The 280759-nt window shown below is 50.4% G+C and overlaps 4 protein-coding genes and 2 long non-coding RNA genes across 20 annotated transcripts; 3 read left to right on the top strand and 3 right to left on the bottom strand.

Annotated features, from left to right (window-relative positions):
- Positions 1 to 18188: 18188 nt before the first annotated feature.
- On the bottom strand, positions 18189 to 22609 carry LOC134523534 (urotensin-2 receptor-like). 3 transcript variants are annotated; one of them, XM_063352522.1, is made up of 2 exons: positions 22402 to 22609; positions 18189 to 19899 (listed from the first exon to the last, which is right to left on the bottom strand). In XM_063352522.1, exon 2 carries the CDS (start codon positions 19753 to 19755, stop codon positions 18607 to 18609), a length of 1149 nt encoding a protein of 382 aa, XP_063208592.1. In that variant the 5' UTR covers positions 19756 to 19899; positions 22402 to 22609; the 3' UTR covers positions 18189 to 18606. The 3 variants fall into 3 exon arrangements, with proteins under 3 accessions (XP_063208592.1, XP_063208594.1, XP_063208593.1); XM_063352524.1 differs by having other exon boundaries at positions 22505 to 22595; XM_063352523.1 differs by lacking the exon at positions 22402 to 22609 and adding an exon at positions 20802 to 22375.
- Positions 22610 to 71599: 48990 nt separating this feature from the next.
- LOC134523449 (uncharacterized) lies at positions 71600 to 82899 on the bottom strand. The gene is made up of 3 exons (XR_010073333.1): positions 82339 to 82899; positions 81226 to 81375; positions 71600 to 74000 (listed from the first exon to the last, which is right to left on the bottom strand). It is a non-coding gene; the product is annotated as an uncharacterized LOC134523449 (long non-coding RNA).
- Positions 81782 to 96016, top strand: LOC134523448 (uncharacterized). 4 transcript variants are annotated; one of them, XM_063352384.1, is made up of 7 exons: positions 81782 to 81964; positions 82238 to 82330; positions 86728 to 86891; positions 87714 to 88025; positions 89967 to 90113; positions 91145 to 91267; positions 93267 to 96016. In XM_063352384.1, exons 3-7 carry the CDS (start codon positions 86828 to 86830, stop codon positions 93374 to 93376), a joined length of 756 nt encoding a protein of 251 aa, XP_063208454.1. In that variant the 5' UTR covers positions 81782 to 81964; positions 82238 to 82330; positions 86728 to 86827; the 3' UTR covers positions 93377 to 96016. The 4 variants fall into 4 exon arrangements, with proteins under 4 accessions (XP_063208454.1, XP_063208453.1, XP_063208455.1 ...); XM_063352383.1 differs by having other exon boundaries at positions 82050 to 82330; XM_063352385.1 differs by lacking the exons at positions 81782 to 81964; positions 82238 to 82330 and adding an exon at positions 84829 to 85039.
- A 954-nt stretch (positions 96017 to 96970) lies between these two features.
- On the top strand, positions 96971 to 105689 carry CD7 (CD7 molecule). The gene is made up of 5 exons (XM_063351880.1): positions 96971 to 97213; positions 99105 to 99437; positions 101005 to 101346; positions 102704 to 102819; positions 103725 to 105689. The coding sequence occupies exons 1-5, from the start codon at positions 97141 to 97143 to the stop codon at positions 103833 to 103835; spliced, it is 975 nt and encodes a 324-aa protein (XP_063207950.1). The 5' UTR covers positions 96971 to 97140; the 3' UTR covers positions 103836 to 105689.
- A 17506-nt stretch (positions 105690 to 123195) lies between these two features.
- On the bottom strand, positions 123196 to 136326 carry LOC134523215 (uncharacterized). The gene is made up of 5 exons (XR_010073260.1): positions 135869 to 136326; positions 135207 to 135281; positions 131510 to 131591; positions 125109 to 125183; positions 123196 to 123429 (listed from the first exon to the last, which is right to left on the bottom strand). It is a non-coding gene; the product is annotated as an uncharacterized LOC134523215 (long non-coding RNA).
- A 382-nt stretch (positions 136327 to 136708) lies between these two features.
- SEPTIN9 (septin 9) lies at positions 136709 to 280240 on the top strand. 10 transcript variants are annotated; one of them, XM_063351870.1, is made up of 12 exons: positions 136709 to 136884; positions 162680 to 162736; positions 219437 to 220096; positions 259329 to 259520; positions 263534 to 263662; positions 264074 to 264155; positions 264773 to 264910; positions 271793 to 271910; positions 274525 to 274620; positions 275526 to 275622; positions 277072 to 277123; positions 277957 to 280240. In XM_063351870.1, the coding sequence occupies exons 1-12, from the start codon at positions 136863 to 136865 to the stop codon at positions 278090 to 278092; spliced, it is 1779 nt and encodes a 592-aa protein (XP_063207940.1). In that variant the 5' UTR covers positions 136709 to 136862; the 3' UTR covers positions 278093 to 280240. The 10 variants fall into 10 exon arrangements, with proteins under 10 accessions (XP_063207940.1, XP_063207944.1, XP_063207939.1 ...); XM_063351874.1 differs by lacking the exon at positions 162680 to 162736 and having other exon boundaries at positions 277957 to 280239; XM_063351869.1 differs by lacking the exons at positions 136709 to 136884; positions 162680 to 162736 and adding an exon at positions 137702 to 137805.
- Positions 280241 to 280759: the final 519 nt, after the last annotated feature.

Here is a 280759-nt window from a genome sequence, read left to right as displayed (position 1 = left end):
GTTGTTAATGCTGAGCAGTGTTTGCTTTCCAAGCCCTTCGCACACATGAAGCAAGGCAGAAGGAATTACTTTAGGATGACCAGATGTCTGGGTTTGGCTGGGGTAGTCACAGAATATGGGTCCCTGTTTTCCTGCCAAAGATTTCTCCAGGATACACTCATTCATGATTCTGGTCTTGGCCACGGGTTTTTCCGCATTCCCTTTTCAGATTAGGGCTTTATCAATTTACCTATTCCCCACCTGTGGCACTAGACTGGGAAACCAGTGACACGTGCTGTTAGAAAACCTGGTACGAGGGGTGTGCTTGTTGAATATCCCGTGCCAGGTTGCACACTCGGTACAGAGCCCTTTGTTCCAGGTTTAATTTGCTACATCATCTTAATGATGGGGAAGCTGAGCTGGCCAGGCTTAGGATGGGATTTACTGCTGCACCTAGATCCACTTTAATGCCTCTGCGCTGCCTCAATGCTTGAGCCTAAACCAGTGGTCAGAACATTGGTTTGCACCTCGTGACGTTTTAAGGCTGTTGGGATGCCGGAGCTCTTTGCTGGGTGGTGGCATTGCATCCTGCACTGGCTGCTGGGGGGGCCAGAGACGAGAGCGCGTGCTGGAGTGGGAGAAGTGGAGGTGGAGGAAAGGCAGGGAAAGGAAATGCAGGCAGCAAAGCCTCCCTTTTCTTCTGTTCGTGTTGGACAGGCAGGGGTTGGTTGGCCTCAGCGGCGTGTTCAGCCCCTCGAACCTCTTGGCCAGCTGAGGGATTTTGCTTAGGTTCCCTCAGGGCTTTCAGGCTGCAGCAAAAAAAGACCTGCGTGAGCAGCAGGAGCACTGCAGCTTTCGTTTGCTCGTGGTGCAGCTTTAATTACTTTTCCAGAGTGTCCCCCAGCAGTGCATGCAGGCAAGCAGTGCTGGGCTCTGGAGAAGACCCATCCCACCACTTGCTGGGTGGATAAAAGACAGTTGTGCTTGCTGGTTGGGTAGGAGGGATGGGGGGAATCGCCTCTCCCCAGCCTGGAGGCAGAAGGCTTCTTTCTGATCTTGAATGATTGCCTTCAAACTTATTTGTATATTCTTGAATTTGGGTCAGGCTCTGGTTTTCATTTTTCAAACACAAAGACACTGTATTTCTTAGAAATGCACCCAAGTAGTCTGGACTGTGCTGCTTTTTCTGTTCTAGAGTTTGAATTTTTCTTAAATGAATATGAAATGACAACATGTATTATGCACCAAAATAATAATTTAAAAAAAAAAAAAAAGATATTGCATCAGGGAGCAGTGAGTGAGCAAACAAAGGTGCAGGTACATAGAGAGACCTCCCAGACCAACAGAGGAGACAGTACTGAGAGGAAAGCTGAAGCAACTGGGAGCTCGTTCCTCTGAACAGCTCTGCTTTGTCACTCAGAACCAAGCATTCCTCTGTAAATTTGCCAAATCACCTAGGACTTGATTCAAAGAGTCCCTCTGGCTTCAAAATGGGCTTAGGATCACACCAGAAACCTGGTGATTCTCAGTCTACCATGCGAGTAGACTGTGCTTTTTGACTACTACTGTGACAATTTCTAGAAAGCTGCCTGTACAGAAAACAATGATGCCCAAGTAAGAAGCCTTATTAGACAACTGATGGTAGTAAAAATGATGTTTTTTTATTTATTTCTTTTTTATTAATGTTTATCTTAGCATCTGGAAAGAGAGAATTTCTGAATGCGAAGTCTGTCAAGTAAATAATTAGCTGTAAGTTTTTTGAGCCTCTTTTACTGGATGGTGCAGAAGCAGGAGATGATTCAGATGTCTTTTGCCTGCTGTCAGCACAGGTTGTGTTTTACCTGCTGAGAATAACGTGGATGATACACCAGTAAAGCTGTGGAATAACAGGAGTAGAAGTGCTCTTACTTATCCTGTAGGATATTTTCTCCCAGCATCCCCAGCCCTGTCAGTGGTCCCACTTCATCCAGAAAGTATGTGTGTTCTCTTTGAGGTGAAGGAGCTAATTAAAACCAGCTCTGGCGGTGGAGAAAAGCGATGCCAGCCCCTGCAGCACGCCATCCTGCTGGCATCTGAAGTGCTGGCAGTGGTTTGTGCGAGTGCAGCGTGGTGCCTCTGCGCCTACCCAGGGCGAGCAGCTCTCCCCACCACTGCTCCCCACTGCGTTGAGGGTCCTCCTGCTGGAAACCAGCCCTTCCCGCGGCCGGAGCACGGGGGTTCTCTCTGCTGAGACAGCTCTTGCCCAGCTGCACTGGTCATTGCTCAGGCTGGGGTTGGGGCACGTTGCTGGAGGAGGGTGCAGGACAGATCATAGAATGGTTCAGGTTGGAAGGCACCTTAAAGATCATCTAGTTCCAACCCCCTGCCCTGGGCAGGGACACCTCCCACCAGACCAGGCTGCTCAGATGCAATCAGGTCCCTGCTGCCCAAGGGGAGCCTGGCTGCATCCCCAATCTCTGCAGCATATCCCTAATTCTGCTGGGGTGAGGTTTGACATATAGAAGATAAGAAGGGGACAGCATCTCCTAGTGTCACTTGCGTGTGCCTTTGTCCTTCCTGCTAAGCCTGTAGCATATCCCTGCCCTTTACTTGTGAAATCAGACTTGCTCAACACCTCGCTGCCAGTGGACCATGTCCCTGCAGAAGGAGTAAGAACGGAGTCTGGGTGAGCCCAACTCTCTGCAGAGACACAAGGGGGTCCTGCTCAGTGTTATGCCATAAAGTCCTGCCCCTTGATTCAGGTCATGTCCTCGGGAGGGGGGATTTTCACATTTGAGCCAGTAAAGACGATCTTTAAATTTCCATAAAGTGATTGAACACCAAAAGTCCAGGATGCTTCAACCCATCCTGTCCCTGCAGTGTGAGATACAAACCAGAGTTTGTTCCACTTGTCGAGCACGTAGAGACCAGAATTCCTGAGTGCGAATTGTGATGGAGTGCTTTGGATACACGATGCTTCTGGGAGTAAATGATACCAAGCCACTAAATTCTTTCAAATATCTGTTCAGTGTGACATCAGTGCTGGCATTAGGATGTCTGTGTGCTGTTTCTCTGACTGCTGTCTGCTTTTTCACTCTGCTTTTTGCAGTCCAAAAGCCACTAGTGTTGTTGCTGATTGGAATAAAACAAAATGCGGAGTCCCATCGGAGACTTAAGATCATTTAAGGGGGAAAAAAAATAGAAAGAAAACAAAACCCTGGAATAAATTTCACTGCTTGTGGGAGGTGAGACCAAGAGCCCTCTCCAGGGTGGGAGCTGTGTGAGTATGGGTTTCTCCCAGTCTTTGCTGCTGGGCCAAGCCCTCCTCCTCCTCACACTCTGCAGGGATTTCAGTCCATGCTCTGTCTTGGATGGAGAGAGAAATTAAAAAGGCTGGTGACTTCATAAGGTGGAAAAGTGTCCATTAGTGAGAAAGTGAAAACCACCAAACCCTTCTGAAGAAGCCCACAGTGAATGTCAAGGTAACGTTTCCATAAAACGTGACATTCCAGGATGACTCCTAGCTAAAAAATCAGTGATAATCCCATTTCTCTAGGGAAGGATTCAGATTCCTTTCTCGCCTAATGTATACAGTTTTGGTTTTTAGACATCTGTCTACTTAATCTGTTCTCATTGCTGTAGTAGCACCAACAGCCAAAGCGTTTGATATCTGTCTCTTGACACTGTGCCTTGAAATGGTAATTTGTTCCTCAGGCCTCAAAAAAGGCGGGACCTGGCTGCTTTCCTCATCCCAATGTCCTGGGGCCAGCCTGTCCTGCTGGCAGGAGAAAGGACTTTGTCCCCCGTGGTTCTAGCCCGGTGCTGCTGGTGGATATCTGAGCCCGATGCAACAGCCCAGCTCCGTGGGAAGGTTGTTCTCAAATTGCTTACAGGGATTTGACTGATTGGTGGCAGTTTTGAAGGTTACTCTTCATGTAAATGCATCTGCCCAAGGAAACAGAAAACAACCCCCTTCCTTTTGCTAGGGGCCACGCTGAAAAAACCTGGAGTTATTTTATAGATTGTAAAATTAGGCGTTGATTTACAGCAGTTCTTGAACGGCTACAGTTTGCTCCTCTCATTCTGGATGAGCTTCCACATCTTAAGCATGTGGTGAATCTTGTGCAGTTAAATACTTTGGTCTGATGAGGAGAGGGCTGGGAATTAGGGAGACAAGTGAACGTGTGTGAGACTGCAAAAAAAGGAGCACGCTTTTGAGGATGGACCCAGCATTTTTGCTCAAACTGCAGCGCTGAGGAAGAGGGAGGGCAAGGGAGGAGCTGGGTGTATAATTGGATAAATGGCTCTCCGTGTTTTCAAAGTGCTTTGAGGGTGAATGAAAATCTTCAGAGATGTGTTTTGCACCCAGCATGGCTGTGAGATAAAGCACGTATTTCTGTTGTGCCTGTGTGAGCAGAATAGGCACCACCAGTCCTGCCAGCTGTTAATGTGCTATTATCCAAGTAGCTTCAGATACAACATCGTTATCTAAGAATTAATTTTAAAGAGCTTATTTTAAAGCTTTCCCACCCGTGCACACCTGCTGTTTCTTTATAGTAGCTTCTTTAATTTCTGATGTATTGAATGCCATGGGGATTGTCACAGAAAACACTAGTAGTCAAGAGGGGGAGGAAGAAAAAATATTGCTCCCTTTGTATGCTGTCTCCTGCTTTCCCTGTCTATATCTCTGCCAAAATGGGCAGCATTCATTTCACACCCAAGCGAGCCGGGGCTCTGTGAGATGTAACTGTGCGCTGCAAAACGTGGGCAAGAACTTGAGACAGCAGGAATGCATGATCCAACGGGGCTGATCCAAAGCCTGCTAAGGTCAGCGGGATGCTCTTCCCTGTTTGCAGTGGTTTTTGAACTGGTCCCATATTTGTTGTGCTTCAAATAATAGTGATTTGCTGTAGGGCCCCGGTGCATTGAGCCGCAGAGTTATATCAAGCCCTTTTATGGTGGCGTGGTCCAGCAAGGTACAATTTCCTGTAGGATAACCACATACTGTACAATGCCAATTATACTGATTTTCTGTTGCTGTCAGGTACTGACTAATAGTATTCAGGCTCTGCTAGTTAGAAAGGGTGCACGCTGTTCCTGCAATATTTGACTTCAGAACCAGCCAAATTTTCTGTAACTCCTATATACAAAATTATGAATCAAATTGAAGGGTCAAACGTGTTGATGTTGTGACTCCTGAGTGATGCAGATCTATCCCAGAGCTGTGTGTGGAGAGTCCCCATTAGGTCTAGCCCCTACTGAGAGGCAAGTCCTTCCCAGGATGGAGAAGAGGCATGCGGTGCACTTACAACATGGGCTGTAGCATGGACATTGAGGTCACCTGCTCGAGGCTGGGATGGGGTCTCACCCTGTACCTCTGGCTGTTAATAGACTGAGCTTCTGGGCCACGTTGGTTCTGGGCAGCCTTCACATCCATTTGTACGATCTTGTAAGTATAAGTGTAGCAAAGTGCTTGTGAATGATGCTTTTCTCACCCTATCCATGCAGAGACAGGCCTTTGTTCCTTGCTTGCTCTGTACCCAGCATCAAACTGTGTTTGCCTGTTGTAACAATTCTTCTGACATATCGCTGCGGTTGAGGTTTTTCCAATGTAATGGATGCAGAGAACATAGAAATTCACTGTAGCCCAATATAGCTTTCTGTTACAGGAATGATGAGGGACAAATTGTTCCTTCCTGTGGGGGTTTTAGGTGCTGTTATTACAAGGCTTTTTTATTCCCCTGGCTTTGCTAAGCTGGTTTGGCACTTTGCAGCAGGAGATGCTTAGAGGCTGTGGGGTGATGCTAAGCAGATGTGATGTAGATCTCTGGGAAAGTCTGGGAAAATTGCTTGGATGAAAATCAGTGCAAGTGGCTCTTGATTGTCTCACTGTGACCCTTTACCCAAAGCGTATGCTTGCTTTTTCCAGGACTGAAAGACAGCTCTGTTATCTTTGCTGCTGATCCACCAGGAATGTTCACAAAGCTGCCTCAGAGCGGGTTGGGAGGAATGTGATGCTTTTGCTCATGTGCACAGCCATATGCCTGCACTGAACACTGCGCTCCTCTGCCTCTGCTGTGCACAAAAGGACTACACAGGTCACTCTACTACCACTACAAGGTCACTCTTCCAAATGCTTTCATGCTGACATGACCATGTGCATGTGCCCACTGATATGCATCCTCTCTCCTACCAGGTTATTTTGCTGTCCATAGGCAATTTTTGGTTCCCCCATCAGTGGGCATCGGCAAGCCCCTTCCACCCTCTGCCATGCAGGCTCTGCACAGCCCTGAGAGAGAACTACAAATTCAGTACATAAAAAAATAAAATGGAGACAGGGAAATCTCCACAAGAGTGCCACCTTGGATGGTGCCAGAGCAATCCTGTTGTGCATCCCCCGCCAAACTTCAGTCTAAGGAAACATCTGCCATTTAACTCAGCTTGGGTATATTTTTCTTTCATTTAAAAGAGCACCCTTATAAACATCACTTCAGCTCGGGGGAGACATGCCAAGGATAACTCGGCGTTGTCCTGCCTCTGTGTGAGCGGCAGGCAGCATGCAGAGTGGTGTTCGTGTTTCAGCTTGCCTCCCAGGAGGACAGGCTTTTCCTTAACCTCACCCAGGTCCTGCAGCAAGGAGATGCTAAATCTCCTGGGGCTGAAGCTTTCTTACTCCGTGCCAGGTAGATGGCTTTGGCTCAGGGTGGCCCTGGGCAGAGCTCTTGGGTCCCCCTGCTCATACCCCAACGTGACTTACTCCCTTCCCCAACCAACCTGGCAGATCCTCCCTCTCCTTGAAAATTATTTAGCTCAGAAATAAAGAAAACGTAGAACTATGTCTTAGGTTATGCTAAAGCGAAGGTCCAAGTATACAGTGTACTGTTGTTTCATGCATTGATCTCAAAGGACTTCAGTGAGGAAAGTGAATATTGTGAGCTTTTCTTTATCGACAGGGCCGTGGTGGTACTTGTTCAAGGTCCAGACCTAGGACAGGAGCTCATCTTCCTGCAGGAGAGGCAGACAGGACACCCTGGCGCACTGTTCCTCCTGTTTGGAGCTGAGCAGTTTGAGACCTGTGGTATTCTGGAGGAGTTTGCTAACCCCCAGGAGGCAGGTATCCACAGCCCTTCTCCATCCCTTCCTGGCAGACTGTTACCCAAAGCTGCAAAAGCACTTTCCTCCACGCACACCGTCTCCTCTCGCTGTCTCGCATCTCTGCCGGGAGGTTTGCTCTGGTCTGGTGTTCCCAGCTCCTCCCCACAGCCCCGCTTCTGCGGTTTGCTGAGCTACGACGGGGAGTAACACGTACAGGCACTCGGAGGCTTGTGTGAGAAGCCCCGTGAAAGGCAGTTTCTACAGTTTCTAAACCCTTCAAAGCTAATTTTCAGGTGTAGTTGGTAGGCTCGGAGTGGCTATGGGCAGCTGCGGTGGGTGTTAGTGCAGCGCTGGGTAGTGCCGCGGATACTTCATTCTCTCAAAGCTGCAAATTCAGCTTGCCTCTCTTAAGGAGAAAGAACGGCGTTTAACTAATACCAGGGTCATCTGACGTTAGGCTGCTTTCCTTAGCCAAGATATGCAAAGTGATAGCTGATCCGTTTGGGCAGCATTTTTCTGTGTCAGTGATGGATTTACCTGACCACTCAGAGAAGCTCCAAATATGCCAGTGCAGCTTTTCCATAAGCGTATATCCAGAGATGTCCGTTCTTTTTGCAGTGGGGCAGAAAGGCTGCTTTATTATTCATTGGGGGAAAAGAAAGGATATTTATCACAATGACTCTGGAGGCAGCTGTATAACCTGGCTTGGGCAGGGCAGAGCTGTCCCCTGGAGCTGCTAGCGAGCAGCATCAGGTCTTCTCCAGCTGCAGAGACATCTCCTGCCGCTTCCTGGCTCCGGAGCACAAATGATCTGTGCTCTCTGTGTATGGACATCTGACACCATGGCATCAGCTTTGTACAGGATTAAAACCTCCTCTGTAGTAAATACCTTTGCTTTTAAAGTTAGCAGCTGAAATTTGTTGTTTGTGTCAGAGCTGCTTTTGAAGTCATCGGTCACCTCTGTGGCCCTACTGTATTGAACATCCACTCAGGCTTTGCAAGAGGTACTCAGTGTCCTGGGGAATTTATATCCTAAATAGGCAAGAGGGACAAAGGTTGGGGGAAAGAAAAGGCAAGTTAGCGATGAGAATCTTAAACACAGAATAATTAATTGGCTGGCCTAAGTTCACATGAAAGTCTGCGTTGGAGCCAGTTTAACTGAAATTTCTTCAATTTCGGCCAAGTGTCTTCAGCATGTCCCCGTTGCTCTCCTCTGTTCTGTGGGGACATGTTGGTTTTCCTGGTGTGGGGAGGGTACAGAAACCACCTCCTGTCCCTGGGAAGGGTATTTTGTTGCTCAGGGGTGAGGATATAGGCTGGGCTTCTGCTTTTCACCACCAAAGCTTTGAGGAGGTTTTTTTTACCTCCAAGGAAAAAGTCTAAAGCAGGTATCTGTGATTCTTAAAACATCCAAGATAATCCTCAAGCACTCCAAACCCAGGTATCAAAGCTTCTCTTTTCAGTCAAGGTTATTAATAGTCTAGTGTTCCTGTAGAACGGGAGAAAGATAACTTTTAGGTCTCTGGTGGCTGAGTACAGCTACTCCATGCATTACAGTCAAACTTTAACCTGGACAGGGAGTCTCAGGGTGTGTGGTGGTGCAGTCCCCCCACCCCTTTTTAGGCTTCTTGGTACTTGGCATGCTTTCCTCCCCGCCTGGGCCACAGAATAACACAGTGGACCAGAACGATACGTAATGGTCTAACATGAAAGAAAGGAAAATTGGAGAGCAATGGACTAGAACACTATGGCAACCCCTTAGTGTACCTGGCCCCCACGGCTCCTACCGTTTGAAAATAATAACTATAATCGATCACTCCTGACAATATATGGATCGTGGCCACAGAGTGGGGGGTGTACCAGGGCCTCAAGACCTAACAAGTTCTGGGCTTGTGTAAGCAATGGAAAGTACCAGAATATTCAATTGTCTGAGCTGGGACAGAGTAGAAAAGTACCTGATGAAAGTCAATTATCTTGGATCCTATAAGTAGTGATTCTTTTAAAGACCCTTTGGGCTCTTCTGGATCACAGTGGGCTGTGGCCAGTATCTCCTCTGTGCTGGGATGCCGCTCCGAGTGACACCTCAAGGATTAGAAGGCCAGGGTGAGTCAACCCCTCTTGAGTCTCCATTATTGCCCATTGAGGAATGCTGATGCATTGTGAGCATTTACTCTAAACTTGGGAAAAGGGAAATTTTAACTATAGGCTAGTCTGTCTTTCATCCACCTCTCTGCTTATATGTTTATGATATACACATTAGCTTTATGGATGTGGATGTTCTTCCATTTGTCCGTGCACACGTAGGAGTTAAAAGGGGTACCCGCCGACTTGTTAAGAGTCATGCGATACTAACGGATCTCTGATCTCAGTGGTTATACGCTGCAGGGTGTGTGTGTATGTGTGTGTGCTTATATGCTTTGCTTGTAGGTATGTGCATTAGTTTGAGATCTGTGCTTTTGTTCATATGTATACGTATTGATTTGGGGTACCTTATAGTAAGTTACTGGGAATCTTGTCATCTTCAAATCTGTAATTAAGTCGCCGTTCAATTATTTTGTTAAATCACCTTGTAAATCTTTAAACCGGTTAATGATTGAGTGCTGCTAAAGTTCGACCTCTTGATCTACCTCAAATCATTAATAAATTTTGAATCACTGCTAAATCATAACCATGTCAAGTATTTCCACCCAGAACAGGGTGGCAGCTTGCGTGGATGGGATGGAGCCCTCCCAGCTGGGCACGGGCATACCCTTTACCTCCCAGCCCAACCTCCCTGGGGCAAGGGCAACCATAAAGAGCAACTACAGCAGGGTCGTCATGAACACGGGGTGTCCAGAATCCCATGGCTGATCCTGCTGCACGGTGCTTTGGTGCTGGTTGTTTTCTCTTAGAGATTATTTAGGTTTTAGCTCTGTCTATTGATCAGGGGTAGCATAAATGAAAGCTCCTCTCTTGCAGTGGTGCAGAAGTGTGGTAGCATTAAGTGTTTGCTTCAGGGTATGTTAAGTCACAGGTTGGCCCAAAGACAGATCTTTTCAGACATAAGTTTCAAATCAAGGAAGAATTTTTAGACAGCAGAAAACAAATCAAGCCCCAGCAGCTTACAAAGATGTTGTCTTCTTTAATTAGCTAAACTTAATTGTAATTAACTCACCAGCTAGTGCTGCTTAATGAGGGATTGCTAAAAGGGAAACTGCTCTTGCTATTTTTGGTCCATCAAGAAAAGCTGGGGACACGATGATGTTTTAATGAAGCCAGATGGCCAAAGCTGCTGTACTGAAATCCAGCCATGAAGGAAAAGGCTGGAACAGCACAGGAAGGTTCAGCACAGGCTGCCCTTAAAGAGAGGAAACGTATCATTTTCTGATGCTCCAAGGAATGGAAAGCTTTGGAAATTCCACCTTATGTAATATTGTTTTGTACTCTTTCTAGCGTGACTTGTGGTAGACCTTGCATTTGAATACTGCAAGTCCTAGTAAGTGGATTACCTTATTGTTCACAAGATCATTTGCTATCTTGACTGTTATTAATGTGGACAGCTGAAATTCACCTTTAGTGGAGTCAAAGGGTAAAAAATGTTTTGAGTGGTTTTTTTGGTTTTTTGGTTTGGTTTTTTTTTTTTATGGTAAATTGGTACTGCATTGACTCAAGTGGAAGTCAGCCTATTTTAGATTTAGAGACTTGGGCCTGTAGTTTTTCCTTGGTAAGTTCAGTTTGCATGAAATTAGAGATTCATAACCTCAGTTGAAAACACAGGATAGGCAGACTTTGTGCAAACTTAAACACGTATTTCTTCCAGAGATCTCAGCCTGAACCGCAATATATCTTGTGTCAGTCCTGGGCTCCCTGTGTGGTTTGGCCCATAACCTTGATAGTCAGACCTTCTTTTCCATGGGCTACTTGCACGTTTCAGCCAACACCAGATGGGACCCACCTGCTGCTCCACTCCTGCACGACCCCTCTCCAGGTTTTCCTAACTGTTGCCAAACTATCTGACTACTTTGGCGATACACAAGACAAGGATGAAATCCACAAAATTCTTTTCCTCCCTTGACTTCAGTGGAGCCACTTCTCTCATTTGAAGGCAGGTCCAGCACCTCCAAAGTAGCCTGGCTGGACTGCTCTCCTGGGACACCTCTGGTCCCCAGAGCGGTTGTCCTGCGAGGGTGGCTGTGTCTGCAGCTATGGGAGCTGCTGGGGCTGGTGGCACACTGTGTCCTGCTGCCATAGCCTGGTTGTCCTTGTCACTGAGCTTTCTCCAGTCCCTGTTCCTGGATGCAGAACAGAAATTTGCCTCTGAGGATAACAGAGAATATTAGTGACTCACCAACTCACATGGACATTTTGTATGCAGCAATTCTGTTTGTAAAGTGCTTGCAGTTAATGAATTAATTATGTTACACTCTCCATTGAGCAGTAAACCATAAACTAAACAAGTAATCAGCAGGAGGCTGGTGAGGTGCGCTTCCGTTAGTGTTTCGAATAAACACAAACACAGGAAAAGCCAGAGGGCACCATTGCTGCCCACGTGTGCTCAGATGTGTGCACCAGATTCAGTGGCTGGAAGCAGCCAAGATTTTTTAGAAAAGAAAACTTTGGAAAGGGTAGTTGATACATTGGATCCCGAAGTCTGTGGGTAGCTGCTACTGCTGTGCTATGGAAGAAATCGCCCCCTTTTTAAAAATTTTATTTTATTTTTGAGTCATAGCAATTAAGAGTTAGTAATCTTTGTCATAATATTCGATCCTCATGTCCATAGGGCTCAAAGAACTACCTTACTGATGCTCATGCTTCATTACTGGCATTTGCTTGCCTTTCCCACAAGGAGTAATTTATATTGAGGATCTGTCCGTCGGTGGGCGTCCCACTTGGGCTGCCTTTGGCATATCTGAAAAGGCAGGTCTTGGATGTTTTGTGGCTGGAACTGCAGTTGGTGCCAATGAATTAACTCTGTTGAGGGAGTTGCAGGACGTCTGCGTAAAACGGGTGATGCCTGAATCAGCCAGGACAGTAGTTACAGTCAGAGCTGCTGTGACAAATCCTGCCTGGTCCTGTGTCAGTGGACAAGTGAAAGAACCGCCCTATCGTTGAGGCAGGTTCTTTCACTGATTTTTTTATATATTTACTCTTACTATGTTGTTTTATCCTCTTCCTGGACAGCTTTAAACTAGAACAGCATCTGCTTGACATGTAATTAAATCTAATGACAGTTAAAATTATGCATGCTTGAGTGTTTTGGTCTTTGAAACTAAATTTGTGATATTTGTGCTTTCGCTTGTGGCAAAAACATGAGCTTTCCTCGCAGACAGATGGCTTTCCAGGTGATAAACATTTGGGAGGACTGGATTTAGCAGCAAGCTGTCAGTGTGCATATAAAACTCTGACTTTTTTGACTGGGGGACTCCTTGATCTCAAACTGTGTTGATGGGATGTTTTTTCCTGGGAAAGCAGAATAAAACCGAGCTAAACTTTCTCTTAAAATGCTTACGGCACCGATGGCATTTGACCAACTGCTGCAGATTGGCCTCAAAGCTGCCTGGGGAGACTTGCACCCACATGTTGGATTTGTGTCCTTTTTCCTGTAGCATTTGGACCTGCAGCATTTTTGGTTGAGAGCTGCTGGAAGTGTGCACTAAGTGAAGTGAAGTAGCTTTCGTCAGAGCGTGTCTGATGTTATACCTAAGTAACAAGGGAGGTGATAAACTGAGGAAAATATCTCAATTTTAAACCAGAAATGGCTGGATGGGGTTGAACCAGTTTTGCTCTTGGTGCCTTTCTACACAACTGGCATGTTTGCTTCTTGCATTGCAGCTGAGCATGAAGCCGGTGACTTATTATAGCTCCGAGGTCTCTTTCCCGAGTAATAAAAGTTAGTGAAGGGTCCATCACTGTAAAATGAATATTATTTTTCCTCGTATGCATTTCTTTGTTGATATCCACAATGGATTTATCTGCTGCTTGACACTCCCTCAACAATGTGAGATATTTTTTCTGCAATGTTTGCAGTTAGCTTTCAGTTTTACTACACTGAAAAAATGGGAATCAGCAACAAATTGCCTGCTTTTGCTCTGCCTCTCCTTTTCCAGCCCACTTTCAAATATGCCTCTCTATTCCTGCAGCAGAATTTGTTCTCTGCTGTTACACTCCCTCCTTGACTCTCTTGATTCCGCCACATTTCTGATGTGCCTAAATCAGTACCCTTAATTGCAAATCAGGTGTAGCAGGGTGTAAGCAGGACTTACAGTAGAGATATTGAATTTAGAGATGCAAAAGTGACAAGAATCGTTTAGAACTGACACGTTTTTTCCCAGGATATGATAGCTCATGCAGTAAATAGATGTCATGGATCCCCATGCAGAGATGGCCTGGGTCCAGCTGTGCATAAGGCGATATTCAGTGTGCCAGGGTGCCAATTTAAAGCAAAGCTGGCCCAATACGTGAGAGGGTCTGATGCTTTTCTTCCAAAGGATTCTCCAGTCTTGCACTGGAGACAGCTGGAGTTTGATCTGGGAAAGCAGTAAAAGCTGAGTGAGGGTCTCAGGATTTGATCATGCATTTTGAGAAGAAAAAGAAGAAGAAAAAAAGGCCAGTCTGAGTGTGTGCTGCTGTAGCAGCTCCTCTGGGTGCTGGGGGGAGCACGGGGGAGGCTCAGGTACAGCCGTTTCAGTGGTGACAGCCCAGTGTGGCAGTGACAGCAGATGCAAGTGGGACAGCACTGGCAAGAGGAATGTTTTTTTCTAGGCAGCTCTGCCAAGGTGCAGATTTGCTCTCCGAGATCTGTTCAACCTTTGGCCTCTCCCTTTAATACCCTCAAAAAACCACTGAAATTAGAAATTTCCTAGCAAGCAGCCCAGGGAAGTGAAAGGAGATCACCTGCCGATCTGGAAATCCAACCTTTCCCAACCTGGCCATGTCCTGAGATAGTGACCAAGAGCTAAAGAGCTCTTTATATCCCTGCTAATCACCCAGCTGGTCCTTGCCCATCTTGCAGGCGTAAGTGAAACAAAACAGGAAAGCTGGGAAGGGACTCTGGATTAGGGAGGGGAGCCATAGGATGAGAGGAAATGGTTTTAAACTAAAAGAGAGTAAATTTAGATTAGATATTAGGAAGAAATTCTTTGCTGTGAGGGTGGTGAGCCCCTGGCCCAGGTTGCCCAGAGAAGCTGTGGCTGCCCCATCCCTGGAGGGGTTCAAGGCCAGGCTGGACGGGGCTTGGAGCAACCTGGGCTGGTGGGAGGTGTCCCTGCCCAGGGCAGGGGGTGGCACTGGGTGATCTTTAAGGTCCCTTTTAACCTGAACCATTCTACAATTCTATGATTCTATGTTGATTTATCGCCCAGACTCCCTCCTGGGAGCGTGTGCCAAGGGTTTTCTGTCTGGTTAGAGGTAGGCTGAAGAATTGCTGGCCTTGTTATCTCCCAGGGATCAAAATGGGACACCCACACAGGTTAAAAGGGTGGCCCAAAGCAGCCTTGTCTTGTGCCCTTGCAGTTACCAGGCGGACACGGATGGTCGATCAGCTTAAATCAGGCTCCACCAGCGGGCGAGAAGGAAGGTTTGTGCCTATGATTGCTGTGACTCTGTGAGTGGGAACTGGGCAGAGGGTGGGTGCTGGACCGCTCCCCATCGCAGGTGCCCACCCCCTCCAGGCAGGTTTTGGCTGGAGGGATGCACAGCGCGGTGAGCAGCTGCTCTCTGCTTTCCTGCTTGAACTGCAGGGACTTTTTGTAAGAGTCCTGTGGTTTCGACAAAATGCAAAGAGGATTTTTAAAATGATGCGTAAGCAAACTTATGAATTAAACTTCACCTTCAAGTGAGAAATTGTGTTGTCTTGCCTCCTAAAGGCTGAAATGAGACAATTCAGTGTTTGGAAAAAGGAAAGGGGAAAAAAAAAAAAAGGAATTTCCAGAAGGATTCTTAAATTTCTGGGTGGTTTTGCAGATAGTTTGGGTAAACACAAACGTCATCCTTTTCTGGCAAAGTCACTATCCAACTGAAAACATTGCCTGGCCCCAGCTGTAGTTTGCTGCCTGTTTCAGCCACCAGAGTGGGTACCCGGCCTTTCCTAGCTGGTAGGAGCACCACAGGGCCCGGCGTCTCTGTCCTGGCCCTTTTTGGACACCCTGCCGTGGTGTATTTACTACTATGCTTTCTTTGAGTCTTGAGGCATTGCCAAATGCTCCCTGGCTTAAATTAGCAAAAAATTGGGGTTTTGACTTCTGCTACCTGGAGTTCAGCTGGTGAAATGCGCTCTGTGGGGCACTGAATGCGCTGGAGATGGGGGATTTAACACTTCAGGATGATGAGAGCGCTCCTGGTTTCACCCCGCAGAGGAGAAAGAGCTAGCAAGTAGGGTGCAGGTGTAGGGGCATGGTTTGGGGTATGCAAGCACATGGCCACATGTACACACACATCCCTTTCACATTAATTTTCAATTTTGTTTATGCAAAGATCAGCTCTTGGATCTTTGTCTGCTGATAGGTTTCCACGAGGAGGAACAAATAGGGTGCAATAATTATAACTATCGTTGACCAAGCAATTAATCTATGTCTTGGAGGCAGTTCCTTCTTCGGACCTCACGGGCTGCTCTGGCTCCCCCATTTATATTCAGCAGGCTCTTGTGGTTGAGTTGCTGTTTGGTTTGAGGAAGACGACAACTGTCTAATGTTTGGGATCCGAGTGTGGCTGACGCCCCGTGAATTTAGTTGGGGATGCAGAGCTGGGACACGCGTGGCTTGTGAACTGCTCAGAGTCCTGCTTTTACCTATAGACTTGGAATAATATTTCCTTATTGTGGCCTGTGCTGAGTGGTGATGGATACAAGCGTTTGAAGGAGCAAAAAAACCCCCAGCCTGGGGTGGAAATCAAAATGCTTCAACGAAACATCTCATCATTCAAAGATCACCCAGTATTGACAGAAACGTCACCTGCAATCCTTCCCTGACTTTTGAGTGTCTTCTTTTCTCTTGGCTTTGTTGTGCTGATTTGACAAACACGTTTGCAAGCCCCTGCTGAGAGCACAGCACAAGCTTCAAAGGAGAAATGAGACTGCTGCAGCCCGGGCTGAGGCTGTGTGTCCTCCCAAGGAGGCAGGAACCCCCGTGCTGAGCCCAGCTCAGCTCCCGGCGCACGGCAGGACCTCTGGCATGGCCTCACTGCTCATGCTGCTGTCAGGGTGCTTGTTGCACCTACAGAGCCAGGCAGGCTTCTCGGAAATCTTTTCTGTGAGGTGTGTTGGTGGTGATGGGCTTGGAGGAGTTAATCAGAGCAGTCCTGCTGGGGACAAAGGGGTTCAGCTGAGTAACTCTGGGGACAGATATGCTCCTGAGTTTGGTAACTCTTCTGTACTGTCCTCATTGGTGTGTAAAGCCTGGATGAGTTGAGATTTGCAAACCGTCCTCTCATTTTGACTGTCTGATTTTAGAAAAGATGGACTGTGCTTTCTAAAGGCTCAACCTACAGTAGCTTTCCTTCACAATGGTGGGGACTGCTCATGCTGAGCTTGTCTGGCTGTTTCTGAGCAAGGAGAAGTTAAAATCGCAATTTCCAAAAGAAGGAGGCCAAAGTTTACATTCTGACATTCAGAATGTAATGTCTTAAAATTCATGCGTTTACATAAACGCCTGACTATACAAGTGGAAAATGGGTTCATGAATATAGCAAGCCTTTTCACCTCCCATCCATGGGCTCCCTCTTCCTTACGGTGGGGAGAAGGATGCTTTGCTCTCTCTAATGGGCTTTGACTAGCGTGTCTCCAGCCTGAGGAAGATCTGAAAACTAACATGTAGTGTCAATGTAGGGAATAGCCAAATATAATGGTATTTCTGCCCATCTGAAATCAGGAAGGGGCTAATCCTGAAGTGGGACATGCTGGTCAGGGTACTGCACTGCGAGGAGGGTGCAGGGAATGCTCCTCAACCCGCAGTACCACTGCGGATGGTGTGAGCGGGGGGCGGCTGGGGACACAGAGTGAGAGTCTTCCAGTTTCTGCAGCAGTTCAACGTTCAAACTCTGTGCAGGAGAGTCGTCTTGCATGATACGTGCAATCTTCCCCATACATAACAAACTTTAAGCCCATGCATGAAAAAGGTAATTTCTTTTCCAAGCGTATCACCCAGGGAGGCTGGAAGCAGAGCTTTCACTGTCCCCGTGAGCAATGACCATTTAAATGCCTTGAAGGGCAATAGGTGGTTAAAAACCTAAATTCAGGTCCTGGATAAGCAAAGGGACTTCACTGCTAAATGATGTAACACACTGCAGTTCTGAATTTACTTCTAAGGATTAATTTGTTTCTAATTCTGTAACTTGGTTAGAGTTGTGTTGGCATTGCATCGTTGTATCCTTGCTAATGAGGTAACGGGGCTAATGCAAGCAGAGGACTCCTGTGCGGATGTTGGCAGCGTCCCAGAGAAGGTACTTTCAGAGTCATTGGAGAAGCGCCAGACATCATAGAGGATATATTTATACTAATGATGCTTTATCATCAGTGAAAGCCAGGACAGGCAAAGTGTTCTTGGTGTAGGCGGGACTATATTCACTTTTTGTCGCAGTAAAGCAAAATCATCTCCTGTGAACAGGACAAGTGATCTCACTAATGAGGAACTTTTGCTTTTGTAATTGAGACTATTAAGGACTTCAGATAGCACAGCTTTGCCCATCGGAGATCGCATCTCCCCGCCCCCTCCTCTCCCTCTGTCCTTTCCTCTTAGACTTGTCAGCGCAGGTCTGGTCCCTCAGGCTGGCTGTTGCAGTTTGTTGATAGATGCCCTGAGAATAACAACATCAGAGTTCCTGATTCCTCCTTGGAGGAGGGCAGAAACACTTCTCCAGGGCAGATGATGCTCCCCCACGTGGGTGCTCATGTGTTTGGGGTCAGCACATTAGGGGATGCTGAGTGTTCCCTGGCTGTGGCACTGTCACGGGAAGCCCATCTCGTTAACGTGAACTGTGGTGTAACTCTGCTACAGACACCTGTGTGAATGGAGAATCAAGCCCAGTGCACGCATGCGAGTAAAGAATAGACATGAATACAACCAAAACCAGGACAAACACCCCTGGATATGCCTCATCCAAGTTGTCCAGTCCTACCCCAAATTCAAACTGGATTGCAAGTCACAAACATCAGCTGCTTTGTCTTTATTTCACTGTTTTCAGTCCTTATACAACTACAATTTTAGCATTACTGCTAAAGAAAAGAAAGAGCAAACTACAGCCATTCACGGGATAACATAATTTTAAACTCTGTGAGACAGCTGATAAGATTAAAAACCATGGCCCTATTTATAGGCTGTCGTTATTGATGGCTACTTGAGGAGACATACACTATAAAATAGAAAGATAAAAAGCAAAAGGCTATTTAGGTAGATGTGCAGCCGAATGTTGCTAGCATCAAATCAGTGGCACATAAGAAAATAAGAACGGACATATGGCACAGCCTCTGGACTAAATGTGTGCACGTTATGGATCTGCTAAGGCTTTGCCTTTACAAGGTACACTTTAAATCAAAGCAACATTGAAGTCAATATTGATTGCTCTCGGAGATGTATTTTACCTTCAGGCACTGCTGTTTCCCAAAGGAGCGTGAGCAAGAACGTATGTCTCTGTGCAGTGCTGACTGCTCGTGGACAGGGATCGCCCTGAAATCCTCTGAAACCGATTCCTCCTTTGGAAGTACCCACTGCTGCTGCTAAGGGACCGCTGTCTGTTCTTCAGGTACTCCCGGTAGTTTTTGGTGAGCAGGGTGTAGAGGAAAGGGTTGATACAGCTGTTGCTATAGGTCAGACAGGTTGTCAGATAATTAATGTTCTTCATCACCTTGGGAGATAAAGGGAAGGATTCATAATACTGGAAGAGGAGCTGCCATATCCAGAAAGGCAAGAAGCAAGCCCAGAACACCAGCACTATTGTGAAGATTAAATAGAGCACCTTTTGATTCGGCAGCCGCTTGGTCTGCTTGAAGGATGCTGTTTGCGACACCCAGTAAATCTTAGCTAATCGGATGTAAAGGTAGCCAATGATTACCCCCGGGCCCACAATGCTGGTACCGAAGAGGATGGTGAGATAGACTTTGTAGGACAGCTTGCTCCAAGTGGGCAGGCAGATGCTTTTGTTGTCCCTTTGCACCAGCTGGATCATGATGAGCATGGGAAGAGTGAGCAGCAGCGATACCAGCCAGATGACAACAGCAATGGCCTTTCGGTAACTCTTGGACCTCTTCACTGTGTCCAGGGGCTTCAGCACAGCAAAGTAGCGCTCCGTGCTCATGACTGTGAGGGTGAAGATGCTGGCGTGCATGGTGAGGAAGTCCAGACTGAACAGGATGCGGCAGCCAATGTCCCCAAAGTACCATTTCTGAATGAAGTAGGTCCCAACAATGAAGGGGATGGTTAGAAGGTAGAGCAGGTCTGCCAGGGCAAGGTTGATGATGTAAATATACATGGAGGCAGATGACCGCAAATAATGGCACATCACCAGCAAGGTGTAGACGTTGCCTGTCACCCCGATCACGCACATGAGGGAGAGGATCGTCCCGATGGTGCAGATGGCGATCATGTCCTCCATGGAACTGGAGGCTGGCATGCCGTCTCCGGTGGCATTGATGGAGGCGTTGGGTCTGATTCTGAACAGGCTGCCCTCACTTGTGTCTGTCACCATGTAGGGGGTTGCAGAAAAATGGCTCTCCAGTTCGTCGGTTAGGGACATCCTCCTGGCCTTTTAACGCCAGAGGCTTTGTTCATGCCACAGGGGTCTGAAGATCTGTTCTTTCTGCTCTGAGAAATGCCTCTGCTGGGAGATGGTGAACCATTTCTTAGCGGGGTCTCATCCAAGGAAGATCTGCATTCTCCACTAGAGGAAAGACATCAGAAACCAACATATTAGAAATCTGACAGAGCAACACAAATTATTATTGAGAAGTTACCTGTCCCTGAGTATGTATCTGCACTGTCTGCATGTACCAAAGTTCTTCTGCACAGAGGCCACTCGTGTAGGATTCATGCTATCATTACAAGAGCACAGCTTTGAGGAATGACATGTTTTAGTGCGTCCGTGGAAGAAACAAAAGAGTTTGTGTGGATTACTGGAACCACTTGCTGCAAATCCTTGTAGTTAGTTTGGGGTTAGGGAAAAAAGCGTCCTTCCTAAATTCATAACCACAGCTTGCAGACCTGTCAGCACGATTGCTTAAACCTCTTTGCTAAGCTCTTAACTCTGAAGGAGTAAAAGACCCCAAAAAAGTGAAAACAAACTTTGTATTTACCACTTGCAGACCAATTGTCATCTATTTTGTGTACGTGATACACTCAAAGTCCTGTCCAAGCATTTCTGCGTTTTTTTTCACGGAGCAACTTTCCTTGAATGAGAAGCTCCGGCTATGTCCTAACTGCAGTTTCAAATTGTAGTTGAGTGAAGGAGAAAAAAGGCATTTTCTATCTATAGAGCAAGTTGTAGGTTGCACTGCGGGTTTTATATGTCTGTAAAATCAGGTTTTTTCGTGCTGTCTGTCAAGAGCAATCCCACAGATTTTCACCTGTCCGTGGATAGATACATTTCAGACAGACCTGTCTGTGAACCTGTCCAGGCAGCCTCATGCAGCGAGGTGTGAGATTGCTCTGCGGCGTGTTAGGCAGGTAGTCACTCTTTGTACGTGGGAGCTTTCGGTGAGCTCAAGCTCAATGCTGTACAAATCATGACCCTGTTGCTTTGAATTATACCAGCTCTGGGTGTCGGCAAAGGGAGATCAAACCTACCTGAGAGAAACACTGAAGAGGCAGATAAAATTTCCAAATGTTAAGGCATACCAAAAGCCTGTGCCAACTGAAAGGTCAGTGCACACAGAAGTGCGTTCACGCTGTGTATTTTGTGGAGCTCAAACTGTCTCTTTGTTTGGAAAACGTTGTGAGAGGGGGTGCTGGGCTCAGCAGGCAGAGACTTCCCTCTGCCTCGTTCCACTGGGCAGGTTGTTTTATCCTGGGAATTTGCTAAGTTTTGCAGGTTTTCCCAGTGAGTTCGGCGTCCCTTTACCTCCACACCAGCTGTGACTCCTTTGCCCTTTTCCTCCCACTTACTCCTTGGCATCAGGATTACAGCCCCAGGCCCTCCTCCCACTGCCCTTGTGTCAAAGACCCTGGCAGCGACCTCTATAGCACTAGAGGGTGGACAGTGTTCATCCTCTTCGTGACTTGCCCTCATCTTCTCTTCCTCCCATTACCACCTGCTGTGGGTGATCGGTGCTATGGAGATGTCATGCAAAAAATCCGCATAAAAGAACGCAGTCCAGTGCAGAGGGAGACTTCTCCTCGCCTAACAACTGGGATAGGAGTGCAAAAAAAGAAGAGAAAATACACAGAGCCCATCTGCCATCCAAGCCCCTTAGGTACAGGCATCCGAGGGGGAGAGATGAAGCGTGGTCCTGCAGTGGTCAGTGCTCCTTTGGGATGTCATTCCTTCGGGCTGGTCTGCAGCAGCTTCACCAGCATCCTCGACCATTTCTAGGACCTTGCAAACCCAAATCCCAAATCTGCCTCCTCCCTCCCCTGCTGTGCTGTGCGGTCCTGTCCAGGCACCAGCTTGCTCCCTCATCTTCTGCTTTATCGATGTTCACATACGAGCTGTGCTGGCAGCAAAAGTGTCACACATGAAGGAGATGCGGGTGCTCGGGGAGCTCTGCCTGCTCCTCTGCCGCACGAGTGCTGGCACGTTGGTTGGAAATGAATGGCTCTGCATGGGATGCTCCAGCTAAGCCCAGAGATGGTCACACACGCAGCTAGCAAGCTCAGTTGGATTTGCGATAGCTCATTTTCAGGAGCATGTTTCCATGGCCCAGGTGCTGTTTTCTTGCAGCTGCCTCACTTTGTGTTCCGGGCACTTGTAGCAGGTCTGTGCCTCTGCGCGTCCGTGCGGTTCCCTGGCGTGACAGCTCCTGCTGGGGACTGCTCAGCACACCGTGACTGCCTGCTCTGCTCCTCTGCCACCCAACCTGCCTTTGGCTTCATTCATAAAATTGCTACAGCACTAATTCAATTCGGACGCTTCACCTGTCTCCAGACAGAGCCCACAGCTAGGCAAGTCCTCACTCCTAGAGGAGGAAAATTATGCAAACTGGGGAAACCTTGCATAATTTTAAAGTGACTGTCATTGCTGCACTCGTACAGAAATGCACACACTCACACATATGCACAGACACACATACAATAGAGAGCTTGTTATTCCAAGCAGCTGTTCAAGCATCTTACGGTCTAAGCAATTTTCTCAGCCAATCCTGCCTTTCCCTCTGCATTATCATCACACAGGAGTACCATGCACATTCATCAGTAGCTACAGACATAAATGAATTCCTCCTGCTCAAACCTTGCTTTTAAATCCAGTAGATGACGTTTCCTACAAGAAATAAAATAAAAAGGAATCTGGTAGTATTAAAGCTGAAACTTAAAAAAGGAGAAAAAAAGAAAACCAGAGAATCCTCCTTCCTGGGCAGACAGCGAGAGATCCCTGTGCTCCGTCGCATCTGGAAAGGCAGCGGCAGGAAGGGAGCGTGCTACCTAGCCAAGTATGTTTGAAATCTGTGCGCTCTTAATACTCTCATTCTCCTCCCTTCACTCACGCCTGCTATTTCTGTTACTCAGTGACGTTAGGCATAGCGTGGTTTTGACTGCAGCCAGCAAAGAGCCTTTTTAAAGCAGCAGCATTTTGATAGCCATGGCTTGTTTAGCTGGCTCCCCCCGCCTGGCCGTGAGCCACTGGGGATGGGAGATGTCATGGCTGTTTTCATCCCAGGACCAGTGATAGGAAAAGCCATCCCAGCCCTCTTTACATCGCACTGGAGAGCTCAAATGCCTAACGTCGCCTGAGCAAAAGCATTGTGTCAGGGGAGAGTGGTCGGGCCAGGGAGGGTTAAATTCCTGCGGGAGGGTCGGCTGCCCAGGGAAACGGCAGAGCTCCTCGATTCTGAGATCAATTCCAAAGTGAAGCCAAAGTTTATTTGGGTTGGAGGGCGTATTAACAGACGAATCTGTGTGGTGGTATCACGCACCACGGCATCTGAGATATTTCAGGCTGGCGGTAACAAAATGTTATCCAGGTTGTTTGGGGTTCGGCTGGTTGCCTTTCCCCAGCCATACTCAAGGAGGGTAAAGAAGGAGTGAGAGCAACCAGGCACCTAGAAAAAAAGCGTGTGAGGAAAGGGCTGGCGCTGGGAAATGCCGAAGCTAAATTCAGGATTATTTTGTTAGCAGTTGAATACTGTGCTGGTTGCTTGCACACGATGGGATTGCTCTTCCTCCCGTTCCCCTGCTTTAGCTATGTGGACTGCAGGGAATTGCTCCTGATTTATGCCAGTGGGAAGTGAGGAGCACCCACCTCTCCCGGGGTGTCTCCTGCTGGACATGGGTGTGTGGGAGGTGCCTGTCTGGCCCGTTGCTTGCTTCACTGGTTTGCATCTGGGCAGCCATAGCAATTAGGTGATGCTTCCCAGCATGGAGCTTCTGGGAGGTGGCAGTACCTGGCACTTCCCGGCTCATCCCTCCTGCATCACTGTTACTAACTGAGAGCCGTTTCCTCCTCTAACTCGTTCCATGGTTACTTATATCATTTCTCCTTTGTTCTCATCTGTGCTTTCAGATGCATCTTGTGTCTAAGGTTTTGCCTTCCTGCAGTGTGAGCCCAGTTTCCCTCGAGCTGCACAGTGTGACTGCGGTGGCACCTGCAAGACTTGGTGGGCACCAGCTGTGTCTGTCCCTGCAACGGGGCAGCTGATGTGCAAAGCAGGGTCCCTCTTATGTATGAGCTTTTGAGTGTGGTGAGGACTTGGGCAAATCCTCATGTGGAGGCTTAATTTTTGCAATGAAAATAGATTTTTACGTTAGCAGCTCTAACCAGGGCTGGTTGAGCTCTAAAACCTCAGCCCAAACACCCTCAAATGTATGAGGTGTTTTGCTCTAAAGGTGTTTTTTTTTTTCTAAATCTGTATTTTGTGGCTGGCCCCTAGAAATCTTTGGAAAGGTGTGGGCTGGAAGCTGCTTCTCACGCTCCAGCGAGTGGCGGTGGTCCCTTGGTGAATACTGAAGGTGAAGCCCTTGGCAAAATGCTTTGTTTGCGGGTGATCCACTGGGTCACTTGTGTGACAGTCTCCTCTTCCCATACAGAGCATGGACAACCTGCTGCTGTCCTTGAATCCCCTGCTGCTGTCTGCGTGCAGCTCAAAGGGCACATTGGCAGAAGCCCAGTGCGGATGCAGTGATGCTGACTGGGGAGGTGGGTGCCTCTGCTGGGCATGGCTCGTCCATGCTGCTTCAGTCTCCAGCGCTTGGTAGGCGTGTGCAGGTCTCTCTCCAGGTGCCTACACTGGAACTGTCGCGGTCTGTCACTCCTCTGTCACTGAGGTGGCAGTTGGGTTGGTATCGGCCCATGCCAGGGAAAGGAAGGAGGAATGGGATGGGGGAAGGTTTCTAGGCAACCCATCACTTTTCCTGGAGCTCTTGATCCCAACCTGGTACTGCCTTTTTTGGTGCTTAAGCCTTTTGAAAAACGTTATACCAGTGTGTTTGTTTATCAGGAAATCTCAGTGCCCACAGGGCTGCCATGGGGGGAAGTTGGACAGGTCTGTGTCCTGCTGGAGTCGTTAGAGGAGCTGTTTGGAGAGGCGTTCAAGAGCAGCATGGACAGTGTCAGATTCACGGCCCTGGCTCAGAGGGTTGATTGTGGCTATAGTTTTGCTCCTTCTGTTCCCCTGATTTTCCCCATCAGTAAAACAGAGATCATTGAGCTCACTTGTCTCCCGGTGCCGAGTTTCAGGGTTTTTCACATTTGTCAGATGCTATTAGAGCTATAGACAGGAGTTCCAGCCCACACGATTTGCAACAGGACTAGGAACTGCACAGTCAATATCGGCTGAAGGTAGGAGCCCTCTGAGATATGAAGCAGGTCTGTTTAATCATTCAAACAACATCCACTGCTACAAGGCGTGGGTTCTGCATAGGAGCCTTCTAAAGTTACTGCAAAGGTAATAACCACTGTTACTCTGTGAAATGCAGGGCAAAAAAGACTCCTTCTCCCCTTTGGTATCAGGATTTATGACAGTGCTAAGTGAATTTGAGTGTGTTTGGCTACCGATTACAACGTCAACTGAACCAGTCAAATCTTTTGTGTCTCTTGAGCTGGGCTGTGTGCCCCATTGACGGTCTGCTGTCTCCCCCGGTCTGTGCAGGGCCTCTTCAGCACGTTCCACTTTTCCTGGGGCAGTTTTGAGACCAGGTTTGCCAGCAGCCATGGGCTTCTTTCTGCTCCGAGCTGGAAGTGTAAGTTTGTCTATGTATCGTATTTTAAAAATGTAATAAAGTGCTGCTCCCTCTGTGTAGGGAAGAGCGTGCACAATTATAGCCAAAACTGATAAAAGAATCTCATGAATGTGTCTGCATTCTTTGTCTGGGTCAGGTCTAGAAACACGTGCAAGCTCAGGGTAAGATGTGATTCCCATTTGCCTGACTTGGTTTACTCGGTATTAATAAAGGTATTACCCCTTTAATACCCACGATGGAGCGTACATGTCTCCACTGCAACTGTTATCATGGTCCCACAGAAATTCAAATTAGTTTATGTGAAGCTGGCCTGATTTTGGGATCAGCCCAAAGGAGACGAAGAATTTGCAGCATCGTGCTGAACCCGGGTCCTCCAGGCAGCCGGGAGCACAGGCAAATGGCAGCATCTCCTGAGAAGGAGCATTGGTGAGGTGGTGGTGACTTGCTGTGCAGGGCATGGCAGTCCCCCGGTCACCTCTTGTTCCTAGGAAACTCGCATTTAAATCCTTCCGTTCCAGCACTCATGGTCTGGGACACATGCAAATGCGATATCCAAATTCCCAGTTGGTCCCCAACTACTGTTTTCACTCTTCCTGCTATCTGTCCCCGCCAGTGAAAGAGCCACCCAAACTCGGCCAACGCATTTGGAGACATCACAGAGCTTTTTTGGCATTTTTGTCTCCTTTCTTCCTGTTTTTTTGCAATATGAAACTTCAGTTGTCCTTTCTGAGTCGGTATGGCTTTGCTCTTGGCTGCTTTGTGTGAAAGTGAGACTCCGGGGGCTGAAATCACCAGCTTATTTTCCCTCATCCAGGATCGCTCACACAGATACCGGGTTTATAGCTGCTCTGTTCGCGGAGAGTGTTCATCCCTCCCTGAGCTCTCTACTAGCCCAGGAGGATTTATGTGTAGCTATCAGCTTTTCCCCTGCACAGGGGTAAATTGCATGGACAGTTTGAGGAGTGGTGTTGAGAGGGGACTGAGATGCTGTCCCGGGTTCTTAGCTACCACGTCTGGTGTTTCTGGCCCAAATAGTGTCACTGTCCGAGGCAGGGGAAGCAACCCAGATGTTCTCTATGGGTGCTCTGGAGTTTGGGTGAGAAAGGGCAGAGGGCTCAAGTTATGACTCCCTGGGATTTGCAGGTAACACCTGCACTATCTCCAGCCCTGGAGCATGGTTATGGCTGGTCCTGAAGAGGTGGAAGGAGCAGAAGAGACCAGAGCTTCTCCCAGCTTTCCTCTTGGGATTGCTCTTATGTCTCTAATGAACTCGGTTGCTCCGCTCGCTCCCGAATTCCTCCTTGCTGTTATAGGGGTCCCTTCAAGATCACACAGATCACCTCTGTTCTTACACAAGCAAGTGGTGGGGCATAATGGGCTAAACTTCTCTCCCAGGCTGCTGTGGTCAGGGGCTGGTCTCCACAACGCGAGTTTTCCCTTTGAGGCTCAGGCCCCTGCGTTCCCAATAAGGTGTGTGTGATGGGGACTCATATCATGCCCATCAGGGCTGAGGTGAATTGGAACAAGTGAGGTCCCTTTGTGTGGTGGCTGGGGGGCAGGAGTGCAGAGGGCAGCAAGGCTGAGCTGCCTCAATGTTCCCCAAAGTGCTGCACAGCTGGGAGGATGGGGGTCTGTGGTCTGCTGCCCTCGTGCAGGGTACACAGTCAGCTCAGGGGGCTTTTTCCCCAGTTACTATCTTCTGCCCTGATTGTCCTGTCCCACTAGGTCACATATACTTTACAGACAAACCATATTAGGAGGAGATGTTATTCCATCTCTGCGGCTGATCTGACTCCAGCCCCGAGCTCTGGACAGCAGACAGGATGGCATTCGTTTTCCTGCGTGACATGCATGAGGGAGATCACTTGGCCTCTGTTTTGGCAGCCCTCGACATTTGCAGACCGGTCCGAGTCTCTGCGAGGCATCCCGGCACCTGCCTTGGGGCCGGGAGTGTTCCCACGGCTGCGCCAGGGACCCAAGGTAGCGGACATTCAGATTTAACATCCGGTGTTTGACATGTGAATGGGGGCGATTTCTCCATGCTGAAGGATTCATCTGTTTGAGGCTAGCACCAAGCTCGGACAGGCACTGCTGGTCTCTCTTGGGGAATGGAGCTGGGGCTCCTTCATGGCTGCTCAGGATCGGGGGTGCTCCCGAAGGAGGGACCATCACTGCCTCCTGCGTGGATCCTCCTGCTCAGTCCCTGGGGTGCAGGCTGATCTCCAGGAGGAGGTCTGATGCCTACACAGCCTGCAGAGCATCCAAACCCTGCCTCCTGTCCCAGTCCCCTGGTAGGGTGGCAGCATTCTGGTGGCTGAACATCCCATGCACTCACCAGGCAGGCAGAATTTGTCCCTTGTCCAATCTGCAAGGCACGTTGTGGGGCTGTTAAATAGAGATGACAGTGATTCTGCGTCACAGCTAGATCCCACTGTGCTCTGCAAAGGTGGGAGGGGAGCCTCAGCTGCCAGGTGTGGCCCAGATCACCTTGATGGTGGGTGACAAGGGGGAGTTACAGCCTTCTTAATTCTTTCTCTTCCTGCCCTCCAGAAAATCTACGTTTGCATCCTAAATAACTTTGCAATTAAAAAAATGGTCACTATGTCTGTGTCTTCATTCATCCATCCGTCCGTCCTGTTATGTGATTGTCCTTGGGGGATGCGATGAGTTGGCCATCTCATGTAGATTCATCCCCTCTCCTCCTCCAGGGTTGCTGGTGTTAAGTGACCAAGTACTTCGCTAAACTTTCTTGAGCGTTTGCGATGGGTTAGGCGGAGGCTGGATTTGTCTCAGACTGTCAGTGCTCATTCCGGATTTGTATTTCTTTGCAAACAGCTTAAATCACCCTCAGGTTACGGTCAGGCTCTGGTGGGGTGAGTTTGTTACTGGAGCTGTGTTTGTACAGCAGCTATCACTGTGCAGCTCCTGCTGCTGGTGATCTTTCTATACCTGGAACCAGGTGGCCGTGTGTGTCCATCAGACTAAATGAAGTGGTTCGGTTTAGCTGTTGTTTCCCATATGCAGGGACTGGGTATTCATTGGAAAATGAGTGTGCCAGTGTATCCCTGCTGGTGTGTGTGCGTTTCATTGCTGTCTGTTGTACCAACACGCTCACCTTGTACGTGGACTGGTTACTCTGGTTGGAGGCTGGACTGAACCCTGTTTAGTCCCTGATTTTGATAAATTAAAGGAGATCCTTACTGCACAGCAGCTGGGTGCCTGTTTGAGGCTGGGAGACAGGACTGCAGCGCACTGCAGCCCGTACAGATGACTTGTGCTCAGGTGGACTCGGGAAGGGCTCCCTCAGGCACAGCCCTCTGCGTGGTTTCCGTCTGAAATAAAATGCAGAGAGCAACATTAACACACTAATATGGGCCCTTTTTACTAATGTAGAAGTCAAGGTGCTCAGTGTTACCACATCAAACTGGGGCTCAGCCAAACAGCACATCTGTGCGTAAAAGTTTCTGCCAAGAGGGAGGCAGAGCAGCGGCTACGCTTCTTGGTGCTTTGCGTGCAAAAAAAAAGGTTCTAATGTGCTCATTTTTGAGCTGTATCTAATGTGCTCATTTTTGAGCTGTATCTAATGCCAAAGGGCCTGCGTACAAACGCAAACAAGAACTTAAATACGTTGATTTACAATGTATTTCGGCTTTGCAAGTCAGTTTTGCCAAATGCATTTACCCCTCAGCGTCTGGAAAAGCCAAAGCATCCAGGCCCTGCCGAGGAGAAGTTTTCCTCTCCTCTTTTCTGCTGCTGCATCAGGAGTTGTTCTTTGGGGTACAGAGAACTGCGGAGGACAGAGATAAGGATGCTGGAAACCGCTGCTAATGAGCATGTGTTTTATACAAGTACAGCAAATCTTGATTAGCGATGAGTGCGTTTATATCTGACATCAGTGATTAATACAGATGCTCATGGATTTGTCCCAGTCGAACATGTCCCTGGCCAGGCCCCGTTGTGTGCAGCGGGAGAGGTGGGTCCTGCCCGTGGTGGCCTGTGTTAGCCCTGAGCTTGTCCTAGCCTCGGTTGGGTTTTAGCAGTGCTAAAGCTATTTCGGCAGTGCTTAAAGCTGGGTGCTGCTAATTTAAATAAGCTGGTGACTTTGCTGGCAGTCTTTTGTGCTACATAGTGCAGCCAACGTGTCATTTGCACAGCTGCCTTGTTAAAACTAAATCAGGCCATCCTGCAGGATCCTCCGTGACTTTGTGAAGACGGTTGTCGTCTCCTCCTCCAGCCCCTCCAGTCTGCACAGCCCCATTTACCTTTTTGTTAGCAAGGTCTGAGATGTGCTATTTGAGCTTCTTTATCCTTTGACCTCCCCACCTCCCTTTCAATTCCTGGAAGAGCTGCAGGGGGTTTGATTACTCGGGGGAAGGCAGACTGGGGTAGGCAGAAGAGGTCATCGCTTCCCTCCAAATGCTGAGAAGAGCTTCCCTCTTACAAATGCCTTTTGGGAGAACCTCTTCAGCACAGCAGAGGATTTGGCCTGGGTAATATCTCATATTTTCCTTCATGCCAATTATAATCTGATTTTGACAATCTTTTTGACAATCTTTTGAGAGTGACTGGGGCAGGGGAACACAGAAAAATGCTCCTGAGTTCTCTTTATTGCAAAGCACTCAAGATTAACAAACAAAAAAATCGCAGCAGAGTTCTCCTGGAAATCCTCCAAATGATCATCAGAAAAACCATGGGGAGTACAGCCAAACTGAGAGAAACACCTTCCACGGGCCAAAACCTGATCTAGACTAGAGACAAAAGTTTCCTTGCTGTTATTTGCTAGTACATATATCCTGTGCAGCACCTCCATGCTCTGGTGTGCCTGGCTGTGCTGACCACACCGCTGCTTTGCAGTTTTGCTCAATGTCCTCAGTCATCTTCTCTTCTCCAGCTGCCCTGTTCTCTGCTGGGAGGCTGTTCTCTATTTCTCAGCCTGGTTCCTCATAGCTGGGAATGAGAGGATTTAGGGAAGTGGTTTTGGGGTCAGAAGACTTGTAGGGAAAAAAACAGGCTCCCGCCATTTCCAGCTAAAGCTCCTGTTGCTGATCCCAGGTGTTTTCCCAGCATGGAGAGCAGCACACGTCCTTGGTTCTCGCTGCCTCTGCCTGGCAGCAAAGATTTCTGCTGGAGCTTTCAAAACCCTCTTGTAAGATACACAAGATGAAGCGTGAAAGGTTGTCTGGCAGCATGTAAAGAGCAGCAAATGTTATTGCACAGAGCTTATACCAGTGTGGACTCTGTGGTGGCATTTGCGATCCTGCACACATGGGGGTAGAGCTGGAAGGACGTGGGGATGGTGGCAGTCCCTGACAGCCGGTGCTGCGAAGGGTTACCTCTCTGAAGCTGCAGATGCTAATTCAGATTCCCCTTAAAAAACGTGCTTTTCTGTAATAAATTATACTCCTACATAATGCATTTTCTTGCTTACTCTGACGAGCAACTTCTGTTCTCACTGGTGATAGCTCAGTGCTGAGTTCTAGTGCCTGTCTTCACATTGCTGTGAAGACAGTAAAGGAGACAGTAAAATCCCTTTTTTTTTCCCTTGTGTCAGTGTCACCAAACTCTGAGCCAGAGTCCTTGCGATGCTGGTTCAGCCCCACTGGGGCTGCTGCCCTCCTTCTACTATGCACCCTGTGTGTTTTCAGGGCTTCTCTTGACCAGAAGCATCCAGTCCCTCACAGCAGCGTGCTGGCAGAGCAGAAGGTTGGAGGCCACCAAGCAGGGGCAGAGGCTTTGCTCCCCTCCGTAAGCCATCTCTGGTTATGGCATGGGCTGTACAGCTCAGACGCTCCAGGGTACGGGCAGCCTCAGCCGAAACAGCAGCCTGGCACAAGGGTTTTTGACCCTGTGGTTCAGTCTGTGGCGTGTGGGGCCATCACAGTGGATGGAGATGTGCCCTGCCATCCAGTGATGGTGGCAGTGGTGGCACTGGGTACCACTCTGCGGTTAGAGGGGTGATTAGAGTGAGGTAAGCTCTTACTTCTTCTCAAAATCCATCAGTGGAGCATCTGTCCTCAGGTATGTTGAGTTTTGTGCATTTACCTCCCATGCCCCGTGCGCTGCTGTGAGTCCCTGCCGAGGCAGGTGGGAACAACTGCGTGCAGGGTACTTGAGAGAGAAAGACTTTGAGCTAATAGCACTGCCAGAAATGACAGGTGTTACTTGAAAGACTCTAAAGCGTGTGCCAGTTTTTAAATAAAGCGTTTTGCCCTCCACGGGTTGCTTCCTGTGATGAGGAGAAGGTAGCAGATGCGTCACCTGTGCCGGTGAGACCTCTCTGCAGGGAACTCTGCGTCACCGGGAGAAGGTCTGAGCGGCAGCGATGGATGCTGCAGAGCACAGGGGTGATGGCTGAGTGCTGTTCCTTCCTCTGTTGGCTTTTTGATATAGGAACTGGCTGGAGGATGTTGGGTCAAGCAGGCAGTGGACATGATGCTTCATGCTGAGCAGGGGCCTGTTCCCCGTGGGGAGCGGTTGCTTCCCTTCTTTCATTTCATTTCTCGGAGGATGCAGTGGTCCCCTGCTGCTGTCCCCACCATTGCTTGCTCCTGCGTTTTATAAACCCTACCTGAGAAGGATGCAGCATCGGCATTTTATGTCAGAAGGAAATTCTCCTAGAAAAAACTTTAATATAGAAAAAGGGTCTTATTTCCCTGGTTGAAAGCAGTAGGAAGGCTGAGCAGGCGCCTGGTTTCACAGTTGGAGAGCATGTTTTATTGTTTCAGAATACTTTTCTCTGGCTTGACTTGGTCCAAAGTAACACTTTGCTTAATGGAGGCTTTCTAGTAGCCGAGTGCGGCACCGCTCAACAAGAAGGGGCTGCACGCAGCAAACAGTGGGGACTGAGGATGGGGTTGGGATTGCTCGGAGCTGCTCCCCAGCACTGATCCTGAGAGGGGATGGTCTGCGACAGGGTGTGGAGGGAATCATAGAATTGTTAGAATTGGAAGGGACCTTAAAGAACATCTAGTTCCAACCCCCTGCCCTGGGCAGGGACACCTCCCACCAGCCCAGGTTGCTCAAAGCCCCGTCCAGCCTGGCCTTGAACCCCTCCAGGGATGGGGCAGCCACGGCTTCTCTGGGCAACCTGGGCCAGAGGCTCACCACCCTCAGAGTAAAGAATTTCTTCCTAATATCTAATCTAAATTTACCCTCTTTCAGTTTTAAACTGTTCCCCCTTGTCTTACCGCTCCCCTCCCTGGTCCAGAGTCCCTCCCCCTCTCTCCTGGAGCCTCTTTAGGGACTGGAAGGGGCTCTGAGGTCTCCCCGGAGCCTTCTCTTCTCCAGGCTGAACCCCCCCAGCTCTCTCAGCCTGTCCTCACAGCAGAGGGGCTCCAGCCCTTGCAGCACCTCCGTGGCCTCCTCTGGCCCCGCTCCAACAGGTCTATGTCCTTCTTGTGCCGCGGACTCCAGAGCTGGACACAGTACTCCAGGTGGGAAGCCCACAGTGGGAAGGTAAACTGCCCATTTGCAGCCTGAGCAATGCCTTTCTGCCCCTGTCAGACTGACCAGGCCGATGTAACTCAATTTATTGTGTGTTTGCATCATTTTGGTGGCAGAGGCTGCGTGCGTGCAGGCTCGCCCTGCCCCAGCTCTGCTGCTCCCCCCCCGCCTCCCCGCCTGCGCTGGACCGCGCTGAGCCACTCTGACAGCGCCCGCCGGCACCATTAGATCATTTTCCTTTTATTCCTGGAGTACTTGGTACTCTTCAAAACTACTCTCACCTCGCCTAAACTCTGCATGTAGACGCAGCATCTTTCCCGGATCGGCCTCACCGCAAAATATTTTATTTCATCTCTGCAGCTTGCCCAGCAGTCGCTGAGCCCAGCCGCGCCGTATCACAGCAAAGCTGATAGCAGCCAATGCAAAAAAAACCCACCATGAAGCTGCACCATGAAATGCCCTGGTGGCTTCAGAACATTTTTGTTGTACCATTGCTGCACATTTGGAGGTCTTGTAAAATCTTTATGTTTGAAAGAGACTGTTCCCAGCGGGCTGGGGAGCTGCCTTTGAAGTGTGTCATGGCCTTTAGATGCTGCGTGCGGCTGGAGAGTGGGGTTTTTTTTCAGGTTTTGGAAGTGGTGTCAAAGCCACAGCTGTTTTCATGGAGAGTTAAAGAGAGCAGCATCCCTTGCGCATCCCTTGCGCATCCCTTGCGCATCCCTTGCTTTCCACACTGTAAATGCCAAAATGTACAAACACCTGCATCAGTGAAAAAAACCACCAAATTATAAGAAAACTCACTCAATGCAGAAATCAGTAGTCTGTTGAAGCAGCTTTTCTTCTGTGTCTCCAGCACATCACCTCTCGATTCCCATCAGGGTGATGTGGGATGTGGTTTTTGGCTTCACGACTGAGCTGTCGTTGCTGGGGGTGGCTGTTACAGCTGCACCTGCGCTGCCTCCTGTTTCATCCTCCTGTTTGGGATTTTGCCTCTGTCTGTAGCATCCTGGGGTGGTACAAATGCAGAGATTAGCAGGGAAACGAAGGGCTTCACTTCACATGCTTATGTATCCTAGCTGTGCTTGAAACCGTTTGTATTTCACTGTGAAGGCTGCTCCATGTGTGAAGGGGGAGAGAAGATTGCCTCCAACGTGGATGCTCGGAGCTGCAGACGGGTTTCCCACGCACCTTCTGGGCTCTGTGCACCGCAGGCTGGTCCACGGTGCCTGCCTGGGGACCAGATCAGCGCTTTGCCCATCCCCGCTAGCCAAACCCCACAATTTCTTGTTAACCCACAACCTGGTTGCCAGCACAGTTTGCATGTCCTTAGCAGACTATTTTGAATAAAATGGTTCTCTAGGCTAGAACATTGAAGGTCAGGAATACAGAGAGGCTCGTGGGGCCAGGGATGGCAGGATGCTTTTAAGCAGTTACCGCTTTGCAAGTTATCTGTGTCCAACACAAATGAGATATTGGGCAGCTGCTGCACAGGATGAGTGGTTGTTGCCCATCGTCGTTGTGAGCCTTTAAACACCTTGAGTGTTAACTGCAAGCAAAACAGTCAAGGATCTTAGTAACTTTAAGCTACTTTTGCCAGCCTGCGTTAGTCCCGCATGACTCACTGCAATTAGGCAGCCCACAACTTCTTGTGAAGAGGCTCTTGCTGACCTGTGCTTGACCCTGTCTGAGTCCCAGTCCCCTTGGGACACTACCCAAGGACTCTGTGCCACTGCAGCATCAGGCCTCACAGCATAGCAAGAGCTCCTTATTTCTCGGATGCGCGCAGAAAGCAATGGGAGCTGACGGCACTTCACTTGATCAAAAGGCAGGGACATCTTCTTACCTTTGCCACCTGTGCCAGGTGGCAGCTCTTGGCAGCACCATCAAGCCTTTTCCTTTCAAACTCATTCACCTTTCACTCCCTTTTCACATTTACCTTTTACTCCCTTCTCAGGAGCAGCTCCTTGCAGCTGCCTCAGGCATGCCTCTGCAGTGTCACAGCCGTGCCCGGGGCACGCAGTGCGGGGACCCACTCGACTGCTTTGATTGCCTGAAATTAATTACATTGCAAAGGGCCGTCATGATCTTTGTAAAAGTAGAGGAACATTTGCTGCCAGAGCCCCGTCACGCAAGCAGACCTAGCTGTGAGTCTAAGGTATTCTTGGGATCAAGGAGCAAACAACTTTAATTTTTCAGTCAGACTTCATCTTTATTCTCCAGAATCACTTTGCAACAGCAGCAAACTCTGTCATTTTCCTCTTCACTCCTTTTTTCCAGCTCACTTACGATGGCACTGGAAGGTGCCCCAGGGTGGGCAGAGTCACCAGGTGACACTGCCCACTCTGAAAATTGACTATTTACTCCCACACTTTGTTTCTTATCTTTTAACCAATTATTTATTTGTATGCTGACCTTTGCTCTCGTCTCATGGAAGATTAGTTGTTGAAGGACCTTGCTGAATGCTTTCTGATAATCCAAGCAAACCGCAGTAATTATATTTCCCTTTCTTGTGCCCTCATGGGCTCCTTCAGAGAGGTAGTCTGCTCCCAAGGCAGAACTTCTCTTTTGAAAACCTGTGCCGCCTCTTCCCCAATATGCTTATGCATGTGCCTGTTCACTCTTTTCTTTATTCCAGTTTCTCCTAATTCGGCGTGTTTACTCCTCTGTAATCCCCCAGCTCATCACTGAAACCTTTTTGGAAGACTGGCATAGAATCACAGAATGTGTTGGGTTGGAAGGGACCTCTCAAGGCCATCTAGTCCAACCCCCTGCAGTCAGCAGGGACATCTTCAACTGGATCAGGTTGCTCAGAGCCTCATCCAGCCTGGCCTTGAATGTCTCCAGGGATGGGGCCTCCACCCCCTCTCTGGGCAACCTGGGCCAGTGTCTCACCACCCTCAGTGGAAAGAACTTCTCCCTAATGTCTGATCTAAACCTGCCCTGCTCTAGTTTAAAACCATTGCCCCTCGTCCTATCGCATCACATTAACCACTTTCTAGTTATCCGCTACAAAGAGAGCTTTAAGCAAGAAGCAATGTGTCACAATTAATGCTGAAGCTGTTTCATCCCTGGGCTTTTTTATAGCTTTTGGGTGAAAACAGTTCTAAATCCAGCATCCTTGAAATAAGTTCATACAGGAGGGGAGATCATAGTCTGGTGTATTTATTTTACTTAATTGATAGCCTGGCCTTTAACTCGCTGCATAAAATGAAATCCGTGTTTTAAGACATGCAGTGTGTTACACTGATTTAAGAATACTTGCGCTGGGAATGTTGCTTTTAAAAATTCATTTGAAAATATCAAGTCTGGACTGCTGACCAGGTCCTTTCAGAAGGGATAAAGGAGCTGTTAGACGTACCAGCAAGCATTCTTCGACATCTGCAGCTGTTAATACATAACCCCTAGTGTTACCTGGGGGGCTTTAGAAAGAAAAGGAACAATGAACAGGAAGAAAAATAATAATAATCTTTCTACTGTATTCTTTCCTTCCAGGACTGGTTGTGCCCAGGTTGCTGTTCCAGGCTGCTGGTTTGCAGCTCTTTGTTTGCTTTATGTGATCATAAATATTGTCAGGAATCTGAGTGTTTCTTTTACACATTCTTCTTAAAAGCATTTTCTGTAAATTTTGCACACACAAATCTGGAAAATAAATCGCCGCGGTGGCTGTTAATGCACATTGGCTGTGTTTAAGCACCATGAGTGGCTAACGCCTGTCAGCTGTAGGGAGAGGTGGGTTGCAGATATCTGTTTCAGCTGTGTTTAGGGGGTTGAACCATTGAGGAATGGGTAAGTCCAGGTTTGGGGGTGGCTGTGGCTTGAGGAGCTGCTGCAGCCTTGTAGGTCCAGGAGGGCTGAGAGGCAGCAGGAGCTGTAAAAAGAGGAGCATAAACACACAAAAGCTGGAAGTTTTGTTATTCCTAATGAAAGGTCTTGCTGTGTTTTGTGTTTGTGCCCAGTCGCAGTTGGGCAAGGGGGTAGCAGAAGTGACCGAAGAGCCTTATCCTTGTAACAAATTAAAATTGGGATCGATGCTTGAACTACTTGTGGGGTACGGGCAGTAATGTTGTAAAATCTGTTCTCCTACTTCATCTCTGCTGCCGCAGAGATGGAGGTGTGGAAGTAGGAGCTGCAACGTAAGGAATGCATGGATGTTCCTCTCCAGCCTTCCTCGTGTTCCAGAGAGGGTTAAGTCCCAAATCTGTTTGCACTGTTATTCTACTGCTACCCATCTTGCGCTTTGCTTAAATTTGAAACTGTAATGGCTAAAACCTTTGGATTTTATCAGCTGTCTTAAGCCTTCCTGTAAGAGAAATTGCTTTCCTTTCCTTCCCCACCCCCCTTGTGATTGCCAGTCTCTCACACACGTCTATTCTGACTGAGTGGTTGTCCTTTCTGGGATGACTGGTGGATGGGAAACCACGGGCTGGAAAGAAAACCATTGCATTGCTTTCTCCCCATGTGAAAGTGAGGGAGAGGGCCCTGCCATACCTACCTGGCAGCTGCTTTCCCACGAGACGGGATGTCCTCAAAGAAACCGGTTTGCTGCGTCCCCATTGTGTGTATGCACTCCTGGGCTGTTTGGTGATGAAGGGGCAGGCAGCTCTAGGGTGTAAGCCGGGAAGGTAGGGCAACTGGAGTGGAGAGGAATGAAGTGAAATGTCCTTGACTCCTTCTGAACCCTCAGAAACGGAGTCTGAGCTGTGGCAAAGGGGAAGGGTCTTCACGTTTGCTCAGACCTAAGAGCAATCAGTGCCCCCCCAGGGTGGCAGACCTGACCCTGCTCTCTTGTTTAGCAGCACCCAGCTAGTAGGATACTGCTGGCATCTGGAGGCAGGTGTCTGCTGCCAGGTCCAATCTGGTCCTTCAGCGTGTCCCTATGCTGGGAAATCCTTTCTTCTTTGCCTGTCTGCAGGTCAGCCCTCTGTTTCCTCTCAGGGCCCCAGTTGTGCACAAAGAAGCAATCTTTGGTTTTTTGTTTGTTTTTTTTTTTTTTCCTTCTTCCTTGTGCAATCCCTACCTGTTTTCAAGTGATTACACAGTGGCACGTACAGTCTTCTGAATGCTTAAGCGCTTCAGCTCTTTCGCTCTTGGGTCATCCTTCTGCCTTGGATTTTCTGCATTTGTAACTTCTGCTCATTGCTATTTTCTCATTTTTTTTTCTTCCCGGGGTAAATTAGAGTTGACCCCATAGCTTGTGTCTTTATACATCTCGTGTGAAAATGCAACCCTCCATCTCCTGCTGCCATGGCTCAGGCTCTGATAAAGCAGATCAAAATGCAGGTCACTGTGGTTTTGTCAGGGGTGCCCGAGTACTGAGATTTGAAGCTGGCACGCTGTTCATGCACTCAGTCTGACAGCAAACCTGCTGAGATGCTGTGCCTCTGCTGACTCAGCTTCCTCCACGTCCGGGAGATGCCAAGTTGGGGAAGACTCCTGTTACTTTTGCTGCGGGTGGCTGTATCGTTTTCATCTTTATAACAATCTCTAAGTGGACAGTGTTTAAGTTAGTGGTGCTCCCTCTTCTTGGCTGCAGGTCCATGATACCAAACAGTGGAGCCCACTCAGCTGCAGTTCGTTACTAAGCAGAGTGGGTGAAAGAGCTTGGTGAAAAACCATGCCCTCCTAAACTAGAGCTAATACTCTACCCTCCTTCCCAGCCAGAGGAGGCTGGAACAAGAGACGTGCGCAGACTTGTGTCTCCTTCCCGCAAGAGTATCCGATGTGAATAGTTTTGCCAAAGCCAAAGGAACAAGTAAACTTGCAGAAACCCTGTTGTTGGAGCGTTTCCCGAGAGCTGCACTAGCTGTTCCCTGGAGCTGTAACTCACAGCTAAACAACACAGAGCTTTGACATCAGGATAATTTTTCAAGAGTATATAAGGCGGGAGGGGGAAAAAGGAAAGGGGGCTTCTCCCATTCTAACCGGAGCTCTCTCAAAATTGGTAGTATGTTGTCCAAAAACATCCCAGTTCTCACTGGTCAGCATTTCACGACAAAACTTCTTGTCAGGACATCTGACAAGCTTTGCTGTGATTTCTGCTGGCGTGTGCCGGCACCTGGGAGACAGCATTTCTCAAACACTTCCATCTGCATCGCTCATTCCTCTCATGTGCCAGATCCCACCTCCCCTGTTTATCTCTTGTCTTGCACAACCCTTGCATTGTGCCAGACTCCTTCATCTCTCTCTGTCACTGCTCCGTTCTTCTCTGGCTGCATCCACGCTCCCTTTGCTCCAGGTGGGCAAACCCCAAATGTGCTGGTGTGGGTGGGAGTCCAGTAACTGGGCAGCACAGATGGCTTCTGGTCCTCGGTGGCCTCTCCTGTGTGTGCATCTTTGGTGAGCTTGCTTTACTTTTTATGGGCTGTTTTGAGACTTGACCTTGCTAAGGACTGCTGTTCCCAACTCTGTGCCGATCTAATGGTCCTTGTGTCTGTGACAACTTCAGTAGCAACAAAAATCTGGTGACTTGGTAGGTGTCAAGAAGGACCCAGTGGCTTGTAGGAGAGTGTGGTAAAAGCTGAGAGTGCAGAGGAATGGTGAAGTTATAGAGTGAGGAACAAGAGGGGAAGGAGAAAATATGGGAAGTTCTTCTTTGGACTGCTGCAGTTCAGAGAGTTGCTCAAATGTCTGCTGGCTTCTCTAAAGGTTACTAAAAGTCCACCCAGACCTTGGTGAAACCTTGAAACGGTACTGCTCATGCTGAGTGTAATATACTGGGTAGACGTAGGCTTAGTCTGTGGCAACCTTGGAGCCTGGCGTTAGGGTTATGTGCATGCCTAGACCCACCTTGTGCTTCTAGCTTGAGGGTCAACGGGAGGAGAAAAGATGCTTATCTGAACCAGTTAGACCAGATAGTGTGTCTGTCCTGGGCTGTTCCTGGTGGCGGATGGAAGGGAAACTTCATGTTGTTTCTCACGGAAGTGTCTGTCGGCTGTGCCCTGCCTGTTGGTGTGGCACCGTTTCACGGTGAGCAGCAAGAGAAAGCTCTGAGCAAATTGATGTGTCTGGCTCTGTGCTGAGCTCCAGTCCCCAAAGCAGGACAAGCGCACCAGTGCTGTGTGGTGCCAATGCTAATTAGCCCTATGGCTCATTACAACTAGTTAATTTGGGTGCAGGTCTGCACTGATGTGATTAAGCTGCTTCGGGCCTCCAAGCAGGCTCGTGTGCTCTGCGTGGCATCGCAGTGATTTTTGTGGGGCTACAGAGCATCGATCAGGGAGAGGTTTTTGGGCTTTATGTAAAGAAATGAGAAGGAAACCACAGGAGGGAGGAGATTGAAAGGAAAGGAGCCCCTGGGAGCAATCACCCAGGGCGAGGAGCTGTTGGATTTGATGTTACGTGTGCGATTTGTGTGGGGTGATGAGATGGCATTGAAGCAGAAGGGAGCAGGGTGAACCTCTCCCTGCACTGCCCTGGGGCTGCTCGGCAGCCTGCGCTGTGCTGCTGCAATGGGCGGGCTTCCCGCAGGGGAAAAAATAGACAAACTGAACAATGCGATACTTTAGCGATAACAGCTTGTGAACCATAAATTAGGAGATGGCCTGCCCCTTTGACCCACGGTTCAGTCTCGCTCGACTCCGATGCTCGCCCAGCTGTGGGAAGCATGATCTGCCCAGATCCTCCAGCCACCTCTCCTTTGGCCATGTCGTGGCAGTGGCTGGGCTGTGCCGGCATCTCGCGTAACCTTCTCATGTTGCTCAGGTTAATGAGCCCAGGTCTCAGCTGTGTGTGCATGGAATAACAGGACAACCACGGGCTAATTCTTTGCAGACAGCTCTGTTGCATTATTTATAGGTATGAAGTAATATACTGTCCACGAGGGGAACATATGGGCGCTTGGCTGTCAGCATGTGGTGCAACTTTTCTGTTTGTCTTGCAGCAGCCTGTACGCAGGTATCTCTTTTTTTTTCCTCCTCCTTTTTCCAGTAAAGTTGGCTAAAAGATGCCAAAAGATAATGAGCGAAAACCGTAGCTAGTAAAGCTTTGACTTCGGAAAGACAAGCATCTGTCCCACTGGCACTGACTTACCAACTCACAGCTATCAACCCTGCTATCGATTTTACCTCTTAGTCTGAAATCCTTCGTGTAGTTACACTTAAATCCCTTAAGCAGAGCAGTCCCCACGTCTCACACATGTCCTCTTGCCATACTCCCTTCCTACAGATGATGTAAAGATGAGACAATTGCCCTGGTCAAATGCTGCGTTCCAGCTCCGAGATTCACAGCTTGCAGCCCTCCTGCCAAGTTAATCATCAATCTATATACCTCCTCCAAAATCTCAACCTTTTCTAAAGCCCCTTAATAAAACAGATGAGAAATGTCAGAGTAAAGAGGCTTTTTTAATTGAAAAATGTGGTTCCACTGATATTTTTCCATGGCAAAGATTCACTGAGACAAGAATTTCTTAAAGCTTTTCTTCCTATTGCTTCATCTGAAGCAAAAGGGTATTTGGATTCAGCAAAATACTGTGTTTCTATTGAAAAGAAACGTTCAATTTCAACCTTTCTCATCCAGGACTCTTTAATTCCATTTTCCAGTTCATGAGAGATCTCAGCAGTCCAGCTTTCCATTCTAGTTTGGGGTAGAAGTTAATTTCAAATGTCTTAACTTTTATGAGGAAAGTCATCACTTAGCCCCAGTTAAAACCAGGAACAAAATATCTTAGTTATCTGCTTTCTCTTCTCATCAGTTAAAACTGAGGAGTGTGTGTAAGAATTTCCCCAATCTTTAGGGCCAGGGAAAAGAGCCTGGCCCTAAAGAAAATCAGCGTCTACAAGAAAATTCGTGTTCTTCCTTCTGACCTGTGCAGTGTAGCGATGCTTTAATTTCACTCAGCACCAGCTTCTGCCTCGCGCTTCCCAGCGTGAATTGTATTGGTGAGTCTGGTGGTTTTCTCAGCATTAGCTCTAACCAGGAGAACGCTCCTATAAAGATAAATTCGTTTATTTAATAGCTTTAATTGTATTTTTATGTGTGTAGAGTCAAGTACAAATGCTATCAAATATTGCTTTCCTCTTCCCCCTGTGCCTGGAGCCTGACTGATTGATTGTACTTGAAATGCTGGAGTCCCGAGCTGCGCCTTTGGATGCGGGAGATGTCTGGGCTGGCACAAGTTTGGGAGTAAATCAATGTACGGGCAGCCTTTCTGTCCAGAACGCGGTCAGGCAGTGCTGTGGAGACCCCGCTGCTCAGTAACCTCTGGTAGTGTCTGTGGTGGGCTTCACGGAAACTGTTTTAATGGATATGGAGGTTGTGGCTGCAGATTACAGGATCACAAACTGGCAGGAGTTGGAAGGGACCTCTGGAGATCATCTCCTCCAACCCCCTGCCAGAGCAGGGTCACCCAGAGCAGGTGGCACAGGAATGTGTCCAGGTGGGTTTGGAATGTCTCCAGAGACGGAGACTCCACCACCTCTCGGGGCAGCCTGTGCCAGGGCTTTGCCACCCTCACAGCAAAGAAGTTCCTCCTCATGTTGACATGGAACTTCCTATGGTCAAGTTTGTGCCCGTTACCCCTTGTCCTGTCCCCAGGCACCACTGAAAAGATCCTGGCCCCATCCTCCTGACACCCCCCCTTTCAGTATTGGTAAGCGTTGATAAGATCCCCCCTCATACGAGAGGTGTTCCAGTCCCCTCACCATCTTGGTAGCCCTTTGCTGTACCCTCTCCAGCAGGGTACAGGTATCGTCTGTTGATGGAGTGAGGGAACGGAGCAGTGAACTCTGGAACTGGAGGGATGCGGGTGGGATGCCCTTCCCATGGCTCCCCCCATGCTCATACCTGGCAGCACTGGGGGCAGCAGGACTGCCGTCAGATCCCTGGTCAGACCTGAGGAGGAGGAAATCATCGTCCAGGACTGCTCCTGACCAAATGGAGACACCTCTGTGGAAGGAGCACGGATTTTTTTTTTGCACCTCCTTGTATTTTGAGGACTGTGTCGTGTATCTCAGTCCTGCTGGACAAAGCCCCCAGATGCCTGGCAGGGTGGGATGGGAGGGAAGCAGCTAATACGTCTGAGGCTGTTCCCCCTGGCTTTACCGGAGGGCAGTGTGATGGGATTAAAATAGCTGTAGCCTGCGGTCAGAGCCTTTCTATGGCACCAGCGACAGCAATCCAGTCCCCAGTCTCAAATTCAGATCTGCAGGCATGCTCCCTTTTCCCGTAAGGAATTCGCTCTCTCCCAATTTCCACAGCCAATTTCCAGTGTGTAGGGCACTCAGTCCCCTGAGGCATCGTGTGTCCCAGTAAAGCAGAAAGCTGTGAGGGCCTCACTTGTGGGAACAGCTCCCCAAATCCAGCTGCTCCTGCCCACATCCGAGTCCCTGTGTTCCGTGTAGCTGTTGGGCTGGCGTGTGATGGCGATGGAGCAGGTGCTCTGCCCTCTCCTCTGCCCTGGGATGTGCCCCGTCCACCTGCTTTTCTCTTTGGAGTACGGATGAGACTGTGATTGAGCAAGGTTTTGGCTGGGTCCCATAGGGAATGTGTCTCGGCATTGACCGCCATCCAAGGGAATGCAGACAGATCACACAAGTTTGTGTCCTGCAGGCTCCTCCCGGCAGAGAAAGAAGGAAGAAAATAGGATTAAAAAGAAATTTCCCTCCTATATTTCTAGTTTCAGCTAATCAACGTTTGTTGGAACCTGCTGGAGCTCAGAGCAGCAATTTATGAAGAATTGTTGTCTCAACAAAAGTTTTAAGCTCTCTGGGTTGCTCAGCTCGCCCAAGTGTACCTCCCCTCTCTCCTTTGTGTTAATGTCTTGAAAACTGCAGCTGTGCGAGGCAGCAAAGACTTTTCTGTCCTTCTGGTAGCCAGCTCCGAGCCCGCACTCGTGCTCTGAGGGTGAATCCGTTCGTGTTTCCCATGTGAAGGTGTTGGCAGTGCGTGGCTGGGGGCTGGGGAAGGTGGGAGAGCTGAGGGGCCGCGGTCGTGCAGGCCAGCTGCCGGCAGCTCCCTCCATAGCAGCCCTGGGATCTGCTTGAAGGCTGTTCTTGGGTGTCAGCGGGGATGGCAATATCAGAGGACGGTCCGTTATATGCCACTAAGTGATGTGCATCGTCTTTGCCTCGTAGCAAGCAGTTCAGAACTCAGATTCCATGATTTCTCTTAATAGTCTTTCAAAATGGGAGTCAACACTTGTTTCATCAGTCCTGACAGCAGCACCTCATGGTGTTTCTCATGTGGTACCTCTTCGTCTTCCAGTCTCTCCTGGCATGTTCCTTACAGATATATCAGCTTTGGTACCAGCTGCTGGGATTTGATTTAGTTGCTGTAATGGGGATGGCTGGGGAAGGGGAAGAGGAGGATGGGGTTTGCCTTAATGTAGGTTTCGGTTGTCTTTTTTTTTTTTTTTTTTTAAATTTTTTTTCTCCTGATGCTGGGGCTGGCAGAGTGAGCAGTAGCTGGGGAGAGGTTCAGCATCATGCAGGGCAGCCGTTCCTGCCGCAGGGTACCGGGCTGGCTCAGGAGCCAGGCACAGGTGAGGATGCTCGGACTCTCTGCTTTCCAACCTCACGGTTTGTCCAGATGCACAGCGAGGAGAGGAGGATTACTGCAAAGCCAGCCCTCATCCCTCCTGACTGCAGAATCGGGATGGGAAATGGCAATCTCTGAAGCCTGAACTGTCTCTGACTGAAACCTTCTTGGGTGAAGGACCTGGCGGTGTTCCCTGTTCTGCCTCTTCTGGGGCGAGCCCTTGAAGATGGGATGCCTCTCTTATTTTGAGAAGATAAAGATTTTGAATATTATGCTGGGGATTTAGCTGCAGGCTGCAGCTGGGTCTTAAATGTTTTGGGGAATAAGAGCTGACTTTATTTCAAGCGAGAATCAGAATCTGGGATTTGAGCAGGTGCAGGACGGGTGAAGTGTGGCCATCTCCCCAGAGGGGATTAGGGAAGCTTTGGGCTTATTCCGCCTAGCAGAGCAGAGACTGGGAGGAGGGCTGGGAGCTGCCTGTGTGTGTTGCAGGGAGGTGTAGGGGAGGTAAATTAAAAGGTGCTTAAATTGAAAGGCTGTGTTAGTTCATAAATGGGTGAGCAGGTGACAGTTTGGGGGTGGTGGGGGCATTCCCACCTGCCCAAGCAGCTGCTCAGGGGAGGTTGTAGGGATGCAGCCTGAGCCGCTCTCAGCACTGAGGTTGGTGTGTGGCGTGATGTTTGCACTGTGGCAGTCCCCCTACACTCCTGCTCGGTGGGGGATGGCCTTGATCTCCCCTGAGTGTGTGGGCTTTATCTTGGTCAGCAGCTGTGCAGCATCCTCTGACCTCTGGCAGGTCCCTAGAGGTGAGTGCGAAGTGCAGCATCCCGGCTCGCAGGCAGCCTCCACGGGTCAGCGCCGGGCTTAACCCCAGCAAGAGTTTGCTCAGGGGCTGTGAAATCCTTATCTCCGCAGGCAGGAGCTGTGCTGTAGTGCTTCAGTCCATGAGTAACTCTCGGAGAAAATACCGTCTTTTCCTATCGCAGATCACACACATGTTTTAGGCCAGTGACTAATTCTTGCTCTGAAGAACCGTATGGCTGCACACCATGTGGGTGCTGTGTGGTTTGTAGCCTCCGTCCTGTATCACGTCGTGCATCGCTCCCCAGCCCTGTACTGGCATCCCAAGTCGGCGGTAGCAGACCCAGAGGTCTCCCTGCACTGGGTGTGACTTCCATGGAGAACGGAGCATCGCAGCCATTCTCATATCTCCAAAACACAGAGTTTGGAAAGCTCTCCCCGTCTGGAGCTCATTTCTGGCTGTGTGAATCTTGGCATGTTTAACCGAGTAATTCCCTTCATAGGCTGGGAAACCTTAATCCAAGGGGGCAGAGGAGTGTAGTAAGGGGTGGAGTGTGGGTTTTTTGTGTGATGATTTTTTTTGTGTGTGTGTGTGTTTTTTTTCTCTTTTTTTAAGGCTTTTCTGTGTTATCAGCACATGCCCAGCAGTGGTACTTGCTGGGGCAGCTATAATTTTCTCGCTGCTTCCAGTGTAAACCTGCCTGGCATCTCAATGCTTCCATTGACTGCTGCCTCTGAAGCATGCGAGGCAGCAGCTGTGAGGCATCCCATGGCTTTCGGGGAAGATGGGGAGCTGTGAGATGTCTCACCTCCCGGTTTTCCAGGATGGTTTTTGATTTCCACCCTGCCTGGTGGATAAAGCAAGATGAGGGAGCAGCTTCTTGCTGGCATGAGATGCACAAATTAATGCTGCTCCTTGTTCAGCATCCAAGGGCTGGAAGGTGGGTGTCCCTTTTGGCTTGCTACCCCAGATAACTGATCTTCCCAGTCTCTTTTCTGACCATTTGGGGTCAAAGCAGGTCTCATCCCATGGGTCCCACGTGATTGCAGCTCAGGCACAGGGCAGAAGCTGATGAGGATGGTGTTTGTGAACAGTCACCTCGCTGCCACCACTGGCACGGAGCTGATGGGGGCAAGAACCAGTGGCCTCATCCAGCCCCGCTCACACAGAGCTGGAAGTGAGGGGAAACTTCAGAGCAAGCAAGGAAAGGGGAGACAAAGCTTTTGGCAGGAGGAAGAGGTTTTCGGGGAGTGTTTAAACAAATATCCATATTGATATTTAGACGCAGCTTGTTCAACCCTTGTTCTTGTCTAGCTTGTGTCTCCTTGCATCTCTTGTATTAAGCTGTGCTAATTTCCTAAACTGGTCCTGTATGTAAAAAGAAGAAAAGAGGGTGGAAAGAAAAAGGAAAATCACAACCCCAAAACCCACAAAAAACCCAATCAAACAAAAAATGCTGCCCCCCCCAGCCCTACAGCCACACTGTTTTTCCTATTCTGTTATTAAACAAAGTCTTAAGATTTTACTTAAAAGGGCAGAAGGTGGCAGAACAGGCAGGAAGGCTCACTGGAAGTCTCAGTTTGCTATAGCACGTGGTTCAAAGTGTAGTGAGAAATTATCCTTTAGCTCAGTGGACCTTTTGTTCAGGCCTGTGGCTCAATCAAATTCTTTATTCATCTCTGCCACCTCTTCCAAAGTCAGGATTATACACTTTTTTTTTTCTTTTCTTTTCTTTCCCCCCCTCCTTTGGTAGATCTGTCTCAGTTTTAAAAAGTCTTGCCAGCATTTTATAGCCAGTTTCACTTTGGAAGACAGCGAACTCAAAGCAGCAGACCGAAAGCACTAGGATATTAATTTTCCTATTTCCATGCAACTGTGTGTTGGTTGTCAGCAGCCTCCAGAAACGTAACCCAGGCTGTGATTCTCCTAATGCCTCTGAGTGTCAGGATGCAAAGACACCCTGGTGCTGGCCCCACATCGTCACCCAGCCTTGCACCTGCGGGCAGCGGCACACAGCCATCCCGGGAACAGGCTGGGGTACCTTTTCTTATTCAGTGTGTGTGGAAGAAAGCAAAAGATCCCCCACGGGGCTGTTTCTTACAGTTGCCCTCGGGGCGTTGTACTGTGGGCCAGCCCTTTGTGACTTTGACTAGCAAAAGGTTGTAAGAAGGAATTAGAATTGCTCTCCTAGCTTTTGGAGGACTTTTAATTTATTTTTGCTTTATTTTTTTTTTCCTAATGCTTTGCAATGGCTGTTGCCCACCAAAGTTGGTAGTTCCTGCGTGATGGAAATGCGTGTGTGGCTGTGGTAGGAGCAAGGTCGGCAGGAGATGGCCAGAGGGACCGAGCCGGGTTTGGCGCTGGGGGGTGCGAGGGCTGCAGGGGAAGAGCGAGGCTGTCCCTGCCTCCCGTGCATCCATCTGCCGGGGGATGTGCTGTGCTTGTAGGCAGGGGATTTGTGTGTCACAGTTTATACTGCATCTTATCTACCTGCTCAAAGCAGCTGGCCTCTGAAGCTGAGGCACTTAATCTCTCTCAATCTCTGTGTGAATACAGACTGAATCACAGGTAAGCAACTCTTTCCCCTGGGTAACTTGAAGGTACCTCAACAGCGACTCTGGATGCTATAACACCACTGTCAGTCCTGGTCTGAAATGCATTCTGAGATACCCCTAAATAAGCAGAGATGAAGACAACTGATTTGATTAATGCCTCTGCCAATTTTGGTTTAGTCCAGCCAGCAGCCCTACCTTGCCTGACCTCAATTTCAGTGCTTCTGATATCAATGGCGCTCTGTTACTCTAACCCTGCCTCTCTTGCAGTCTCTTTTATTAAATAATCCAGCATCAGGGGGTGGGGGGGAAAAAAAGCTTTAAAATGGAATCTTTTTTTTAATAAACTTTTTTTTTTTTTAAACACTTGTTCGTGAGGGTCTGTTTTTTCAATCTTGCAATGGAGGGCAATTTATGTGGCCCTGTGCAGTGGTGAAACAGAGCCTCAGGTTCCGCATTTCCCACACAACATTGCCAATGTTTCTATCTGCTAAAATAGGTTTGACTCGACTGATGAAAATTTCGTAACTGGTGTTGGAGCATGAGCTGACGATGGCAGGGGAGTAATCCATAATCAGATCCTCAGGGATTAGTTCCACATTCAGGGTGTGTGCGCTCTTTTTATCACCATTATTATTTTTTTTTATTTTTATGAACACTCTTCTTACTGTGTCGGCAGAGAGAGCGAGAGGCTGACGTTGTGGATGAGGCACCGAGTCGAGACTCGGGAGGTCTGTTTTCAGCTCCCAGCTCTGTTCATCCTTTTGTGCATGGCCCTGCACAAGCCGTATTGGAAGGGATTCAGCTCCTTTGAATTAACTATGCAAAAACTACAGGTCTAGTTGGAGCCAGTACTTCAGTCTTCATCTGTGAGCTGATGCAGAGATAGTGGAGAGCTTAACTCCTAACTGGGGAACCAGCAAGCAATATGTTTTAAAAACCTCAAGGCAGCTGAGCGTGCCATGGGCAACGATGGGACTTGCATCTTCCTGGGAAGAGGATCGCCCTGGCTCCGGGGTGGCGATTCGTACCTCAACCCAGACGTAGCTCTTTCCATATCTACAGTCCCGCAAAAGCTTTGTCCCCGACTCTTTGACCCATATGGTTGATAACTGCTTGAGGGATGGCTGCCTTGTCTGACAGAGTCACTTGGGAACAGAGTGGGTGCTATAAAGGGGTTTAAGTTGAGAGATTCAATACGAAAGCTGCACCAATAAATAAAATCCAGTGAAAAAATCAAGTGGTGACCTTCCCAGCAAGAAGAAATCCAGTCTGCTCAGTGAATAATCTTTACAGGTTTGCATTTCCTTTTCTCAGGAAAGGTGAGGGCTACTTAGATTCCTCCTCCCTGGCACAAGTCCTTGGCTGTAGACTGGGCGTATGCAGGAACCTCTTGGGTACAGAAGACTTGGAGTCTTCCCCCAGCTGAGGAGAAATCCCCACGGCAGCACTGCTTATCCCAGGAGGGAGGGAGGAGCGGACTGGGATGTTCTCTCTGCAGCTGTCCCTGTGATGAAAGGACAAGACCTTTCAGCCAAAGGTTGCAGCAAGCCAAATGGGCTGTGAATCTTCCCAAGAGCTGCCAAAGGAAAAGGGAAAAAAAAAAAGTCTAGATTGTATGAAGAGGCTGTCTGAGGCTCTTCCTGTATCTGGCAGTTCCTGGAGGAAGGACCTGGGTCTCTGCCAGGGTCTGAGTCATCTCCCTATCTGAGCGGTGGTGGCATCCCCTTTGGGATGCACTCTGCTCTTGGATGACTCCCCCATGAGATGGATAGACTGGAGTCCTCTGCTGGCAGGAATCTTGGGACTCTTAACAACCATATCTGCCATGTGGACCCGAGATGGCCAGGGCCAAGAACAGAAAGCAGGAGGAGGCACTCTCTGTTATGTGGAGACAATAATGTTGATGGGAACTGGAAATAGGGTGTCTCTTCTTAGAAACTAATAAGCCTACAAAAAAATCTCTCGTCTTCTTACTCACTGCTGAGCAACTAGATCTTTCCCCTGCATAGGGCTGTTCCTCAAACCCAACGCCCTGTTTCCCTTTGGTTCCTCTGGTACTGCAGGAGCACGATGGCTCATCGCAGAGGGATGTCCTGATGGAGGCATATTTGGCCTCGTTCCTTGTGGGGAGCACTACAAGATGAGTACGTTTGCCCCTGCTGCTGTGTTAATGACGCACTGGGCTGTGGGGACAGGTCTGCTGGCATCACTGGTGACTTGGCATCCCACTGAGTCACAGCATTAGTATTCCAGAGTGAATTAACATGTAAGTAGGAGTGTGTGCACCAGCAAGGAGAGAGCCATTCAGTAGCAATATTGTAAAACAAGTGGTCACATTAGCAGGTGGTGTAAGCATGACTTTCACATTCTGGGAACTGCTTAAGAATGTCTATATGCCTGAAGGAAAAGTCTGCTGGGGAATAAAAATACAAAAATATTTGCAAGACCTCTGGGTCTTCTACTGTGAAGTACAGTAATCCTTATCTGGGTTGGTTAATGGCCATAATGATTATATGAGTGAGTGCAATTTATTACAATAGTTTTAATGTCAAAGTAAATTGTATTTATGATGGAGGCTGCTGTACTTCTCTGGAGAAGATAAAGATGCTTGAAACGTTTTTGAGGACCACTCAATATTTAGGGTGCTTGAAACGTTCCTTCTCCCTTACAGGTATTTCTAAGAAGTTGTGTGCAGTTCGGTGTTTCTGTGTATATAAAATCCTTCGGTGGTTTCATGCCTGTGATGACTCGTGTTTGAGTCATCAACCTGGGCAGATGCTTAAGTTTTGAGGAGAGATCAAATACATTCTTGTCTTTTGTAGAAACCCTGGTGGTCAGCAACAAAATACTCAATCTTGAGAGCATGAGATGTGTTACGCTTTTGGATTCATGACTCTGTCCTCTGAGAAACCCATCCCATTTTATCCCGATCTTGTCAATGTCCGTCCTTATTCATTGTAATCTCTCTTAAAACAAATCTTTCAAACGTTTTATGGTTAATAAAAGGAGCTGGTCTCCACAGATTGACCTATTTCTTCCAAAGCCTCAGTTTTGATCCCGAGGAAACACGCTGCTGATAAACAATTGCCTGTCACCAACCAGACGTGGGCAGAGCAGTTGTGAGCTGCAGACGCCTCTTCATCGGCTGTGATTTTGATTTGTGTAACTTTGGAACAGCTGTCACCTGCATTTAGGTCCTTCGCATTGTTCATGTCCCTGCTGGTGTATTAACGGAGCTGGCCCACCACTCTTTTCATGGATACAGCCATGAAAGCATAGGGACTGGTTTGAGCTCGGACGCGGCACAGGAAGGATACGTGACTAAAGAGAGATGATGGCCGTCTGCGAGGGCCAAATCAGGGGAAGTCTGCTGGAAGGTCTTACCCCGGTGATTGGACACAGTCAAACTAAAACCATGAAGAAAATGGGAACAGGTTCTGGGAAGTGGGCATTGTTGTTCTGCCTGCACTTGACATGACAAGAGTTCTCATGACTCTTCGCTTATGTTTACTTGCGAAGGACTAAAGTTGTGCTTTTTATTTTTTATTTTTGTTTTAAAAATCTTTCTTCAAGGTAGTAATTGCCTTGTTTCTTGCAGAAGACTTGCAGATTAATGTTTACAAAGTCATAATGCAAGGCAGTGATTTTGATCTCTTGTGATTTATGTGCCAAATTCTTTTTTCTTTTTTTTTTTCCCCTTTTGCATGATTTGGTACAGACACAGTGATGCTACACTACAAAGAATTGCAAACACAGGTGCCTCCCCTGCATCTCAGGGTGATGGCAGGGTTAATGTTGCATCTTCTGTCTGTGCTTCTTCCAGCATCGCCAGCTTTGCTCCCTGGCCATTGTGTCCCTGTTTTTTGTGGCATTGGGATTGAACATAATCAGACCTCTGGTTTCTGAGGTGATGTGGGGAGAAGCTTTTGGCGCTTCCAGAGCAAGGAAATTAAGGGAGTTAATTTTGTTTGGCGGTGGGAGGAGAGACAGTACAGCAAGGCAAATGTTCTGAATCAATCCTCTTTGCTGAAGGACATATAACCTGTATGAGGAAAAAGCCCTATAATGAAATTTCTAAATCAAATTGAGCGTAACTGCAGTGCCAGTTTCTAGGCTGATTTCTCCTGGCTTCCTCTGCCTACTGGTGAAGCCTGGACGACTCTTCTTCCTCTTCCGCACTGTTCACAACATGTGCAGTTGTGCATCTTGCTTTTACCCTGTTGCTGCAGAAGAAGTTGGGGCTGTAATGGGGTGGCTGAGGACCAAACTGGGGTCAGGCTTGCCATTCTGCACCAGGCACTGCGGGTCTGCTTGCTGCTGAGCTTTTCTGCTAGCCAAACGCCATTAACTGCTTTGAGTCTTGGAGCAGCACTGGCCTGGTCCTCCCGATGGGCCTTGGCAGGTCCCTCCTCGTCGTATTGACCTTGTCTTGCCTTGGCATAGAAGAACAGCGAGTTCTTTCACCGGCGTTGCTACGTGCTGCACCCAGCAGAGCAGCTATGCGCGGGCACGAAGGCTGCCTTTTTGGTCAACTCATCAGGAATTCACTATGACTTTGAAGTGCTGCGTTTGGGAATCAGCAGCATGGATTGCTCCGTTCCTTCCTGGTTCAAAGCAGTCACGGCTGGTGCCTCCAGACAGGGCCCATGGCCTGCTGCGGTGACAGCTACTGTAAAACTTCTTTGCTTGGAAGGTCTTTGCCGGAGCCTGTCCAGGAGGATTTAGAGGAAAGGCAAAGTCAATCTGCCAAACTCCGGTGTCCCATGGGATGAGTTTTCCTTCTGGCATATTTAATAGGGAGATTATTGTTGGCAATGGTTTTCCTTATTTCATTTGCTTTGAAAAATCAGTGCTTGTAGCAGGGTACATCTCCCTGTCCCGTGCCTGCCCATGCTTAGGCATTGTTCGGAGATGGTGACACAGCCTAATTCTTTTTTTTAATCTGTCTGCTTGGTTGTCAAAAGCCTCTTGAAACAGGGAAAGTGGCAGCACTTTATCTCATGTGGAACAGTCCCTGCTTTGCTTGTTGCCTTTTCTCCCCTTTAATTTACCTCTGTAAATCAGGAATATTCCCTTGCACTTACTTGAGGTCAGACTGCATAATTTGATGATAATGTTAGGCTCAAAAATACTTGAAGTTGGAAAAGTTTCAACGAAAGAGTTGTGGTATTTGGGGCAATCAGCCTAAGGCTATGTTTCCCCCCCATACAGTCAGCAAAAGTAGTCCAACATCAGGAGTGCTCGTATGATAGGATACGCTTTCGTTAGTAATGTAAAACAAAACACCACTGATCATCTTGGCTTCTGTGGTGTTCTTTGAAAGGTCGCCAGGCTTCTATAACACGAGTTTAAATTTCTTCGTTAACAGATGAGAATTTTGAATCTGCTTCTGCCACAGCTTCTTTAGTGACCTAGGGCAAAAAAGTTATTTAAACTAATCTGGCATCAGCCTCTGTGCAGCCAGCGGGAGTTTGGGCTGGGTGGGAAGTTCCCTGGGCCGCCCCGCGGGAGGACATCTCCCCAGGGAGGGGAGGGAGGAGAAGGCTTTTGGAGCTGATTGTATTTGTGCTGAGCTAGAAAATGATACTGAGCTGCTTTTAGTGCATTGAAGTTGTACGGCTTCTCCAGAAGCCAAGTAGTGTACTGTGGTCTTAAACGTAGTCTTCAGGGACCTCACTTAATAATTGCTTAACACGCGCTATCCTCGTAATGAGGTCGGGAGTTACAATTGTGAACAAACACATTAGTCATGTATTTTGCTGATGAAAGGGAGCAGAGGCTGCAGTAAATGCTGGGGGAGGCTGCCAAGGTCAAGAAACCTCTCTGTGAAGCCGCCAGCCAGGATCCTCGCGGTCAAGCCCGGCTCCGTTGGGAGCTGGAGATGCTCATGGCAAGTTTTGCTGGAAAGGCTCCGTGGTCCCAAAGGCCAGCAGTGCTACCGCAGAAATGAGTGGCATTTTCCCTGGCTGAGCCAGACAGCTGTTTTATTGAGACAAGCTTTAGTTTTATGTTACATCCCTGCTCTCAGACTGTGGATTTTCTACCTGTGACTGCCAAAATGTCAGTCTTTGAGCGGAACAGGAGAAGTGAGGAAAATGGCTCAAGCTTTAAAAACTAAAGCAGCAAATACAGAATCCCATTCAGCCCGGCTCAGGAGCTGTTTACCTTTGAAGCCAGTGGGGAAAACATTAAGAAAGCACAACAAGACAACAAAACAAACGCACAAACAAAACAAACAGTTTTGTCCCCAGCAATAATCTAACCACAAAAAGGGAATTCTGTGGTTCAAAGTGTGACTGCTCAGGCCGGGGAGGTGCAGATAAAGCCAAAGCTGGTCAGAACAGTGCGACTCATGTTTCCTCTAACGGCTGCTTCTAATTTCACCTCCTGTTTTCCCTGGAAAGCAGAGAGAGTCTTGTTTCTTTTGGATATAATGGGTTCGGGGGATGCCAAAACGTTTTTCATTTCATAGTTTTTGATGGTGTTTAACTGTGCGAGCAGCGCTGTCGCTCGGTGGGAGAGGCTTCACCATCACTGTTGGTGACCAAAGCGTGCGGGGCTGGATGCGCTTTGGCAGCATTTTTGGCTCTGCCGTTGACTTGCTGCCTGCGGGGGACTTGTGCATTGGGAAGAAATCTTGGATCAGGAGTGAGCTGTGGAGCTGGAGCAAGACCTGGGATATTTGAGCACTGGGGTGATGTGGACCAAACCCAAACTGTCACGGGCTGTGGTTTCACTGATGTTAGTGTGCTCCTCGTGGAGTGTGGGCTCATGGGTGTATCCCTCCTGAACCATGATGAGTTATGCTCTACTGAGCCAAAAGCCTGCTGGTTTAAAGGTAACCCCTCGAAACTGTCATACCAGGCAAGTTCTCTGCATTTTAGGACCGTGGTGTTTGGAGGTGGTTCTGTGGTTTTCTGTATCGTCAAAGTTGTAGTCTCTCTCACCCACCTGGTCTGTCCTACCGGCATCTCCACAGGTCACTGGATGGGGACTGCAGGAATAAGAAGCATGAAGCAAACTCTGTACCCAAAGGATCCGGAAGGCTTCTTTGACCTGTCCTTTGCAGGAAGGAGGATGTTGGAGATGGAGGTGAGGCCTGTGAGCCAGATGCCCCTGTTGCCCTTGCTGGAGACCAGAGCCCCTGGGGAAGCGGGGGTGGTGGTGGTGTTCAGCAGAGGTGGAAGCTCTTCCCTGAAGCCCGTTGATTTGGAAGTATGCTGCTGTTTTAAAGTTGCTGTTTCCTGTGGAAATAGCCCTCCTGTCTCCTGAGCTGCCAAAGGAGTGATTGCATTACTCTGAACCTCTGCTGTAGCCAGTGGTTAAATGTGGATAAAATGATCTGGTTCCCCCCTTGGCCTTCTCGTACTCGCTGTACGATGAGCAAAGTGGAGCAAGAGTGGCTTTAGCTGACTGTGTGCTCTGCGACTGCTGTCAGCTCCTTGTACTGAGACATCTGCTACAGCAGGGGCTTTAAACAAACATGGGTGGTACTGTGAGAAGCCTGACAAATCTGTGCTTCTGAGGTTTTGCTGTATTGACGCTGGCATAAAAATGAAAGCTAAACACACAAAAAAAGATGTATCTGGAATTCTTAAATAGCTTGTTTGCAGTCTAGTTAGCTGGAGCTTTGTGGAAATTGGGTTGTGCGGCAGAAAGCTGTGAGATGAAGTACTGTGGTTTTAGGATTGCGTTGCAGAAAGTCTTTAAGCAGATGAAGCTGCTTCGATGGTGCCTTTCCAGAGGAGAGATGTTCTCCAGTACCCAGCGGAGCACGCAGCCCTTCTCCCCTCTTCATGCTGGTCACCGCAATCCTGCTTATTAACACTGATCTGGCAGGTACACCACAACTTTCTTAGCACCTTTCTATCCCCAAAGCAGCAGTTTTGGGGGGATGCCGCAATGCATTGCGTAGCTAGGACTTCGGTATGCCCAACTGGGGCCAAAATGGATGCAGTCTCTGGACTGAGCATCTGCTTTGGAATTAAAGCGTGATTTTGCCTGGCTCGAGTCATACATGTAACGCTTGCTGTGGTTAACGGCTTGGGGATACCTGTATTTCAGTAGCATGTAGGGTCCCTGGCTGTGGCCAGGATCCCAGTTAGAAGGCCCTGTGGCGAGATGAAATGAGAGATAATACTTCATTTGAGGCCATGTGGGATTTGCTGTGATTGAGACTGCTTGAGCAGAGTGTTTTGAGGGAGCGAATCACTTGGGAAAGGCTTCTGGGAAGAGATGAAACCAGGTAGATGTAATGCCAAACTCCTGGAAGATGGCACGAGTATGATGGCATCTCATTTAAGGACATCTGTGAAATAGCATCTGTCTGCATGCTCTGTCATCTGTTTGGTGTGCTTCTTGAGCAAAAACTGGTACTTTGGAAAACTGACCAAAAATCCAAAAATGAATGTCAGGATGCCCCCCTTTTTTTTTTTTTTTTTTTTTTTTTTTTTTTTTTTTTTTAAAAAATGAAGTAATCTCCCCCCACTATATGCACAGGGGTGAAAATGTGGCTGGGCTCTATTAAACATTGCAGCTGGTTCCTGAGAAACCTGTGAAAAAGATTCATGAAGCCATGGGAATCTTAGAAACCACAAACCACTTAGTGACTAGCTAATAAACTGTGCAGCAAAACTCAATTTTTTCCTTTTTTTTTTTTATTAAGGCAGCCTATGCTTGTAAGAAGGAGAACTGTCCCTTCCAAAATTCATGGTTCTTAAAAAATCTTTGTCTTCATGAACTGTGGGTGTTTTTCATAAGGTGTGTGAATATTTCGCCTCGACTCCTCAGCACGTTGGTGGTGGGCGCTCCCCCTGCGTGCCCTCTGGTTCACCCACCTGCAGATGTCTCCTCTCTGGGTGCTGCTCACTCAAAGGGGAACAACCGTTTCTACTGGAGGAGCTCCTTTAACATCTCTAATGTGCTGTCACACTCAACATGCTGCACAGGTTTTTAATTACCTCGTGATTAGCAGTCCAGAAAATCCCATCAAACCAATTCAATAACGTGCACCTGACTGAAGGCTGCTCCAGGGGTTCTTCAGTGCCAAGGTTGTTCTCCAGGGGTTCTTCAGTGCCAAGGTTGTTCTCCAGGGGTTCTTCAGTGCCAAGCTCCATCGGTCCCCCCAGGCTGAGGATTTTCCCTGCCTGGGCAGCTCCCACCAAAGGGAAGAGAAGCCTTTCGGGGTTTTGCTCCATGCTCCTCGCTTGGCTGAGGAAGAAATGCAAATTGCTACACGTGTCAGGTTTTATAGATGGTTTACTTGTTTCACTGGTTTCAGTTGTTGAATGCGTTTGCGTCCCCTTTGGCCATGTTAATATTCCATTTAAGGCTGAACTCTTGGGCTAGTGGGGGACAAGCGGTGTGGAAAGGAGAAACCTGCTGTTTTTCACAGCCACCCTGTCACTGTTCTCCCTTGGGAGAGGGTTAGTAAGAAGAAAGCTTCACTGCTGCAGTTCGTATGACTGCAAGCCCAGGGAAAACAAGGGTTTGGTGTCTTGGCAGAGCCATGCAATAATTCAGGGGTCAGAAAAGCCATGGTACGTGCCTTTTAGGGCCTGAACCCAGAGATGGGGGAGCGCTTACAGGGGAAATTATTATTGCTGCTGCTACTAACATCTTTACTAAATACACACAAAGCAATTAACGTTAGAGTTGAAAAATAATGAAGTAGATAAATCATTCACAGGGTGCCTGCAAAATAAAGGGCGGGGGTGGGGAGTGCCTGTGTAAAACTCTGTCAACTGTGACTGCTCTTTCAACCCAGCTGCAAGAGTTTGGCTGGCTCAGCACTTAATATTTGAAACATCCTTTCAACCCAGGTGAGATGAGTCATTGCACTTGACACTAGGTACCACTTCCCATACAAGCTCTGGTGGATGTTCCTGGAGGAGCACGACAGGCTCCTTCCTGCTGGAGACCAAACTGGCCTGAACCAGAGCCTCCAGGTTGGTATTCAGTGCTCCCATGTTCCAGTGCCCCTGTGTTACAGCCTTAAAGCATGCTGTCCTCAGTGTATTCACCTCCTCAGAACTGCATCCGCAGGAATGGGCCCAGGGAGAAGCAATGCCAGATAAAATGGGGAAATATCAGGAAGTTTAACTGCTGGTTTAAAAGTTCCTCTCTTCGCCGTGTTACCTACCCGATCAGAGCAGGGACCTGAAGTTTGGGTGATTCTTGTAAACACGCTGACTTTAAAAACATCTCAAGGGTGACCGTGGCAGTGTGAGGGGACCATGGGGGTGTCCCTGCTGTAGTGGTCTTTGGGCAAGGGAAAAGCAGAGTTTGGACCTGATGACCCGCCTTTGCAGACCCGTCACTCCATTTCTGATATATCCTCCAGAACAAATCTGCATGTTTCCCAGTAACGTGGGCAAGAGCTGTGAGGTTACTTCCTCACGTGGGATGTCTGAAGGGCTCATATGGGCCTTACCGAGGCAGGACCGTGGGCTGGGGCTGGACCCAGTGCTGTGTTTGGGGTCATTCCTCAAGGTTTTCTTCACTCGCTTCTGCTCCTAGTGCCGCAGCAGACCCCAGGAGTAAGGGGTGTGTGATGGGCACAAAGGGGAGGTGGAGGTCCCCAAGGAGCCCTGGGGGAGGCTGAGCACAGTGGGGAGCCCTACTCAGGGGGTCTGGGGGTCCCCCTGCTCCCCCCTGGCGAGCTCGGGGGTCCCTGCCAGCCCCCAGCCCTGGGGCTCGCTGTCTCGGCGCTGCTCTCTGGTGAAGCAGGATGGCCATCAAGTGGCTGGTGCTGGGACTGGCACAGGAGCCTTTTCTGTCCCCAGCTGCTCCAGGAGAGGATGCGAAATCCCAGTCCTGTTCCACAAGGAGCGGCAGAAGTGTCAGGCCAGCTAAGGACTATTTCCGTTCCAGTCGCTGGGTCAAACTCAGTAGCTGAGCGTTGGTCTGTTTGTTCTCTCCTGCGCTTGCCCAGGAAAGCTGCTGCTTCTGGTGTAAAGCAAAGGGAGCACAATCCCTGACCAGCCTGGTCTGGTTAGATCAGTTTTGTTGGAGTGGAGCTGGTGTGGACTTCCATCTGCTCAAATAATTGATTAATAACTGCATATATAAAATATATATTTATATATGTGTTTGTATCTGCTTGGTTCCCTTTAGCTCCTTTGAATGCCCTGTCCTGTACCCTATGCTGGGATCCGTGGCTTAGTGTCCTGTTTGGGGCCAGCCCCAGCATGCAGAGGTGCGTCCAGGGCCTGGTGACAACCAAGAGGAGGTTAGGGGACCCAACGTGTGCCCATCTCTGGGAATCCCCGCTCTGGCAAGCATGCTGACTGATGTGGGCACAGCTGAAGCGACTGCAGGCTGAGGTTGTGCCACATCTCCCTTTGGGTCACAGCAGTGACCTGATCAGTGAATCTTGAGGATCTCCCGTGTTTGCCTGCAAAAGGGGTTTTAATTTTGATGAAATTTTAGATGAAGTTGAGCCGTGCCCACCATCCTCTGCAACAGGAGGTGAATGACTTGTGTAAAGCTCTTACGCTGAACAGGTTTATTCTCCTGATACTTTCACTAGAACTGTTAGCGCCGTTAATGCTTTTCCCCCTGCTTTTCCCTTTCCTTTCCTTTCCCAAGCAGAACAGGAATAAAGCTTCAGGAAGAGTTTAGGGCCCTTCCTAAAGCCATTGTGCTTCCAGCAGCAGCCCGTAAGTGTGCTGCCAGTGGATTTGGCGCAGATGCTGGGTTGCTTCATGGAGCAGACTGACAGCTCGCTGACACAGGCAACAAATATGCTTTGTTTATGCGTGACACTAAAAACACCAAGCACCTACACGTCTTGTTTTCATCCTCCAGTTCTTTTTGCGCCACAGGTTGAGGGGGGTGGAAGGCACAAAGTTGCTGAGCAAGTTTCTGACTGGAGTTGGGATCGCGTGGGCCCAGGGATGCTGTGACGCAGCCTCCTGCAAGGGCCGCGCTGCCCCCAGCTGGGCTCAGAAGGGGCACGTAACCCTCTGGGCTCCCTGAAACCAGTCAGCGAATGCTTCATGGGAATGCAAGGCTGGGGGCCGGGGGAAACGTTGCAAACCAGCACTTGGAGGAAGGAAATCCCCTCTGTGCCATCCCTGCTAAGGGTCAGGAGTCCCAGTTGAGTGATGTTTCTGCTCTGTGCATGGCACGGCCTTTATCAGAAGCTGAGCGCTAAAGCAGGGGCAGACACATCGCAGGGACGGTGCGGGGGCTGTGGGGTGGAAGAAGAGCCAAGGGGAGAGCATTCGGGTGGTTTAGTGGCATATTCCTGTCACTGAAGAGAAGCTTGGTGTTAGTCTGGTTGTTAGAATTGGTTCCTCGTTTGAGGTTCAGAGGATGTTGTTCCTTCCTACCGCTTCTGTTTTGTTTTAAATAAGTTGCAGTGGTTTCAGGTTTACTAAGATTAGAAGTAACTTTGGTCAGTCCTTTGTTTCTGTATTTGTGCGGTTCTGAAGATAACGTGATCCTGTGCCAGGACTGGGACCACTACCGTGACACAGAAACTAGGTAGGAGCTTTCTCCCAGACACCTGTGTGCAAGTCCCACTTCACCAAAATCCTTTTTCACGTTTCTAACCCTTTTTTGGCGGGGGGGGGGGGGGGGGGGGGGGGGGGAAGTATAAAGAAATTAATCTCTGGAAAGTATATTTGTGGAAAAGAAATAAAAAAGCATTTTGTATTCTAGGTGGCTTCATCTGTAAATGCTCTTACCTATTACCCAGTGCTGCTTCAAAACCTTTCTACAGTAGAAACTGCAGAAAAAGTCAGTACCTACAATAGCGCCTGGGTTGGAGAAGATGAAAACAAGAAGAGTGAGAGTCCCTGCCCTTGTCTGGGAGCGGGAGGTGGAAAGAGCTCATGGAGAGCCAAGGAAGAGGTAAGGGCAGCTCCACCTGGGAAATAAGCTTTTCAGTAGCCAGTTTGGATGTGGCACGTTGCTGTGGTTGCTATGTATGTTTTTCAGGGTGGTGCGTATCTTAAATATTTAACACGGAAAGTGTAAGTCCATTATCTAGATGTTCGAGAACCAGCCTGGCACAACCCCTCGAGTTTTTCGGCAAGATGACTTGAAGTTGTTTGGCAGCAATACCAGTGCTGCTGGAATAAATGGCTTGTGGCTTGGGAGATGCTGCCTGGCTTTGGGAAGGAGCTGGATGGGGTCGGCATGGGCTGGAGCAGCACGGATGCCCTGGGGGTGCAGAAAAGAAAAAATGGAGTTGGGAGGGTTTGGAAGTGAGTTGCTACCAATGGCTGAAGTCTAAAGTCACAGCTCTGCTCCTGCTCTGCCTGAATTAGGTGTTTGAACCTCGTGCAGATGCATACTGTGGTTCTGAGCAGAAATACCCTGGGTTCTGGGCTGTCTTTACAAAAAGGCTAGAAACGCTCCCGGCTGGAGGGCCTTGGTCACCAGCTGCGATGTCTCAGAGGGGAGAGGTTTGATCACCCCTTTCAGCAGTCCTTCAGCTGACTGGTTTCCCAGCTTTTGAGGTTTTGCTGCTTCTATTTCATTTAAAAAACTTTGGGCGTGATAAAAGCATTGTGAGGGGCATTTGCTCACTGGGAAGGAGAACACAAGCTTTGCGTTTTCTTTCTCCTGATCAATTTACAGGCTATTTCTGTGAACGTCAGGCATTGTACAGACACCCTAGGCTCTTGTGGAAAGTTAATGTGGTTTTTTTATGAATTATATTATTTTACTCTGTAGGAAACAGACATTGACCTATTTAATTTTGCTCTAGGTGAAAGAAAAAAATAAATCATCCAAGGAAAGAGTAAGAGCTAAATGTAATCCCTGCTTGTTTCTCTGCTAGGTGGTGGTATCTGCTCTACCTTTCCTTTTCCTTCATTCACCTGATGTTATCGGATCATCGGGGCAAATCTGACTCGTGTCTGACTCCTGTGGTCTGGCTGGGGATGAGGGTACCCAAATGCTGCAGCCAGCCATAGGCACCTGCAAACTCTGCTGGACCCCCCTGAGAGGAGTATCCGCTCCACAGTAGCGCTAATGAAGGGCATAGTTTCCTAGCAGGGTGAGAAACACCGAGCTATAGGCTGCAGTGTTTGTGCTCTGAAGGCAGATGGTTCTACTTGTGAGAAATGTTGTAATACGTAAACGTACTTTCTTGCCAGCCCCTGGGGGCCTACATGTCCTCTATACGCAAAAGAGTGCGTGACTAAGTGATCTGTGTGAGATAGCAGAGTACCAGGCATGGATCTGCAGGGCAGGGGGGTGCCCAGCAGCTCTGCTGCCACCCTGGTGGAGCTCCTGTCCCATCTGTGCCCACTGTGACCACAGCGCTGTGCCACTTGCCAGCCGATGGACGCCAGCTCCTGTCCCATCTGTGCCCACTGTGACCACAGGGCCGTGCCACTCGCCAGCCTATGCACGCCTGGCAGGGGCTATGTACAGCTGTGTGCTGAGTTTGTGCCACTTCTTTTTTTTTTTTTAATTATTTTTTTTTCGATGAGAAGAGACCAGATTTTAATCTTAAAAAATAAACAAACAAAAAACACAAAAAACCCCTCCAACAAAAAACCCCAAACAAACAAAAACCCAAACCCCAAACAAAACAAATTTAGCCTGATCACTTTGCCTCTAGGCTTTTCCAGGCTCACACTGTTACAACCAGGGACTGAGATTCTAATAAATCGATAAATGTTTAACTAGAACGCGTTGTGAAGAATAAACATTGAAGAATACCACACCCTGCAAGAGACTGGAGGGACCAATAACAAGCTTGCAAAAAAACCAGAGGAGTTGCTCAAACCAGCCATAGTGGTGAAAGAGCCTGACAAACAGAATGACCCTCCAAGTTAAAGACATTATCCGGAGAGAACAACCAAGAGTTCACTCCTGTGCGACCACCGGCCATCACTAGGAACCACCTAAACCCTCCCATGAAGCCCCTAACAGACTTAATGCGTGTGCGCTAAGGTGATGTGGATATTGACATGTGTTCTGGAAATGTAGGGAATATGGAAATGAGTGCTGGGAAATGTAGTGACCATGCATATTCTGTATGGAAATAAGTCTCTGTGAATCTTGCATTCGGTGGACATGTTAGGTAGAGAGATCCGCTGTGTCCCCGGTGCCGAATAAAAGAATGCCTGCTTCTTAAGACTACATTGGTGTTAAGAAGGTCGTTCCCAGTTTTGGTGACAACAGGAAAACAGCAACTAGTTAACAATAATAGAAATAATCCTGCAACACAGGATTTGCTCGTTCTCAAATGAGCACCCATCCACTGGGCTTTTCTGGGCCCTTCCTTCTGCAGCCCATGTTTCATCTGTTGTCCCTGTTTGCATCTTTTCGAGTTCTATTTTATCTTTTTGGAGCATGAGCTAATATGCACACAGATGTGGATAAACTGTGGGTTTTATTATTTTGTTCTGTATTTCCTTCCTAAGAATCCCTGATGTTCTGTTTCACTTTATAACAGCAGGTAGCACTGAGCTACGATTCTGGCATACGTACCGTGATCCTGGTGCCTCTGTCTTGAAGGGCTGATAGTTAATTGGGAGCTCGCTGCTGTGATGGTCAGATACTTTGTCATTTGCTTCCTCCCTTTGGTTCCCTTAAGGCAAAACTCTTCCCTCTTGTGGCTTCACACACGATCTGGATAATGTATCTCTCGCCATATTAATAGAGGAAAAAACCCAACCCATTAAAGACTGTTGTAGATCTATGTCTAATTTTAGAGTAGGAATGCAAATTTGAAAGGTTTCCATTTGTCCTGCAATTCCGTTTGGACGGTCCCTACTTGAGGAATAACAAAGCTGTGAGTTGCCAGGCTCATACTGCCTGAACTCAGGGTTTTTATCCCAAACTCGGATCCCTTCTGTGTTGCACAATTGACAAGGCTTCGGCTAAAAAACACTAGCAAGAGTGACAGCAATGGGGAAAACAAGGTGTGTGTCAATAAGTGGTGCCCTGAGGGAGGAAAAGTTGCCTTATGAAAGAACATCTCTGTGGAGGGGAAGGTTCAGAAGGGTGAAAGTCAACGTTGGAGGAACTGGTGTGAGCCCTTAGAGAGCCCAGTTATGGCAAATGGAGTAGGAAAAAACCTCATCTGTGCCCCTGGCAAGAGGCAGACTTTGGTATGAAAAAGATAAATAGGTCGAAGTCGTCATTGTGTTGGGTAGGAAAGAGAAGTTATGATCAAATGAGGAAGCCTCTGATTGCAAACCAAAAAATCTACAAATACTATGTTATGTGGCTGTTGATTTTACAAAAGAGGTCCGTCGTAAGCTACTAAACCACCAGGACATTGCATTGTGCTTCCCACCACCCACGGCATAGACATGTGAAGAGCTAAAGCCCAGGCCTCTTGTGTATCTTGGCCTTGGAGTCAGGCGGTGGCTCCTCTGGGGTGCAGCCCTGCTGCTTCTGCTCCATGATCCTTTTTACCTTGTGCCAGTGGGCTCTGGATGATGGAACCCTGAGCAGGGCAGGCTCCCGCAGAGCAAAGGGATCCCGTGGGAGCCCCGCTACCCAGCATTAGCCTGGATTCTGCATCTTCCTTCTCTTTGGATACCAGAAAGACATCCCACAGCAAGCAGTGGTTTAGTGCCCTTGCTGAGAAAATGGAAACTGTGGGACTGGTACTTTGGGTGCAGTAGCTACGAGGTTTTGCCTGTAGCTAGCCCCCAAGTGAGGGAGGGGGTGACTTACCTGGTGGCTACTCCAGTGTCAGACAAAGCTCATTTTACTGAAAAATAGATGTCTTCCTGCAGGTTTTACACTTCGGCTCAGCCTGAAGTAGTTTGCACTCTCAAATGCCTCATTCTCAGACAGATTATGTCAATAAAAATCTTGTTCAAATATTCCCTCTGAATGCTTAGAAAAACTCGACAATCTCTGCCTGAATTTGATTGTTTTTCCAAATGAAACACATCCTTTATGCAGCTCCTGCATATGATGCTCCAGCCAGATTCAAACTACAGTCAAACAAGTCATGAGGAATGAAACATCATTTTACTGAATTGAACACATTCAGTTTTAATTGCAGAGAGAATAGTTTTGTCCATGTTGTATACATAATCAAATTCTTCTCAGATTTAATCATTTCCTTCTACCATAGGAAAGTCAGAGGTAATTTCCCTTTGTGGCAGATGTATATTGACTGGCACACGTATGCACCAGAGCTTGGGAGCCTGGGCTAAAAACAGAAAGTTAAAATGCCTTTTTTACAATCCCTTGCCCTGCAGTTAATCCCGGCAAAAGGATGTTTTTTGAGAAGGAAATGTTATGTAGGGATTTTTACTGCCTCTGAGGGAAGACTCTCTTGACAGCATAAACCAGCTGCTGTTGGCCAGGAAACGTGTTCCGTGTATCGTTTCCTCCCTTATAAGCAATGTCCTTATCATTTTAGCAATAAAATAAACTACAGTAGCTTTCCTTTCATCTGTGCAATAATGTTGTTCAAACATAAACATTGATCTTTTGTGTAAGAAACATAAGTATTACTAAATGGCACGTGACAAAGCTGATGATGTGAGGCATCTTCATCCCATTGTTTTGAAACAAGATGGGAGAAGCAGAATCCTTAAATCTTACAAATTTTGATTTAGATGACAAATTTTAGATGTAGAAGTATCTGACCATCACAGCAGCGAGCTCCCAATTAACCATCAGCCCTCCTTACAAAAGGAGATGATGTTTCCAGTAATTTTACTGAGAAGTTTATGGTTAAATAGGCAATGGATTCACCTTACTGGGTGGAAGATGGCATTGTGGAAGCTCCCTGAGGTCCATCTGGGCAGTGGTACATTTGGACCACATGGCATGTGTTAGCTGGGAACCCACCTCACTTTAGACGTTCTCCAGTATACCTGGTCCAAGAGGCGGAGGTGGCCATGTAGTTACCTCACATAGGCTGCCTGGCATTTGTGGGTACAGTCCTATGTCTGTCAGCAGCGTTCGAATAAGTAACTAAGCTGTTTTGGGTTGGGGAATGACTTGCTGGTGGCAGCTCTGCAAGAATTGGGTGTTGTGAGAGATCCCAAACAGAACATGACTGTGATAAATTGAGGGGTTACTCCAGGCAGTGGGACCTCAGCTGGAGCACAGTGTCCTGTTTCATGAGCTCTGTTTGAGAAAGAACTCCATGTTCCCCTCCATCTAAGTCATGGCTTGCTGCACCGGTGGGGCTTGTTGGCAGGGGGATAGTGGCTGAGCACCGGCCATCTGTTAACGCTTTGTAGAAATAATGTCTCAAGACCTAACTGTTCAGGGAGCTATCATCCGCATCAGATAAATAGCATGGTTTTTTTTCTATAGATGAGAAAAGATGACACTACCTAAGGCTGAAGGTTATCTAGAAAGGAGGAAGTTTGTGAAGCAAATAAATCTGGGGTCATGCTTAACTCGTGAAGATGGAAGAATGGGTCCCCTCCCTTCCTGGTGTGGCCTGCAATAGCCAGAAGGTGTGTTGGAATGATGGCTACTTTTGAAATGGTATTTCTCGTTGGGCAATTTGTGGTTCATGAACCACGTCGTCAGCCATGTTGGGCCTCTTCCCTTCACTGCATCTCTCCGTGGGAAGATCTCCTTGTGGTGCAGCCTTGGTAGAGAAGGCGAGTGTGATTCTTCTCTGAGGAGTTAAAAAATGCGGAGGAAATCATAAGACTTGGAGATCTGATAGGTGGTTAAGCTGGAAAACAGCTCTACAGAGAGCTCTTTGCTTGGGACATAGCTGTAAGAGAGGTTCTCCTGTTGGCACAGCTCTCTCGCTTTTGAAACATAGGCAATCTTCTGTTGAGATTCCCATCTCTCTGCCTGATGGCACGGAGATCTGCTCTGATGCTTCAGAAATAGTGCTGGCATCTGCATATAGCCATTGCAAGATCCCTTTGCACTGTGAGCTGAAGTTGCTCTACAGCTGGAAGGGAGACCCCAAAGCCAGCTTGGCCCAGGTGGGAGAGCAGGGGGTGGGCACAGCCCAGAGCAGACCAGAGAGGGAAACACAGTGCTGCAAAGGGATTTTCTTCTTAGTTTTTCTGCCTTGCCTGAAGCAGTGGACCAACAAGCCTTGCTGCAGACAGTGGCTGTGGGGGGACTGTATTGGAGAGGATGTGCAAGTCCCTTGCAGTGTCAGGAGTGTTCCCCACCTGATTCCCCATCTGCAACAGCCATCAAGGGGCTTGGGCTGCAGTGGGATTAACAGTTTCTATCTCCTCAGTGTGCAGTAAATATAATAAAGTCGCAGGCTCGTGATTAAACATCTCTTTTAGAGAGAAGGAAATAGGGTTAAAATCTCCAGGTTCCTGGTACTAGTGTAGTCTGTTTAGTAGGGGAGCGTAAAACAGGCCCAACGGTGTCAAAAGTTCAGATGTCTGTATCGTTAAACCTATGTATATTTATCCTTTGGAACATAGATAAGAAAAGGGAAACATAACTGGTTCTCCATGTCTTGCTGGACGCAGTGATGATATCTCAGAGAATCGTGAGAGTTCCTTTCATTACTGGACTCCAGTGCGACACAGGAAGTAACAGAAGTGGCACAAAATCCCCTGTCTTTTGTGCGAGGGCTGAAATAATTTCCTCTGAAAGTGAAATCCACATCACAAATAACCCCCCTTCTTATAAATGGCCAATTTAAGAGCAGTGCCGGCAGTTGCAAAGTATGGGTCATACAAGGAAGCCTTCCAGAGGATATAGCCTGCCCCAGGTGGCTTTTGCTGGTGGTTATTGAGGAAGAGGTCTTCTGTCCAGGGACCTCTGGAGAGATATCTTGGGGCAGATCAAGACACCAGGAGGCAACAGCCCCTCTCAAACCCAGTTCCACCCCCCCGCCCCTCAAAGTGGCTGTATTGCAATGGCCAGGTCTTAATCCCTCGTCAGAGCTGGTGGATCCAGAAGTCATGGCTTGTTCATAGGAGGGTCTTTTGTCTTACTCACCTCCTGTGTTTTGCCATGTACTCTTCACTGTTAGGAGTTTAATTTCTTTTCCCTCTACACTGACCTCTCTGTGTCTACATTTCTCTGGTTTTGCCTAGAAGAGTAGATGGTAGCGTGGGTACAGTCTATCCAGCTTTATGAGATCTTGCAGGCTTCTCCCTTGCTGTCGATGATTTGCCTTCTACTGCCCCTGCTTAATTTTGAAGCCTTGAATTCCCACTGGTGTGTTTGGTTGGTGCTGCTGAGCAACATGCTTGGCTTTTTGCTCGCACACAGTACCTGTGGACTACCTACAAGAAGGTAGGTGTCTAAAAACTCTCAGGGTCTTATGTTGAATTGTGTTACGAGAAATCATTTAGCTTCTTATTTTCATACTGAGTTCTGGAGTTGTGGCTTGTGAGCTGTTGCCCAAGCTGGCCTAAGGAGATGAGTAGTGCTGGACTGGGTCTGAAACTCGGGGACAAAAGGCATTAAACTCTGTACGTGGTCTGGGGATAGTTTCTCTGGCTTTGCTCTTTGAGGACCAAATCTGCTCCCCAAAGCAGCTTGTACCAGATGTATCAGGGAAAGGTTTTGTCTGCAATGTTTGTCTCCTTTTGGATTTTGTTATTCTCTTGTGCAATATCTAGAGTTAAACTCCTCAGAAGGCATACGAGCTTCTCTAAGATGCTAAGGAATGTGTCATTGCCTTTTAAGTATTCAGTTATGTTCTTCGCTTTAGAGCAATAATGCAACTGTTTGTGTAAGTAGACTTGTTTTGCAATTCCATCATTTTGGTTTTGAGGCAGAAATATCCAAAGCTGCAGAACCTGTGTTCTGTTGATGCAGACATAAATGTGAACAAGTTCCTTGGTTTCTAGACAAAAGGTGGCCGAGCAGGCTGTGAAGTACCTGCCAAGCATGCAGACCCAGGAGCAAGTTGTGGCACTTAGTAATTATCTTGGGGGCAACTTTCTTGAGCTCCCTTCTGAAGCCCAGAGGTGTCTGTGCTTCTACAGAGAGTAAAGCGGAATACGGGAAGGGTAGGTTGCTCCAGATCATGTTGTGTGACCATCTAGGAGCTGGGATGTGCTGTTCGGTGGTCTCGGCTTTTAAGCTTGCAGGCTTGTCATGTAGTGCATATTTGCTTATGGAAGTATGCTCACATTTTGAGCCTACAAATGTTCCATGCCACCAACCCCCCACTATCCAATAAATGTTCCCAACAGAATTTATAGCTGGTTATTTTCACCCTCTGTTTTGGCCAAAGAAAACAAAACGAAAACACGCAGTCAGGGCTGGGGTTGCCAAGCCTGGAGTGGAGAAGAGTTGCTGCTGCAGTTCATCCTCCCAGATGTGCTCTTTGTCTGCTGGAAAATAGATGGGGAAAGCTTGAGAGTAGCAAAGAGCTGATTTTGCTATACTTGAGCATTGCCTCTTGTGAAAGGGAAATTCTGTCCTGCTGCTCCAGGCAGTGCTGTATTTGCTTGGCCTGTGGCAGGGCAGGCTGATGTGCACACAAGCAGTGGTTTTTTAGCTGGCAGAAAGTGAATGAATCCTGTTGTGCTGGGGTTGAAAGGACTGCACCACTACTGTCTCAGACCTGCAATCTATTGGGGAGATGCGGTCCCCCATGGATATCAGATGATGTGGTTTAAAAAAAAAATAATCTGAATTTGGGGTATTGGTCATTAGGAGCTGCTTTCTCCTGTGGTTCTCATACTGTATAAGCCCCTGTTTTGGGAAACTGAAGTAATTTGCTTTTTCCTTAATGAGAGTCCCTTTCTCCCCACAGACTGCTTGTGACTTGTGCTGGAAGTGATTTCAGTTATGGTCCAAAATGCATGAGTCCAACTTTCCCAGAGAACGAAAAATGATCTCTCAGCGGCTTGTGTATGCCATCCACCACGTCAGCAGTTCCTATGAGCTGGTGTAGCTCGTGGCAGTGATACGCTTGTATTTAGATGCCTGCTTGTGTTAGCTGGGATTCAACTTTATTTTGGCTGCATGTTGTGGGGCAATTGTAAAGCAAAGAGAACAACACATAGGCTAAATTAAACCTTGCCTGTACGGTTAGAATACAATAAAAAGAACATAGAATGGTTTGGGTTGGAAGAGACCTTAAAGATCACCCAGTGCCACCCCCTGCCCTGGGCAGGGACACCTCCCACCAGCCCAGGTTGCTCCAAGCCCCATCCAGCCTGGCCTTGAACCCGTCCAGGGGTGGGGCAGCCACAGCTTCCCTCCCCTCCCTTCATTGAGATGAAGGAGGATGGGACTGGTGGCAAATATTTTTCATGGTGACTTTTCAAAGAAGTGCTCAAATAAGGTTGTTGAGTCATCATAGGCTACAAGAAAAAAAGCAGAGATTAAATTTTCCTCTTGACAGGTGACTAAAGGGCGGGCTCATGGAAGTCATGCATTTGTGAGCAGGAGCAAGACCAGGCATGGAAATAACGTCATTAAATTGAGTGGGCAGGGGTGCAGCCTCTGGGCTCGCGAGGGGCCAAGATGCTCGCAGCTTCCCCAGCGATACCCGATGGTAGTCTTGGGTATGAGGAGGAGCTCACCTTCCCTGCACCCAGGTGCTGTGGCTACAACGCAGCCTGCAAATCTCTGCATCCATTACCTTGAAAATAAAGTTGAGCGTTAGCTAAGTGCTCGTGTTGCAACAGAGAGCAAACGCTGAGAAAAAAATGACCTGGGCGGAGGCAGAGGGAGAGAAAATTTAGTGGTTTTTTTTCTGGAATGCTCCTTGTGGCAGCAAGTCGGAGTTGGACAAGGTGAGCTGCAACCCCTGTGGCACGTGGTGCTCTGTTATCAGCAGCGCAATGACATCCCGCTGCCTGGCAGCATGGCCACAAGACAGACGCGTTGTCGCTTGCATCTTGGCCTTGGACTGTGGGTGTTCGTGATTTCCATTGCAAGGGCAAAGTGCTGGGGCTGGTGTGTGCGTGTTTGGCCAATGTGCCGCTGGTCACTGGCCGGGCAGGCAGGCTGTCCTGTCTACCCGCGAGTCCGTCTGAATGCACTGCGAAAAACCAGGATGGCTCTTTTGGTCTGCGGTACATAAATCCCGATGGACTTGCTGGCTGTGGGACAGATCTGCAAGCAGGTGGTGCTTATCTTGAACGGCACTAAGTCCCCTCTAAATATACTTATGTTTTAGGATAAGATGGTCAGGGAAATGCCCATTTTCCTTAAAATTATTTTGAAGGAAGTTGTGTGTCTCTGTTTACAGGCTGCTTGGAGGATATAGTTTTAAAAGTGGGATTAGCTAATGCAAGCAAAGTGTATAATTTTGTTGTTACTAATGCAGTCAGAGCGCTGGCAGTCAAAGCATTTAATAGAAAATCAGTATTTCACCTGAGGGAGGTGTTTTACAGCCCGCTGTATCTCTCCATATGCCACCAGGGTTTTTAAGATGTTAAACTAAGGCTTTCTCGGGGGGAGAGGGAAAATAATCCATTAAAAATTAAAATTTGTGTCAGCAGTAAGGTACATATATGAGCATCGTATACCAAAATGTTACTCTAAAGGAAACCTTAGGCAAGGGTTAGACGTTCATATACAGTCAGACACCCCGGGTGCTGTGTCTGGCAGGCAGTGGGAATCCCTGGCTGGAGGGAGCTGGGGGAGGCTCTGTGCTTTATGGATTGATGGGGTGCTGCTGCCTGCCCTCAAGTATTTGCAATTTTTGAGCATCCACCAGCAGATCCACCCCCACCTGCCCTCTTTGTCGTGCTCCACAAAATATTTGGTGTCTGAGTGAAGCAATCTTTTGCCCTGAAGGGAGGGGGGGGAAAGAAAGAAAATAGAAGAGCCTGAGCCAAAGCACGTAGGAATTTTGGAAAGAAGGCTGCAGCCTTGACTAGAGTAGGCTTGGGGGGGAGTAGATGTAAGAATGTCCTGAAGAGAGATGTTAATTCAACTTTTTGCACGTGGTTATTACGTAGGGTCTCAAGCAGGGCCAGCACAGCGTGCCTGCCAGAAAAACACAGGGGAATTGGTTGTTTTGGTTTGTTTTTATTTTTTTTTAAAGGGAACGGCTCTAATTTAATGCCCTGAGCCTGGAACGTGAGGGTATAATGGCAGACAAATGACCCAGCGTTGGAGTATTTTTCTAATACAGAAGTCCTGAACTCTTGACTGTAAGAACAAACCAAATCATCCCCGGAGTCACCTGCGGGGCAGCGGTGGTTTTGCAGCACTGTGATTAAGCTGCTCATTGATGTGCGATGTCTTCTAGATAAAACCCTGAAATGGTGTCTCCCTAAGCTCATGGTCCACCTCTCGAACGTCGAGGGCTCAGCCTGCAGTGCTGAGGGAAAGCCGAGGACATAAATCCTTCCCAGAAACGCTGCTTTCTTTAGCACGCAGTTTGTAAACACAACTTGTAAACGCGATCAACTTGCCTGGACCTTTTGGTCTGTCAGTCATGGGACGAAAATAAGGACAAAGTGCAAACGAAAACCATCATGAGTGAGAGAGTGGACTGTGGACTGGGAGGAGGCATTGCTCTTCTGGGACGCTTGTAGCAGCGGGGAGCTGGGACTGCTGTCTGTAACCAGCTGTGGACCACGCGCGGTGATGGTCAGGGTCCAGAAATGTCATTGCGTATGCCAAAAAGAATGGCCAGGTCAAGGAAAAGAGCTTTATGGCTCTATGACACTATCTAGGTTCACGGGGGAGAGGGAAAGGTGTGGGGTCAGCCGCTCTCCAGGTCACTTTCCCGTTGTAACCTTGTGCTGTGCTTGCTGAGAGTTTAAAAGAACTTCAATAGTTTGATTTGCCTCCTTGCCACACCAAAAAAAACCCCAAAAAAACAGAGAGAAGGCAAGCGGCAGATTTTATCCTCGTCTGTGTACCCTGCCCTTATAGGCCCTGAAGTTTTCCTTTGCGTGGTGCCGGAGGCAGCAGAGTTCACCACAGAATTGCTCCTTTGACTGGCATGCCAAACTGCAGCTTGCCACCACCATGTAAGATATAATACGGATTGTAAAAAAAAACAAAAACAAAACCAAAAAACCCCAAACAAACAATACTTCAAACCAAACAAACACCACAAAACCACCCCCCTCCCCAATCACCTGAATCTGCTGGTGAAACTGGAGCCCGTTCCCATCTGAGAATGGGCAGATCTCAAAAGTGTCCTCAGGAATGAGCTTTCCTCAGCTCCCAGGGAAGGGGAAAGGCTGGTAAGGAGAGAAGTGAGCAGCTGCAGGGAGATGCAGCAGATGAGGAGGAAAGGTGCTGTGTTGGAGTGTTGAGGATGCTTTGGCATGTGCTAGTCCTCAAAACTTGCTGTACCCAGGGAAGGGTCCAAGCGGGAGCAGCTGCATTGCTGGGCTGGTCTCAGCAGGAAGGTACGTTGAAATATGGGACGCGGTGCCTTCTAAGCTGGTAAAAAATGGAGTGCAGTGCAGTGGTTTTGCTTTCCTCTGCTTCCCAGCAGTTAGAGGATCCCCGTGAAAGCCAAAAGAACAGCTCTTTTGAGAAAAGAAAAAATGTAGGAAGGTGGAAGATGCACTAACTTCTGCTCATTTCCTAAACGCCTGGATTCATTGAGGAAAGGCTAGGAACTAGGACGTGGCTGTAGATGTTTAAGCTCCCCCATTTATGCACGTTGGTGGCTGCAGGCACCTTTCCTGGTTATGTGTGAGGCTTTGCCTTACAGCAGCAGTGGCTGCCCTGGGGGGAAGCTGAGATCTTCTCTTGTGTTTGTGCCAGGACTCATAATGGCACATATGGAAAGCGGGCTGATGGGGCACGCAGAAACCGTGAACAGCTTGATAGAACTGCTAATGCGAAGGTCATATTTGCCATAGGGCAGGAACATAAACCTCAGAGTTCACTCTGTAGCTAAAGGAAGGGAGACACAAGGAGGGAGCCCATCCGTTAACACCCTTTTGTCTCAGAGGGAATGAGCTGGTCTTTTTCAGAATCTAAAAGCAAACTGATGCATGGACCATGGATGAGCAGGGAACAGTATCTTATTTATTAACTTGGACAAAGTCTTCCTCTTCAGGCCGTTTCTCTCTCTGCAGGGTGGGGACCCAGGTGTGTTCAAACTCCCCAGCGCTGCCTTCAAAAACTTAGAAATCTCTTTTCTGAAAGTAACAGCTGGTGCTTGTAAACTGCCGTGGGGACCTTTGCCCCATGGGAAGGGCTTGTTGCTGGAGCTTTATCAGCAAGGATTAATATTACAAGATCTTTTTTTAAATGTTGCCTTGATTCATCTTTTCAGTTCTGATTCCACGATAATTACAGATCTGTGCTCCAAAAGGGCAAACCTGAACTTCAGTAAACACCAAATGTTATCCTTAAATCTGGCAGATGAGTCTGGAGAAGCGTGTCAACTCCTGCTTCAGGAACACTAATGTTCCTTTCATCTATTTTCTCTTCTTTTTAGTCTGTGAAAAGCTGTGCTTTTTGGTGTTCCTGAAAATCTGTACTGAAGGAAGAGTAACTTGTGTGCTTTGGCTGATGATCTCGGACATATGATTTTTCAGGGAGTATGTCCTGTTTAACAGTGAAGAAAAAAGAATAGTTAGGGTCCCACAGTTAGGGAGAAATCAAAGTAATCACGGACCAAATCCTGGATTTTAGTTGTAGTTTCTCTTTTATAGTTCTCGGTCTCTGTTATTAAAGGGAAAATTATAACAGCTAACTTTGGTATTACGCAATAATAATTCTGTTCAGTTCCTTCGGTTTCCTTTCACAGAAGACTTTGGATCCTGTTGTAGTTTATTTATTTGCTGTGGACAAACTGTCTATAGCAATGTTGGGTTTGAGTGTGTCTGTAAAGCTGGAAACGTTTTGAATCTCTGCTCCCTGTTATTCTGATCTCTGAGATGCTGTTGGGTATCAGTTGTGCTATAGTTGTGTCCACAGTCAAAACCAGAGCCCTGAGGCACTCAGGGTGTACGGATGCTCGGAAAAGGATGGTGTTTCTCCCGAAAAGCCAACAAACTGCTTCTAGATTAATGGTCTACAACTGCAGATATGGTTCCTGTTTGGCACACCTGGAGAGCTCAGTGCTGTTCAAGGAAATGACCTGCCTTTTAGAGGAAGGTTGGGCTGCAGGCTTTGGGACATTGCCACAAACACTGGAGTCATAGAATCATAGGATTCTATGGGTGTTGGGTTGGAAGGGGCCTTTAAAGATCATCTAGTCCAGGCCCCCTGCAGTCAGCAGGGACATCTTTAACGTTTATTTCTTGCAAGAGAAGAGCTTGGTTGCACCCCATCCAGGAATTTTCCAAATGCTGGTACTGTACAGTACAAACAAGACTCATGGAAGTCTTGGAAGAGCTGCTTTATTCAGACTTGCTCTCTCCCCAGATATGGCAGGATTACTGCTTCAACCTGGGTCAGCCAACGTCTGCAGCTCTAAACGGGTCGACAGCGAAACAAAGCAGAGGCACAAGCAGCACGTGAGCTTGGCGCGTAGGGAGAGCACCTCTTATGCAGACTTCAAAATAACTCTCCTGTCACTTTTCTTAAAATGAACAAACGAAACAATCGTAACAGAAACTGCCTGATCCTGGGGAAGGCCAAGAAGGTGATTGCACCATTCTGCAGTGAATCTGCATGCTAGTAAGAGCAGCTGCTGCTAAGTGATTGTGTTGAAGGAAGTGTGGTAGTATGACGATGAAGCTCTCCTGACTCATCCAACGCCCTGCAGTCTTCTGGAGTGGGAGGCATCACACCATGTCCATGCTTGTTCATAGCACCTTGCATCATAAGTCGTAAAGCTGGTAAAATGCTTGTGTCCTGGCAGCGGGGTCCTGCTCAACTGGTACGCAGCTTCTCTGCGTGGCCCACCAGCCCTGGCTAGCCTGGCAACTAACGAGGCTGAGGATTTATATGGCATCCAGACCATAACTGGCACGGGGGGATCCCTGTGCTGTGCTACCCCACGCAGCAGAGAGGAGTAGAGGAGGCTCACCTCTACGGTTGCAGCATGCATCTCTGTTACTGACCATGGCCTCAAAGTCAAAGCAGTAAAGGATCAAAATTATGGCTGCAATCCATCTATCTGTGGGGTGAAGAAGATAATCTGTCCTCATTCTTGCCCTTGGTCTGTCTTCTGTTTCCAGGGTGGTGCACTTGAGGTAGGGGCTGTTTCACGGGGTATCTCCAGGTACGGATACTGTGGAAGCACTGAACAGTGCAGCATCTCTGGGATATGGAATTGTGTTGTTCCTTAACAGGGTTCGAGCCCGATGCACAGCAGCCAGTAACTACACACGGGGCCGTATTCACTTCTGTGCAGAAGAGGGTGCAAAATTTGCAAAGCCAGCACTCCCACACAAGGCACAACCAAATTTTATACATTTATACATCGGGAAAAAAGTTCATTGATTAATTAGCTATTGTTCAAGACATCACGTAACTACAAACTACAGTGCATGTGCTAATTAATTCCAGCTCATTATGCAAAGGTGGTCTAACATTAGCATATAAGATCTCCTCCCAGGGGTGTGATTTTTACCGTGCTAATTAGACTTAGCTTAGTTTAGGTTGTGAGAGACGGGTAAAATTGGCACTCCCTCCCTTCTAATCTATCTTCTATTGTTCTGTCTGCTTTCCAATTTTGTAGGTAAATGCTCTGTCTGTTTTCTATTATCGTTAATTGTTCTGTGACCCCCACATCCATCCATCTTCCCATGTACTTGTTCATCCGTGAGCACACTCCATCACTCACTCACTCCATCCATCCATCCATCCATCCATCCATCCATCCATCCATCCATCCACAGACTTATCCACCCGTATGACCACAACTGGAGGGGTGGAAATTGCTAATACGGTGATATGGAAACCTTGGGAAAACGCACCTTGGGAAAATGCACCTTGTGAATCTTTGTCTACTGGGTGAAGAATCAAGCACTCGGATGCAGCTTTGAGCAACCTGGTCTAGTGGAGGTGTCCCTGCCCATGGCAGGGGGGTTGGAAGTGGATGATCTTTAAGGTCACTTCAAACTTTAACCATTTTATGATTTTTATATTCCTTTTCAAAGCAGTGGACTCAAATCAAGGATGAATTCTGACCTTATAATAAAGGTTTTAAAGATTCCATATATTAACTAAAATAAATAGCTGTCTGAAGTTCACCATGTGGTTCTTAGACTAACCACAAAAGCTCTTTCTGCTAGCAGTATTTTGGATAGTTTCATTGGTTTCTGTTGCAGTAAGTCACCAGTGCCAAGAGATAAGAGACTACTGTCTTTCGTAGTAGCATCCTTTACCATTCTTCTGAACAAAGCTTACTGTGTATACTCAATTTTGTAAGGCAACTTTGACGGAAAAAACTTCACCTTTCCTGGTGTTCACAGCCGTGTATGGTGCCTGACCGGTGAATTCCTTGGCAATAAAGATCACTTTTATGACACTAGAATGGTTGTCATAAACAATTATCGTTCTCATTTTTATGTTTCGGCCATAAATTACTTCACATGCTATTTTCCTAACGTAGCAGATTAGCAGGGGATTCCCTCGCAAACATAAATGTGTGGGTTTTGTAGGTAAGTGAGATTTGGAAACCAAAACCAGTGACAAAACAATCCAAGACCAATGATATAATGGGAAAATAACTGTTAATGCTGAGATTTGGAATATAGCCCTGGGCCTTATTATTACTCTCTCAATTTCCTGGAACATGAAATAAGATATATAAAAAAACACGTAATAGTTCTCTGAAGCAAAAAGGGATAGAAGCCCAAACCACTACTTGTAGTCATGCATATGCCTTAGAAAAACTACGGGGGGTTCTGTGTTCATAGTATGTGATTTTTCACCTCATGTTTTCTGGTTCATTTCTCAGGTTGAGTGTCTGGGTGAAGTTCTGGCTCAAGTTCATGTTAACGTTCTGGGCTGGTATTTCTGGATTAAAGAGTTTTTATGGTGTCAGGGTGGATCAAAGGACAAGATTCCTTGGCTGTAGGAGAAAGTTCATGTTGGATGTTATCTCTCTTGGAAGTCAAAATGAAGCCCCCTTCAGGAGTAAAGTTTCTAGGATTATTGCAGTATAAATAGAGTTGAATAAGGACACTGATAGTAGCGACATCAGTAAACCAGAATAAAACTGTCCTTCATCCATCAAGTTAGTTGTCTGTAAGTTGGTTGGGCTTTGAGGCTAAAAATGTGCAAGGAACTTGAAAATTTTGCCTTAAACAGAAATTGGTGCATATGCAGGAGTAGGCTGCTGGTCAGCTGTTAGAGGTACTCCAGAGGTTTTACAAATAGTTTAGCAGATAAATTCTCTCATCTGGAGAAAAGAAGGCTCCGAGGAGACCTTGCAGAGGCCTACAAGAAAGCTGGGGAGGGACTTTTTAGGATGTCGGGTGATGGTAGGACTAGAGGGAATGGATTAAAACTAGAGATGGGTCGATTCAGCCTGGACGTTAGGAAGAAGTTCTTCACCGTGAGGGTGGTGAGACACTGGAACAGGCTGCCCAGAGAGGTGGTGGAAGCCCCATCCCTGGAAGTTTTTAAGGCCAGGTTGGACGGGGCTCTGAGCAACCTGATCTAGTGGGAGGTGTCCCTGCCCACGGCAGGGGGGTTGGAACTAGATGATCTTTAAGGTCCCTTCCAACCCGAGCCATTCTATGATTCTATAGCATATTGTTTGTCATCTTATTTCCAGGTCTCTTGTCTTGTGTTACATGACAAGGGGGTTCTACAGCCCACAAAGAGAAATAAATTCCTAAAGCATATTTCTGAGTGAGTCAGAGAAGGGGAAAGTCCTCACTGAAGACATAAATTAATACTATTTTTTTTCTATTAATCGGGTACTTAATTTAGAGTCAAAGGATGCAGTGCAGGCTCTATCTACATAAACTAAAATAAACTTCTCAAAACAGTTCTTGGATACTGAAGTTCTTTGTCTGTTCTTGGAAATTTTAGCGTAGGCAGCATATGTTTCCCCCGTATTTCTGTTCCATGCTTGTAGAAAGCAGGCATTTGAGGAATTGGGTATCGCTCATAGGCAAAACTGAAAATGAAAGCCCACGCGAAAACAGGGCCAGGGGAACTCAATGCTGTGGCCCTTAAGAAAAGGCTAATCTGAAGCACCTCTTGTGTGGCTGGGTATCAGCTAATTTTCGTACTTGGAAACTAACTTTTTCTGTGAAAAATGAATCAAAGCAAAAGAAAAATGAAAATCGAGTCAGATTCTCAGAATATTGATACCTTTTGCACTGACAGCTTGCACTAGAACTTCAGCACAGCTGCTATTTGGACAGGCTGGGTTTGAGTTTCGTCCTGTTGTCAATTTCTCAAACCATTCAATCCTCCAGAGATCCAAAAAACCCCAGTATGCGTCTTTGCTATGTGCCTTGGCTACAACTTGTTCCCTTGTGTTATTTGTGTCACACATTAAAACAGTGCCGGCCAACTATTTTTCTCAGTGGCCTGTTTGTCAAAGATGGGGCGGTTGGAAGTAATGGTTGGACTGGTTGCAAAACCATTGCTGTATTTAAATAAAATAATAATAAAAAAAACCTTTGATGTGGAGCCAAAGGACTGAGAAAGCTCTGAAGTCCTCTCCCCCCACCCAGCACTGGTGCATGCACTGGTCTTCCAGTTTCCATAAGGTCTTATTTGAGACGGGCAGAGGACTGCAGGAGAGCACAGGGCTGCAAACTTGTTCCTGAGGCGTAAGGGGATTCAGCTCAGAAGTAGGGAGCTGTGATGCATTTCTCTTTCCCTTGTTTCTGGCTGTTCTTTGAGACCAATTGCAACCTGGAAACAGGATCAACAGCTGATACGCCAGAGAAAGAGGGTGGGTATGGATTGATGGAGGGGCAAAAAGGGAGGTTGTCTCCTGATGGAGATGCTGCGGTATGTGGGTCTGACGTGTGTGGCAATAGCAGCAGCTCAAACGTATGTCCCTGTTATAGCTCACCCTGTCCTCGGGTAGAGGTGTTGAGTCAGCAAGGTCTTAGGAGGCGTTTTCCCCCGTATCTGCATGTCAGAGTATATCTCATGCCATGCACTCAGGGAAAACGTCACACACAGGGCTTCTTTTAGTTTCTTTATTAACTGATGGACTTGAAGGCTGCCTTATCAGACACATTGTTCTTCTGTAATGGCAAGTTACTTTTCAATGAGGAATTTCAGGTAGTTGCAGCTGGCAGGGAAAGGTGCAATGTGTGATGGGTCAGCTCGGCGTGAGCTGCCAGCAGCGGCCAGTGTGTGTTAGAGATGTCTGCTGCCAGGGCTCTTGAGAGAGCTCTCACCATGCCCCATAATAGTGAAGGTGCCCCTCGTTTAGGGGGAGGTGTCCCTGCCCGGGGCAGGAGGGTTGGAACTAGATGATCCTCAAGGTCCCTTCCAACCTAAACCATTTTGTGATTCCATGATACTATGTGCACGTGTAACCCGACCCATGGTAACTTCTGGAGCCTTTCCCTTATAGAAGTGTTCTGACCCTGGATTGAGCAGAGAAGATGCTTAGCCCCGTTTTGGACGGGCTCACACCATCTCTCTGCCAGCCATGCCAGAAGCACTGGGGTGCAGAGCAGCCCCTGCCATCGCCTTGCAGCGAGCCTTGCTCCAGACCCTTCCCTGCTATGGGTCTCGCTTGCTCTGAAACTATTTTGACAGGAAGCATTTCTGAGAAAGTACAGAAATAAAAGCCCTTCTCTGCATTCCAGACTTAGAAAAAACAAAGAAGTAATGGTTTGATTGTTAGTTATGAAAACGGACTTAAAAACCATTTCCTCTTTCTGTCCTGGTCTATTTATATGGGTGTTGGGAACAAAGAGACAAGAACTCTCTCTGCAGCTACTTCTTCGTGGCAGGTTGCACAGTGAGATTTTGGTCTGTGTCCTGACTGCTCCCTGGTTTTGACATGAGGCTCCCCGCTTTTTTTTATCTACTCAGTGATGCTCTTTACCCTTCAGGACAGTGCCACTCTCTTGTCTCAGCCACCTACGCTGACCCAAACTGATTTGCCACAGGCAAAATCCCAGCTTCCAGGACAAGCCATATGACAGCACGTGGGTATTTTTTGTGCGTTAAAAGCTCTTCTTTGGTACTGGCTGTGCATCCTAAAGTATATAATTTCATCAGTTCATCACTTTTATAGCCCTGCAAATCTCTGCCCTGCCACTTTTATTTCTAGTGGCCCCATCCAGCTCTGCCATGCAGGGCAGGGTGGATGGCAGCCCTCCTAAAGACTGTCACAGCAGCTTATTTTGAGCTGCTTATGGATGATTAGCACTGCTGCGCAGGAGCCAGAGGCTCAGACTGGTGAGGCAGGTGAAAGGGAACATGGAAAGGAAATCTTGCAGCTGCCGTGACGCTGCTGCTTTGAGGATGCTCTTGTGTAGCATCTGTGCTGAGCCCCAGTCAACTGGGACCTTCCTTTGCTTTTCCCTGAGCCTGATTTCTGGAGGAAGTGCTCCCAGCTGCAGCCTCCAAGCAGACAGTGGGGGGGCAGAGAATGTTCCCTTTCCTGGGAACAGGGTATTGCCTACAGATGGCTTCCAGCATTGCAAAACCCCCTGAAGCCCACAAATAGGAAGACAGGCAACAAATGGCTGTTGCTGGCTTCAGATGGTGGGTTTTTTTTGATCCGGTTTTCTTTTTGGTATGTGTGAATTTGGCAGTCTGGACTATTTGTGAATAGCGCAAACATTTGTTTTTAGCATAAGCTTGCTGTGAAGTCACTGCTGAACAGTATGCTGAGAACCAGCGTAGCAGACTGGAATGAAAAATTTGCAGTCATGGGACCTACCGAGAGAGTGGCTGTTTCAGCTTGTGTTGCACTCCTGGAAACTAACGCATACACCTCTTGACTTGCTGCTATCAGTATTAAACTTTGCCTCCAGTGATCTAGAAGCCTTGTATGCATGCTGGAGGTGATCCTTTCAGGCCAGCGTGGGTCCTACGTGAAAGAAGGGGACAAGAGAAATGAAATTAGGAAGGCTCTGTTCAAAGAAGCCTCCCACCAGCCCTATTAGCCCCTGCAGAGAAGTTGAACTGAAGCACAGCAGACCACAGAGGGTGTGAAATACTGCAGAACAGGTCCTTGAAGCCTTCATTCTATGGTCAGAATTAATAAATAACATTTCCTCTATTAAAGAACGAATGTAAAAGTGGCCCATTGAAAAATGAATACGTGCAGCATTAATCTCCAAGTGCTTTGAGGGCACTGAGCGTTACTTTACCTGAGTTGCAAAAGGTCTGGGAATTAGAAAGGTTTCTTTGATTTACTGGGGGCTGTGCAAACACTCTGCCCAACCCTCTGTTCCCGACTGCCCCTGCCGGCTTACGTGATGGGCACAAATCCAGGCAAAGAGCAGAAGTGCTGCTGAAACATGCATGTTTTGGCGGGGTGTCCTTCAACACTGATCCCTGCCGGGGAATAAACTGAGCTCAGCTCCGTGCTGGAGGCTCTGGGACTCCGTGCATCGGCAATTAGTAGCAGACCCAGGAGCAGATCTCGGATCCAGTCCATTCACATCACTGTCGCAGTATGTGGAAAGACAGATTTGCTCCCCAGGTCCCCATAAGCAGGTTCCTGGGAGGTTTTCTGGGTGTGTGATTTTTTTTCTATAGTTTCCAGCTGCAGAGTCCCATGCAGCAGCGTGGACTTACCTCGTTCGCATCGCTGAGTGACACCACTGCCCTGTGGCCCATAGCAAGCGAAACTGAAAATGAAAATCCAGTTACTTTTTAAAGAAGGGGGAAGCCGGTGATGAACCTTTTACTCTGGGATCTAAGTGGCTTCTGCATCTCCTGTGCAGGGCTGTGGAAGAGGAGCTGAGTGACCCGGGAGCTGGAAAGGCTGCTCAGGCGCCTGGAGAAGGGGAGAGGAACGGATGCAAACAACTTTGGAGGTACTCACCCTGTTTTCTTCTTTAAGGGGTCCTGTCTTACAGCCAGCCTTTTCTCTTGCAAATTGTTGCCGTTTCCTCTTTTTGAGTAGGCTTTAAGAAACAGGCACTGAAACAGTCTGCGGTGAAAAGGGAAACGATTAATGTGTTTCACATTTTCTCCATAAGGAAGAATATCTATTACTCATGTGCATGATCTTGCTAAATAACTAACACCGCTTTTCACAGCCCTGACTGCCAACTCATACAGTTCTGCGCTGCTTTCACATTGCTTGAGTGAATGCGAAAACCCAGCAGCTTTGTTAAGTTGTGCAATTTATGTGTGAGTGACCACAGAAGTAATAGAATAAGTTTGTTAGACATATTCATCTTCATATAATTCCCAAATAAATTTTCCCACACACAATTAACATGATTTTTTTTTTTTCCTCCTAGCTCCTTAGCATGTTTTGCTTATATCCCCTTTTCCAAAATTGCCATCCTGTCTGTCATATTTGCAAATAAAGGATAATTTGCCAGGAGGGTTGCAGTAGAAATCTTTGCCGCTCTCTTCTTTTCCCATGAGACGCTCTCACTCAAGCTGGAGCTGATTGTGCCTTGTTTTCCCTCTGGCTACTGCTCCGCTCCCCAAAGGGACCTGTGGGCGCCCTGGTGGCTCTGCGTGCAGAAAAAACAAAACTGATAACCAAAACAGAAAGTGTCAGTCAGTAAGGATGTTGCTTTTAAAAGAAAAGAAATTAAACTAGTGAAACAGTTCATGCTGCTTGCCTTAAGGGGCTGCAAGCAGAAAATAAAATGTTATTAGTGTATTCTAATGGTGACTATGGAAATTATTTTTAAGAGCAGTTGCTGGGGAGCCCTGTACTTTACTCTCAGAATTTTTGCAGAGATATTTCATCTCAAGCACAGAGTCCTGCTGATTGCTTTCGGTATTGGCTTATTGGAGCTGTGTAAACAACTGCACACATAGACTCACTCTGTTTTATCTCTTCCCGTGGTATTTGTTTTGTGGGGTTTTTTTTAATTGCAAAGTCTTGTTGAGAGCAGTTTTCAGCAGATCAACAAGGTGGAACCAGTACTGAAAGTAATACACAAATTAGCTCATCTGTGAATTCTGCTCCTTTTCTGGGAAGGAACTTAGAGTAGAAAATAGAATCTGTAGGATCTTCTGAGTTCTTTGGGTTTTAATTTGTTGCTTCCTTACTTCCTTATAGAATTATTTTCTTCAGACTGTTTGAAACTTAAATCCTCTCCATGGGATACTTTTGGGTACCAAATAAATATTTTCTGGTCCTCTCTCCAACTTAAAAGCTAAAGACACAGAGTATTCTGGTCAGACACCTGCATTTTCTCACTCTGGCACAAGTTAAACCAGCTCATCACCTTTCCAGTGTGCATCCTCCCACCTACCCACCTCTGCCACCGCCACAGCTCACCTGAGGCTGCCACTTCAGTGGGGACCCCACGGCCTGGGGGTCTACAGCTTTATAAGCACATTAGTATATGGCTTGTATGGTCGACCAGGCCGTGGGCTGGAGGAGAGAGATGGGGCAGGGGAATGCAGTGTGTGCAGTTGGGGAATAGCACTGGATCTCACGGCTCCGTCACTGCACTTGAGGGTGGCTTGGAGAGGGACCCGGGGGCAGCAGCCCTGCTCCGCACCTCCTCGGCCGGGCCTTTGGGTGACCCCTATCCTGTGCTGTCACCGCGGGGTCCCCACTGAAGTGGCAGCCTCAGGTGAGCTGTGGCGGTGGCAGAGGTGGGTAGGTGGGAGGATGCACACTGGAAAGGTGATGAGCTGGTTTAACTTGTGCCGGAGTGAGAAAATGCAGGTGTCTGACCAGAATATTCTGTGTCTTTAGCTTTTAACTTGGAGAGAGGACCTTTCCTCGGGTAGAAACGATGTTATTGTGTTAATGACCAACTGACTTTTTTTGGCAAACGTTGGAGTTGTTTATCGAGTTGTGTTTGCTATGAAGTTTCGGGAGACAGAAAAGCTGGAGAGTTTTGGGTAGTGATTTTTATGCAAATAGATCTTTTCTGAAACAAAACCAAAGACCTTGTTAGGGCTCTACAACTTTCTGGTTAAATCCACTTCCTCCTGCCAGGGAGGTCAGGTTGGCTTGTTCATGGGGTCAGGTCTTACCTGGGGAAAAGCTGGTCAGCAGGGTGTGTTGGTGAAGGAACTCCAGCTCCTCGTGGTTGTTATTGCCTGGAAAAGAGAGGTAAACAGGCAAAAAACCTGATGAAAAATCTTTTCTATCCCAAGAGCATGTTTCATTTTAGATTTGAGTATTTTATTGTTAAAATAAGTTTAAAACTGATGGCAGGAAGTGGCCAAGACAGCTGAAGACGCTCAGAAACCATCCAAAAAAGAGGATTTTAAGACCGACCAGTGGGAGGGGGCAGAGATTCGGTGGACAGTGTTCTGGCTTTTGAAAATGAAGAGAAGAGGGGCAGTGGGAAGGAATGTCACGAGAGAGAAGAGGAAGGGAGATGTCCTCTGAGCACAATGAGAGGAGGGGCAAGGATGAGGCAAGAAGATCACAAAAGAGAAGAGAAGACAGAAGGAACAAGGACAGAAGGTGCAGACCTCGGTCTGAAAACTACTGGGGAAAAAAATCACTTATTGTCTCTGGGCAAATAACTCAGCCAGGTGTGCTGCAGCTGGTGAGGACTGCATCAGGCTGGTGCTCCGAGGAGGACAAGGAGGTATAATAATCTGGAGGTATTTAAAAGATGTGTAGATGTGGTACTTAAGGACATAGTACAGTGGTGGACTTGGCAGTGCTAGGTTAACAGTTGGACTCGATGTTCTTTTAGGGTCTTTTCCAACCTAAATGGTTCTGTGGTTCAGTGGTTGACGATAGTCCTTTGGCTTTCTCCTCGCCTGCAGGGGACAGGGGACATTGTTAACTGGTGCTTTGCACAGCAGGAAACAGGATGAAGTCAGTAATGAGTGAACTGTTTTTGAAAAAAAAAAAACCACCCAAAATCAAAAAGACAGGAGTTATTTTGAGACGTATGGGAAGAGGATGAGAAAAGATGCTGTGCTCGTTTGATGCTCTGAGTGTTGTTAATCCTCGGTGGGGCAAGAAGCAATTCTTGCAAGATTGTATAGGTGAGAAGGAGCCCCCTGCGTAAAATGGAAGAATTGGTCCCTCGTGTGGTGTGAAGTGGAAGTGGATGGATCACACCTTTGTGGGGGCGGATAGAGCAGCGCCAGGACCTCGGCTTGGTCCAGCATCTCCTGGGCTTGGGCCCTGCCTGGGGGTGTCGAGAGCTTTGGGGCACTGCGGGGGGGAGGGCCCCAGATTGTATTCCCCAGGAAATTCTGCAGATGGTCTCAAAGATTGCCTCGGGCGCCTGTCGGAAAAGGCTTGGTGTGTAGGTTTTGTGTTCCTCCTGTCTCATCAGTTTCTGGGAAGTGGGGTGGGACTTTCTGCAGCTCTACACTGACACAGATAACGAGAGTTAAGCAATCATTAACTTCTGCTTAAAAGAAAAGAATTAATGCATAATTAGGAATTAATGCATAATTCATTTCGAAACTTCCTTGAGGTACTTCTCAGGTAGTGACATACCAAAAAAAAGTTGTTTTAATGAAAGCTGCTAATGAAAAGCTCCTAGAAGCAAAGCAGTTTGTGTTTTCCAGAGCTAGGCTAGGGAGGAAAGTTAAGTGAATTTTCCAGATTGTTTTTCTTTCTTCTTTGGAAAGTGAAACTTGTGTTTTACTAAAGCGTATTTCACAAATTCATCACAGTTTTCTTGAAATGATTGAGGATGAATTTGTGACTGAATCCAAGGCATTTTTTGGAAAGAAATACTAAGTGTTTGTTTGTTTGTGTATTTAATTTGAACAGATGTTTCCTATCAGGTCATCCAAATTAAAAATAAGTTTTAATTTGACAATAAATATTTCATCTTAGGTCAAGCAAAACACTCATTCAGCACAGAACATCCTCCATGTCTAATTTTTTGTGTGTTTTGGAAGTGGCAGCAAGTCAAGATGTTATTTGTTGCATGAACAAGTGAAAGATGTGTGCAGGGCCACTGGCTTGAGGAGCGTGGAGGACCTGGACGTGGAGCCTCCTGCCCAGCAGGCTCAGGAGGGATTTCTCTTTCCCTGCAGAAAGACCATGTGTCTTCTCCTGCTGTGACTGACCCAGAGATGGAAAAGGGTATGAGTTTGGCATTTGCAAAAGCCAGAGTGCTGTAGCAGCTGAGCAGCATGAGTGTTTCTTTGCCTGTATTCCAGCTATCTTGGCAAGAAGAAGCTTTACAGCAGTTGGCCTGGAAGTTGTTTTGTTTGGGTTTTTTTGTTTGTTGTTTTTTTGAATGGAGAAAGATAATAAGAATGAGATAATGGATGCTAAACACTGAGTTTAATGTTCAAACAGGTAGATGACTGAGGGAGGAGCCTGGTGAGCCTGCTCTGGGATCGTGGAGGATCTAGGAGAGCATCCAGCACTGTTGGAGCTGAGCACACGCAGCAGCCTGATGGACTCTCCCCGCTTCAAGACATTATGGTTCCTGCTTCTGACCATCGCAGCTCTCCGTCCAAGTGAGTCTCCTTGTTTGATCTCATTGCTTTTCACTGCACGCTAGTAGCTAAAAAATTTTAAACTGTTATCAGAAAACTCAGTGGTGTCCAGTTAAAACTAAGACCACAAAATCCACTAAGGTGAGAAAAGGAATTAAGAAGGTGAAGGTTGATTTATTTGACCTGTCACAATCACCTAACTTGGGAAGGGCAACTTTTTGGATCTGTCTGAAATCAGGTGAGGTGAGCACTCCCTCAAAGGACTGGCTCTTTACCAGGGCGGTCTGAATGAGTCAGCTCTCAGCACCCAGCCCCAGCATACTCCGGTGCTTCAGCCAGGCTGCTGGTGAGTGTTGGCTTGGCTGTAGACCTGTTGCCTGCTGGAACACTGAACTGCATCAGGGAGACTCTGGATCTAGCTGGGTGTAGTCTGGCAGCTCCGCTGTGAACTTCATTTGTCCTGGGATCTGGGTGTCTGCTGGAGATACACCTGATAGCATTATGCCAAGGAGTTTGGAAGGCAAAAAAATAAGAACAGGTGATTCATCTGAGTCTGTCTGGGCAGAGAACCTCTTAGGTCAACAAGAGAAATGTCTTTCAACTCACTTCCCAAGCTGCCAGCTTCCTAGTTAAAACCCCAGTGGCAGCAATGGGGGAATTATGTTGTATTTCTACCCAAAAAATTAATTTGGGGGACTGGGCCCTGTACCATATAAAAATTGCCCATTGGCAGACAATGTCTCCTAAGCCATGGCTAGGTTTGTCCACCAAACCTATTCTCTAGCACTAAAAGTCTTGGGAGAAAACCGGTAGAAAATAATTTGTCTTTGTTTTCTCATGTAGATACTGCCATGCCCAGTGGCAACCCTGCTGAGACGACACAAGACTCTTCCTCTGGCAATACAAATGTGACAGTCTACCATTGTGAAGACTGTGAGATCGAGGCATGTGAACCAAGCAATTATGAAGGCTTTGCAATAATTGCTAAAACACAAAATGAGACATTTTCAAATGAAGCAATTCAGTTGAGGATATACGAAACAAGCATCAGTATGTGCTTTCAGCAAGAAAATACTTCTTATAAAGGAATTTATGCCATCTTCTGGGAGAACGATTACGGACTAGGAGACTCATGTGGCATTGTGAATTCTGGAGGTATGCTCTACTGCGTATGAACACATGGAAAACACATTTCCGGTTATGAAACTGAACTGTTATATATTTGGGCAAACAGCGAGGCTAATGAGTAAACTAATTTGTCAAAATTAGTTTCTTTTGTGAAAAAGTCATTAAGTCATTAATAATTTAAATTCTCTCAGGTCAAACTGCTTAAAATTATAGTAGTAGAGATTTAGATAAACTCATGTGACCCTGATTTATAAAGATTTTTTTTTTTATTGGCAACAGCAATTCTCAAGGTCCAAATCTGTGCGAGTTTGCAATATATGAATCCCATCTACTTCAGGCAGTACACACTGAAATCTGGGTCTAGTCTAAAGAGCCATTCTGTATTGCTCTTCTGTACAATTCAGTAAATAACCAGGAGGTATCCTTCCATGAACCTGTCAAATTCAGCAATAAAAATGCCTGTCAGTACATGTATCAAATGGCTTCAAGAAGGCAAAACTTCGTGGTGAGTCAGGTTGCATGGGTGTAATTTAGTTGAACTCCATCCAAGTCAATGACATTTCACCAGTCAACATGTGACTGAATATATATTTGGCTTTGCCCTCCTGGCCATAGATAATTCTCTGAAAGTGGCTTTCATCACCTCGCTTGTTTGGCTTAGACCATCCTTTTAATCTTATTGCTGACAGAAGAAAACAAGAAAAAAATCATAGAATCATAGAATGGTTCGGGTTGGAAGGGACCTTAAAGATCACCCAGTGCCACCCCCTGCCCTGGGCAGGGCCACCTCCCACCAGCCCAGGTTGCTCCAAGCCCCGTCCAGCCTGGCCTTGAACCCCTCCAGGGATGGGGCAGCCACAGCTTCTCTGGGCAACCTGGGCCAGCGGCTCACCACCCTCACAGCAAAGAATTTCTTCCCAATATCCAATCTAAATCTCCCCTCTTTCAGTTTAAAAGAGTTACGCCTCATCCTATCGCCCTACTCCCTGATCCAGAGTCCCTCCCCAGCTTTCCTGTAGGTCCCCTTCATGTACTAGAAGGGGCTCTAAGGTCTCCCTGGAGCCTTCTCTTCTCCAGGCTGAACAAGTCTCTCAGCCTGTCCTCACAGCAGAGGTGCTCCAGTCCTCTGATTTTCTTCGTGGCCTCCTCTGGACTCGCTCCAACAGATCCATATCCTTCTTATGTTGGGGGCCCAATTCTCAACCTTCATATACTTTTGTTCAGCCTAACAGTTCCTTGTGTATTTAATTTCTGATCAGTGTAAACCGTTTCTCTCCTGGATTTACGCTTACCATTGCAAAATATCTACATGCTGTTGCCACTGTGTGAAGCTTGCGTGACACTAAAACATCCAGAGTGACAACTGGAAATTGCTGTAGACATAGAAGCCTTGTATCCCTTGGGAGGGTAACTGGTGGATGTGCTGAGTGTGGAATGTGTAGGTAGGAAGGAGTTTTCAATATAATGGCCTGTACATTTCCCACCTCTTAGAAGAGGAATGAGTTAGATAACGCCACAGTGGCATGCGGGCTGGGCAGGAGATGCACTTTGCGACCTCTGAGATTTGTACAGCTGCTTGTTCCTCTTCTTTGGTTCCTGTGGGTAAATGGAAGGTGCAAAATTTTGTCATGATTATTATTTGTGTAGAATTTAAATGCAAAAAGGTAATGATAAGCTTTTTACAAATGTTTTGGTTTTCTTAATTACCTGTGAAAACTTTTTCGCCTTCCTCAAATTTGAAGATTTCCATTATTGGTTCATAGAGCGGTTCATCAGCTTTAGTGAGAAGAAAATCTAAATGATGACTGGTTGCTTTGGACAGTTCGTGAATTAAATATGATTGTAGCAATCTCCAATTTTTTGTGGTACATGAAGGATCCGCTTTTTTAACATATTAACCTCTTTAACCCTTGATTGAAGCTCTTACAAATGATCCATATTTATATTAAAATTTCTCTTCCCTTTTAGCTTCCTCAGCAAGTGTGAGTGGTAGCGTCACTAAAATTTGCTGTACAGCACAGATAAACTTCATAAAGTCCAGAAGTTCCCTGGAGTGCTACCTGGGTGAGAAAACTGGAAAATCAATAGCTGACATCCCTGATGAGGGAAATCTAGGTTAGTCTCTTCCTGTGTTTGTTTGGCCTTTGCTTTGCGAGTGTTTTGCCCAGACATCTTGATGTGGCTGGAGTTTGACATGGAGGGGGGTGGATGTACTGTACATTCACACCTTGGACCCACACATGCTGTAGCCATCCAAACTCGGGGATTTTCCCCTAGCCAGTGTCACTTCCCGCTCCTGGAAATGTATACCCGTAGGTATAGGTTTCTGTAACCATAGCTGTGTAGCTCTAGGTGCGGGGACGCTGGGGGAAGGCGGTACGTGATGGGCGTGCAACAAGTTTCCAAGAATTCCACTCACCAGTAAATAATAAATGAGGCTTTACCTCCAGACTAAGAGGACGGTTGTCACACAGACTTATTTTTCTGTCCAAATTTCTTTCACTGTAGAAATCCCTGTTGTCTTCCTTAGCTTATGGACAAAACAGGGTGTCTTTACTTGGGACACATAAACTCTGTTTATCCTTTTCTGGGGGGAGTCCTTGGTAGAGCTATGGCCTTTTGCATTTTCCTGTGTTGTTTGGGTTTTCTTTGTTTGGGGATTTTTCTTTGGTAAATTTTGAATATACGCTGGATGATTCTATTATTTCACTTCCAAATTAAAGAAGTATTAAAATAACCTTTCTAGATATTTATATGTTTAAATTCCTGTGCATTGAGGTCTTTAAGAAATGGTCAAAATGGATTTCCTTAGTGGCCTTTGGACCTGTCATTAAGGATGGGCTTTGCACCTCTTGTTTTTGGTTATTTCAGATGAGAGAGAAGTTCAAAGGTATTTGTTGTGGTGGGGAGTCAAGAATTTGCTTCGAATGTTGATAGAGTCATTCTTTTGTTACAGGTATCTTCCTTAAGAGATCCTAAGCTAGAGGCTATTCGTTCTCTCATTCACCAGTTCTTCTCTCATTATGAGCTTTTGTGGCCTCCATTGCAGAAGCACCAGTTCTTCCTAGCTGGTGCTTATGAGGCAAGCTCATTTCTTGGCAAACGTCCTTTGATTCACTTGAACTCTATTTTCTTCTACTTTCCAGATGATCCTCAACTTTTAGTTGATGAAAAGAGTAGCACTGGCATCATCACCACAATACTGATTCTTGGGGTTTGTGGAGCAGCACTGGCAACGTATTGTGTTCAACAGAACCGAAATGGCCAAGGTACATTCTGACAAAATGTGATGTTTCCTATGGGTAACGTGCCTTGCAAACGGCGCTGGTAGTGGAAAAAGCATACAGGGTTTTCTTTCTGGATCCTATTTCCATAATATTGTTTATGAAGTTGCTAAGTGATATTCACAGTGAAGGGGAGGCTGGGCTGACAGCTGGTACGAACTCCACCTCTGCATTTAGTGCCATGGCATAGTCCCCAGTCGGCTGACTTTATTATGAAAACTAAGCCCAGAATACATTTCCTGGCTGGTACAGTAATACAGACAAGTGATTGCATCACTCGGCCCTACCTTGGTGGGATCCAGTGCCTTGGAGCAGTCTTGGACTGCAACGTTTCTGGGCAGCTTCCTCTGCAGAGACATGTCACAGCTCAGGAGACCACTGAACATCCAGACGTGGGCTGACAGGTCCTTTGGGTGAGTGGCTCCCACTCACAGCTCTGCCCACTAAAGAGCCAATTTTAATTTAAGACAGAATATTCTCCGTGATACATCCAAGGGAAGAGTTTGGTTTGTAAACTAATATGCATGGAAAGGGCTGGGATAGGCTCTAAGGAGTAAATAGGGAGTCATGTGAATAAAATCTTCTGGAAACATCTGCCTTCCTCGGAATCGCACTCTGCTCTTTCCTCCTCCATCATGACACAGAGACTGTGGCATTCTTGAAGTGAGATAATACGAAACCACCTCTTACTTCTGAAACAGTTGTGCTGCAACAGAGTATAGAACTTGGGATGCAACTGTGCTGTCATATGGCAAAGCATCACACCTGCCACACGGGGTGGGATTTGTGGACAAAACACAAGGCCTGTGGATCTGTTTGAGATGGATACCAATGAGTTGCTCAGGAATTTCAGACAAATATAAATTAGGAAAAAAACAACTGCAAGTCTGTTACTTTTCAGTCTTCTAAGTAAATCCTTGCTAATGCTGCTACTTTTTTTGCTATTGTTTTCCTAGGACGTATCATAGCGACCCACCAGTTTTTTAATAGTAAGATTTTACTTTTTGGGGTTTAATTCTGGTAAATGCTGAAATGGCATTACTACAATGGCAGGAGGGTGTTCAGTGAAGAACTAGATGTGTTTACTAGGACCGTGTTCAGTGGATGCCCGTTTCCTCCCTGCATCAAGTCTGAGTCAATAGATTTTAGCCCCTACATGACTTTGCAGTGGTTCTAGTACTCGTGTGTGGATCATTTACGCATTTCTACAGACGCCCCTTGATCCCCCCCTATATCCTGTAGCCAACTTGGCTCCAGGGTTTATGGGACCTCGTGTAAGGCCAGAAGCTGAGAGATGTCCTCTTAGTTACTGGACTAGTCCATCCTTTAGAAACAAATGTTGCTTGTTTCCGTCTAGAAGTTTAAGAATTAGATTTCTAAGTCTGAATTTGGTTAACTTATTGGTTAGAAGTTAAAGTTCAAGATTAACCCTGTGAAGGTGCCTATTTCTCTCTGGTAACTCTAAAGGAAGCCAATGGGAACTAGCTGAGATGTTTGCACATCTACAGTTAGAGAAAACGCAAGGCTATCTGTGAAAAACGAGAGTTGCACAAGTGCTTGCAAAACCCACTGAAGATAACACAACTCTCATTTCACTGCAGTTGTTATGTTAAGACATATTGATATATTGATGTGATAGGTAAAAATTTGACCACTAGTGGCTCTCCTGAGGTCCTGCCCTGTGGTGTAACGCTCGGTGATGTTTCAGGCCTGTCCTAGAGCCCCTCTAAGGCAAAGGCTGATGGGCCACAGCAACGGGGCAGCGTTTCAGCAGAGATGCCATGAACTCGCTGTACAAAGAAGCTGCAGTTCTTTCACCTTTCAGAGCAAGGAGTGGGACATCAGTAGCAATTGGAACAAGGTAGCTGCCCTGAGGACTTTACACTTCAGATTTCTGAGCTTAAATACAGGCAATTGGGTTATATCAGTGAAATCAACTTGTGCCTTTGGTGGTCTCACAGATCTTTTTCCTTCAATTCTGCAGCTGATAGAAAAAACAAACTGCTTCCTGACATGAAAAACTTCATATCTATTTGGAAAAGATCTACAAATGGGAAAACCATGCCTCTATTCCAGCAGCATACTCCTCAGTAATGACATACAGCATTCATCTGAATTTCTTCAGCTCATTTTATACGAGACCTCATGGTAGTTTTCACAAACGTACCTTCGCCACATCTATGCATTCACTGAGGACTGTGATTGCCACAGTCGTCCAGCTCCAGGCCTTCACAAGCAACACGAGAAGATCCCTGGATCTCCCGTCCTCTCCTGGTGCTCCGCTGAGGACAGCAGTCATCGCAAGACGTGCGGCTGGCTCAGCAGCACGAGTTTAAGCCAGCTGAATTCTCTCAGTGGTTTTCATGACTGAAACTATCAGTTCATCTGAAATTCTTGAGAGAACTGTATCTGTGCTCAGGAGGGATCTGTGAACCCTGAGGCAGATGTTCTCTGCATGTCTTCTATTTTGTAATGCGATAGCACGCCTATGAGTCTTTATTTTTTTAACTCCGAGGTAGTCTCTAGATCGAAAAAAGCATTTTGTACGGGTGATTGGTTTGTTGACTTAGAGGGCTTCGGCGTTTTGAATAGGTGTTTGATTTTGCCAGCCACACGCAGGGTGAGGACATCTGTGTGTGCTCGTTCCTGGGCAAGGGTGGATGTGAGGGCTATATCCAGCTCCCTCAGAAATGGCATCGGGTCATGGAGGCCATAGCCCCTTCCCAGCCTGAACAGAAGTATGATATCAACCTCCCTGACAAATTAGGTCATAATACTGGCGATTTTATTGTACGATACTTTCAACAGTAATGCCAGTGGACAGGAACCTATCAGAAAAGACTGCAGTATTTCTGCATCTGAAGACAGGTTTGGGTATCCTGCATGCAGACAGCGTGCGATGAAATTCTGCACTTCAGGGATCCCCATTTGGTAGTTCACTGGCAGTATGTCATCTTCAAATGATTTATCATCCACGCTTGATTTGAATAAATCCTCAAAAGTTTGCATTAGACCTAATCTAGTATCAGGCTTTTGAGCAAAAGTCACCAGCAGCACAATTGGAAAAGCAGATCCCTGAAGCACTATGAATACGTAGTGAATCATTTTGACATGGTTTAATTACCCATAGACCAGCTGAAACTTCCCAGCAGGAAATCTCAAAGGGTGTAGGATGACATGTGACTCTTGAAATTTGCTACAATCACATCTAAAGGGAAAGTTCATCATGAAAGACATCAAAAAAAAGTTATTAATTAGTTTTAGAAATACAGAAAAACCTCTGTGCTTAAATTGTGTTCTTTTTTGGCACAGGAGACTAGTGCTGTTATGTGTTGGGATTTTTCTCCGCTCCCCAGTCGGGGCTTTACACTCATGCTGATCTAAGATACCCTTTTAACTCCACGCTCAGCTTATTTGTTGGATTTTGTCTTTTCAATTTTAATGTGGTGGAATGCAGTCAAAACTTCATGAAGAGATGGCAATCCCTGGCTATTCAAAGGCTTTTGCGTATTTACTGAGTATGTTATTTTGGCTGATCCAGTTGGGAAATCTGTTATATCGTGATGAATGTTATAATATGTTTATTCAATAAGCCAAAGCTAAGGGTATCTGTAAAGAGTCCAGACTGCTCAAGGATATAGAGAAGAAGGAAAAACACTTCTCCTCTTTATACAGCACTTCAGCACAATTGCAGTTCCTGTTTTTTCCCAGAACAGGACTGCTGTAAGCTTTCGACAGAGTACAGCTGTGTCCAAAAGGAGTGAGGAAGAGGTTTGTTTGGGATAAAAGCCATAATTTTTGGAGGAAATAACGTATCTGCTGCTGTAGCCTGGGAAAAGGCCACTCATGTCGGGTATGGACCTTTCACTTTATGACCCTACTGCAGCTAGTTCCCCTCTGCTGTACGTTGTCGCTGTGGGTGCCGTTGAGGAAGTGCCAAGTGCTCCGGCTTACACAATCGAGCTGTATACTGTGCTTCTGGAGATTTCCAGTGGTGTACGCATTATTTTCCTCTATCTAGAAAAATATTGCCTTAAAATTGCAGGCCATGGCAGTTCTTTTGTGTGGTCTTAATGAGAAAAATAAATGTGTCTATGTGTTGAAAAATCTATATGTGTGTATATATATGGTGTTCAAATTGAAGGCTGACACTGGGTGGTTTTGGTGTAAACTCAGATTTTGAGTCCTTTGTAAAAAAGACAAAGTGATATTTGAGAACTCACGTTGTATTAACTTCAGGGATTCAGGTTTAATGATGCGCAGGTTTAATTTCTACTCTTTGACACCAGTTGGGGACAGAGAGCTGGACACGTTTTGAGAAGAAAGGTTATATTTGGACACCTCTACCCAGTGACAGTGGCTTAGCAAAATTAGTCACGCGATGCAAGCCTTGTGATCTTTACAGCTCACTGAAGCACACTTTGTTTTTCGTGTCTTTTTTTCTGCTGTGGTGTTCCGCGGCATCACTACCAACTGTTTCACTTTGCCCCTCCTGAGTTGTGTTGTGCTGGTAGACGCCAATCATCCCACAGCCCAGGAAAAACTCTTATAAAGAGCTTTAAAGATCTACACTGTTTGTTCTAAGCAACTGCATTGTGTTCTTTTGCAATAGAAAAATATAGGCAAATATTAAGAGGTCTGACTCACCAAATGCCATAATTTGATAGCTGTAACTTCAATGATTTAAATTGTTTTTGTTACTATAATCATCATAATAAAACATCAACTTAAAAACTGGCTGTTCATTGGTAACCCTGTGTTGATTGTATTGTTATTTGCTATCTTAATCTCCTTTACAAAGTATCGCCATCGTGATTCCCAAACTCATAATCCAGTATTATTGTCAATTCACTTAAATATTGCAAAAGCAAAGACAGGGAGTCTCCTGACAGATGTCTGCTGGCATCTGCTTTTGTATCCAGTACTGTGCCTTTGTAGGGCTAAATGAAAGGCCATTTCACAGCCTTCCTGAACTCTCTTTTTCCAATAATTGATGAAATTTCTAAGCTTTCGAGCATTCCAGAAACTCTTTGGAAACAGCCCCTTTCCCTATGTATTCACACAGAGAGCAGTGCCTGCAAGAAGAGCTTTTCATCATATCAGGGAGGGAGCAGGAGGTACCTGTGAATTGCGGCTGAGATTTCCTTTTGCTGGCGGCTGGCAGCTCTTGTGTGCTACAGACACACAGAACGTATTGTTAAATGTGAAGCCAGGAGGCACGGGGGAGGTACGTACCATGCTGTTGCTTGGAAATGATGCGCATTGTCATTGCCAAGATGCAGCTCAAACCTGCAGTTTTGTTAGCAGGCTTTGTATAATAAATTAAGCTTTACCTAAAGTAGTGGAGCACCTCTCATCCACTTGCTCCTTACAAAGCCAAGACTTCTGTATTTGCAGCCACCAGCCGGGCAGCCTGCTAAGTCCATGGGAACATTGACAGACTGAACTGATACCAAGCCGTCTACATTTCCAGTAAGGCCACAACAGGGAGATAATTGCCTGACTTTGGCACTGTGGAGAGCAACTTTGAGCCTAGTTTTTCTCAGTTGACTGAAAAGGGAAGGTAGGTGCTCGCCATTGATACTCTTTCTAATTCTGCCCTCAGGGTTGGGGTTGTTCAGTGGTAGGAAACCGTGGGCGTTTTAAGTGTGAAGTCAAAACCAAGATACACCTCTTGAGAGAAATCTCTCAGCCCCCTCTCTGTCACATTCTTTGTGATACTAAGGCAAAAGAGACAAGTTGCTCAAGTCTTTTAGTAGACAACTGATGTAGCTGTAAGAAAACAGGCCAACTTGTAGCATACAACCCTTTCTTCACGTCTTTAACTCATCGAGAACAACTAAAAAAGACCTTTGAAAATGCTGTGGATATCACATCTCCCAGCTGCATCCCTCTTTCTTCTGCTTCTTCCGTGCTTCCCTGGCCAGAACGGTACGTACAACATAGATGCTTTTACATTTCACAAGTTCCAGTGTTTTCTTTGTCTTTTTCCCACCTTAGACTATTGTTTCAAACAGATTCCTGTCAAATTCACCATTAGCAAAACCAGGTGGAACTTTGAAAAACATTCTCTGAAATTATAGAATTTAGAATTTATAGTTTTTAGAAAAATAAAAAAATAATTATTGTGATCAGAACTTTTCCATATAGAATTGCTCTCTGTAGAAAGAGTGGAAGTTGTTTTCCCAGTAGTTCAGCATGAACTGCATCCGTATCCTTAAGGCTGACAGGGGGAGCCCACTACTGGATAGAAATGAATATTGATATTTACTAGGGACGTAATTATTGAAGGTGCAATAAAACCTTACTAGAAATGTCCATTGCTAAATAGTGTTGTAGCTAGCGAGAGTACAAGCTGGAGGCACACTTGGGGAAAACGGTGTGAATCTTTGAGGAAAACTAGCTGAGGAAAAAGATTTCTCCAAACAGTCAGCCCTTTTCCCCCCATGACCACTGACAATAACCGGAAAGGCTGGTGACTTGAGAAAAACATTTTATCCATAAATCAGTATGTCTAAAAGGAAGGTATGTCATACCAGGAAGGTTCTGGTAAGTGTATTTATTTTGAGTGTTTTTACCATTCTTTAGTTAGTGGTTGTTGAGGAGTCAATGCTGATTTCCGCAAATATAATTTAGTTCTTGAGCTTCGACGCTGATCTTTTGGAGAAAACAATTGATGGGCTGAGGCTGCTTCTCATTAGCTATTGGGCTCTTAGATGACATAAGTACAGGTCAGCTTAGAATTAGGCTGATGGAACTGAATTTCCTGGGCTTTCCTTCCCTGCTTGTTAAGGCTGAGTGCTCTGCGCTTCTCCAGCCTCCTCCATCACCCCATTTCTCTTCTGCTTTGGAAGGTAACTGCTGACAGCTCTTGGGTTACCTTAATTCCTTCTCTAAGTGCTGTAGAAGGAATGCCCTTGTTGTCTGGTCACGTTGGATTGACCTACTGTGTCTAAATTCCCGTGATTTGTCCTTTCTGTGTTTGACTTGTGTGTTCATTCCCTTATTAAAATAAATTGTTTTAAGTATGTAGGTATCCTTAATTTGCTTGTCAATGCTGAATAATTCTACCCTTTCTATATTATGTTTGTCCTAGATATGCAATACTCTATATTTTATTTTTCTTCCTTGCTTGTAATGTTGTAATGTAATTTCTTTCAGATGTTTCCCATTTGATCCCTCTGTTCCTTGGTATTCATGGCATAAGTACTTACTATTCAGTTTCTTTTGATATTGAGGTCATTAGAGAACTCAAAGGGTCTCATTATATATTTTTATACTTTTGTTTCTTGGTATAGGCTGGAGTTATTCCTTCTGCAGTTCTCTTCCTAAGAGACTACACTATCCAGTTTCCTGACGTTGCTAAAGCCTCCTTTCTAAAATAAAAAAAAAAAAAAAGGAAAGAAAATGTGTAATTTTCTTCCATTCTCTGCCATTTTTTGATACCTTTGAATTCCAGATTTAGATCCTCAACCAGCTCCAATTATTGGACTGAGTTCGATGAAGCTTCTATTTTGAAAACTAATAGGATTATACTGGGAATCTACAGAGCAGACTAAATTTTTTGCATGAGTGACAGTAACCACTTTTTTTGCCAAGGCCTTTTAAGCTTTGGGGAGTCGTCAAGTTGCACAAGTCAATAGGCGTGAAAGGCACTACAGGTTTCAGGACAGCCAAGAGATGATATATCCAGGATAGCAAGACTACGGTCTAGTCTTACAGAGCGGTTCTGTTGACGGAGGAGTTTTTGAAAACTACTTTGATGTTACTAGATCAAGAACAACTCTGAGATTATAATTTCAATTGCATTTCTTATTTTTAGGTGGAGAAAATGAACAGTCAACAGACATTATCAGTGTTTCGGAAGGAGACTCCATCAGCATAACTTGCTCAGGTTCAGAAAATACATTGGGAATGTACTTGAGAACTAGCATACGGGAGGTCAATGTGTTTTTTTTTTCCAAGACCAGTTCTTCATTTATAAACGATGCATTCACTAATCGCATCGAGTATTCAAAAGAAGGAAGGAATCTCAGGATAACTCTGCGCAATTTACAGGAATCTGATTCCAATATCTACCTATGCACTAACTACGTTTCAAGCAATGGCAGTCACAAAAAGCTGAATGGGAAGACAACCATATTAGTGGTGAAAGGTATTGCAATTCCACCTTTTATGTCATGAATTAATAAATACAGATATATATTTTAACTCAAAGATTGGAAGAAAGCATAATGGGAGGGAGAGTCTGACAGAACTTTACCCGTATCTGCTCAGGTAGTGTACTGAATTGAAGGAAAGTGTGGGTCTGTTCCCTGAAAAGATGAAGAAAACACATTAGGTAAAACAGCACCAGGAAACCCCCTAGAACATCAATTCATGACTAATTTAATCCTAACTATGGGTTTTCACATGAGTCAGAGGTTGCTGCACCAGTTTGGAAACAGCGAAGACCCATAGCTCTTTCCAAAACAGTCAGTCAGATCGTCTTGAATAACTAGCAAAGCAATGAGCCCCTTTTTTTGGTAGCGCTTTTTGCAAATCTCTTTTGTTTTTACTATTTCATCTTAAATGACAAATTGATAATAATTGGGAAGCTGGTGCTAGGCAGGGTTTGCAAGTTGGGCATCAGTGGGTAAAGGGATGTGAGTTTTTTCTCTTAATAAACAGTTGATGAATGGCACAAGTTCTGCTTTTGACAGTAATTTCTGGTTAGGGGAAGAATCTTTCTGTCTTCTTGGGGTTTTTTTGTTTGTTTTTGTTCGGGTTTTTTTCTTGGTAGAAGAGGGTTGAGTCCACAATAATCTTTGGCAGCTTATTCTTCTATGTACCTACCATTCTGATGACACCATCTAAAAACATCTTTAAAACGTCTTTACCAAAAATTACAGAGTTTTCTTCCTTTCCCATCCCCAAGGCATGCAAAACCTAATTAATTGCTGGATGAGCAATAGTCCGTGTTATCTATGACGACTTATCTCGTCCTTCCTTAGGCTTCTCTTTTCAAACTAGTTGGCTGTTTTCTTAAATGGATTCCATCTTGTTGATTCGGTTCTGTTTCTCCAAATTATTTTATTAAATAACTTTGTACCTCTCTCTGATTCTGATCCTCTTCTCTAAAATGCTTGCAACATTCCCAGAATTGTCTTTTGTACAAATGTGATAAGTTATGTCTTTATTCCCGCATCCCCGTTAATGATAATGTCAAAAGGAACAGGGAATGTCCTCAGAGGTACTCAGTGAAATGTCTTCACAGCTGGACAGCAAGTCATTAATAACTGCTTTTTGAAGTCTATTTTCAACACTGATGGCACCCGTATTGTATGATTTCATCCAGACCAGTAGTCCCCAGATGTTTCTATGGCTTAATCTCTTCCTTTCTTAATTGAGAAAGCAGGCAACAATCCATGTGTCAAGGGCACGCTGATGAAGCTGTATTCCCTTAGCAGAGTTCAGTGTATGCATTTTTTAGGTAGGTGGAGGCTCTTTACAACCAGCTAAACGTGCTCAGTCAGTCCTACTGTCAGATCCTGGGGCAGGAGAACATGCCAGACATGTATCTTTCTTCTCAAGGCATGCATAAAGGTAGCCTTTAAAAAAAACAAACAACTTTATCTCAATTTCTGTGGTCTGTTCTTTCTGTCTTTGACTTCCGTATTTGCTCCCTAGTGAAAATGCAGTGCGTTAAGTATGTAGTAGCCATTAATGTCTCTTGTTTTTAGGAAAAAACAGTGGAGTTGTTGAGCAGTCACCACTCTATGTCAATCCGCAGCAAGGCCAGTCTGTCAGCATTACCTGTGCGTGGAGGAGCTCAGATGAAGGGATCTACTTGCTCAAGACTCACATGCAACCTGAAAGAGTGCTGTATGTTTCAAGTCGGAATAATTCAACTATTTTTCCTGCTTTTGCTAATCGCTTGGAGTATTCAAAGGAAGAAAAGAAAATAGTGATAACTCTACACAACCTATGGAAGAACGACAGTGATATATATGTATGTGCTGGGGTGTTGAAAAATTCCCCTTCCCTCTCAGTGAATAGCAATGGCACCATGATGCTGGTTAAAGGTACGATCCTTTTGCTTGTTTAACCATAACTAACTACAGGCATGTTGTAATACAAAAGGTGGACTGAAAGCTTGCAGAACTTCAGTCGGGACAGATAAAGCACTAATCCACAGCTAGGCTTCTTTCGGTAGCTAGGAAAGTTTGGAGAGTGTGCTCTGACTCCTCTGCACCCTGTTGTACTAGGACACCGAAACAGGCACTATGTTTTTACCTGCCTTGTGCAACCAGAGGGAATAATGAAAGAGAAAACTTGCTATAATCCTGCATCTTAAAAAAGAAAAAAAAAGGTCAAAAAAAGGTCACAATCAGGCAACAAACACTTCAGTGTGTCTGTGAATGATCTATCCATTTTAGGAAATGAATCAGTATTCTTAGCGTTGGTTCTTTGACCTTAATGTGACATCTTTAAGAAGCTGTTCCCTATAGCAAGTCTTTGTGTTTAAAAATACATCACACTAGGGAGTGCAGAACAAGTCCCCGGGCGTTTACTTAAAGTGTCACAGACAATAGCAGAGATGATCTCACACACCCTTATTACACACTGAGCACACTGTGAGCATGTGTTCCAAAGACAGGGTTTTTTCTTCTTCTGTAGGATGGTGTCGCAACCATTTGCTCAGATGCAGACAAAACCAGCAGCATAGTGCTTGATTTTGATCTTACTGGTGCAATTTAACCCTGTGCATTGGGCTTTGATGAGATCTTTGGTGAATTAAAATAACGTTTACATAAGCCCTAAGAGTTGCAAAGGATCTAGTCTGCAAAAAAGACTGTGGTGTCATTCTGTGCCGCTAGCCATAACTGCTGCAGCAACTCAGTAGCGTGAGGTGGGGAAAACGACAGCTGCACATCAAAGCAGCAGGGTGATTACCACATATTGTGTTATTCAGATATGGATTAATTGAGGTTTTAGAGAACTGTAACCCTTTCCACTAGCACTACTCTGCTCAGCGTATATACTCCAGGTCGTAGTAGCCTCTCACTTCTGTCCGCACTGCTTGCCAACCTGGCCGTTAGATAATTCCCATACACTCCTGTCCGAGCCCTCGGTATTGCTGTAATACTGCAGTAAACCATTTTCTGTTTCTGTTATGAGCGTGTGGTCCTACTTCTGATCAGTGGCATGGAAGCTACCACCTTCGTAGAGTGCTCCTCACTGACACGCCACATGCCACCTGCAGTCATCACCAGCCTCCAAAAGTGCAGAGGGAACGCCAGCGAGAATACCAAGGGGATGACAAATGTGGCTGTGTAGCAGGCTGTTGATATCTGATTTCTTGCTGACCAGGAAATATTTTTTTTCATAGTAAAAATAGAATTCTACCTCTTCATATTTATAATAATAATATAATTTCAGATGCAGAAATGGAGCAGGTATACTGTGGTAATAATTCCTGGGGCATCTATGGTCTTATCATCGTGGTAGGGTTCCTGTTTTCTGCGCTGGTGTGCTGCGCCTTGTACCGTGTCGATGTAAGTATGCTGTTACCATGCCACAGCAAACCTGAATCCGGGTCTCATGATATGATTTTTAAATAGTGACTGAGTCAAGCAAGCATTCGATAAACCTAAGGAATCATGGCTTTCTATGGTCTCCTTTTTGCACTTGTTTAATGTCTGCTAGCTGTAAACTCTTGGCAGTGAAGACTTCTTTACAGAAACTTAGGAGTTTCTGTAACTCTTAGTAAATGAGATATTGTTTGCTTTTTGAAAGCAATCCTCAAGTGAGCCTCACAGTCAACAACACAGCCATGCGTTGTATGTATTTCCCTGAACAAAGCACCTCACTATTGTTTTGCTGCCTTTTTTTTTTTTTGTCAATTGTAAATGGGACTGTATATACCAATATATACAAACCTTATGAGGAACGACTGAGGGAGCTGGGGTTGTTTAGCCTGGAGAAGAGGAGGCTGAGGGGAGACCTTATCACCCTCTACAACTACCTGAAAGGAGGTTGTAGAGAGATGGGGGCTGACCTCTTCTCCCTGGTGACAAGTGATAGGACGAGGGGAAACGGGTTCAAGTTACGTCAGGGGAGGTTTAGATTAGATATTAGGAGACATTTTTACACTGAAAGGGTTATTAAACATTGGAATAGGCTGCCCAGGGAGGTGGTGGATTCACCATCCCTGGAGGTGTTTAAAAAAAGGGTAGATGGGGCACTGAGGGACATGGTTTAGAAGTGGCTCTTGTCAGGGTAGGCTAAAGGTTGGACTCGATGATCTTAAAGGTCCCTTCCAACCTCAGCGATTCTATGATTCTATGATTCTAATATTGTAATAGATGTAAGAGAACGTTTTGGGGGACACAAGGACAGCAAAAACTCATAAAAGCCTTTTCAAGCTCTGTTCTGAACGGCTCTTTGCTTTGTTTTGCAGGTAAAGAAATATTGCCAGAAAAAAACCCCAAATGCAGTATATGAAGATATGTCCTACAGTTCTAGACGTAGCACCTTGGTCAGAACCAACACTTACTCCATGGACAAGTAAGCTTCTGCCAGCTGAGACTGTGCGTGGATCGACCATTCCTTTATGGGTCTCTCTGACAGCTGCCTCAGCAACCTCATGGAGTAGCTGAACTGAAAATGCTATCATAGAATCATAGAATGTGTTGGGTTGGAAGGGACCTCTCAAGGCCATCTAGTCCAACCCCCCTGCAGTCAGCAGGGACATCTTCAACTGGATCAGGTTGCTCAGAGCCTCATCCAGCCTGGCCTTGAATGTCTCCAGGGATGGGGCCTCCACCCCCTCTCTGGGCAACCTGGGCCAGTGTCCCACCACCCTCAGTGTAAAGAACTTCTCCCTAATCTAAACCTACCTTCTTCAGTGGAAAGAAAAACCTGCCTCCTTTCCAAAGCTGCTTCTGCTTTTTTGATCACTTGTAAAATTATTTTTTTTTTTGATATACAGAAAATGTAGAGAAATGCAGGTACCCTGCACACGTTTGCAGTGTAGTGCGGAAAGCAGTATTTTTAGACTATACATTGTCTGGATGCAACATATGGGCTCATTTCTTTGCTTTATCAATAACCCTTTCAGGGAGGGTGGGATAGATGGAGAGGTCTCGTTCTGAGCTTTGGTAAGTGCTCAGGAAGACCGTAACAGGCCTGCTTAATAATATGCAATGGATCCACATATGCATGGATTACAGTTCTTGTATGAATCCTTGTGAGTCTGCCCAAGAGCTCAGGTAGCTAAAACTACACAAGAGTTACTGCAAAAAATTATCTCTTCTGAACAGAATTCAGAAACTTTGCAGCAGAGAACATTACAAGTGAAGTGCTGAATATGTGTGGGTTTACCTATTCAAAGATCATAACCATCCCACAAAAATGCAATCAAGTCTAGATTCTAAATTACTGCCTTTGTTAGAAATACTGGCATGACTGGTGTGGGTCTTGACGTGATTGACATTCAAAATGACTAGACTTGGGGCATGATGGCTTTTTGGGACAGCGAAAATATTTGTGTTGTGCCGGTGTTGTCTCAAACTCCAGCTGTCCTAGAACTACACAGCAGAATGCGTTTCTCCAGGTCAATGACTCTACACTGTACAATACAAAGTGAAATAATCCGGATAAAGCCAACGCCTGCATTCCAATCTGGGCATGCATGAGTCTGACCCCAAATCACTCTTAACAAGGGAATTTACCAAAAAACTCACATCAGTCAAGTTGAAATTAAATTTGGTTTTAGAAGAAATGTCTTAGAAGATTTAGAAAATGTCTTAGAAGAGGTTGCCACGATGAGCTTAGCTCTTCTCTAGCTAAGGAAGGGGTTACGCTTCTTCCAGGATTGTTTTGGTTTTGCAGAGCTGGGTCCACTGTGGAAAGTCAACAATCTTGCATGCCCAGAGGGATATCAAATTGCCCTGTTATGAGGCAGAATTGACGAGGTTGGGTTGTGGTTTCTGGGGACAGGCTGAGACTAGAATTTTTCTTTATTGATGCATTTGTTTAGTTTTTGAGGGATTTGGGCCAGTAAGCCATTGATGAGAGCACGTAGCTGGAGCAGAACCGGGCACGGGGCGTCCTTCCTTTCTGGAGGTGAGCGCTGCCGAGATCTCAGCTTGCCGAGCCAAGCCTGCCGCTCAGGAGAGGCCGTTTCCCTTCAACTGCCACTTGTGAAATGCTGCGCACCAGACCCAAGGGAGAAATCTGCTCCCCTGGGTGGCCGGCGGAGGGCTGGGTTTGCCTTCCAACCAGAGAGGTGTATGTCGATTGCAGACCCTGCTATTGTCACAGAGCTGTACCTGAATAAAACTGCTTGTGATCGGGGCTTTGTACAGTTGCTTGATATTTTCATACATGTATTAAACGCTATTTCATATATCCTCCAAATACATGCTAGTTACTGAATGGACTCTTTCTTTTAGTGGTTTGTGGTTTTTTTGAGTGAGTCAAAGGCTTCTTGCAAAAGGCAGTATAACTTGCTCCCAGTGGCACCTCAATAGACAACATCATAACTATTCTTCACTTTATTTACATAATCTACATGTAGGGTTTTTTTTTTCTTTTTGAAACTAATCCCTGAAGAAGACCCCAAAGAACACTTCAGACGATTTATAGTCATGCAGTCCTTTCATAGTGGCTAAGGTAAAATTCCTGAAGAGCTAAAAATGTCAAATGGAGAGGGGTAAGAAATAGATGGCACTGGGGAAGCTTGACCCATCCTTTGAACAGCACCCAGTGGCAGGGACTGAGGGCCACAGGGTTTGCTAAATCTGGAGCAGGAGATGCCACCTCACCACTGTTGCCCATGTCTAATGTCCCCACGAGCACGGCCCCAGCGAGGTCCCACATCCCCTCACAGGGGTCCCACTGATAAAGGAGAAGCTGCTGCCCGAGCACTCACACGCCATTCATGGTGTCACACACACACGCTTACTCCCGGGCGCGCTTCCTCCTTCTTCAGCCTCAACCCTAGGTTTCCCGCAGCAGAGTCTCAGGCATCGGATTTCATAAAATAATTAATTTGATTGGAAGGTACAGCAGCAAGAACAGCCCGGCCTGGGTGCCTCCAAATAGAGGGACCCCGAGCAAAGAAATCCCTGGGCAATTATACCCTTGTGATCCACACACCCGCCCCCATGCGCCCTTCACGCTGTCCATGTGTCTTTTAGTCCAATGGTGATTTTTGGAGGGGGACTTTTAACATTTTATTGGATGTTTTTTCTGCGTCCAGGCAGGCAGGCTCTTACCATGTTGATGTGTAGTTTTAGCCGAGGGTTGGAGCCTCCATATCTTCTGGTTTGCACTCCTTCTGCACCTGCCCTTGTTGGCAGAACGTGGGGAACCGAAGAGTCCCGCGCGTGAGAGAAACACCACCAAAACCATCAGCATCATACCTACCACTTTCCCATGCTAAAAGACTAAACAGCACTGTACTATCTGCTAGGAAAATTACTAAGAAAAATAACTCTATTGTGGCCTAAAGGCTTCAGTCAGTCTAGCTACTCATGCTAAGTAAAGCTAGGCAAACAGCACAGATCATGCCTTAAGTAGTTTATTCTAATTAAAACTTACTTATTTACGCTAAACAACTAATATCCCTCCACACCACATCCCCTCTCTGCACGCCCTGGGCGAACTGGGCCCATGTCCCCAGGCCGCTCGCAGCAGCCCCCGTTGCTGTGGTAACGGGGGGCCCTGCGGTGCCCATGGCGTGGGCAGGCCGCAGGCTGGGCACCCGGGGAGCACTGCCGGCCCCGCTGCCCCCCTCGCTGCCTGGGGCTTGTCCCCAGCAGGTCCCCAGGGCCGGGACGATGCTGTCTGTGTTGGGGTCAGGTGGGCGGCCATGACTCAGAGAGGACTGGAGCAGAGCAGCCCCTGAGGGCTGGTGAAGACTTTGCAGCCCCTTGTTAAGAGAGGAGGCCTCAGCACCCTCCTGCCTGCCCCAAAGCTGCTCCCAGAGGACTGTCAGGGTCCTCCAAGGGCTGCTTTTGTGGAGGAACATCTTTCCTCACGGGATGAAAGAGGGACACCCTCCCACTAAAGCCTGCATGGTGCCTGAAGGCCTGTGGCTGTGCTGAGCCACTGCAGGAGGGGCTGTCAGGAGCAGCCCGCTGCGATGTTGTCACCAGAGTGTCCCCTCCTGCTGGGGCAGACCCTGGCGTGAAGCTACGGCCATGCATGTCCCTGTCTGGGCAAGGCAGCGCTGGCCCTTGGCCAAGTGCAGGGCCGGCAGCGAGAGCAAGTATGTCGTGTCTAAATGTCCCCCACAGCATTTAGACCATTTCTGTGTTGGTCCACGGACAAGCCCAGCGCAGGGGCGGATGTAGAGGTGGAGAAGATGATGTAACAAATTTGATACCCATCTCGCAGCTGAAGTGCCCATAATCAATCACTATGTGTCGCATTTTCATCTTTGAAAAAAGGTGCGGGTTTAGTGGAAAAGGGCACTATTCCCAGAGAGACAACGTATGGAGGTTCGAGATGAGCAAACTGGCATCTGTCATCAGCTTTCTGTCGCAATACTACCGTGCAAACGTGACCACAATTATGAAAAAAACAAAACAAGCTGTGAAAGGAAGCAATAGTGGAGGTGGTTTTTTTGGCTTGGTGTAAATAAATTAAAAAAAAAAAGTAAAACCTAGCTGAGGACAATGACATATAGTGAGACATTTTTTGAGTTGTACCTGTGTGGAGGGGTAGAGAATCAACCCCACAATTAACCCCAGCAGTGGTGAATGAACTGCTAGAAGAGAACGGCTGGGGAAATTAGCTCAAGCGTGTCAGAAGACAGATTGGGTATTCGGCTGTTCAAGAGGGTCGGGGAGGTCCTAAGATGCAGTGTGGTCTCAGAGCTTCCCTGGCAGGCAGGCAAACTGAATTTTTCATCTCCAGAGTTGAAGATGGAATTACTCTGGGCTTATCCTCTGTTTGCTGTATTGCTGTCTCCTGTCCTTGCACGGGGGAGGGACGTGATTTTCAAGGAGAGGTGGGAAGCCCAGTGTAAGGGTGTGAGACTGGGCCAGGACCCACAGCAGTGCGAATGGTATCAGGGCATTAGCGAGATCCCCTTCCCCATTTCAAGGGCTAAATGACAGAAATACTGCCGCTGGGAGCAAAGCAGCCTCGGGTCGGGGAGCAGAACTGCAGCTCTAGTACCAGCGTTTGTTGAACAGGGATGGAGAAAGCTGAGGAAGCTGAGCAAGGACAGTATGTCAGAAGCAGAGAAAACACGACGCGCAAGGTACAAGCCGTGTCAGAAGTGACTCAGGGTGCTAGGTCCATATGGAGTGGCCTGGGCTGAGCTCTCAGGAAGGGGCGTGCTCATCACAAATAATTTTTGATTATTTGCAAAACTGGAGAGACCAGCAAGCACATATAGATTACCGCTGATGGAGCCCATAGACTCAGTAAAATTTAACTGAGGAAAGCATTTTAACCCTTTAAATAAGGCGCGTCTGACAAGTACATGCTTGGACTCAGATGCCGAGGAGATTGATAAGCCGAGTTGAGCCACAAAATATTTTCCAGGAGGACTATATACACAATAGAAGTAGGTTCTCCTCTTGTTGTGGCTTCTGATATATTGTAGGACGCTGGATTATTTCCAGTGACTATCCTGCAAGCAAATGTTTATGTGCTTCTAGCATTTTTAAATGCTATGTGACATTTTAAAGCCTACATTGGTAGAGTTGCCTGGAGTTAGTTTCTTCCACCCATCTGTCACTGGTTGCTGCTTGTGATCGTTTCTATCCAATAACTCATGTATGAGACTTTCTGTTATTATTTGGAGGATATGACCAAAATATGTCCAGCACTACCGGTTCTGGTGAAGTCAAGCTACTGATTGGTGATTTCTCAAGGTCCCTGTGTTAGTGAAAAAAATATTTCCACTCATGGCATACAATCTTGTGTAAGCACTTGTTTTTCAAGGCATTTAGTTTCTTTTTTGAATGTTTTGTAACACTCAACTTGCAATCATGTAATAGCAGTCAGCTTACAGTCAAGTTGAAACCATGCCGGTTTTTTCTGGTAGTTCACAGACTTGGTTTTCACACAATTTAGAGCTCTGAAGTGCTGAAAATGCCTTCCTGGTGCCATTTTTTTTTAATCTAGCATCTTTGGTTAATACGCTTCTGCTCTAGGTAATGAGTTCTGCTGCTGCTGGGTTTTTTTGAATGCTTTGGTAATGACTGGGTACTGGCTATGGGCACCTTGCAAAAAATCTTCCAATTTCCACTTGAAATCTCAACAGGTTTTAACTTATTTGTTGGTAAATCACTGATAGTATATTACTGATCTTAACTCTCTCACATAGCCAGAGCATCCTACCTTGTCCACAATATCCTCACATGCAGAGGAGTGGTTTAATATTAAGAGATTACAATTTTTTGATTCAAGAAAGGGAAATAAAGCACTATATTGCTCAGAGTGAATAAAACGCTTTTCCCTAACATTAAAATTTTACAGCGTTTTCATCATCTATCTTGTACAAGTAGATTATCTGTCCAGCTCGAGGACAAGAGGGGACTCCACTATGCATAAATAAACTGATAGTGGGGGTGAATGAAGTCTCTGGGTGGTGCTAATTCCTTCCTGTGCAATTACTTCACAAAACCAATTATATTTCTTTTGGGTGGTATTTGACTGCAGCAACTGCCTGGTGTATTTCTGAAACTCTCCCCAGAGAACACGTCCATGTCCCCAGACAAGATATCCACTTGTGGTATTAGAAATGGTCTGCTATGCTCTCATGCTTCTGATTATAATGAGAACAATATCTAAACATTACAGATGCCAAACGGAAGATGCTCCCTCGTTCTTTCTGTGAATTGGTAACAGAAATTAGTAAGTCTCTGGGAAAGCCTTTGAGTTCATTTCTCTTAGCAGTTCATGCCACCCTGAGGCATTTTGTCCATCTCCTCTTAACACAGCAGGAAACTACATGTTTGTCTCTTCAAGGAATCTGGCTGAGCTCTGGGGTTCAGGAGCCACTATTGCATCCACAAACCTGTTAAGATATGGAGGGCTAAATTATGCAGCCCTTTCTCATACAAGCAGTAAAAGAAGTTGTAAACGCGTACTCTGGGGCTACTTGTACAATTAATGCTTTATCAACGGGAGTAATCATTTCATCCTCAGATGGCAGAATTTATTACTCTGCTCTGATACGACAGAAAAAAAGAGAGCTTTGTTTTTTGGGGTCCTCTATCTCTACACATATTGCCTCTTAGACAAGCCTTCTGAGAAACCACAAAGACTGGTTTACTGCTCATGGTTTGCACCTGCATTATACTATTTAATCAGAGACATAATTGAGAGCAAGCTTGCGGGTGAATGACATTTAAGGTATAGGGCTACATTCTCATCTGGTTTCTAAGGGTCGATGGTGAGATGACATTTTGCCCAAATGTCCGTGACTTCTGAGAAATAAGATTATTTAAGAAACACTTTGTAACACCCCTGTGGATTTCTCTGCTGCTCTCATTCTCCTGCCCTATAATGCTTGTGGTGCAAGCTTTTGTAGAGTCTCCTAAAAGCGATGGCAGACAGTGGCTACACTCTAACAGCTTTTGGACTCAATATGCTTTCTTGCAAAAAAGAAAACCCAGCTCAAGGTTTCAAAAAAGCCACTAAGAAGAAACTGTGCATGTATGTGTGTCCATACTGCAGGTGAAGAAACTACAGTTCCTAAATGACTGTCAAGGCTAAAAATAAGAACAGGCCTTCCTCAGAGAGCTGTGTGCTCCTCCCTCACAGAGGCTGTTTTGGAAATAAAGTTGTTGTGTACAGAAATACATAATTTTACTTCTCTCTTAGCCAAAACAGGAAATTGAGGAGAGCTTCTAGGAGGCGTTCAGCTCACAGAGAAACTCAAACGAACAGTCTGAACTGAGGTTTTGCAGCTTTTAGACTTGTTGAGAATTAGGTGAACCTGGAGGAATCCATCCTCGAAAGGATGGATAATCTGTTGTCCTCCTGGTTCTTTTGTTGATAAATCTAATCATTATGATCGCGGCAAGTTAGCAAATAATCTCAGTGCACGTGGCTGGAGGCAGAGATGAGCTGTTCTTTCAATGCTAGTTATTCAACGGCAAGCTCTAACGCTCGGACCTGAGGGCAGCACTTTTGTGGAACAAACAGAGAGGCAGAGATAATAATTATGAAAATAATAACATGCTTTCTTCAGCTAGCTTCTCTTAGGCTGCTGTCATGCCTTGAGAAAAAAATTGTGGTCTTTGTGGTAAAGATACAGCAGTCCGGCTGCTGCAGGGATGCCTGAGGTGTTATGTTTCTATCTGCTGCTCAGCACTGCTACAGAGGGGGCTGCGCTGCAATCTGGTTTATTACCATCCTGAGAGATGGACGCGAGATAACGTTCTGGCAGAAGATCGTGGTTCCTGTGTGCGAGGGGGGGCTGTCGCGCTGCTTCTGCAGAGCTGAAAAATTCAGCTCACTGACCACAGCCTCGCTAGTCCTTCTCTGAACCACCAGCAGATGACCTGGCCTGCGGTCCCTCGCTGTCACTCTGTATTAGAGCGGGCTGTGGCCATTGGGTTAGTCAGTGGAAACAGTTTCTTGCTGGCCCAAGGCTAGCCTGCATCGACAATGGTCTCCTTGTGGTTTACTAACAAGCGTATATCAAGCACAGGGTTCAGATGATAATGAAGAACTGCGTGTACACGTGAACTTGTCTCGCAGGCTCACCACAGCCGTGTTCAGCTCTGGTAGTTCCTGCAATCTGGGCAGAGCTGCAGTCTGCTGGTGATAGCCAGTATTGGAAGAGGACTTGATCTGCTCAGGGCATTATGCATTCACTAATTAACTCAGTCTGCCGCTTTTTCCATTTTAAAGAATGGAGGCAACTGGAACAAGGTCACACAGCAAGTCAGAGGCCGAGTCATGCAGCAAAGCAGCTTTCACTCCCAAAACCCACCAAGACGTCCTTCTTATTTCTGTTCTGTTATATGGAATGAAGTAGAGGAGGGTAATGGGACAAACTGGTTCCGCTGTGAGCTGGCATCACTTTCATTGCTTCAAAGTTAAAGGTTTTGATTTTTAATCTTTGATCTCATCTACTTCCTAGCACAAAGGCCTAAGAGAAAGCACCTTCAGATTGTACAGCATGCCTGCTTTTTTTTTTTTTTTTTGCAGCAGAACTTTTGGCATCTGCCAGTGGGTACGTGGATGGTCTCTGTAGCTGATGACTGTAGCATCTCTGTCACCAAAACATATTATCAGGCGGTGATGTTGCTCTGTCAGTCACAAATGATATGATTTGAGATCTTCTCTTTTGGTGTGGTTTATTTATCTCAGATAGCACCTCTGACATTACAGTGGAGATCTGGCATCTGATATTTACGATCACTTACATATCCTGTCGAGCGAAAGAGCCTTTCAGCTCACGCGCTGCATCATCTTATTTGGGCATTTCTGCGTTATACCCATCCATCTCACCTCTGTGTATGGTTAGTTCAAGTATCAGCAGCAGTCTGGCTCTTGCAGCCCTAACTTCCTTCTGGGCTCAGACACTCCGCCCGCAGCTGGACCACTTCCAATACACAACCGTGCTCAAGGCTTGCCTGCATATCTCAGGCAAGGCACTGCAGGGTATCTCGGTGTTGCAGCATGGCATTCACCTACGCGTATCACTTTGCAGTGCTCAACTACTGATGCAGCAGCGCTGCCTTTCGCAAGCCCTGGCATTTGTATAGATCCTGAATAAATCCACTGGCGGCTGGGATGCGCTCCCAGCTCTGTCGCTATCAGTGCCTGAGCTCGCTACGTTAAAGCCATGTGTCTCAATGCTGCGTAGATGCAGCCTGCGCAAGCTCCCTGTCTGACAGCGACAAAGTGCAGAGAGGGAACCACCACAGTCTGGACTATTAACAACGAAGCTGCTTAAGAGGCAGAGACTAAACAAGAATTTTTGTGGTGGTTTTGGTTTTTTGTTTTTTTTTTTTGGTGTGTGCTTTTTAATTTGATTTAAGAAGAGCTACTTCAGTAATGGAAAACTGATTGCTGGATGGGAAAAATCATGCTCTTACATAGGTTGCTATCTGCCTGCTAGATTCAAAGACGTTCAACAATTATGTTTGGGTTATAGGAAAAGTAAGGATATTCATTGCAGTACCAGGTACTTGCAGGTACAAGCCCAAGACTCAATAGATCAATAATGTGAGGCAGAAAATGTTGTCTAATACTCAGTTCATTTAAAAGCTGTGTAATTCCGCAGCTACACTTGTGCATTGATCTGCCGTGCTTTCTGCCTGCCAGCCCTGGAATTCTCTTGACCATAGACTGTACCAGTCACTCTGAGCACTCACATGTGGCGGTCATGGTCTGCTATTAAATTCTGCCAGCTGTTAGGTGGCCCAGGTGGTTCATCATCCCAAGGTTCATGCTAACACGCTCGTATGAGGGAGGTTTTTGGAATGCTCCTCAGACCAAGTCATATATGGACCAACTTGCAGGTTATATTTCTATCTGCTTGGACACATCCTTTGCTGTTGAAGTAACCTTTTCATAGTAAATTTTAAGTGTGGTCAGCTATCCGTATATTCCTCTTTAAGCAACTCTAATTTACTAGCATCCTGCAGCTGGGTATAGAGGCCATTTCAGATCAGCAGAAGGGCAGGAAACTAATTCCCCAATTAATGTTCCTTGCAGTTTAAATGAGCAGGCAATAAAGTGCAGCTGAGGCTTCTTTAGGTGTGTGGGGTTCACAATATAAAACAGAGGAGCAGAAGGGGAGGAGACTGGTTTGTTTGAGCTATCAGCTGGGGTTTTCAGGTAAGTGCTGTGTTATTCTTGTTAGTTCTAAAGGTGTGTTGTGAAAAGCTTTTGCTGCTCCTGTGCTACCTTTACTTCTTTGGTTTTGTATGGCTTTCTAGTAATCGTAGATCCCACAACTTGAGGTTGGAAATACTGATAGGTAATAGCCAGCTTGTTTCCTTGGGGCAGGCTGTGGTGGTTATGGGGTTGAACTGGATTAGAAGGGGGTATCCCAGCAGAAGCCTGGTCTCAGAAAAGTATCCCAGCTCTGTGTGCTAACCTGCTGTGCTAAAGGTGTGAAATGTGAGCTCCTGTGGGCAGGTATAAAACTAACTTTTGAAGCTGAATTAATTGTGATAATTGTTAGTGCAAAGATGTCCTGGAAAGAGTGAGAGAAGTTTGTAGCTGCAGTCCCTGATGTTTTTGGAAAAGGCAGGGAGTGAAGGTGCCATTTTTCTCTAGGGGAGGTGTACCCTAGTAGTGCTGGTTGGAAGAAGGTGCTGTACTTTCTAATTGTCTCCAGCAAACTCAGCATCCAGCGTGGCTCTGAGCATTGTGCTTACTCTGGAAGTGGTCTCAACCAAGCTAGCAAGCGAATGAGATGACTTTATAACTTTTTTGCAGCTCTGCTATGTCTTAGATGCTGTTTTAGATGCAACAGCTTGTATCTTGCATATCAGCTGTCATCCCCTCCCTGATGCAACACCGTCTCTCTGACTGTCCTTTGTCTAACAAGCGTCCAAATTAGCCCCTAAGATAACTTCACCCTTTTCAACCGTGCTGTAAGCCTGTGATCAAAAAGGTAGGCACATGCAGTGGCTGAGCAAAGAGACTGTGTTGAGAATTTTTCCATAATGTTTGTGTTGGCAATGTATTTAGTTTGTAATAGCAACAAGTTGTAAGGGTTGGGAGCCGCATTTTTTTTATTCTTTTGTTGGTCTTTCCCTCTCTACTTTTTTTCTGTTACTCGTTTCCTTTGTGATAAAACAGGGCATGTCTTCAAGAACCACAAGAACAACAAGTATTAGCTCTCAGGTGTTTCAATTTACTACAACAAATTGCAGTTAAAGCTATCTTTAACACTATCAAAAAGCCTGGCCAGTTGAGGAGAAAGGAGGAGAGGGTTGTTACTATGAGACTTTTTACAGCTGGAGGAAAAGAAAATACCAGAGGCTATGAGAAGGAAATCCATACTTAATACCCTGTGGTCTCAAGTGATTTTACTTTTTTTTGCTTTTTTTCATACCTGTGAAAGCACTTTTAAAAGACTTTAAATGGTGGCTATTATAGTAGGAGTTGGTATCAATACTTAACAGGAAAACCCTTGATCACATATTGGTGTTTCATGGTGTAGTAGTATAAAGGTTTTTATTAGTATCTTGGCTTGAGACACCACTTGCTACCCCTCTGGGCATCCCCATTAATGAGGGAGAGAACCCTTGGCCTTGTTAAAAATATGTCCTTTTAAGAGAATGGAAAAAGACATAGAATATTTCTGAAGTATGGGAAGAGGCATCTTGAAGGATGCTAAAGCAGAAGTAAAAAAAGCTCAGAGCTGATAGAAATATAGGGCTAGAAAGGACTCTGAGAGGTCATCTGGTCAGCGCCTCTACTACAAAACATAATGAGCTGTATTTGGCCTAGACCATCCCAGGAGCTCAGTGCCTGCCCAGCCTGTTCCTGAAGGCTCCTGCTGATGGCATAATCTATAAAGCCTGTGCTAGGATTTAATTTCCTCGTAAGTTGTCTGACCTGATACTGAGCTGTACTCAAAATACAGCATGTACCTAGGAGCGCCAGGCAAAAGAAGCTACTCTGTTCTTTGAGTAATATCAGTGGAAGGGTTTGGCCCAGAACAGGCCACCTTGAAGGTATTGCTGCCTGAGGAGAGAGACTCCCAACAAATCTTGTGTGGAGCTGGTAGCAACACAAAAGAGTAATTATGAGAGGGATGCTACTGATGTGCAATATGCGCTTCCTAAGAAAACATAATTCCTAAAGCAGTTTAACACAGAGGAGGTAGATGCATGATGTGGAGGGGCTTGATGAGCACACAGGGTCGAGGGACCGTCTGATTCACCTGCTGGTGAAAGTTACTGTGAGAAGAAAGATGTGCTCCATGGCTGGGCAATGAAAACAGACGCTGACAGTTGTGCTCTTGCATGTCAATGGCAGTGTCTAAATCCCTAGAGCTTTCTGCATGTACGCATGTGGGTGTGAAGGCGTGCTCTCTACCTTCCATCCTGAGCCTATTTCTATCAAATATTCATCAGAGGAAGATTTTCATCTGTACATTTTGCATTATTCAGGCTTAGAAGTATTTCAGTGACTTTCATGTTGCCTACAGGATTTAGATACCAGGGATAAAACAGAAGCCTCTTTAATTTTCTACATTTAGGAACTCTGCTTTATTAAAATTCTTTTGAAGATTAGTCTTAATGATAGATCTTTAAGTTGGAGTCTTCCTCCCAGGAAAAATAAGCTCGTGACTGAAAACAAATGAGCCTACTCCAGAGAAATCTCTGCAATTTGACCATCAGCCATGGATGGATAATGTAGGGAGCTGTGTTTCTTTTCAACATTTGCCTTCCCCCCAAAGGGCCTGCATTTAACCCCAGTGTGTAACAGATAGCTGCTGCTTCAACATAGTCTTCCAGGATAAAAATATGAGTATTCTCCTTTGAGTAATCCTTTCTGAGACACTGTGACAAGACAGACAACATTGAGCCAGTTCAGAGTGAGTTTTAAACTGTTAGTATTCAGTTCCTGTTTTCACATCAAAATTTTGGTTTGAGATGTTACAGTGCCTGATTTTTCGGAGGTTGCAAAGCACCTGACTGGCTGCTTAGAGGGAACAAGGATGCTTCCTATCCTCTGAAAAGCTGCCATAAAACTTGGGTTTAGGGGCAGACAACGGATGGCCCCAAACTTACTGAGAACATGATTGATAATATTATTTTTGGCACTTTATAAAGGGGACTACAGAGTTCCTGAAGAGGTTAACTCACCTGTCATACTTGATTACTCATTAGCAACCAAACCATGATGTTTGACACAAAGAGACACAGTTGCAGCATCTGTATATACAAGCAGCTCAGGCTGCTACCTCTGTCCTGCTCTCCTTTGTGGCACAGAGAACAAGAGGCACCACTGTGGTCAGAACAGTATTTTTAGGTGAGTGATGTACAGACTTGGTCACCGCTTCCTCTGTACTGTCTGGTTACACCATGTTATACTAGGGCTGCCAGCGCCTTGTTGCCTAAAATGAGATGAGGGAAGCAGCCTCTGTCCGGAATGCAGCCTGGGCAGGTTGGTTCCAGAGGACACAAATGGGCTTTGCCTGGCATTGGGGAGGGTGCTTGACATCCTCCTTTTCAGATGTTTTTTGCAAATGTTCACCCCTTCTGGCTTCTGGGGTGGGGGGTGGGGGGAAATGAAACACCTAATTCTCTAATAGGAACCAGATGGATAATTAAATTGTGTTATTTTCAAAGATCACTTGCTATGAGGAATCCCACCTGGGAAAGGCAGGCAGACTGGCTTTGCAGACTGCTCTGAGGAGCTCTTGGATTTTTTCCTTAGTTCTTAGCAAAAATTTTTCAAAGTTCATCTGCTTGTGTTGGAGTGCTGGGATTGTATCCCACTGGTTTTACATTAGCAAATCTTACTTTCCTTTGGCAAATACATTAAAAAGATATGAGCTAGGCAAGTGCTTTTAATGCTGCATAGTTAGAGCAAGTTGAATGTTTTGATTGGAGGAAAAAGAAAACTAGTAGAGCAATGTTTATTTTAAACCACAAGCCAAAGACAGCAGCTTAGTAGACAAACTTACAAATCTTCAAATCTTGCAGACAAGCACTGGAGAGGCAAAGAGCTGCTGAGCTTCAGCAGCCGACATGAAATCACTCCTTATAATGTGCCCACCCTGTGTGTGTGTTTGTCTGGGAGCTGGTATTGTGGATATGGAGGAGAAGTTTGTCCAGACTCTCTCCTTTCTGTTTGCTATAACTGTTTATGTGGTAGCTTTTCTGGTACGTGGATCTCAGCAAGGAAGAGGAGTTAAATTCTCATAGTTGGAGGAAAACAAACAAATCTTGGACACGCTGTGGAGGTCTTAATTTTTGAGCAACATGTCAAGTTGCTGTACTGAGGGCTGAAACTAACCTCAAGACACCTGATGTGGTGATGCCCAAAAGTTGCTAAAGATTCTGCATGCAAAATGTGTCCTGCAAGGGAAAAGTTACAAAAGCTCCTTGCTTTTGTGTCTCTTGATTTATGCTAACTAGAGGTGGGGCACAGCACACAGCTGCTTCTTAGACCGTAAGCCAATTAGTAACTAGAAATAGTTTGGCCTAGAATGTTTTGTCAACCTCAAGAAATGGCTTAGGAACTACAGAGTCCAAAAAACATGGTTAAACCACTGATATAATAAAAATACTTTGCATGAGCCTTATCTTGCTGACCTTCAGTTGTCTACAATGGAGATGCGTCCATCTGAGGCCGCTTTTAGCGTCTGCAGAAGCAGCAGGATGCTTGCAGCAAAAGATCCCGAGGAGCTGGCTGTGTCCTACATAAGAAAACACAGCAGCCCCTGCTACAGTCTGTCCCTCTCCATGGATTATGACAGACACACAATCCGTTCAGGTGTAGACATCCATGCTGCAGATAACAATGGTTTGGACTGGTGGATCCCAGCCCATGCAGTGGAGCTGGGAGCATCCCAGCAACACTGGTGTGTTGGGGAGAGGTGTGAAAACAATGAAGCAGCTTCCAGTGGTTTCATTCCTATTAGGGCTTTCATGAAAGGACTTCAGTATGCTTTACACCGAGATTGGAAGAGACTGTTGTTAATTAAATAATTAGCTGTTTAAAATGTATTTATTAGGGCTTAGCAGCCAGGCCACAGATATGCATCAATTACAGAGCCACAATATCTGCAATAAACGTTTTTCACCCCATAATCAAATATGGCTTAATTAGGCGATGCTGGGAGAACAGTCGTAATAAATAGAGTGGGTAAGACTTGCCTTTATAATTGAGATTTAATCAGCGAACTCTTGTATGTTCATTGAATAATTGATTATTCTACACATTTATCAAGGATTAAAAACTCAGTGGTAGATATGCAAATCCCCTTGTATTAACTACATCTGAAATTCTCAAAAATCATTTAATGCATATTAACATTCTGATTAAATCTAAATGACGTACACATCGTGGATCTCACTTCTGCAGTAGGCTATTTTACTGCTATTTATCACTTTTTTTTCCCCCAAGCTAAACTGCTTGTGTGTTTGTTGCTTTGTAAGTAGTTGTAGGAGATGGACAGAAATAGGCCAAGGGGAAGTGAAATGGAGGTGGCATCTTCTGCGTTCCTGGAATGAGCAAACCATCCTGGGGGGATAGCAGGGACAGCAGGAAATATTTTTGCCCTGGCTGCTAGTGAGCAGACTAAACCCAACGAAGCAGCCAAACACATCGGAAGATGTGGTAACTCTCCCTGAAGAGTTACTATCATGCTTAGTGCTATGTGTGACAGAACACGCATGTAGAAATGTCCATGGACAACAGGAACATAAAAAACCCCAAAGCAAAAAATGAAACCCACATTGCAGAAGCCTTAGCGATCGTGTGAGATGTGGATGAACAGTGCCCGTGTTATCTAAGAACTGGCACAAGGTGTGTCCCGCTGGCTGGTAGCGGTTGATGCTGGAGAGACACTGCCCCCTGCAAAGCCCATGAGAACAGCCCCGGGCCTGTGGCGGGGGATGAACATTTTTCTCAAAACAGGTTTATCTCACTCGAGTCGTGCTTGTGGGACAGCCCTTTTGCTAAGGGTTAAGGATGGAGTAAGAACGTGAAGGAACCTGAAGTTGTGGTTAGTGATGACAGCTCGTGTCTGAAGCGGGAGTTGAGTGGCAGATTAACATCCCAATTAAAAGTGAAAGCACAATTTAAACCAAGAATGGGTTGCAGGACTGCACCTTGGCAAATCCCCCTGTGTGTTTGTGTCTTGTGCAGCTCATGTCCTGTCACGCGCTGTGCTGGGAGCACAGAAAGCAGCTCGGGTCCTGGGAGGCAAAGCACAGAAATGGTGCAGGTGGGAGATGCACCAAGTTAATAGATTTTGGTAACAGTTTAACTGTTAGTAGCACAGCACTAGGAACTACAGAGCTATTAGTATTTAATTCCCCTGCACTGATCCTTCCCTGCGCTCGTGATTCATGCTGGGCAGCCTGATGGCAGGAGCAAGTGTCAACCCTGAAGACCCCTGCTAGTATACAAGGTTAATAACTTCCCATGTTGTTTGACTCGTGGTTTTTTTTTTTTTGGAATCAGTGCTTTTCCCCTCTTACAACTTGTGAACTCCTAAACATTTTCAAGTGGGGCTGAGACTCTTGATTAGTGATTTTTATAACAGGTGACAGTAGTGTACATTCCTTCACAATCTCTTGCAGATGCTCTGGAGGGCAGGTCTCCTACGGCTCCCTTCTAAGCACCTTCTCTACAGCCTGAAGAAGACTGCTTCTCTAAATTCAAGAATAACAAACCAAACAGCCACTGTGCAGCTTTTGCTATGTGGATGGCTTGCTTTTTTTTGTTTTTACACTTTTAGAAGCATTTCTTGCTAGCTTCAACTTGGACACAAGAGGGTGATATTTCCTCAGGAATTTGTCTACTGGTATGGTGTAGGGTGACAGGCTTATAGGGAGATGTGCTCTAGAGAGAGAATAACCAGCTTTTGTTTCCTTCTAACCTGGTGGGGTTAGTCTTGCTCCTGCTTGACCCTGATTCAGTGCTAGAGGTTGCTCTCGAGTGGGGTGGACACTAGGACAGGCTGCCTCTGAGCTACTGCTCATTTCTGAGCAGACCTTCAGCCTGGGAAACCGCAGAACCGTTTAATCTGACCAACGGCAATTACTCCAGAGCTTCCTCACATGACCAAAACCCTTGTGAAGGCCCCTTCCTTTATGTATTTTCAGAGGTGAAAGCTGTTTCCGTGTCTCTGTTGGGTCCTGGTCATTTCCACAGTGTATATTCCTTTCCCCTTTGGTGCACAAATGCCTGAATTCCCATTGCTGACTGTGCCACCTTTAAAGGCTTGTCAAGGACAGAGCAAAAGAAACTGTTTCTGCCCCAGGCAGGGATTATGATTCCTGGTAGTGTATGGAGCAGTGTTGAGAGAAGAGCTATCTTCAGGATAAGCGCATCCTGTTCCTGCACATCAGATCTTGCTTTCCCCAAGCCAGTCTCACTTGCAGTCTGCTGGTTCCAGGGGTGTAAATCTTAGGGGTCAGGGGACAGTGATGGTTCTGCTGCTGAGTTCCAGCCCATTTGTATCTCCAACTTGGAAAGGAGACACAGGTCAATGTAAACAGCCCCTGAATCACCACTTCTTGGGAAGTGACTTATGCTCAGCTTTGGAGGTGTTTGTGCCACAAAGTACCCAGGAAGTGAATGCCAAACACTGCTGCTCCACCACCACCCTGGGCCGCTGTCCTGTCACCTCTCCCTGCCTGCTTTCAAGCCTTGTTGCACATCTACTCTGTGCTGGGTCACTGCAGGTGATTCTTCAACACTGTTGGTCTGCTTTGGTCTAACAAGTTTAGCGCTGTGCTTAGATTGCCCCGGAGCAGAGTAAAAGTCTTTTGAAAAGAATTGCCAGATGTTCAGTTACAGACAAGCTTTGGCTCCTTTATAGGTGAACAAATGAAAAGGGCTGGGTTCCTTAGGAGAAGGTGCCTGATATCAGTGACAGCCATTTGCCTCCAACTATCTTCTGTCCAATGATATACCCCAACCCAATCTTTCTTTATCAGCTAAAGGCAGTGAAGGAGCCTGAGTTGAAAATGTAATTTTGCTGGGTGTCTTTTTTTGCCATTTTAAGGACTATGTGGCGACTCTACCGTGTTTCAGAATCTATGCTGTGACTGCGTCTTGTTCAGGGCATTCATTTTGGAGGACAGCAAATAGGACTGCTGAGGGACACTGGTGTGCCTGTGGCATTGGTCCTGTCCAGGAACAAGGTTAACGTTAACTCTCACCCACTCTGTACGCTCTGTCAGTACAGACAGACGTGGGTTTGGGATTGTCTCCTTGAGTTGCGATTGGGCTCCTCTGACTCACAGTGGTGTCCTGGACCAGGCAGTCTCTCAACCTCTGGCAGCAGCAGCATGATGAGTCAAATCTCTGAAACTCCGGGCTTTTACAGAGTGTTGGATGCCTCACTGGATATGTAATCCGGGCTCTTGGAACCCGCATGAGACAATGCAAAGCAAATTACTGCAGACTAAATATATGGTCAGGACGTGTTGGAAGTTGGCAGTGTAGCTGGCTGGGGTAGCCAGGGAGGGAGGAGAGAAGTGGTCAGCTTTCTCTCCATGTTGAACTGGATAATGCTTGGAGTCCTTTAAAAGACTTTAACATGGTCTTGAAAGGGAAGAGCTGGAGGAGGTTCAGCTACAGAAAGCTGGATGAAGGCTGAAGGGTCCAGTGTGCCTGGGAATTGTGAGAAGGGATCAGCAGGCGGCTTTGAGAGAGAGGATGAATTTGGGAGCAGATAATCTTTCACAGCAGTTCAGAGCAGGGTTTGGCACCTCCCTGTGGGTTGGGAGAGATGGACTTTCTGCTGTGATCTGTTCCGCGATCCACAGCTCCTTTTTGATCCTCTGTATGAGTTATGCTACCTGTTGGCAGCGGTTTCTCTGAGGCACCATTTTCATTCTTCTTAAAAGAACACAACCAAAATATCTGTTGTTTTGCCTGTTTTACTGTAACTAATTGCTAATGTTATTACAGGGGAAAGAATGCTATAAAACTGAATTAGAGCTTTGTGCTTTAATTGACTTATTTTTGTATTTCACCTGGTTTGCTCAGTGAAATTAGAATGGACTTTGCTTGCTTTTTCTGTTCAGAGTCATTTTCTGGCCCTTTGCCCAGACCAGAAGAGCCCCAAGCTCTCCAGTACTGGGAATGCTGATTAGAAGCGGGGCCAAACTCTACTATAAACCACTCTGCTTTGAATAAGGAGACAGCTGTAATGATGACTGACCTCTACTTTTATTCTCATACAAACTGTAAAGTCAACCTGATGGTGCTTGAAAATCTTACTCTTTTGTGACAGGGTAGTGCTTTTTATTTTGAGTTGTGATTAAAAAGGGGAATTAAGAATTCTTGTGAGTGTTGTGAAGGCAAATACCCACCGGAACATCTTGGCTCTGCAACATTTAAGAGGAGCATGACATGTCCTGTGGGGTCTAAAGGTTGTAATGGCCTCTTCGGCTGAGCATCCTGCCTGTGGGCAGTGCACCAGCAAAACAGCTGCGCCATGAGTCACACTGATTGTACTTGTCTTTTTCCTGTTAAGTGAAGAAAGAGTGTTTCAGCTCAGAGCTTGTTCATGAAGGAAACCTGTGTTTGATCACCTTTGTCCTCCCCCTGCAGGTAGAGTTATGTCAATAGATCTTGTTTTAGGGCTTCAAAGGTAACACGCAGCTTTTGGAGTGTTGCTCAGGCTGCCTAATAAAATCCCCTGTAAAGATCACTTTGCATGCTAGGTGTTCATCCATCCTGGGAAAATGCATGGGGGACTCCCCACCCACTCAAATCCAGACTGTACAGAGTCACAGCAACTCCTCTGAGTTGCTCTCCTCTGAGAAGCACTTCATAGGAGGAGAGAGTTGGCAGGTCAGTCACCCTCTACCTGGTGCAGCAAGGACATGAAAACAGCTGTGTATGCTTGACAGACAAATATTAGTGATAGGCTTAAGATACCATTGGCAGCTGGTATAAATCACCTCTTCTAATGGCACTAGAGCTGTGCAGGTCTCTCTCCTGAGCCTCAAGTTCTGTGTTTATTTGAAAAGTTCCCCAAGGTGACCCTGCTCTGGCTCTGCTGCCAGCTGACTGAGACTTGTTTCTCAGGAGACTATGCTATGTCAAAATCACAGCCACGTACACCTCCTCCTGCTGGAGTTTGAGGGCACTGTCACCTCCTGTGCCATCAGCTCCTCTGAAGCCTTCCCTGTGCCTTTGTGGAGATGCGGATGGGACACGGGGCACAGAGGAACTTGTGTGCTGGTTAACTGCTAATGAAATGGGGCTTGTACTGTGCTGGGAGGCGTGTGGCTCAGCAAACAGGCAACCCGGCATAGGCTGGGTCCAGTGTGCTGTAGGTAAGTTGGTAAAAGCACGGAGATTGCAATGTTCCTTGTGTTACAGCTTTCACTAGGCTATCAGTTGGTTTATCTATAGCTCTGTGTATCTGCTTGCTGGAACGCATCGAGTAACTAGTCATAAATGATAGTCTTTGCTGTTGTTGGCATTTCTGGTGTTGAAATGTTACACTACTGCTATTATTTTGCACATGTTGATGCATGTTTGCATATACATAGTTCGGTCTCCATCATACACATAAGTTAAATTTCTGAAGGAGGGACACCTCCTGTGTGTAAATATACAGTGTGCTTAAAATGAATGTGTTTTTACAAGGTTATTTCCTTTTCATAAGTGAACAGGACCATACTTGCAGACATAAATAATTTTATACCTTACTTTCTTGCTTGCAATCTCCCCATGTAGGACAGAAAAATGGGTATCAGGTGTTATCTCCCTAAATGGCTAAGGGGGCAAAAAGAAGGCTTCAAAACCACTAAAAATATAATTCTCTGTTCCTACAATTTACAAAATTTAATTTCGCCTAATGAGAAAGGGCACAGCCATGGGACTGCGTACCCAGAGGACAATTCAGAGCTGGAAAAAGCCAAAGAGTTTTCCCGGAATAAAAGACACACAATGTGAAATCTGCAGCTCCCAGCAGTTCCTAACTGGCCATATAAAGCTGCTAAATAACGAGATTCCCCCTTGCCCTTGGTGTGTCTAGGTACTGTACTACCATAAAGCAATTCCAGCTTCAGACAACAGTTTGGGATATATAATAGGTAGCTTACTAATTTCTTTGCTGTTTCAGTTGGCAGTGATGGATCAAATCAGGAAAACCAGGAGGGCAGGAGGAAGGGGATTAAGATCTTAGACTCACCGGTTCCCCCTTGGGTTTTGTTCCCATGGGCAAGTGCTGATGAACATTCCCCATTTTGTTTCTTCACTGATTAAACTAAGAAATGAAACCAAAGGACACAGGAGAAAAGGGTTAAAGGATTAGGAGATGGTCTTTGAACTGCCATGTGGTAAGGTAATGAGGCATGAATTATTAAAATGATTTCAATTATAACTGGCAGCCACACGCACCGCTTTTGCATTGGCTTTCGTCGTCTCTGTAAAAAGACAGGTTTGCAAGTGCTCATGGTTTCTTGGAAGAGATATGCTCTTCCAGAAATGTTAGTTGTACAAACAGTGTAATTTGTCATTGGCCCAGCTGCTTTTGTGGTTAGATAAGTTGAAGTGTCAAGGAAATGGGCATGGCTCAGCAGCAGGACAAACTTGCTGCTTGAAAGCCTATAGGGGTAGGTTACTGCCATATTGCTGAAAGGACGTGGGTGTTAGTGGCCTCTAATACTTGTATGGGAGGACTGGTCATAATAATTATAAAAAAAAAATACTTTGGCTCTAATGGAAGAAGCACCGTGTTTATAATGTATTCTTTTGCTTCTGCATAGCTTGAAAGTAGTGGCTGACGAGTTACTCTGTTCAGAGATTTGTAGACAGCGAATCAGACTCATTATGCACGATCTCTGTAAAGATATAGGCATCACGCTGCTAGCTGACTTTCCCGTGTTTCTTTGTGATCTAAATGCCTACAGAAATGGAAATGTTATCAGGAATAGCTCCATCTGGTGACTGCTAAAAAGCTTGCACAAAAGCCTATATTTCAGGGTAGAATGAATAACCTTACGTTTGACTCCTTGGGAAAACTCCTGTGGCCACAAAGCCCAGCCTGTGCAAGTAACACTGCCACAGCAGGTGGCTGCTGAGATGTTCTGGTGAGATCAGAATTTGGTGAATGTTTCAAAAAGAATGATTTAGTTCACGTGCTTATTTAAGGTGTGGGGTTTTGCTATTCATGAATTGGGGGGAGGAGAGGGGAAGGAAGTAGAACTGAATCCATTTGGGCTCAGGTCAGTGAGTAAATACTGAAATGCGAGGTATCCTGAAGCTGCATCTCTGAGCAGTTTAGTCACTGTTCCTTTCCGCAGCTTTTCTCCACACCAAGACAGTGTTCATCCTCAGAATTCAGAGGTACTCCATTCAGAAAGGTGATGGTTAAAGGCTATTGCCGGCTGAATGCATCTCTAGTTACTTGCTGTACTTTTTATCTTAACAGGGAAAGAAAAGTGAAGGCAAAAAAGTAATATTTGTAGTTGACTTCAATAGACACAGCATGACCTCATTGGAAAAGGAACACTTCCTTTTTTGCAACAGAAAGTGCAATACTGGCTGCAAAGTTGAATAATCAAAGCTCTTACCCCTTTGCAGACAGTGACCGCGGTGTCTAGCACGGATGGTGTTCGTGCATCCATCTGCCAGGGAGTGTCTGATCTACGGGCCAGCCACGAGAGGGCAAGGCAGTAACAAAAACCTGAGCGAAAATTAATCCGTCAGGCAGGGAAACAATTGCATGAAGGCGGCTGCTGTGCCAGACTGCCGAGCCTGGGAGGAGAGCGGGGCCGGGGCCAGGCTGGGAGCTCGCTGGGCCGGCCATGAATGAGAAACCTCTGCGGGGTCTGGCTGCTGCCATTGTTCGCAGTCACGGCAGGCAGCGCTCGGCCCTGCTCCGCTCGGAAATATGAGTTATTAAAACGTAACAACAGCAGGAAGGCTTTTGCACTAGGGCTTATACAATATCCCTTTTATAGTTCCTGGTTTTTCCTTCTCCTTGGAGCAGAGCTGTTTTCCTTTGGCCACGGGTGAGATGAGGGTTTGTTCCTGCCGCGACCCTGCCAGCAGGTCACCATTTCTCCGGCTACTCCGCAGAGTTTCCCCTCGCAGCCTGCGTGGAAATGGAGGCCAGATCCCCCCTGGGGTTGCTGGATGACAACCGACTTTTTCCGATTTGTTCAGCGCAGCCCCAGAGGCGCGGGGGGATGAGGAGGGAGAAAACATTCCTTGCTGCTACATTCACATAGTTCCTGGCACCAGCCAGCTCAGCAAGCTCCTCCTGAAACCGCTCCAGACTCTGAAATCATTTCTATTAGGAAACCATTCATGCTCTAGCTAGAGCCCTAGCTGACTCTTTAAAGCCCCAAAAAACACTGTCAGCAGTCAGGAGCCTCTGATGCTGCCTGGCTTGTTTTGGCAGGGCTGAGGGTCTGGGCTGCAGAGAGACCCGAGTCCTCTGGTGTTCTCGGGCAGTAGTTTCCCAATGCAATTTTGCACTTCCTGCCAGTTTGTACAGAACTGGAATCAAACTCCAGCTCTATTTTCTTAGCTGCCCTTAATGCTATCCTTCTCCTTTTCTCAGTAAGAAGGCAATTTTGCACAGCACAACTGTATTTACTTGCTTTATTGCCGGTGCTGCCCTTACAGGAACTGTCTGCAAAGCGTGAGAGTCCGCGCTAAAAAATTGCCAGAGTTTGTAAAGCTTATGATATTTTCAAGAAATGCGTAAGGTGAAAATACATACCCAGGCTCTGAGGTGCTTCCCCAGCAGCGAGACTGGGACCGTCCCTTGTGGGGACTTGGAGGATCTGGGCAGCACAAGCCTCTTGCCTAACCATGGCTGTGATACGTGCTCTCCCTCCCAAGCCTGTTTTTAAGTTCCTCTCTGAGGTGGGTACGTTAGCCCAGTCATGCTGTTACCTGCTGAACTGCAGCAGGCTTGTTTCAGTGTTTAAATTACCTCTTTGCTTGTCTCGCACAAGTGATGATTCATTTTGATTGATCAGCTTTGAGCTGGGCGTGAAGGCAGCCCTGGCTGCTTCATTACTGGCACTGCTGAGCTTTGGATGAAGCTGATTTTTACCTTTTAAAGCCCCAGCCTGTTGCAGCTCCCCTGCCTCTTAGATTTGCTCCTTTTGCTCTCAATGGGGAAAATCCCCTGGGCCTTTTTGGAGCTTTCCAAAGGTATTTGTGCCCAACTAATTTGGAAATCTTGGACTTCTAGGCTTGCTCACATGTGAGTTGTTTGGAATTGAATGTACTGGGTTTGAGAGGTTGGGCTGTCCACTGCCCTAAGTCTTGTGCAGGTATTTTAGTTGCTGATAGTTGATGGCAAAATCATCCTTTTAAATTCTGGAGTAAATCATATAAATGGAAGATAAAGAACAATGAGAAATGCAGCTGTGCCAGTGTAAGAAAGCAAAAAATAACAGTGGAATAATGTCCTTAATAAGTGAGGCAGAGACCTGAGTGATGGCTAATGCTGGGTGACAGTATATCACAGATCAACCTGCATCAGTTTCCAGGAATACTGCGAGTTGTATGGATAATAACAGTCCAGGGCTATAACTCCTAGATCTGGGTTAAATCAGCTGCTTTCTATAGGTCTTTTGTGTCTGTTTCCCCACCTGTAAAGTTGGATAATAGTAATTTCCTCCCAGAAGGGCTGCCAGTGCTGGCTAGAAGCTGTGCTGTGTTAGAGCATTAAGGAAATGGTGGCTATTATTAATTGCTCCTCATATTTTTTCAACATTCTGCATAAAAAAATTTTGTTTGTTTTGGTTTTTAAAACTTGGAATTGACGGCTGGACCAAATTATAGCTGGAAGCTGAGAGGTATAAGAGAAGGCATCCAAAACGCTGCTCAGTTTGGCCTGTATAGGACAGAACTGCTGAGGCTGCATCACTTGTGGCTCTTGAGCCCGGTGCCAGCATACAGAATTCCCTCCTTGCAGCTTTTCCATTTCACATGCCAAGTATCCAGCTCTTCAGTCTGTTATAAATCTTCCCTAATTCTGTAATTGCTTTGGTAGTGATTATAGGCAGACTCTTGTTGATCCTTCTGTGGTTTTCCTTTATCCACGTTTTCTGAGGGCTCTTTTATTGTTAATTTCTTTTTTTTCCCCCAGTTCCTTGCTCCCCTTTTCCAGTTCTAACAGGCCCCGTGGCTCCAGTCCAGTGTCTTCCCTGCAAGCGATAGGCAGAGCCCCCTCTGCATCTGGGTCTGCCTTCCATTGAGAGCTGTCAGGGGGAAGGGGCACGTTCTGCCTCTTAGGTGCTTGCAAATACGGGAAGCAAACATGTAAATTCATGCATTTAAGAATATGCTCTGAATCACGCTTGCAAGACTAGGAGTTGCATTCAGGGCTGGATTTAGAAATCATGGCAGGCAGACAGTTGAGCAGAGCTGATAGCATGACTGTGCTGTTCCCTAAGCACCCATGGATGTCTCTAAACACAAGCAGTTACGACAGCAACGCAACAGTCATGCCTGGCTGTTTGCTTGGCACATGCTCAAGTCTGCAGCCAGATTGGTTGCTACTGGTGAGGAGGGCTCGGAGTAGGGGGTGTGCGGTCCCTCTCCTCTGCGGCAGCTCAGGCCCATGCTTTCTGTGCCTCCCTCCAGTGCAGCACGACCAGTAAGCCTGGGTTTTCAGCACTCCAGCACTCTGCCGCTCTTCCGTGTTTCCTCCTTCCCCAGGGATGTATGTTCAGTTCTCTAAACCGCACTTGTGAAAAGACACCTGATAATCCAGCTTGACCAAGGGCAGGCACTGGGGTAAACCCCTGCCCTGGGTTATGTATGATGCTTGGATTAAAAAAAACCAAACAGTGATATTCTCACTTGGGGGCAAGGGACATCCAGATCTCTTCTGTACAACTTTGGAAGGACACGGCTAGGGAAGCCTGCTGCCGCAAGGCTTGTGGGGCGAGGAAAGCGGTTGCCAGAGAGCATGAGAACAAGCCACGGTTTTCCCTCCTGGCACCTTTGCTGTGGGAGCAATCCACGGATGTTTGTGATTTTTGCGCCTGTGCCATGGGAAGTGGAGGAGGTGGGTTTGAGGCTGATGTGATGTCCTGGTTTGAGGTAAAACAGAACCACTTTTCTGTTTTGTAAATTTACTTTTAAGCTGGGCCTCTTCTACCTGACTAAACCCTGAAATTAACAGCACAGTGTTCAGATCTCTTCACTCTGAGTGAGAAGACCTGATTATACCAACAAATGGTACACAGAGGGGCTCTTGCTTATTCTTATTGCTATAACAGCCGAGGTCAGCAACTTCATTATTTGCCCTGTTAGAGGGTCAGAAGTGGAAAAGCATAGAGGGGTCCCACCTGTAGGGAGGAGCGGACAGGACAGGTGACCCAAACCTGAGCAACAGGGTATTCCATCCCGTCTGCATCATGCTCAGTATAAAAGCTAAGGGATCAAAAGGTCAACTCTCTTCCTTCAGTGGATGACCTCTGAAGATGACCCTGTCTGTTCATCTGCTTTTGATCCCAATCCAAGCATTCCTGACTACAGATCCGGAATCCAGCTCCTGTCTGTCACTGACTCCAGTCTAGGACTTTCCCTGTGCCTGCTAGTGATGTGATTGTCACCCTGGGAGCTGGATAGGGTTTTGTATATATTGTATACTTTTTTATTTTTTATTATTATTTATAATTTCATTATTTATTAATATTTTCATTAAAGTAGTTTAGTTCTTCTTTCTAAACTTGTAGATCTCCTTCTGTCTTCCTCACCTCTCTTGGGAGAGGGGGAAGGGCCGTCTGTCATTCTGATCACCAATCCAGCCAAACCCATGACACCGATGCAAAGCCATGGTTGTTGCCTCATTCCTGTAGTTTCAACTAAAACTCAGACCATAAAAGCCATAAAACAGGGTTGTATGTTTGTGAAAAATGGGTTAAGCTTTGAGGCATTTGAGAGTTTGACTTTGACCTGTTTTTGTTTTTCAAACTTGCAGCTAGTTTCAGAAGTGCTCAGCTGGCATTTTCTGAAAGCAGCCCAAGGATTTTACAATAATTAAGGAGGGGAGGTATTCATGTGGGTCAGCTCATGAAGCACCTTGAAGAGTTTTGCTTTCAGAGACTGGGGCTATTCAAAATGGAAAACACTTGTGACCTTTCATTCAGACTTCCCTTACATTCAGGGATTTTCCTTCTATTGAATGGGCATTGACTACTGCTTTTAATTTTTATTTTATTGTCTGTTAATACACCTTCAACTTTAATTTCAGGTTGAAGTATGCCCTTCCCTAACCATGGGAGAGGCTGCTCTACAAAAATGGCCATCTGATGTACCTTGTGGTTGAGCAGATGTTATCTTGTCTGGTAATGAAATTCTGCCTTGAGTAATTGGACATTCTTCCTGGTTCCTCATAATTAAGGCAGAAGAAGAGAACAAAACCTGCTGATTTGATAGGAGTAATTGCTCCATTAAGTTATTTGCTTCCCCAGCGTAACCATCAGCCCGAAGAAGAGAACAGCATGACTATCAGACCATATATGATGATACTGTAATGCTGTGGGTCTTTGGTACTTCATTGTCAGATGGAATCACAGGGAAAGGAGTTAGGAGAAACACTGCTAAATTATTTACCTCTTAACCATATGCATTTAAGACCACAGAGGGAGTCCGGCTGTTGCTAGCTGTGCTGTGTCCTAACCAAGTGATTCAGTCCCTGGAAAACCAGAGGGCGAATGTATGAGGCTTTAGATCAGCACAGCTGCCTTGCCTCCTGTATCCGAGCATTGTGAATTGATGCCGAGAGGCTGAACATCTGTGGTGCCCTGCTGTGGAGCAGGGAAAGGGGAGTGCTGCATTAAATCCTGGCCACCGGCAAGAAAAACGTGGCTCAGAACTGGAGTATGGCAAACCTTAGCTACAGTGATGGTTTGTGTCTGCTGTTCTTTGTGTTTAGTTTTCCTGGCTTTGGCAGGCAGGTTTGCACACGCATTGGAGCACACAAGGACTCATTGGTGAGCACGCTGCCCCCGGTGACAGTGGGGGCAGGTAAACGGGCCTCCTTCACTTGTTCAGTTACACGGGTTTAACTGAGACCTCAGCCATAATTTCAAGTAAGAGATTTGCCATCCATGTGGACCAGAGCTCCTCTTACGCACATCTGACTGCCCCATCTCTACGATTCAGTGGTTTTGCTGTTCACGAGCAACAGGTCAACCCAAATGCGTTTCATAAACCTCTCCTTCCTTATTTCCTCATTGCAAGCTTGAGAGCCAGGCTGCTGCATCGGAGCAGCTGCAGGGTTTATATGTGACTACTGCTGAAGTCTGGGCTTGGAGGCTCCTTGGATGTGAATTCTGCTGCATTATCCCCAGCTGCTAGAGGAAACAGTTCCAGGTCACTGCCGATCAGTCCTCCAGACCTCTGCGTGCTGTTCTCTGCAAAGCCTGTATTATCCAGGAATGCTATCAGAACTTTGATCATCAAACTGATTTCTATCTTGCTTTCCAAGATCCGGGCAGGTATGTTTTTATAAGGCAGACTCCACTGAGCTCAGAGCTGGCAGACCCAATCTTCCTGCAGCTGTAACGTTAGGTAGTAACAAGTTAGACAGCCTTGAGTTTTAATCCCAGTTTGGGCAACTGTTTCTCAGAATCATTAATAAAAATGCAATTTTACTCTTTTTTTTTTTTTTTGTAACTAAATGAGGATAATGAACTTAAGTAACCAGGGCATTGTAAGGATTAACTAAATGAGGCACAACCAACGCATTGTGTGAGCAAGCAAGCACTCCGTTAAGGCTGCAGGGGAAAGGGAGAGCAACCAGAGGTGCCATAATATTTTAATTTCCTCGAGAAGGTGGCGGAAAGCAGGGAAGATCCTGCACGTGTCCAGCACTGGCTGATTGACCCTTGTCCTTTCCCACAAGCATCTTGCTGCCCTGGGCACCAGCAGCAGGAATTGTGCACCACAAAGAGCAGGGTGCTGAACTTTGCCTTGAGCCGGGCTGCCGGCAGTCAGCCCATCGGCACGGAGCCCTTGCACTTACCTTCAGTGGGCTGATGGAACCACCTGCCCTTTTCTGCTGACTTAGTGCATCCGAGTTGTTGTTGGACTTACCAAAGTCCACAGCGCAAGTCAGGTCCTGCTGCATGTGCAGCTGCATCAAAAGCTGCCCTTTGTGCCTGCCAGGGAGATCGCAGGCTCTAGGCAGTGAGGGTGGCCCTTCCTTGGCCAAAAACCACAAGGTCTCATCTTCTGTGGGGTTTCCTTCCCCTCTTACTACTTTTCCCTTGAATCCAGGTACTCTCCGAGCTGAGTTTTGCAGGACTTTCACTGTGATCTCTCTGGCCAGGGTGCAGTGCCACCGCTCACCTCGTGCCTCCCTGCCCTGGGCAGGATGGGTTGCTGGTGCAGAGCAGGGGGGAAGACTTTGCATCCTCTCTCCAGCCTAGCAGCCATAAAAGAGCAATTGATTGGGGAAAAGGAGCTTGGAGGATCATATATAAAACAAACCAAGCTGGAGAGGGAGATGTGGGTGGTTTACAGTACTGACACCTGAGTTTCTACCTCTAAATCAGTCAGAGATACTGTTCCCCAAAGAGGAGGCTTGGGCCTACTCTGCTGCTCACTGGCAGGTCTTTGAAGCATAAATTCCTGCTTATCCTTGTTGCTGGTCACCTGGGGAGCTCTGCTCTCTGCCATAACAGTGACTTTCTTATTTATTTTTTTTTTTGCCTACCAGGCAATGTCTTTGAGCCCCAGGGCAGCACTGAGTAACACACAGCCTCCCCACACCTCTCCCTGGGAAAACTCAGCCTTCCTCCCCTTTTGCAAGACAAGAGACTTGGTCTGAGAGGTTGAATGAGTCAGTAGGAGAGATGCAATTACACATCTCGGCATACCCTAATGTCTAACTTCGTGCTGGTCCATGAGAGTGTAGGGTTGTTTTCTCTGGAGGTTCATCCTTTCCTTATTTCCATGCTTCCCTCCTCACTGCAGTAAGCATCACTTGGTGCTGTTGCCTCCCCCAGTCTCTCCCTCAGCTTGATCCTTTCCTGGGCCTCTGGCTCCCTGCCCCAGCCCACCGTACGGAGCTGGCGGTGCTTGTCTCTCTCACTCCTCTGATGGCTGTATTATGTTTAGTTTTGGAGATTGCGTATCTCTGTGCAGGACCCCCACATGCTGGGGAACGTGCTGGAGGATGCTGCTGGGGGAGAGACAACACATACCGCCAGCAGAAAATGCCTATCATGCCTGCCATGAAACTGCATGTGCTGCAGAGTAAGCCATGATGGACCAGGGCTGAGCCCACCACAGCTGGGGCAGGCTTGGCAGCTGCTGCAGGAGGTGCAGCATCTGCAGCCTTGGTAGGTTCAGGTGCTGCTGGGCTCAGAGGAGCTTCACCTCACATAAGATCACTGCTATGCGCGTAGAGTTGGGCATTATGAGATGGAGACAAGTGAGGTTGACATCGTCTCTCAGAAAAGAGACCAGCTCTGCGCTCTGCCAGCACTGTGCTGGTGTTGGAGTGCCAGGGTGGGATGTCCAGGGCTGGTGTGGGACGGGTGCGTACGCCGGGTCAGGTCTGAGCTGTTTTGGCAGGGCTGGGTGCATGAGGCTGACACTGTGCCTGCCTGTGCCGTGGCTGGGCTGAGCCAGCAGCCTGAATCCCTCACTTTCAGGAACAATAAATTCCCTCACTAATCTTACGAAAGAAGGGGCGGGGGGGAAGGCGAGCTATAAATGACTTACCTATTTGAAGCCTGTGGGCTCTGCATTGCATTAAACATTAACCTGCTCTTCTGAGCCAAGCGACTGATTCTCTTGGTAATTCTGAGGCCGGGCAGCCAAAGAAAAGGATTCTTTGTCAGACAGTATTTCAGAGGGGGGGGGGGGAAAAGATCCCTTCAGCCATTTTCTGTCTCATCGTGTTTGTTTGGCCCTGCGGTAGAAAGCCTGCTCCACAATTTGCTGTTTGTATTTGTGCAGTCGAGCTGATCAGATGGCTGTACCCCAGCCACGGCTCCGAAAATGCTGCTCACCAGCAGCCCCGCAAAGATGCAGGCACACTTTGCACACGTAATCACGCACATATGTGGAGCCATATGCCTAATTGCACACATGTGCACATGTAATCACACACTTAATCAGGCACATGTGCACATATACCCATATGCAAGAACAGAAAGTTGTCTTTTGATCTTCTGTAAAGCGTATCCCTGTGAGTATTGAGTATTTAAAGTAGTTGTGCTCATCAGAGAGGTGCAGGCGAGAGCAGAGCAGGGGATTAGTGTCCAGGGGTGGGTTCTGCTCCTGGCTTTGCCCATACCTGGTGTATGAGGTGGGGCAAGTCACTGTGCTATTGTTTCTCCTCCATAAATGTGACTAATGATTTCAAAAGCACCTGTGGGAAGAGTAATGTATTGTTACTGTGGGCTTAGATGCGTGTTTACTTAAGCAACAAAGCTGTGGTGGTTCAGAAGTTTTCTTGATGACGGAGTGTTTTTGGTAACATCTCTCTGCTGGAGACCACAGCATAGCAGTAATGCAACGTAGTCGTGCAGCAGAGGGTAGAGCTGTTGCCGCTACAAACCTGGGAGCGTGCGAGTGCTCCAGAGCTGTTTCAGTGCAAAGTCTGGCTGCTTAGCGCTGAATCCCCCAGCGCTTTCAGCTAGCTCTTCAAATTTGGCACTAAATGCCGGAGAGGCTCAGACAAGCCTTTTTAAAACATCTGTTGCAGAGGTGATAATCTATGGCTGAGAAATGGTAACAAATGCTGATGGGACCGTATCATCTTAATCCAGCTCATCTGCCCTCTTCCTCCGTCCCTGTGCAATGCCAGGGTTAGGACTGGTTTTTTGTTTGTTTTTTTTTTTCCTACTGTGGAAAAATCTACAACCAACCAGAAAGCCCTTTCTGCTGAAATTGTGCCTTTGCGCTGGTGGAAGTTTCTCCTGTGGATGGGACTTGTGCTGTGCGTGGGTGACTCACCTGAGCAGGCTGTGGAAATCTTCTCGGCCACCAGCCCGGTCCTTCCTCCGGCACTTCACGCTCCTGCATTTCACCGTGCCTTTAGTCATGGCTAATCTCAACTTGCTCTTTCTTCCTGTCTGTGTTCATAATGCCCCCAGCTTATTGCATTTGCGTAACTAATTGTCCAATGTGTGTTTCACAAGGGAGTCATCAGGAGCATGTCTGCTTCCCTGGCAGACCCACGTGCTGAGGCACATAAGGAACAGCGAAATGGAGCCTCCTCTTTCCCGGTAACCTGGGGGAGGTGCCGGATCCCAGTGCTCTGGGGAGCTGGTTATGGGGTAGGTGGCTCTGTACCCACCCCAAGCAGCGAGTAACCGCTAGCACGTAGCTCTCCCCATGTCGTAAATCTGCACGAGCTATTTTGCTCAGCTTACAGCCTTGAATGAATCCTTTGCTTGTGGGTTTGAAGAGGAAAAGTGTTTACACCGCGGGCTGCCGATGGGCCAGTAATGCACTTTGAACTAGAAACTGCCTGCCTTGAGAGTGGGGCTGACCTGAGCTGCTCCTCCAGCAAAGAGCTGAATCAAATCTGTGGGGTGCACCAGGCTGGAGGCGTGAAATTCCCTCCCTTCCCTTTGCTGCACCGGCGAAATACACTGGGATTTCCAGGGCTGGGAGTTGGCAGGAGTAATCACCGGGAACCATTTGTTTTCCCAGAGGGTAACGTGGAGCCGGCGGGGAGGCTGAGCCCTGCTCTACCCCTGCCAGCGCCAGGAGAGTTGGAACAGCCCGTAACTGTGTGTGAGATTAGGAAAGGTGTGTGCTAATTAACGGGAGCGCTGGGCTGCCCCTCGGCTGGAGCTGCACGCGTGGATGCGGTGGCGGAGCGCGCGTCCCCTCCCCGTCCCTGCCTGCGCCAACAAAAGGATCACACCCGCGGCACGGCACCCCAGGGACCCAACGCCTTGCCGGCCCCGCTCCCGCTCATGTCACAGCTCGAAGAGACGGCATGAAGAAATCCTCATATTCAGGTGAGCCTCTTGCCTCTCCCCCTTTCTGTCTGTACTGGGAAAAGAAAAAAAAAAAGTTTAAAAAACCCTCAAAGCACAACTTGCGTAAGCCCTTCTCCATCCAAGTGTCTCTGTAGCGGAGTGAGTAGCTGGTTTACTTTGTATAAATAAACTGTTGATCAGTGGAAAAGGCTTAAAAAGCAAAACAAATCCAAGGAGGCAGCTTGTTCCAGGCAAAACTCGGTGTTGGTGGCACAGAGCTCGTTATTCAGGAGGCACCTGCGCCAGCGTGGGCTGAGCTCCAGTGCTGAGCGGCTGCTTGAAATTAAAACAGGACAGTGGTATTGTTTGTGACCCCAGCTGCCTCTGGGGCTGGAGGGGTTTCCAAATCGGGGGTGGACGAGCTGGGATCCCCTAATGCTGTGGGACTCTCCTCTCCCTGCTCCCCACACCGGCTTTCCCGGTCGTGCCCTGCAGGGTGAGGGCTCTGTGCCCACTGCTCTCGCAGGCTCCTTCCTCCACAGCTAACGTGGGAGCAAGTGACCGTGACTGATAGAATTTCTCTGAGCCGTCTGTGAAATCCTGCCGGCAGACCCAAGAAGTGGCTGGCACACGATGGAGAGGACATATCTCCTACAGAAGTTCCGTTGCTCGGGTGCCTCTGGCAGCTCCTGCGCGTGCAGGACTTTGCTCCACAGCTGATTTGTGCTCGCTCCAGCTACCAGCCTGTGACCCCCCTGCTCTGTAAACCCAGTTCTGCCCTGCTTCTCCCTGGCCGCTGCAGGGACGCGGTGTCACCGTGCTGGCCAACTCCTGACATCCTGAGTCATGCGTCTGGCCACTCCGCGGGGATGTTTGGGGCAGCTGCCATGCTGCGAGTCACTCCAGCCACGTCACGGCCAGCTGGACTCTGCCTGAGCTCACAAGCCACAGGAGCTGGGGGTTTGTTTTCACTCAGAAAATTCCCTGTGTGATGCTGCTGCCTGTTTATTGTTAAAATTAATTAGTAATGTTTCTCTCTTACATATTTCTGTTCCCTCATTAGTGTTGCTAAATGGACTGATGGGAGGTTTTATTAGGGCTTGTATGCCAGGAACCTGAGAAAGCCTAAGCGTGATTATTAGCGTGTTGTAATGGATTAAGGTGGGTATTAATGGCTGTGCATTGTGTGTAAGGAAACCTGTTATTTGTAGAAGCCTCCTGAGGTGTGGATGGTGGCTAAAGCAGCCCTGGAGCAGACAGAAGTGGGGCAAAAAGAGGTCTGGAGATGGCAGACTATGTGTGACCTGATATTACGACTTCTTGCAGATGAGGCCACGTGGTCCTTAATTGCTTTGCTTGCTTTGGGTTGATTGTGCCGGAGTGAAGCTGTGGCGCTGCAAACCCCCTGGTGTGACTGACGTCTGGTCAGTGTCCCAACACGCCTTCGCTTGGTGTTGTGACTGAGGTCAGCGGACATCTGGTTGGTACCTTTAATTCGAAAGGGACTGCAGTTGTACTTTGGAAACAGTTTGCCTCGAGATTTCCCTTTGGGACAGGGCGGTTTTTTAAGGAAAAGGAATAGAAGAATTACGGTAGCTGGGATACACTGTGGTGAAGCAACAGGAGAATTCACTACGACCACCACCAAGCTCGCAAAAAGCCCCGGCAGCTCTTGTGAGCAGCTCTGGTTTGCGTGCTGTGCAAAGGCTCCGCTTTCGATGTAGCAGCTCCTGGCCGGGCTGTGCTGGGGCCTTGCCTCTGGCTGATTCATCGGGCAGAAAGGCACTCCATGAAATCACCCACCGCCTTTTGGAGAGCTGCCACCTCTGCGCGGGGCAGAGCCAGCCCTCCTTGTCCCGTAAATCCTGCGCGTTTTACAAATCAGGGGAATGGCGATGGGGACTTGCTTTGGGGAATTTCACTGGAAATCCAGATTACTTCTCCAAGACATGAGTAAGATGTACGGAGTGCTGCAGAGCCTCTGAGCTCTCTACCGCCAGAGAAACTGGAGAGGTGACAAAGTGACTTCTCGGCTGCAAAGACTGCACTTCCCAAGCATGTTGCTGGCAATCCCTGGCAGGCTGGAAATGCAGTGCCTGGCTGGGAATCTCCCAAAAACGATGACAAAAGGAAACAATAAGCATCTTCTAAACACATTTTGAGGTTAGGGAGCATCCTTTGCTGGCCTTGTTTGCTCCTCTCCGGTATATTCTGGATCTGTTCTGTGGACTGGGTCCCTCTGGACCCAGCTGGAGGATCTCATTTGGCTTCACAAGGCTGAAGCTGCAGCTCCATCCTCCTCTGTGAACGCCGCAATGCTGCTGTAAGTTCTCTCCCGTTAGCAGGCTGCTCCCTACCCTGGGCTGGATTTACCTTTTTGAAAGTATTTCAGGGGGAATCAGTACCCATCTGCTATGTCTCTTGAGCACGTGCCATGTAGGTGTGGTTGGGATAGAGTTTGCTTTTGGATGCTTTACCTCTTACCAGCAGAGAGAGGCTCAGACCTTTGTGCCGCAGCCGTGGGCGCGTGCGGCTCAGCCCGGTAGCGTTTTTTTCCCTGGAACTTCCCGGCAGCAGCCGTAGGAGGAAGGGAGAGGGTGAAAAGGGGATTTTACACAGCAAGTGAAAAATGAGCAATAATTGCTATTGAAGTCAGCTTTAAAATGTTTGTTTTACGGATGTCTATTTCAGATGCTTAAGGAAAGGAGAGTTTTGGGGTGTTTTTTTTCCTAAGATGTTTTACTTGTCCTGGAATACTATTTTTTTAAGGATTTTTTGATTCTCATTTTCCATTACTCAAGCATAATTGAATTGCCAACGCAGCAATAGACAGGATTTGTGATAAATCACATGAGTTATAGGTATTTTAAAGGATGGTGCAAATGGTTTTGGCCAAGGATGGTTTGCAATTTCAGGTTTATGTAAGAGGTTGGCATGCACGGAAAGGAGGATTGCCCTAATTACAGTACCTCCCGAATTATCCGCAGTGGTTGTGTGAGCCACCCTTACCTAAACCGTGGACTCCTAATTTCTTGCTTAGGCGCGTAGAGAGAAATAACTCCTCATATATGAGCTCAGGCTATAGGAACAAATGCAGGAGTAACAGAGAACTGAGAACTAGCATTAGGATTTGGGAACAATTTTTTTGCCATATCATGACTTGCAAAATGATTCCCTATAAAACATGGGTAATAGAATATAAGTCAAGTTGGAGTTGTTGGTATTATCTAGATCGGGAAGCTGTGGGGAAAGAGCTCTGTCCTCTGCTGGGTTGGTTTATAGTGTCCCAGGACCCCTCCTGCCCCAGACCCATTGTGTTTCCTTGGTGCCGACACCACACGACGTCCTGTGGATGCTGACCACCCACAGCTCCGGTCCAAGGCAGCAGCAGTTAGAGGTGGTAGGATGGGGGGCAAGTTGGGCTTGTACCCCACCAACAGGCTGCCTGTTTGTGCTCTGGTACGTGCAAGAACAGCAAGTGAGCTCTTGGTGGGGGTGAGCGAGAGCTGTGGTGTGCGGCTGTGATAGCACGGGGATATGCACTGCAGCAAGTGCTCCTCTGGCAGCAATGAAGGAGTTTGTTGAAGCGCTGGTAGACTTGGTCCCACCTAAACATGCCCCAAGGGCTGTGGCTGGACAGGCACTGCCTGGTCTGGGGGCCTCGGCACATCTCTAGCTGCAGATGTCTTCTGAGATGGTCTGGAAAAACTGAGACTGAATCTTTCTCAGGCTGATACAGTGTGAGAGAGGCCCAGTGCGATGCTCTCAATGGCTTTTAACCTGTCATAAAAGCTGCTGGGTGGAGCAGAGATGACCCGGTGTTTGCAGAGCCCCATTGTTCTCTCCTGAACCAGACCTGTCTCCTGTCAGCTAACTGGCATTGTGTTTGTCTAAGCCATGGAAAAAGGAACAGCGTTGTTCAGATTGATTTTTATTTTTTTTTTTAGCTCATGGGACAAAGTGCAGTATCAAGGGAAAAAATATTGCTTGGATCCAACAAAAACATTAATTTAATTTTAGATTGTCATTTTGAACGTAGGTTTGAAATGGTTTGTTTTGAAATATATAAAAGTAAAAAAGCCATTTTTTTCAGCTCAAACTCACAGCTAGCTCTTACTCCCCCAATTCTGCACTGCTGGGCCAAGATATCATTAAAAAAAATAAATGATTGTACTGAGGATTTGTAATCAACCACAAAAAGCTGGATCCTCAAGTCTGTTGCTGTTCAAACCTATTGCTCAAAACCTGAATTCAGTGCAAGCAATGCCTCCACCAGCTCAGATGAATGAAACGTTCCACTTCCACCTGCTCTCTGAGCGAAACAGCCCTGTCTGTGCCTGGTGTGCCAAAGCACGTCCGTGGTGTCTCTGTTGCAAGGAAGAGTTTAGCTGGTGAGGATCAAGAGCAACGCGCTTGACAGTTTTGCAGTAACAAACTGGTTAATGAAGAGGCCCAGCAGCCACTGGCACGGCTGTGTAGGGCTGGTGCAGTAAGTAAATGCATCAGCCTTCAGGAAGGCTTCTGCGGAATAGCAGGAGCAGAAAAAATGCTGGGGTTTCTGTTTCATCCTGTGTCCTCACTGCTTGGTGGGACAGAGCTACCACCGGAGCCGCAGCTGGTGGAGCAGCTCCCAGCGTGCTGGCGATTGGGCTGGTGTTTGTGTCTCTGCTTTTATTAGAGGCAGAAGTTCCTGTGCTGGGTTTTTGTGTTGTTTACAGTTGTCTCCTATCTCTTACCTTGCTCAGAGGATGCCATTTTGGCTCTTTTGCTGCCACCCATCCCTGCCTTTGCACTCTTCTGACTCTCTGTGCTGGAGCAGAGCAGTGAAGCCTGGGTCTGGGCTTCTTTCCTTTCCCTTCGGCAGCAGAGCTGAAGCATTTGTAAAGTCGGTGTGAGAGTGGGGGATGTGAAAGGAAAAGGGTGAGGAGAGAGTTTTGGAGCCCAGGAGCAGAGGGAAGAAGAGGAACGGTGATGCTGGCAGTGCCATCATGGAGTGATCTGCTCTAGGAACACTGGTCCCTCGCCTGAGGCTGTGGAAGTTTTGCACGATGTGGTTTTGTGTTGGCATTGTGATACCTTGTGTTACTGAAGTAGCAGGAAGGGAAATAACAAGGACTACAAAATGAACTTCTTTCTTGATAATCCAAGAATAGCAGGAGGCTGGTGCACAAAGGGCTTGGCGTCGTCTTTTCAGGATGCTGAAAGCTCTGCAGTCCGGCTTGGCCAGCTGCGTGGGTGATCTGCATCATCGGATCCATGTGAAAGCTGGTTGATACCAAATGTCCATGGTCCCTGTCCTCCTTTAAAACCCCAAAGAAAAGAGCGAACAAACATGATGCGGTCCCTGCATGGCAAACACTTGTGCACTGTTTTGGACAACTGCATCTCTAACTAGTCCATGCCTCACACGCACTTTCCAAAGTGGTCAGCAGCCACCATGCCCTCTCACATTCACGTATTCCGCCTGGTGGGTTTTCTTCCTGACCTCCTTAATTTATTTTTTTTACCACTCCATCCATCACATCACACTGTTCCCTGCTCCATCCCAGCCCGAGTCACTTCCCCATCACTGCACGCGTGGTTGGATGTGTTTGATGTTCCCACTGGCTCCTGCCAGCTGTTGTTTGAGCTATAGCAATGTTTAGAGGTGCCCAGAGGGAATGGGTACTGCTGCCCTGAGTGCTGTGGGGATGCAGGGTAAAAATATACGTCCTTCCCTCCCCACGCCTCCGAATTTCTCAATGACTGGTGTATGATGGGTGGCAGAAGCACAGGCCATGTGAGCAGGGCAGTGTTGCAGCCCGTGCTCGCAAGCCAATGGCATAGCTGAGAGGCAGCGATGCCCAGGTCTGCACTGTGTGTTTAACAGCTAAAAACCTTTAACAAGTCTTCTGATGACTTTTAAAATGAGAAAAAGCGTATGCTTTAGAAAATCAGACTTCTAGTGTGCCTGCCCTCTCTTGTGGTGGTAAAGCCTGTAATTTTGCTAGAGCACTACAAATTGTCGGAGTCTCTGTTGGACAAAAGCACCTTGATCCTTGGACGGACTGTTCTGAGCTGCCTTCAGGGCCTCGCAGGCCGTTTCTGGGGCTTAGCAGATATAAGGAGTTGTTGATGGCAACTGGCATTGGTCCTGGCAAACTTAGCTCTGTGCTGCTTTGCTGCAAAAAATGAGGTGGGACTGTGGGATGTTCAATCAAAAAGCATGACTGTTATATTTTACTTGTGTGCTGACAGAATATATTGCCATAACTGTCAACGTACTCCGTTGTCACATATTTCTGATGGCTCGTGATGATTGATGGAATCTTCTTACGAAAAAATTCTCCTGTAGCAGCCCCACGCTGTGCTGGGGTGGCAGGATCAGCGTGATGGGTTTGGTTGGGTGCTCCGCTGTTGCCAGATCTGGCTGGTGCGTGCAGGCAGTGGCAGAGCTTTGCTTCAGGTAGCAAAACATCCTGACATCTGTTAGGAAATAGTTTGGAGAAGCAAGGGAATCCAGCCTGTGGAGAAAGCCAAAAAAAAAAACCGCAACACGCAGACATATGCAGAAAATAACAAAAAGCCGTGTGGGGCCCAACGGAGTGATTAACTGCTTCCCCAAAACACTGATCACCTTCCCATGCCCACCTGGGGTGAGCAAGGAGAAGTGGTGCCATGTGGAAGGGGGAGATGTTGCTGCAGAGGATAACTCACTGCTTGCAGCGAAAGCCCTCCCAAAACCAGCGCTGCTGGTTACCAGACAGCGAGTGGGGCTTTGTGTGCGAGGCGAACCTGTCCCCTCTTACATGAGAGATGTCTTGGGTTTTGCAGCATAAGGTGGGGTCCAAATCCAGGGTGAACTCTGTGGAAGAGGAGAGGACTCTGTATCATAGCAATCTGTGAAGGTTTAACCTGTCAGGCCCGTGAAGTCTCTGCTTGCTTTTTGTAAGCTCCCTGGTGCCATGCAGGAGAGGGTGGGATCCACCTGTCCCCAGGGGTGATGCTGACTGGCCACATCGGTGTGTTTAACACCACACCAGTGAGTTTCCCTTCCTGACCAGTGCCAGTATCCTTGGGAAGAGCAGCCGTGCTGCATCTCTCATTCCCTACAGGAATTGCAGGCTGCCAGCGGTGGCGCGGTGGCAGAGAGGCAGCGCAGTCACTGGTGAGTCAGCCTGTTCCCACACTGGCCTGCAATGACTCCCCAGTGTCAAGGACGGCTCAAAGCACCCTTTAAAGGGTTTATGCTTAAAAGGGGAGAGATCACTGCTGCCTGGGGAGCTGCTCCCTTCTGTGTAACTCATCATTCAGGTGATAGTGCAGGTTTGCAAAGGCTTTTCCTGCAGCTGCTGTGAGATGGGGCACCCCTCTATTGCCTAAAAGGGAATCCCAGTTTTGGGCTTGTAAGGCAACTTCCACTGCCAGGTGTGCTAAACAGCCTCTCACAGGGCTCAGTGGGATGCAGTTATCTGTAGAGCAGAGGCTGGCACCAGTGTGGGATGGCACCAGGAGGATGGGAAAGGAAAACTTCTGTCCAGTGCCGCTATATTTGCCAAAACAGCTGGCTGTGCTGGGCAGAACGGGGCTCGTTGTGAAGTTTCTCGCTCAAGCTTTAACACTGATCATTGTGCTTCAGACTGCTGTAGTGCAATATAAGTTACCTCCGCGACCTGAATTTTTAATTTCAGTGAGGGCAGGTTGGAGTCTGCCTGGAGCATGTAACTGTCCCCTCCATTGCCCTCAAACGCCACGCTGCCTTCAGTGCTCCCAGTTTGAGCAGATGGAAGTTAAACTGGAGGGATGATTGCAAGCTGGAACTAGCAGCAAAAGGAGATTTTTCTTTTGCTTTTTTCCTTTGTCCATGCCAGATGAGTATTATTTACAGGAAACACTTTGTGCAGCTCTGAGATTTGTTTAGAGAAGGAGTGTAGGGGGAGGAGACAGCTAAAGGCATAATGGAAATAAAAAAGGTCACAGTAATGCTCAAGAAAGTCCATAATTTCCTGGTGTGGGAGTATGGCTATTCTGGGGACCGAGGGAACAACAGAGCTTGGGCTCTGGTTCCCAGGAGGGGAGAGCGCTTGCCAAGGGATGACCTGCAAGAGGAGCCAGCTGCCTCTGGGAAGAGCCCAGCACCCAGTAGCTTTCCCCAAGGTCTTGTGGGGCTGAACCCAAAGCAGCTGCTGGGGACACAGAGGGTCCCTGACACTCAGTCGTTCCCTCAGCTCATCCAGAAACATGTCCCTTTGCAGGATGCGACGGTGATGCCAGAGAGCGCACGTACTTGGGGAGGAGGTTGGAGTCCTGATCCTCAAGAGCAGCCCCTGGGTGCAAGTTTGCTTTGGTTTTGATGTTATCAAGGGAAATGGGGGTTGCCTATAGCTTTGTATCATGGACAGAGTAAACAAAGGAAAGGAGGACAAGATGCCCTCAGCAATTGCTGCTGAGAGCTGCTGCTGAATGACTCAGTGGCTGAGTTGTAAGTGCCTGGACATGTACAAATAAAAGTTGCTGAGACAAATAACAGATCTTGGTGCGTTACAAGTCAGGACAAAGGACTTGCACATGATAGACCATGGGAGGTGGCAGGGGGTTGTTCAGGTGAGTTTAAGGGTGATGAAAAGCTGTGAGTTAAGGAGGCTGGAGGCTTTGGTTTGCCTGCAGGAAAGGTATGGCTCTGGGCTGCAGAAGTGTCGCCCACAGGCTCAGATGGTGGGTTGCTCTCAGCCTGCCCAGGTCTGTGACCGGGGGGGTGTCAGCTACTGGCATTCTACAACCGCTTTCCTCTCCTAATATTCAGTTTCCATCTTCCATCCAATGTAACTTTCAATTAATTTTTTTTAGAATCGTAGGGTTGGAAGGCACCTCTGGAGATCATCTCCTCCAACCCCTCTGCCAGAGCAGGGTCACCCAGAGCAGGTGGCACAGGAACGCCTCCAGGTGGGTTTGGAATGTCTCCAGAGACGAAGACTCCACCACCTCTCAGGGCAGCCTGTGCCAGGGCTCTGCCACCCTCACAGCAAAGAAGTTCCTCCTCGTGTTGAGACGGAACTCCCTATGTTCAAGTTTGTGCCCGTTACCCCTTGTCCTGTCCCCAGGCACCACTGAAAAGAGCCTGGCCCCATCCTCCTGACACCCCCCTTTCAGTATTGATAAGCGTTGATAAGATCCCCCCTCAGGTGTCTTTTTTTCCAGACTGAAGGGACCCAAATCCCTCAGTCTTTCTTCATAAGAGAGGTGCTCCTGTCCCCTCAGCATCTTGGTAGCCCTTTGCTGTCCCCTCTCCAGCAGTTCCCTGTCCCTCTTGAACCGGGGAGCCCAGCACTGGACCCAGCACTCCAGATGTGGCCTCCCCAGGGCAGAGTAGTGGGTGAGGATGACCCCCCTCCACCTGCTGGCCACGCTCTTCTTGATGCCCCCCCCCCCCAGGATGCTGTTGGCCTTCTTGGCCACAAGGGCCCATTGCTGGCCCATGGTCATCCTGTTGTCCACCAGGACTCCCAGGTCTCTTTCCACAGAGCTTCTCTCCAGCAGGTCACCCCCAACCTGTCCTGGTGCAGGGGGTTATTCCTCCCCAGACGCAGCACCCTACACTTGCCCTCGTTGAATTTCATAAGGTTTCTCTCCGCCCAGCTCTCCAACCTATCCAGGTCTCTGGACAGGTGAGAATTTAAGTGAAATTTAATTTAAATGAAAAGTAATATATATTTAAATCAGTAGGAAAGAGGATGAAAAAGAATTCATTGCCTGCGTAGAATTCAATTTGGAGCACTGAAAGTTGATGATGTTGCCATCCCAATCCTGAAATGCTGTAATCCTCCTTGTCCTCTGATTTGCTCTGGGGAAGGTTTCTGACCTTGCCGATTTTCAGTGTTCTAGTGATAAAAGGAGTCACGTGTACTATATTGCTTTTATCTAAAGTCAATTGCTAGAAGCACCAGGAAATCCTTAAAATTAGACCTTTATTATGTGCTCTTGCAACCCTGCCTGCTGCATGAAGGGTTTTTTTCGCCTTTGGTGTCCTGCATTCGTGTGTTTAAGAGAGCAGGTTTTACCAAATTGGGCACAATACTGAGAAATGTGAGTCTGAGTTGTGTCCAAGCTGTACCAAACCCACCACATCCTACCATGGAATTTCTAATGTCTGTTTTTTAACATTTGTTTTAGTAGATAGGTTATGACTCTTAGAACTGTTAAATGCTTACTCAACTGACTTATGCAGCCTGAAGGACTAACGTTACTGTAGCTAATTGCCCTTTGACGTTAATTGTCATTCAACTACATCTGCATCTGTAAACGCTTTCCCAAATTGCTGCACTGACAAGTGAGATGCTTCAGTTGGCGAGTCCCACATCTGAGCATGGAAAGGCTGTTGGTGCTGTGGGATGTCGGGGGATGTCGTGGCTTGGGTGGTCTCTCCCGTCCTGCTTGGCAGCTGCAGCGCAAGGCTCTGATTTATTTCCTGGAGTGGGGTTTTGTCAGATAAACCTCCCAACAGTGATGTGAAGTAATCTGACAGCTGATTTCTGCAGTTAATGTTGGGAAGGATGAGCTCAGCCTTGGAGTTGGATCCGTCTGTGGAGGTTTCAAACGTGCCTCCACTGCTCTTCTCCATTTGCTCCTTCATGGACCAGCTGCTCTCTAGGAAATTGGCATTGGGCATCAATGTTTTAAAATACATGTCAGGCTTTTTGGGCAGTGTGTATGTGGTGGGGAGAGGGGAGGAGGATGTCTGTGGCTGAAGGGGTTTTGGTTGTGTGTTGTTTTTTCTATCTTTGGCTCTGCTAAGTTTTTAAGCATCGTGGGAAAAGAAAGAGCCCTATGCTTGCGCTGTGGTGGAGAAGGAATAGTAAAAGGTTGTTTCATAATATGTGTCTGGATTAATGTTCGGATCTTACTGAGCCTTTTATGTCCTTTCGGGCATGAATATAGGTATGAGAGCCCCTGGGAATGGATATAAGCCAGAAAAACCTCCTATGTCAATGTACTGGGTGCTTATTGTTGCAGGCGTCTGTTAGACCCTTTTATAGACTGCTCCTGTTCCTCGGCGGACAGTTTGTGGGCTACAAATAGACTGTGACTGTACATGGAGAGTAGGCTGCTCAGATACCCTGCCGATGAGTTGTGGCTTTTCTCCTTCTTCCCTGCCGCCCCCTCTCTGCTGACTGTGCGCTGCCAGGGCTGCCCGAGGAGGCACCAGGGCAGCTGCTTTGCCTGGGACTGTTCCATGCTCTCCTGCTTTCTGTCTGGAGATGACCTTATTTGAATTTCTAGGAGAGTATGGAGCTTGCCAGGGTGGGTTTGTTTGTGTTTCTCTCTAAGCAAACACCTGGCTGTCACGTGGAGCTGGAGCAGGTGGCAAGCAGCACCTTGTCCTATTCCAAGGTACTCAGAGTTTCAAGGCAAAATCATGGCTTATTAACACAGCCTGGAGGACCTCCTGTTAACCCTGTTGAGGGGAGGATGTCTGGGTGTTTCCCTGAGGCGCTGCGGCTCCCTCTGTGCTCTTAGGGCTGCGGGGAAAGGGCTGGCTGCAGTAGCCACCTGTGCAGATCTGATGGGAGCAGTCTGCTTGCCGCAAGGCTGGCCACACGTGGTCAGGTTTTCTTCATGTAGGTGATCTGTCCTGGCTTCTTACACAGGGGGGACTCCAGATAGACAAGCTGGTTTAGTGCAAACAAAGTCTTAAAGCGGAGCCTCTCTCCCTAACACCTGGTTGTCTTTTCACATGGAGGATCCAGTGCGCAGTGTTAGAGATTTGTAAAGGGAATGGTCTAATTCTATCTTCCACAAGGTGAACTTCTCCTCCCGAGGCCGAGCCTGGATGCTGTCGGGCACCTCATTTACAGAGCTCTGACAGTCTGCCTTCCGCACCTCAATTTGCAGTCGGCTCCATCCCATCTTCCTGCAAGCACCTGCCTGGAGCACTTGTCACCCTGAGCTATTTCTGCAGTTGATGATGGTAAAATCTGGGGATTCAGCCCACGTAGGATATGAATCTTTTGTAGGAACCTCCTGTACCCACTGACTCGAGGGAGCCTAGTGTATAGATTAGGCCTTTGCACTGGTCCTTACTGAATCAGGTTGCATCCTACTTGGGTTTTCTGACTGTTGCCCATTTCCAGTGTATCAGGATTAGTTTAAATTCTAATATTCTCTAACATACTGGTGTTTCATCCCCACTTGGGATCATCTTCATTTTTTATAACCTTTCTGATGGGAAATTTCTGAATGATGTATCTTTAGGTCAAAATACAGCCGGGACACCAGGCTTTGGATTAAAAACTGTCTTGGCATAGTCCCTTGGAACATCCTGGAACCATCCAAGCCCTGTTATCTGTAGATTATGGGCAAAATAAAGCTATAAACCAAGTAGAGACCTCTGCTCTGGGGGGCTTAACACCCTCCTCTGCTTTTCAAATCATGTAATCATAATCTTTGCAAGATTAAGTGCTGTGTCAGCTGTGTGTTTGGGTATGTTGGGTTTTTTTAATTTCGCTTTCTTATGGAATAAACCGATGGTGACAGATGCCCAGCAGTGCTGGAGGTCAGTGCTTTGTTTATGCAGAGGAAACTTATGGTGTGAGTGGTGGCAATTCCCTCTGGAGAGGGATGTGGCTGTTTCTCACCTTCTCCTGGAGCATGGGGCTACGTGGCAGGGGCCTCGCTCTGCGCTGGTACCACCAGGGCAGAGCCCTCCAGAGGGGCTTCGGGCTTCTCCAGGGGATTTGCTTTGTGAATAAACATCACCTTTTCTCCTGTGCTCCCAAAGTCTTCTCAAGCATCCATGGAAAATTCTCTGTGAAAGACATATGCTTTTGTCCACTTTATTGCTGAGGAAACTGAGCTGCAGAGAAACAAGCTGCTTCATTTGGTTTGCGTGGCCAGGATGGGGTGTAATCAGATACCCTGACTCCTGCTGCTTGTCTAATGACTGTGCAGATAACCAAAGTGCTTCCTATTCCTGTAAGTGCCTTCAGTCTTTGAGACATTGATCTTTAAGCTTGGAGAGAGCTGAGAATCCTGTATTACAGAGGACTGAAGCTCAGATAAAAACAAGGTAGAATTTAATTTTGCTTAAGCTGGGCCACCTAAAAGCAGCCATCTGAATAGGAGCTGGTCCCTGCAGCTTCTCTCCAGCTGGGGGCTGTCGGGTGAATCACCCTATCTGCCATCTCAGGACGGAGGTGACTCACTGGCTGCAGTGCCTGTCTCATCTGCTGACCATGGAGGGCGTCTGGGGCTCTTTCAAAGACATTTAATGTGAAATGCTCAAGCGGGTGCTGCCCTGAGGCTTGTAGGGATCTGTGGCAGAGCAGAGTCAAATCTAGGCCTTAGGATGATAACCAGAGGTGTCCAAATTAGTGAGCATCCTTCCTTCACAGGTGCTAAAGCATGTGGCCACCAGTTTGCAGAGAGCAGCAGTGCAGCAAGGGACTGCTCGGGGTACCGGCAGTTTTCAGAAGAAGTGGCAGCATCCCTCTGTGCAGCTGGGGCTGCTTCTCCTGAGCTGCTCAGGACAGAGCTGTTTGAGGAAAAGGCACACTGAGGACAGGCACTATTACAGATCTGATGTCTCAGAAATGGTAAATGCAGTAAATGCATTTTGGTCTGTACCAGTGAACATTCTTCTCTGACTCTAAACCCCTTCACAAAGAGGTGCTTTTGTGGAGAGGAAGAGGGGTGCCAGCAGGAAGCTTGCTGAGACAACACAGAAACATTTTCTACCCGTGATCTCAGACACTGGAGATAAGGTTGGAATTTTGACACAGCCCCCCCCCAGCCCAGAGCATCCTCCCTTGGCCCCTTGTTGATCCCGCAGCTCTGGACGGAGGAGGGAGGTTCCTGCCTGGGTGATGCTCCTGCAGGGGAACCAAAGGGATTGGGCAGATTTGGGCTAGAGGGACACAGCAGTGTCATGGATCCCCCTCTGAAGAAGAGGTCTTGGAGTCCTCTGACTGTGAAGGATGCTACTCACAAAAGGTCAGCTTTCTAATAAACTCTGACAGTGGTTTAGGGGTCATCAGAAGTGATCTGAGCCTCCAGACAGAGAAAAACCTTTTGGGTTTGGCAGGCAGTGGCCTGTGCGTGCGCTGTGGCAGGTTGCACACAGCGTGGTTCATTACGTGTGGCATATGGTGGAAGTCCATAAGCTTCACCACGTGGGGAATCCTCTCTCATGCTGCTGCTTAGCACAGAGCAAGGTCTCGGTGGTGCTGGGATTTGGCGTGTGAGGGGTTAGGTTACTCAATAGTTGCAGGCTGAACTTTCCAGGGAAAATCCACGCCAGCAGGAAAATCCACAAAGCAGATCTCAGTCCTGTGCATACATGTGTATTTGTTACAGAAATAGCAGCGCTTGCCTTTTTTGTTGTGAGGATTTTCATAGTGGAGGCTGAACACTTGTCTCGTTGGGGTGAGTGACTCGAGGGAGAGTTCTGGGTTGGGGCTGGACCTCCGCTGCCCGGCTCTGTGCCCCCGAGTGTGCCGTGTTCCATGTACAATGCTGCCTTTCAGCCAGACCTACAGAATAGGCTTTGTGTCTGCTTGTGTGAGCCCTCTTTTAAGAGAGAAAAGCTTCCTTAGAGGCTGCAGGCAGTGCTCTGTGCTTTGAAATGGTTTCCACCTGTGCCAGGAGTGATTTCACTCTGCCTTTTGCCAGGGCTGAGCTGTTTGGTGGTGCCAGGTGCTTTGCCTTTCCCTTGCTGGCAGCTGCAGAAACCCATTAGAGGAACGAGTTGCACTGGGACTGCGGCGTACCTGGGGAGAAGAGCATGTGTTGTGGAGTTAGTATCAAGTAGCTGTGGTTTCTACAGCTGGGGCTTATTTAGATGAACCTATTCTTAATTTCCCTGCTGCCCCTCTGTTGGAGGTGACTGGTGGAGAGCATGGCTTGGCAGCGAGGTAGGTGTTGGGTCTAGAATTATTTTGTCCCTTTCAAAGATTTAAAATGACAAGCCGATAAGATATTGGCACTTATATATTAATTCTACATCTTGGTTTTAAATTAATTTAGTGTTTTTATGCTGGTTGCCTTACTGTTTTTATGTACGGGGGCAGGACATGATGTTCTGGGGCTCAGCAGGGGCAATGGGTACTTCTGAGAGCTAGTCCTCCTTTAAATGCTGCATGCGCGAGAGACTGGGGAGCTCACAGGAAATTTAATCTCCATGTTAATTGCTGACCACTCACAGATACAGCTTTAAGCAGCTCGTGTAGCTGACTTGGGGATTGTGGTTGGTCTTTTTGTGGGTGTCTGACTTGGAGATGGAAGAGAGAACTGTAAGGGCAGCATCGGTGTTTTTAAGATGCATTTAGGCCCTCTCAAGATAGAGATGGAGTTGTACTACGCTTCGTAAAGGCACTTTTGCAAACTCTAGTGTAAGCTGATCTGCAACATTAGGCACTCAAATACGTCCTAAAAATTGGCTGAAGTTCTCTTCTGTTCCAATTACCCTGCTACAGCCACTATTAAATATAATTGTAAGATACAGGGGAAAACATTCAAAGAATGTTACTAGCTTATGAAACTGGATTGCCTTGGCTACTTCTGGGGCAGAATTAGTAGGAGAAAACCCTCAATTGCATGGGTCTAGGGCTTCATCGTAGTCTTAAATTGTAACTTCTTCTTTCCTGATGTTTAAGGACAGCGGACATTGTCTCAGTAATCTATAGGTAGTACCCAAATCATTCTTTACAGTACAGCTCAAATGTAAGAACATTAAATAATACACCCCTCCTGCTCCTATAAGCAGGGGAAGTGCTTGACACCTCATTTTACAGGCAGAAAAAAGGATATGTGGAGGAGGAAAGTTATGTGTGGTGAGAGCTGTGACGGAGTCAGAGGGGTCCCTGACTCTTCTGTCTGCAGGTGGCTTTGCCTCTGCGGCTGAGCTGGTCCTCCCTGGCCACCCCACCTCAGCATCTTCCTAGGGCAGGTTAGCCTCGAATGAGCAGAGATCGAGATGCGACTGGACTTGGGGTTAAAGGCAAATGTAAGAATGTGGATGTTTGGTGTCCTGAGGCACAGCTGTGATTCTGAGCTTAAATTTCTTGTGCAGGGCTGCTAAGGAGCTGGTTTCTGAACTGCAGCTTGGATCTAGGGATTTCTGACTTCCAGGTGATTCTGCGTAATATCAGAGGATTGCAGGGCGCCTTCCAAAGTGATACAGACTCATAGTGTGAACACATGACTGCAAAGTGTGTGTTCTGGCTGCTGCTACACTAGGGATGCTCAGGTGAAAGGGCTTCAGGTGCTGTTTGTAGCCCAAACTACGTTTGTGTGGATGTTTGATGCAGAGAGAAAAGTGACCGCCATCTGCTTGAGCTGAATGCTTCTCTAACATTACCTGTTCCCAAACAAATGGCCAGGCAGTTTGTGTGTTTTGATTCTGTGAATCTGAGTTTCTGGCTAGGGAGGGAATGGGCTTTAGCAACTGTGGTCCCTTGGCTGCTTCTTTGCCGGTCCCTGGTTCCTTCACCTAGATGTCAGATGGCTGCAGTGGAGCATCTTGTGTGCTGTGTGGAAGAAAAGGGCACTTTGTCACGAGACTGGAGTGAGACTTGGACTTGTGTGTGTGCGCACCCGAGTGAAATCCCTGGCTGAGGTTTTTTTTCCCCTTTGCAGTGTCTTCAGAGCCAGCCACTGGTCTCACAGCCAAAGGCTGCCCCTTTTCTCCTCCAGCTGTGGAGGAGGAATTGCTCGCTAAGGCTGGGGAGTCCAAGGTGGCCGGGTCTGCTCTGGGTGTCCTGTTTGCTATAGACACTGGCACGCCTCCGCCACGCAGCCTGGTGGGTCACCCAGGCTTAGGAGAACCCTTAACCTCTGCCCTTTGTCGTCGGCAGCCCTTTGGTTGGTGAGCTGCTGCCTCTTTGTTCTCGGCTTTTCTCCTCTATATACACCCCCATCCCTCTCTGGGAAAAATCAACATTTGCCTTTCAGAGCCTGGCAAACAGAAGGGGTCTGTATTACATCCTGATGGCAGCCCCAGGCTTGCAGGGCTCTGATAATAAATCCAGGGATGTTTGTTGCGGGGGGACCCTCTGAAACACAAGTTTTGCTGTTCTGTGTGTCTGAAACGAGCAGGGAAGCCGCGAGTGGTCACTGAGCAAATCCCGTGGCTGAAAAATAAAATTTGGATTGCATTGAGGTTATAAGATTGATTTAAAATCTTAGTAAGGATGACTTTTTTTTTTCCCCAAAGTAACACATTGCTGCTTAGTGTGCTAAAGCTGTGCAGGGTGTCAGAGTGCAGCGGAGAGCCAGATGCTGGGAAGTTTGCACCAGGAGTTCTCCGCTATGGTCAGAGCCAGGGCGTTATGGGCCTGTGGGGAGGAGAGCCGTGGGGTGGCTTGAGAGTATTTGATCCATATGGAAATACCACATTGCAGTTCTAAAATTCCTTTCCCTTCCTTCAAAGCTGATAGTGGTTTTCTCCAACTAATCCATGGCCATTGCCAGATGAACCTGGGGAAGTTAGGTGCACTCGTGAGTCTGGGTGCTGTAAATGTTTGAGGGGTTCTTGGAAGGTGAAGGATGAGCAGAGATCGCTTGTTTTGTTCTCTGTTTGCATAGTGCTCTGCATGCTAAACCTTATCCCTTGTCCACTCAGGCTCCTGGGGACTCTTGTGCTATTAATGTTGATCATTAACTAACACGCTTCTATCTCTTGTGGCAGCTGGTTAATGTAAGAGCTTGATCATTGCTGCCTTTGAGCAAGGCTGCAGCTTGGACGAGTTCAGACGCTTTTCCTCCTTCCCATCTCTGCAGCTGGGATGCTGCAGATTCTGCAGAAACAAATGGGACCAGATCCAAGCTGCTCTCACGATGGCTTTGTGAGCTCTGTGACCTTCTTTGCGAAACACCCTCACGTAGTGAAAATGCCGTGAGGACACTGTTTGGTGTAGTTCTAGGGTTCCAGTTCTCTCGCGGATTTCAGAAGCTAAGGAGTGTGAGCAAATGAGGAGTGTGCCGAGAACAGGGTAAATTTAGAGGGACAAGAACTATTTGGAAATCTGGTTAGCTTCAACAGTGAACTGGAAATTATTTTAGACTTGACAGCAGTTACAGGTCCGTTCCCAATCAGTATAGCTTCACAAGAACAGTTTTCTGTCCCTTTATAAATCCTTCTCCCTTTCCTCCTGCTGCTAAGTAAAAGAACCACATAAACCAGCAAATCTGTCAGTACGTACAAAAGACCCATTTTTCCAGTCCCTTCCAATTTGTGTGGATACTTGCATTATAAATATGCATTTATACAAGTCATCTGATGTGTCAGTGTGGTGACGTGGCATCCCCTCTGCTGCCCAGCCGGATTACTGAAACGCTCTAACCAGAAGGATCACAGATGATGACTAACATGCTTTTTTGCATGAAAAACCGCTTGTGCTAATTTTTTTGTGTGCTTTCATGATTGTCCAGCATATCTCCGAATGACTATCAGCTGTGAGGTATTTGTGGGCAGTAAAGAACAGATGATCACAAAGAGCGGTGGAAATGATCTTGTTATTTCTATCAAGTGACTATCTGAGGATTGAGTTTGCTCACCTCAAAACAAACGTGCGGGGAAGAGGCATGGTCTCTGTGCTGTTTGAAGGCCACTTTAAGTATTGAGCAACTTGCCAAAGCACTTGGGGTCACTCCAAGGTTCTAATCCTGATATTGAGATTGAACGTCTCTGAAAAGCCAAGACTCGTTTCAGGCACAAGCTTGAAATGTGTGGGTTTTGCAGGTCAGTCAAGGCACCTTTCTGGCCTGGAGCTCTATGGATGCATCAGTTGATTTTCTGAGAATTACTGCAGTTTAATTTGAGTTAAAAACTTGAATCAGTGCCTGAACTTGAGCCAAGGTTAGAATGCTGGGTCCCATGTCATCTTCTACCACCATGTGCAGGACTGGTCCTTCTATTTAACTTGGCCCTCTGCTGTGGCCAGGAGCTCTGGGCAGGCCACTGCTGGGCTTGGGGAAGCCTTTCTAGCATTGGAAAAATTGAGGCCTAATTCTTGCTGCCTCTTATCACTAGCACAAGCTTTTGGAGCATTTTTTTAGTGTTAGAATGTGTTTGGCACCTGCTAGAAGTATAACATTGTGGTAGGTATATATGCATCTTGCTAATGCCAGTTTTCCTGTGGGTTTTCTTGGGGGTTATCTGTAATCCAGCCTTGGGCTGGGTTCTTTTGATGTGTGAACTCATGGCTCCGCTTGCATTAACGGTGCTGTGCTGATTAGCGGTGTCATCTGGCCCGGCTTGATGGTATCCAGCTCCCATGTAAGAGAAACAGCTGTATGGTCCACGCATAGCCTTCGACCTAGACACATACAGCTTTCTGGTGCACCCATGTGGTGGGAGCCGTGTTGGAGACGGTAGTGGTCTGCTCCTGAGTCTGTAATCGCTGCCCCTTGGGAACAGCATCCCTCCATTCCCTCAGCATCCCTCCATCCCAGTGAAAGCTCGGTTTGCTGCCAGAGATATTTGATCCAGAATGAAACCATGCGCATGGGTTGAAGGGTTTTTTTTCTAGCTGTGCTCAGCTTCTTTGGAAAGAGTCTGTATTACACAGAATCTGGAAAAATGTCTTTTATTCTTCAGTGCGTGTTTCTGATTAGTGCTGGAAATGAATGTGAATTTTTTCCTTTTTTTTTAAAACATATTCCTTTTGAGGTTAATGTTGCAAGTGGATTTCAAGTTAATGGAAGTGAAGTTGTAATTGTGTGGTTCATTGGACTCGAGCTTGAAGTAATAGAGATACTTCTTCCTTTGCTACTCTGCAAACAGATGCATCTCCTTGCAGTCCTTGGCTCCTCCAGAGCCTCTCTGTCCCCAGCTGTCCCCAGTGACACCCACAGCTCCATGTGCAGGGCTCTCCCTCCAAAGGTGATGTCCTTTGTCAGCATTGAAACTTTGCGGTTCAGTCTCCAGCAGCTGGTCTGGTATGTTGGAAAAGTCACGGAGGTGGTGGTTGTGTGGTGTGGACCAAACCATGTGTGGGTTACCCTCCCTCTGTTAACAGCTCCAGGCCTCATTGCTGATGGCATTTTCTCCAGCCATTTTATCTAAGGAGCTTTTAGAGCTTGTCTATGTGGAGCAGGATGAAATAAAGCTGTTGGTGAAGGCAATTCTTTTGCCTTCTTGTTAGTACCTGTGAAGTAGATAAAATGAGATAGGTTTCACACTCTGTATGGTCCTAAGAGTGTTGTGATGGATGTGCGCGTCCTAAAAGGGAGTGGAAAACTCTGTCCCAGCAGTCTGCGCTGGTACCTGTGCCAGCTCTGCATCCGCTGCAGGGTGAATGAAGTGACATCCTTGCTGTCATCTTATTTCCTCCTTAGCTGACGACAGGATGGCCTGAGGAGATAGCAAAGGGCAGGATGGGTTGGAGGAGGTAGGGCTGGGTGCTTCTGCAGTGCACAGGCTGCTGCAGATCCTGCCCTGGAGGGAGACAACTCTCAAACGCTGGTGTTGTGTAGGTGCTGGAGACACCTCTGAAGTGGTGTTCTCCTGGGGGGTGGGGGGGCTGTCTCCCATCACCCCAGTGCCAATGTTGGTGGAGTCTAGGCATGGCTCCATGACCTGGCACAGGCCTGTATGGCCCAGGAGACAGCTCTTGGAAGGCAGGAGTGTGGAAATATCCATAGGAGGAAACTGGTCTTGGATGGAGATGCGTCTCCAGTGCTATCTGGACACCCTGCTGCATTCATGCTGGGTGAAGAAGGAAACTGAATTCTCTGATTTTGGACCCACTAGTAAATACATGTAACAGAAGCCAGGGTCATGCTGGCTGCCCAGATGAGCTGGTGCTGCTTTGCTGACTCCAGCACAGTGTGGGATGTCTCCTGCTGGTTTTGGCCTGTCCCTTTCCAACACAACCTTTATTTGGTTTGTGTTCTTTTGTTTGTTTGTTTTTTGTTTTTTCTGGACTGTGTAGAGAGAGCAAGTTCCTGGGTTACATCCTCCATTGTTTGTCTTCACCCTGTGGTTTCTCTTGATAATGGAAATTGCTCACTTGATCTTTTGATTTTTACATGGTATGAGTGTAGAGGCATGGATCACTCACTGTGAGGAGAAAATAAATCTCAAGTGGCTTGTCTTGTTACTGTTACATGCATGCATAAAAAGTTCGGGGTGTATCATGCAAAAACTCTGTGTTTTGGAGAATGTACATGTTGACTATATTGGAGGTGAACATCTCGGGCAGGTCCCTTGTTAGCTCTAGGTTCAGATTCAGCAAAGTCAGCTGGAAAAGTCATGCCGTAGCAAGGACAGTTTCTCCAGAGAGGCTGGATTCAGGCTCCCTGCTGCCCTGCCCCACGTCTGCATCAGGGCAAGTGTCTATAAAATGCTCCCGTTCCAGTACTGGAACACTTTACAGCCATGGTATGTTACATCAGCAGCTGCAAGAAGCACAAAATAGTAGAACATTTGGCCCGATATTGTCTGGAGGGAGTGATTTAAACGTGAGCCTGGCTGGGATCTCGCTTGCACTGCCACAACCCTCCTGGAGTGATTTGTGGCTTCAGCAGTTGCGAAGGAGACCCCGGTGAAGCCCGGTGTCCTTCGGTGCTGCGGCCTTTTTGCTCTGCCATATGGTCCCAGCCTGGGGATCTGGAGGGAATTAGTCGTTGATTATAAAATGTGAAAAAATATTGCTCGGCCAGTGAGCCAAGGTGAAGCTAAGCTCTGCGAATGTCATAACTTCGTCCTGCTGCTGCACATCCGCTGGGTTGGATGAACTGTTCTTGGATTGACCGATTTTAACTGTCGGACTCTTCCAATTTTTGAAGTCGTTCTGCCAGGGATGTGGGGAAGCATTCCTGATTTTTAGCTAAATAAAGCATATTTCATTCTGTTTCTTAGTCCAGCGCGCTACAAGAAACTTATAACGTAGCTGGAGGGCATTTGAACTGCGTTAAGAGGGAAGACTCACAGACGCTGTGTCTGGGGTGGAAACCTTTTGATTTTCATTTCAGAGCCCCAACCCGGGCTCAGCCTGCTGCTTCCATGCTATAAATAGAGGTAACCCCAGAACGCGCTCAGCACGCCGATGCTCTCCGGTCCTGCCCACATCGCCGGCTTCCTGGCACTGTGTTCAGAGCAGCATATTTTTAGCTGTTGCTTTCTCTCTCTCTCTTTTTTTTTTTTTTTTTTTTTTTTTACAGATCTTCTCTTCTGCCTTGCCAGGCTGCCAGCTTTCCCTGCTGTTTATCTGCTTTCCAGGACTGTCTGGATCCTCCCTCGGTGGAGGGGCAGTGGGGGTATCATGGATAACAAGCTTGGCTTGGACTCCGTAGCGCTCCCTCCTCTTTCCAGATTTTCTGTTAAGGTGTTGGACAGCCTGTATGAACTTCTTGTTTGCTCTTTTATTTTCCCTTCTGTTGAAAAGGGATTAACAGCATTATTATGTATTATTAATGTTGTTAAGAGGGGTTGAAGCAACAGCTGTCAGAAAAACTTCCTTCTAATGCCGCCTCCACTACAGAGCACATCAATTCAGCTTGTCCACCTTTGGGTTTACCTCTTTAAAAAGGGTGTGAATAGCAATTACAGATCCTCGGAGAAAACCTGCGAGGCAGGGCAGATAAGCAAATTCTGAGAAATGTTTGCCTAAAAGGTTGGGGCTGAGGCAGGGCATGGATGCTCTGACAGCTGCACTGCGTTGGATGCTCCCTGTCCTATGTGTGTTTTTCCACTGGAGTCGTTGCTAAAGGGAATAAAGCCTATTTCCTATGTGCGATCCTGTCCAAGCTTGTAAGCTCCTCGCTCCGCTTCCGTCCTGCTTTGCCACAGACTGAATGAAGCCTTTGAACATAAAAGGATGTATTTAACTACCTCAGCATGGCTGCATATCTGCATTCTTCAGCGTGCCACCCGTAAGGGGAGTTTTTCCTCTGCTTTTTGAGCAATTATGAAAGCCAGATTTCAACACCGCACCTCGCCTGCACGCAGACAAAGCAGAGGTGTTCGTTCTCTGCAAGGAGCCGAGCCAGGGCTTGAGTGCTCCTCCAGTGTGTCTGAAGAAGTGCTATTTAAAATTCTGTTGAGCCCAGGAAATATGGCTCTTCATTCTTGGTAGTGTTCAAAGAAGCGGTAGACACTTAAGGGCGAGGAAATAATTAAGAAAAAAAAACCAAAAAACAAACAAAAAACAAAACAAACAAAAAAACCCACAACAAAACCAGGAACTTGGTTTAATAGAAAAAAATAAGTTTGAAATTTATAATGCTGGTTATAGTGCATAAGCTCCTAGAAACTTCATCCCTTCTCTCGCAGTTGGTAATGGAAACTGCAGGCTGAGTGGTGTGTGAGCAGCACGGTCTGCCCTGTTGCAGAGCAGATAAAGCTCCTGGGGACAGGCTGGGTGTCCACGCGTGCGGGTGGACATCCCGGCTCTATTTTTGGCACCTTGGGCTGGTGGTGCTCTTTGTGGGGCTGAGCCGAGCTGGGGATGGCTCCGGGTGGGGACGGCTGGGGGCTCTCCCTGTGCCACCGTGGTCAGGCAGCACCGCCGTTTCCCTGGGACCGGCCCTGTGGTTCAGCCATGTAACTTTGTAAGCACAGAGGCTTTTTATATTAGAAAAGGAAAGGGAGAGAGAAAATGCACCACATATGCATATATATATAAGCAGGGGTTTCTGAGCATGAGACACTTTTTCCATGTTGAGTTGCCAGGCAGCTCTTTTCCCTTCCCTTCCTCCATCCCAGGGCTCATTGGTATGAAAGCTTTCCTGCCTTTTATATATGTACTTATTTATTTTTTTTTATATGATGCACTCTTCCAGCTGCTGTGGTTTGTGAAGTTATGGCTGTATTACAAATCACAGTTTAGGGATGTTCTGCAGCTTAAATTGGTGCTGTTTGAATCCCTTTACTTCTTGTACAACAGATCTGGTAGATGGTGAGAAAATAGTTTAAATAATATAACTAAACAACATCACCCCAAAAATCTGTAAGTTTCTTAGCCGTTTGCAGAGTAGAAATGTTGATTCAAAACATTGGTCTGCTCAGGTGGGGTTTGTATTGCACTGAGGAATCTCTGTGGCTCCATTCTGGAGCTTGACAGGTCCAGCATCTGGTGTCTGAGATGGTGGGCACCATCCTGGAGCTGGTGTTCCTCTAGCAGGACCCACCAGAGACTGAGGAGCTGACAGACCTTCTGGGAGTCCCTGTATTGGGCAATCGTAGCTTATGGGGAAGTTTCAGAATAGCATTGCAGGATCACAGAATGGCTGGGGTTGGAAGGGACCTCTGGAGATCATCTCCTCCATCCCCCTGCCAGAGCAGGGTCACCCAGAGCAGGTGGCACAGGAACGCCTCCAGGCAGGTTTGGGATGTCTCCAGAGACGGAGACTCCACCACCTCTCGGGGCAGCCTGTGCCAGGGCTCTGCCACCCTCACAGCAAAGAAGTTCCTCCTCGTGTTGAGATGGAACTCCCTATGTTCAAGTTTGTGCCCGTTACCCCTTGTCCTGTTGCTGGGCACCACTGAAAAGAGCCTGGCCCCATCCTCCTGACACCCACCCTTTTTAGGTATTGATAAGCTTTGATAAGATCCCCCCTCAGGTGTCTTTTTTCCAGCCTGAAGAGACCCAAATCCCTCAGTCTTTCTTCATAAGAGAGGTGTTCCAGTCCCCTCACCATCTTGGTAGCCCTTTGCTGTCCCCCATGAGGTGGCTCACTGCATTTACTGTGTCCACTTTTATTGAGCTAAGAAAAGAGAAACTGAGGCACTACTCGACGTATGGTTTCTGCGTAAGGCTAGGTTTTAACCCAAGGCTTGTTAAGGGGAGTTCTGGTTCTTGCTGAGTTGTTCAGCGTATCTGGGAAATGAGTGTTGTGGCAATCACCACTTCACAAATCAGCAGCTGGGGCAGCAGGGAAATAAAAGGAGTTGCTGATGGATTAGAAATGTTACCTGGAGTCTGGGAGGCAGGCAGGCATCGGGGAGTTACCAATCCCTTTCTGAAGTGGGTATGGGAATGGAGGAGACAGGTGTGTCTGGGTTTTACCTTTCAAAGCAATGTATGATGTAGGGTAGGTTAAGATGTTCGCATACCTTTCTCCAGCACAGTGCGTATGAATTAACCATGTGCTACCCCACTGAGTGCGATGAACACTTTTTTTTTTCTTAAAAAGATGGAGCAGAATTAGTCCAACATCTGGATTGCTGTGTTCTGGCTTAGCATCTGCCTAGAACACGTGATGTACCTTCTGTTTCAGCCTGTCTAAGCCCATGATGGCATTCTCCTGTAGGATATGTTCCCAGGGTGCTGGGTGCCATCTGGCCGGGGAGTAGTCGCCCCTCGCTTTCCTGCGATGCTGAACGTGGGAGCTACTGCTGTCCTCGGGGCTGAGCTGGCTGGAGAGGCCAAGCACCTCTGGGAAGTGGTTTCTTTGCAGGAGCCTCTTTGAGCTCTCTGCCAGTGCAGGACATGTGCCGATCCTTAAATTCCTGCGCTTTCCTCTCTCGGCAAGGAAACCTGTCTCTGGAAGTGCTACGCTTGTTTCTAGGATAAAATATCCTGGAGCAAGAGGTGAAGGTGCATGTCCCACTTAGTGACTTCAGAAGTTCTCTCTGCTTTTTCTGGAAATGCTAAATAAATTAATAAATAGATTAATGTGTTTGAATAATAATAATAATATTTGATATCTTCAGGGGAAGGTGGAGGTCCCTTTTCAGGTGTGTTTCTGTTTGAAATAACAGATAACATTCCTTCGATCACCGAGATGACTGTGCATAGCAGACTCCCAACGGAAAATGTGCCTCACCAGATATAGAGTCATAGCGGGGAGACTGCTCTACGTACACCATGTTTGCATGAACCCCCTCAGTTCAGTCAAAACTTCTTTCTTGCTCTAGGAATCACCCGGACCTCCAGCGGGAGACTTCGGAGACTCAGTGACCAGACGAGTCCAAGTAAGTTGCATGAATTTCTCTCTTTGAAACTTCCTCATCCAATTTAAAAAAAAAAAAAAAAAAAATTCAAAAGAGAGAATGCAAGAGGTAACCCTCAGAAGTCACATCTCCTGCCTGCTGTCCGGTGGCCGTGGTTGGGAAGGCAAAGCTGGCTGCTAATAATTGCAGAGCTCTTTATGCTGCAGAGAGAGAGCAGTATATATATAAAAAGAGAACAGTATATATATTTAAAAAATAGGAAAAGAGAGAGCAATATAAAATAAAATATTAATTACTGAATAGTGGATCCAGAGAGAATAATTACAAAGCCCCATCTCAATTGAAGGGGTCTAACACAGCGCAACAGACAGCAGGAATGGCCCGAGGTTGAAATACAGCTTTAGTAATTAGTGGCTCTTTCCATACTCTCCTTAGCTATTATTTTTTTATTGGATGTGGAGATTTATGGATTATATGTTCTTGTGACTAAACTTACGCTCCTAATTGCAGCTTAATGTTGCTGAAGCTGTTTCTGATTCCGAAGGAAGCAGGTGGGGAGGGTTTTGTTGTTTTGGTTTTTTTTTCTCCTTGAAAAAGGTGTTTTCCAGCCTCAGGAAAGCAGTAGCAGAAGTTTTGGTGCTTGGGAGTGCCCGAGCCTGTTGTGCTCCGCTTGCGTGTGCGTGACACCGGTCGGGACTGCCTGGGGACAGAGACGCATCCCTGGTGCTTACCTGCATTATCCCCTGGGAATAGGAAATTTCAGTCTTGTCATCTGAAATACCCAAAAAGAAGATGAGACAGCTCATTTCTGGGCTTTTCCTTTTGCTGACTACCTGCCCCGATGGACCTGTGCTGCTCCAAAGGTCCAAACCCCCACGGGAAGCATCTTTCTCCAGAATTGGGGTCTCTTGTACATCACGGATGTTCATCTTAGCAGGTGCTTTGCTGCAATTGAAATCTTCCTTCACGTTTTCTTCTGAGATGTGTGACCTCTCCTTGGCGTTGCCTCCTTGCTCGCTCTGGGATGCTGCAGTTGTCTCTGCTGCAATCAGCCTGTCCCCCCCGAGAACCCCACTCGCCTCAACGCCCTGCTGTGGCCACGCTTGGTTCAGGGTTTTTGTCCGCCTTGTCCCCTTGGTCTCTCTGTCACTCACAGTTGCTCCCTCCAGGCTCGATTTGCTATTTCAATTCGTCTTCTCAGCCCTCGTATCCTGTCTCAGCTCCCAGATGTACTTATCAAAACAGACGTTTTCAGCTTTTCCCTCTGTGTGGGTGGGAGGAGAAAGCCACCCTCGGGATGCCTTCCTGGAGCGGTGACTTCAGCGTTCTGCTGTATCAAGGCATCAGCACATGTGGAATAGGGATTAGTCACAGATGTCCGGTTAAGCGTGCACTTAAATGCCCTGGGAGCTGTGACACTGCTTGCCTGGCCCTCGTCAAATGCCAGTGATAAGCACAGGGACAGATATTAATGTTACGGCACAGACAAGGGTGACAGGGGACGTGGCATGCCGTGATGCTGCCCTGCTGCTGGGACACTTTGCACCTGGAGCTTCACAGCCGTGCACTGTCACTGTCTCCAACCCTAATGTTGCGATGTATCGGTGGGAGGACGTAAATATGGTCAGAGTGGGCCACTGCACCCCAAACTAACATCTAATGGCGGGAAAAATGTGTTGAGTCGCAGTATTGGTCTGGGTGCTAAAGCTTCACAGCAGCGATTGTTCAGTCCGGAAGAACTGAGCTGTGTTTTAAAGCTGATGCTTCAAAACTTGGCTACCAGCGCAGAAGGTGGTAGTTTTGAACTGAAGTGCATGTTTATCTTCTGGATGTGCAAAAACAAGGTTGCAGTCTCAGCCCTGGTACCACATGTTTTCATATATATGTGTCCGAGGACAGAAATGGGAATTGGTACAGTTCCAAAGGTAACTGGAGTGTAGAGAATCTAAATTGAAAGACACAGCACATTTGTTCAAGCTTGTTTTCTTAGACTCTAATTATATACTTTTCCACTTTTCTGGTGAGAGACCTTTTAAATGCTCATTTTTATTTTTTTTTTCAAGTTAAAATCAAATGAGCAGCTCAGTGCCCCAGTTTACATTGCAGTAAATATTTATGACTCCATATAACTGCAGCTCAGTTTCCCCTTGTTTCGGGTCCAAATTTTCCCCTCTGCACATCTGGCCTTGAACCCAGAAGCTTTTGTTCCTGTAAAAGATAAATTGGGGTTGGGATGACTGAGCAGCGGTTGTAAGCGAAGCATCACAGAAAGGGCTTGCTTTGGGCTCTTTGCCACCCTAAACAAGGAAAGGGATGACGTGCATTTCCATAGCCACAGCTCTTGGGATCTAGACAGCTACACAGTCATCTGGACACCATGTATTGCCTTGGGGCATGCGGTGATGGTAGGAACCTGGAGATCTGATGTTGACCTCTTTTGGAAACCTTGTTCTAGGACTCCTGTCAGTTTTTCTTGTACCTTTGCAGGTGGTTGTGTGGCGTTGGTATGCAGCGTTGCGCAGTGAGGGCACTTTAGGATGGGAAGAATAAGCTTCTTGGAGGAACCCATTTCCCCACAGGATTATAGGGGACCGTAATTTCTTTAGGTATGTGAATCCTATGCTTTGGCTCAGTTTGTTTTAATTTAGCTGCAAAAGTGGAGTTAATATCATGTGTACCTGAGGAATGCCCTGGGAAGGGGGAGATGCCAGGTTAAGACAGCGTTCAAGTGTCTCATGGTTGTAACGGGGCTCTGCCTATATGAAGAGATGCCACAATGAGTGGTACAGAAACAATTTCTGATGTCCAGCACCCTGGAGGTGCTGAGCTGAACCGGACCAGGGCCCGTTCAGTGGAAGATGCGTGGAGCTGGGCTCACCGCTGGCTCCGTCTTCCCGCAGTATTGCTAGTTGTATGGTCCTCACCCCTGCAGCTCAGCAACGGGCCAGCTCAGGGCTGGACAACAGCACCGTCCTGGGGCGCAGCCTGATGGCGGGAGCTGGGAGGGCCTCAGCTCGAGGACTGGAAGGACAAGGAAGATGTCTGGGGCTTGGCACCGTCCCCCGTCCATTAGAACATGGGACCCTGCCCATAAGGTTGAGTTTGGGGATTGGTTTGGAGGCTCTGCTCAACAGGCAGAGGGAGAGGAGCGGAGTGGGAAGAAGACCTTTACAAAAGGCTCCATCAGAGCTCAGAACTGCGGCCCCTAAAATGCCACTGTCACTTGATGTGGGTAGCTCAGGGCAATATTTTTGCAGAGTTAAGAACTGCTTGTCAGGGAAGTTACTCCCACTTCATTTTCCTACAACCGTACCTGATGTATTTGAAAGAGAGAAATATGTGCTGACATTTGCCATCCGGAGCAGCGATGTGTTCCCGAGCCGGCCAGAAAACAGCCCCAGAGCAGTTGGAGTGGAAGAAATCGGCATCGTATTCCTCTTGGGCAGCCAGCTGTGCTCTGTACTTTGATTTGTTTCCAGGCTACAATTTGGTTTTTGCTAGGAGGAAGGAACTTCCCTGGCGGGGGTAATGCAGGAGGGTCCAGAAAAAAACGTAGAGCTTACTGATTTAGCTAAAACAGCTTGTTTTTAATGTGTAGGTAAATGCAGGGAGGAGGATGCCTTCCAGCTGCGGCGCAGCAGAACTGCGGCTGCACCGGTGCTGTTTGTGGGTCAGGTGCTTTGTTCATGAGTGGTCCCAAAGGGGTGAGAGGGGAGCAGGTGCCTCCGCTTTCCTGTTTCGGCCTTTGTGTGGCTGCAGGGCTGCCTGGAGCCGGCCCGAGCGGAGCAGGGGCAAGCTGCCAGGGCCAGCTGCAGTCCAGGGCAGGCACAGCTTTTCCATCCAAAAAAGACAGGGCGCTTAGCGGCCCCACTTCTGCATCATCAGCAGTTGGCTGAGGGTCAACCACAACTTGTCTCGGCGCTTTTTGGAAGCGTAGGGCGTAATTTAGAGAGGCATGAAGCTCAAGGCCGGCTCTCTGGGTTGCTTTAGAAAGGGGCACTCACTGATGTCATGAAACCTTCATCTAGGCAGTCCATCTCCTAAGGTCTAAATACTTCTCTTGGGTATAAAGCGGAGGGACTCCTGAGCCAGTTGTGTTTGTTGTTTGTACCAGCTTGAGTCCCTTGTCCACTCCTTAGGTTGACGGCAGTAGATAGAGGGGCCAGAAGGCACAGTGGGTGGACAAGCGTGGGCTGGAGATGCAGGAGGAGTGAGGTGGTTGGAAGATGTTGGTTGTGGTGTGACCTTGTGAGCTTTTGCTCAGCGCATGAGCTCTAGGACCCCACAGACCACGACGGCCCTGCGCTGCCATGCTGCCCAGGGCACCCAGGAGGTCTCTGCAGGAGCTGGTAGCTGGGATTGATGAAAGTGGAGAGAATATATTCTTGCATGAAAACTTCAACAAGACGTGCACAGATAGTTCTTGTCTTATGTTGCTTTTCACTGGTTAAGCCTTGCATTTTCCCTTTAATAGTTATTGATGATGTCATTGCTGGGGGGAAACAGGGCAGCTGAGGTCAAAGCAGTGCTTTTTGCATCGCCTATGAATCTCGAGATCCTTCCCCGTGGCACTGAAATGGAAAGATGTATGGCTGGGTGCGTGGAAGAGCTGAACACACATAGCTGTGGGCATAGCTTAAATGGGTGTCATCACTTCAACATCTAATTTCAGCAGGGTTCGCTAATTTAGGATGCTCCAAATTCACGCAGTGAGTTAAAGGTAGGTATGACAACAATCTTGCTGTTTCCACCTCTTGATTTAGGACCTTGCCCTGAGGACCATCTCCTCTATTTATGCCCGGAATTTGTAAGAGAGCAACTTTAGAAATTGGTTTATGTGAGGCTGGAAGTTAACCAGAATAGCGGAAATAAAAGACATGTCAAAAGCCAGGGGCTCCCTAGTCGAGCGTACATGATTACTGTTATGTAAGCTAATTCAGAGAGCTATAAAAACCATTAGGTTTTTGAGGTCTTTTTCCCCAGGGAGATGCTGCCAGAACTGTCACACATCTCCCACAGCTCGGGCACGGGTATCCCCATCACACAGCACAGCCCTCTACGTGTAATCGGGGTATTAGAGCAAACTGAGTTTGGGAACCTCTCCCAAAACCTTGGTCCAGACCTTCAGGTTGTCCTCACATTTACTGCATCCTTTTTTCAGTTTCCCATTGCCATGCTGGGATCCAGGCTGTGAGTGCAACCCTTGTCCGGCTGGGAGCTGTGGGGATGCACAACATCACTTTGCAGTGTGACGTTTTTAGCCAGGACTGTGCCTTTCACCTTGGTGGAGCAGCACAGGGGTTAACTGATTAACTGGAGCCTTGTGGTTGCAGCCTCATGGCTTTGGATGTGTCCCTAGATGAGGTCATATGAATTCCTTTGGGCAGCCTCTATTCCCCTTTGTTTTAAGCACTGCACTGGTCACCCCAGCTGCACGGATCCCCGTGCCAAAGACTGTCCCTGTGCACATGCACCGCTTGCTCTCCTTGGGCTCCCTAGTGACAAACCCTCGCTTGACACGTGTCCTCTTGGTCTTTCTCATCATGAGGGCGAAGTAGCGAAGGTGAAGCTCGGTCGCCAGCCAGCCTGGAGGCTCCCTCCTGCAGCAGCACGGCTCTGCGGGAAAACCCAACTCCAGGCAACAAGAAGTTAAGCGAGGTGGCGGCTCTTGATTCAGGTGCCCGGTTTCCTGCACAGACACACGAGGATGGGCCTTGCGTAACGCAGACACGTGGGCTCCAAACTGCCGGGCAGAGCCCTGTGGGGCTCCCACGTGCTGCAAGCAGAGATTTGCATTACTTCCAGTGAATGAGGGAGCGTAGGCGCTTGTGTGCACAGCTAAGAACTTAAGGAGTAGTGACAGGTGCCATGGGCCTGTTTGCTATTGAAGTGATGCGCTGAGCACTGGCGTGTCATTCTGTTCCCTTACAATACCTGTGATTTGTCTCCAGTCTTACGTAGGCTCCCTTTTAGTCCCAAAAGGCTACTGGACATCACAAGGGAGTAGGTAGGTATCTTGATGCTTTCTTCGTACAGCACCTGGTGCTGTGGCCTCTGGGGTGAAGAAACCAGAGACGGTGAATTATAAATCAGTGGCTCAGGAATCACCACTCTGTAATATTTGCAGGCTTTAGTGGCAGACTGCGCTTTTTAGATAATCATCTTCCTCACTGGAGTGTGATGTGGGTTTGTTGATGAGGTCTGCAGGGTTCCCCCGAGGAAAGGAGATGTAGAGGTGCAGAGTGCAACTCCTCCGGGACAGGAGCAGTAGTCTTTGAGTGAGGTTATTTATCGCCTTGGGACCAGACATCTCTGGAATAAGTGTCTAATGCTCTTTCAGAGGAACCTCACATCAGCTGCAGTGGAGAGGAGGTGGGAGAGCAGGGAAGGGGAATGGCAGTGGAATATGGTTTTATCTCATTGTGAAGGATGGAGGGAAAAAAAATCCCAAACCAGTCCTCTATAGGAGAGTACAGTGCCCTGGGAGAGTGAAATATGTTTATCACCTCTGCCAGACACAGTCCATGTCCTGCGAGGGGCCTGGCTGTGCTGGGATGTGGCTGACCCAAGGTGCCGTGGAGGAGCTGATGGCGCAGGCGAGGAGGAGCCCTCCTGGGGTTGGGGAGTGAAAGGACAGGCTTCCAGCCAAGGTGGCGATGGGCACTGGAGGAGTGGGACAGCTATGGAAACGTGTGCGTGTGGGGTGTGGTGTCTGGCACCCGTCTCCTTGGGAACAGGGGAAAAACAAAGCAGGGGAGGGAAGGAGGGCTGGTGTGTCTTGGCCTGGGCTGTATGTGCTGGTTACCTAAGCTGCTGCGTGTGGTCACATTTCTCTCGGTTGAGTACATGTGTCTCTCCATGGTGTTTACTTTCTTCATCTTTTTGTTGCTGAAATGTCAGTTTGCAAATTGCTCTCGGGCATGTTGGCAGACCAGCTCGCGGCTGCTCAACTTTCCCTCTTCGCCTCCAAGCTTGGTGTCCCTCATCACGTGGGCAGAGGCAAATTCCCGAGCCCTGGCTGCCCACCACAGGCATCCTCTGAGCCTCCGAGGCCGGCGCATCCGGAGGTGGCTAGTGTTTACCAAAACCCCTAATTGTACCTTAGGCAGAGAGCACCGATTTACTCCTCGCTATATTTAGCTTGTCTGGGACTGCAAAGGGACAGGAGCGCAGCCTTTCATGCCTTTTTTTGCAGAGAGTTGACTCACTTGTAAGGCAGCTCTGCAGATGGGTTGGTGGATAAAGCACTGTAGATGTTCAGGGCTGACCTGTGAAGTACGAAGTCCTCCCTGCAGAAATTTTGGGACCCATGAAAGCAATGAATGAGGTCCAAGAAAAGCACCAGTAGCAAGAGGCATTCCTGATTGACTCAGTGGAGCAGTCAGTCCCTCCTTGGTTTAAATATTTTGTAGTTTGATTTCTGATCAAAAGCATGTGATGATGCTCAGAGAGGTATCAGGCCTGGATGATTCTGCTGCTAGATGAAAACAGGGTTGTCTACCTAATTCTGGAGTGTTTTTTCTCCTCCAGAGGATTGGCCCTCCTTCAGCAATGCGGGCTTAAGGCAAGGTAAGCCACTGGTGGTGTGCTCCGGCAGCATCACAGCAAGGCAGCATCTCCCTGTGGTGTTGCAGTATGCTCACACAGTGAAATCCATGCGGAGAGAGAGTCCCTTGCCTGTACCTTCCCCATATTTTGAAAATCCCTCTGTTTAGGGATTCACCTAAAGAAAGTGAAACAAATATCTCAGCAGGTCTGTCCTCGTGTGAGGTCTCCCCTCCAGAGGAGCTGTTTCAACAGACGGGAGCAGAGTGTCGCTTCTTACAAGCCTTTGCTTCCCGTGTGTAAAATGCTTAGGAATTGTGCAGCTTTTCAACCGAGCCGTTTTCTGCTGCGGCGCCGGTGATGTGCAGGACGCTGGGCTCGCTGTGCTGCGGCTGTGCTGGCTCCAGGGCTCCCTGGGGCAAGCTCTTCTGAGGGTGGCGGAGGGGAGCTGTGTGTAATGCAACCCGTGCCCTGCCCTATTAAATAAAGCCAGAAAAGAGAAGGGCAGCCCAAAAGTGTTTGCAGGGCTTGGTGCAATCTGCCGTGTTGTAGTGAGGTGGGGCTTGGTCTCTTCTTCCAAGGAACAGGCGATGGGACAAGAGGAAATGGCCTCACGTTGCGCCAGGGGAGGTTTAGGATGGATATTAGGAAAAACTTCTTCACTGAAAAGGGTTGTCGAACACTGGAACAGGCTGCCCGGGGAAGTGGAGGAGTCACCATCCCTGGAGGTATTTAAAAGCTGGGTAGACGTGGTGCTGAGGGACATGGTTTAGCGGTAACTTTGGCAGTGCTGGGTTAACAGTTGGACTTGGTGATCTTAAAGGTCCCTTCCAATGTAGATGATTCTGTGATTCCTTTAATCCGTGTGCTTGCGAGACCCTGGTGGTAACTCTCTTGAAGGCTTTTCTCCTTGATGGCTCATTCTGCTGGGTAGGAGGTGTTGCAGTGACCTGCCGGGGAGGCAGGAGGGTGCAGAGCACATGGCTGGTCCTCAAAAGAAGAGCAAATAACGGTAGTACCATCGGGAATGCTGCTTTCCCCCAGCAACTGCTTGGTGGGGAATGACCGCAGACATTCAGGTATGGAGGAACACCCCATTTGGGGGTCTCAGGCAGTGAGTTGGAGAAGAGTGAGTGGTGAGAGGGCAAGACTGATGGTGGGGAGGAGTCCAGGAAGGAAAACATAAGGGGAGGATCGTGGAAGAGTTAACATTTATCTGAGACTCCCTGTGCTCTCCCGGGAGGGTGTGCGTCCAGTCCTCCTGCCTCGCCTTTCGCTCTGCACTGCCAGCTGCTATTAATACTTCAGCACATGAGTGTTAAAGCGTGAGCAGAAAGCCCAGGGAGGATATGCAAGGGATTTCCAGCAGTTCGAGGCTTTCAGGCAGAGAAGTTGAGAGCCAGCATGGAGAAGAAGGCCTCACAGGGGCTCTCCTTAAAGATACGTCCCTCCACGGGAGGGGATGGAACAGAGGGAGACTCGTGTAGGCATCATCTCAAGGGGCTGCATGGGTTCGGGGCCGGAGGGGAGATGCCCTGCTGCTGTTCTAGCAACCCCCTGCTGCAATGGTCATACGTGCTTCTGGGTGGCGATGAGCTCTGTGTCCTGGGCTTGGGCTTTGGCTTGGGAAAAGCAGTAACTTGGAAGGATCTGTGCCGAACAAGTATGGGTTTTCATAAGAAATAATCAGGGATGGTCAAAATAGTGCTTGGCAGCAAATGTGGAGCAGCCAAGAGCTGCGGTCCGGGGCAGGGCAGCTTCATGTCTGCCCAGCTGGGAGAGGGGAAAGGGGGAGCAGGGAGGCAATGAAAAAATAACTGGAGAAGAGCAGGGCGGCATCATTCAGAGGATAAGTAACTCCCTTGGAAAGAGGGGTATCTCCTTGGTTGTTTGCTTTTGGGTTGCTTTTTTTTTTTTACAAATGAAAAGGAGGATTTTAGCCAGTGTTTTCTTTCTTCCCCATCCTCAAGGCTTATATAAATGTAAATGAAAGGTTCTTGGAGCACACATTCAGCGGAGGCTCAGATACTGTTGTCTGCTGGCTGGGTCCAGCCTAGGGGCAAATGGCAGAGCGAGAATATAATGGAGTAACACTTGATTGCACTGTTTGAGTTTGAACCTGTAGTTCCTCATGTGAAAATGCTTCACTGAACATAATTTGATTTAAGTACGCTCTGCTCTGCTGCACTGTCCTCGCCCTCTGTACTCTCCTCCCAGCTCGCTAGCACTGCAGGTAGCTGAGCTTGTGAAAGAACCCAGTTGAATCCCCATTTTTCCTGCCTTTCCAGGCCCTGGGATGTCTTTGGCTGCTCTGGCTGCTTCCCAGCACCTTTGTCAACGTGGTTTGAACCTCCGATCCCTGCAGGGACTTGCAGCCTTCATCCTTTCCAGCTCTCTCAGCAGCAATGCTGGGGTTATAAGGTGATAAGTGGCTGTTTTGCTAAAAGCCTGGTGGCTGCCTGGGACCATGGGAACCAGGTAGAAAAGAACAGAACTCTTCTGTTGGATGAAATGCCACAGGAACACAGTCACAGCGTAAACCTGGAGAGGCAGACAAGGAATTGCAAATAGGATCTACCCGAATAGCTGCAGGCATCTGCTGCTGCCGTGGCTGGTGATGGTGTCGATAGTCCTGAATCCCCTCCTGGCTGCACACCGGTGTCCCAGTGTGTGGCATGTCCACGCTCAGGGGTGACCTTGTGCTCTCTCCACAGCACCTTCCCTGCGTGTCTGCATGTTGGTGCACAGCAAGCAGCTTACTGCTTAGCAAAGGGCTTGGGCGTTGCTGGGCTAGCCTAGGGAAGGTGTGAGAGAGATAAAATTCAAACTGAGCCTGGAGCAGGGTTTGGTTGACTTTTCTTTTTTTGTGATTTCCTTCCTAGCTTTCTCCGCACCTGGCAGTGCTTTCCTGCTGGCTGCCACCCCTGGTAATGTTTAAACCCACGAGGTGGGGCGAGGGAAAGCGTGTGCACCCCGGTGCCAGCCTTGGCAGGCGCAGGGCGGCAGAGCAAGGCTCCTGGGCTCCTGCTTTGTTTCAGCTTCTTGTTTGCGAATGGAAATTGGGTTTACATAGCAGTTTCCTAAAAGCTGCTCCTGCTTCTTCCCTCTCTCCCTGGCTCTGCCAAAAGGCAGCCCTGGGGGACCTTGAACCCTGAGAAAACAACCTCAACGAGGGGAGAGTCTTCTCTGTCCCCTTCCCAAACCCTGGATGTGCTTGACTTCCCCCCAGCCTTTTTTAAAAAAGTGCGCTTTATTTTATCTTTCTCTATATAGACTTGTACAGTGCACAGACCACTAAATACCCATTTAAACAGGCACATGGCCAGCTTCTCAAAAACCAAGGAGAGTGGGGGACCCCCAGCCCTGTAACGTGCAGGTTGCTGGAACTGCACCTTCGAAGGGAGCAAACGCCAATGGGCCTCCTGGGCACGGTGTGGCCGAGCACCCACACCTCAAACCCGGACACCCCAGTGCCCCCGCTACCTGCGGCAGTGGCAGGAGCGCTTTGCGAGCACTGCTTCGTATGGAGACACATGATTATGGAGATAAATTCATTAAAATTTGCTTGGGGACTTGAAGTTTGAATGAGAGCATCGACCTGGAGCTTTTATGAATATAAAGTTTAATTGCGTTAATCATTATTTGGATGCGCTTCCCCGAGTGCCTTGTGGTGATATGCCCTGTGAGAAATTATGCCTTTGCCTTGTGCCTCCTAATCACCTGGGTCTTGATGGGTTAAAGTTTACCAACATGTGTGCTGCCCCCATCCCTTCTTCCTTTCCATTCACCTTCTTCCTTTCTTGATACTTCCCCTGAGCCTTTCCCTTCCTCTCCAGCGTAAGGAGCTGGGCAATGAAGGCTGCTCGGTGGAGGCAGTGGGCTGGATTTTGTGCTGCGTGAGGCTGTGTGGCTCCCCTGGGTCCTCGCTTTGTGTTTGGCACCTTCACGGTCTCGGGCAGGAAACACGGTTTTGGTCTGTGCCTGGGAAAACATTGCTTATTGTCCCCTCTCTGCCTTAGGCACTGGCAGCAGGATCATGCAGAGCTTTAATAGGGAATAGAGAATGAACAGGAATTTGGGAAGGAATCTGAACCTCCCTGCCCAGGGAATAGCCCTCTGGGGATTAGAGAGAAACTTCCCTAATGGATGGACCGTCCTGGGGCTGCCTCCCACCAGCTCTCTGCTATTTATTGTGCAGTGGGGGGTCCTGGCCTGACCCCACCGCTTGCTGTTAGCTGTGTTCCTCCCTCTGGTTTGGTGACGGTGACACTCCATCAGCTGCTGCATGGGGAAACGCGTGAGTTTGCTGGGATTTTTCATACTGAAAAGCAGTGCAAGGTAGGTCCAGACTATCCAAAGGTCCCAGCAGCACCTGGACTCTTTCCTTGGAAGTTTGTTCATCCAGCCAGGAAGCAATTTGCCCTTCTGCCTGTGCTATGGGGGAAGGTGCCAGGCTCTGTCGCAGCTATCATAATTGTGATTTTTTTCCATGTGAACTGTGAGCATTTTGGGGTAAAAAGTGTCACGTGTGAGGTGCTGAGCACAAGAGGGTCCCACCATCGTGCACGTAGCAGCCGTGCCATCCCCGCTGGCGTCTGCCATCCCTGCCTCTGGGCTGCGGGAGGGCTGGCTTGTTTGCCAGCTCTGGGGACGGAGGCTGTGCCCTCGCATCTGGCTGGGTGACTCAGGCTCCGCGCTATCAATAGGAATCGGCGGCGGATGACACAGGGGGTCGCGTGGGGCGGTTTGGGCAGCGCTGTGCCCGCGGGCAGCACGGGCACCATCTCGGCAGAGGTGCTAACGCGGCGTCCCCGCTGCCTGCGCTGGCCACCGGCCAAGTGGAAGTTTCCAAGCAGGGCCAGCCCATTGCTGCAGCCGTTCATCCCTCCATCCCGGCCAGGGAGGGGAGGATCTGGCGACGGGCTCCGCAGGACTGCTCCCATCCTGCTGCATCCCTGTGCCCTGCCTGGGCATCGCGGGGAAGGAAAACTGCTCTCCGGTCCCACCTCTGCTCCTCCGTGAGACCAAGGAGAAGACCAAGGGCTTCTGCACGGGGCAGAGACTTTCACTGTTGCTTTTGGGCTGGCTGCAGAAATCCTCCCCTTATCGCCGCTCTGCAGAGGGGAAGAAGGCGAAGCGGGGGCTCAGTGCCAGGGCCGGCGGCAAAGCTCTCTGGCGGGTCGCACGGGGCGAGTAAACGTGTGCGGAGCTCAGGTCCTGCCTGGTAGCAGCAGCAGCCCATGATGCTGTGCTGGGAATGAAGTCAGCCTTCATCAGCCGAATAGTTTATGCATGAATCGGAACTTCAGACCTGGCAGGGTGGGGGAATGCGCAGGATCTGCGCTCTTTTAAAATGCTGGAGCCAAGGAAGGAGGAGGGGATAGAGGAAATAGCAGGAAAATAAGAGTGGGGAAGCGAGGATTGATTTGAGAAGCTGGATGAGTTGTTCGCCCTGTTATTGCGAGGAGCCAAGTTCCTTAAGCATCTCCTGGTGGATATTAAGAGGGAGCTGTGGAGGCTGGAGCGTTCCCCTGGACACTCGCATGCTGTAGCTTTAAGACTCTTTAACAGAGGACTCGGGATTTCCAGTTTTCCTGCGCCTGGTGGAGTATTCCAGGGAGTTACGAGATTTTTCGGGTCATGCACCCCCTTTTCCTTTTTTCTTCCTCCTTTCTCTTCCTCTCTTACTCTTCCTTTTCTTTTCAAAGAGACAAAGCTACTTCAGTTTGGAGCACAAACATATGATCAGCACATGGAAATGTGGTAATTTGGATGCATTCATGATTGCAACAGATTGAAGAAATTAGACCAGACAAAGAGCTTTTTTTGGAAGAGGAGGAGGAGGAGGCACGGCAAGGAGGGAGGGAGAGTGGGGGAAAGAAGGGGACGCCACCGAAAAAAGGGACGGCCGTGACACGCGGATGCTAAATATATCCTGTAGTAATGGAGAGGGACCGGATTTCAGGTAGGCTATTGATCTTTTAATATGTTATATTTCGCTTCTGCCCTCTTACCTTTCCAGCAGCTTCTGCACTTTAAGAAGAGAAACTGCCATGCTCCGGGTGGATTTCAGCCGATTCCTTTATTTATTTAATTTTTTTTACAATGCTTCCTTTCTGCATTTCTTTCTCCTTTTTTTTTTTTTTCCATCCTCCTGAGCCCTCTAGACAGAAGGTGGTTCCAGCAGAAGCCGTGTGTCTGTAGGGGGGAGCGAGGGGGGAAAAAGAAACTGCTTTCTAGGTCTGGATCTCATTTGAGTCTCTCTCTTCCCCCCCGCCTCTGCTCCCATGTGCCGCTCGGCGCGGGGGGATGAATGCTGAGCCTGTTAGCTCAGAGCTGCGAGCCGGGAAGAGGGAGGAAAATAGCCGAGCTCTTGGCATGGAGACGCATTTCTGCTCTGAAGGTTGGCTCCTGAGTGTGTGTGTGTTGTGGTTGAGCTTTCTCTGTGTGCCAAAGTATCTTCCCCCAGCTTTTGCCCTCCCATCCTGCCTGCCTGCGTGTCCCATGGCCGTTCCTTGCTCAATGCTGGAGCTGGTGGCCGGCGACCCGGCGCGTGCTTCACCTTGCCAGCCATGCGTTGGGGGTGTTTGGGTGGGGGGAGGATGGAGGGCGGTTTGCGGAGGAATGAATAACCCCCTTTAATCCCCAGCTTCCCTGCAAATCCCGGCTAATGGTGCTTGTCCGAGTGGTTCCGAAAGTTGCTCCCGGGTACGTTGAGCTGTTGGGGAGCGATGTTGCAGCGATCTGCTTCTGGGGTGGCCGTGACTGTAACCGTTTGCAAGGAGAGGGGACCGTCAGCGTGGTGTCACCCATGAGGCTTGGTCTCTGCATGTGTGAGCAGGATGGCCAGGATCAGAGAGAGAAGTGCCTGTGCCAAAATTGGCAGACCTGGCGTGCTGCAGCCCAATGGTGGGTCTCTGCCGCCTGGCATGGTACGGTGCAGCTTGCCCTGCTCCGGCACAGCAGCCCTGGGAGGCATGAGGCCTCTTCTCCTGGGCGTTCCCAGCTGGCTGCCGGGCATAGGCGCTGGGAGGGAAACCGCAGGGATGAGAGGAAACGCTCAAGCCAGGGTGGAGCGAAACTGTGGCCAGAGAAAGCTGCTCCGATGGTTGGCCTGTACCAGACCCACAGGGCCCCATCCAGGGATGTGCTGAGAGCACCCAGTGCCCCTGGACAAGGACATACCTGCAGGAGCATCCTCTGTTCCCTGCCGCCTCTGGAGAGTGTGGATGCCACCTTCTCATCCCTCTCTCCATCACTCTTGGTCGTGCTTTCTCCTCTGCTTTAAGCCACTTCAAAGCATTCCTGAGAGCTGCCCATAACTCGGAGCCTGGTGGGTGTTTCAGCAGCGCAGGGCTTTGGTCTGGGTAGCTTCTGCCACTGCGTGTGGGGACATCGGGGAGAGGAGGAGGTGGCAGGGACGGTTTGGTCCCACCATGGTGTGGCCTTTCCCATCTCCTGTTACATCCTCGGTGTCTCAGTGGGTCCCCTCCCCACATGCAGAGGTGGCGGGCGGCTCTGCAAAGGGTCACTGGTGGGAAAGGGAACTCCCCGGTGATGTGATCTGGGGCTCTTTGTTCCTGAAGAGCATCAAAGGTGGGTTTCTCTCAGCCTTTCAGCTGCACATCGTGTTTGGCTGTGGCGAGGAGCGCAGAGCCCTTGTGCCTGGGCTGGCTGTTGCTCACTCCCAGGGCGTGCGGCACCCGGGGACCCTGTGGGCAGGAAGAACCCAGGCGAGTGTCTTTGTGCCAAGATGCAAGAGCTCTTGCTAACCGCCGGGAGCACGGTTGCAAATCCCCAATGTCTGAGTGCGTACGTGTTTCACTGACCTCTGCTGGAACTGGCTTTTCCGTGGGTGGTTCAGAGGGGGCCGAGCCGTGGCAGGGAGGCAGGCAGGGCACACGGCTGTGCTCGGTGGCCTGGGGCAGGCGTAACCAACCATAGCGTGTGCCTTAACCTAAGGCGGTTGTGCCCAGGGGCTTGGTGTGGGATGCTGAACATGGCCGCTCTGCCCTTGAACAAGCATGAGTGGGTTGTGTGTTGCGTGGCTGCCCAGAGCTGTGCCGGCCATCTCGGCAGCGTGTCTGATACGTGCCTCCACTGTGACATACAGGATGGGATGGGGGAACAGATGGCAGAAGGGCTGGTCTTGGGTCTTCTCAGCAGGTCCCTGCTTGCAGGGGTCAGCGCAGGCAGGGAGAGCTGCTCGGTGGGGCAGCAACAGAGGGAATGCAAAACCCGTGTGTGGGGACAAAGGAAAACCGTGCTCAAGATTTGGGGCACAAAAGTGACAATATCACCAGGTCACGCTGTGGGGTCCCAGGTCCATGGCGCAGCACAGATTCACAGGGCGAGCTGCTCGGCTCACGCTGGCCGTGGACTCTGACACCACTGTGGTGGTGGGGGAGAGGAGCAGGGAGCAGAGCTGAGCCTGCCCCGAGCTCTCCCCTGCCGCAGCCACGCAGGCAGCGCTCCCGGCACGGGCAGTGGGAGAGCCGGGGCTCTGGCTTTAGTGACTAACTGAAAGATGACTCAGATGAAAGCAGATCCGTGCAGCGCTGGGGGCCGCGTCCCAGTCACTTTTCTGGCCCTGAACATGCTTTTAATTAATACTCTGCTGTGGGTGGGAATGGCTGACTCCTGAGCTGAGTGTGTGGCTGCCGGACAGGGTGAGGGCACCCCAGGGCGGGTGGGAATTGGGTCTGGCCTCTTCTTTGAGGGCTTCTTTCCCACAGCTGCTGGAGCTCAGCATGTCCCATGGGATCCCTTCTGCCCAGGGAGAGCTCAGGCTTTCTTGCACAGAGTGGTGTCCCCGATCCAGATCCCATCCCTGCGGATGACAAGAACCTTGTGTTTTGGGGGAAGGCATCGAAGGTGCGAGGTGATGCTGTAGCTCCGTGCCTGGTTTACTGCCTGCTCCGGGGCACCGAGGGTCTTCCTCAGTCTCTGTAACAAGGTACCGGTCTCGGCTGGTGCCTTTAGGTGCTGGTGTAAGAAACAGTCCCGTATAACCTGCTAGTCCCTTTTAATCTGGTTAAACCATCTCTCACGCATTTCTGCAGGCTAATACTGCATGAAAAGCCTTAGCTCTAAATGAGTTTGTTCCCAGGCATCCCTCTGCAATGGTTTTGGGGCCGGGCAGCCGTGCTCTGGGGTGCTGCGTTCCTCACATCTGCCCCTTCTCTCTGCCTTGCCAGATTGCTTTGGTGGCAGTGGCCTGGAGATGGCTCTCCTGTCTTTCCCTAGCAGATGGCTCTTTTGACTAGTCTAGATCTTGCCACAAAGCCTTAATTGTTAATGTCACAGGGCCCCTTACCTCTTCTCATTGAAATGTCTGGGCCCACAGCACCCCGAGTGGCGGGGTTTTGGTTACTGTCACGATGCGGGGACAGGATGGGTGCAACCGTGGGAAAGGAGGTCTGATCTCCCAGGTAGATTATGAATGTCACCTTTCAAATTGCACTGTGAAAGCTCCTTTTAAGAGTTAACAAATGATGAGTAGGTGATTGTAACACCTGACTGCAACGAGTGGCATGTGTTAGTTGGTGCCCAGCAGCTGGGAGTGCTGTAGGTGCTGGCAAGCAACCTGCCGAGCTCCAGCAGGAAGGATGAGCTCTTTGTTAACCCATTGCTGATCGTTCTTAATCTTTCAGTTATGCATATATCCACCGTGGCTGGGTCTGAGTGTGCACGTTCGTACAGAGTTTGACGGGGTTTTATACATCATACTGTGCACCTAAATGATTTGAGCAGCGAGGAGACAGCCCCTGTTGGCAGCGTGCGGTGTCGGGAGGCTGAGCAGGCAGCAGCGCTCAGAGGAAGTGCATCGAGGCAGAGCATCTTCAGTGGTCCTCAGAGCCACCTGGGGAGCACTACGTGCCTGGACTGAGCGGTAGGAAAGGGGATTTAGGGACCTTTTATGGGAATGCTGGAGGTGTGAAGGGTTTTTGGGAGAGAATGTGCTTGTTTCTTCTTTTTTTTTCTTTTTTAAATAGAAGTTAATCTTTAAAATGCATGTAGCAGGGCAGAGGGGTGGGGTTGCTTTGAATCACTTTAGGTATCTTTTATGTCTCATGTTTCTTGGTGTCCCTATTATTCCTAGGAAATGACAGATAAAAGCCTGACCTGTTTCTTTTTAGGGGCCTTCTCACAGCTATGCATCTTCTTTTACCAAATGTTTTCCTTTTTCCTCTGGCTTCCAGCACGTCACAAATGTGGGACACCAGCTCAGGCATTTACAGTCTGGGTCGTTCTACCTCCTGTTAGATGCCACCGTGTTCGTCCAGCCCTGGCACCCAGGGCACCTTCCTGTCCGTCCTGCCTTTGCTGGTGGCTGTTGGTCTGTCCTTAGCCCTCCATTCTGCTGTCAGAGTCCCACTGCTCCTGTCCCCCCCCTGCTGCTGACCCCCACAGTGTGTAATGCCCTGTCCCCCGAGGCCACGGGCTTGTGCGCTAAGCACTGCAAAAACTACCTGCAGCTTTTTTCACCCGAGTTTCTTGTTCAAGCATTTACCTTCATCCTAGATATTGTGTAGTAACCTGTTGTGACTGTGGGTTTCGGCTTGCTTAGTAGTAAGCCTATGCAGGCCCTATCTCTGGGCAGGGTTTGGGTTTCGTGAGGCTGCGGAGGTGCCTGTGCAGAGGTTTGTGTTCGCAGTGTGCTCTGTGCTGCTCCCAGCCTGCTCTTGGCTGCCTGCTGCTGCCTGGCCTGCGGATGTGTTCCCGCAGTTGCCTGAGGCATGTCAAGGTATGAAGCGTTACCCGTTTCCTGATGTCTGCTCTTGAATCTGCTGGAATTTCTGCTCATCTCCATTAAATACAATCCCGTTGTGGGGCACAACTCATCTCTCGCCTGACAGCCCAGGTAACGTTTCTCGATATTGCTCTGTTGAACTTGGCTGACCCCAGGGCAGGAGCTGCTTTGCTGCCTGCCCTCCTGCTCCGTGCTCTTCGCTGGATGGCTTGGAGCCTCCCAGCAGAGCGATTCCCATGCTGCTGGGGTGAAGGAGGACATTTCTCATGCTAGTCAGGGCTCTTCCAAGGTCCAGCATACCATAATGCTGAGTAGGAGCAAGTACGTAGTTAGGGAAGTATGTCTGGGTCAACACATGTCTTCTGTTGCCTTAATGATCTCAGAAGCACAATATCTCTGGCCCGTTGGCTTCTCCACGCAGTACTTCCAGCTGTAACTAATGGACAGAATGATTTGTTGGAGAGCAGTAAAGCTTTGTGCTGCGAGCGCTGTAGTCGGGCTCAGGGCTCTGTGGCCTGACCCAGGCCTCGTGCGGGCGGTGGGGAAGGTCCTGATGGGCAACGAGTCCCATTTTAGGGACAGTATGATACCTGAGAAGATTTAGGTGGAATTTCTTGCTCTGCCCAAAATTTTGTGTAAATCCGTGGGAAAAGGCATTTGTGCTCCCATTATCCTTTGATTTTGGGTGAGGATTTGGTGTTTGGGTCTCTGCGCTGAAGCCCTCTGTAGGCAAAGGGGGGATCGCAGCAGTGCCTGCGGGTGGGAGCTCAGAAATGCAGCTGGAAACTCAAAGTTATTCTGACGCTGCAGCAAAGGGAGTCGTGAGTCTCCAAAATGGGTGCATGCGTGGGAAATGATGCTGTTCCACCTGGACTACGAGTGCTTGGTGGCTACTCTGAACAGCTGGTGGAGACAGCATCCTTTACGTACGTGCTTAAGCCGTGTCCATGCACAACGTCCCCTTTACACTGAGTGTGTTGGGCTATGCCCGCTGCTGCTTCCCGATGGCTTCTGTTTGCAAGAGCAGTTTCCTTCCTGAGCACCAATTGAAAATTATTTTTCCCATGGTCGTCTCTGAGTGGGGTATGGCACCTCCTCTGCCTCTCCTCTAGCGCTTTGGGATGCTGCTGTTATATTTATTAGTCCTGTGCTAGCAGCCGGGTACCGCATCCCTGGCACGGGAAGACGGTGATCCCTTGCTGCTGTTTGAGTGGCAGGTGAAGTGAAATCGCCCTTCAGTGCAACATTCAGAAGAGCGATGGCATGCCAGTGCCAAGAGCGTTGTTAGAGATTTATAAGTAGCTGTTTTGTGGCTCGAGAGAGAATAGGCATGATTTTACAGGTGAATAAAATGTTTTACAAGCAATGGTCATGCAATAAAACCTGAAAGTGCATTTTCTTTTTTTGTAGAATCATAGAACAGCCCAGGTTGGAAGGGACCTTGAAAGATCCCCCTGGTCCAGCCTTTTGTGGGAAAGGGAGCCTGGATGTGAGATCATCTAGCACCATGTCCAACCATATCTTGAAAACCTCCAGTGATGGGGACTCTACCGTGTCCCTGGCGAGGTTGTTCCAGTGATTGATTGTTCTCACTGAAAAAAAAAAAAAGCCAAACCAAAAAAACCCAAAACCAACAACAACAAACAAACAAAAAAAATCTGTCTTGTATCAAAATGAAGATTTTCACTTTTTTTTTTCCTTGGCCTGATCCATGTTCATGCAAAGCTGGTGTTACACAAACAAGTCTGTATTAATTTGGTGGTTACATCATTACTTATAAACTAAAGCAGTCGTTCTTGGAGCAAATTCTGGATTCCAGTGAAACCAATTCGAGGAGTGATAAGCGTGATTCCTTGGATGCAGAATTTGTGGGGGAGGCTGCCATTAGCTCTGCAACATCTCCAGCTTGCAACGTTGACCACAAACTGGCAGGAAGGTTGTGGCTTGAGGCTGTGGAAGTAAGGATTTGTTTGCGTTTCACTCCTGGCTGTCTGATCTGGAAAATTAAACCATATCATCAAGACAACCAAGTTTGATCTTTGGAGCAGAGAAATACTCACATTTTGGTTCTTTTGTGTCTGAAATGTTGATTCCTCAAAATCCTCTTGGGTTTGGAGAAGTGGGGTCAGGGCATAGAGATGCGAGCACCCTCTGGTGTGGCTGTTAATGAAGGTATTGGTCTGTATGTTCAGAAAGGACTCTCTCCCTGCCTTTCCCCCCTGCTGAGCTCTCCCTCTGTGTCTCCCCAGCCTGGGGCAGCATCTGTATATGCCTGCGGCACCCCCCTTGCTGGCAGCCCACCCTCTGCCAGCTGGCACTGCCTGCCTGTAATGCTCTCTCCTTCCCTTCCCTATGAGTGCGGGACGTCCTTTTTTATTAGTTTCAGATGCTTTTTCTTTCCAGGGCTGTGTGCTTCAAGTTCTTAGTCATGGTGCTGGAGCAGGGACTTTGGTGAGGTAGGCAAGACCTTGCTGATGAGGAGGGAGACTGACATGGGGGGGTTTGGGGGCCAGGGACATGAGCTCTGTAGGTGCTGGGTGTTTTCTGAGCGCCTGGTCCTTTGCAGTGATGGGAAACACCAGGCCAGATTGAAGGGGTTCACAGTGGCTGAGCATCTCAGATGAAGCCAGAGCCTTTGTCAAGGGCAATACGTGTTTGAGTCCACCCGGGGGGGTTTCGGGGGACAAATGGAAAGAGTTAAAATCCTGAATGCTTGGCAGGGATGCTTGCTTTGAGAGCTGGAAGGGGGCTCCTGGGGAGTCAGTGGAGTGAAACTGCAGGTTGGGGAACCTGGATCAGGACTCGGACCCAGGCTTTGAGCCTAGGACCAGTTTCTGCTTTGCCATCGGACGGGTGAGAGCAGCTGTATTGGGCAGAGGTGCACAGCACGGTGGGTGAGGCTGCTTTCAGTGCCTGGGTCTGGGATTTTGTCCCTGTGCCACTGACTTGTGTGACCTCCAGCAAGTCACTGCCTCCCTGCGTTTAGCTGTCCCCAAGATGTTCACTTGGACTCTGAGGTTTGGGCAGGTCCCTATTTGAGCCTGGTCTGTGTGAGGGTCTGTATCTTGGCACCTTGAGAAGCACCTGGTGCTGGACAGTCCATGAGCTGTTGTACCAGCTGGTCCCTGGCTCTCCCCAGTCCATAAGGGAAGAGTTTCAAGATCATCTCATCTAAGCAGTGGTGGAAATATGGAGCATCATGCTGCCAGCACCCTGCTGCCTGGCCTGGTGGCTTGGGAGGCTTGTCCCAGACCGTGGCGGCGCTTTTTCCTGCCCAGGAGCGTTTTGTGTGAAACGCTCTGTTGCTGTGACAGTGCTGTAGGGATCCCAGCTCTGGTCAGAGTTTTTGGGTGATGACTGCTGGCTGTACTTGGAGACCAGGTCCTGATGACTTGTACAGAGACAGAGTGAATTGCCTGGGGCTGCGCAAGTGATCAGTGTCAGATCTCCCACTTCCCAGTCCAGAGACCTGTTTCCTTGACTACGCTGCCTGGAAAGGAGAGAGAAGAGGCTATTTTAACTGCTTCAGCTGGCCTTTGCAAACCTATACCCTGTGAAGAGCCCTCCAGAACTTCCTTGCTGCTTTTTTAGCACATATGTGGAGGCCATACCTGAGTAAGAATCATCTTGTTTGACTTTACTAACCACCTGTGTGTTTCTAAGGAGGAGTTACCCGCTCGGGCTGGATGACTGAGGTCCCTGGACCCTTTGCAAGACCCCAGAGGGGGTCACCCTGCATTTCAAGTAAGGTTATCAGCAGCTGTATCCCAGCAATCTCTATTGCTGGTTTCCAGTGTGCTAAGGGCGGTGTCGCCTATCCCCAGAGGCTTCAGTCTTACATCTCTTTGACTCACGAGTCTCACTCCCAGTGACTCATCCCTATCCCCAGGGATGCCTCGGGGCTGGGAACGGGGTGCCCGTGGGGCAGGCAGGGATGACCCAGGGATGACCGTGGGACCCCAGGCACCGGGCAAGGATGCTCAGCCTCGGGAAGCGGCGATGTTGGGAAGCACACCGCGCTCCTTGCTGCGGGACTGAGGAGGGGATGGTCCTCCGGTGCCCGGCCCGGGCGGGGGATGCTCTGGGTGCTGCATCTTTCCCTGCCGAACCCCAGCTCCGGGGGGGTGGCGGCGGCCGGGCCGGTGCCCGTTAGGTGGCGGTGTCCGCCTCCCCGCCGGCTCTCGGGGCGGAGCGGAGCGTCGGAGCGGGGGCTGCCGGGCTGCCCCTGCCCCCGCCGGGGCGTTGCTCATCCCCTGCCCCGGCCGGTCCCCCGGGAGCTCCCTGCGCCGCCGGCTCGGATGTCACCTCCCAGAGCAGGAGCGGGGCTGCGGTGATGCTCGCCTGTAAAAAGGCAAATAACTGCTAAGGGTTACAGCAGAGGATAGTAAATTCTGATGCGTGTAGCTATGGAGGGATTTTATTCCGTGAAAATAAATAGATATTTCTCACCGTGCTGCTAAAAGCATCTGGCTGCCCCTGCCCTAAACAGACCAGCTTTATGGCACAGCTCTTATTTACCCATGGGTCAGGATTTAAGCTGCGCCGGGAGGGAATGACCTCCTGGCAATTAGAAGCTGGGCTGTTGGAGTCCTTTTCCTGCTCTTCCACTAAATCGCCCTGCATCCTTGCGTAAATCATTTAACACGTGTGCTCTAACTTCCTATATGGAAAATGAGGTAGATACTTTCCGCTTCTCATAGGCACTTCAGGAACCTCTGCTAGACAGCTGTGGGGGATTTGTCATGATAAAGCTGGGAATTTGACCCTTTTGAGTTGCCGGCACCCCTGTGCAGGGCAGGGATGGGGCTCCCTGTGGGGTGGAGGCGATGGCTGGTGCTAATCTGAGATGTGGGGCTGGGGAGTAGCTGAGCATCAGGCTGGAGGCATGAATCGTTCTTGCCGGATCCATCTCTGCTGGGGAGCACAGGCTAAAAAGCAAGAACATGGGATTTGTTCCTGGGCTGTGATGTCCGTCCCTGGGTCACCACAGGCACGGCAAGTGCAGGCAGAGCTTCCTCGGGAGGGACTCTGGTGCTGAGGGGTGCAAAATTACCTGTCAGTGCCATGTTCACAGCTACAGCACCACCAAACACCAGCTTACATGTCTCTCTTGTGCTCCACAATAGCTTCAAGCGCTGTCAGACTCTTATCCATTCACCTGGGAGATGGAAGGGACATAAACCCATTTGTCTTTCTGTGCTGTCTACTGCTGGTGAACTTCAGCTGAAGTCTTTAAACATTGCCCTCTCTCTCCCAGAAGATGCCCTTCTCCTGGTATGAGCCTGGTATTTCCCCCAGTTTGTCCCCCTGAGTCCCCTCCCCTGAAGCATTTAGCAGGTTTGCTTTCTTGCTTTACTTCTCCCCTGTGGCTTCTCTCGGCTCCATGAGGTCAATGGGAGTTGGAGCAACAAGGCTGGAGCTGCCACTCCAGAAACGTTGACCAGGAGGCCTCGTGCTTAAGTGTTCATGGATTTGTCAGGATAGAGGCAAAATAGGCCACCTTGAGAGCAAATGAACCAGTGGGCCAGGAAGCAGAAGGTGTTCAGCACCTAAAATACTTACCATTTCTTTCCTCTCTTGCATTCCAAAGGGTTCAAGTGGAGAACTGGTCAAACCCAACTTTAGCTGCCTAAGAAGGGCTGGTTGACATCTGTATTGACAGCTGCTCTCCAGGGAAGGGGGCCCTGTTGGCAACTGCCACGTTGGTGAGCAGTTTGTCGGTTGTGCTTTGGGGTGGTTGTTGGGTTGGTTTTTTTTTTTTCCAGAAAACACAAAAAATTCCCAGTGGGTGGAGAGGGAAAGTGAACTATGGAAACTGTGTGTCTCGTGCTCTCGGTTGAAACACACCCTGGGGAAGGCACATCCTCCGTAAGAGGAACAGCAGTGTTGGCCACGAACCAGGAAACCCTCCCCTCCCCGCTGCCCTGTGCAGCAAGAGCTGAGTGCCGGAGGCAGCAGTTCCATCCAGAGGGGCTGGTCCTGGTTCCTCTTCACCCCTTGGGACACCCACCGGAGTTGCTTGTTTAAGTGCAGATGATGCTCCAGGGTTCTCTCCCCTTCGCTCATGTTTCTTTCTTTCTTTCTTCCCCCGCCCCCAGCAGACAGGTGTTACTGGTAGTGCTGGGCTCCGAACTCGGGCTGGTCACTGGTTGTGCTGTGAGAACATGGGGAATGTGGCTGGATTTCGAGTCATGTCCTCAGCGTCGGCTGAGATGTGTGGTTTGGATGCCTGCTCGAGCCTTGCTCCAAAATGATACGGCAAGAGGTGTGTCACGGCATTGGTCTTCGTTTGGCTCACACACGTGTACTGAAGCTGGGTTGTTAAAACTGGCCTTTTATCTCATAATTGATCCCCAAATTGGGGATCTCTGACGTTCTCTACTCGCTTCTGTTGCTGCTCCACAGCCCCCTCGCCGTCTCCAGGCCACTGGGAGAGGGGGCCCTTTGTCTGCAGCTGGAGAGGAAACAATCTTGCTCTGTACAAAGGCAAGAAGGGGACAGCCAGCGGCACAGGGGACGGGGGGCGGAGGGAGGGGACGTTCCACAGCAGGCGATACAGAGGTGGTTCCGTCGTAGAGGCTTGAAGGGCTGCAAGGCAGCTGCCTGGATGGGAGCGCTGCAGACCTGGGGGAAGAAAGGAGAGTATTTTGGAGAAAAGGACGTGGGAGGCAGAGGGAGGGGTGTCGGGAGGGCTTTGCAGCGGGAGGAGTGGGGACGCAGGCTGAGCTCTCCCTTTCTTGGCTCGACGCCTTCCTCCCCCTCCTCTCGCTGCGTGCGGCGTTTCTTCTCGCAGGCCAGCAGAGACCCGGACCCTGCTCCGTCTCTGGTAAAGCTCAGGCTTGTCTGCTCGCCCAGGCTTTGCTCGTCTGCCAGACCCCGTGCAAAGCAAGAGGAGGTTTGTTTTGCTGCTGGGTACCCGCAGAGCCACGCAGATCCTCTGTGAATCTAAACAATTTTTCTGCGTTGAAAGAGTTCATCATACAGCACTAAGTAGCCGTCAAAACTGAGCAACTTAACTCTTTTTCTTTGATAAACCTCTTGCACAAAGATGCACGTTCTCTGGTGGCCGCCAGTGCCCTGTTTCTGGCCGGAGCCCCTGTGTGCCCTGGCAGCAGCGAGCATTGCACAACATAAATCATGGGAAATCCGGTTCTGTGTCCGACCTACTGTTCAAAGGCACCTTGGTTGTGCTCAGGACATTCTGCTGACAGATTTTTCCCATGAAATAAAAAGCACTCGCTGTTGACAAACAAATGGATCCGAAGCGTTAGATTTACTGTCAAATTCCACTGCTGCTAGCTTAAAATCTGGAGGGCATAGCGGGGTAAAACCAAGGGTAGCTTTAGGGGGCAGAAGTTGTCTGAACTTTAACAGAAGTTCACGTTGTGTTTGGAGTTGAAATTCAAGTTGCTGCTGCTCCCACCTACGATACCTGCATCCCTTCAGGAGCCGATGCACGGTGCCGCGCGGCTGGGAAGGACCGGCAGAAGCAGGGCTGGTCCCTGATTGCCTCCGGCCATCTGGGAGAAGCCATTTGAGCTAATTGAACTGTCTTTCCCACTTCCTTCTCCGTTTAAACAGTAAATAGTAATTGTGTTAAACCACGTAGGACAGCGGTGTCTGTGGCAATATGTGTGAGGATGGAGGACTAAGATGGTGCATGAGGCTTGGAGGCATTGCCTCCATCCAAAGCCCGTGTGTACCTCTGCTGGTTCCCCCTCTGCCTGTCCCGCGGTCCCCAGCTCCCAGTGACTGTCACACGTGTCCCTCCGATCCCTTTACGTCTGGGCTCGAGGTCTCTGACTTGCCTCTTGGATGGTTTAAGGCTTTTTCTTGTCTTTAAGGAAGCAAATTAATGTCAAGGGCTGCTGATATCTGTAAAGCTGCTCTCTGAGACTGACTGTTGCTCACAAGTGAGTACGAGATTTTTTTATTTTTTTTTTAAGCAGATATGTCAGATCTATCATCAAAATAACCCATCAAAAATATCCACTTCATAGCCCTCTCATTTGTATTGTATCAACTTACACAATAAAGCCAGGCTGGTTTTCAGCCCTTTTCCTGGCTTGGAAAAGGAATTGCTTTAAAAACAAACAACGAACCTGGTGTTTTCCAGCAGAGATGCAGCATTTGCTCTGCGGGGAGCTGGTCTCTCTCAGGAAGCGCTGGAAGCGGCCGTTTGGATTTAATACCTTGCTCATCAGCTGTATCTGTGAACAGGAACATCTTACGTTGCAAGGACTCTGCTGTTTTTCCATTAAATAGGAAGTTGCCCTTTTAGTTTTAAGAGTTAAGGGCAGATACTGGACTCACGTGGGCTGTCAGAGCTCCACTGACTCCAGCAGCTGAAAGCGTATTCCCTCGCCATCCTGCTGTGCTTGGCGTTTTCCTAGGGTTATATAAACATCCCTCTTTTCTAGATGGGGCCGGGACGTGCGATCTTCAAATTGCTGATGGTCCCGTGCAAGACGCAGAGCTGCACCAGAAGCTTCGGCAGCCCTGTGACATCGGGGAGGGATGGGAGCCACCTCGGGCAGGGAAAAGCCGTGGGGATCCCGCTGCGGGGTATGCGCTGGGGCTGCGGGTCAGCCCAGCGCCTGCCGCTGCTGAAGAAGTTGTTGGGAGCTGATTCAGACACAGCAAGAGGCTCGAGGCAGCAGGGCTGGGCTACCTGCACAGCAAAGGTCATCCTCGGGAGTTCTAACTTGCTTGTGTAGCTCCACCTTGAAGTCTCTCGCCTCCTTGTGCCTTCCGACACCCCTGTTGCAGATGCGACTTTCCATCGGTTCGGGATGCTGCAGCAGCTGGACCTGCACACCCGCAGCACCCCAAACAGGTTTTTCTCTCTAGGAAGGCGTAGGAGCTGAGGTTTATCTCTGTGCTGGCAGGAAAAGGGGGATGCCACACCTCTGGGAGCTTCTGGGGGCTGGGTGGAGCGGGAAAGTGGAGAAGGACGATGTTGGCTTTGAGGAGCTGCATTTCATGGGTTTGCCTTGAATCCAGGGCACTTTGGGATTTCCAGGGGCCCCGGGGAAGGGGAGTAGCAATAAATCTGGGTCATAAATAACAGCCCCTTGCCCTTCTAGTGATTTTTGACGCTCTGTGCTTTTTTGACAACAAATGCAGCAACAGGCTCTAATCCACGAGGGCTTTTCTTGGCTCTCAAGCTGAGAAAGTGCTTGTTCCAAGCGGGTTTGGCTGCAAGGAGCCTCCAGCTCTGGGTGTGAAGGTCAGAGGGGAAAGGAAGCAAAAGCACAGATAACGCCTTGTGGGGCGCTCTCATTGCCAGGCTGGGAGATTTTTGTTGTCCTCAAAATTGAGCTCTGGGAAGACCCGAGGGGTGATGCTGTGGCTGCTCCTGTGGGACCTTCCAGTGCTGCAGCTCCAGGAGAGCTGCACAGGTCCCTCAGGAGAAGCACCTAAGGGAAATGCAGACCAAGTACGTCCTGTAAATCCTGAACAGGTCTGACCGCTGGGGCTGGAAATTCGTCCTTGGGTGTCTGGTGTGGGCTGGAGGGAGATAGATATCCGCTCTCTCTTTGGATGCAGCCGAAAGATAGAGTTATCATCGTGTAAAAGATCAGGAGTGGTAATAAGATTCGAAGAGGTCCTTGTCTTTGGGATGGGAAACTTTTCAGGAAGCCCCAGACGGTATGGGACAGCTAGAACTGCGTCTGGCTTAGGGTGTTTCTCCCTGGAAGATGCCCGGTTCATCCGCTGTTAAGCATCTTTCTGCTGCGTAAGGTAACAAACTGACCGCTGTGTCCCTTCCACCTCCCAGGCAAAGCCCGGGCTGTGCCCTGCTGTGTAGGTGCCGTGGCAGGTTCCGGTTGCTCTTTCCTTATAAGACGAGGTTTTCATTTCACTCGATTCTTTTGTCAGCCTTCCTCGAGTTTTGCCAGCTCTTCTCTTTATTAGCTAGAAGATTGCTAGACGTAGAAGGAAAATACTGCATTGAAAATGCCTTTTTAATGCCTAATTTAGGAAAATAAAGAGAACTGTTTGATAGAGCCACTCTGCCTCTGAGTAGCACGTATCGCTAGGGGTGTGCGGAGGGGAGACCGCCTGGTTCTCGGGGTGGGGATGGGTCGTCTTCGTGTTCTCAAGTCCCCAGATGCTCAACATATCTGGCATGCGAGAGCCGGGCTGAACTATTTGCCTTCTTTAGCGACTGGAGGCAATCCAGCCTGCCAGTTCCTGCAAGCTCATCCTGTGGTTTGGTGGATAATACTGATCCTTGTTCGACTCCCACGCTTTTGTGCCTCACAAGCGGGTAGGGAAGAGTTTGCAGACCTCGTACTGCGCAGGGATCCCGGATCATCACTGTGGAAGGCAGCATGAATATTCATCATGCTGCAGAGTGCTTTCTCCATAGTTTTAATAAGATGTTTATTGTTTCACAGGAATGACCATGAAAATCATGGCAGGTTGTAGCTGGTCAGCATGTGTAAACGATGGAGGGTGGTAGCAATACCTGAGGAGGAAGGGTTGTTTCTTTGAACTCAGTGAAGTGTCTTCACGAGTGCACTTATGGGAGTTTGGCTTCTGCTGACGTTGTCTCCTTCTGTGCCAGGACGAGTGCGTGGTGTCTGTTCTTGTGCAGTTGTGAAGCTGACTGTAGTCAACACATGGTTGACTGAGCTCGGGGACCGGGAGCTACACAAACCTGCCGTTTCTCAAGCAATCAGCAAAGCTGCTGAGCGATGCGAATTGAAGTGACATCCAAGTCAAGACCCATCAGCTAGAGATGAGCCTGGAGGCTTTGTTCTGGGGCTGCACCAACGTGACCAAAGGCAAATCCAAGTGTCCCAAACCAAATACTGTCCTCAGCAGACCAAGGACGACCTGATGCCGTTGCTGGTGTGTTCATATCACAGTTAATGAGCAGCTTGGCGTGGTTGGTGAGGCTGTTCCTCGTCCACAGAGCAGAGGTGGGACAGCCCCTCTCCGAGAGGTGCAGAGGGGACGTGGTGTGCAGGAGGGTCCCTGTGAGCAAGAGGTGACGTTGGCTTTTGGTGCCAGGGTGTCCCCCAGCCTCGTCTGCCCGGAGAGACAGTGGGGCTCAGATGTGTCCCCTGGACAGGGCGGAGAAATGGATCGTCATGTCCCAGAGTTTGTTTCAGATGGGCCTCATCAAAGCTGCGAAACACTGAAGCTTTTAGCCACAGCTGACGTGAGGGTGCTGTGTCTGCGCAGCACCGCTGACCTCCGTCTGTGTATTAAACTGGTGAAGGCGTTTAATGAGGACAGGACGGAGGTTTCGCCGAAGAGCAGGACAGCACAGAACAGAGCGGAATTTGCGAGCGAGCCCTGCAATTCTGCCTGCGCTCCCGCCTCACCTAAATCCGTGGATACGTAGAAGATAGATGAGGTGAGCAGATTTTTAGTACGAATGTGGCTGGCAGCAGACACAGATCATGGATTAAACATGTGCGTTGCAAGAAAGGGGCTTTCTTGAGGCAGACAGAGGGGCCTGCTGTTGCCGTGCAGCCCTATTCATCCCCAGCCCTGATGCTAACATCATTATCAACGTGTTTATATGAAGCTTGGCTGCAAAATGGCTCATCATCCGCAAGTTTTTTTTCAAGCAAGTCTGTGGCTTTACTAAATACTCCTTTTATTGTGCTGCCAGGGGCTCTCCCAGCGGCCAGTAAAGGAGGTGGCCTGTTTGGCCACAGCGATATCTGGACCGGAGGTTCAATTCCCCTGTGTCTTAAATCTGTCTGCAGGCTGGCAAGTGACCAAGTGGGCATCTCTTTCTCCAAGTAATTGACTGCTTATGTGCAGATCAGCCTCTCGCTGCTTCCACGATGCCTGGCTCACCGGAGTTGCAGGAGAGCGTGTCTGCCGTCGTGCTCGCAAACCTCGGCGAGTGCCTGTGCTGGGCAGGGGATGGTGAGGATGGGGAGAGCCCAGCCCTGCTTCTGCATTGGGTCACCATCCGTGGCTCCGAGCGAGCACCCAGAGCTGCTCTGGGCTGGTAGCACTTCTCAGCAGTGTATGAAATAGCTGACTGTCCTCCAGCTGGCAGGAGGGTTACCAGCAAAGCGTTGTGGAGAAGACTTGTTTAGAAACCACCTACAGAAGTGGAGCCGGAGCTGCAGATGAGATGTCCCTGGCAGGGGATGTGCAGACCTGTGGCTGGAGCACTGGAGCTGGTGGCAATGGTGCGCATCTGCAGAGAGATTAAAGGTCCGTCTTCTCCTGCGAGGGTGCTGCTGAACCACCAAGGTCCTGTTTGTGCAGATGAGCTGCTCCCCAAGGGCCTGGGCACCGGATTGAGGCAGCAGAGCAGTTTTATTTGACTCTTGGGAACATCACCTGGTCATTAAACCAACCAAACTGGGGGTACTGTGGTGCAGGGGGATTTTTCTGGAGGCAGGGGGAGAAGGAAGGTACGGAAAGACCTTTTCTTTTGGTCTGGCCATTTATTCCCTTGTGTTAACATAAGCACGCTGTGTTGGTCTGCCCCGTGGTTACTTGTCTTGGGAATAACAATATCTCTTGAGCTTAGAGAGGCTGCCAGTCCCTGCTGAACGAGAAAGGCTGATGCTTAGTGCACGCAGCACTTTCCTCCTGTCATTCCTTTATAAGGAAAAACATTTCAGATTTTGTTTCTACCTTATTTTAACTTCTCCTAAACAAGGGCAGTTTAATTCTGTTGGTGGAACATTGAGTCCAACGCTCCCTGACCTGGTGTGGTTGTTACAGGCGCTCGCACGGCAAATTAAGATGAAGTATTAACAAAAAGCGAGCGCGGTGAGGCTGAGCTCACCGGAGAGCGTGCAAGGTGGGGTGGCGAGCGGACACAGCCTGCCTGGAGTCTGGAGATGGCAGGAGCGATAACGGCAAGCGAGCACCAGATGAACTTCTCTTTGTGGCGTGGCTTGGTGCGATGGAGGTGGCCGCATCTCATCAGAAGGGGAATTTGGTCTGTTCCCCTTTCCCTGCTGGGCTTGGCCGCAGGAGTTACGTGTGTAAACAGAGGATGGGTTGCGTGCAGGTGGAGATAACCCAGCCCCGTCTGTCACTGGGAGGGAACAGACCCAGCTCTGCTCGTTCAGGACATTTGGACTCCGCAGTCCTCCTTTAAAGCCCAAAGTGGCAGAGCTAATCCTCCAGCAAGATGCTTTGTACAACTGCCCAGGAACGGGCCGTGTCCCACAGCCGATGGCAACCCAGATGCTGCTGAAGCGTCTCTGGGTTTCGCCCTATTCCAGGACCCCCAAACTCAGCCCACCTCCAGCGTTTCACTGTCTGTGCTTGTCAGGGGGGGATTGCCGGGGGAGAGTTTCTCTCCCCCTTGTCCTGCTCGCTGTAAATCTCCTCCTCTCCCTCCTGGCTTGGTGCCGTCTCTCTCTGGCTGGTGCTCTGCCCCCGGCGTGTTCGTGGGCCCCTTTCCCATTTAGGGCAAATGCTGGACGGCCCCTGCTTTTGGCCTGCTTGCAACACGTCTCCCAACTGACTTAGTTTTTTTTTTTTTTTTTTAAATTTTGGATTCTCTTTTGTTTCTGGAGGCTGAAATGGGCTGCATCTCCCAGCCGCATGGGCCGGCTGCGGCTCGTGCCGAGAGATGGCTCTTGGAAAGCTGCGCTGGGGCAGGCAGGGATGGGGGGAAGCCCAAGTGGTGTCCTGCCCTGGATGAGGCTTGGTGTTGACAGTCTCTTCGAGAAGACAGGGTGAGCCTGAGGGTGGTGGTGACAGCATCAGGTCCCTCCTGCGGTAATGATTTAATCTCAGCAGAAACAAGTGCCCTGCGGCGGGGAGCCTGCAGGCCTGGGGCTGTGCACGGCGAGAGCTGGGACAAGCAGAAGTGGTTGAGCACGTGAAAGGGGGTGTCAAAGGAAATTCCCCTTAAAGCTTGCATGCTGAATCAGGCGTTTGGGTTTTTTTTGATCCAGTTTTTTAAATCAACTGTACAACTTCTGCATCTCTGGAAGCAGCTGAGGCTGTGATTGCTCCCCACCACATCTCAGATACCCAGGGGTGCTAAGGCTGGTGCGCTGGGAGCTGATGGGTGGCCTGGTTAGCGGGGGCTTTGCGGTCCCCTTTGCCCTGCCCTGTTTTTCCAGCAGGAGAGGCAGCCGGAGTCCGAGCACCGGGGCTGCCTCCCGTATTTGGGGTATATCCCTTGAACACACAGCTCGGGGTTCCTTTAGTGCTGCCCGGCACGGCTCGGCCACGCTGGGATCTGGTTAGTGGGGAATGATCTTGGTCGTGTCTTTTGTGTAAGCCTGAAAGAGGCGTAGTGAATTTTTCAAGAGGGCAGTTTAATGAGATGTAAAACCCAAGGCAGACCCTGCCCTCGCTGAATGCAGCTCATCCCTCCTCGGGTCCAGGCTGGCCCATCTCTTTCCCATTGGCACTCCCCGAGCCCAGGAGTTTAACAGCACCGATCTTGCCTAATTTTATGTATGAGCCTGTGTCGGAGCTGCCAATCTCTCCCGGGCAGCGGCAGTGCAGGCGGTGGAGCTGTGGGCATGGTCCCCTGGCCAGACCATCACAGGGTGGTGCTGGGGCACCCAAATTCCCACCCGCACAGAGACAGGAGCGCACAGCTCATGGATTTCGGCAGCAATGCCTGTGGACCTTTCCCATCCCTGCGTGGTGGAGCTGGAGCAAAGGGGATGCCCTGCATGGACACCAACCGCCGCACCTTAGCATCGCCACCGGAGGTTTCACTGGCATTTACCAAAGCCTTTAAAAGGAAGGGAAAACTGTGTTCCTTCTTCCTCTCCTTCCTTTCCGCCTGTCCCTGTGTCCTTCTCCCACTGTCCGTGAGCTCCCATGCTGTGTCCGTGTTGGCCGGAGGAAGCTGAGTGGGTGTGGGGCTGCGGCTCCATCTGGGAATTGTTCTTATCAAACTGGTTTATGTCAAAAAAGGAATAATAATAATAAAACCTTTGATGGTAAGCAGGGAGAGCAGGAGGTACAGCTGCTCCCGAGGCCTGACCTGCAGCTCGCAGCACTTCCTGAGCCTTTACAGGGAGTTTTAGGGTCCTTGTGCTGCGGCAGATTTTGTTGCGTGCCTGAAATATCTCAGAGGAGCAGGGAGAAATAACCGGGGGCTGGCGCAGGGAATGCGAGCTGCTGGAAGGGGCTCGCTGAGAAGCAGGGGAGAAGTATAAGAAAAGCAAAGTTTCCTGCCATGAGCTGGTATATTTATGACTGGAAAGTTTTGGGTTGAAAAGGTCGTGAGCAGGCGGCTGAGAAAGCAGCAGAAGCAGTGGCTGTAAAAGCCGCTTTCCCGGCTCACGTCCCGCTCTGCAGCAGGGATGGGAGGGTCCCGCGGGGCTCCGGTGGCCCCGTGTGATGGCAGAGGGATGCTGAGCACCGCGGGGATGAAGGATGGTACCCAAGGCAGCCGGGGTGTGCGTGGGGGTGTGGGACGTAGTGGGATTTGCACCCGTGGGGGTGGGCTCAGCATGGGGAGCGGGGGCCGTGCCCTGCCTCCTCCCCTTGTTGTGCGGGGATGGAGTTCCCAGCCCTGCCTCGGACACCACGTGAAAATGAGACGTGCACATCTGGAAGTGGAGTGCATGCGCGTAGCGCTGCCAGTTTGTTTATTCCTGCAAATTCTCCCTCTAATGAGGGCCTGCTGGGAAGTTTGCAAGGAATGGAAATGGCTTCTTTCCAAGGGGGTTCGTTGTTCTGGCTGACCCTTGCCTCCCTGTTATCCCCCTGCAACCGCCACAGCATGCAGGCGATGGAAATGGGGGGGGAGGTCTTCCCTACCCTCGAGCTCAAGGCACCGCAGTTTCTTCTGGAGTCGGAGGCACCCTCAGCCGCACGGGACGGCTTTGCAATGGAAACGTGCTGTGCCATGTGTGTGTTAAACGCATTAGAGGATGAGCAAGGTTCCTGAAGCCTCTCGTTTCTGTTAAAACACGTGTGCTGTCACGCAATGCTGGGGTTTGTGCCTGTTTTGGTCTTAGTATTAAAATACAGTAATTAATAATGAATATTTTTAAAATAATTAAAGTAATTAAGTCGGTTTTCTGCTTGGAATCCCAAACTGCACCTCCCAGTTTCTTAGGAAAGTCTGACCTGAAATTAAATAAGAAGAAAAAAGAGCATGAGACTGAGTTTGTTTTAACCGTGTGAGGTTGGGGCAGATGCAGTTCCTGATCCTCTTTCCATTTCCTTCCCCTGTGAGCGTCCCCCGCCGTTTAATCACCACCAGGGAGTTGTGCTTCCCTTCCCTTCCCCGGCACGAGAGCTGCCAGCCCGCTCCCCCGGTGCAGTGCGGTGCCCCCCTGCCCTCCCAGGAGCACCAGGGCGCCTGGACGGGTGCTTGGCTGGGGCTGGGGCGATGCTCTTGGCCCGGGCTTGGGATGGCGTTTCCCTTTTCCAGGCTCTCGGCACACACAATAGCCGGAATCGCCCCCTCGGCGTGAAACGCATCAAGCTGGGCTCCGGCATGAGGTCGGTGGAGCCCGCAGTGAGCTCGTCCCGTGCGTGCAGATCAGCGGGTAAATGCGCAAATTGGGTGTTGGAGCTGACAAGGCTCGGAGTGCGCGGGAGGGTGTTCGTGCGGGGCAGAGCTCTGCCCTCCCAGCCCAGCCCCGCGCTGCTGGATCCAAGCATGGTGGGTGCTAACCCAGAGCATCCTTCCTGCTGGCAGGCAGTGGGACTGGGTGGCTGGTTTGAATCCCACCTTAGCCCTGGTGGAAACCTACGGCGGCTTCATCTGTCCCTGTGGAGGCAGGGGAGGTGTTGGGGACCATCAAGAACTTGCCCACGTGAGGCGCAGGAAAGTCTTGGCTCTGTTTTCCGATAAGCAGGGTGAGAGGATGGATGTTGGTCCTCCACTTGCCCTGCTCAGCGTAGCCACGTGTTATGTGTTCCCTTGCCCTGTGCAAGACCAAGCCAGTACCTCCTCCGCACCGTGACTTAGCAGAGTTAAACCTAAGAGGAAGTTAAGCCTTGATCTTCATAGCTGTCTCCCTGCTGGAGGTGGGGAGAGGAGGCTGCGGGGACCTTGTGTCTGTGGTTGTTCCTCCACCTGCCCAGCTCCCATGGGGCCTCTCAGCTCCGGGGTTGTCCCAGAACACCAAGTTTGCCATTTCCCCTGTTTGTGCAGTGAATATCTGAGAAGCTGTAGGCTTGGGGGACCACCTCCTTCCCTATGTCACACCGTACTTCCTACGAGCAGCTGTGCCCCACCTTGAAACCTGTTTGGCTTTTTGCCCCCTTGATTTCACAGCAGTCCCTTTATATCTCCCGTCACTAACTGTTAAAAACTGCTTCCCTTTTCCAGCTCTTACTGACCTGTTTCTATCATAACCATGTTTGGGTTTGAATAGGTGTTTTTTTGGTTGTTCCCGTGGCAACGGTGATCTTTGCCCGCAGCAGCTCTCCCCTGTGGTGTATCTGTGTGTGATGCTTCTAGCAGTCCCGTCCCCTCCCCACCTTCCTTTCTGCTCGCTTTTACTGATGCTGGGTAGCCAGGGTGGCTCAAGATGGAGCACTAGTGATTTCTGCTTTGCTGCTGAGAGTGTCTCATTTGCTACGTTTTAGGAGCGTGCTTACTTTAATGGCATGGCATTGGTGGCTCACGGTCATGCTAGGACCAACCGGTGCAGCGAGGCCCCTCCCGCTGATGCACTTTTCATGAGGAAAGACTTTATTAAAAGCCCTTTAGGTTCTCACCTTCCGTCGTTCTTCCAGATTTCATCCAGTCTTCAGAGTTATCCGACCCTTTCTGTGCAGTACCCCGGCTCTGCTAGCCCTGCGGCACTAAGGGATGACATCTGGCCACGTTTCCTTTATCAAGAAAATCAGTTAATTATCCAGAAATCTCAAATCAGCAAAGCGATTTTGAATTATTTACGCTTTTCCCATGATCTTAGTTTCCTTGCAAAGGAAGGGAAGTGTGACTAGCACTGAACTGCGGCCGTCCTCGCTGTATTTCCTACTCCTTCGGAAGCAGGAAGAGCCTGAAGTCTTGGGAAAGAGCCCTTTTTTCATGACAATTCCTGCGTAATCAGCAGGGCTGGATTCATGCCGTCATCTACACGAAAGCATGGGCGGAGGTGATGGGAACTGCGTCTCTGGTTTTCCTTCCAGAGCCCCATCCCTGTCCCCACTAACACTGGCACTTCCCAAGGAGCTGGGGCCGGATTCGGCACAGGTCACTGCCGCAGCCGGGTCTGGTCTTACTACTTGCCAGTTCCCTATTTCCGAGTGATGGCTGTTACGTGCCTCAGTTTCCCCACCTGTAATTTGGAGATCATTGTGCTTCTTCCTGGTGGATTTAGAAACAGAAGTGTTTTTTGGGCAGAAGCCCAAGAATTCAGAGGGTGCAGGGAGCAGAGGAGAGGAAGGGAAGGTAATTGCAACGGCCTCTTTTTTTTTTTTTTTGGCTTAGAAAGAAGAGATGTGACTCACCATTCCTTTGCTTCAAAATCTGCCACGTCTGGGTCGTTATACGTCTGTTTCTGCCTGTTACCCTGCACTGGTGCTGCCCGTCTGCCAACAGCCGATGGAGGGTGCAGCCAGCGCTGCCCTGTGCTTCGGCTTGAAGCGATGCCGTGGGGGTGCGGGACCACCGCAGGTGTCGGGGATTGGTGTCGCATGGTGCCTCCACCCACGCACTCCACCTACCCGGAAAGGCTGGGAAGGATATTTCATGTGTGATTGGCAGCAAGAAAAGTTATTTGGACTCTCAATAGAAATATTAGGTGGTTAATAATAATATTTAGCTGCTCCTACATAGTACTTTTGGTCAGTAAGTCTCAAAGCATTTTATAGAAGAGGCCAGACTCAATACAGAGTTTTGTTTTCTAATTAAAATAGGAGGAGGAAAGGGAAGATGCTGTGGATGAATTACCTGCTTTTTGCGTAGGAGATAATTTAAGATTCTGGTAGCCACAATGACTCATGCCACCTAGTCTAACCGAGCCTGACGCTCATGACTGCAGCAGATCGTGAGACCGATACGAGCTGCGCAGGTTCAGAAAAACCTTTACTTGTGGGAGGAAGAAAATCTGCCTGAAAAACTGCATTCTTAGCAGCTTGCAAGGAAACTGTACGGTGCTGTTTACAATGCGTCTGGATAGGAAAGTCCCTTTTCTGCCTTAGCCTGTCTTGATAAGGGATCTTCTAGCACTGATACCTACCATCTCCTTGGGGTTTTTTCTCTTGTTTCCCCCCCCCCCTCCTTGAAGGGATTTTCTAGATCTGCTCTGCACGGTGGTTCCTCTACACCTATGTCAGGGCAGTGACTGGCACTGGCTGCTTCTGGAGGAGGTTGTTCTGTGATCTGGAGAAGTGCTCAAGGTACATCACTGCCTGGAGGGCAGGAGAGCCCAGAGATAAGGTACCCAGGGGACAAGAGTCAAGCTTTCTTGCCTCTGCCAGTTGTCGTGGTGTCAAGCTAGTTCTAGCTTGGTAGCTGTAACTAAGTGCTCAGCAGATTTTACAGACTGCGTTTTGGGGGGCAGGAAATCACTTCTAGGCCAACAAAACAACCTTGCAGGAAGTTTATTGCTCATCTGAAGAGCAGAGTGATGGTGAAGGAAAAAGGGCTGGGCAGTCAGTGCCCTTGGTGGCCTGGGCTAGTAAGGAAACAAGAAATATTTCCACTGTAATGTAATACAACAAGGAAAGTCGTTTGCTTAAACCCCTCCTGCAGCTGGTGGTTTTGCAGAACAGGGATTGTGTCTTGGACAGCAGTTACTGTGTTCAAGTATCTTGAAGGTCTCAGCTGACCAAGAGCTTGAGGTGAGTCCTCTGACACAATAAAAAGTTAGTGAGACCCTTGGTTGTGTAAGCAAGGGGAGCAGCAAGCAAGAGAAGAGATGTGATCTGCTCTCCTCCTTTTGAAAAGCGAGTTCTCTTTCTTCATTAAAATAAAAATTCAATGGCAAACACTTGTGAGATGTTGGAAGAAAGGAGCAGGAAAGCCAGATAAATGACTAAGGGACTGCAGAAAATACCTGACGCAAAAGACGGGAGGAGCAGAGCCTGATTAGTTTATCAAAGGGAACGCAGGTGACGTGATCAGTGTGGGAGATCTTTCATCAGGAGAAGGCTCAGGATCATAAATCTCCTCGATCTACCAGACGAGGGCAAAGCAGGGCCTGTGCCCGAGCTGTCTTTGGACGAGCAGAACGACAAGGGCATGTGCTGTGCTCCGGGGAGCCCCAGAAAGAAATTCCAGGGGAGGCGGTGGATTCTCCATCCCTCTGGCTGGGTGCTCAGCTCCCCAGGTTTGCCCGCCTTTCTCCACACACAAGCTTTTGGGTTCGGGAAATGGTGTTTAGTTGTTAGGTAGAGACTGGACAAGCGGATGATTGTTTTTCTTTTTTGGGTCTTACGCTCTTGTGAAGCCATGCCTCTGACTGTGGCTAAATCAGATAAAGGTGCAAGAAAGTCTCCAGGAGAGAGAAAGATGGAGGAAAGCTTGCTCCTCCTCTACGAGCAGGCGCTTGGGTTATGTGCTGTGGGTGAGTTGTTTACATACCTTCCTGCTTTAAATACTTACTATTAGAGCTCTGGATATTCTTGTTATTCTTTAGTTGCTGTACTTTTCCATCTTCCTTTCCCCCTCTCAAGTGCCTTAGGTGCACATGGGTGCAATATTAACCAGCTGGTTTTAATGAAAACGAACTCCTACTTACAGTCCGGATATTTTATTTCACACTTCTTGGGGCTCTCCTCTAGGCCAGTTGATTTGCTGAACCTTTATTAGCTCCAGGATGATAACATGGTCTTCGCTTAGGAAACGCAGAGTGACCCAGGGAACCAAACCAAACCGCCTCAAACTCTACTGCTGAAGAGCTTTGAGCTTCTTCAGCAGCTTCATGAGACCGGCAGACGTCATCGTGACGCTCACTGCTTACAGTCCATCAAACAATAGGGTTTTTTCTAGTGGTTCACTACTTCTTGCCTCCGGTTGACCTCAAAAAATAGAGTCCCCATCACAGTGCCACACCGATGCCCATGTGACCTAGCTCAGAGAGTGCAAGGGTTTGCAAGGGGGGGAAGACTCTGAACGTCAAAAATGCGTGCAGTCCTTCCTCAGATTGACCCTATTGCTTTTTTTAATCTTATTTTTACCATATTGATTTTGAGTTTGTCTTGCTCGGTCCCTTCCCCCCCCCCCCCCCCCCCCTTTAAATCCATTCTACAACCTTGCAATGAGAGCGTACCGGAGTGGTGAGCTTGAACAGCCTTTGGAAAAGGCTAATCTAGGTTCTGATCCTCCAGCAAGGGAGTTACCGACAGTTTTTAACACAGTAGCTTTCTTCTCGCTCAGTAACTAAAGTTAATTATTGACAGCTACATTTTTACCTGCTTGCAATGGATTGCGGATGTGACCTGCATAGGAGCACTTGAGAAGAGAGAAATAAACCCATTTCGTTTCGAAAATAGATGCCAGCAGTGCGGGTCAGCCAGCACGTGGTGCTGTGCAGTGTGGCAGTCGCCACCGCTCCCTGCAGAGCGTGTGGGGACGGCAGGGACCCGACACCCGGGGACTCAGGTCCACGTTTGTTCCTGTTCTCCTCGATGGCACCGGGAACAGGGAATGGCGTTCAGGGAGGCGTGCAAGGTGGCTTTACGGACGGCGTAGTGCAGGGGGAGGCACTGACGTTTCCATATTGCGATCGCCCAGAGGTGCAAAGCCCGTTCCTCTCTGCACTGCTGTGGTGTGCTGGTTTCTGGTATCGCTCGGAGGGCAAGCGCTGAGCGCTGCTGTCTGTGAAAAGGGAGGAAAACCACTGTATCTACCTCAAAATACCATACTTCTACTCTAAAGGTGTGTTCTCAAGACTAAGCAGTTCTTATGTTTTAAAGTAATGCCTTTCCTTGGATTAAAACCACAAGCTACTAACACTGTGGAAAACCTGGAACTTCGGTCTGGGAAAGCGGTGCTGTTGGTTTCATTTTCTTGTTCGTGTACACTCTTGGGGAGTCTGTGGTAATTGCAGACTTTGGAAGTGTAAAATTAAAAGTGTGACATAAGTGATGAAGCATGCACTTTCCGCAGTAATAGACGGTAACAGTACTACCGTTTTGCATAATTTTTCTTTATGGTTCGCCCAAAGTGGACTAAAACCCCAGCCCATTAATTCTCCATTTCCTGTTGATGTGCCTGGACACATTTCAGTGTGGGTATCATCGCTTTTAAGTGATGCTGCTAAAACAGAGGGCGGGGAGGATAAAAAAAGAGGGTCAGGAGGGCAGGATCTGAATCAACATGGGAAGGGAGAAACATCAGATAAGGAGCAGAGAGACGCACAGTCCCAGAGGGTGGGAGAGGTGGAGGGAAGGCGGCAGTGCCAGGGAAGGGTCTTGGTGTCGATGGCTGGAGGTGGCACTTGTCTTGCTGGGCAGAGAGGAGAGGAGCGAGCTGTGGCAGCGTGGGGCTCAGCACCAGCCGTGCCCAGATCCACGCTGGGGTTTATGGCAGGTTTTGCAGCCTCGGTGGTGTTTTTCCAGAGCCGGCTGCAGAAGTGGCTTGGATTTGTCAGCGACGGGTTAGCGCTGCTCTGGTTTGATTTTGAGAAAGTAGAAAAATAGAGGAGGGTGGAGGGAGTTGCGCTTTTCCAAACAAGGGCAAAATGGAAAAGCAAAGGGGTTATCGGTGTCTGAGAGCATCGTTGGCGTGACCCACGTCTCCCGGCTGGTGCCGTCCCTTCGTGGGGCATCCCTGGGTGCGAGATGTAGGAGACACCGGGCGCGGGTTTCAGGCTGGGGGGCGGGATGCGGGACAAACCTGGCCCTGCACGATGCTGTTTGCCCCGGGGGCGGGTATCGCGGGTGCCTCTTCCACCCCTCCCGGGGCGGTGCGGGGGGGGGGAGGGCGGCGTGACGGGCGTGGGGAGCAGCCAGTGGGCGGCGAGGGGGGCCGGGCCGGGCTGGGCTGGGCCGGGCCGGGCCGGGCCGGGCGGCATGGCAGGCTGCCCGCCGGGGCGGGGGGCGGCCGCAGCCGCTCGCCCTCCGCCATTCATTCGGGGCCGCAGGAGGCGGCGGCGGCGGCTCGGCGCACCCGCCCGCAGAGTCGGGGGGCCATGGCCGACCCGGCCGTCAACGCCCACCTGGAGGGCATCATCTCCGACTTCGAAGGTGGGTGGTGGTGAGGCGGTGGGGGGGGGGGGAGGACGACGCTGCTTTTTGGGTTAAACTGCGGAAAAAGTTGCCGCTGGGCTGGGCAGTGCGGAGCCGCCCGCCTCCCCCCCCCCCCCCTCCCGCAAGCACCGCGCCGGGTGGGGGGTCGCGGTGGAACGGGGCTGATCATCCCCCGCCCCCATCCCGGGGGCCGGTTGCCCCCCGCCTTTCTCCGCCGCTTCCCAGGGGTCCCCGCCGCGGGTGGCAGCCCCCGGGTGGGCAGGGCTGGAAGGGGAGCGGGGTGGCTGGGGGTGGCCGGTGGCCAGCCCGCATCCCCCGGCAGCCGGCGGGTGTCGGTGCCGCCGCCGGGCTGCGGTGTCTTTTGTTCGGAGCAGCGTTACGTCCGGCTGTTATCCGCTAAGGCAGGATCTTACGGGATGTTTTGCCTTTCCTGAGTTGGTTTATGTAGATTTTTAGCTGAAAAAAAAAAAACCCAAACCCACGCCTGACGCGACTAAAAGTTTGTGAAACCCCAGGCACTGGCCCTTCTGTCGACTCCCAGATTTTGGATGCAAACGCAGCCCTGGAGTAGCTGGGAGGGGGGGATAACGAACCCAAGTTTCAAATATGTCCATAGTGGGAGCTGCCTGCCCTAGAAAGCGTTGCAGTTGTCCCATGGCAGAGCTCCAATTGCCCGATGGCGTTGCCTCGCTCTCCGATGGAGTATCTCCTTGCAGTCCCCTTGGCGTGCGGACGGGGATGCCTTCTCCCCGGGTGTCTGTGGCTCTTGCCCAGCATGTTGGCTTTTTCAGGCAAGAAAATAAGCTAGCGGAGGAGTGTGCTGCTGCCAGATGGGTAGGGGAGTTAAAGCCAGGCAGAAGAGGGGTGTGGGGGGGGGGTTCGTCTGAAGCAGGCGTTGAGAGATCGGCTCAGGGGAGCTCATCTTCCTGAGAGGAGTTTTGGAAGAGCAGCTCCGTCCCTACGCACTCTTGCATCCTGGCAGCGATCCAAACTGAGCTTTCAGTGCAGCGGTTTCTAGAAAAAAAAAAAAAAAACAACCCACAAACAAACCAACAAAAAAACCCAACCGAGAAATAGTGGAGATCTGGGGGCCGGGGTGGAAGCTTATCCGGGGGCCGTGCGCGTATAGCTATAGGCTGGGACGATTTCACCGCCTCCTGGTGAATCCAGCCTTGCCTTGGGAAGGAGCGCGGTGGTGTTTTTCCTGCTGGGTAGCTGAGGAAGCTGAGAGCACAAGGGTTCTTCTTCCAGGTCAGGCAGGAAACGGGTGGCAGAGCTGGGGACGCTGCAGCCCTCGTCCTAAGGTTTAGCCACGTTCTCTTTTTTCCAGCCCTTGGGCTTTCTTCAGCTAAAGTTGGGGGTGGATGGCTTAGCAGGAGGCTGAGGGAAGTCACGTCCCATAGGAAGATTGGGACTAATGAGAGTTGGGACACAGACAGCGACACGAAGACACCATCAGTTTGGCACTCGGGGTTCAACAGCGCCTTTGTGACTGTCCTTTGGGGACCCTTGAGCTGCCCCACCGCAGGGCTCCCGAGCACTGATGTAATTACAGCCTTTCCTCTCGGCTGCCCCAATTGCATTTAAATCTCTGAAGAATGAGTAATTCCCTACTTGGGTATGATAAAGGCTCTGCTGTGAGCCCCGGGGCTGCTTGTTCGGGCTGTGTGTGCTCCTTGGTGGCACTGAGCCGCTCCGCACTGCGATTTTTTTTTTTTTTTGGTTTTTTTCAGTCCATGGAGAGCTTTATAGTTGTGCTTGCGCAGAGGGAGAGGCTGGGGAAAGCTCTCCGCATCTGCAGCCAAAAGGTCTGGCCTTGCCCTTGAGCAGGGATCCGGGCTACTGTTTCACAATTTAATTAGTTTTCTGGGTTGCATAGCAGCTTCCCAAGAACAAGGCAATTAATTCCTAGCCTGTAGGGCAGGAGATGCAGTGTTGGTGTCTGCTGGGTGGGTATCTCAGCCCCGGGCAGCCCGTAGCCAAGCAGGAAAGATCAGCCAAAAATACCACGGAGCAGAAACACCAGATCACCCGGCAGCCAGAGCCCTCTTTGTTCTTGCCAGTCACACGCTGCCTGCCCTCCCGAGTCACCCTGCCTGTTCCTGCCTGCTTTCCTCGCAGCATCCCTCCCTGCTGTAGGACCAACAGGTTTCTTGTACCCGCTGGGTTGCAGAGGGCAGGGAGTTGCAGGGTGGCTGTGGGCCGCCGGTGTGGGAGCTGCCAGCCTCCATCAGCCCGAGGAGGATACACGGGCCCTTTGGGAGGGGGAAGAAGTACAACGTACTCAATTCCAGTTTAGTTTCCAAGTCAAAGCAATGTGGGAGAAGGAAATACGGCACAGCAGAGCGCATTCTTGCTTACGCCCCATGATGCGATGGGGATGGCTGCATCCAGGCAGCAGTGCCTGTGCCCACCTCGCGCCGAGCCAGCAGGTCCCGCAGGGAGGGCACTGATCCTGCTTATTTGACTGGCAAGAGCTTCCTCATCTGTAATGGGGGAGAGCATTCTTAGGTCTGTGGTTCGCCAGGATTTATAGAGCATAGTAGTTCTGCTCCTGGGTTTATAGATTTTGGCAGGTTTTCAGAAGTGTGGCTGGTTCGGCCGTGGTTGTGGCAGTGCTTCCCAAGCTCGGAGGGGGCTGTGGGTCACTCAGCTCCCCGGAGTCTCAGACGCGGAGCCCTGAGCGGTGGGAAAGGGAACCTATAGCAGTAAATCAACCCAGGTGGTGGGGTGCTGGTGCGGCACGTTAACGTTGTGCAAACCCCAAACCATCCTGATCCTGTTCGGGTTGGGTGATATGAGAGCATTGGTGTCCACGATGTTCGACTGCAGAGGGGCAGATGCTCCTGCTCGCGGCTTTGGTTGGTTGTGATGATGCCCAGAGATAACTCCGCAACGTGGTACTCGTCCTCCTGCTAAGGATTTACGGCACTGTGCACACATGGTAGTAAGAGAGGACAGATCTACTCCGGCTCCTCTCCCCGGTGGGATGTGGCTGCTGCTGAGCAGAGTCACGGGGGTAACTGAGGCACATTTTCGCTGGCAGTCGCTGATGGTGAGCTGGCAGCGGCGACGCTGAGCACTCCTTGCCTGTGCCAGTGCTGTCAGTCAACACCAGATTCATTTCCTCCTAATGTTGAGACACAAAATGTCAGAGTCGGGTGCAATCTGCCAGTGATGGTGGATGCCGAGTGGGGCTGTAAGTGTGTGGAGCAGCAGGGGGGTGCCGAGGGGTTCAGTGTGGTGTCCTGGGGGGACACAGGCTTGCAGCTTTGCTCTGACAGAAACCACGAGACAGCCTTCGTTGATGGTCGTTAATCCCTGATTTCCCCGTTCCCCATAGCTCAGCTCCCTCGGGGAACGCGGGCTGGGTGAGCCTTGGCAGTGCTGCGGTCGGGCTGGTCGTGCGCCACGCGGAGCTGGGCACTGAGGGCAGGGACCCTCCAGCCCTGCCAGGACACATCGATCCTGATAGGAAGGTTTCTCTGGGTTTTTATTGTTTTTTTTGTTCTTCCCCTCTATTGGACACCTTCCCCCCGCAAGAGCCCCCAGAGAGCTCTTATCTCCCGATGGCTGTGACTCAGGCTTTTACCCTGATTGCTTTTATGAGGTTGCTGGACGGAGCTCAGCAGTCCTGGGGCTCCTGGAACTTACGTGCCCCCACATACCCCACACGGTATTTCTAGTATTTCAGCCAAAGACTTTGTCTCGGTGAGGGTACTGAGTTGTGCTAAGTTATGTTGTGGTTTTAAGGGTCACTAAAGACAAAAAAACCCATCAGCCGGGTAGTTTTCTGGAGGGGGCCGCGTTAGAAAGTGGGCTTTTCTATGCGTATGAATCTCATGGGCTTGTCCTTAAAATTTACTTGAGCAAATGCCCGGGATGTCTGTGGGACACGTGGCGGTGGCGCGTCCCCCGGGGCGCTCGGGGCTGGCGTGCCTGCTGCCGTGGGGAGCAGCTGCCGCCCGCGTGCTGCGGATGCTGGGACTCAACCCTGCTGCTAATATTAGCAGGAACGCGCCAGAGGGATGGTCGCAGTGTTATGTGGGTGAGGTGGCTTCAATCCAACGTGAGAAGCCTCAGAGAGGGGATGTGCTTTGTGTTTGTGTGAAGCATCTCGCTTGGATTCGGGGTCTCTCCTGCCATGGGCTCCGGGATGAGTGCTCTCCTGGGCTTACACGCACGGGATGGGGCTGGAAGTCTGGGTCTGTGACTAACGGTCCCACGTGTGCGAAGGTTCAATGCCTGGAAAAGGAAACGCAAAAAAGATCTTTCACGTTATATCTGGGCTCATCTCAACCCTAGGAGCGAAGCAAAGCTCCTGAACGTCAATTGTTGGATTTCCTGGGCTGTCCCAAGAAGTTATACTGTGACTAGGCTCTTCTGGTACGCTTTGTCACCAGCCCAGCGTGGGTGGAGCCAATGCTGCTCTTCCAGCTGACGGACGTAGCGCGCTGCTCCGGGCTAGCTGGTCACCTCGGATATCCTCAAAGACAAGCTTTACAGGCGCTTCGGAGAGTTTTCTTTCTTTTCCATTCTTTCTATCTCTGTTTCTGAACCTGAGACAAAAGGATGGGGTGGATGGGAGTTTTCTGCCAAATCAGCTGCGGTGGGAGAGGTGGGAGCCAGGGGAAGGTGCTTGTGCGAAGGCAGGGGTTGTGTCTTCCCTAGCAGAAGTTGTATCTTCTCCAGCAGAACTGTCCTTTTATGCGTAGAGTGGAAAAATTGCATCTGCCTGGTTTCGGCAGTGGAGACCTGCAGTTGTGTATTGTTTTTTGTTTTGGTTTTTTGTTTGTTTTTTTTTTTTCTTCCTCTATGTATATTTAGTTCCTTGGGAATAAAAAGGTTGTGAGGGAGCGGGAAAAGGAAGAACAGGACGTGGATCTCTCCGTCCATGTGAGCTGGGCTCTGGGGATAGCCTCTGGTCCTGGTTAGGATGTAGGATCATCTAAAGGTCGTTGTTTATAGTCATTTTATGCAAGGAGGGCTGGGCTGCGTGTCCCTGGGGACGGGCAACCACTGCAGCATGGAGCAGAGTGTCCTTGGCTCTGTGTCAGCGTGGAGGGTTTCCAGTGTTGGCTGGTACAGGTCAGCTCTTGCTGCCCATTTGAGATCCATCTTGGGCAAAGTGAGCACGGTGTTGCGCTAATCCTAAGGAAACGTTTCAAAAGTGGCTGGATGGGAAGGGACAGGGAGAAGATGAGTCTTTACACCGGGGCCAGGGCAGCTACTTTGGCTGTGCAAGCGTACTGCTGGTGCCTGGAGGTAAGTCAAAGTTTTGGAGCACGTGCACCATACTGGCTCTTCCGAGTACTCACCAGTCTCTGAGATCTTGGTAGCATCTGTCCTTTAGTAAGAAGCTCACCTAAAATATAATCATTCTCCAGCTTTACTCTTTGCTCTTCACCTGTTCATGGCTTATGGCAGTGGGGTGTGTAGGAAGTATCTCTAGAACGTGTTGAGTCATGCCTAATGCATTGGAGTGACCATGTCTACATCTCTTGGCCAATGCATGCCAGCAAACCTGCTGCTAAGTGAGAGTCCTGGCACCGCCGGGTGTCCTGTGGCTGCACTATCTGGGTGCTGGTTTATTTTCTATTTTGCAGCCCTTCCTTGCAGGGAGCTGCTCAGCCTGTTTTCCCAGGAGCCAGGACCCAGACAGCAGCCGCAAAAGCCTGGACTGGGACTTGTCATAAATCCAAAGACAATAGTGGAGACTTCAGAGCCCATAATCACTCCAGATATTCATGTTTCTAGTTCTGATACTTGATATTTAAGGCAATGTCTTTCTGCAGGACCATTATGCAGGCACTTTCCCTCTCCTAACCTCCCTCCCTCCCTCCTGCTGCAGTGAGCTCTGGCACCTTCTTGGTCTTTAGAGGTGGAACATGGAAGTAACAAGCCAAGTGACCCTAAATCCTGGTTAAGCTTGTTTGAAGCCTCTGAAATGAGTCGATGGGTCTGAGTCTGGTTCCTGATGGGGATGTGCCCATCCTGGGGGGATCGGGGTCCATCAGGGGAACTCTTCATGGGACAGGGGTGTGCTGTCACGCCCTTCAGCACGGAGCTAGGGTTGTGTCCTGGCCACCTCTCGTTTCATACCTGCAGGATATTATTTGGTCTTGGCACCTCTCTGCTTTACTTATGGAGGCATCAGCAGTTTGCACCCACTGCTGTGCGGGTGCAGGAGAGCCCTTCTCGCTCCTGTCCCTGATGCTCAAACGGGGCCGGTGAGGAGTAGCCCTTGGGAGACGAAAGGGTTTATTCTTACCTTCAACTTATTCTGAAAAGCGGCCCTGAGATTAATGAGAGCTCTTATCTCCCGACGGCTGTGACTCAGGCTTTTACCCTGATTGCTTTTGTGAGGTTGCTGGATGGAGCTCAGCGGTCCTGGGGCTCCTGGGGACACCTTCAGAGTGGTGAGCCGGGTGGAGGGTCCGTCCAAGCTGGCTCTTGGCTGGTTTGCATGCTGAAAGGTGAGACATCATGGGTGCCAGGGCTGTCCGTCCCTCTGCATCCTCCCAGCGCTGCAGCAGATGCCCTGTTGCTGGCACCCAAGTTAGGGCAAGTTGGGGTGGGGTACCAGCCTGTTGCCTGGGTGTAGGCACTGCCGATGTCCTGTGGATTTGCAGGGCAGGGGACACCATGACCACATCAGTCTGTGCCGCCATCTTCCCTCAGTAGAGGTGGCAGTTTGAGTAGGCATCACAAAATTGTACGGCCCCTTGCTCCTGGTGGGTTGGGTGCTCTCCCGCTTGTCCCAACCCAGGGGGTCACGGCAGGGGTCAGTGGTGAGGACGTCTGAACACAGCATCACGCTGGCACTGGTCTGCTGGACTGGTTTGGGAGGGAAGGAGCGCTGTGAGGAACTGGGGTTGGAACTTCAGTCTTTCTTTCATCTGGTTATTGGAAGCGCAAATATAGGGAAATGTGAAAAGGATGGATTTTTATTTTTTTTTTTTTTAAAAGCATGTTTAGTTTGCCAGGGAGGAGGAAGAAGCAGCGGTCTGCTCTCTGCCAGCCGTCAGGGCGTTTGGACAAGTGCTCGCGTTGCGGTGCCAGGTGTCCCCTCCAACAGAGACGCCAGAGCTGGCTGCAGTGGCACCGGCAATCAGCGGGTGGCACAGGCAGCGCTGTGGGCCTGAATGGCTCCTGGCCCCCTCCTTCAGCCACTCTTACTAATTTACCCCTTTCTGTAGCTTTTTAACCAGCATCTTGCAACACCACCCGTCAGAGCATCTCCTCAAACTGAGACTTAATCACTTAATGATTTAATCACCTAGTCCCCGAATCACCGAGGCTGGTGGCCCACCTGAGCCACTCTCGAGGTGCCCTGTGTGGGTGCTGGGAGTCGTGACGCGTGGGGATGGTGTATGGGTGCTTGTGGCTTCCTACACCCCCTTTGGAGATGCCACGTTTGCTCTTCACCCTTTCCAGCTCCGGCACCCACCAAGCCAGCCCCGAAGCTGACAGCACAGGGCGATCCAGGGTCTGTGAGACCATCTGCATCGTACTTTTGCCTTCTGGGTGATAATTTGAAGGCGTTTTAGAAATATTAGCGAACCAAATCAAATCTGTAAGTCCCCTGGGAGGCGCAGAGAAGATTTATTTCTCTCCTTCCTCCTCCCCTTGTGAAAGGAAACTGGAGCACAGACCGAAGGCAAAAGCTACAGAGAGCCAGTAATGCAATCTGCTGGGCTGGATACCCTGTATTTTATGTAATTTTCTGTACAAGTATGAAATTAATATAAGGGATGTAAAATATACTGGTCTGATCTGGAAGCATTTTGCTGAGGGTCAATGGTTATATAAACCAAAGTGTAATGGAGTATCAAAGCTAAAACCTTTCTAGAACTGCATTATAGGGACTGGAAAGCTGGGATTTTGGAATTAATCTGAGTGTGGATTTTATTTTTTCTATTCTTAGTCCCAACTTTGCTTTTGCCTGTTCATTTCTTGTAAATGAGGGTTTGCCGTGTCGCTCTCAGTCTTTCTTTGTAGTGTACTGCGTGTCAGTGAAAAGCTGCTTGAGAAGCTTCAGAGTCCAGAACTTGCGTTTATCCCCAAATTTCCTCCATAACTCAGCTCTCGGTACCGTTGGCGCAGTTCAGGAAGGCACTGCCTGTTGACAGCACGTTGCCAGCGTTACCGTCTACACGCGATTTGCATCAGACCGTGAAACCTGTTGCAGCTTCTCTTGAATGCTGTTTGTAAAGTCGGAAAAAGGATTTATTTGTGTATAAATCATTCGTAGCCTAACCCAGAATAGTGTGAGAGTCCTGCGACAACAGCAGATTGTTGTTATATTTGTATATGTGTATTTATATGTATGTATTGCAACAAGTTTGGTTTATTGGTAAAAGGAAGGTGTGAAACCTCCTGGCGCAAGCACAGAGAGGGGATCCAGCAACCCCGACTTCTCTTCTCTCTTACACTGGATGACTGGTAGCTTTGGGAAATGTGCTTTTAGAGTTTCCTGCCGTCATTTCTCCAGGTGTAAGAGGGGATCTGAATTTCTTGGGCTGTTTTGAAGCTGTTAGTGCGCTCGCAAAGCCCTGCCAACGTGTGTAGCATCACTTGCTGCCCGCCCTGCCAGTGAATTTCCCATCTCAGCCCCACGTTTTTGACGCCCACAGAGGGGCTTGATGCACTTGGCAGCACCTTCTTGTTGGGGATGGGATAGAGATGTCCTGCTCTGGCCCTGCAACAAGGGTGCAGCTCCCTTCCCCTCCTGCTGCAGGAGCTTTTTGTTAAATATACAGTGTATATACGCCCTATAGATACATGAAGAACATCCAGCTTGTCCCTATAACTGAGCCTTTGGTTCACTAAAATGCATCCACCTCTATTACGGATGGTGGCAGCTATTCAGCGGCATCACGGATGGTGAGTTTGGATAAGCCAAACCCAGGTGGCCCCGCGGTAACATGGGCGAACACGCTCTTTGCATTTGAGTTGGGCCAGAAAACCGCCATGAGCATCCTGCTGCCTGGTGACAGGGGTCTGGGAAGCTTTAAGGGCCGTGAGCGGTTAATGCTGCGTTGGGTTTCCAAGAGCTCCTTGAAAGATGAGACCTGCAGCCTCCCCCTCTTTCCTCCCCGGGAACAGGAGGTGACCATCTGGTAGCAGTTTAGAGAAAGTCAGCGCTCTCAAACGGTACCATTGTATCGCGTGAAATAACGGGGCGCCTGGCTGCCCTACTCCCATAAGGCTCTTATGTGTCGAAAAACCCAAGAAAAGCTTTCCCTGCTTAAGCAAGCAAGCAACCGTAACCCCTGGGTTACAGAAACCACTTGAGGGGCAGAGGATGTTTAATGGGAAGCAGTTGGGCGCTGCGGCCGCCGCGGAGCCCGAGGCTCCGGTTGCGAAGCGGGTCCCGGAGGAGCCAGCATCCCTCGCTGTTTATTTTGGTCTCCTCCCCAGCTCCATGCATAGAGGTTTCCTTGTATAAAGCATCCCCTTGACTGTTACTTGGGGTATTCTGTTTAAAAAGGGAAGAAAGAAGGAGCAGATGTTCCCTCGTTGACCCACCGTGGGTCCCATGGGGTGCCAGGAGCAGGATGAGATGCAGTGTAACCCCGGTGATTCCCACCGGGAGACGTGGAGCCCTTGGGCAGGAGCCAGAGCCCTTCATGGCATCTGGGTGCCCTTGGCCTGGCTGGGACCCCCAGGGAGGGACTCATCTTCTGGGAGAGGAGCGTGTAGAACCGAGGCCCCAGCCGTGCCACTTGCTCGTGACTTCTCCGGAAAAATCTTGGCTGTCGTATGAGCTACTGGGGTTTGAACCAGACCTCTGCCCCTTCCTCCCAATCTGCAAGATCCCTAAAGAGCAGCTTTAACTGGTGGCGTGTGACCTGCTTGTGCCTGGCCGTGGGGTGACCGGGAGGACGCAGTGGCCGTGCCGAGCAGACATCCCCAGCGCCGCAGCACAAGATAGAAGGACGCATAAATATTTTGCTACTTTTCAGGCCCTGTGCTTGCTTGGGGAGCGTTCGAGCTGGGGATGAAGACATGCATTTCTTGCCCCAAAGCGCCTGGCTGGCAGGGACCACGTTTGGGTGAAGACTGTGGGTTTTTAGGAGCTGCTGCCATCGCGCAGAGTGGGCAGAGCTGCCTGCAGCAGGTCCGTCTCGGAAAGCCCACGCCTTCCCCGTCTGCCAGGATTCATAGTGGTGTTTTTTCAAAGCTGGCCTTGCCTGTCTGGCCCTGCGGAGCGGAGCTGCGGCTTGGGGATGCTGAGCCAAACCCAGCTGCCTCGAGAGCTTTGCAAAGGTCTGGTCCCCAAAGTGACACCCCAGCAAGCGGTTCCCAGGCCAGGGACGATGGTTGCAGGCAGAGGCTGGCAGGGGTGGGGGTTGCATCCAAAAGGAAGCACTTGGAAATCTTGTTTGAGGGGATCTGGGGCTTTCCCTGCTGTGGGAGGGGAGCTGCTGCCTTCGGTGATGGCAGATTGAGCTGGAGCTGCCTGAATTGGTTTGGAATCGGTTAAAAGGAAGCGCATGTCAGCGGTAACACCGGTTTGTGCTCACACCCGTGGCAGAGGCACCTCCAGAGGAAGAGGAGGAAGGGCGATGCTCGGCACCTCCGCCTCTTTCCCTGCCAGCTGTCTCCGACACCGGCCAGCAGATCGGATGCTGCTGGTGGGGCTGGGGAAGCCCTGCTAGGGCCGAAAAATCCCCTGGAAAGTACAGTGGGGATAACCTGCGGCATGGCCATCCCAGACCCTGCTCAGGACAGGGATACCTTGGTCCAGGGTGTCAGGGCCATGTGGATCCGGAGCCCCATGGGGACCTGGAGCGTTACCTGTGAGTGCTGGCCGTGGGACCCTGGCATGGCGCGGTGGGCACGGGATGTGGGGCCCCGCGACGCTGCCCTGCCTTCGGCTCCTGTTGTTGTAAGGAATACGCCAGCTTCCCCGCAGGAAGCCGGGAGGAGGGTCATCTGGAGCAGAGGCTGTTTACTTTCCTTTCTTGGCTCTGGGCAGGAGAGGCTATTTTTAAGCTTTTTCTCTTTTTTTGAGAGTTGTTTTGCTTCCTGAGGTTCTTTTCTCTGTGCAAGGAGCGATAGAGGCGATACAGAGCAGGGGAGCTGAGGGCCAGCGTCACTGGAGGTGGCATCCCTGAGGATTGTGCTCATGGCAGCGGGTCTCAAAAGTGGCGACACAAACCCTGTGGGTCACAGTCCCTCACTTTCTTGTTCATGGGATGTTTGATCTTCTCCAGGCCACACTGGACTCAGGGTAGTGGCCAAAAGTGCCGGCAGGACAAGCTGGGTACCAAAATCCCCGTGCAACCAGAGGCACGAGATGGAAATCCCATCCCGAAGAGAGCCCCGGGTGGGAAAGCTCTTGGGTTGTCCCCAGGCAAATTGGTGACACCATTGGGGAGGGAATGCCTCTGGGACCTGGGAGTCCTCATGATTTTGCTGTCAGAAACTGTGCTGAGCCATTTCCAACCCTCCCTTGGGGTGAGGGTTCCTTGCACAGCCCCTCGTTACCCCTTACTGCCTGTCGGGGCCACAGTGCTGGCACGGGAGGCATCATTTTGGATGGCTTGTGTCTCCTGTGGCTGTAAATCGTGGGTTTGCAGCTCTTCCTTAGGTTTTTTGAACCCCTTTTTGTCTGGGCTTTGACCTTTTTATCCTTTTTGCAGTGGGGCCCAGAAAGACCTGGAGAAAAGCCACGTATGGGTGTTGTATTCAGTCCAGCCCTGCAATGAGCGCAGGGGGTGGCTGTGGTCCAGAAGGACCACGCTGGTGGTGTTGGGCAGGTTTATCCCCGGCTTGGGGCACTTGGAGAGGTTTTAGGTCAAAAGACAGGGCCATGCAGAGCAGCTCCAGTATTGCCATCGAGTGAGCCACTGCCCGGTCACTGATGCCACCGTTGCTTTTGGCAGTAGCAAGCGGCAGAGGGACTCAAAGGAGCTGAGATGGTGGAAGTGGTTCATGCAATGAACCCTGGAGGTCAGCGGGGCTGTTTGAATCCAAAGCTCGTTATGGGGTCAGGAAGAAATCCCCAGGTTTTCAGAAATTTCCAGGGGGATGTTCATTAAGGAAAGATGCTCGCCAGCGTTTCCTTTGCTATCGGGTTCCTTGAGCATTTACTTTCAACCTCTTCCTCCAGACACATCTGTCATGAGGTTATTAGGCTGTTTTGTTGAAGGGAATAAAATGAGGCTGAGCTGGCTGGAGGAGTGACGAGCAGGTTTAAAAGCCTGACGTGGGCAAAGTCGAGATCCCATCCATCAGGGAGCGCCTGGCCTGGCCGTGTCCTCCGCTGCTCTCCCCTGCCCGCCTTTGCTCGAGGCTGGGGGAAAGGCTCCCCATTTGGTCATCCCTTTGTTTTCCTGTAAAACGCAAACTGGTGCATTGTTTTAAACATGGGATTTGGGGGAAAAAATAGCTAAAATATTACTTTCTGAATTAAGGGTGTGATGGGGAAGGAAAACAATAGAAAAGTCTGTGCTGGAGAGTATGAGCTCCAGCTCAGTTTTTGGTGGCCTGAGAGTTATGGACATGTCGGAACAGCTCTCAAGAGTGGGTTGGTTTTTTTTTTGAATGAATTGTTCTGGGGGTGCTAAGAACTGAGACTTAGACACAGAGCAGGAGATGTGCTGAGCACAGAGCACGGGGCAGAGATTCCCGCAGGGAGCCTCGCAGGCCAGTGGTGGCGTGGCTGAGTGGGCTCCGTGGGATGCAGATAACAGCAGGTAAAATGGGGGGGAAAAAAATCTTTATCTTTCCTTACTGCCTCCTGCCCTCCTCCTACCAATGTCTGAATATTTTTGGGATGCAGGACAGACCATTTCATCACTAAGTGCCCTTCATGAGGCCCTTCCTGCGTTTTACATGGTGGATGTTACGTGTTGTATTTGGGCGCTTTCCTCTCTTCACAGCCGTAACGTGGTCGTGGTGCCGTTTCCATCAGGTTAATGCTGAGGGTGGATCGTCCTGTGCGTCCCTCCCTGCCCGCGCCAGCCGGGACCCCCTCCCCGGGAGCCCGTCCCAGGCACCTGTCGCTTCCCGGCAGTTCCCCTGCCGGGGTCTGAACCACAGCTGGGAGATGTGGGTACGTGTCTGTGCCCGTGTCTGTGCCCATGTCTGTCTGTCCCTGACATGGAGGGGCTCTTGAGAGGGGTCACTAATACAGAGCATCCTGGGGAGGGTCCGGTCCCAGCCCCTGCAATGCCCATTCTGGCTGCTTTTGGAGCCTGGTGTTGATATTTAACAGTTTCTGGGTTTTCCCCCCAAAAAGGGAAAGCAGCCCAAAGCTTGTATCCTAACACTTCAACCCCTGTGTGCCTCCTTGTTGCGTGGCTTGTCCGACATGCGAGCTCCAACTCTGAGGGTCTTGCTTCCTTCACCATCTCCTTTGGGACCCCTTGGAGCTGCTTCCATGGGATGGAGCCACCGCTGTCCCCAGGATGGCAGCAGCCACGTCTGCTGCCTGCCCTGGCCGGAGCGAGGGGCGGTGAGTGTCAGCACCTGCGTTTGCAATCTGCTGGTGGAGCAGAGCCAGGGCGGCTGCCACGTGGACAGCCCCCTGTCCCGCCGGCTGGAGCTAGCCTAACCAGGTGGCTTCTCTCGGCAAATGGATGTGTCTGAGGGGTGAAGGGTCCCCAGGTCCCCAGATGCCCTGGTCCTGCACCGCCAAGGGGTTGGAGCGGCCCCATGGAGCAGAGGAGGTGCATCCCACATGGTGGCTCTTCTCCAGCTGCACCCCAGGGGTGGCCAGGGCTGGGTGGACATCCCGGGACGAGGGAAGGCTCTGCTCCAGTCTCTCCCTCCAGCTCCTGGTGTCCTGTCTGATCTCGAGCCCAGGTTTTTAAAGGCTCAATCTCACTGATCTTATCCTGTCGATGTGAAGGATGGTGGTCTCGTTACTGGTGCTTGTGCCAGTCGTTAGCAGCATGGCTGTCATCACGCTGAGGCTGTCACCACGCTGGCTCAGCCTCGCTTCGTGGGGGCTGCTTTGGGACCCCAGGGCTGTGCCTCATCCTGCCCAGACCCTGTGCCTGCCTGGGCGCTGGGGGGCAGGGGGTGTATGGGCAGCCCATGGCATTTAGATGGGATCCGACAGTGGTTCTCTGTGTTTCCCCCACCCTTCCCGTGAAGTCCAGCCCTTTGTTTCCCCCTGGCTGGCTCCTGCGTGGAGCGGGGGGGTCTCCTGGGCTTAAGGGCATCTGCTTCTTTCAAGAGGCCTGGCTGGAGTGGGGTGGGAAGGGCTGTGTGGGGGACACGGAGATGTCCAGGTGTGAGCCAGGTCATGGTCAGGCAGCTACTGGCCCTTGACTGTGTGGCTGGGATGGGAGCATCACTCTGCGGATGGAGGCTTCCTTTGGTGATGCTTTGTGCCCCCAAGCTGAGGGTCTGACACCAGCGTCCACCAGGTTTCCTTAGACACGCTCTTGGCTTTGGGGGTTTCATTCTTATGTAGCTCTGTGTGCTGAGGGGCACCCGCGTGATGGGCAGAGCCGAAGGATGGGCACCCCTCTGCGTGCTGTCCTGCTGCGCGGGGTGACCTGCGCATCCGCTCCACTGCGGCTGAGAGTGCGGGGCTGGATCCTGCGCGGGGCTGGCGTTGGGGCTCGGCGAAGGCAGGACTGCTGCCTCTTCAAGCGTAAATGGGATGTTGCATCTGTCTCTCTTTGCCTCCTTACTTCCCTGTTGGTAAAATGGGGATGCTGCTGCTGCTTAGATTTTAGGATGTCCCTCCCAGTTGGCTCCTTCCTTGCATCAGGGTCTCATGTCAGGGTTTTCAGAGCACTTCGGTCTTTGGCTCGGGTGATCTCTAGGTTTAGTTTTTAAGGATATGAGCTTTGGTGGCTGCCACCCTTGGTTTTGTTGATGCATTTATATGGCTTTGGTGCTCTCCTGGGATTGTTTTCCCGTTCCCAACTTGGATTTTGCTGGCAGCCCTCACCGGGAAGCCTGTGTTTATCTGCGCATCCTTCGGATGTGAGAGGGAAAGGGAGGTGTTGGGAGTTGGATGGCTGAATGGCTGGCTGCCCCAAGTCCTGTGCCGTGCTCTGCTCTGCCGTGCCGCCATGGGGCCCTCTGCTCCCCTCTGAGCACGTGTGGGGCGCGGGTGGGATGGAGGGCAGCGTGGGGGTGGTTTCTGCTCTGGGGTTGAATTTTCTGGCCCTTCTTCCACCTTTGTTACTGGGTTTGTAACTTGCCAGAAGAGGCAGAGCCTGGTCCTCAGCCCCCACCTGCATTAAATGGGGTTATGAACCCTCAGGTGGAAGAGCAGGAGCGGGGTTGTGGGCCTCAGGCAGCGTCTGTAAGTGTCTCTTGAGATGCTCAGGTGGATGGTAACTAAATTCTGAACTCCTTTTTGTGTTTTTTAGCTCTGAAAAGATCTTTTGAGGTCGAGGAGGTAGATCAGTCTTCAAATTCCTCCACCCCACAAAGACGGACCCCGAACACTCTCCTCAGGTCCACCGTGTCCAGCTCCACGCAGAAGTTTCAGGAACTCGGCGCCAGGAATTCGGAGCCATCCGCCCGACATGCGGACCCTGCAAGCCAAAGATCACCCAAGCCCGCTCTGAGGAGAGTGGAGCTCTCTGGACCCAAACTGCCCGAGCCGGTGTCCAGAAGAACAGAAATCTCCATTGACATCTCATCCAAGCAGGTGGAGAACTCCACCTCAGGGTTGTCGAGGTTTGGCCTCAAAAGAGCAGATGTGCTGGGGTACAAACCCCCTGAGCCCACCCCAAGGAGGACTGAGATCACCCTCGGCAAGCCCCAGGAGCCGGGTCTCCGGAGGGTGGAGGCGCCACCATCAAAGATCCCCGAGATGCCCCAGCGAAGAGCTGAGACGGCCAATGCTCCTGTGCCCGACACGGCTACCAAGCGCGTGGAAATTCAGGTAGCGAAGGCTGCCGAGGTCCCAGCCCCACCGGCACGGCAGGCAGAGAGCTCAGAGCCTCCCCTGGCCCCCCAGCCTCCCCAGGCAGAGCCAAAGCCACAGCCGGCGCTGATGGAGAGCCCACCAAAGAGAGAAGAAGGTGAGTAGAGCTCCAGGGAGCTGCTTGGGTGAAACGTTGGCTGATGTCTTTGTCCCTTGGTGCGGGGATGCCGAGCGTTGTGTGCTGCTCTTTCGGCTCTGGTGGTGATGCCTTTTGAGGCAGGTCTTGGGTCTGTGTCTACATACGTGGCTGTTATCCTTGGGTTTATCCTGGCTGAAAGAGCTGTCAGTTTGAGTAAAAAACGCTATCGAGCCTATAAGGAAATTAAAAAGATAATGCCAAAAGCCTGGGTTCTTGCAGAAAATGACACTTGTGCTAGCTCAGGCTGCGTGTGTGGACCCACCCGCCTGTGCAGCATCTAGAGAAGCCTCTGAGGTGCTGGAGAGGCGGTGGCTGTGGAAGCGTTGTTGTGATGGCTTGTTGTTTAGTGTTGTTGCTCATGGTTGTGGAGCAGAAACCGCCTCTTCATTAGCAGGAGTCAGGGGTTTTTTGGCCAAGGAGCCAAAGTCTAATAACGTCATGGACCAGAGCCACTATTAAACTGGAGCCCTGGCTTATATTAGCTCTATCTTGTTTTCAATTAATCCCATATTAAAGCCGGTTTCCCTCCCCCGCTAGCCGTCATTTATTCTCCCTGATGTTTTGGAGATATTTTTTTCCCCCGCTCTTCTGGCCTGTTAATTATTTTTCCCTTCCCCATCACCCGCGAGCTCTCCCCTGCAAGGGGTGCAGCGGTCAGTTGGAGGGCACCACCTCCCCATCCCACCCTCCGCCTCTCCCCGGTGGTTCTGGGATGGTGTGCGGTGGCCGAGCCAGGACCTGGGAGGTCCATACCTGGCCCTGAAGCTGGACCACGTGCCCTTGTCTCGCCCCACCGTGGGATGGTCCCCTGTTCCATCTCCTCTCCCTGGCCACAGGGCAGTAGTGGGGTCTGTGGACAGGCTGGCTTTCGGTGCGTGCACATGATCTAAAATCAAATCAGGAGTCAGTGGTGGAGCTGATACCAAACCCATGAGACTTGAGTGGGTTTCTCTTGCTGTGCACATGTATGGTTTTGGTGTGGCTTTTCCGAGTTGGGTTTTAAAGAGTGGACAAACGCCTCCAGCTTGTAGCAGGTTGGTCCATCTCCAGCTGGGCACGGCTGAGCTCTAAGACCCAGCCCAGTGATGGGGTCAGCCCGGGCCTCCCAGCTGTCCCCAGCCGCTGTGTGCATGGTGCCCAGGAGGCCCATCATCTCCCGTGGGTGGGTGTTCGGCCTCGTCCTGCTGGGTTTGGGCTGCTCTGAGCTTCCCAAGCTCAGAGCCACAGATGGTTGGGCACTTTAAGAGCAGAAGTCCATCTAAGCTGCTGAATCCCCCAGCTGCCTGGGAGGGAGAGGGAGGGCTCTTTGCATCAAAAAGGGCTCCAGAAGCACAGGACAGCTGCTGGGGATGAGTTTTACCCAAGAGCCCAGCTGTCTGGGGTCTGCCTTGGAGGGCAAGCCAGCCCTCGGTACTGGTACAAAAGGAGCTTTCAGTCCAACTGCCTCCAAGAAGAGCCAGGAGACGAAGTAGAAGGGGTAGGGAGGGCTCTGGGCCCTTCTCCCTCCATGTCAGTACAGGCGTACAGCCCAGAGTCCCCTTCCCAGTTGTCTCCAACCTCCTCTGTGGCTGTGACTCGAGGTTGCCCTGGGCTACTCTCATGAAGAACCCATTTCATGGTGCTCCTCCCTGTGGTCCACAACAGCCACCCTGGGGTGATGCTGGACGGGTGGATGGCATCTCTCCTTGTCACTGGCATAAGCCCGTGGAGAAGTTTTGGGGAGGCTGCACAGGCACTCTCAGGGAGCCCTGTGGGTGGGTGCAGGCACGTTGCCGACACTTGCCAGCTCCACTGCAGTACTGGCCCCAGCACAACCCCCCGGGTGGAAAAGTTGGCTCCCTGATGCCTGCAGCAGAGATAACACGCGGCGTGAAGTCCTGCTCCCTCTCGCTGCTCCCAGGGTTTGGGGCACCCAAGAGATATTCTTGTGGAATGGGCCACCCCTCGATCCCCTGGCTCGATGGCTCCCCAGTGCAAACAGCTTGAGCAGGGGATGCAGGCAGCTGCCTCCAGCTGCCCCCAGCCCTGTGCTGGGACTTGCCTTCCCCCAGCTGCTGGGCTCAGCTGCCTTCCCATTAACCCCTCGTCCCGCTGCCAAAGGTATGCAGGAGAGCGTGTTGTGCAGGAAGAGGCCGGTTGGAGGAGAAGGGCAATCGCCAAGAGCTCGGCAGTTCAGAGCAAACCACAAAGGAAAGGAGTAATTATAGTGCTGAACTTTATTAGGACGACGCGGCTGGTGGCATGGGCTGAGCCTGCTCCGGAGCTGTGGTTCTCAAGGTGGGAGGAGGGCAGGAGGTGTCTTCGTGGGACAGAAGAGCAAGAAATATTCCTCCCCATCCCTGTTCTCCCTGTCTGAATCCTTCTCACGCTCTCCTGCACTCCTTGGGGAGCACTGGCTGTGGTTTTGATGTTGAGTCGGGCCGTTGGTGATAGGGAGGTGCACATCACGGGTGCGATGCAGCACTGCACCAGCGTCCTGGGCAAAGCTCGACTTCGTGTCCCCAAGGTGGCTGGTGCTCCCCAGCTGGGACAAGGAGATGTGGTGGGACAACCAGGCAAAGTGGATTGCTATAGTCGGAGTTGTCCAGAGAAATCTGAGCAGGGCTGTGCAGTGGGTGTAGGCAAGGGGAGAATATACAAAGGGCAGAAAGAGGCCCAAGGACTTAAAAATAAACATTAAAAAAAAAAAAGGTGAGGGGAAGTGCTGTTTCTGAACTCGCAGCTTCGGACGCTGCAGGAGTCTGACTTCGCTGTGTAGAACTTATCAAATCTTAATATCCAAATATGACCACCCGTGGGTGGTGATAACCCCTCCCGAGCTCCGGCTGTGGGCAGCGGTTTGCTCCAGCACTGGAGTTGCTGGTCCAGGCTGGAGCTGGTGGCCGTGGCCATTCCCCCCTTGTGCCAGCGGGGCAGGTCTGAGCAGGGCATGTGGTGCCCATGCCAGCGTGGCCGGAGCTGGATCCTCCCAGTAGCACTGTGCTGCGGAGCCAGTGTGGCGGGAGGGGGTTGAGGTGGGTGGCTGTGCCCCCGGCTGATGTCCCACCACCTTTGCCTGGCACCTGGGTCCTGCTTCGGTGCCCCTTGCTGGTGTTGCAGCCGGTGGGCTGCTGGCTTGCTCAGCCCCCATCTCCTCCTGCTTCTGACACTCTTCTTCCTCCCTGGCTTGTTCGGGAGCAACGGCTTTGTCTGGGATGTCCCCCCCGGCCCTGGGCAGGGTGGCAGCCCTACCAGTCTCCATTCCACTGCGGCTGAGCAAGGCTGCCTGGGCGAGGACAGGGGAATCGTAGGAGCAGCAATACTCCATCCAGAGACATCTGCTGGCCCTTGGCAAAGGAGGGATATTAAGGGCTTCTCCCCAGCTGGATGCGGGATGGGTGAATCCCTGGGGAGAATGGCATCAAGTCCATCGTGGCTAATCCTGCTGCATCCTCCTGCCTCAGCATCCCCTTCCACTGGTGCCCTCCGTTGCCGATGCTGGTGTTGTGCACGTGTGGTTGAACATCCTGTTCCTGTGGTGTTCTTCATGCCTTGCAACCCGGTGGTGGTCGGGGCTGGGAGGAAAGACATTGTTGGTCCAAGAAAAGTTAATGTTTTCCACTTCAGTTTAATACTTCGTCTCTGCTCCCCCCAGACCTGAACTGGTTTGTATTTGGGGCGAGGGCTCCGTTCTGGGATCTCAGGTGATGGATTAGAAGCAATCCCAGATGAGAAGAGAAAGCTGGTTTAGTCTGATGATCCTTTTTGTCTCCGCACAAGCTGCTGTGGTCATGTTGCCCGTGGCCCCGTGGCCGGCATGCTGCCAGCAGGGCCGGTTCTGCACCGCAGCTCTGCTGCCGGCTCCTGCCCTCGCTTCATTTTCCTGCTCTTGGCAACTGGTAGGACCACAGTTCTCCTCCCCAGTGGTCCTCTCTTGCAAGGATGCTCTAGAGCTTGCTTAGGTAAATCAAGGCAGATACAATGAATAATGGGAACGCTCACCTAAAACAAGGACTCCACCTTCCTCTGCAGCAGCCGTGTCCCACCACGGAGATGTGCAAAACCGTCTGAACCATCGCTGAGCTTTCAGCTTTTTTGGAGCCTTTGTCCCATCACTGCCTGATGGGACAGGCACACAGGGCGCCAGGCACCTCATAAAAAGCAGCAGGGTCCCCCCCTCCTATTTTGCTGCAGAACAAGCAGAATGGCATCAGGAGAGTGAAGCAATTCAACTTCTTCATTCTTTTTTCCAGCCTTGGGCCCCTGTGGAAAGTCTTTTCTTTAGAACTTGCTGTTTTAGAGGCTCCCGTAGAGTCGAGCTAAAATTAAAAAAATTAAAAAATACCAAAAAAAAAAGAAAACTTTGAGATCCACTGAGCTCCTTGCAAAGGCTGTATCTGAAAACCAGGAACATGTTGCTTTGTGCTGGGGAAGCTGCGGTGGGGGCTGCAGCCTGGTGTCCCCCCCCAGCCAGCCTGAAGCCTCCATCCTGCCGTGGACACCAGGGTTGGAGAAGCAAAGCCACCCGAGCCTTGGGGGTGACTTTTCTTCTGTGCTGTCCTGCAAGGAGGACGCCGAGCACGGGGCCGGGCTGCCTTGCTGGAGCTGGGGGTTAGAGAGATCTGGATGAGGATTAACACGGCGACGCTCCCCGCGATGAAGAGGCCAGGGCTGAGCGGAGACGCAGTGAGTAATCATTTCCAGCTCCCCGAGCTGCGCTGCCATTTGACTGTGCAAAGAGATGAAAGCTGTAGGGAAACATTTCCTTAAAACCAGCTGACGTATTTGGGCTAGATTACGGGTAGTCTTATTTTTTTGTTGTTGTTATTATTTTTAATGGGAAAGCGCCTACAGCCTGAGATACCAAATGGAGGGGCTGAGTGGGAAGCGCAGAGTCCCGGTCCATGCAGTCGGGTGCCAAAAATGAGATAATTTGGAAAAATGGAAACCTGCAGCGCCAGTGACTTGGAACGAAGGAGCGGGAGCATGAGCAGAGGAGACGATCGTGTCCCATTGTGGAGACGCTGCCTGATCCGGGAAGCCACGTGCGTGGCCTCCTGCCTGCCCGGGGAGGAAAAAAGGTGCTTTCTGCTTTCTCCCTCCCACCATATGCGCCTTTAGGGGTGTATTTTGGGCACTGAGGGTGTCAGGAAGGAGGCCTGGTGATGTAGATGTGATGGTACTTCTGCTGCACATCTTTGCCCCCCAGGAAAGTTGTTCTCAAACTGATTATATCGTGTTCAGCTCTGGTCACGTTGGTGTTCATGTGTCCCCTTCTTTGCGTCTGCGTGGGCACAGTTTATCTGGATGCCATCACTGTCACCACGCAGGGTACATCCCGGGCAGCGAGCCTGCTCGCCCCCAGGCTCCATCGCAGGCAACCAGACCCCCCAGGCACAATCACACAGAGAATTCCTAATTCCTTTGCTCCGTTGGAAGTCCCTGGGGGCCCATAGGAAAAGCAGTGATCTCCCCAGCGGAGATTCATTATGCGAAGGAATAGTTTCCCATAGGAAACGTTACAGTTCCCACTTCCCTTCCCTGCCCTGTGTCGTTTGAGACCAGGAGAGGGCAAACCCGTGGATGCTGAGCTGCGGAGCCCTCCCGGTGCTGGGCTTGACGACCTGGCGGGTCTCTTCCATTGCTAGGTTGGGTTGTGCATCAATGTCGTTGCTTCCTGAAGCTTGCAGGAAGCATCTGAGGCTGAACATGTCTCTGTAGAGATCAAAGCCTCCAGTTCCAGGCAGAAGAAGGTGGCCAACGGCACGGCCCCTGGAGTGTGGGCTCTCTGCAGGCTGGTGGGGTCTGTGCTGGCTGTGTGGGGGTGGGAGCCCTGTGCGGCTGCGGGACCCTCCTGGCTCCACACCTCTGCGCGTGCCAACCGGGGCAGAGAGGTGCCTTTGCTGTGCCGAGGAAAAAAAAAATCCTGCCTGCTGTTGGATTTGTGTACGTATAAGTGACACGGGAAGGCAATGGGAGATGCAGCCCTGGCTGAGGGTGGTGTGTACGAACCAGACCCAAGGGTTTCTCTGTTTATCTTGCGGTACCTGCGCGTCTGGAGCCCATGGCAGTCGTGCTGGGGAACACGCTCCCCGCCCATCAGCTCCTTTGGCATCGTCAAGCTTTCTCACATTTAGGTTAATCATCCTACAGGCTGATAAGGCAAATAAAATCCGTTATCTTGACCAAGATAAAACAAGAGAGTTTGCTTTGATCTCTTGCAGTCAGGCCTGGCCATTCGTTTTGTGACAAGTCTGCTGGGGGAGGGAAACGATGGCAGTGGTGATGAACCTTCTGTAGTTAAGAAATCATTTTCTTCCATACTATTTCTAGACCTCTGTCCCTGCCTGAGCTGTTTCTGTTGGCCAGTAGTCGAAGGGACACCATAGGCTGGGTGCGGTGCCAACTCTATAAACTGTGTAAGAGGACTTGAGGAACTGAATTGAGATTATAGAGAGATAACTTTGTTTTGAGAAGATCAAACGCTGTTGTGAGCAAAAGAGATAACTTGACGGCAAGCCAGTTGTGTTCTTTACTCCTCCCGCAAACAAACAGGCACACAGATGCTTTTGTATTGTCCAAGATGCTGCGACGAAGCTGAAGTGAATGTGGCTATAAATGGAAGAAGCAGCTGGTCTTGGATTGCAGCCTGTGCTCAGACTTCTTTGGGCCCAATTTTTCTTACATCTGTTACAGGTTTTAGAGGAGGGACTTGGGGAGACGGCTGCTTTCCTTCAAGTTAGTTGAATGTGGGCCATTCATTTCATTGGTCTTCTCAATGGGTCTCTGCGTAGAAGTTCCCTGGATTTCTGTAGGGTCATATGCAGAAATATTTCACTCTCTCGAATTGTTTTGTTTTATCTTGGCGTGAAGATAGTACCGGACGTATCGAGAGAAAAAGCTGGACCGAAGGGTCTGGTCCAGAACATTTTGCAAGCAGCAAAACTTTGCAGATGTTTACGCATTTATGAAAAGCAAATAATTTTAACAAGGCATTTAAGGTTGCTGTGCCAGCTCAGGAGTGACAGCATGAGGACTTTCGATTGCTTGGCTCCTCCTTGGCTGGTATTGTCTGCAGTTTCTGTTGTGTGGAAGCAGTGGGTTGGTTTTTGCATAGCAAAGGCAATTTGCGCAACAGGGGTGAAGAATGACTGAAGTGAAGCATCTTTCAACACCTTGAAGTTCAAAGATTGTTGATGCTCTAGCAAATATGAGCATAACCTTGGATCTATGTTTAGCTTTTCAACCCAAGAGATGGTATCTAGGTTATGTCTGAGTTGGGTGGTCTTACCAGCCCCTGGGTGTTCTCTGAATACTGGGTCTGCAGAGGCTCTCCGTGGTGCAGCTCTAGCATGGCCCTGGCTAGTGTTTCCAAGGGGTCCAAAAATATTTGATGGGAGCTGAGCACCTACCTCCTTTTGTCTCTCTGTGAATTCAGCCTTTGTCTGTCTGTGAGCAGGGAATGCTCCCAATGGATCCCTTGCACATGGCTTCATCCATATGCATTTTACTTGACTTAATCGTCTGGAGGTCTCCCTTAGGCTGGTGTGAATTGTGTCCTCAAAGCGTTTATTTTTCTCTGCTAAATGTAGAGAGCTTGCGCCGTCAGTTCGGCTGGAGATGCCTCCATTGGGCAAGACAAATTTTGCCCTCCTACATTATTTCCAGAGTCAAAGGGATGGAGGTGAAAAGGGATGTGGCAGCAGGACAGAGCTGTGCAAGCCACCAATCCCTTCTTATCAGTAGTGCTTGACAGCCCCCCAGCAAACCTGGTCCCCTTGTGTCAGGTTGTTCTGCAGACAGGTCGCTGTGGACAATCATTTACTTAAGTGCACGGATCAGACTGTCTTTGATGCTTATCGATAGTACTTTAACTTTTTATGATGGCTCCATCTTCTCCTCTCTCTTCCTCTCTTGCTGTGCATGGAGTGGGACAGACATTCCTTCCCGCTCTCAAAGAGAAGCTCAGTTTGGGGAGGTCTCAGGGAAAGAAGATTAGATGGGAATCCAAAAGAGTATGGTGCCTAGGAGGAGACGGCAGTGATAAAAGTTAATGATACATAAGCTCTTGAAAGGAACTTTGTCAGTTACAACTGTATGCTAGCTCCCAAGTCTTAAATGGCAGGGAATTGTTTGCAACTCCGGCATGAATGCACCCGGGGCATGTTCCATGTGTGACGGGTAGATCTGGAGGGCCATCGCAGGTATTGCCCTACCCAGCTTGGGCTGGAGCCCCTGCCTGTGTTTGCTTCCCCTGCACCTTGTGACTCTGGACGGGAATTTTTATTTACTCTGTTATTTGCTCTGATCTGGGGCGCCTGTGCTGCTTTCTACCGATGCACCAAGGTGGTGGTGTCCTCTGAACCCTTCTTTGCAGTGCTGGTACATGGAAATACAGGATGAGTCCTTGGTTACAGTCTCTGGAGCTACGAATGCACAGGTTCATGCTGTTAGGGCGTAGAGGTTGCTGTCCTCCATCGCATGCGTGACATACTTGGGGCCTTCACTGGCAACTCACTCCCATCTATAATGGAAATAAGCTCAGGGACCGAGAGCCAGAAAAACACGGAGAAGATGACAAAAGGTTGGATGGCAGGAGAACCTGGTCAGGATCCTGCCTTTGCTGTTCACTTGCTCATTGTCATGGGTGGATCCCTCTACCCACTCCAGTTTCTGGTGAAAGTGGCAAGATGCCTCAGGTTTGGTCCCTGCATTGAGTCCTTTCTGCTTTAAGGTTCAGCTGGTGGTAAGGTCGCAGATGGGGTCGTGCAGGATGGCAGAAGCTGCTCTGCCCAGCTTACTGGAGTGGCTCTACATTGAGAGAGGTCCTCAGCTGTCCAGGAGGAGAGGAAGGGTATCAAATGGTTTCTGTATCAAAACCTTCTCCAGCCTAGAAGAAAGCTCTTCAGTCTCCTTTCTCCTAAATTTGAAAAACCCGTAGCTTGGAGGAGAAAAAAGGATTTGGAAGGCAAACTCTGGATGTGTGGGGAGCAGATGTGGGGATGGATGCTGCCTCCTGATTTATGAGTGATGGAGACTGCTGACACTGAGGGAGGTGGAGCAGGCACTGGTGAGGTGTTTGGATGCTCTTTGCCACATGTCCTCCTTGCCTGCTTCCATCTTGTGCAGATAGGAAGGAGAATGGAGATTACCTTGGAGTTGTCCAGATTTGTCCTGGGAAAAAGAAGTAGATCTGAGCAGCTTTTCTGATAAAACATAATTGTTTAGACAAACTCTGGCTGAACTCGCTTCCTCCTGCAGCCCAACGCACAGATAAAGGGGGTGGAAGTGGGAGGCCAAGTTCACAGGCTGCTGAGGCCCTCCCTGGGGTCACGCCACCCCCAAGAATCCCCTGTCCACCCATTTGGGTGGCCTTGGAGAAGACGAGAGGACCCAGTTGAGTGCTGAGGATGGTGCCCAGGCTTTAGGTGGTTGAGCGCTCTGAAATGTGGAGGAGACCGTGGTAACGCAGCACATTGGTGCTGGGAGCAGGGAGATGCGGGTGGTCCTGGAGGGCAGCATTAGATCCATCATGGCTCATCTGCAGAGGATGGACCTCGGTTGCGTGTTGCTCTGTGGGATGTGGGAGGTGAATTTGCTTCAGCCATGCTCTCTCCAAACCTGGTGGTCCTGGGCACAGGGTGGCTGGGCAGAGCTGTGCCCTAGAGAGATTCCTGTTTGGACTGGGAACGATGAGACAAGCAGGACTTGGGTGGTATGTGGCCACAGGAGAGGTGTTGTCATGCCCTGTGTGGTTCCTACTGAGGTTTCCAGGAGTCAGATATTGTGGAGTCAGATGAAATCTGAGATCCTGCCATAATGCTGATGTTCCTCCCACCATCCCTCGGGGAAACGGTCCTCCTTGCCCTGCTTTGTGTAGTAAATAAAAGTTTATTTACAGCCCAGGAATGTATGCCCTGAGGTTGAGAGGTGAAGGGCTCCTGTGCGGCCCTGAAGGAGCTCTGGGGTTTCCTCTCTGCTTTGTGGCTTCGGTTCCTGGGCAGAAAAGTCTCGCAAAGGAGGAGCTCGGTGAAGCAGAGGCCTGTGCATGGGCCCTGGGGCTTGGCTTTGTTTCCCTCTAGCAAGGCCACGTGTCCGTGAACGTCACCTGCAGAAGAAGAGCTGGGAGGAGGTCACCAGTGCTCACGTGTGACACATGGAGTGGAGCAGCCAGGAACAGCAGCAGGCCGTGGGCTGCCCTCTGTCTGCCTTCCCCCTTGGCCACCATCATCCAGCATGTCCCCAGAGCCCGTGGTTGTCCTGGGGGATTTGTTTTCTTTTCTTGTGTTGGGACTGAAGCTAGTCCAAATGACACCAGCAGCAGCGTACCCTGCTCGTCCTTCCCAAGGGCTCTCCATCACCATCTGGCGCCTCCCTGCTGCCCCCTCCCCGGTGACGCCTGGGCACCTCTCTGAAGCTCAGACAGTGCAGTAAAACCAGCTCCTTATTTTAATCCCCGTTTGGTTAGCGAGGAAAGCAGTCAGCAACACCGGGTTATGAAGAAGAGCAGAGGAGGAAGAAGCAAGAGGAGAGCCTGGCTCTGCTTCCCTCATGGCCCCATGGCTCCTTCTCCTCCGTGAAGCCGTTGCAGTAGCAGAGGGGATCCCTGGGCTTGTGCCAGCAGCTCTGTCTGTCTGTAGCTTCAGAGCAAGCAAAAGGGAGAGCGTTACCTCCCTCCTCTTCCTTGCTGCTCCTGCTTGGTAAAGACTCCATCCAAACGTCATCAATCTTGGTCCTGCTCTGCCCAAAATCACCTGGGCAGTGTGGCCAGGGTCCTCCCCTCTGGAAGAGGGTCTCTCCGGGATGCTGCACCAGGCTGGATCCTTCCTCTGCATGCACGACCTCGGGCAGAGGGAGAAAGGATGGGGCTGAGCGGTGACTGCTCCCTGGTGAGGGTGACATGGGGATGGGGCTGAGCTCCACTGACCCGGGTCTGCCGGGGTTCCAGCTCTGCATGGCCTGAAATTGCTCTGCGGAGCTTCAGGGAGCAAGCGTTTGGCTTCTCCTGCACTCGGAGGAGCGGGAAGGGTCTCTTTGGAGTTATTTCAGCCCATTTGTGGGACAGACGGTCTATGGGATGGTCGTTTGAAGACTGAGCAAACCAAAGCCATCATTTGGGCTCCACTGAGAGAGCAAAGCTGGGAAAACCTCAGACGACAGGCTGCAGGGACAAGGGGGGACATGGCTGTGGCTTTCTGCTGGGAAACAGTGCTGCCTGCCTTGGCGGGGGGGGGGGGGGGCAGAGAACATTGTTGTGAGTTTCTGCTTTTCCTGCTCATTTTTAGACGTGCTAAATTAATTTTTCTCTTTTTTTTTATTGCCTGCGGCAATATTTATTTTGCTGCTCTGCAGCCGCGGGGACGGGATGGGTTTCGCAAACTGCCTTTTCCCTCCACAAGCCCCTCCTTTGATTTCGCACTTCCAGCTGCCAGGCTTGGTTTTAAACCAGCTTGCACCGAGGCTGAAAATATTGGAAGGGCAGAGCAATGCCTTGCAGGAAACGGCTTAAGCTTCCTGCTCCCAAGATGGTGTGAGTGTTAAAACAGAACCGGAGAAATATTAGACGTCCTACATCCGGCACGGCAGAGGAGGGCGACCCTGGGGTGATGTGATGGAAAGCCCGTGCTCCCCCCCTCTCCCCGCCAGGATCCCCACACCCCTGCCTTTCTAGGGGGAAAAAATGGGCAAATTGTTTCCTGCCCCACTGGGCTTTGCTGTGTTTTGGGTTTGTGGGAAGCGTGTGGGGAGAGCTGGTCAAAGGTGGGGGGCGACGTGTCAGGGTGAGTGAGTTCCCAGCAGAAAATGAGAGTCGGGAAAGCGCTGGTTTGGATGAAATGGGCGCTACTATTTTATCTGCCACCCTCCAGCCCGAAGTGAAAGGCGAAAGCCTAAAATAAGGTGATCAGGATCTGAGTCAGTCCCGTTTGTTTGGGGCCGGAGCGGGACCTTCCGCGTTTGTCAGCGGAAACCACGTTGAGTTATTGGCTTAATCAGACGCAACTTAAGTTTTCCAGCCTGGATAATTTCCCTCTTTGTGCTGGCTGAGCACCATCTACCTGGCCAGGCAGGGAATAGCAGCTGGCTGTTGGTCCAGGACGGAGATGCACAAGGGTAGAAGAGAAATGAGAGTATTTGTGTGCAGGCAGGGAGGAGGGGAGGGCAGCGGTTCTGCTGGTGGTGGTCCTCGCTGGAGCTCTCCGATGGGTGTCGCATCTTTGGATGTGATTCAGCTTGTTGGGGATTACTGTCCCATTATGGAAAGCTTCTCCAAACCCCAGTATGTTGGCTTGGAGCATGGAGGTTTAGATATTTTTATTCAAAGTGTTATTAGTCGGCTCAAAAATACCTATGCCACGTGGCTGGGAGCCCTCAGCTGCAGCAGAGGGTTGAGGTGGGAGCTGCAGGCAGAGCAAGCGGAATACGGTTCAGGGCTTTTCTCTGCGGCACCTTGGGCTGGTCTGAGCTCGTGCACACTGGCTTCCTCCCGAGAATCATAAAATTGCTCATAACAGAAGGAAAATTAGACCTCTTAAGCCTGTGCCGGGACCTGAGTCACTTTGGGAGGTGGTGTTCCAGCTCCAGGAGCAGAAAGCAGAGCGTGTGGGTGTCCTCTCGGGTGGGTTCCCCGTGAATGGAGCATTATGCTGTGCTCCCAACCTCCTCCACCCTGGCTTTCCTCCTTCACCCCTTCTTTTCCTGCACCATTTCACCTGGGGCAGTGGGAGCTGCCCCAGGAGCGAGGATGGGGAGGGGGTAAGTCCCATCCTCAGCGAGCCGCGCGACGCAGGGTGCTGCTGCTCACCTTTCACCGCGGCACATAACCCCACCGAACCCAGAGCCACGCAGCCCTTGGGGCCAGGGATTTGGCCAGGCACACACTGTTTGTTTTCCCAGGTTTTTTTCCACAGGGCGCTTTTCCCCGGGAAAGCTTTGGCCGGCAAACTTGGGGGAGGGAAAGATGAGGCTGAGTTAAATCCCCAAAGTAGTTCCAGCTGGCTGAAAGCTGTGTGTGCAGCCCTGTGATACATCAGTGGTGCCCACTGCTCTTGCACAACGTGCTGGGGCTGGTTAGAGCTCGGGGGGGTGTGAGCCAGCCCTGGCCCCAGCATTGCTTTTTTTGGGCAGGACTATGGGAGGCAGGAGCAGAGGGACGGGCTGCAGGACCCAAGGGGCAGATGCTGTGGCTGTTTTGGGGCAAAAATACAGTTATTTGCCTTGGAGCCGTCCCCATTTGCTTATGCGGCTGCAATGCGGTGCAGGGACCAGGAGAGTGGTTGCACAGAATGGATGGGGGGGGAATGAAAAGGCTTTGCTGTCCCAAATGGTGCTGGGTAGAAGCTTGACCCACTCGCCCCGTCCCGGAGCAAAACCTCACGGATGGAGCTGGTGAAGCAGTTGCCCACACAGCATCCCCAGGTCCACGGGGCTCCTGGAGCCCTCGGGGAGGGTGGATGGGGATTGGGAATTCATTGGAAAAGGAAACATCCTTCCACAGAAGTGTCCTGGAGCCCTTCAGGCGGTTCAGCATCCCCGGCTTCTGCTGAGCAGCTGTGGTGAAAATGTGGGTCTGCAGGAAGGAGCGAATGCCGCTGTGTAAATCGCCGTGCGGTTGATTTATTTTTCTTCTTCATGTTGGCTGACCCCCGGTGTCCCCCTCCCAGTGACTGCGGGCCGGCGCGTCCCCGCGCAGGATGTGCCCTCCTTCCCACGGCTGCCGCAGGGGGACACGGAGCCCCGGGGCCGCAGCAGTGGGAGAGGCACGGGAAGGTTTGAGAAGAGGTTGGGAAACGGCTCATTGAAAGGCTCCGAGGGCAGCGCTCGTCTCGCCGGACCGCAGGTCCGTAGGGAGGCCAAAGTTGATCGCTCAGCTTGTCTGAAATCTGAAATGAATGGGCAATTTGAGGCCCAAGGAGGGAGTTTTAGCAAGTTTCTGTGAGACCTTGTGATCCTGCCTTGCCCAGATGTTGTGGGTGGGATGGGACGGGGAGGGCAGGGTCATCCATCCCGCATTGGGCAGAGTGGGGCTGTGCTGGACCTGCCACGGCCCCCGAGGGCTAAACCCAGCACCCAGCCATTGCCCTCACCTTTGCAAAGACCAAGGGATCTTGGCCTGGCCAAGCTGTCAGAAGTTGGTGCTCCTCGGTCCTCAAACAGAAAACCTGCCAGATGAAAAGAGTAGAAACAGATATTTTCATGCCTTGACTTTGCATTCCTGTTTCTCCTGCCTTAGGCTTTACTTATTTCCTGGTCCTGACAACCTAGGGGCCTGTTAAAATGGTTATTTTAAGGACGCTTTCCAGAAGCCCCGGGGTCTGTGTGCTGGGGCTCTCGGAAGAGTCTGGTGGGACGTGGCTGCTGGTCCCAGTTCACCAGCACACGGGGCAAAGGAGGGGTGCTGAGCTGTGGGGTTTTAGACTCTTGTGGTAGATAAAGCAATACCTGGTGCGTAACCTCTCTCCTACTCACAGGGAACCCTGGCTGGATCCGAGGTGCTTCATGCGTCTTTTGGGTGGAGGTCTTGCCAGCAAATGAGTTACCAGGGCTGTAAAAGACCACAGGAGCATTGTGGTGGCTTCTTCTCCCAGCCCTTCTCTACAATGGGCTTGTTTCCTAAAATTCCCTTCCCTTATGTGATGGAGATGATTTATAATGGAGGTTGGAGGAACGTGAGTTGTTCCGTGTCCTGGCAGGACGTGGCTTTCCTTGGGCAGAAGGCTTTGCCTTGGTGAGGTTGGAGGCACGTCTGGTTTCCCCTTTGCTCTTTGCCTGAAAAATAAGCTTGCACTCCTTACTTGAGTGATCCCAAACTCTGGGTCTGGGGTCTGTTCTTGGAACCTTCAGTGATGCTTTTCTTCCAGGACCAAAAATGTGACTGATGGTTGGTGCCCCAAGAGCACTCCCGGTGCTCCAGGGACATGGGGTGACCTGGCCCCCCGGGTACATGCTGAGGTCGGCAGCTCTCTCTGCTCTCACCTATGAGAGGGTGCAGAAACAAGCACCATATCCTGCAGAACTGAAAACCTCAAACCTAACGTGGCCCGTGACCTTTAAGAGGCTGCGAGCGAAGCCACTGCCGTTATCTGCAGATCGCAGCCTGGGGAGGAGGCGGCTCTGAGCGGAGCTTGGGTTGCTGTGGGGCTGCTCTGGTTTCATGGGGTGATGGGGCTCAGCTCGGCAGCCGCTTTTTGCTGGCTGTGTTGGGACAAGGATTTGGGAAGCTGGTGGGAACCATGGCACCCGGTGCATCGGAGCTAGGGACACGTGTTGCTGTGGGTCAGCGGGTGCTGCCTCCCCTCCTCGGCTACTCGTGGGGGACCTGCAGCATCGCCTAGCCATGTTCTCTAGTCCTTGTAGGAAATGGGGACAAGGCTGGGGTGTCTCTTGGTGTCATGCAGGTTTGTGTCCAGGGGAGTTGCTCTGAATACGTCCCATGGAAGGTTCTCCTTCTTTTGGATCAGAAAGCATGACCTGCTGTTACGACATTAGGTCTGTGGGGGCTGTAAAGCTAGGGATTAGGTCTAACAGAGCCAAACAGGAACAAGCGAACCCCAAAATCAAAACACAGGCCAAGCGTGCGTGGTAGGTCTGAAGAGATGTTTCTTTTACTCACGCCCCAAGCCAAGCTCTGCTTTCTTAGAGGTGACTGTCTCCCCAGCAGCTCCTGTGATGTCTCCTGATGATCCATTGAGAATTTACTCAGTAGCAACGACTAATTTGGGTGTCTCCACTTCTCCCAGCAAGTGCAACCATCTGCCTTCCTGGCCTCCGTCACGCGTATGTGGACACCGTGCTCTTGGTCCTGAGCGCTGGTCTCGGTCTGCGTATACATAATGCTGTGTAGGGTGGAGTGGTGATGGTGAGACCTGGGTGCAGGTGCTGGGTGCATCGTTCCCCACTTGGTACGATTGTGGTGCAGGTCTGCCCCTGAACATCTCTAGTATCGGTGCTTCTCTCTATGTATTGAAATCTCTGGGGGAAGTGTTACAGCTTAATTAAATTTAGTGCCTAAATACCTTTTAGGATGTATGTCTTGGCTCTTCCATGTCTCTGAACACAGCACTGCCCCATCACCCTGATGCTGGAAGAGCATCAAACCCCAAGATATGCCCTGTCATGGGGTGCGGGATGACAGGAGTAGCTGGAGCGAGGGAGGCAGGGGCTGGATGCCACGCTGGGGCCCTGGGACCTCTGGTGGAGTTAAGTGGCATTATTAGTCTTTAGAGAGCCTCGGGGCCTCTCTTGGTGTTGGGGTGGTGCTGGATGAAGACGCCCAGCACGAGCGTTTTGGACCTGGGGTAGAAGCTTGCATTGCAGGTCCAACACCATCGGTGGCTGCACCCAAAACCCAGCTGTCCTTCGGCAGAGCTTGGCTTGCCATGGCTTGCCCAAGTCCTGCTGCTGCCGGGAACACGCCGGGGCCAGGCCGGGGTTGCGTCCCCCTCACTGTGTGCATGTGGGCAGGGACAGAAATAGCGGAGCCTTTTCCAGGAGAGGACCGTACCTCTCCCCAGCTGCTTGTGCGTGGACTGTGGGCCATCACGCGCTTGTTCCCCTGGCCTGCTGCTTTTTAACGCCTCTAGCTATAAAAGGACGGGCTTGGAAATATTGATGTGGCTTTTTACACGTCATGATGAAGCCCATCACAGGCAGACCTCACGTTACACCTCAACATGGCCAACTTGGTAGCTAATTTGCTGTAGACACCTTTTGTAATCAGTGGGAAGAGAAGTGTTTCTCCAAACAGCAGGTCCGGGTCTGCCACCCCACCTTTCCTCTCTCTCTCTCTCTCTCTCCAGCAATTAGGCAGCTTGAATCCATCCAGCCCCTCATCCAAACTCCTCCTTGAGCTACAGGATGTCCTGTGAGATTACTGAGCGCTTGAATGAGGGGTTTTCTTAGCTTGGCGGAGGCTGAGCAGACCCCAGAGGGCTCCCGTGCTGGGGGAAGAGCCCGTTGCCAAGTCGTAGGAGGAATTCCCACGTTCCCGTTCCTTCCCGCTGGCTGCCAAACGCTCGTCCTGTCTGCGAAAACTGATGTATTTGGTTGGATTTAACCTTTGCTCAAAGAAGTGAATAACAGAGATCTTTTACTTTTGGTTTCTGGGTGTAAATTCACGATTCAGCGATGGTTTTGTATGCACAACACGATTCTGCGGTGGGAAAAGCTGGAGGAGAGACAGAGAGAGACTTCACTTGGGTGAAGTCCTTTGTAGCAGGGACTTTCCGGGAGCCTGCAGGGAGATTACCCGTCCTTCCTGCTCTCACCAACCCCCCAGACCAGGCTTTAGGTGTCAGCCAGACCTTACCGTGTCAGTAGAAATGAAAAGGCAGCCTCGTGGGATTTCTCAAGCCTGCGATCGCTGCAGGTCCTGCCCGGACACACGGACACGCACACGCTCCCACGCTTTCCCTGCTGGCAGCGTGTCCCGCGCCAGCAGCGGGGAGCGATGGAGTTTCAGGGAGGGGAAACGCTCTTTTTCGTTGTTTCTTTTTCGCGCCTGTGTCAGAAGGCACAACTAGCACTGTGTTTTTTCTGCTCTGGACCCTCTTTTCACTCTGGTTTGTCTCGTGTGGTATGAGCCCTGGTGACACCAGTGCTAGTGATTACCACCAGTCACGTAATCAGCAGCACCCAGTGCTGTCAAAGCGATGTGTGACCCACAGCCCGTGTGGTTAAGTATTAAGTATGGGGATGAGGTGGTTTGGGGAACCTGAGAATGACCCAAACTTCAGTTCCAAGCTCCCTGACCCAGGCAAAGAAAAGAGAAAACCATCAGGTGCTGGGGCTGCCTGAATCCATTTTTGGAGGACGTCAGCCACGGCCCACATGTGGGATCAACAGCAAGGGTGCAGAGAAGAGAGAGAAACCCACGGTGAGGTTTCTGGGCTTCTCGTGGTTCTGCCATGCTGACGATGCCCCAGCAAATTCCCTCCTGATTTGGACCTTGGTATTTGCCGGTTCAGCCTCTCCTTGCTCACAGAGCCATGGTCACTGGGTACAAAGCCACAGAGAGACTTGGCCACCAAATGCTGCTCCGTGGCCACTTGGCGCAGCGAGGTGCTCGCCCTCCTCAAGTAAGCATTGAGTTGTGTCACACTGGAGACGGACAGGCCACCGGTCCCAGCTCCCCTCGCCGTGAGCAGATGCCCCCCATCCCCTTGCACCCAGGAAAGGGCCAGGAGAAGTCGCCCTGATGGAGGCCAGCTGTACGGCAGGGCGGTGCGTGGCCTCCAAAAAGCTGGAATGATCCTGCCTCCAACGTGATAGGATTTGGTTCTAATTAAATGGACGCTTGTGGAGGTGACCCTGGGAAGCTCCTCCCAGCGGGCAGCCCGCAGGGGTGGGGAGAAGCTGCTGATGGAGTGAGGCGCTTGGTTTGGGGGGGTTTGCTTTGGAGTGGGCTTGGAGTGGGACCCTGGGAAAGCAGCACAGAGAGGTCGAACCTTAGGAGTGTTTGCTGTTCCTCTGCCAGCAATTCCCTCCTGGAGCTGGAGCTCCAGGGGAGCAGCAGAGGCAGGGGCAAAACTGAAAGCTTTTTTTGCTATGGACGCACGGAAATCGGAGGCTTGTGACATACCGAAGAACAGAAATTGGTGTAATTGCCCCCAAAATGGCAAGCTGTTGATTATAAGAAGCGCAGCCCATGGCATCGCAGCCAGCCCAGGGGTTATGACCGGTGCCATAACCCCACAGGCTTTTTTTTTTTTTGCTTTTTTTTTTTTTTGACATATCTGTGTAAATCTCCGCTTTCCCATTAGCGCCTGCCCTCAGCACTCCCTGAAAATTGCCCAAAAAATTCCATCTTGGTGCAATTTAGGATGCGCTCCAGCCTGCCCCGAGAACATCTGGTATCTGTGCATCGGGTGATATTAATCACAGCACGAACGCGGCCAAGTGTTAAACGGCAGAGCCCTCCCACCTCCCCCCCCACCACCCCCAGCAAATGAAGGTTGTTTCAATGTTCCAGCAATAAAATTAACCTAGCAGCCCGGGCAGGCGGTGATCTGGCAGGAACAACTGCTGTGTGGGATGAAGGGATGAAGAATGCTCTTAAATGGGCCAAGAAACCATGTGGTCCTATGACTTTTTGAAATCCCTGCGGTGTTTGAAGCTATTTTCTAGTCCTCCTCGTCTTCGGAATCCACGGCCGTTCCTGCTGCGTCTGCAACTCTCCCCCGGTATTCTGAGAGCTGAGGCTGTTGTTGTTTTGGGTGTAAATGCTGCTCCCTGTTTCCAGGAAGGTAAACACCCCTCCCTCGCCCTGCTTTGCTGTAGAGATATCAAAGTGCTCCGCCAAGGGGGAGAGCTGCTGTTTCTGTTTTGCAGATGGAGGAACGGAGTTACGGGGGCTGCTGAGAAACCCATGAGAATCTGCTCGCTCGGAGGGTGTTTGTGTTTTTGCTCCAGGTCACTTAGTGGCTTCCTTTCAAGTTGGGCAACGAGCAGGGCTGGCACGGGGAGTATTTTCATTCCCCTTTTCCTCGGGTGACCGCACGCCAGACAGCGGGCAAACCCCCATCAGCACCGTGCTATTCACGTCGCCCCCAAAGGAGAGCTCAGATTTGCCCCGAGCTCCCCAGTTTGTGGCTGAGTTTGAATGAAAAAAAAAAATCAACAAAAAAAAGGCAGAAAAAAAAAAATCAAAACTGTGTCTCGAGTGCATTTGGCGCCTTAACCACCGAGGCTGCCGCGCTTTCAAGGGAGGCAGCCCCAGCGCTGCTGCATGGGAGGGACGGGAGGGGGGATAACTCTTGTGTGGTGCCTTTGATGTTGGAGGCTTTTACCCGCGTTACCCGGGGAGAAACTCGAGTGCTTTTCATGTCTGGTGGTGAGGGAAGGCGGAGAGCCAGGAGGGGTTTGCTTTGCGAGACCTTTACGAAGGGAATTGAGCAGAACTTTGCAGAAGTTGGGGGGAGACTCGCTGGGGCGGCAGCTGAAGTAGGTGCTGAAGCATCCTTGGCTCTTGCGGACGCCGGGCAGCGTGTGTTGTCCTCCTCGTAATCCTGGGCTGAGTAAGTCTCTCTGCCTGAGCTTTCCCTGGCCTCGGGGAAGAAAAAGCGGTGGCAAGGGCTGTGCTGGGGTCTCCAGAGGGAAGCCGTGGAGCAGGCAAGCTGGAGGCTGGCCATGCGATGAGTGCAAGGGAGGTTGAAGGGTAAGAAGGGGAAAAATAGAGTCGTGACTTAGCAAGGGGAAAATACCAGGGGCATGATGCAGGCAGCGGTGCAGGGAAACGCTTTGTCAGGGCCTGTGCTAAGGGAGGAGGCAGAGCCGGCTGTGCCGCCCGCTCGGGTTCACCGAGGGATGGGGATGTGCCGGGCTGCGTCTTGGGGCTGGAGCGGGCGGGGAGCAGGAGAGGGGAGTCACAGTGGCCAGTGCTGGGTCCTGGGGGTGAAGTGAGGTAGCAGCAACCCTGGTGTGATCCAGGCGATGGGGGGTCCGTGGGGTGTCAGCTCCCAGCGGGCTGGGACCCTGCTGCAGGCAAACTGCCCTCGCTCAACTCCCATAGCCCCGTGGGGAAAAGGGACCCTGGTTGCTGGCGATGGCTGGGCAAGGCTCCACACTGAATTTGGGAGCCCTGCCCCAGCCAGAGGGGACAGGTGTGGTTGCGGCACCTGTGCAGGCAGTGGGAAGGGGCTGCTGCAGCCTGGCCTGCCAGGCAGACGTGTGGCTGTGTCGGCTTTGCTGGAGATGCTCTTGCGTTACTTCCCCTGGGAAACACATTTCTGTAGCATCCTGGGGAGCGTGTCTGGTGACATAATGGAGGGCTGACAGCCCGTGGTTGTCTCTCTCCTTGGTTTCTGCTCTGGAAGTTGGTTGTGAACTGATGGGCAAGGATCCTCCTGGTGTTTGATGGCCCCTTGTCCTGATGAGCACTGGGGATGCCCATTGGGCATCCTTGGGGGTGCTGGTGGGTGGTGCAGGGCTCCAGGCCAACGAGGCAGTGGGGGAACCCTCCTCTCGCTGACCCTTTTCTGTGCTCTCAGTGCCCATGTGGGAAATGGTCCCCAAAAGCATCCTCCTGCTCTCCCCTCCTCCCCCCTATCCTGCCCCAGCGCACACTCAGCCCTCCCAAACCTGAGCTGCAGCCTGTCCCCAGGGCACATGGGGGATGCACCGTGGGGTGTGATGGAGGCACCTGAAGCCCTGGGGACACACACCCCCCCCCAACCCCCCCCCCCCCCAAAAAAAAAAAAGCAGGGGGCTGAGGATGCCCAGCTGCCTGCCAGGGGAGGGCTGATCCCTTCCAGGGAGGGGATATGTTCGGGCTCTTGCCTCCGGGACCCCCCAGCCCCGTGGGGGGGGCGGCGGCCGCTCCTCGCTGTCCCCAGCAAGGCGGCGGGTGCCCAGGAGGAGCGGGACTCGCCTCCCCCCGCCCCGACAGCGTCTCTTCTTTTTTTTTTTTTTTTTTTTTTTTTCTTTTTTTCTCCCCGGCTTTTCTCTTTAATTGGCTCTTTTGAACCAGCCCCGTCCAACCCCCTCCCTCCCCCCGCCGCCTCCGGCCCCGCGCGGGAGCTGCGGCCGCCCGGGTGAGTGCGGGGGGACCCCGGGGCTGGGGGGGTCCGCGGGGCCGGGGGGGGGTCCCGGGGTGGGGGGGGGGTGGGCGCGGGGGCGGGAGGGGGAGAAGCGGCGGCCGGTCGGGCAGCGGCTGGGGGCTCCGGAGGAGGCGGGCTCTCGGCGGGGCCGGGGCCGGCAGCCGGGTCCCGCCGCGCTCCGCTCTGCCGTGGGTGTGCGGGGGCACCGCGGTCCCCTCGGGCAGTTCGGTTCCGGGCCGTGTCGGAGCATCGTAGCGGTGCGAACCAATGCAGGCCGGCAGTGGGAAACTTGATTTCCCCCCCCGCTCCTTTATTTTTTATCTTTTTTTTTTTTTTTTTTTAATTTTAGTGGCACCTCCTGATTCTTCTCTCGTCACTCATGACGGCTGTTTGCACAGCGATCGTGGAGGATTGAGAATGCGGGTGTTTAAGTGACACAGTGGGAACCCTCAGGACGTGCTCAGTGCGTGGTTTTTCTCGTATGCCTCAGTCTGTCAGAGGCTGGGGGTCCCGGGCAGGGGCACCCCTGGCCGTGTGCAGTGTGCGTGCCAAAATCCCTCTTTTTCCTTCGTATCCTGATGATCTGCTGTCACCCGGCACCTTTGCACCCCTCGGAGGTAGACAGGGAGGGAGGTTTCCCCTGCTGGTCCTGCCTGTGGGCAGCCTCTGCGCGGGAAAGGCTTCGTGCCAGAGGATTTCGTCCCATGCTTTTTATATCCATCCCTGGTGTGACCACACTTCATTCAGGGAAGAAGCATCCGGGATGGATCTGAGCTGACGTATTCAGGGCCGTGACTATCTCCTGCTCTGCGAGGGCAGATAGAGGCCAGGGGAGCAGCTGGGCTCCAATGGGGCTGATATTGTTGCCTAATACCGTGGCTTTCAGTGATACACTGGGCTGTCTATATAGGGTTTCTATGAGGTTTTGTAGTTTAGGGCCAGAGGGCACTGACAGAGCCTTGTGTCTGCCCTTCCATAAATCACAGGTCACTCCATCTCACTCCCAAACCCCTCTTTGGAGCATCCAGCCCTCTGTGAGCTGAGCAGCTGCGTGCCCTGCACAGCTTTCAAGGGTGGACTTCCACGAACGCCGGGACCAGAGGAACACAGGAACATCCGACTGTAGCACCAGGCAAGTTTGGGGTTAAATATCACTTGTGTGAAGTAAGTTGCTTAATTCTATTGAATTCCGGGCGCCCTGGATGCTGGGTGCGGCAGATGGAGCAGACCAGTGGTGCAGCTCTAGGGTGGGAAGAGATGTTACCCCGCTGGTGGAGACGTGCTGGCTGAGGGTCCTGGGCTCCCCGGCACTAACGAACGTTGGTTTGATTGAATTCCCCTGCGAGATAATGTGGGCCTGGGCCGGGTGATGGGAGATTTGCATGTGCAGGCAACGCTCGATCAAGCTTTGGTTTTGAGATGAGTAGCAGCTCAGGCACCACTCTGTGAAAAAAAAAAAAAAACTAGCAAGAATTGCGATTACATGCGAACCTCTAAGTGCCATTGCCCTGTCCGGGTGTGATTCCAGATTGCAGGATACAGCATCCAGGAGGGGTACAGCCATCCAGGGTGTGTGCCCTGCTTACAGCCCTGCTGTAAGGGCATCCTGAGTGCAGATAAGGATGTGTCGGGGTAGAAAAAATACGTTTTGGAGTACCTGGAGGACTGCGATAGCCCTGGGAGCTGTGACCCCTCCATGCTTTTGTAGTTGCAGTCCGTGATTTTCCGTGTTGAGAGTGAAATACCTGTGTGGCTGCGGGGCTCGTGGGTAACTCGATGGTGGTGGGTTGAATGTGTTTGACCTCACAGCCGTTAAGCACGTATATCCTCACTAGTATGTGCTAGCCGTAGCTCGAGGTATGCAGATGCGGTGGGGTCTAATGGCTCGGTGGCTAATAATCTGGCAGTGGCAGTTCCTGGACGCCTCTCCGTGGGGAATCCAGACTTCCCCTCTCTGAGCACAGTGGAATTTTTATAGCCTGTGGTTTTAAATGCTGTGATTTCCGTATGGTTGTGATGCCGCATCCAGCCCTATCAAGGCTACGCTGGGGCTGGGCGAAACCCGCGCTGGAGATGTTGGTCCTTGGATAACGTGTCCGAGCTTCACTCCGGTATGAGGGAAAGGGAAGGACGGGTCTCCTGGGGGTACGCCTGCTGGTGCTGTGGCTCTGTGTCTGAACACAACTATATTTCGTTTATCTCTAAAACTTGGTAGGTGCTTTGTGGAGAAGTGTACAGTAAAGCTAGCTCGTTTGTTAAAAAATAATAACAAAAACTGGCCTGAAAGAGTTAATGTTGCACATACAGCTCAGTGGCATCCTAGAAGTGCCTGTCCAAAAATCCCATGAGGAGTGGGCATGTGGAATTTCAAGGTAACAGGAGAGCATGGGGCCGTGGCGGTGGGAAGGAGCCGTGGCAGAGGGGCCAGGCTGGCGAACCCCTTTTGCTCTAGGGGTGTAGTTGTCGGGGACACAGCACCATGGGACCTGTGCCCGGGTGTCAGCTGGGAGACGAAGGCAAAGACTATTTGTCCGCATCCGTAGCGGGTGTGAGCACCGTCTGCTTCCCAGCAGCATCCCTGGCTTTGCTCCCTGAGGTTCCTGTCCTGGTTGCAGAAAGAGGCAGAGCTCTGCCATTAACACCCTGAAATTCTCTGCCTCATGCCAGCTCACCCTCATCATCCCGAAACGTGGTCCCCAAAATGCTGGGCAGCGTTGGGATCCCTCGTGGGTCCCTTCCCGTACGCCCTAATTGCCATTGCATTAGGCCAAGCATCACCCGGTGGGAATTCGGCAGTGACGCTTTCTCCGGTTGCTGCTAAATCACACGAGAACTGGTGATGAAGTCTGGTTGCTCTGGGGTTGCTTTGGGGCCATCAGACCTTGCCAGGCTGAGATGGCCGCATCCCCCCGTGTCCCGCTGCAGTGACGCCGCCTGGGTCCAGCCACCTCCACCCGGCTCTCCCTTCTCACCAACTTGTGGAAAAGTGATTTCTCTTGCAGTTTTCTGGCCCTCTCCCAAACTGGGTTAACACTTGCTGCGGATGCAAAACTTGCTGGAGGGGCCTGGCCAAGCCGGGCTGTAAAAGCCACATTTTCTTTGGGAATCGGATTAAGGCCCCTTCTTCTGCGCTGGGCGGACGCTGGTGACATGAAGTCTCTCTTTGTCCTGGATGGTATTTCTGGCTCAGCTGCAGCGGGTTAACCCTTTCTCATCCCACACAGTGCTGGTGATGAATGGCCCTTTGCTAAGCAACGGGGACCTTTTGCTTGGTGGCTCTGGGTGGAAGGGGTGGCACTGCGGGCTGTGTCCTCCCCCTGCAAAGCCGGGGACTGAAATGGCAAAGCTTTGGTGCTTGGGTAGGAGACGGTGTTGGCATGTGTGTGGGACAGGGACCTGCCCTAACGCTGCTTTCTGCTGCTGCCTTTCTTTTTCTTTATATCTCTTTATTCCCCCAGATAAACTGGTGGAAGGGGAGATGCGCCCCAGTCCTGCACTGGGACCAGAGCCCTCTCCGTGCTGGGACGGCTCCAGGCTGCCTAGGTGGCACAGACAGACATGAGTGGGACAGGGAGGGGACAAAAGTCACAGCCATCGAGTGCAGAGGCTGGGCCAGCTGGCGAGAGCGGGAGGGCTGCCTGTGTGCTCCTTGGAGAGCAATTACGGTGTTGTGGTGCTCCCCGGGGTGATGGTGCCCAGCTGGGCGCTGGCAGGGGCTGGGGCAGGAGCATCCTTTTGTCCGGAGAGCTGGGGGACTTAATTCCCAGGCTGCAGCAGGGCGGTTGCAGGCAGAAAGCGCCCGTTCAGCTCCAGGGAAGCCCTTGGCTCTCTTGCCCAGGGTCTGAGGAGGCGGCTTGGTTTGGTACTTGGTGTTTGGCTCTAATCTGCCGTGTCTGAGCAGAAATGAAGGCGATCTCATGGCCGTGCCCTGGGGACTGGTGGCTGTCAGCATCTCATGCCCACACTCAGGCCTTGGGTCCATTTTGCCTTTTTTCCTCCACTGTGCCGTGTTACTGCATCGCCTTGGATTCGTCGGCATTGCGCTCAGCCTCAGCTTGGCTTATTTATTTATGCAAAAGCCAAACGGCAGCAGGGACCATCCCTTTCTGGTGGCCTGGCAGAGCTGGCAGGGGTGCTCAGCGGCGGCTCCCTGCAGCATGGATCTGTGCTGTTATCAGGGCGGCTCCTGATAAGAGCAGAGCAGGGATTTCCCTATGGGGGGGTCCTGGACCATGTCAGCGTCCCCAGGCGGAGCTCGCCAGGCCTCCTGGCAGCAGTGGGCCTGCAGACCACAACTCTGAATTCTCCCCGTGCCCCTCTGCTCTGCTGAGTGTTAGGATGCGATCGCCCCAAGGCTGATGGACGGGTGCCGCCATCTCCCAGATCTGACCCCAGGAGCAGATGGGGATCGAGTGGGACTCGCTCACGCGCCAAGAGCTGTGGGGAAGCAACGCTCTTCCCTCCCACCCGTCCTCCTCCTCCCCCTCGTCCTCCTGACCTTTCCCCATCAAAATACAAAGCACTATTCTTCCTAGAAAAGCACCTCCATCAGAGGAGACAGCTGGCCTGCAAGCAGCTTGCTGGGGATGGGTTGCTATTAATTAAGCTGCAGGAGACAGCCCGGCAGCTTGGCGGCTTGAATGGAGCTGGAGCAAAGGAGTTTCCCTTCTTTTCAAGGTTAGGGTGCCCTAAATTCTTTCTTCTTTACCTCCAAAGGGAATTTATAGGTTTAAAAGGGGAAGCACACAAAGGATGGAGAAACGCCCTTTACGGGCAGCTTGCACAGACGTGCATCCATGGCGCTGCTGGCGATGAGCCTGGGTGTGCGCAGGGTCTGCAGGGACCCTTAGGACACCCCAGCACCCACGTTGCAGCTTGGTCATAGCGGGTGGATACCGTGACCCCCGGGGATGTCACTGCCTGGGAAGTGCTGGAGCGTCGCCCCATCTAGGTGCCTGAGCATCACCCCATCTCAGGAGGAAATGCCGCTTTGGGGCAAAATAGAGTTTAAACTACTTGAACGAGTTTGCTTGAGCTGTGGGGTGACCTGAATTTTTCACTCCATACCATTCCCCCTGTGCAAAGGTAATTTATTTTACCAAACTTATCCTCATCCCCTGCTGCCGAGTCCACTTTGACCATGGTGAGAGAAACAGGCAGCGGCGAGAAGTGCTGGACCCTGGCGAGGCGCCCCTTGGCGTGTGAGACCCGCAGAGGGTCTGTCTGCCCCCCCACTTTCCGCAGGGCAGGATGTGGGGGTTTGGTGGAGCAGGACTCCGAGATGCCGGCGGGGTGATGTGCAGAAGGGTTTTGCTTTACCCTTTTTGAGGGTAATTTGTCCTTTGTGGTAATCTTGGGGGGGTGTCTGGAGTAGGTCATGCCCTTGTGGAGGAGGGACGAGGGATGGCTCCTAAAGAAAAGGCAGTGGCCGAAGGATTGAAGTGCTGGAGGAAGCCTCCGGCGGGGCCGAGCTGTGCCATCTGCGGAGCTCTCCCGGTGACTCCGAGCCGCAGCGTTTTGGTGCCAGGGCAGACCGGTCCCCGCTGAGCAAAACCTGTGCTCAGAGCTGCGGCAGGGTGGGGGGGAGTTGCCTGGAAGATGCTGTGTGCGCTTCATGTCCGTGCAAACCAGCACACCAGTGGCCAAAGCCCTGCAAGGGTGGGGGGTGTTGGGAGGAATGGAGGTTTTTTTTCTTGCTTTTTCCAAATATTTGTGATCCCGGAGTGTCTTCCTAGCAAAGCCCATTCCCTTCTGGAAAATGATGGATTACTCAAGCACAGCGAGGAGCCTCCTGCCTTCCCCGCTCAAGGGAGCAGACGCTGCAGATCCTCTGCAGAAGAAATGCGCCGGAGGAAGGGAGTCTGCTGCTGGGGCACTGCTGGGATGTGACACTGGGAAGGGAGGCACAGCCTCCCTGGGGAGTGGGACGTGATGCCGGGAAGTGAGGCACAGCCTCCCCAGGGAGCGGGTGACTCACGCCAAGGACATGGTGCCAGCTGCGCGCGCTGGCTGATGGCAGCCTGTGAAATAATTCCTTCCTTCCTTCCTTCCTCCTCTCCTGGAGAACGGGAAGGGACTGGAGGTGTCTGGGTGGAGGAGCGCTTGGCTTTTGGTGCAGTGGGCACAGTCCAGGCGCTGTGCGCAACACGGGTTCCACAAAACAGCCACGGTTCGATGATGCTGGCATGCTCCGCTGCCTGCTGCTGGCCAGGGCACGGAGGGGTTGATGGTGGTCGCTCCCTGTGCTGGCTCAGGACGTCCCTGCTCCGTGTGATGGAGCCTGCAGGGCCCCGAGATGTTCCCGGCAGCGCCTGCACCCCGTGGTACCTGCTGCTCCACTGCTGTCTCAGTCACGGGAGATTTAAGCCACAAAATAACTCCTTTTGTGAAGGAACCGATGTGATACCTGCAGAGATGTCTGATATGGGCTGCTCAGATAAGCTGCTTAATGCCGAAAACCAGGTAGCTTGAAAGAAATAAAAACGGCATCATCTATCGACTTGAGAGTCCAGTACAGCCAGAAGGGAGGGAATATCGTTGTTCTGCAGGTCTTACCACGACAGACCTTCCAGAGAGTTACCCTGCACGTTCAGAAGGGACCACGGTGGCCATGGTGGCTACCTGCCAGAGCCCTTCCTGGCTGCTTACACCTGCAGCCAGGCTCTTAGGAAAGTGCTGGGGTTTGTTTTAGGTGTTCCTGGTAAGGAGACATCCTTTCTGCTCCTGCCAAAAGTGACGGTGTCTCTTTCAGTGTTTGAAAAATTAAATTTTGGTCCTGTGCTCTCCAAGCCGACGTCCTTTTCTCGGTCATGCTGCCTTCCACTGAGCTCGCTGGTGCTTTACCAAGGTCTCTGGATGTGCTTTTCCTTCTCCTATTGATCCGAGATTATAAATATAGCTGGCAGGATTTCCAGCTATCCGTCGAAGTCACTGTGGACTTGCTGGTGGTCAGCATTGCTGCACTGTTAAAACAAGAAAAATAATTTACTAAGCCCTAACGCTGCACTTTTAACTGGGGATTGGTGCAGTACAAATTAGAAGTGTCCCGTCAGTGTTCCTGCGAGAAAAGACATCCTGCTCGTGCTCCCCGTATTCAAGGGATTTGAAGTTTTCTTAGAGTTGGGCAGCTTGGGGTGAAAGATTTCTGTTGGCAGCCCTGCAGGTCTCCCTCGCAGGCTGGCTGGTCCTGGTGGAGCTGTCTTCGTTTGCAGATGCCGGTTATTCCTCAGAGCTGTGGTTGGAGCTGGAGCATGTGTTGGCCGAGAGCAGAGCATTGCCTGGTGTTGGGGACGGCCGCGGCGCTGGAGCAGGGCTGGCATGGCCAGGGGACAGCCCCGCTGCCGGGCAGTTTTGTGGTGCAAGGTAGAAGACCATGGATGGTGGGGATTTTCCCCCAAACTCAGGTACTACGGAAACCATCGCTGGTGATCTGCTCCTCCCGCTGCCTCCCAGCCTTTCTTGAGCAGCGATGCTGGACCAGCCGTGGACCACCACCTCCACTGAGCCCTACCAGCCCAGTGCTAACGCCGGGGCTCGTCCCCACCGCCCTGTGCAGTGCGGCTGTGACATGGGGACCTGCTTTCATCTGCAAAGGTCTCAGGTAAAGTAGTACAGATAGAACTGCGTAAGGCAGGCAGGAACCTTATTATTTTGGATTAGTTGTGAGCCCAAAAACTGGATCTGTAGTTAGTTCAAGTCACTAGGTATGACTTAGAACAGGAAGAATCCCTTGCTAGAATTGCCCCTAACTCTGATTATAACTTTTTTTAAAGAGAAAAACAATGACTTTGTGATTTTAAAACTCTGAAATGGGGGATTTGGATCCAATTCTTGGCTCGGTTTTAAGTTTTCTGCCTGACCCTGGGCAAGTCACTTAATCCTTCTCCTGTTCATTTGCACTGTAGGGGTAAGGAAACGTGCAGGAATAAGTGAGGAAGAGTTTCAGGAATAGGGAGATTCTCCTGTAATAACAACTCCCGGAGGTGGCTGTTTGTCCCTCTGCGAGTGGCTCCTCTGTGCAAACAGCCCCAAAGCCACCCGAGAGCCTTCACGAGGACAAGCGCGGGTAGCAGAGCCCAATGTACTTATTTGCTTTGAGGCCAAGGATGCCACTTCAGTGTCCTTCTGAGCTGCCCGCTCCCCCACCTCAGGTTCTTTCTGGGAAGGATGAGATAGGAGTTGAAACAAAACATTTTCTATGAATTAATCTGAAAAACAGCTCACAAGCCGCGTGGGCTCCCATCCTGCTTCAGTGAGCAGGGGGGGAACTTTTCTACGGCTGCTTTTTTTCAGCTCATGAGCAAGACCAAAACACATCTGTGGTTTCAACGTGTTAAAATAACACCACGGAAGGAGGTGTTGGTTCGTGTGGCCGAGCACCTTGTGTTCACCCCTCTGCTGCCGGTCTTGGTTTGGGCAAGCGAACCCTGTGCTGGGCGCTTAACGCCCGCACAGTGTTATGGATGTGGTTCGTTTAGTGGCAGGGACACGGAGGGTGGATCGCATCCGCAAAGCCCACGTGCACCTGAGATCCCTCCCTTATTCCCCGTGGAAGCGCAGCACCTGAGCGAGCACGGAGGAGCTTTGCAGAGCCGGGCTGAGCTGCTTTCCACCTCTGCTCCCTTTTTTCCAGCTAACGCAAGACCGGAGTGACTTGCAAACAGACCCAGCTGCTTCTCAGGCAAGCCCAGTTTGGCATCTAGCATTGGATTTTCCTGGAGATTAGGGAGATTAAAACGCTAATGCCCATTGATAGGGGTTAAAGCTTTGTTAAGTCATAAAAAGTGGTGTAATCCAGCAGAAAGCACCGCGCAGCTGCAGTGTAAGCAGATTGAGGCTGGGTTTCCTGCCTGGGTGGAAGTTTCTCAGAAATTGGTTATTTGTGGCACTGGCTGAAGCGGGGGGACGCGAGACTCGGCCCCCCCCCGAGCACCCGTCGTTTCCAGGGCAGCCCACGCCAGCCTTTCCGGGCGTAGCGGGCAGAGGATGCTGGCAGGCCAGCGTGCCGTGGTGGCACTGGGTGGAGGAAGAGCCGCTGCTGCCGGTGCTCCGGAAGGGGAGAAGAAAGGTGACAGCCAGACGAGAGCCATGGGTGATAAGGAAGGGTGGCCTGCGGTTGGGGTGTCATGGGTGGCAGGGTTTGCCTCTGGAGCAGGAGTTTGACAGCGGTGTCCGGTGATGCTGATAACAGGTTAAAAAGGATGGGCAAGTACTAGCCCTTGGCTTGTGGGCTGTGCATGGGAAATGGAGTCCTGTGGGTATTGAGGACTGCAAATGTGCAAATCCTTCTTAACCCTTTTGTCGTCTCTGGGAATGCAGATCTTCTGAGAACCGCAGGGAGCTGACGGGGAAAAAATATCCTGAGATCACAGGATAGGTCAAAGTAACATGTCAGACCCGGGGGTCCGAAGGACGCAAGGCTGGCTTTGCATCTTGGGCGTGATGGGAGAGAGAGCCCCTTCTGCTCCTGGCCCTGCAGCTGGGCTCTCTGCGCCTGCTGCCCTGGGCTTCCCACCGCCCAGCAGCACCCGGGGGGCTTCGACCCACGCCAACACCCACCGGGACCCCATGCTGCCGATGGGAGCAGGGCTGGCGGTGCAGCCCACCCGCTTGGCCCCCCGCACATCGCTGCGTCCCTGCTGGGGCCCTTCTTTCCGCTGGTGGGAGAGCGGTGGTGGTGAAGCTCTGGTAATCAAGATGGAAGGCAGGAAGGGCTTGTGGACATGGATAATATGTTTATTCAGCTTAATTGATGTGATTTTAAAAAGCAGGCAGGCTGCTGGGTGGTGGCTGGGATGTGAGGTGCTGCCCAGGGGGGTCTTTAAAGAGCTGCAGAGCAAAGTGAGCCCGAAGTGAGCAAAATCAGCAGCGTTAACACCCACTGGAGATGGGTTTTGGTCTCTGCTGGGGGAATTTCAGGCTACTTGAAAGCAAAAGGCAAGTTTCAGCGCTGGCGAGTGCCAAAAGGGGTGGGATGGGGCCATGCCCCTTCATCCCTGGAGCAGTGGGATGGACGGTGGGATCTGCTGGTGGGAGTGGGATGGGGATGCTGAGTTTGTCCCAACCTCGCTCTTTTCTCGTGGAAATGCCCAGCACCGATCCCCTCCCTGCGTGGGCACCGCGGGTGGGGGGACGTGCTGCTTCTCATGGCCCCCAAACCCCTTCCCCCTCTTAACCTGGACGAGCCCCCCGCCAGGTCCGGAACTGGCTCGTAGCGGCCGGGGGATGGAAACCGCCCCGGGGCGAAACAAACTTCCCGGGAAGAGGCTCCATCCCCCCGGGCCGGGCTGGAGGGGGAGGAGGCAGGGTGATGGGGGAGGAGGAGGAGGAGGAGGAGGAAGGGCGGTGGGGGCGGAGGCGGAGGGCAGCGCGGGAGGAGGCGGGGAGCCGCCGGCTGCCGGAGCCGCCGCCGCCGCGGGTGAGTCGCCGGTGCCCGGGGGCGGGGGCTCCGCGGAGGTCGGGGGGCGAGTGGGTGATGAGGCGGGGGGGGGTGGGGGGGATTGCTTTTTGGGGGGGGGGGTGAATTATTCCAGGGGAGGGGCTGAAGGCGTGAGGGAGGCCCGCCGGTTCCCACGGAGGACCCCGGGCAGCCGGGCGCGGCGTGGGGGTGCCGGGACAGGGGTACCCGGGGAGGAGCGGGGGGGAGCTCGTCCCGCAGCCCCCCCCCAGCTCGGCCCCTCTCGCCCCTGCGCCCCACAAGCGGGGCCGTTGTTCGGCGGCCGCCTGGCCGCGATGCCGGCATTGTCCGGGGATGAATAGCGGCTGTGTCCGGGGGGGGGGGGTACCTCCTGCGGGGTCCCGGCCGCCCCGCTGCTGCTGCTGCGGCCCCCCATCAACGGGCTCTGGGTGGGGGGGTGTCTGGGGCACAGCTGCCCTTCGGAGAAAAAAAAAAAAAACGAAAACAAAAAAAAGAAACAACACAAAAAACCAACCCCAAAAAAAAGAAACGAAAAAAGAATCCAAAAAACCCCCAAACAAACCCAACCCCCCCCAAAAAAAACAAAACAAAGGAAAAAACAAAAAAAAAATCCCGAAAAAAAAAAATAATAAAACCAAACAAACAAGGAAAAAAAGCCCCAGGGAGTAAATCCCTCCTCGTTACTCCTGTACCTCAGGGTGATGGCAGCCCTGATGCCGCTGGCTTGCCTTTTTATTTTATTTTATTTTATGTTATTTGTTGTTGCTGTAGCTGCAGAAGTGGGTAACTCGGTCAGGCGTGGGTGGCTCTGGGCACACACAGCCACACCAGGTGCCTGTGCCCAGGTGCCCCACGTGGCTCCTGCGGCCCTTTTTGGGCCAGCCAAGTTTGCGCTGCCTGCCTCTTTGTTTTCCAAGCCCGGAGCTCCGCAGAGGAGCGGTGGCGGGGGTGAGAGGTGCTTTCTCTTGCCAGGGGCTGGGAAGGGTGTCCACATCCCTCCTGCACTGAACACCATCGCCCGGGGTGGACAAGGGGTTGGGAGGGGGTTCCCTCCCCAGACCCACGGGTGAATCAGCTTTGTGTGAGTCCTCGGACCCCCCTGGGTGATGGAGCGGCTTTTCCTGGTGTTGGTGTGCGGGAGAGTTCCCCTGCCATGGGGTTGCCCCCAGCGAGGCAGGGCTGGTCTCTTGGGGCCAGCTCTCGGGGCTCAGTGGCCAGAGACCTCCGTGTGCCTGAGTCTCAGAGCTCGGTTTGCAAGACCGGAGCAGGCAAGACTTGGGGTTGTTTATGATCATCTCCTTCCTTTTAAACTTCTCCGGGCAAACAAAACAGCGTAACAGCTCCTTGCAGGTCTCTGTGAGTGGTTTAGAGCTGCTGCCTCATGTGGTTGGAGAAATGAGGATGTATGGCTGCCGACCGCGCCGCAAGGGCTGGCACGTGTCGGGGCCAGGGTAGGTGGTGGTCGGCCTCATGCTGTACCTGGGGCACGCCGAAGTGGCGCAGGGACTTGCATCTGAGCTCACAGATGGCACTTTGTGAGCGCTTGAGGATGTGTCCAGGCAAAGCTGGCACCACGGTTTGACCTTTGGGTTGAGCTGCATCCCAGCCCAGAAATGCCTGTGGCAGCCGGAGGGTTAAGCTGGGAAGGGAAGCAGCGATGGGGAGCTCTGGAGCATCCATCTCTTGTAAATGAAAGAACTGCAGAGGGGTGACTGCGGAGGATGGAGGGGTGACTGCGGAGGACGTTTCCGGAGCGGGGAGGGGGAAGCGCTCAGCGAGCGAGGACGGAAGCGCAGGCGGCGAGCGGGGATGGCTGGAGCTGGGCGGTGCGTGCCCGTGGCTCGCTGCTGTGGCCCTGCCTGGTCACCTAACGAAGGTGGTGATTCGCTGCAGAGCAGGAATCGCTGTTCCTTTTTTGATCTCTGAAAATGGATTTGTCCTCCTCACGTGAATAAAAGGCCTCGTACCTGGAGCATCTCGCATGCTCAAGAGGTACCCGGCCACCTATCCGACAGGCGGATTTGGTCTAATGAAGTGTAGTTAAGCATCCTCTGCTATTTCTAGGTCGTGTCTGTTGGCACCTGGGTGGAAATGCAAGCTGAGAAGGAAACGTTACCAGGTGGTAGGAGGGTCTGGGCTGACGGCCAGCCTGAAACCATAGCCTGGTGCCCAGGGATGCGAGGGACAGGCTCCAGCTTGGGGCTGGCTGTGCCAGCTGTGCTCAGGTGACTGCAATCAAATAATAGAAACGTCCCTTAGTTGCAGTTTGGTGCTGCAGGGTCTGTGGGGGTGGCAGCTCTGCCCCTCCGAGATGCTGGCTGCCCCCCCAGTTTTGGACTGAGCTGTGCCTCGCATTCCCTGGTACCCACGCATCCCTGTGGGACCAGCATGGGTCCGGTGTTTGGCACTGGGGATCCCGCAGTGGCTCTGACCAGGCAGCTGAAGAGAGCGGCGGTGCCTGGGCCACGCTGGGTTTGCATCCAGCCCCGGCTTTGCCGCCTCCCTCCCAACTCCTCCTGTCCCCTCGGAAGGGAAAGCTGTGGCTTTGCCACCTCTTCCGTGGGTTGGATCCGTTTCCGTAGCTTGTGGTCACCGGGTCGGTGTGCAAAGGGGAGAGGCCGCGGTCCCGGCCGGCTGCAGTTAAGCAGGAACTATAAATTCACTCTTTGGTCCTAAAAGCGTCTCTGTTACACCCTACAGGCACAATTTTTTAAGATTGCTGCTCCCCAAAATTGAAAGGTTAGTTGGTCCACGCTGCTCCCTCAAACACACCTGTGGATGCTCAGCTGCCTGGGAAGCAGTTGTGTTTTCACACCCTGATGTACCGCTGTTGGCGTCTGTGAATCTTCTCCTTGTGTTGGCGTGAACCCATCGAACAAGTCTGGCAGCCCACGGTGTTTCCAGTCTCTGCTGTGTGGAGGGAAGGGGAGTTATCCCCGCTGTCCTGGTTGTGTCTGGGTGCTTGTAGATTTGCAGGACCGGCTGCAGAATCACCAAAAGGTGGCAAATGCTCGGTGCTTCCTGCAGCCGAGGGATGTTTCTTTGGTTTACCCAGTGTTAGCATTTCTCCAGTGATTGCGCCTGCGTCCGTATAGAGCGTGCGGATAGATTGAACCTTGCGGCGGGCGGCTGGAAGGATGCGGTGGGTGGCAGTGGCAGAGGTGCAGCCTCCTGCCCTCTCAGCGGCTCCGTGCAGCCGCTGAGCACCAGATCCATGACCGGCAACTGCTCCAGGATCAGCTCTGCCCTCCCGGACCACCAGCACCCCGCTCCCCGTGCATCGCTGGAGCAGAGCACAGAGCTGCTGGGTCTGGCCGGGTGCAGGGATACACGAGACATTCCCAGTTCACCCTCCGTAAGAGTTATTCTCTTACAGATCCCTTTCCCAAATCCTCGAGGAGGACTGCCAGCCCTGGGGTCCGGGGTTTCGGGGTTCCAGCCTGCGTTTGTATCCCCTGCCTGCAGCCGCGTGGCATCAGCGTGGCATTCCTAAGCCCTCCGTTTGCCGGCAGCCCCTCGCCAGCAGCGTTTCGCAAAGCCCATCCCACGGCCGCCCACGCATGGCGTCCAGCTGGCTGGAGGAGCGGGGGGCTCCCCGGGGGGGCTCCCTGGGGCTCCCCCCCTCCCTCATGGGGTGCCTTTCATCTGCTGCTTTGCAGATGTTGGGTTTGGCTCATGTCTGACATGCAACAATTACAGCGCAAAAGCCTGGAGTTTTTGGCAAAATCCCTTTTGGAGCAGCTGTCCTGAGTCAGCCTGGCGCCCGGGCCGGAGCCCTGGGGCTGTCCCCGCTCCGTGCAGTGCTGCCCTGATGGGCTTGACATCTCCGTGCCGGCGTGGAGAGGGGTTTCCCTGGCAGAGGAGGTCTAAATATGGCACAAGCACGTGCAGCCACGTGTTTCATGTTTATCCAAGAACAGGCGAGCCGGAGGGAGCTGCAGGCTCTGGGCTCTCTGCCCCCATCGGCAAAGCCAGCAGCCAGGATGCTTCCCCCGCTCCCTCCCCCCGGGGGGGACAGGCAGCCCTGGTAGCGTGGCACTGGTGAAGGGATGGTGCGTGAGGGCTGATCCTGCTCTTGCCGGGGAGTCGGTGACAATCGGGGATTTCTGACACGATCGGGTGTTTATTAACCCGTCCCTCTGGAAGGGGCAGCTCGGCGATGCTGGCACCGAGATCACCTCAGGTTTGGCACCATCCCCGGGTCACACAAGTGCAGGATCTGCCCGTGGCATGTCCCGGTCAGCCACCGCTTCTGCTCCAATTTATTTCTAGGATCTTTCTATTTTAGACAAGTGTCTGCCAGGAGTGCTCCTGGGCACCGCAGCCCCCTGTCCCTGTGCCTGAAGTGGTCCTGTGGCTCGGCCGCATCCTGCCTCTGCTGGCATGGACCCCTTGGAGCCAAGTGATGCTCGAGTCCTTGCTAAGAAAAGACCAGCTCAGTGCTGGGAAGCTAAAAAGAAAAGTGAAGGTCTGAGTTGCAGCATTTCTCTCGGGAGTACGCTGGTGCTATTGGGGCGTTTGTGTCTTTGCCTCCCTGCTGTCCTGCAGACCCTCCTAGTTGCAATATCTTCATTTTTATTTTATTTTTCCCCAAACAGGAGCCAGGTGCTGGAAGAAAATGTCCTTTTAAGTCACTTTTTTTCCCCCCAGCAGACGAGCCGAAGCAGCGTGGGCTGCGCTGCCAGCTGTGCTGCTCGAGCGCATCCCAGGTGGCAGCGCGCCTGCGCGCTCCGCGGTGACAAACCGCCGCCTGCCATCACCCCGCGCTTCCTCTGGCTTTTGTCTTGCTGGGGGCTGGGGAGGCCTGAGCTCTCCTTCTCACATTCAAGGCAACGTGGCGAGGCAGCACGTCACCTCTGCTCCCTGTGCCGGGGAAAGCTTTGCCGGCACGTCCCCCTGCCCAGGGAGGGGGGCAGCCCCTTCGGCACGCTGCAGGTAGCTCGTTAGCGGAGCTTGATAAGACGAGCAGCAGCCCGGAGGTGCTGGAGATGCTCCTGGTCTTTATTGCATGCAGAGGGTGGCTTTCTGCTCTGTTTGTTTAATTTCTTAATTTCTCTGAGCACTTTGTTGGGCCTTATCTACAACAATTTCCCAGGCTGATGCCCCGTCCCGCGGCGCCAGCGCGCGTGGGGCTTTCTCCCGCGCATGCAAGCGGTGCCTGCAGGAGTTAAAGCCGTTGCCTGACCCAGCGCTGCTGCCGGTGACAGCATATTTTCCACGTGGTTTAGTCTTTTTTTTCTTTTTTCTTTTTTTTTTTTTAGTGGTATGTAGGGATTTTTTCCACTCTTGGCCTTGTCGTTTTGGAACGGGGCTAATTTGGGATTTGCGGCGAGACCTTTGGCACGCTGGGGCTTTGCAAGGGGTGGCGTGGCAGCGCGTTGCCAGCTGCGCGAGAGCCTGGGTCCGAGCGTGCCCAGGAGCAGCGTGTTGTTTCCCTGCGTGGCAGCTCCGGCGCGCTTGCTCCCTAACAGCTCTGTGTGTGAGTAACGCTGGTCTGCACAGCCCGGGGTGGAGGGTTGGAAAAAAATATTCAAAAGTGACCCAGCAGTGTTTGGGATCAGTTCTGGCTTTGCTTTTTATGATTTTTCTATATTTTTTCCTGCTTGGCCTATATTTGAGCGCCTGGAAGCGCACTGTGCTCGCAAGAAGCGAGCGATTCCACCTTGCAGACCCCAGCAGGGTCCCATCCCACGCTGCTCCTGCGGCTCCTGCCCTGTTGCCGAGGGATGAGGGATGATGGGCTGGTGTTTGGAGGAGCCCCTTTGGACCAGCCACGCTCCTACAGACAAATCCCTTCGGAGGGAGGGGGAGAAAACCAGGCAGCACCTCATCAAAGGCCAGAAATAACAGTGGGGTGAGGAGATGAGCTGCGAGCTTGAAAGAATGAGGTTGAGGACTTTGCAGTAAGTCCTTTGCAAATAATAATAATAATAATATTTTTGAATTAATAATAATCAACTAAATAATAAATAAGCTTTGCAGAAGGCTTAACAAAAATAAAATGCTTGCTGAGGCTGGTGGCTGCAGGGACCCGGGCATCGATCAGCAGCAGCCCGGGGTGGGGAGGGCTCTCCGGGGTGTGTTTTCCTAAAACCTGCCTCTCCGTGCCTGCCTTAGAGGAGCTTTCCCAGCGTGGCTGATCCCTCCAGGAGCTTGCAAGGACCAGGCTGAGCCTTGAGTATGCTCTGCCTTGGGGATGCTTGCTGTATCGGCTGCAGGCGATGCGGAGCAGCTGGGGCTGGGTGGGAGCAGGTTGCATCGCCCGCCGGCGCGTTGGGACAGTTTGTCCTTCCCGGCAGCTGATATTCCTGCCTGGGTCCCGGGGCAGTGGATGGTTCCCCGATTTTTGTCATAAAGGTGTTAAATCAGGCAGTAGGCGTATGTCTGCTTCCCCTGAAGTGCTTTGCTAACCTGGAGCCGATTGAAGGGGAGACGAGCGCCCTGTCTCTGCAGGAAGCCAAAGGGTTTGGGTTCGGCAGAATTAGCGCGGGACCATGAAAGTTTCGGCAGAATTAGCGCGGGACCATGAAAGTTTCGTGGCAGCGCGGGTGTTGTCTGGCGTGACCCGTTTTGATGCAGACGCATTGGGTTTTTGGTTTTTTCCGTGAGAAGTGAGCTGGGGCCAGCAGCCTCTGGAGCTTGGGGAGGGCACGTGTCGGTAGACACCGAGGACTTTTCTGTGTCTGCAGAGCCATCCAGTTCCCCGAAACGTGGCCACGAGGCATTCCCACCAGCAATCTGCATAGCGCTGTAATTACAGTGGGACGGAAGAGCGGGCAGGCTGGGTACAGCCGCGAGCCTTTAATGGCAGCGCCTGGGCACAGGGCCGTGTTGCTAAAAGCCCTCGTCACTTGCTAAATAAACGCCTGGACTGGTGCCGAGGGCTTTCTCGGCGCTGGGTCCCGCTCCGTGGGGGCGGATCAGCTGCTCATGGGACCTGGTGTGCTGCTCCCCCCGTAGCAGCATCCCTTTGCTGTGCTCAGCTGCGGTGGGCTTGCCGATGCCGGCAGGGATCAAGGTGAATCCAGTAAGAAGGGGAATCCCCAATTTGCTGTAATTACAGGCAAAGGAAGATGCCACATGTCTCCTCTCTCTCAGCCTCCTGGTTCCCTGAATCCCCGTGTGCTGGTGTTAGTAGTGGAGACGCGGCACTTATTTTATTCCCGCTTCAGATGCAACAGGCGGCTTCTTTCATTCCCTGCCAGGAGCAGCATCCCAGCGCTGCCTGCCGCCCCTGACCACCCTCTCTTTGCCTCCGCAGGTCCAGAGGCAGTTCCCAGCCACGCACCCGGAATGACGGACGCTTCACGGGATGCCGGCCCCAAGCAGCCGGCGCCGACGCGGCCGGAGAAACCGGCTGCAGACTTCGGCTACGTGGGGATAGATGCCATCCTGGAGCAGATGAGACGGAAAGCCATGAAGCAGGGGTTCGAGTTCAACATCATGGTCGTGGGTGAGTTCTTTTCCTTGCACCAGCTGCCCGCAACGTGCTCGGCGAGTCGTTTTTGTTCTTCTGCGATGATGTTTGTCCTCTCTGGAGCCTCCTCAGGAGCTGCAGCTTGGGCTCAGCACAGGGGTCTTTGCCTTAGGGGTCAGCAAACCCCGCTCCCGAGGAGCTGGCTTGAATTCAGCTGTCGTTAGAGCTGGCGATGGGATGCGGCCCATGGTCTCATGCATCTTCCCCACGTCTCGGGGTGCGTTACCCACAGTCACGTCCCCGAGGGGAGCGCCCCGAGGGGTGCCGGGACTCACTGGAGCCTTGCAGAGAGCTCCTTTGCCTGCTCTCCTGCGAGCCCTGCGCTGGCTTGAGCAGCCAGGGAGCATGTTAGGGCTCAAGGGCTTGCACCAGAGCCCCAGTCTTTGCTGGCATTTCTAGCAATTTGGCTAAAATTCCTTCTTGTGAGTTTTCTTGTATTTAAGAGATTGTGCTGCGTAGCTCAGACAGCAGATGCCACCGCGGTACAAGTACCAGGGAAGAAATGCCACGTGTGATTTACTGGTGGGAATAAAGACCAGCAAGAGGGTTTGCGTGGCTGGGTTGTTCGGTTTGAATGCATCTGCTACCGGTGGCACCTCTGGGGACCTGCAGTGTGGCACAGGGGCACATGAGAGTGTCCCAAAGGGTGTCCACATGCAGGGAGGGCGGGCTGGAAGGTTGCGTGTCCAAATCCCGCTGCCTGCAAGCTCTTCTTTTTTAGTTTTCTGAGGCTGCAGGGTGGATGGGATGAAAGAGCTTTAGTTCAGCTGGAGGCCACTGGCTGCATCGCTGCTGCGCTCCTGCAGCCCTGGGCTCCCACTGCACCAGCCCCAAATGCTGGGTATACTGGAGAGCTGGGCAGGCACCATGGGAGGCCGTGCAAGGGGAAAAAGGGAAAAGAAATGAGCCTTTTCTACATTTTTCCAGCTATCGGTGTCTGACTTGGTCCTGCGGAGCCCCTCATGTGAGCTGGGCTGCGCGGTCAGCAGCTCTCCCTGCCGGGATCCCCCAGGGGAGGTGGCGTGTTGGTGGGAGGTGGTGGTGGGAGGTGGTGGCGTGGTGGGAGGTGATGGGGTCTCACCCATCCCGCTTCCTCCTGCGAGGAGTTGCGTAGGGCTGCAGGTTTGTACAGGGATGCCCATGGGGTAAGACCCCTCCACAGCCCTGGGGGGCTTCTTGGGATTACAGGAGGGCCTGATCCAGACTTTGCTGATTCAGTAAAAGATATTAGGGTGCTGTAGCTTCCCAGCGAGCTCTGCTGATGCTCTGCCTTTCCCATTTTGATATTTTCATACACCAATTGATCTATGGGGAGGGCTCCCCAGGCTGGGAGACCCCTGCAGACCCTGTCGCTGCAAAACCAGTTCTTGCAAGGTTTTTTAACAAGGCCAGCTCTTTGCTGCCAGCGGAGCAGCACTCCCGGGACAGAGGGATTCCGGCGCTGATCCTGAAAGTCCGCAAGTGAGATTGCATGAGCTGAGCCCCCGTTTCCCTGCCAGAAGAGGCACCCGTCCCTCTGCAAGCAGGCTGTGCCGCGGCAGCACCTCGGCTTTCTGCTTTGCAGATGCGGAGGGATGTTGAAAGAAAGGGCCCGGCTTTGCCTTGGCAGCGCTGTGTGTGGTATGAAAGCCCGTGCTTGCAGCGCGGCTGGAAAACATTGTTCTTCCCTTGGCAGGCTCTGGGCTGACTGTTTACAGGCTGGGGAATTCGTGGCAGCATAAACAAGTCGAGCTCTGGCCCTCCCAGAAGACGCGGGGAGGGATGCGGGAGGAGCAGCGCCTCGGGGGGTGCCCCGCGGGGAGGGGATGCTCTGCTGAGGCTGGGAGGCAGCAGCCAGCCCTCCTCCTGCGGCGGCTCTCCAGGGAACGGTCAGGCTTCCAGGGATTGCTTTGGGTCCTTTATTCCTGTCCATTTATTTATCCTTGCATTGAAATCATTGCAAGGCCTGTTTTACAGGTGGGAGATGCCAGGAGGGAGGTGTCTTCTGCAGGGGAGGTGGGGATGGAGAGCCACGGCCAGCATCGGGTCACCGTGCCCACGCTGTGTCCTTGTGATGGGGCTTTTTGAAAATCCTCTTCCCTGTGTATCAGCATCCCTGTTCGAAAGGGTTTTGCCAGCCTAACCAAGGCTCTGCGAGGAGGCTTTGGGATGACGTCAGGTTACCCCCGTGTTGTCTAAGGTGGAGGTGAGAAAAAAGGTCTTCGATTAAAAAAAACCCAAAGCACATCTTTTGTGTTCGGTTTTTGGTGCAGAGCAGCTGGGAGCAGAGGAGAGCTGGCCGGGCACAGTGAAGATCAGCTGCTCTTTCCCCCCCTGATTTCAGCTCAGGGAAAGGCGCTGGGCTGCAGTCCGGGGAGGTGGGAGCGGGCCCACGCTGCGCTCGGCCAGCACGTCTCCGGGGTGCAGCCCCATCCTTTGCTCGGCGAGGCCAGCCTGCAGCTGCGGTTTGGAGAGGCACATCTCATCCGTGGCTGACGACGGTTCTCGCCTCTGGTCCCTTTCCAGGCAGTGCGGCTCCGGCAGGTTGGACAGGCACGGACGCAGAGCGCGACTGCCAGGAGCTGTAGCAGCGTGTCGCACCGCTTCCCCCCTCTCCCCACGTGCTCCATTTAAGGATGGAGTGGTGCAACAAGAGCTTTGCTTTGGTTCGCTGCATCCACAGCTCCAGACCAGTTTGTGCTTGGCCCTGTGTGTTTGCAAGGCAGCAGAGGACCAGGAGCACCAGCCCCCAGCCTGGTCCGTGTGTTTCTTCTACAGCCCAGCTGTGATAGTGGCTGGTGAAGAGGGTTTTCCTGTGCTGGATGGCAGCGTGCCATCGGTAGCGTTGCAAGCTCAGCTCCAAATTGCTGTTGGGTCAGGGAGCGGGCTGGCCAGGAGGTGATGCCCAGTGCCGATGTACTGGTTGACCCTACTGTTGGCTTAGCATTGGGTGCCTTTGGCAGCCTGGATGGGTCGGGGTGCTGGAGGAGGTAAGTGAAATCCTTGCTAGCTTCATGCTGAGATGCTCGGCGGTGCCAGGGACGTGCCAGCAGTGGTGCCGTGATAACTGGCTGCAATGTGGCCTGGCAGAACGGGGCCCAAGGGACCCCTGTGGTGTGTGTAGGAGCTCTGCAGTGATTGCAGGGGGCACAGGACATCTGTTCTAAAGCTAAGTGTGTGCTCCCTGGGTTTAGAGGAGTTTCTCTGTTTTCTTTGCTTTGGAAAAATTCTTCTCTGAGCTCACAGGACAACTGGTTTGGAGAGTTGAGAGCTGCTGGTGTCCTTTTCTGTACGGATTGACCTCAGCTTCGGGATATAAAGCATAAAAAAGCTTCTCTGTAAGAGATGGTTTTTTTCTGAAGTTGTGGAATCTGATGTGCTTACTGGGACGTCGTTTGTGGGACTGGCCTGGACCTGCCTAAAAGGGTCCTTGCAGCCAGCTGGTCCGATTGCAAAAGCAAGTCCATCCGGGAATCAGCAGTGGATGCTGCAGGGATGAGGTTTGGAAGGCTGTTGCTGCTGTTAATCCTGTCCAGCTTAGGGCTTGCCAAGCGGCTCCTAAGTCTTCCCTGTGGAGCTGGACAGGGGAGGTTGCAGGAGGGTAAAGGCACAGATGTGTCGGGATGCTTCTTCCTGGGGTTTCCTGGTCCCCGTGCCCTTCTTCAGGGCTGCTGAGTGTCACTGCAGCCCTTAGAACATCCCCAACGGTGTCTGCCTGTCCTCGGGGTTGCTGTGATTTCAGCTGGGTGCAAGGAACCAGCTCTTGCCCTGCTCTCTCCCAGCAAGCCGGCTGCTTTGGAGCTAGGGAAGGTTCTTGCTGCCCACAGCATCCTCCTGCCCAGGGTGGATTTGAGCTCCTGGAGCCGAGGAGGCTGCAGGGGAGCAGCTCTGACCTCCCTCCCGCGGACCCGGTGCAGGCTGAGTCCATGAGCATCCCCATTCTCTGGCCTCTGAAAAAATAGCCCGGAAATGAGTGAGTGCTGACTGTGGTTTATCCTGCTCTTTTCCAGGTCAGAGTGGCTTGGGGAAATCCACGTTAATCAACACCCTCTTCAAATCCAAAATCAGCCGGAAATCTGTACAGCCGACTTCTGAAGAGCGGATCCCCAAGACCATTGAAATCAAATCCATCACTCATGGTGAGGCTCTGCAGATCCCACCTGGTGCTGTGGCTTTTGCTCTTGCTCTGCCTTGCGTCTCCAGGGGCTTGCAGGGGTTGTGGGCCTCCGTTAAACCTCCACTCCCTTCTCTCTGAAAGGGCTTTGACCATCCGGAGATGCTTACAGGGCTGAGAAAACATCTATTTTCTCTTTATCCACCAGCATTGAATTAACTGTGATGGAAGGGAACGCTTGAGGTGGCCATGAGGGTTAGCATTTCAGGGCAGATGTGGTGCTGCGTCCCTTTGGGAGGGCTGATTTGTGCCTGTGAGAAGCTGGGAAGGTGGGTTTCTCCCCTGGGGACAGTCTCCAGCTGATTTTGGGAGGGCAGGCTTGGCCAGAGCTCCCGTCGACATTTGCCGCATGCACCGGCTTTCTTCTCCGTTTCAGAGATTGAAGAGAAGGGGGTTCGCATGAAGCTGACAGTCATCGACACCCCGGGCTTTGGAGACCACATCAACAACGAGAACTGGTGAGCTGGGGACCAGTGCGGAGGGAAGGCGGCCCAGCCCTCGGGCATCCTCACCTGGTGCTGGTGCCGAGGGCCGTACCTGGTCCTGTGCCACCCACGCTCCGTGGGGAGCCGGGGAGAGGGCTGTTGTGGGTGGCAGCGTGGTGCCATGCTCCCCGGGGCTGGTCACGGACCCTGCGAGAGCCCACAAACGTCCTGCTGTTCCAGGCATGAGACAAGCTTTGTTTGTGGCTGGGAGCAGCTGTGTGCCGGCATGGCCGGTCCCCGGACCTCGCTCATGTGGCTCTGAAGGGTGAGCCCTGCCAGGAGTCCCTGGCACAGTGGCTGGCTGTGCGGGATGGCCCCCCCGGGCCGGGGCAGGGCTGACCTGGCCGGCTGGTGGCAAGTGCCTTCTCCTTTGTCACGACGGGATGCGAAGAGCTGAGGGACTGCCCTGCTCAGCAGCCAGGTGTTTGAGTGTGGTTTGGGTTGGTTGGTTTGTTTGATGGGATTCTGTAAGATGCTGAGCATCCCCGGCTCGGCGGGCTCTGCTTCACACAGTCAGGCCAGGTGGGAGGGTCAGGGTGGTCCAGATCCCTCAGGCAAACCCAGAGTCCCGCGTTCCTCCCTCTCTGCAGCTGGCAGCCCATCATGAAGTTCATCAACGACCAGTACGAGAAGTACCTGCAGGAGGAAATCAACATTAACCGGAAGAAGCGGATCCCCGACACGCGGGTGCATTGCTGTATATACTTCATCCCAGCCACCGGCCACTCGTACGTACCCTGCCGCCCGCCCTCACACCCCCGGGCCTTCCCCCTCCTGCCTTCGGTCTTGGGCAGCTCAGCCGCCAGGGTTGTCCCTAGGATTCCCCCGTGCTTCTTGGGGACTTGAGGAGCTTGAGGACAGTGTGAAGCTGTCCTTCCTAGGGCTGTAGGAACTGGAGACCTCACAATAATGCAGCAGAGCTGCTGTACTCCCAAGGAACGTGGCGTTTCCTCTTCCATGGGGCCATCAAAGCCTCCCTGAGCTCTGGTTAGCTGCTCGCTTTGCTTTGGTCACCTTGCTTGCTTGACCGAGGATGGACACCAGTCACTGAGCTCTCAGATGGGACGGAAAGGCTGCCTTTGAGAACAGAGCATTAATTTTCTTTGCTGTGCCCCTGCCTTTGTAAGGGGAGAAGCCGGTTTTCCTCACGCTACCGAGGGAGCAAACACCCTCACCCTTTAAGGGTATTTTGTGGGTTGTTTGACTAGTCTGCAGGTGGGCTGCAGTTTGTTTAGTGCCGAGCTCTCCTGGCTCTGGCACTTCTCAAGCGACAGCATCAAAGGCCCAGATCTTGCTCTATTTTTTTTTTTTTTTCTTCTTTTTTTTCCTGAGGCACATAGCGCGCAGTGAAAATCTGGGGCGCTTGAAGTGTCTTGAAAAATGTGACTTAAAGTATCACAACATGAAACGAGACCTAAGTTTCCTTTTGATTTGTGTCAATTCCTTCCACTTCTGGCTCTGTCTGCGTGGGGATTTTTTTGGGGGATCTGTTTTCAAAAGTAAACTTGAGCCGCCAGCGCTGTATTAATGTCAGCCTTTTCCTCTTCCCCAAGCAGAGATTTATTCCAATAGAAAAGACTTTGTTTTGCTTCTGTCAGTGGGTAGACCAAAAATGCATCCTGCGCTGGAATAAAATGACTGCATGAGCCAGTTATGCTCTTCTTGTGTAACCGGCTGTCGATGGGGAGCAGAGGGGGCCGACGAAACGTTTATGGTTTAATACGATAAAGCAGAAAACGTTTCAAAGGGAGATGACGTTTTTAGGCCAGTCTAGCGTGTTGGTCCCGCTTATCTCCCCCCCGATCTCCAGACCCTGCCGTGGCAGGTTGGGTGTTGCAGTGTTTGCTGGGCCTCCAGCTTTTTCTCATCGCTTTGGGTGTTTAACCCTTAAAAGCTCATCCAGGGCTTGGATCCTGCAGATACGTGACCAGCGTGGAGGCTGGAAGTTTTGGGTGGTGGCAGCTGCCCTCCCCAGGCCGTGCGGGTGATGGCGTGGAGCCCCCTCCCCGTGTCCCCCACCGGAGCCTCTTCCAGCCGAGCGCTCTGGTTTCTCTCACCCGCCGGCTAACAGCAGTTGCGTGGAAGTTCAGCTGCTTTTTTTCTTTCTCTCCAACGAACATGTGTTTCCAATATCCGAGGGAGCCCAGCGGTTGGAGGCCGTTGTTGCTGAGCCCGGCGCTGATCCTCCTTCCCCGTAGCCTGATAGCCCGGCTGGGGCCAGCGCTCACTCCCCGGCTGTGGCTTGTGGGGGCTGCACTTCCCTTGCCCTGGTGTGAGAGCCATGCGTCCCCTCCTGCCACGGGATAGAGATAAGCCGAGGAATGAGTGAAGGGGGGACAAACCCCACTGGGAGGGAGAAATTGGTGGGAAATTTTCCTTCTCCAAGAGCTTGAGCAGGCATTGGGTTTCCTTTCTGCTCCCTAGTGAAGCCCAAATTACGTCTCTCATCATCACGGATGGGCTTTCCCAACGCTGCCCGTGGTCCGTGGACACGAACGGACAACGTGGCCACCTCTCCTGAGGGCTGGAGCTGCTGCAGCAGCGCTGGTAGCAGAGGTTCCTGCTCATTTTGGAGGACAGTAGTTTGGGAGGCCATGTCATGGGGTTGTCACACGATGTTAAGTGCAGGTTTGTGCCCCTGCTGAGGCAGGTGGTCCGTGGTCCCACGTGGAAGGGTATGGGGAGGGCATCAAGGTTGCTGCTTCGGTGCTTCTGGCTTCACTGGGAGGTGATGGGGGGCACGGCTGGCATGGGCAGTGGCTCGTAGTGCTGCAGGGACTTGCCCTAGGGACAACCACTGCGGAGGACCCCACTGTGCCCACATGGCGCCATCCGTGCGCTCCCTGTGCTGCTTGCCATCCCGGGATGCTTGGTGCCATCCGTCCCGGGTTAGGACTTGCACGGGGCTTGTTTGCGTTGCTCTCACCGTGGGACACAACCAAAGCAGCGGTGAGTTGTGTCCGTCTGTCCCACCACGCTCGCATGGTCAGGCACGGCAGAGGACTCGGCACCCCTCCCCTGGCACAGGCAGGGGCTTCCCGGGGCTGAGCCTGCCGGGTCACCGCGGGAGAGCTTGCTTTTTTCTTAAGTAAAAAGGGAAAAAGAGGGGATAAAAAGCAAAGTTAAGAAAGCACACAGATTCAGAGGCTCGAGCGGAGGGTTGCTCGTCTCCATTTCAGTCTCACCCTCCTGTCTGGGCAGCTCAAGTGTTAATCAACGGATTAATTCAGGTTTCTGCTGCTGTCTCCCTTTGCAGGGAATTTGGGGCAGGCTTTGCAACCTATCTAGTTTGCACACACCCTGTCTTTCTTGTAACACTCCCGTAAAACCATGTTTGCAAAGGCTAAGTAATGTGCTGGCAGGGGCTTTTGGCTGCAGCCGCGCAAGCCCTGCTCGTTGCCACCCAATAAATATCTCCGCTCTGACCCCTCTGAAGCACCGCTCGGCTCCGAAACGGAGCTCTCAAACACTGCCCGGCCTCGGCAGCCCTTTTCTGTGTGTACCAGAGCTATTGGCAGGCGGAACGCCACCCACTGCCGCTTTCCCCACTGGCTGCCCCTCTCGGGTCCCTGGAGCAGGCTGGTGGGTCCTGGTGGTGGGGCTGGGCGGCTGCTGGGCGCTCGCTGGTATTTGCTTAACGCACGGTTCGAATTCTTGCCGCTAGTTTGATCTGGGGCACGACCAAAAGGAAATAACTTTGCAGCTCACCATGAATTTTGATTCCTAGAATGGCATTTCAAGGGAACCAGCAGGAATGAGCCTCTGCTTGCATCCTGTCCGTGCACGGTGGCTGCGGGCCATGCAGAAATGACGTGTGGCTGGCCTCGATCACATGTGCCAGCCACCATAATGTGTCCCCAAGCCGTGATAACGTGTACCCGGCTGCTCTGTTTTCCCCATTCCCGTAGCAAGAGGGGACGGGGGAGCAACCAGCGCTGGCTGGGGTGGGCTGGAGCCTTTCTTGCAGCTCCTGCTCCATCCCACTCCCCTTAGAGCTCGTCCACCCGCTCCCAGCAAAGCCCAAAGTGTGTATGTGTCTAGTTGCAAGTTTATAATATCAGGGACCCTTTGGGGAAGGGGAAGAAAAGAGATGCTTTTTGTTCTTGAGCTCTACCTTCTCTTTTGTGATCTGCTTGGAGCAGATTGCATGCACACGGAATGCAGTAACTCGCTTTCTCCTGCTGTTTTGTGTATTTGTAGATAAAAGGGTTTCGCGGCTAATCCTCGCCAGGTGCTGACATCGATGTTTCGTGCAGGTGAACCAAGTTCAGATACTCATCAGCGGCCACAGCGCTGTTCCTGTGGCTTTTCCTGGGTTGGTGGTGGCTAAACACCAAAACTGGTCCCTGCAGACGCCAGCAGAAGCCCCTGCTGTCCTGGGCTGTGCCTCACAGCAGGAGTTTAAGAGGAATTAGGTCTGGGCTTGCTCCATCGTGACCTTGTCTGTGTCTGCCTGGGTCTGCACAGGGCTAGTAGTGCAAATCAAGCTTGTGATCACCTTAAGCCAGTTATTCTCCTTTGGTGTCTTCACACGAACGTGACGTCTAGTGACAGGTCTTGTTCTTAGTGAAAAGAATCTCTTTTAAGTACTCTAGGGATTTTTGAGGCCACCCAGCGGGAATTGGTAGAATATCTAGAAACTTTCAAAATACTCTACAAACATACAGTTGGCTCTCCTGGGGGACCCCTTGGTTCCCTCCCTGTGCGGGGAGGTGCCCATGGGAGGTGACCTCCATGGATGAAGCACTTGCAGAAGCCCATCAGAGCAGAAAGTCGTGTCAAAGGTACCTTGAGCTTTTCTGGCTTTGGGTGCAGAGCATTGTGGGACACGCTCACTGCGCCTGCGTGGGTGCTGGTGGCCATGGGCAGAGATGTGGGCTGGCTCTGGCTCTGCCTCCTGCTCTCGGGCTCACCTCCGGCATCCTCTGGGTATTCGTGAGGGCTCGGTAACAGGGTTCTTGCGTATCAGTCGAGCTGAAACTCAAATGTTTGGCTGATTGTGAATTCCTCTGCATCAGCTACACATGCATCCCGGTCTTCACTCTGAAAGAAAAGCTGATGAAAGAGGCAGGAACACAGTCTCAGTAGGGAAGAGGCTTTTAGAGGGGAAAAATTGTTTGAAAAATAGCAAAGACAGAGGAGGGGAAAGAAGTCTGCTGGGAAAGGAGCATAACTGCATTACTTCCTTGGAGGTCTGGGAAGTACATTATGCAGAGCTCCAAACAATGTTTGCCAGCAGCAAGTCTGCTTAGATGTGTCCATGGGGGTTTCCTTGTGTTTTTTTCTTTTTTTTTTTTTTTAATTGCCAAACTCTTTGTTTCCTGGGGCCCAGGGTGATCTATGACTCCTGAGTTTGTGTTAGGAACTCGTTTGTCCACACGCTAACGATGTGCTCTGGGCTATGTGTGTGGGGAGAAGGTCCACCTGGCACGGTCCAGCCCAATCCCTTGGAGAGCAGTGGGTTTGACCATGAGAGGGCTCGGCTGGGTCACCAGTGCTGGCTGCGCCGGAGCAGCCTCAAGCTGCTGTTTTTGGATCAGCCAGAGCTGAGCGGGTCTCTCCGCGCTTGGACATCCCTCCCTTGGTGCTGGAACTGGGCAGGGGTGGCCTCATGGGATGGGGACGCTGTCTTGGTGACTGCCAAGGAGCAGGATCAGCCCCTTCCCCTTTGCAATCCTGTGTCTCTTGTTGGGTTTGCAGGAGCCGTACTGGGTCTGCGGGAGTCTCTGAGCCCTTTGTAGAGCCCAAGAAGACCATGGTGGGGTTTGGCTTGAGGTGTTGGCAGTAGGTGCTCTCTTGGCCATGTTCTCCCTGAGTGCTCTGCTCTGCTCCATGTTCCCCCACGCAGGGCTCCTGCTGGGTGCCTCATTACACCTGACCATTTTAGGTCACTGTCCCATTTATTTTGGTTTCTTCCCTGTTGCCACGGGCCCCTGGTTTGTGGCACAGGGCTGGTTTGCCCTTGGGGAGATCTCATTCTTGGCCCCTGGAGCCTATGGCTTCTCCGAAAGGTGACTTCACCTCTCTTTGTCCCAGTTTCACCAAAGATGAGTTGGGTTGTGTCCTGCTGGCACATGCCACCACCAGAGATCATGCGGATGTATGAATGGCAGAGGTGTCCCTTTGCTTCTGGGGCCCAGTTGACCTTCCTGCCCCTTCCCTGTGTGCTTTCAGCAAGGGCTCATTTCAAACTGGCTCCTTAATGCATGAGCACCCCGAAGGTGTTCCTGTACCCTGGTCTCCCCTGGGATCTCCAGGTTTCCTTTTTCAAGGCAACATCTTCTCAACTGTCCTGCATGGGCATGTGTCCCCATCACCTCCAGTGCCATCGAGGGGGACCTGCAGCAAGTGGAGGTGTCCCAAGGAGGGCTTTCCTGTAGCTGGTTTGGGAACGCCCAGAGGTAAAAACACCTTCAGGGAGGACGGAGGAGGGAGGGAGGGTCATGGCCAGGCGCCCTCATCGCTGTCTGCAGCTGGACTGCAGCCCTCGGCCGCAGAGCAGCGTGGCACCGGAGGTCACCTCGTGCTGTCAGCGGGAGTGTTTAGCAGGGAGGGATTTCCTGAGGGGCTGATGGTTGGGCTTATGCAATCTCTGCAGCTTTCTTCTGCTGAGACTTTCGTCATAGAGATTTTTCTGACGTTTTTGCCCTCTGGGCCAAGCAGCATCTCTTCTGTGCCGTGTGAGCCCCGGCAGAATTAGCAGAGCCTTTTTTAATCCCAGCTGATGGGTGCGAGATGTGGTCCTGGCTCGTGCACGACATCGGGCTGGTGCTCGGCGCAGGAGGGAGCGTGAGCAGGAATAGTCACTCGTGAGCGTTTCACATCACGCTGTCCCTGGCTGGCGGGTGGCAGCGGGTGACAGCTTGGACGGGACTGCAGGAGCTTTCATACTGTGGTCTCTTCCCGGCTTGATTTGTACACCACGGGCGGGCTGGCCCCACAGCCAGCATCACCCGTGCTCTCATCTGGCTTTGCCAAGGACGCACGTAGCTTTGGGCAAGTTCCCGCAGTCCTCTGTGGCCCAGCATCTGTGCAGAGATAAAAAACCTCTCCCACTACACGGAGCTTTGCCGGGGTTCACAGGCAATAACGGGGCGCTTTGAGAGGGCAATGTTTTAAGTCTTTGTCTGCAAACCTCCTCTGAGATGGACGCTTGCTGTCGTGCTTTTAAGAAAATGTCTTTATTTGTCCTATTTGAAAGGAAGCGATTCCCTCTCTGCATCTAGTCATTGAATGCCCCCTCTCTGCAGGGGGATGGCAGCAGCCCCACGCCTCACTAGTGGTGCGCAAATCCCTCGATAGGATGAGGGGTAAGATAGGATGAGGGGTAATGCCTTTGAACTAAAAGAGGGGAGATTTAGATTAGATGTTAGGAAGAACATTTTCGCTGTGGGGGTGGTGAGCCCCTGGCCCAGGTTGCCCAGAGAAGCTGGGGCTGCCCCATCCCTGGAGGGGTTCAAGGCCAGGCTGGACGGGGCTTGGAGCAACCTGGGCTGGTGGGAGGTGTCCCTGCCCAGGGCAGGGGGTGGCACTGGGTGATCTTTAAGGTCCCTTCCAACCCAAACCATTCCACAATTCTATGATCCCCTTTTTTCTGCTGTATTTTTCAGGCTCCGGCCACTAGACATCGAGTTCATGAAACGCCTGAGCAAAGTGGTCAACATCGTCCCCGTGATTGCAAAAGCCGACACGCTAACGCTGGAGGAGAGGGACTACTTCAAACAAAGGGTAAGGGGCTGGTGGCTCTTATCTGGGCTCCCATCTCTTGTTCCCCATCCCCTCCTGCCCCTTTCTCCCCCCCGGCAGGGCTGGGAAGGCAAGCGCCTGGCCGGGAGCCCGGCGCATTCCTCCGGCTGCAGCTCTGAGCGATCCCACGTGGCCGGAGGGAAAGGCTTGCGCTCCAAGCAGTTCCTTGTGTTTCTCTTGGATCTTTGTCAGTGTAGGATAAGTTTCGAGCTCTAAGTCTCTGGGCCTTTTTTCCTGCCTCCTTTATTATTGTTGTTATTTTCAGGCTGGTTTCTGTTCTTTTGGGAGGTAGACGGTGCTGCACGTAGAGGCTGGAAAAGCCATTCTGTGCAGCATCATGCACTGATACAGGAACCAGGCAAAAAAAAAAATGTGTGGGCTTGCTGAGCTCAGCTGGGCAAGATTTATGGAGGAAGCAAGGCATGAAATTCCCTTGGTCGGGGAGCCGAGGAGGGGCTGTCTGAATCCACAGCAAGGCATGGGCTTTCCTCCATGCATGCAAGCCTGGTGCTGCTGCGAGGTGGAGATGCCCCGCTTTGGGGTTCGGTAAGGGGCTATAAATCTGTTTGTGTAGCTGATGGACGTGGCTAGAGGCGCGGTGGCCTCAGCATCCCCTGCAGAAGTAAGCAAGCCACCGAGCTCGTTGGCCCATGAGGCTGAATTGCAGGGAAGTGAAGGGAATTGAAAAGGGGTCTTGCCAGAAGGGCAGTTTTAGGGGCCACCTCTGATAGGGATGTGACGTGCAGTTGGGTATGGAGAGGACGGCACATTGGCCAGGGGTTGCTTGATGCCTCTGTGCAGAAGAGTGTGAGCCACCCTGTCCCACGCCGGTGTCTTCCCAGTTCTCGATGGGCGGGATCAGGCACTGAAATATCCAGTCTGGTTTGGGGGCTGAGTCCAATCTCTGCAAGCAGTTCCCTTTAGCAGTGAGCTAGAGGATGGCTGGAAAAAACAGGTTGCCCAGAGAAGCTGTGGCTGCCCCATCCCCGGAGGGGTTCAAGGCCAGGCTGGACGGGGCTTGGAGCAACCTGGGCTGGTGGGAGGTGTCCCTGCCTAGGGCAGGGGGTGGAATGAGATGATCTTTAAGGTCCCTTCCAACCCAAACCATTCTGTGATTCTATGAAATGGAGCCGAGAGGTAATCCAGGCTGGGCTTAGTTGGCGCGTCGGCCTGTTTTCATGGAGATCTGCGAGGAGCTGGTGCGGGAGGATGGGGGTGTGAGTCCTCAGCGCTCCATCTTCTCTCTGCAGCGGCTTTTGCTGACTGCTGGCTCCGTTGAGAGGTTACGAGTGCTCATATCTGGGTGTCTGTGGCTAGCTGGCTAGTTCTGGGACTACAAAGTCAGTCTGGGACCTAGAATGTCATCTGGGCACTCTCGGCTGCTGATACCATCCTTGGGGAGACCTCCTGGCTCGCCCGCTCTGCACCGGCTCAGCGCGGGATGAGCTTGCCCTTTCTCTAATTACATTCCTGATTGTAACCAGACCCCCAAAATCCTTCCAGATGGAGGGAGAACACGTAGCCATGTGGTGTGTTTGCAATGTCCCTTCTGCAAGGGGCTCACCCTCCCTACGCTCACGGCTCTGGATCCGCTGATGCAAACGAGAGGGCAGGTAATTAGTGCAGGTGGGCACAGGCCGGCACCCTTTGCTCCAGCGCGCCTGCCTGCGTGCTGCCAAAAAACGGAGCCCCATCTGCATCTGGGGGTGTAGCTGGTTGGGAGAGGCGATAGGTTTGGGGTTTGGATCGGGGTGGGCAGGCGATGGAGAAGCACCAGCCTGGCTGCCGGGTGCCTAGCTTGATGCCAGCGCTGCACTAGGCTCGTGGAACGGGCTCTGAGGCCCTGCGGAGTTGGCTTTGTTGTGTTGTGCCCCTAAAAATAGTGTGCTGGGGGGTGGGAGGCCGGCTGGGGGGTTTCTTTGGGTTGGATCCACTTCCTTCGCCAGCCTGAAACGTGGGGCTGACGCGGAGTTCATTGCCATAGGAAGGATGGGAGCGGGGACACAGGCTGTGTTTGGGTTTGCAGCTTTGTTGGAGAAGGCTGATCCTCCGTGCTCCCCGTGAGCTGAGCCTCCACCCAGGAGGCAGACTTCGGCATCTCTTCCCCTTGCACAGAGGCAGTGTCCTTAGAGGCTGCTCTTCCAAGCTGTCTATGTCCGTGTCCCCTTGGATCAGGCGCTGCTGTGACTCCTTTTCCAAGGAGCATAAGCAGACACCAGAAAGCAACTTCTTCACTTGGGGTTACGTGCCTGGCAGCGGCATTCCCCGTTGCCTGGTGCAGCTTGTATTGTCTCAGTGTCTTTTTCGATCCCAGAGCAACGCCCAGCTCGTGTAACTTCATCTCCCTCTCAGCCTGAACCGTGGCTCGGGACCAGGTTCTCGCAGAGATTCCAGGGCAAGCGTTTGGTAGGTGTGTAGCAATTAAACACAGGTCTCTGTCCCCAAGGAGGGCAGTGTTTAGGATGGAGAGGGAAGATGTTGCTGCTGGGCGCTGCTCACAAGAGCCCCTTGGGTCGGCTGGGAGCTGCCGCCATGCTGGGAGTGCAGATGCTCTGCCTGTGTCTTCTCCACATGTTCTTCTGCTCTTCTCTCCTAGATAATGGCCGATCTGCTCGCCAATGGGATCGACGTGTATCCTCAGAAGGAGTTTGATGAAGACTCTGAAGATCGGCTAGTGAATGAAAAATTCAGGGTTAGTGCGTGGTGTTGCGGGTTGGATGTGCTTGGATGGGCCCTGCACCTCTGGATGGTGGTGATGGCCTGGACAGTCTTTGGCAAAGGGCCTCTATTTTCTTTCCAAAGCTGCTGTGCCTCTGTCCAAGGCGTCTGCCCACGTCCTGGGGCCGGCCCTGAACCAAGGATCCTGCCAGAGCTGAGAGCAGGGATAGAAAGAGGGTGAGGAAGGTACCTGGGGAAGGTGTCCTCTCCCGTCCGTGCCGCTGCTCCTTCCCCCAGCCCCGTTCCTCAAAGGTGCCCTTGGCCGATAGCGGGCAGGGAGGTCCTGTGGCCCCTTGTCCTGCCCCAGGGGCAGGGAGGGCCAGTGTCTGCCCGTCCCTGGCGAGGGCAGCAGCCTTCCCAGCACCTGGAGGGAATTTGCCCATAGGCTGTTCTGCTTTCCTGGCTGTCAATTCCTTGCTATGGGAAGTACCTAACAGGTTTTTGGCTCAAAAGAGTGAATTGGGCAAATTCAAGGAAGAAAAATGTCTTTTAGGGCCTCTTAAGTACAAAGACACCACCTTGGTTTGGGAAATGACTGGGTCACAGGTTGCCAGATGCTGGCGGAGATTCCTATCCTGACACCTTTGCCCTGGCTGTGCACTGGTGCCTGCCAATAAGGTGCTGGGCTAGAGTGGTTTTGGACTGGTTTTGGACTGGTTTTAGACTGGGCATGTGTGCGAGAGATACTGCTGCCCGCGTCCTGGGCTGCCCGTGGTCCCTGGCAGGCAATACTGCTCAGGAGCATCAGGGGCAGACCAGCTCATCCCATGAAACTCCTTCCTGAAAACAGCTTGATGTAGGACTTTTCTCGCCAGCTTGGTTTCCTGATCGGTTTTCAGGAGGAAAACATGACCTTTTTTTTTTTTTCTCTTTCCTCAGGAAATGATCCCATTTGCAGTGGTGGGCAGTGACCAGGAGTACCAGGTTAATGGAAGAAGAATCCTTGGAAGGAAGACCAAGTGGGGCACCATTGAAGGTACCTTGTCCTTGTTTCCCTGCCTCCTGAGCCCACCTCCCTGCCCTGACAGAAGGTGGTGAGGTCCAAAACCAGCAGTAGAAGTCAAGGTGTATATAGTGCTTCCCTGCCTCTCCAAATAAAATCACTTTCCTGTTTTGGACTAAAACCACCTTGGCCAATACTCCTACACCGAATTCCTGGGCCTTTGTGCAGCTCAGGAAGCTGCTGAGTGCCGGAGGGGACACTTCTGGGTGTCTTGTCATCCTGCCTGGCCTGGCTTCTGCTGGTTGCACAGTGAAACGCCTAATGGCTGGATTTGAGGGCAGTGCTGATGTCTCTGTGTCTTGAGCCCACATTAGAGCCTTTCCCCGGCATCCGTAGGTCTTTGCACCCTCCACCATGCACTTGGCTGGTGACCGTGTGGGATCTCTTCCTTCTTCTATCTTCGTCCCGTCAGCATCTTCCTTTTCTGTCCCCCATTTTAAGTCATGGTTTAAAGGTTGGATGAAGGCTCTTGACTCCAGTGCATCTACACGTTTCCCTGTCCCTGACAGCCAACTGGCATGTCTCCAGTGCCACCACCCCTCTTCTCTTCCTCCCCTTCATTTCATAGGTTTCTCTCATTTATGAGTCTTTTTAATAGGAATCCTGTGTTGAGGGATGGCTTAACACAGATGCCAGGAATAGCAGCGTATTTTAAAGCTCTGCTGCCCTCTTGTGCTCCGTCCTTGGAAGTTCTGAGTTTAATGGGACTCATTAAACCCCTCACCTTCTGCATGTGGCATCTGCCTTCGGGATGGGGAGAACCCAGGACTCAGCCATGGCCTGTTTGGGTGGAAAAAACATAAGAAATGGAGTTGATCCTCTAAATTGAAATGCCTAGTAAACCGCGAGCTGTCAGACTAACTGTGGTGGATCAACACCCCTTGATTTTTCTCTCTTGCGAGCACTCTTGCTTGCCCCCAGCCCTGTTCAGACAGCAGTAGCCTTTGTCAGCAAGAGGTCGTGTCCTGGGGCAGCACCGGCAGCCCGGGCAGCAGTCTCTGATGTGCAGGATGCTCATGGTGAAGCTATAGATGAAGCTTTGGTGGAGCTGTGCCCGGCACTCATTGCAAAGCTCACCCTGTCCCTTTTGCTGCCTTGTACGGGGCCCACTGAAGCTTGCATTGGTCCAAAGTGGGGGGTCACTGTGGGAGATGCTGCTGGGAGCTCCCTCGTTTGGTGGGAGATGGTGGGAAGGGACTGGGAGTGCTCAGTCAGCCAGTTGGTTGTGCTGAGCTGGGGCAGATACCGGGGTAAATCACAGCAAAGAGGACTCTTGAGTCCTGCACCCACCGCCTCTGGGGATAAGTCCTCCTCTCAGCCCTCCACATGCTAGTGAAGCCCTGTAGAGTCCTCCTTACCCCAAGTGGTTGCTGTACTCCTGCCAGGGGTGCACGCTGATGGGTTTCTCTCTTTTCCTGCCAGTGGAGAACACGACACACTGTGAGTTCGCCTACCTGCGGGACCTCCTCATCAGGTCAGTAGGACTGTGCCCTGCCCCTGTAGCCTTCGGTCACCAGGTGGCATCCAAAGAAAGGCGAGAGCCCAGCCCAGCTTGAAGCAGCTGCTGCTTTGCTCTGCTCGTCCATCCATCCATCCATCCATGCAATGGGACATGGATTCAGAGGGATTTTCTCAGCTGCGGTGCTGAGTTGAGGGAGGAGAGGAGCAATGGATGGGTCAGGACAGACCCCAAGCTTGCCAGCAGTGCATGGTGTGGCTCCAGGTCACCTGAAAGCATCTGGGAAGCCCTTTGGCCTTAGTCATCCTTCGACAGCCCTGGGTCCTACTTCCAGTCATGAAACATCACTCTCAGGATGGTGCCGTTGGGTCTGGGCAGTTGCCGGTCCCTCTTGAAAGAGGTGGCCCTGCTGCAGGGGAATGGGGGGCTGAGCCCCCATGGCTCGCTGGAGGGGACATTGGGCTCCTCCTAAATTCGTCTGCAAGATAAACTCTGCACACCCGAGCTGTTGCTGGCAGATCGCTCTGTGGGGCTTCAAAACCTTGCCCCAGGGACCTGCAGGACCAGGGTCTTCCCGAATGGGTGTTACGCAGCAAAGGTTCCCGGGTACCAGAGCATGGACTGTTGGTACCAGTGAAGGCTTCTGGTCTTGGCTGCCCATAATTGCCTTTGCTTCCATCCCATGCCCTAGAGATACCATTAACCAGTAAAACGGGAGGGGAAATGTGGTCTGGAGGGGGTGTTTGAAAGCAGAGGCTGGGGGGTGCAAGGGGTGGGGGTGGCGGAGGCTGGGCTGTCCGAACCTGCGCCCAGCGAGGTGCGATCGCTCCCGTCTCCCTTTCCCGCAGGACGCACATGCAGAACATAAAGGATATTACCAGCAACATCCACTTCGAAGCCTACAGGGTCAAGAGGCTGAACGAGGGCCAGAGCTCGCTCTCCAACGGCGTGGCCGACAAAGAGCTGGTGGCTAACGAAATGTAACCGTCTCGCTCCGTAGCCAGGACCTTGCTCGCTCACGCTCGCTATTTCTGCCCTCTTCCCCCTTTATTTTTATATAAATCCTCTGCCACTGTCCCTCTTCCCACCCCCCAACCCCTTGCCAATGTTAACTGACCAAATAACCAGACGCCGTCTCTGTCGTGCGGAGCGGGGCGACCGCTCATCCCCCCCCACACCCTGTTTTGTGACCTGAGTTTTCTTCTCAGCCCCCGGGTCCAGCGTCCCTGGGCTGGGGACCGTCCCCCCTCTACCCCCACGGAGGTCGGGCTCTCGGTGGCCCCCAGCGCTGGCCCGACAGCCGAGCTCGGGGGAGCAGATCGGTGGGGCCGGCGGGGTTGGGGTGTCCCCGGGAGCCCTGCCTGCCCCTCCGTGCAGAGGCTCTTCTCCGTCCGATGAAGGCAAGGGTTTCTCCAGGTGAATGTAGCCTTCGGAAGCAAGGTACGGTGGTATGAAGAGAGCGAGATGGTGCCATCCTTGTCTCCTGCCGCCTCCTCCGAGCCCTCCGCAGCCCTCCGGCACCCGCCAGCCCCCAACCCAGCCCCTCTACCCTGCCTACTTGCAATAAACTGGGAGTGTTTAGGTGTCACCTCGCCTGTCACCGACCCCCGGCCAGGCAGAGCGACCTGCTTTGGGAGAAGTGCCTTTTCAGACTGTTACCTTGCAATAGCGGGGGAGAGGGAGAGGGAGGGCTTTGCCTTGTCTGTCTTTGCGGGCTGCAAAGGGCCTGCGACACGTAGAGACTCCTTTTCCCTCTCCCTTGGACCAGAGAAGTGGCGATGTCCTGGGAACACTTGTATATTTATTTTTCATACAGTTGGGTGGGGTTTTTTTCCGCTGAAGGCTCGGAGTATGTTTGTCCGAAGGGGGCTGAGAATGGAACGTCTCTGCAAAGCGGTGGTGGGAGGCGGAGGGTTGTCCTGTCCGACCCTTGTGATTCTCGGGCTTTTCCCTACGTCAGAGGAGGCTGTTGGGTATTTTTTAATTTTTTAATTTTTTTTTTTTAATTAATTTTTGGATCCCCTGTGTGACGTGTGTACGTGTAGCACGCTCCTCTGTTTTGCTGGTCCTTGCGCGAGGGGACGGCGCCTGTGCGGACTGAGCCCTGCAGCTGTGGGGAGGGCTGGGGTGGCATTTGCGGGTGCCGTGACCCGTGGCCCCCCTTGCTCTGCCCCCTCCCCCATGCCTCCTCTTTCAATGAGTCTCCAGGAAATAAGACCCTGCGGGGGGGTCGGTTAAATAACGCCATGCCAACGCCATGCCAGAGGAGCGGCTGGTCCTGGAGCAGAGCTCTGCAGTCCCGTCCCCCGCCACCTCCAGCTCCGCTTGCCTTTGTTGTCCACTCCGTCACTCTCCGTGTCCTCTCTAAGGGATAAAACTTTCCGCAAATCACCCTATTTTGGGGCGGGGGGTGTCACATACTAAAATGGCAGCATGTCCCGTCCTCTAGCGCTGGAAGGCACCTGCAGAGCCCACCCCGTGGTCTCCATGGGGGGCAAAGCCACCTTCTCCAGCGCAGGTGACCGGGAGGCTGGAGGAGGTTGATCTCATCTTGGTGGGGATGCCCAGGTGATGTTGCTCAGAGGAGGCTTTGCAGGGGGTCCCCACACATGTCTGTCCCCCGCCCCCAGCAGCCAAAGGGGGGGGCGGCATCGCGAGGAGAATCCGCTCTCCCCTTAGCTCATATTTCCCCCCCCAACAACAGCACAACAGAGTTGTTGAGGAAGAACAACTATCTACTTGCTGACTTGCTATGTTGTAGCAAAAACAAAACCCCCCCAAAAAAGTGTATTAACTGAAAATATATATATAATTCAAGCGTTAAAAAAAGACTACGGAAGGGGAGAAAAATCTCTTGTGTGAGGCACTTCTGCAAATGTCATCTTAAACTTTATTTTTTTTCCCCCTCTAGTCGATATTCAAGCTGGGCCAAGCAAGACACGCCGCTTTCTCCTTTGTAACCTGATTTATTTTTTTTGGAAGGAAAAAAAAAAAAAAGAAAATAATACAATAAAAAAAACCCTTCGTCCTGATCTATTAAAATGGCCTTTTGGGGGTTATAAGCATTATGACAAATTTAGTCCATTTTTGTATAAATAATAGTGTTTAATATGTATTTCCCAAAATAAATGTTTTGAATGCAAATAGAAGGAGGCCTGTTTGGAAATGTCTGTTCCCAGCCCCGGTGTCATCGTTTCTGCATGGACCCCACGGGGCTGCGGGTGATGGCGGAGTCCAGCTCCAGGGCTGCTGTGCTCTGCTCGCTTTGGGGTGAAGGTTTGATTTATTCCTAACCCCCTTGGCTCTTCCTACGGTGGACATCTGCCCCAGTTACTCTGCAAGACGCTGGAGCTGCTGGTGCTGAGCGCTGTGGGGACCGAGTGCCCTGGAGACTGAGCCAGCATGCATATCCCAAGGGACGCAGGTGATTTCCCTCCATCGGCTTCCATGGGGAAGCTGTTTCCACTGCAGTTGCTGGTATTTTTATCAAGAACTGGGTTGCTCCTAGTTCAAGGCCAGACAGCAGCTTGCATGTCACGCGAGCATGGCTTTGGCTTCGCAGGCAGATGGTCTTCAAAACCTTTTGCAACTGCGGGGGCGCCCTTGGGATACTCTTGGAATTTGGCTTCACTTTGAGGACTCATCTTCCTG

This window comes from Chroicocephalus ridibundus, chromosome 14 (assembly GCF_963924245.1).
Source record: "Chroicocephalus ridibundus chromosome 14, bChrRid1.1, whole genome shotgun sequence".
Classification (NCBI taxonomy): domain Eukaryota; kingdom Metazoa; phylum Chordata; class Aves; order Charadriiformes; family Laridae; genus Chroicocephalus; species Chroicocephalus ridibundus.
The sequence above is the reverse complement of the archived record's forward strand: the minus strand, read 5'-3'. Positions and strand labels throughout refer to the sequence as shown.

Coding starts and splice junctions, on each gene's coding strand:
- LOC134523448 (XM_063352384.1), top strand. CDS start 86,828: ATGGACTCTCCCCGCTTCAAGACATTATGGTTCCTGCTTCTGACCATC. Junction 86,892..87,713: donor CATCGCAGCTCTCCGTCCAA/GTGAGTCTCCTT, acceptor TTTCTCATGTAG/ATACTGCCATGCCCAGTGGC. Junction 90,114..91,144: donor CCCTGATGAGGGAAATCTAG/GTTAGTCTCTTC, acceptor TCTACTTTCCAG/ATGATCCTCAACTTTTAGTT.
- SEPTIN9 (XM_063351869.1), top strand. CDS start 137,715: ATGTTTGGGGCAGCTGCCATGCTGCGAGTCACTCCAGCCACGTCACGG. Junction 264,156..264,772: donor CACATCAACAACGAGAACTG/GTGAGCTGGGGA, acceptor CCCTCTCTGCAG/CTGGCAGCCCATCATGAAGT. Junction 275,623..277,071: donor CAAGTGGGGCACCATTGAAG/GTACCTTGTCCT, acceptor TTTTCCTGCCAG/TGGAGAACACGACACACTGT.
- CD7 (XM_063351880.1), top strand. CDS start 97,141: ATGCTGTGGATATCACATCTCCCAGCTGCATCCCTCTTTCTTCTGCTT. Junction 97,214..99,104: donor GTGCTTCCCTGGCCAGAACG/GTACGTACAACA, acceptor TCTTATTTTTAG/GTGGAGAAAATGAACAGTCA. Junction 101,347..102,703: donor CACCATGATGCTGGTTAAAG/GTACGATCCTTT, acceptor ATATAATTTCAG/ATGCAGAAATGGAGCAGGTA.
- LOC134523534 (XM_063352522.1), bottom strand. CDS start 19,755: ATGTCCCTAACCGACGAACTGGAGAGCCATTTTTCTGCAACCCCCTAC.